Source organism: Amaranthus tricolor, chromosome 14, assembly GCF_026212465.1.
Source record: "Amaranthus tricolor cultivar Red isolate AtriRed21 chromosome 14, ASM2621246v1, whole genome shotgun sequence".
Taxonomy (NCBI): Eukaryota; Viridiplantae; Streptophyta; class Magnoliopsida; order Caryophyllales; family Amaranthaceae; genus Amaranthus; species Amaranthus tricolor.
The window spans coordinates 4,139,275-4,344,419 of record NC_080060.1 but is presented as its reverse complement, the minus strand read 5'-3'; the positions used below and the strand labels follow the sequence as shown (position 1 = coordinate 4,344,419).

The window sequence follows — 205,145 nt, the reverse complement described above, 5'->3', positions numbered from 1 at the left end:
TTTAACCATACTTAAACATCATTTACCTTAATCGGTTAACAGGATTGAAAAAGCCAAAAATCAATAAAAAAAATTAGCAAAAAAAAAATTAATATACCTATCTAGAAAAATCAACACATACAATTAGCTACAAGGATTGAAAAAAAATTGATTTGCCACATCATACAAATAATTAAAAGGATTGAAAATTCGATATGATTTGCCACATAAAATAATCAAATTATTTATTCTAATATTTATTGAACTAAATACCATGCAACTTAGAATTTCTTTATAAAGATTTGAATAATCAAAATAATTAATAATTACTATATTTATTAAACTAAATATGTTAGGGTAAGGTTGATTTTATTCCGTTACATTGCATAAATTATGATATTTCTATTAGAATAGTCAAAGTATTCACTTTCTCATTCCGAATTCAAAGATAGGGATTCTATAATTAATATATATAAAAAGGTGAGAACCGTGAGAACCATAAAAGAGTGTTACTTTTTATATAAAAAGGTGTTACTTTTCCAGAAAAACGTGTTATTTTACATTTATATTTTTTTTCTGAAAGTTACACTTTTTTGGTAAAAAAATATCAGATTTTTTTAAAAACAAAACTAACAAGTTTTTTGTGCAAAATTAACACCTTTTCTGTAAAAATGTAACACATTTTTTGGTTCTCATATAAGCTTGGTTTTCACTAGAACTTAACCCCATATATATATATATATATATATATATATATATATATATATATATATATATATATATATATATATATATATATATATATAATTCAAAAATTTTATACAATTCATCAAATAAAATCATTTCATATAACAAATTATGATAACTCTTTCGATTCTTAAAAAAGAAATCTACTTATAAGACAAGTATTAACATGAATCAATAATAAGCAAAACCCTGTGATGATAAACTTGCTGAAAATAAATAATTAAAGACAATTAAATAAGTAATCAAAAAACAAGATAAGGAAACTTACGAATTGTACTGCAACTAAACCATGAATTGCATGAAATAATTGAAAGTAGCAATGAAAAGCATCAAAAACTGAATTTCTAGACTAAAAACTCAATGCGAAACGTTAGGGCATAAAACCATAAAATCTGAAATCAACTAATACCTATTTATACTATATAGCTATTTCGGAGGACAATTTCCCGAAAAAATTAAATTCTAAAAATAGACTTAAGATAAAATAAATTAGATTAAATGACCTAGAATAATTTAACCATATTGGATATTTTTCTTGGGTAAATTTACTAAGATAACTTGTTATAGCAATTTTTTTTTAAAAAAAAAGATAAATTATAAAAAAATGTTAAAAAAATTTCTAATTTTTTATTATTCAGAATTTTTTTATGGAAAGTTTCAAAAGATTTTCTCTAATTTTACATTAATATTCAGTTTACTTTTTTGGAAAATTATGTACTTTAGCAGGTCATCAGGTTACCCGATTTACTCTAGCCAGATACCCTAAAGTTGGAATTAGTCATGATTAATCAATACATGGGATTATTGTAGAAAATTCATAAAAATATTGAATTATTCTAGATAATTTTTCTAATAAATAAATTAAGATATTAAAGTAGTGGGAAGAAAACTGTTGGCATGCTTTTTTAGTACATAATGCCGACTCGGCTTTCTCTCCCTCCATGAAGCCGAGTTAACTTTAGTCACTATCCAAAACTGCATTCTTCCAGAGAAGTAAGCCGACCCAAAGTTTTGTTCTAAAAAACTGAAGCCGAGTCGGCTTTTACTGCTGCTAAAAATTGCAACAAATTTTGAATTGTTGTTATTTCTTGCTCGGTTGTTGGAATCGGGCATGTAATATACCGTCGGAAAGCTCTTGAAGTCTACTTTTTAATGTCGCTAACATTGTATTAATTCAATTCCTATACAAAGGTATGACCAAAAGAGTGAACATATATTATATTTCACCTTAAAGCTTTTGCATTATAAACAATTTTTCTACTCTTTTACTCATCTTCAATGTAAACTATCTTTAACCAAGCTAAAATCTTCTTACTAAACTCCATCGTCATTAAAACCATAAGAATTATGCTTAAAAAAATCAAAACCATTCAAAATCAACCTAAATAAACAAAATGGGCAAAATATCATAAATCATCAAAATAAACACAAAATTACTAATAACGACTATCAGTAAGAAATATAAAATGATAAAATAAGTGCAAATAATTATACTTATCAATGTTTGAAATATTTGATTATTAATGTAAATTTTTTTTAATACTAATAAGAAAATTATTTCTTCTACTGTCCACTACGGATGATAGTTTATTTCTTTTTTCTTTTGTGCACAATTAATTAGAGTAGCGGTCTCTCGTTGTTAAACTACTACTTTAAGAAGCGATTTTATCCTAAATTCCTTATGATAAAAAAATGTTGTTTATAATTTTGAGTTGAAATTTATATAGTCTATGTGCCGGACACATATGTAATGTTGGGCGTCAATAGGAAGTGTGGCACATACGCAATATAAGTGTATTAAACAAAAATTTGACGCCTGTGTTTTTGTTTGAGCGACAATGATTTCGGTAACCCCTTTGAGAGATCATTGCTTTGCGAGACGTCTCTTAGAAAGCCCAACTTATAAAAATTAATCATTTATAAAAAAGCTAATTAATAGTCTTTTAAACATATGTCAAGTGGGGATTTAGGATATACCAAGTAAAGATTTTATATATATCAAGGAGGTATTTGGGGTATATCAAGTAGGAATTTAAGACATACCAGTAGATATATTGGGTTGTCAAGTAAGGGATAAAGGTACATCAAATAGGGGCTTGAGATATACCATCAAACATGTATGTGGGGTTGTTAAATTGATGTTTGAGGGATATCAAGTAAGTATTTAGAATATACCAATTAGGTATTTAGATTTTATCAAGCAGGTGTGTGAGGTATGTCAGGGAGAGACTTGAGATGTACCTATTAGATATTAGTATATACCAAACAAGTATTTAGGGTTGTCAAGTTGGTGTTTCATTCTAACCTTTCGAAACGTGTAAAGAAGGAAAAAGAAGTAAAATGGAGGTTGTTAAAGTGCCAATTTAATGCATAAAAATATCAACTTTTATATTCTAAAATGACAACTATAAACATGCCAATAAGGCCACAAGCCCATAAGCCCATAACCCATCTTGGCGATTATTGTGTTATTCATAACCACCAGCCCAGCCCAAGCTAGCCCATGTCTAGATCTCCTGAGTACTGGAAAATTTGAAATGTATAATTGAAAAAATAAAAAAAAAATGAACCAAATAAACCAAGTTTCAAAAATATTCCATAAGTAAGCATGAAAATCCCAAATCTGAGGTTTGGAGCTGCTCGCAGTTATACGCAGATCAGTTTTTTTTTTTTTTTTTTTTTTTTTCCATTTTTCCCCATTTTTCAAAACCCTACCTTCACACTCGACATTCTCCCTTTAAAACCATAGATTCAATCCATCAATTCTTGCATTCCTCTTTCAATTTGGCACTTCAAAATTAGTGTGGGATACTCTACCTTGCTCAAAGATAAACTTGTTTATGTTTTTTGTAGTGTATATGTAGTTTTTTAGGGTTATATTCAAATTTGCTTATTTTTTCAAATGTAGGTTACTAGTTGTTAAATCAAGACTCTTCTTAATTATCCATAAGTATTGAAGGTACTTTTTAATATTTTTATAACTTTATGTTGTTTTTTGAAGTAATGTTGTTGAAGTAGTTGAATTCAATGTTGATAATATTATTAGAAATGTTGATGTTGATGTTGGTATTAAAAAAATTATTTATGAACTTATGAATTGATTTATTATTTGGATTTTATGTGTATTAATATTATATACGTATGAACTTAGTTACATTATGGATTTAATAATTTTTAGACCAAAAAAGATTATAATCAAATGAATATAATGTACTTGTATGGGCATGAAGTTGATGATGATGTTGATTTTCTTTGTATTAATGTAGAAAATGGCATCATTTTGCGTGACTATAGTATGTTTTTAGAATGGTTGTATTCGAGAAAGTAGTGGCAAAGTTCATTATGTTGGGGGAAGACGTAAGTTGTTTGCATGCAATTCGAATATGGATTTGAACCACTTTAAACCTTTTTATATGTTCTAAGATTGGATTAGACCCTACTAGAAGTACCGTAAATATAAGCTTTAAATATGACATGAGTGGAGAATTGCTTGCCTTTCCTGTTGAGTATGTGAGAGCATTCAAAGCCCACCCAATTCCCTCTTTGGAGTTATACATAGAAGAAGTATCCGTAGGGAATGTAGTTGCTTCTAATCCTACTCCTACCCCTATGCCTATATTAAATCAGGAAACTCCTAATCCTTTTGTTCCTTCCGCATTTTGTATTTTTTCTCAACCCCCTACGAATCAAGTTCCAATTGATTCAATGTTTAACTTAGGAGAAACTACTGAGATGGGACCTTGGGATGATGAAAATGAGAGTAATGAGCTCATTGACGATCCTTCCGAGGACGATGTGGATTCATTCAGGTGCGTGGAGGGCTTCTGTGCCACTCATATGCTTCGACATTGTCGAAGTACATCTACCAGAGCGCGTACTGCGCCAATATGGGTTGGTACAGGGCATCTCACCGCCTTGTGACACTGAATCCCAGCTACACCAGATTTCGCAAAAAATCAGGGTACGGCAAACTGGATGGACATCAACTGGCGTCACATCGCTTATTATGATGGTAGACTGGAGCTACTGGCACAAGGTGCGCCGATCGATGTTCATGGCGCACCTACTACACCAGACTACATGCCGTGGTTCCTCTCCATCACGCACCGATGAATGACACCACGTGCCATCACCGCAGCAGCACATTACGCACCTGCTGCGCCTACGATGACCCAATTTGTAAGTCTTCATTTGCATTTAAATGATTAAGTTTTCGATTACATAATATAATGTTACATTTACTAAATATTAATTGCAGGCACAAGGTGCGGCAGCAGTGATGCGATACAACCACAAGGAGCCGGTGTGGGAGATTGCGAATGACATGCTCGTCGGCTCGCAGTTCCAGCACTTCATACCGGAAGTCGCTGCAGAGTCCTCACCGATTACCGCCCATACGCACGTCTCATCTCCTGCTTATGACTATCATTTGGAGGAGATGGGCCATTCATACTCCGTTGACGTTGCGGGGACCTCGCAGGCTGGGCCATCACAGCCATCACAATACCAGTCCCCTCCACTGCCAAAGTGATACCCGAACGCCTCTTACTACCGTAGAAGGCGTAGGAGACCAACTCAATTGGATAGGGTAGATGAGGGTCGTGAGCGTTAACGTTTAACTTTTGTGTATTTGGATCGACTATATATATATATATGTGTGTGTGTGTGTATGTATATGTATATATATATATATGTGTATGTATATATATATATGTGTGTATGTATATATATATATATGTGTATGTATATATATATATATGTATATATATATATGTATATATATATATATATATATATGTATATATATATATATGTATATGTATATATGTATATATATATATATGTATATGTATATATATATATATATATATATATATATATATATATATATATATATATATATATGTATATATATGTATATATATATATATATGTATATATATATATGTATATATATATATATATATATGTATGTATATATATATGTATGTATATATATATATATATGTATATATATATATATATATATATATATATATATATATATATTTATATATATTTATATATATATATATATATATATATATATATATATATATATATATATATATATATATATATATATATATGTTTATTTAGTTGTATATTTCAAACATTTGTATACATTTTGTTGTATATATATGTTTAATTAGTTCATCATAGCCTCTAAGTTTTCACTTACAAATGATCGGAGTTTGACAATGAATCATACCGCCTGAAACATAATTACTTATTTTAATGTCTCTAATGCAAATATAACAAATAACAACTCAAAAATTAGTAAAAAGAAAAATATATTAGTAACTGCGAACAGCTCCAAACCTCAAATTTAAAATTTTCATGCTTAGTTTTAAAATATTTTTGAAACTTAATTTATTTGCTTCATTTTTTTCATTTTTCACTTATACATTTCAAATTTTCCTGAGTACTGAATACTGATACTTGTAAACTTGGAAGTTGGAAGTAGTGAAAAAAATAGGTAGAAAAACAAAGAAGCCGACAATTGGAAAGGGCCACCACTAGTACTCCACCGTTGTGTGTTGTCACTCTCCAAGGCCATAATCTACAATTTTAAATTTTATATATCTATCGAATTAGTTTAATAAAAATAATTTTATCATAAAATCGTCTTATTTGTCAATTTGTGTATTTTTTGTTTCGGACAAATGTCTAAAGGCAATTTTATGAAATCAGAGGTGTTTATTTAGAGTCATCAGACTAATTTTAGATTAGTTATTAATGTTGGTTCAAAATCAAGTAATATGTATGTGAATTTTTAATTATTTTAAATTAATTTTAAAATCGAATCAAGTTAAATTTAATTACTCGTCTAGTAAGTATCGGATCCTCGAATGAGGTTTGAATAGTAGCTTTTAATAAACAATTAGTTTCTTGAGAGAGCGTTTATTTGAGAGACGTATTTCAAGCCCAGTCCTTTAAAGATTAATGTCTATTTATTGTATTTTTAATGTCTACTTACATTATCTTTAATGCTTACCGTAATGCCTATTTTCGATATAAAAAATGTCTACTTATATCATTCAAATGTCTATTTATAATATTTTAAAAAATATATAATGAATCGGTCTCATTAGAAATAATGTCTCAAAGACACCGTATCTCACTTGTGTTTAATAAATGAAATGGAACCAACCTCATTCCCATACAATTTGCTCACATTCCAATACTACCATTTAGGTTTAGCATCCTCACCTCATTTTCTTCATCTTCTCCTCTTCTAGGCCTCTACTTTCTCTCTCTAGAAAGAAATTCTGCTTCCTTTATCTTCTCTCTAAAAAGAAGCAGAAAGAACACTGAGAAATCAGCTTAAAGGCAACAATCAATGGCTGTTCATCTTCTGTTTGGGCTTCTCATCTTATCCATGGTTACTCATTCAAGTAAGTAAGCCTTTAACACTCTTTTTTACTCTAACGCCTTTTCTAATCCTTTTGTTATTAATTTTTTTCAGATTACGAACTTTTTTTAGTAACATAGACATTCAGAGAATATCTTAATAAATTTTTTATTGTGTTAAAAAGGGCACAAAATTGGGAGGAACATCTAATTAATTTATGATTAATGTTTTATTTTATTTTCCATTTAGGAGTAGATTATTACCACCCCTTTCTATTAAGGGAAACATTGAAATGAGGGTTATATAAACTTCTACTCCCACTTGGCACTTTATTAAGAGTATTAAAGTAGTACACACCCTGATTTGACAAATTGTCAAATTAAATAAGATAAATTAAAATGTGAGAAAATATTTTTTATTATAAATTAGAGGGCTTCCTAAGATTCGATCCGAGGATCTTAGATGGAATTATATCAGAGTCCACAATTATATTTGACAAAAAATCACGGTCTTTCCTTAAAAAAAAGGACGAGAGTTGGAAAATAATGACGGAAAAGCCCAATTAAATAAATAGGCTGAAATGTGAGAGGTGTTGAAAAATCATCGATATGTGACCCCACAGGGCCACGTTAAAAAATTAGAGATAAATTAACTGCCATATAAGCTTAGATGAATTACTCTATTATTATAATTAATTTTAGGATGAAACCTTGTATACAGTCAAGTCTTTTTTACAAGACTATTAACAAATTATCACTTGAAGTGGGAAAATATAATATAGAGATGCAATGTAGTTGTAATTGATTGTAACATCTATGAAAAATGGTTGCAGATGCGGCATTTTGTGTATGTAAGCAAGGGATAAGTCCAGGAATAATGCAGAAAGCAATAGATTATGCTTGTGGAGCAGGAGCAGATTGTAATCCTATAAGACCAAATGGGCAATGTTATAATCCTAACTCAATTGCAACCCACTGTTCTTATGCTGTCAACAGTTATTTCCAACGAAATGCAGCCAAGGGTGCTACTTGTGATTTCAATGGTGCTGCTATGCTCACTAATGCTGACCCCAGTATGCTTTTTCTCCTTCATTCTTCTCATTCACGCTTTCTTCAATACAACTGTTAATTTAAAGCTGAACTTATTGTGAATGTCTAACACGTTATTTGGAAAATATGAGGTGCACACACTAGAAGCCAAGGAGATGCCAACCCAAAACCACATGACACATGACAATGGGAGGAAGGACTCCATAAGTTATAAAGTGTGCCAACTATTTATAATTCGTCAAGATAAACCATCCCAACATGCTTTTCATTTGTGAGCGTTTTTTGGGTAATGTAGCTACTGAACAAAACGAAAGATAGTATCATAGAGTGTATCATTGATCATTTGTAAAGATTATTGATGCCTAATGAGTAGGAAAATATAGTACGCCTAATGTGGTAAGGAGATAAGGTTACATGCTGGGTAGCAAAGCACGTCTGTTTTGAGTATAGAGGTGACGAGGGGTGCTAACCCGGCCACCAATTCAGCGGGTTAAGAGAAGGGAAATCAATTCTTCCTGTAGGTACTAAGAATCAAACTCTTGTCAACCACTAGACTTATTGATGATTCTCACTCCAGCAGTTTTGAATTAAAATGTTAGGAAATTGATAAAGAAACGGCCCAAAGAAATAGATCTTATTTGATTTGGTGTTAATAATTATGTGGGTGCGACGGAGGATATAAAATTAGATCTTTCATGTTAAAGAATCTAACTCAACTAAAAGTTTTATTCTTCTCTATCTTATACTCTGTTGTAAATTATGATTGGCTATACAATGAATAATAACTTGGTACTTTTTTGATTTTAAATTTGTTAGTTTTATTTTAAGCACTACAAAAGAGAGAATATAAACAGAGGTGTTTGACTTGTTGCATTTTCTATTTTGTTAATTCTTGCTTGCAGGTGGTGGGAGTTGCTCCTTTTCAGCTACTTCAGGGTATGTCTCGTACAAAAACTTATTTTCTTCAATGTTATGTGATGTTGGTTTATAGTTAAGGCATTTGGTTGGCTCGACTTAAATTCCATGTGAATGTCATTGATGAGTTGACAACCCGCCATTACTAATGGTTGTCGTCTAAGCGGGGTTTGGGATAAAATGTACGCAATTTTAGACCAGAGGCTTTTTAGTCGGTAAAACCAACCACATTCTGACTATTAGCTTTTGGTCGATACATTTATACAACCGACTAACGACTATCTTTTTTTGCCGATTGCTTTTGAGCCGACTAAGGTTGTTGGTCGGTATTTTGGGTAACCTGACCAATAACCGACTGAATGTCGGTCATCGATTTTTTTTTTTTTTTGGTAGTGGCTTGTTAGATTTTATATATAGTATTTGAGTTTTATAGTTGAGTTGAAAGTAAATGCAGATAAAGAGAATTAGAGATAATACTTTATACTAATAACGAGTTTGTTCACTAGAGAAGGACAAGCTTATGGTTTCATTGCACATTTTAGGATGAGGCAAATTGAGTAGGATGTCTAAAAAAAGGAATATAGCAAGATTAATGGAATGGAGAGGGTAGAACATAGAGGCTAGAAGTCTACTTTTTGTATGTTATCAAGAGCTTTGTGGAGAATTAGGTCTTATCTTAGTTAAAATAAATACCTTTTTTAAGTGAAAGAGTTTACTTTTTATATGTTTTTAAGAGAGAATCAGAACTTGTCTCAATTAGAACAAATACCCATTTTTCTAAGTAAAAATTGATTCTCGTTGCTCCCTCCCCTTTCCTTAGAACTTGGTAATAAAAAAATGATAAAAAAAAAATCTTTGCCTAAAGCCTTTAACTTTTTCCCTTTGGTGGATAGATTACATCTTCACCTTTATTATCATTGCAATGAAGATAATGTATGTCCTTTTCACACAATTCATGTTGATAGTGTAGAAAATATCAATCATACCATTTATTTTGACAGGTGTTTGCACTTGGTGAAACACATTGAGTTTATTGTGCCACGTATTGCTGTGTTGCCAACTTGCTAGGCCTATGTGTACACTTGGTAAAAAAAATTTGCAATAAGAAAAATATATAAAGGAAATGAAAATGTAGACAGAACGACTATCCAAAATCAATCTGATCCGAAAGATCTCACCCAAAATCAACCTAAGCACTATTTGGCATGTCCAATAATATTTTTTTTTTATTTTAATATTTATACTACGAGTCACCAATTTCTCTTACAAATTGTGGGACATAGTCCAAAATATTAAGATATTGAGGAAGTAAATGATTAAAGTAGATATTAGCTCGAAGAGAGTCACAATGATGGAGAAAGACCATTTTATACCTTGGAGGGATTTACTGCAACGCCTTTGTTATTAAGACATGCATTAAAAGTAATTGTTTTTGCAAAAGAGTAATCAGGCTGTCACATAAATATTAGCAGCATGAAGATAGAACAATAATAATTTGTCTTTGTCAGACTTGTATTCTTTTTATTACTAAGTGAAAGGGGCTTGGTAAGAATGGAACTTGCTTTAAGGGTTGTATTTATATTAGAATATTTGACCTCTACTATGGTTGTTTGGAGCTGGAGTTTTATTCAAAATAAACCTAATGATCCGACATTTACTCGACCTTGTAACTAAATTCGATTTGACCCGACATAAAAATGGGTTAACAATTATGTAAAACCTACATGAATGTAAGACCCGGTTTTAAACCGATCCGAAAAATCTTACTCGAAATCAACTCGATAACCCAAATAAACACCTCTATTTACAACTTTCATGCCTTAAGGTTTCCTCTAATTTACCATTAGCGGAGGATAGGACTCCCAGATTAGAGTCTCTCCAAACACGTACATTTGGTATTAACCTCCATCAATTCGAAGTCGCCTCATTATAGTTTCGAATTTGTTGTGTTTAAGCTTTAGGAGATCATCTTTAGTTTTGCATTATGTTTTCTTACACTAACTCATCATTTTTATTTCAAATTGTATGTACTATATGTATAATTGGTATTAATGAATCATCTGTCTTGTCCATGTGAACCAGCACCGGTAATCCTACCAGGACAGTGCCTACAGCATCCCCGACTACGCCAACATCCACTCCAGTAACCGGTGTAACTCCTGTGTCCGGCACAGGCATGAACCCAACTACTGCTTCCCCTTACACTGCCTTGCCAAACACAGGAACCGGGGTGCTTGGAGGTGTTGGCACTGGAATGGCCCCTTCTGGATCAATCTACGACGACCCCAACATCGGAATGAAGCTTCAAAGCACCAGCATGGGCTCCATGTTAGCAACAGTGGCAAGCTTAACTATCATGATTATGTGGAATTGAGAATGGAGCATTTGATATGATGATCATGAGAATTATTGTACTATTTTGGATCAATTCTAAGCTGATTTTGGGGATGTTTGCTCGTTTTCTAGCTCACTTTGTATTTTGGACCTGTAATTTCTTTTGTTCTATTATGTAATATGTAATCTAGTTAGGAAGGTAGGGGGACTATTAGTAATTTGTACAAGCACTATCATATACTCTGAGCATCTATCCCACGGCTGTACAACTTTTATGTAGGAAGATCTTTACATATTTGGTAGTTTTTTTTTTTTAAATATAGATGAATGGGATTCTGTTTTGGTTGGAGCAAATGACACTAGTTCTAGATAATGGTCTGAGTTTGATTTTTATTTGTATTTTTCTTCTCTTAAGCTCTCGGTCTACCGTGTATCCCAAAAGAGAAAAAAAAATCTAAATCACATGAAATACTATGTTAGTGTTTGAAAATTTGGATTTGACTTGTAGAATTATAAACCGTGAAGTTGAAACCAAATTCAATGCTTGAAAAAGGTTTGAATTTTAAATTTGAAAAAAAAATTTTAGAAGTTGTTTGAAAACTCTTAAAATTTCTAATGTTCAGTAAAATCTAAAAATTATTTGATAATTATAAAATTATCAAATTTAAGCCTCTAATTCTAGCATTATTTTGCCAATTTATGAATTAAATTTCTAAAAATATAAAATATATCACCCATAATAAAATACTATGTAAAGATTTCTAACTAATATATGAAACATGGAGTATGTTTCTTGAGAGTATTTTGTAACTTGAGAGGAGAGCTATTTATTCATTATAAGATTGATTTTGGATAAGATGTTTCGGGCTAAGTTATAAGCGAGTGTTGTTACATTAATTTATATATCATTATAAATTTATTTTTTAAGTCGGATTAAAGTCAACTTCGATTATAATATCTAAATCGTGTTTGTTTTCAAAGCATTTGAGAGCTTGATCGCCTCCATTTTTCAAACTTTTTTTACATTTCTAAAATTAGACGCACCTTGTTTGTAGAAACGACGTTAACCCTGACACTGTAATTTGCAAAGGAACTTCAAAATTTCTGGGTCTATTTAGTAATGGCGTCTGGGAAATGCATATTGATTTCAGGTTCCCCAGTAAGTCTTAGTCCGCCATGAATCAATCTCAAGCTTCCATTTTTTCTTTAACTTGGTTCTGGCTTCTAAATTCTTCATTTCTTGCTGCTGTTTTACTAGGGTGTGGGGAAGACAACTCTGCTTATAAGAGTGTTGGAACGTCTCAGAGCTTCAAACCCTAATTTGAAAGTTCAGGGTTTTTATACCCGTAAGCGTGATTCTTAATCCTTTCCCTTGTTCTGTTGGACTGAATGTGTTGGATCATTTGATGGTTTAATTGGATTATTTGATGATGTATTTGGATTATTTGATGGTTTAATTGGATTATTTGGTGGTGTAATTTTCATTTGTAAGTGTTGGATTATTTGATGGTGTAATTTTCATTTGAAAGGGGAAATCAGACAAGAAAATGAAAGGGTTGGTTTTGAAGTCATTACTGTCAATGGTCAAAGAGGTAATCTTGCTTCTATTAACCATCCCAGGTAATCCTTACAAACAACTATCCTCAACATTTTATAGTTTTTACAATTGTTATATTTGCTATTAGCCTATTATATGCTTATCAGAATCGGTTCTTGTCTCAATTCGGAGGGCAAGTACCACTTTTCCAATACGATTTCAATTTTGATTCTCACTTAGCCTTTTCCTTGCCTTAGCCTACCTTATTAGTGATAAATTTGGGCTTGGGCTTGGGCTTGGGCTTGGGCTTGTACACTACAAGACCCACATAAGAAAACTTTTGGATGTAGGATCAGATGTGGGTATTTTTCAATAGTAATCCAAAATATTAGTATATGCTTATAGTTTTCTAGGAGTTTCAGGATTGGGACTTTTATTTGGGATATTCAATCTCATATTTTCTACAAAATTTATTAAGTTATGAACATGTTCAATTTAATTTAATTGGGTTTGCCCATTTGATTGTTTATTCTTGATGAAGGGCAAAGATCTACAATTCTTTGGTATTAGATTATAATAGTCTATAGAATAATGAATGACTGAATCATTTGCGCTTCTTGTTTATGTGAAGTTGCAGATGATGACTCCAATTAAGTGCAATTGGGAATAATCTTTTATGTTGTTAGAAAGTAAGACCGTGTACATCTAACCCCACGAACCCCAAAACTTGCCATTTTTTGTTGGATTTGCCAAATTGAGATGATCAACTTGGATGTGAATTCCTGTGTTGAAACCTGGGGTCCAACTTTGGTTATCCAAGCTTTTGTGACTATGATTGGGATGGCAGTCGGCTTTAAACTACTTACCTATGCTCGATTCACTTTCTCGATGAACACAGCGAGGAGTAATTTTGGGTTTTGTATACATCCTTGTAAAATAGAAATATCTGTTTGATGATAGTCATGTTCTCATATCCCAGTCTTCACTACCTATGTATTTGCTTTCTGCTCTCGCTTTATTGTTCGTTAAACAGTTTATTCTGTTATTTCTTCTAACGGAAAATATTTTTGCATCTCACACATTTCTCTACTCTCTCAGCCCTGAATCACAACGTTGGCCTACTGTTGGGAGATATCGGGTGGATGTAGCTTCTTTTGAAACCATAGCTTTGCCTGAACTGGAGGTAATTTGTTTAGTACTACCTTTTAGGCTTGTCGGGGATTAGATTTCTTTTTCCCGAATTTGATATTTGATATTTGGTTTATTACCTGTAGCTTTTGAATCCCGAAATTATGTGATTTTTTGTCAGATTAAAGATGATACAGATTTGTTCGTTATTGATGAGGTTGGCAAAATGGAGCTTTACAGTTCATCATTTCTCCCAGCAGTCATTAGACTCTTAAACACCAATGTCCCTCTTTTGGCTACTATACCAATAGCAAAATATGGCCGAGATATACCTGGAGGTATTGTAACTAGTGACTTGTTCTTCTTTACTAATTCATACAAATGTTAGATCTTACCATGAAACTATCTCCACCTCATGACGTATTCTTAACAATCAAACCTGTGCAGTTGCAAGACTGAGGAATCATCCCGGGGCAACCATCTACACACTCGACCTGCACAACAGAGATTCGTATAGAGAAAGGGTGTACTCTCACGTGGTTGATCTTCTCTGTAAGCATTAGAAGCTGTGGAGAAGTCGGTAAGTTGGCTTCTTTCAGAAAGATCGCAGGAAAAACCCAGTTCTGTGATCAGCATTATTCCTTTTCGTAATTTCACACAAACTCGTCCCGAACCAAACTGATATATGTTTAGATTACATATGTCTCTTAGGCTCATTTTCCAGGCATTTGTCTAGCTAGAGGTTTTTTATGTCTCCATTTGTGTTTGTATATTTTTACACACAACAAAATACCGAGTGTCAGTTGCATGAATGAATTAATATATTATTTTCAATGGTCATTCGTCCACATGGTTTCTTCTCCTTCGTTTGTTTCGATTTCTGAACATCTCAATCTATTTGTCGAGATCCTTTATATCTTTTTCCACCCTTTCTCTTCAAGTTATTATTGGTCTTTCAAAAAGTAAACTCTATGCTTGAAGGTAAATAGTGAATGAACTTGACGGTTGGAAATTAAGATGAAAATAAAATTATTTGAATTAGTTATTTCTAATAAATCTTTTATGATATATGTTATGATATCTTAATTTAGGATTATGTATATTTTCCTTTTATATATATATATATATATATATATATATATATATATATATATATATATATATATAGTAAAATTTAGTTAAAACGACTCAAGATAGGTAAAACTACAACACATATTAACACATTATTATTAAAATGATTCAAGAAAGGTAAAATTTCAACACAAACATGACACATTATTAGTGATATGACTTACAATAAGTGAATTTACAACACATACATATGACAAATTATTATTATTGTTACAACGACTTAAAATATGTAAATTACAACACACGAGATATTCTTATTGTTAATATGAGCAGCACCACTTAAACCATTGTTGGGTAGGAGCTAACATTATAGAACTTGGCTCAAGATGATAAATGTACCATAATGCAACATCTTTAGCTACTCTTTTAATCATAGAACCTTTTTTTAATAAAATGACTTTATAACAAGAACATGTACACTTATAATTTATTTAGGTTGAGCTATTTAATCTCTGTATAATGAGTTCGTCTCATATAATAATTTGTGCTAAACTTTAAGGTGAAGAGTTTTTTCATATTTCTCCAGTGACTTGATAACTTCAGAAAAATTATTTCCATTACCAAATCCACCACACCCACCCTTTTGGTGAAGCTTACCATCTTCTCCTTGAACCATACACCCAATTCTTTGAATAACCTCAATAAAAATAGAAAGTCTATCTCCAATAGGTTTAGTAAATGTTTGAATAATAACACCTTCATGATCATTATCCACTTTAAGGCCTAGACTCTCACATTCTTGTATTTCTTTCTCACTTAAAATATGTTTAGTCCATTTCCTTAAGTTTTTGTAGTAGTCTTCCTTAGGTGGAGGCATGAAGTCAAACAATGATCTCTTCTTCATCTCTCTTATGGTTTTGAATATGTCATCTGTTAAGACAGCTAAATGGTGCACTCCTGATAATAGAAAAATTATAAAATGTATTATAATATACGCAAGAAAGATAGACCTAAGATAATAGATAACATGCAGAGATATAACGTGGTTCGCTAATAATGTGTTAACTACATCTACAACCAAAGAGAGAACATAATTTATTGATATTTGGAGGAGATAAAAGAATACAAAAGACAATCCGAATGTTAAAAGGGGCTTATACGCAAGGCTTATAAACCTAATCAGAATAACCTCAATCTAATAAGAATAACCTCAATCTAATAAGATTTAAATCAGTTTTGAGTTTGAACTGATTTTAAGCTCAACAACAACAAAAGTCAAATAGCACATGAAATTATAACTCATATTATCACAAAGATTAAATAATCCTTCCAAATCATAACATTTCAACTAGGTAGTAAGTATATGATACACGCTTAATAACTTTTAATGATAGTAAAAAATTGGTGTTATTCAATACTGTCCTCAATTTTACCACAATTCATTTATGTATATTTTAACGATTTACCATTTTTTTTTTACAATAATTTCACCATTTTTTTTATTTTCATTCACAACTTATACTCTCTCTTTATTTACAATAGACCTTACACACTATGGTCATGGGTCGGGTTTATCCGAACCCACTAATTTTTAGTGGGTCCATTCTTGGATTTGGACCCTTAGGGTCTAAAAATATTGCACACGGATCCAGACTTGCCTGGTTTGATGGGACTGTAGTCCTAAATAGTTCTTAGTTTAACTATTTATACTTAATTTTTTTACATTTAAAGGTTTTATTAGTATAAAATGGGTCTATGATTTCTATATAAATCTAAAGTAATTCCAAATAAATATAAAAATTTAGAAAAAAACTTAAAAGTGATTTTTGGTTATATAATAGGTTGAGTCTAGAGCGAGTTTGACAGGTCTAAGATGGGTTAAGCAACTCTAGGTCTTATATGAGTCTAGAGTGAGCGCATGGGTCGGGTTTGAGTCTGAAGACCCTAGACTTAGACCCTGCCACTTTTATTTTATCCAAACTCGGATTTAGATTTCGTGGGTCTCAAAAAATTAGATTTAAACCCTAAAAATAATGGCGGGTCTGAGGGGTTTAGAGAATCTGGATTTTAAATACGTCTAGAGTGAGAGTCTAAATCGAGTTTGAGTCTAGACCCAAACCCATTGTTTTTGGTTTCAAATATGATCGAATTCGTTAGATCTCAAAAAAATAAAGCCAGACCCTAAAAATAGTGACGGATATGAGGTGAGTCCAATTAAATCTCGGACTCATAGTTATTCCTACACACCAAAAATAAGCCAGACGCGCAGGGCAAGGCAAGGCAAGGCAATACCAGAACAAAGACTAATAACAATTCAAAGAATTAGTAGTAGATATGACCTGGACCGGAGTTGCGCTCGAGGAAGGTCTCGATGGGGCTCTTCATGGTAGTACCATAAACCGGCTCGCTGAAGTTGAAGAATACTGATTCATCATTATTAGCTAAAAACACTGATTGTAGTCCTGTCTCTGTTTTACCATGGAGATCTTCTGCAGCAAATGGTACAAATTCATGGAATCCAGTTATCTTCATTGCATATTCCACCACAGTTTTCAGCTCAGCTACACTCCCAGCAGCATGATCTAACCTTTGAATTCCAAACTCGGCCACCGATCCATCATCCTGTGGCAGACCCAGAAAAAAAAATCGGTGTGAGCACGTTCATATATATATATATATATATATATATATATATATATATATATATATATATATATATATATATATTATGAGTCAATTAAAACAAACCCATATAAATTTATATTGATAATTAAAACTGGAACTCAGTGCCCTCATGTGCGGGCATTAGAGGGCGTTGGGTTCTGCTTACGTACCAATGTCGGAGAAAACTTGGGCAAAAAGTAACATGTTTGATCATTAGTTGCACCGCTTTGTGCATGGCTAACTAATCGAAGGACTACGTCCCCAAATAAATGAACTTCAGCGAACATTGTTTGCTCGTCTTCTAACAAGACAGGTGGGGCGGACGGACGAGCCCCTGTGGCCACGCTGGCCGCAAAGGCAGATTTAGCGTCCTCCACCTCAATAGCCACAGCTCGAACACCAAGCCCATGAGAGGATAAAAACGAGGCATGAGCCTCATAATCAAACGTAGGAATTGATGGAGTCGAGAGCGAGGAAGAAGAAGAGTAAGGAGCAGTGAATAGGAAATGAAGATCGCCGCTACGTAAAACGTAGGAGGCATGGACAAGGTTTCCGGTGGATTGATCAGATTTAGCGAGCATAGGCATGCCAAGGCCTAAAGAAAATAAAAGGCTTGTGTTTGTTGCATCACCACACCAAAATTCAATGTGATGAAATCTTTTTACTTTGAATTTATCTGTTTTTGGGTTTGATCTTACAAAATTGTAGAAGCTTTGTATTTTGAATGAATCATTTGCATCATTTTTAGGTGCTACTAATACTTTACTCTCCATTAAATTTTGGATTTGATTATTTTGAGACTTTTTTTTTTTTAATTATTCTTTTAGTTGAATTTAAATTGTTATATGGAATTGTCTTCATAATGTTCGGTATTTATAGATAGTTTGATGTGTATAATGTTTACAAATTACAATGATTTTATTTTAAAAAAAATGAAATTATGGAAGACTAAGTGTGGTGGTCTTTGTTAAGTATTATGGTTGACAATAATAACAATTAAATCACGAGCTACTAAATTAAATGGCACAAAGATAAAAATATGATTAGGTGTAGTCAATATACAGGCACTTTGTTAAGTACTACTATATAAAAATATTCTTTTGAGAAATAGGTATCTTATTGAAATAAATTTTTTCATTCTAAAATATTTGTTACATTAATGACTAAGCTATTAGCATTATTGATTGTTCAAATTTTTTTTTATTAATTGCGTTTAATTATAAGAAAAAAATATAGTTAAGTAAAATGTTGTTTGAATCATTTAATCACATACTTTTATAATATTAATTTTTAATTATATATAATTCTATATAAATAATTAATATAATGTATTAAATTGTATAAAAAATCAGCAATTGTAGAACCTTTTCATAATATTGCCAAAGTAAAATTTAATTCCCACTTTGCATGAAATGGGAAAGTATTTCCCACAATACCATTCACGTAGGATAGGTGTGAGAAACTTTTTTTTTCTTTTTTTTTAATATAACCGCTAGATGAGATGGTGGTTTTGTTAAATAATCTGAAGTAAACCGCTAGATGAAATGACGGTTTTCTATTAGTTTCATTTTTTTAAAAAAAAAATCAAAGCTTGACAAAACCGCCACTTGAGATGGCGGTTTTGTACCTGTACAAAACGATCCCAGTTTGCTGTTTTTCTCATTTGATTCATTGCTTCTTTCTGTCTGCCGCTGCTCTGTTAAAAAAAAAATTTCTTCACTCTCATTTACTTCATATTTACAATTCCTCTCATTCAACTAAACTAATCAACTACATTCTCATCTTCTCCTTCTCTACTTATTCATTTTCATCCTCATTTAAGGTATGAATATAACCCTAATTTTTTTCAATTTGCAAATTGTTTTTTTGTTTATTATTGTTGTCATTTGAAGTTATAAATACATTGATTGTTTGTTACATTCTCTTGATTTCATGATTTACGCTTACATTTTACACATTTGTAGTTGAATTTTATGATTTGGTTTGTATGCATATAAAGTGTTTGATGAAATGATTCAATGAAAGTTAATTACTTTGTAGGGTTAGTTTAATGGTTTTAGTATATATTCATAGTATTTTAGCTTTACATTTGAATTGAACCTTCTAATAAGTGTTCTAATACCTTAATATCACAAATTCTTGTATTCACATTTACACTTCCCTTACTCACAATCAACAATAAAGTGTATGTGAAATCACATGAAAAACATACTTCTCTTGGAGAATATGGATCATTATCCCGTTATAGTATATTGGGGTGGAGAAGTAAGTTATATTAGATCCGATGTTGTGTATAATGGAGTATTAAATACAGTGATGTTTATCCATCGTCAGATTACTAATTTTAAGGTGTTTCATAACAAAATCTGTGATGCAATTGGTTGTGATCGCAACTCTTTTATGTTAAAAATGGAGATGAAATATCCGGTGACTGGGAAAAATGTGTTAGTCCCAATTAAGAATGATGAAAGCATAAGTGCTCTTTCTTATGCGGCATCACAAGCCCCTGGAACGGCAATGGAGGTTTATGTTGAATTGGTTACAAATTTGGATAATGCGAGGGAAGTCATGATCGACAACGGGACGAGCAGGTTATTAACATTTACTATTTGTATTAGTTATGAATAAATTGTATATATTACTGAGTATATTGATTTATACTACAGATGACATGACAGCCTTACACAGCGGCTAAGATGGACGCTCTACCACACATATGTACATCGAGCTACGAGATTTGGAGATCGCGTTGTCCACTTATTTACTTTGACATCGATTTGGAGCAGGTTATTCCGCATGCCTGTGACACCCAACCTCAACTACATGCGATTGGTCGGAGGACTGGGGACAAGAACTACGTCGTACGACATAGATCGCATGTAGATGCGTGGAATGACCGAGCATCTCGATTGGTTCGAGGAGATAACTACACCGGTCATAGATCCGGTACGTACATGAATTGGTACAGGCGTATCTTCATATTACGCCTAACGAACACAGTAATACTTTTATGTGATTCTTTTAATAATATAATGATAACATACAGGCTGAGCGCATCCGATCGGTGCTCATACAATGCAATGACACGATTCAAGGGGCCGCTACATCGCTAGTTGATGTGGGGTATCGGCTATGTTCTCAGACCCTTGGCTCCATAACGCGTCATTGACCGATGTATTGAGTCAGGCGGGGTATGAGTACCTCATTCCGACTCCACCCATCATTGGCGAGGTAGATGACACATTCCACACTCCTTCTCCACGGAGTTCGGCCCACCGAGGTAGCTCTTCCGGAGGATCAAGTACTCGGTCCACAAGAGGTCGCGAGCATTCATCTACTCGAGGTCGGTCTTCCAAATCCCCATCGACATCCGGTGCTATGTCGCCATTCGTGCCTCCAGCTTCCATGATCACTCCTCCTCCACATCCATCGTCTCCGCAAAGGATCATCACATATCAACGTGCTAGTCAACGACGAGTTCCTGCTCTTAATGTCATTGCAGAGGTTGACGAGTATACACCATCATCATCCACCGGTGCGCACAACAAAAGGGGTCGGGGATTATAGTTTAACAAACTTTGTATCGACTTATATGATTTGAACTTCTTGTATCACTTTTCATGATTGTAATATATCTTCGCATTATTTTCATAATTAATGTTTTCGAATCAAGCTAGTTCGTAGTTGATTATTATGGAATATATGGTATTGAACTAGTTTAATGCAGGTTGTGCTAACTATTTATGGGAATTGAAAGAAAAAAATAAAACGTTGCAAGGGCACAGAGCAAATCGCCACATGAGATGGCGATTTACCAGGACAAAACCACCAAATGAGATGGCGGTTTGCCCTGACCAAACTGCTACTTTATGTGGCGGTTTACTGGTTAAGGCAAACCGCCATCTCATTTGGCGGTTTTCTCTGGCATATTTTAAAAAAAAAAAATTTGCCACGTGGATGGTATTATGAAAAATACTTTTCAAATTCATGCAAAGAGGGAAATAATTTTACTTTTAACATTATTATGGGAAAAGATTCGCAATTGTAACAAGTGTAACAAAGTATGAAGAATTATTCATAACACATAATTAATTGGAATAAAATCAAGTCGTTCTATAAATAAAAGTAAACTCCCACTATCAATACTCGGAATAATCTTTTGTTTAAGTACACGTTTTACGGTTTTTTAATCCTATGATTCCACATTACGATTGTTCCAATAATTCGTCATGTGAGCTCTCGTACTACGTAGTATGAAAAGGTTAAATGTTGTAAATTGTAAGTAGTGTGATTGTGTCCAATAAATTCAACATCACAATTCATTCTATATTTGTATGAAATAGTTTCACCAAAAGACTCATTTTTATTTAATATATACTATGAGAATATAAGTTTTTTGTTTGAGGTTCTCTTACTGAATGACAATTTGTTTCTCACAAGAATAACTCATTTCAAATTTGATGTTATGATGTAACTTATTTTGTATTACAGAGACCAAAGAGATAAAGAGCTAAGTGCGAATTTATGATCACAATTAAAAAATAATAATTATTTTAAGCTTTCAATTTGAGATAAATTCTGATTTTCATAATAAATGTTAACTTACTCCAATAATGATTAACATTTTATTAAAACAATGAAAGCAAGTCTTCGTTTAGAGAATTGTTAACCACAAATTGCAGTCCCAATATATATTGCTTTTGTTTTCTTTTTAGGTTCAAAAATTATGGGATATTATATAAATAAATAACATGATATTAAATGCCATTTAAACTTTTATTTCAGGATGATTATATCACCAATCATGACTATTTTTTATAAAAAAAGTCAAGTCATCATATCAACAAAAATCTAATAAAGACCATCGATTTAAACCACTTTTGAATATGCCAAATAAATCCTTGATTGCAAAATTTTGGATTGAACATCGAGATCTATTATTACCAGATTATCATTATAAATGTCATATGATACTTCATACTTGTCACAAATAAAAAGAATCTATATATTCTTATTAAATATCTCATTTAATTTTATACATTTGTCGATATATTATTTCATTCATAAATATTTTAAGCGCATTTAATTGAAAATTATAATAATGTTGATATGGGAAAAACTACATGGAGAAGAATATACTTTTGACTGTGTTTTTTAACTTTATATCGTGAATAATATACAAACTAAGAATGATTGGTGAACAAACAAATAGTACTGATTAGAATAGAAGAGTATTAATAATTTTTGCAAATGACAAAATAAAATAGTGATGATCCAACGATTTCGCAGCAGTACCCAATAGAAAACGCGTTCAAATACAATTTTCATCAATTGTTTTCATTATTACAAAATTCATTTAAATGTTGTACATGTGTATCCTTATCTCAATCTATACAACAATAACCCATTTGGTATAAGAAAAAGTAATGGGTGAGGATGATGCAGTTCAGAGATGATCATGCAAAGATCATCAATTGAATTGCTGGATTATGAACAAATTAGAAAGAATAGAATTGAGATAGAAGAGATAGGGGCAGACAGACAGAACAGGAAGAGGAAAAGAGATAGAAAAATTGATGATTGTATTAGTATTGTTGTTTCATATTACAACATTGTATCTATATATCTATTACAAGCAATGAGTAAACAGAATGAATGATTTTCCCGCCAAAAGCTATAACTAACTAACTCTAAACAACTGTTCTAACAGATTAACTAACTGTTAACTAACTCAATACTACCACATAGCTAGTTTTCCTCTATCATACCTTCCCCCTTAAACAGACTTGTCCTCAAGTCTGAGCATTCATAAAGCAAGTCTGAGCATTCATAAAGCAAGTCTGAGGATTCATAAAGTCAAGAAACTTGGCCTCAAAAGTCACTGCATCCTCCCAAGATGATTCATGATCAGAAAATCCTTCCCACTGGATCAAGTATTGTACCACTGCTACATTGTGCCTTTTGACGATTCTTCTGTCTGCTATGGCTCTAGGTTGCATAGTCTCAATATCAGTAGAACCCTGTAGCCAAGATGGAATGTGCGCAGCAATAGGAAGAGTGCCAGAATATTTCTTCAATTGTGAGACATGGACAACATTATGTATTTTAGATTCAGGTGGTAATGCCAATTTGTAAGCCACTTGACCAATTTTGTCAATGACCTTAAAAAGGGCCAAAATACTTTGGGGATAGTTTCTGAGTTCTCCTTGAATGAACTGAAAACTGCCTGTAGGGTTGAAGTTTCATCCATACCCTATCTCCAATAAGGAATTGTCTCTCTGACCTATGTAGATCAGCTTGTTGTTTCATTCTAGTTTGAGCTCTTGTCAACTGAAATTTAAAGTCTCTGATCATACCTTCCCTTCTTTGTAAGCTTCTGTCTACTACTGTATTAATTGAGTACCCGGGTAAATAAGGGAGATGGAGAGGGGGAGGTTGATTATAAACCACCTCATAAGGGGTAAACTGTATAGCATTGTGGAAATGAATGTTGTACCACCACTCAGCTAATGGTAACCAAAGGCTCCACTCCTTGGAATGATCTCCACACATGCATCTAAGATATGTTTTCAAGCACCTATTAACTACCTCTGATTGCCCATCTGTTTGAGGGTGAAAGGCAGAAGACATCAAGAATTCAAAACCATGAAGGGAGAATAAGCTTTTCCAAAATAAACTGAGAAAAACAGAATCTCTGACACTAACTATACTCCTTGGCCATTCATGGAGTTTAAACACATTGTCCAAGTATGTCTGTGCTACCTCAACTGCAGTAAAAGGATGTGATATAGCCATGAAGTGAGCACATTTGCTCAACCTACTACTGCAACAAAAATAACATCTTTCCCCATAGACTTAGGAAGCCTTGTAATGAAGTCCATAGAAATGTCAAACTATACTTGATCTGGTATAGGCAAGGGTTGCAGCAACCCTGGAATGCTGCATTGTCAGGCTTATAAGATTGACAAATATTACATTTCTTGATAAACTTCCTAACATGTTTATACAAACCCTTCTAGTAGAAAAGACCCTTCAATCTTCTTGTTGTTATGTCCCTACCAGAATGACCCCTTTTAGGAGATGCATGTTGCCAAGAGATTAGTTTTGCCCTTAGTTGTTCATTTAGACCAATGACAATCTTGTTCTTTTTCCTTAGTAACCCCCATCTGAGTTCATAACCCGCAAATTGAAGCAGACCTTGCAACTCTTCGACAATTTCAATCAAGTTATTATCAAGAGCATAACTATTTTTAATCATTGATACCAAGGTTGTGTCAATCACAGATATAGCCATATAAAGAAGCTCAGAACCTGACACCCTAGATAATGATCAGCAGTTACATTCTCCTTGCCCTTCCTATACTGTATATCATAATTGAAGCCCATGAGCTTTGATAACCAAAATTGTTGGAATGGAGTTGATATCTTCTGTTGAAGCAGCCACTTGAGGCTTTTTTGATCAGTTTTTATGAGGAAATGACTACCAATCAAGTATTGTTCCCATTTTTGTACTGCATGGACGATAGCCAACAGCTCTTTTTCATAAACAGATAGTCTTTACCACTTTGGACCCAAGGATCTACTTATATAAGCCAGGGGTCTACCCTCTTGCATCAGCACAGCCCCTATACCATAGTTTGAGGCATCCGTTTCTACAATGAACTGTTTTGAGAAATCAAGAAGAGCTAACACAGAAGCTTGCGCAAGTGCTTCTTTTGATTGATGGAAGGCACTCTCAGCCTGTTCATTCCAAGAAAAAGCACCTTTCTTCAAAAGGTCAGCCATAGGTTTGCTAATAGTGGCATATCCTGGAATGAATTTTCTATAGTACCCAGTAAGTCCGAGAAAACTTCTTAATTCCTTGATAGTCTTAGGAACAGACCATTTGGAAATGACCTCTATTTTTCTAGGATCGGTCTCTACCCCTTCTGCAGAAATGTCGTGACCAAGGTACTCAACCTTGGGCTGAGCAAAAGAACACTTACTCTCCTTGAGATACATTTGGTGTTGTTTCATAGTGGTAAAGACAGCTTCTAAATGTTGCCAATGACTCTGCAAAGAATCACTATATATAAGCACATCATTAAAGAATACTAGAACAAACTTTCTCAAGAAAGGCTTGAAGACTCCATTCATCTAATTCTGAAATGAGGCAGGTGCATTGGTCAGGCCAAATGGCATAACCAAAAATTCATAATGCCTTGAGTGTCTTGAATGCAGTTTTAAAAATATCATTTGGGTGCATTCTGAGTTGATGGTATCCAAACCTCAAGTCTAACTTGGTAAAAACTTTTGCTCCAGCTAATTCATCAATCAACTCTTCAATTACTGGAATAGGATATTTGTCTTTGACTGTTTTCTTATTCAAATCCCTATAGTCAATGCATAATCTCCAAGTACCATCTTTCTTGCCAACCAACACAACAGGGGAAGCAAAAGGACTGCAACTACCTTGTATAACTCCCCAATCTAAAATTTCTTGAATAAGTTGCTCAATTATATCCCTTTGCTTGAGAGGGTACCTGTAGGGTCTAATGTTGACTGGAACTGCATTAGGTAATAAGGGAATTATGTGGTCAAAGACCCCCCCTCAATGGTGGCAAGTCTACTGGATCATCAAATATATCCCTGAATTCTGCCTTGATGTTATAATTCATCACATTCTTCAAGTGCATTAAACTGATGAGGTACTGGCTGCTCATCTAAAATTTCCCTGACTTGTAAGTAGCATAACTGAGCTGCATTCTCCATTATCTTGCTACTAGGTTGAAGTTCTGACACTTGTACTCTCTTGGAGGGAGTACCTTTCAATGTAAACACAGATCCATTCACATAAAACTGCAAAAGAAGTTTGTCAAAATCCTATTGAATCTGTCCCAAGGTTCTCAACCACTATATTCCTAACACCATATCACATCCCCCTAAAGGAATTAGTAACACTTCACCTTCAAAATCTTTCTTATTCATTCTCCAATGAAATTGGGTGTACTTGTGTTGGCATGCAATGTGGTTCCCATCTGCAACTGTAATGGCTTGTGGCTCAGTTTCTTGGAACGTACACCTTATTTTCTTGGCAGTGGCAATATCCAAGAAGTTATGAGTACTTCCTGAATCAATAAGGATATGAACTTTTGTATCTCCCAACATGCCAATGACCCTCATAGTCTGAAAAGTTTGTTTACCTGTCAATGCATTGAATGATATGAAAGGTTCTATTGATATCAAGGCTACATCTGCTCCCTCTTCCAACTCTGGCACTTCATTTTCTGATTCATCTTCATCATACCCCTCAACTTCAACAGTAAAGATTTGAGATCCCCTAAAATTGCACTTATGATTCTTATCATATTTCTGATCACAAAAATAACACAACCCTTTTGCAATCTTTTCCGCTTTCACATCTGCAGGAACATGAGGGTAAGGTTTTTGTGGGTATTTGGTTTGAGATTGATTAGATGGAGTAGGACGAAGGGGTGGTTTTGCATTTGGGTGAAAGAAATTCCTGTTTTTGTGGGTAAAGGAAGGCTTATTTTGGGAAGTCTTAGCCATCATTTTTGATGTGTATGCTAGTTGTTCCTCCTGTAACCTAGCATATTTAATGGCATCTGAAATTGTTGTGGGCTTAAAGGCTTTGACAAAGGGTTTCACCTCTTCTTTTAATCCACCAATAAAGCTTTCTAACAAATATTCTTCAGATAACACATGCCCTTTTTGGAACAAAACAGACTTGCATTGTTCAAAGGAATCAACATATTCTTCCAAGGATGCATTATTAAAAAGCTGTTAAAATTTTCAACAACATTGGCACTAGTGGTTTCTTTAAACCTAGCAACCAAATCAAACTTAAAATCTTCCCATTCCACATGTTTCCTATTAGACAGGTAACTAGACGCCCATATCTCAGCCTTATCAATCATGTACAAAGAAGCAAGTTCCACCTTTGCCTCATCAGCAATTTCGCATAGATTAAAATATCTATTACATTTCTTTATCCACATCCTAGGATTAGTACCATCAAAACTAGGACAAGTGAGTTTGGGAATCATACCCTGAGGCCTTATAGTGTTGGCTTCATTATTGAAACATCTAGAAGAATTCTGATTAGAGTTCTGACTACTTTCCTTTAACTCAGTGATCATTTGCATCAACATTTGCATTTGTTGAACTTTATTTTTTGCTTGATCTTCTAGTTTCTTCTCAAGGGCCTTTACATGTTCCTCCATGGCTGATGACTTACGAGTAATTGGAGCCAGCCTTAATGAAAAGAAACCCTTAATCCAGTCAGTTCTTGAAGGAAAAACCAAGAAACAGTGAAATCTTGAAATTTCAGAATCTGTACTTCCCTTTGGAAACTTTGTACAGAGAGGTAGTGTGCGTGAATGTTTTGCAAGAATGGAGACTGAGAGCAGCAGATTGGCTCTGATACCATTGATGTAGTTCAGAGATGATCATGCAAAGATCATCAACTGAATTACTGGATTATGAACAAATTAGAAAGAACAGAATTGAGATTGAAGAGATAGCGGCAGAGAGACAACACAGGAAGAGGAAAAGAGATAGAAAAATTGATGATTGTATTATTATTGTTGCTTCATATTACAACATTATATCTATATATCTATTACAAGCAATGAGTAAACAGAATGAATGATTTTCCCGCCAAAAGCTATAACTAACTAACTCAACAATTTTTCTAACAGATTAACTAACTGTTAACTAACTCAATACTCACATGACTTGCATGTGACCACATAGCTAGGTTTCCTCTATCAGGGGAAAATTGAGTTTCTTAAGTATTCCTCAGCCATTTCATTTTAAGACCCTTCCTTCTCCATTTTTGAGATGCTGGCAATTTTGTGTTCATTTTCTGACAATTAACCTGTCGATGTCGAACTCTCTATGGTACTTTTCTCTGAGGAATTCTACAGCCATGAATGTGAGAGCAGAGGCTGGGACATACCATACGACTCTTGGGATGCTACCTCTGAATGCTCCTTCTGTGCCTTCAATCATCCACGTCCTAGTGATGGCATGGAACCACCCTTTGTACCTGCATACAGTATCAACCATATAAGCTGTCATGAGAAGAAATCATAAAGAACCTGTACGAAACTGGATCATTACATAACCAAGAAGTAACTAGTAAGAGCAATCACGTCATATTCTTTTATAGTGTGTAAATTAGGCATGACCCTCGAACAAAATGGGCCGTTGGTCGTTAGGTACGTAATGCTAATTCAGAAATAAAGGGAGTGTGTGGTATTTAACACATGAAGAATAGATACAAGGTGTGCCAAGGCATCTGCAAGAATAACAAAACAGGAATGAGCCAAAGTTGGAAAAGTGTGCCCCCAAATTCAGCGAACAAACTGCATAGTCTTGAGTATCTGTAACATAGTACAAGTAAATAAATGGCGTAAATGAGCATCATTATACCTTGCATCAGGCCCCTGGACTTGCAATCTTGTCTTAATGACATCTAGTGGAGTCGTAACATAAGCACTGAGACCTGCAAAATCGTTGTGTATTACTAGATTATCATCATCATCATACCCAGTGTATCCCGTTCATAGAAAAACTATGTTCGGGGTTTGGGGGCAACTCATATCCAAAAAGGAGAATGCAATCAAAGAGTCCCTCGACTCAAGAAAGAATCTTCAATGAGGGTGAAGCCTGCAACTACCCTGAAGCCTCAAACACATTGAAAACATGAAATCCAGACAGATAACAGAAGACTAAAATTTATACCTCCAGCTACCCCTCCTAACACCAATCCCTCTAGACTACTGCTGATTCGGTAGTCTGCATCAAAAATCCACTTCTGCATCCCATAATCTGTCAAATCTTTCAGTATTTCATAGAACATTACCTGCAAAATGGAACAAATTAAGATAACTACTCATAGAGCACCACTTAGAAAATTCAGAAGGGAAAATCCCAGATGCTAAAAAGTTATCAACTTATTGCAGATCCTTCAAATTTATGTATTTGTTGTACTAAACTCTTTCATTTAGTGTATATCACTGAACTTGAGAAGACATAAAACTATATATCATAATGCATGCAGCTTGAAGATGTACAACAATCAGGGACACAGCGAAAATTAGATGTACAACACATATTGTCGAAGTACCTACCATCAGACCAGCAAAGGGCACATCTCTAGCTAATGTAGACCAATACCTGTCACGAAACCATTAAGAAAGGATATTCGAAATTTAAGATAATAAATTGGGTTAAAATTGCAGGCAATAAACATGGAAAAGGTAGAAATATCAATGGACATTGACTTTTACTATTATCACATTGAACTCGAGCCTTGCACCATAGACACGCAAAATGTTCGAGCAGAAGTCCTTTTCTTTGGGAAGTAAGGTGTGTCAGATGCAGACAACAATAGAGTCCGTTCATGAAGAGGGAAAACAAAGGAGTGGAAATATATAAAAACTCATTTTCCCCATCCCCACAGTACACAAATGAGTATCAATGTCCAGTCAGGACATCGTGACAAATGCTGATACAAGAAATGCTAAAATGTGAAACTTCATGGTTTTAACCCACTAGCCGTCAGATGATAATTGAGATCTAGTGAAACCATATATGGGAGCCAACAACAAACATACCCAGCATATAAACCCTTCGGCCCTTGTCCCTTCCATATTGAACGGCCAGCATGAAACATTCCATTATAATAACCGTACATCTGCGCTCCAGGAACCTGACCGCTCTGAGCTTTTGAAGTCATAATATTCCAGGAATTACTTGTACCCTGAATCTGCATACGTTGCTTTATTACTTCACATGGAACATATACAAAGGAGCCAAGTGTTTCCCCTGTAGAAGATATTCAGAAGGATGTATATAATAGAATCAATGAATTCAAATTCACTTGATGGAAGTCCATGAGATCAACAAGCAGATATTAGAAATGAAACGTGCATTTAGTAATGTACTTAAATCAGATTGCAAGACACAAATTTATCGCATATAAAGATAGAAATAGTACATGAAACTACTTCAAAAATCCAAGAAAAATCAACAATCAAAATAAACTTTCAAGTAAAAGCTAAAAACATAGAAACAAGTTCTCACGTATAATTTCAATCAGCTCGAATTTTTGGTCCCTTATTCTATTATAATAACTAGAACACCTCTATCACTTCAAACCAAGGTGTTCACTATGGAGACTACGGACTAACACTCTGCATATTCCTAAAATTGCATCTATAGAGTAGCAAAGAGCTACTCACTACTTCCATAGAGCACTAGTTATAGGTACATGTAAAAAAGAACAAAAATAAATAAATCAAAAAAAGAGTTAACTAAAGTTTGCTAATAGGTTTAGCATTTAAAACATACCAATAAAAAATTGATGTAGTCCTTAACCTCATTATGTTTGCTATCAAGGGTCAATTAAAAACAATCTCTTTGTTTTGGCAAAAACAAGATTGTGTACATCCATCTTCCTAAACCTCCCCTAGGTGGGAACCTAGGGGAAAGTCAACTAATGGCATTGGGGTAATGGTATGCATCAATTTCCCAGCTTTCCTACGTAGAAGAAAATAGTATGACGGGCATTCTTGATTATGAATAACAGATTTTAACGACGTGGAGAACTAGGACATGGATCAATAACAGATTTTAAGTTGATTATGAATGAGAAGCAGTAATAAAACCTTTCTTCATGCCTACAACACATCAATGATTAAAAGACAAAAACATACAGCAAGGTCATCAGGATCGGGATTCTACCTAGGATCATTGAGGGGGTAGGATCAAAATTGGTAGAATTGGATCGTAGGATCGTGTGATCCTACAAATATGCATCAATGTGCTTTGAATTACTGATTATCATTTATATTTGTTCTTTTTTTAAGTTTTAAGGTGTAAGTAAAAACTTATTTGACTTCACCTATTATGTTTCAAACAAAAAATACTTTCAATAAACATTTTTAAACTGCAAATTAAGAAAAACTTGAAGTTTATAAAGGTATTTATATAATTATTTTAATAATATATTTATACTTAAGTGAAATTTGTATTATGTGAAAATATTTTACAATTGAAACTACCCATGTAGGATCGGATCATAAAATCGTAGGATCGTAGAACCATGTTATGATCCTATCACCTAAATTTTTGAGCTAGTAGGATCACACGATTCTACTAGATTAAGATCCTACCTACGATCCAAATTGGTCGCCCATTTATGGATCGTAAGATCGTAGAATCGTAGATCAGAATCAGGATTCTGATAACTATGACATACAGTGTCAAAGACATTTACCCATGCCTCCTGCAAGGAAGTGGACCCAATGACCTCCAAGACCAGGGTGTGATTTTTCAATCCACTTTTTAGTAGACTCAATGAAACCAAAATAAGTTGCACCAGTTGCAAGAGAGCCAGTAACTCCAGGGGCAAATCCTCTATAGAAACCTACAAAAAAGTTAAAGAAACAGATATGAGAGAAAAGCAACAAGGCCTCTTGAAAGGAAAGCCCGAAAATTATCAAGCAATGATTACAATTATTTCTGTAATGTGGGAAACATAAAAAATCTACATTTAGAATATGAAAAATCAAGAAAAACATAGCTTACGAGAAATCAACATAGCAGACCTCTTATTCCATCAGAAGTCCATACAGTTCTAATCATCTGTAACACAGTTTTTTGGTGCTGCGAGTAAACAGATACGATATTAATAAATATTAAATTTACCAATATGCCTCATACAATTACCAAGCACCTATAAAGGAGATTATCAGCATATAGGATAAAACAAGACTAACTTCTAGGCCTTCTAATAAAGTTGTATTCCATTGAACATGAAAGGAAGAAATTCAATAGACGAAGGGCCATATGTTAGCGCACCTGAGAGCCACTCATAATAACTTGACTTTGAATTCTTGTCTTCACAGTATCAATTGGGTGCATGATTCCTTCGCCAAACCCTCCAGCAAGAGCTCCCCATAAGAATTCCCTCCATACTATATTCAATCAAAGCACAATTCATTTTTTCTTTTCTCTGAACTCACCAATGGATCTTAACCATATTTAGAGCAAGTAATTTCAAATGACATATCAGCAGACATAGTTTTACAAATTAAATATATGAAAGCTCTGGTCTATCAAGTCTTAATTTGTTAAAATACTAATGTAATCTTTTAAATGTGTATAAAGATATAAAATAAGATTGAAGGCAACCGTCTACAATACATTTTTTGGAAAATAAGAGAACTCTTCAACTATATGTCAGACAGGTCAACAGTTGGTACACAGCTAAGCTCATTCGTACAATGCTATCTTGGACTTTTGATCTCAAACAGAAACAATTGTCAATCTTGATAACAGCACAAACCAACCATAAAAGGTTCCATATCAGCAAGTCCCATACCCACAGTCAACATGAAAATAAATAATTTTTTTTTCAATTGTATACTGAAGGAGATTTTAGTGATGATCATATCTAGGGCCAAGGGCCAAATACATTTAATTTAGCACTATTAGTTAGTATAAGGTTGTTTGTTTTAGAGGAAATTTGTTGGTTAATAGGCTTGCTTTTGCTATCTAACCCTTCTTGCAATAAGACCACCAATGATCCTAACAGAGGTGGCAAGCATTAGGAGGGCCCGAAGGTGTTATCCGGGACCTGCTATGATGCTCAAGTCAGTGATAATATAAGACGAGCATATAAAAAGCCCAATCCCAAGTGTATAGTGCCTTAACTTGGAGGAGCTCATTTAAGGTTTGTTTTGTGATGTGAGGCCTTAAAAAGTATTCTTGCTAACAAGAGAGGATGTAAATCACTTAATGTGAATGATTGAGAGCAATAAGTTCATCGTTTGCTGCAGCATATGTTCGTTACCTTGAAGGTGATGAATATGAAGTATTTATATCTCATTATTGTCTTGCAACACAGAAACCCTAATGGTACTAAAGAATGTCCCTTTTGACCCTAGGACTGTTGTCGCTGTCATTAATTATGTCTTTCTTTACCTTTTCCTTAGCTTTTTGTGAAGAGTCGGCTACACTCTGGCGCATGACAGCTTTACATTGGTTGTGCAAAGGAACATTAAATAAGCAAGGATTGTATGATGGGAAGCACAAGGCGTGAGTAATCCATGTAAGAAAGGATTGTTTTGATGGGAAGAAGCGTGGAAATTTTAGACTATTTTCATTTTTAGCCCGGTCCATCAAAAAAGACTTTTCTAGGTGGTATTAACTACTTACTCACTTTCGTAGATATTTCTAAAGAAAATTTAATATTGCTTCTTCAAGAACAAGAATGATGTATTTAGTGTCTTTTTTGAGTAGAAGACAATGATTGAGAAGAAAACTACTCTGTTTTTAACTCTCTCTCTCTCTCTCTCTCTCTCAAAGATATGATAGAACCAAAAAATAATCCAATAAGAATTAAAAATGTCCGTCTCCAAATTTCTTCGCATCACTTTCGTTTCAGCACAAACCCTCAAGCGAGAAAGCATTCCAACCAGATTATGATGAAACCAAAAACTATCTCGCTCAAGTTTTAAGTGTACGAAGTTCAATTGCTAGTTTAATCAACTAAGAACTGCAATGCAGAAAATCACCACATTTGCTTAATAGTTCAAGATTTATCATAAATGACAATTCCAATAGTTTACTGGAACAATATAACAGAAAATTCAAGTTGACAACAAGTAAATATCCATAACGAACAAATTGAACAACACAAAATCAGGATAATAAAAATAAATTAGAAAAAAGACAAAGAACTGAGAAACAAACCAAAGAAAGGCTTGGTAGAATGAGGCAGTAAAGCTTGTGTCTGTGAAGATGAACTCGACGCCGCCATTACCGCAGCAGATAGGCGACTATCTTCTTCATTGTCCGCCATTGAAGCTAGAACGAGTGCTCCTTCTCAGTGTAACTCAGTGGATAGTGATTAGTGAGGATTTCTCTCTTCTTGGAAATGGGTTGGTGTCACGGCTATGTCAGGGATGAATTGGGCGCGCCATTGCGTCGTAAAAACTTTTGAGTTCCGAACGGCGTCGTTATGACTTGGGATTGTGACCCTTCTTGATTTTGACCTTTTGTGAATGTTTTTCAATCCAAAAATTAGGTTATCGCTAATTCTATGATTTTCCCGTATAAAGACTTTTTAATTTTATTATACTCTAATATTGAGTTCATATTGATGACTCTATCCTAGGGATGGTCATGGGTCCAGGACTCTGTAGGACCCGCCCCTTTTATAAGGGTCTGGGTCTTAATTTTTGAGACCCGTCGGATCCGGGTCCGGGTCTGGATCCAAAATTTTTTTGACGGGTCCGGGTCCGGGTCCTAAGGTGAAGACCCGGACCCTAAACTTTAAAATTTTAAATTTTATATTTTTGAATTATGATGTTATGAATGGATGGGCGTGGACTGGAAGTGGGCCATTTTCATTCTAAAATCTCAAAAATCCAGTACATTCTCAAAAACTAACTTATACTTGTTTGATATTTCCTTTAGGATCTTGATGAAGTTGAAGTAGATTGATCAAAATTTAATTTTTATGGATTGTAATTTTTAATGTTATGAAATATACACTATGTTTCTCATTTAGTCTTTTATATTTGATTTTTAATCATGTATTTAGACAGTGTTTTTACGTTTTAGTAATTATTTTGTATTTGAATTTCATGGACTCGAACAAGTATTTGTAATACAATAATAAGTTGCTTACAAAAATACAAAAAAACTCGAAAAAGGTTCAATTTTGACAAATCAAAGAGGCTTTGTATAAGACCCATTAAGGACCCATTAAGAACCCTAGACCCTGTCAAACCCGTAGGGTCCGGGTCCGGGTTTGAAAATTTTGGACCCTTAGGGTCCGGATCCGGGTCTGGATCCAAAAAAAATAGGGTCCGGGTCCGGGTCTGGCCAGACCCGCTCCAGACCCGCCCCATGACCATCCCTACTCTATCCTCATACACACCTTAAATTTAATTTTGTACTTATTAAATTTTTATTCACATGAGTCTAGGAAATGTTAAAAAAAAAATTAGAGATACATGGTATTAGAATCCAACGTGACAAGAAGTTATGGGTTTAAATCTCAACCACCTCTCAAATTAAAGTAAAATATCCCGCACTAGGCATGAGGAGGGCTTGTGTTGCATCCACACTTCTAGTCCAAAGGACTCTCGTGTAAGAGAGCATATTAAAGTATATAACATATCCCGAGACCTTAACCATTAGCTTAAGCTTTTGATTGAGTTGGGTTCCGATACTTTGTAGGTAATGCAAGAGAGTTATGGCTGCGTGAAAAAAAAAAGGAAGATCGTGTAGAGGTAAGGCATGGGTCCTATTGTGACTGTGAGTAATTGTATCATGTCCATCGCATAAAAAATATGGTTCAACCTCTCAATTTATCGCGTCGTGTCTTGTGTTAACCTTTATTTTTTTTATTTTGACTTTTTAAAGTGAATTGTTTATTTAAAATAACTAAACGGGGATAAATATAAATTAAATCAATATAAAAATATATCAAATGAATTACTATTTTCAAAGAATGATATTAATAACAAAGAAGTAAATATGAATTTTGAATGTCATAATTGGTGTATCGTGCCTTCGTGCCAAAAAGAGTTGTTCAGCGTGCCTACTGTCTTGTATCAAGTCGTGCCAAATTTTACTATTCTCATTAGTTGCACACCCAATGCATTTTGTGTTCGTGTCACCCATGTATTGAGTAAATCTGACGACTTTTAAATAAAGTTAAAATTTTGTCAACTCTAGTTAGTTGAATCAACATGTACGCACAAATGAGGGTAAACAATACTCTTATGGATTTGCTACATTTATATTCTTGACAATAGCCAACACTCTTTCTCTATTTGAATTTAATCGGATAAAAATTTTATAATTTTAATTCATTTTTTGATTTTATTTATACAAGTAATATTTTTATTTTTTTTGTCTTTTTATGGATACGAAATTATTAATTTGCAGGGAATGTTGTAGGACCGTGGAGTAGAAAGTATACTACCAGCACCAACTCAATACCGTTATTGTTCTTCATTTCCTTTTTAAAAGAAGTCACCACCATTGCCAACCAAATACCAAAACCAAAGTAGGGTATTAGCTAATATACGAGCACCAACTCAACTAAACATACTGAGGATATGTGCACTCCGCGTATACATCAGATATTTGGTGACGGTTACATTATCACACTTTCAGCAGTTTCATTATCTTTGGTGACGGTTTGGTATATTTGGTGACGGTTACATTATCACACTTTCAGCAGTTTCATTATCTTTGGTGACGGTTTGGCGACGGTTTTTTACTAATTCTACGGTTACCATCTTGTATTATATAAATATTGGTTGGAGTTAATGAAAGGACAACACAAATTATTCCCGTATTATAGTTTTCTCATGGTATCGGAGCCACGTTAAACCCTCATTTTTTTTCTCACGGATTTTTTTTCAGTAAAATGGTGGACGGTGAAACACCACCACCGCCGCCACCTCCCACCAAAATTGAATCAAATTCGCCCTTCTACCTTGGTCCTCATGATCGGCCAGGTGATTACATTACTTCTCAACGACTCAAGCTTGATAATTTCAATGATTGGGCACATGCTATTCGAATATCTTTATCATCACGACGTAAATACGGCTTCTTGGATGGCACAATTCAAAGTTTTCAGCCGCCTGCTACCATGGACGATTGGGTTACCGTACACTGTATGCTCGTCTCTTGGTTGATGAATACCATAGATCCAGAGGTAAAATCCATGCTATCAAATTATGATAATGCTAAGAAACTTTGGGATGATTTACATGAGCGTTTTGGTTTGGTTAATGGCCCCCGTATACAACAATTAAAATCAGAAATCAATCGATGTGCACAAACTAAACTCATGCCGGTTGCGGTTTATTATAGTAAATTATCCATTTTTTGGGATGAACTTGATATATTGGAGCCTATTCTTGTGTGTGAATGTGGTAATTGCACTTGTGATTAGTGCAAAAAGCTTATTGCTAGGCGTGATGGTGATCGTCTTCAACAATTTTTACTCGGATTGTACACCGAGTATTACTCTTCCATTCGCTCTAACCTTCTTAATCGAGACCCATTGCCATCCCTTAATCGTGCTTTTCAATCTGTTGCACAAGAAGAACGTGTTCGTGGTCATTATCACAGTAAGGACGAAAACCCGTCTCCCTCGTCTACTTTCGGTTTTGCGGTTCGTACAGGAGCAGGGAGGGGTCGTGGTGCTTCGTCGGAAACGGCTAGGGACAGGTCTGGTAGACTGTCGTGTGATAAGTGTAAGAAATTGGGTCATGATACTTCTAGTTGTTGGAGTGACAAGATATGCACCCATTGCAAGAAGAAGGGCCATGTGGAGTCAAGTTGCTTTGAGCTACATGGGTATCCTGTTAATGGTGGTCACGGGGGCAAGCTTTCTGCTGGTCGCGGGCGTGGTCAACCTCGGGCAAACGCTGCAACTTCCGGCATAGTTGGCGAGTCTGCCACTCCCCTCTCGAATCAATTATTCACCAGTGAACAATGGAAGGCTTTGACAAACATGATGGGTAATTCAAAAATTTCAGAAAATCGTTTGAGTGGTAAGTTTGATTCCAACTCTTGGATCATTGACACCGGCGCTACACATCATGTTACAGGAGATATTTCTTGGTTGTTCGACACTGAGAGTTTTAATTGTCCTTTTGGATTGCCCAATGGTGACACTGTTAATGCTTCTTTAATTGGCTCTGTTCGCTTGTCGGATAAACTCACTCTCACAGGCGTTTTATTTGTTCCTAATTTGCGTTGCAATTTGCTTTCTATTTCACAGCTTAATGACAATCTTAATTGTACTGTTCAATTTACTCAACACATTTGTGTCATACAGGACCCAACGAAGGAGCTGATTTGGGACGGGAACTAGGAGAGACGGATTATACTATTTTAGCAATACAGAATTGGTTCCCCAAGTGGGTGCGATTGAAGCTTCGTCCCTGGATTTATGGCATCGTCGTTTGGGTCATCCTTCCGAGAAAGTAGTAAAGTTGCTTCCTCAACTTCGTAATAATAGAGATGTTTTAGATAAGGGGTGTGAAGTATGTATGCGTGCTAAACACTCTAGAGTTCGTTTTCCTTTGAGTACTAATAGAGCTTCTAGAATTTTTGAAAAAGTGCATTGTGATTTGTGGGGGCCGTATAGACATGTTTCTTCTTGTAAGGCTCGTTATTTTTTGACAATTGTTGATGATTATTCTAGAGCAGTTTGGATTTATTTACTTCTTGATAAAATGGAGGTCTTTAAAATGTTTATGATGTTTGTTGCAATGGTTGATCGTCAGTTTAATCAAAAAATTAAAATCGTGCAAAGTGATAATGGTAATGAATTTAATTGTTTGTTTGAGTTTTTCAATGCAACTGGAATAATTTTTCAACATTCTTGTGTGGGTACGCCTCAACAAAATGGGAGAGTGGAACGTAAACACAAACATATTTTATCTGTTGCCCGAGCTTTGAGATTTCAGGCCAAATTACCTATTTACTTTTGGGGGAGTGTGTCCTTGCCGCTGCTCATTTGATTAATCGCACACCAACTCCACTTTTACACAACAAAACACCATTTGAAATCCTCTTTAACAAACCCCCCTCCTTTGATGCCATACGTACTTTTGGGTGTTTGTGTTTTGCGCATAATCAGCAAAGTCATGGCGATAAATTTGCTAGCCGTAGTAGAAAGTGTGTATTTGTGGGTTATCCTTACGGTATGAAAGGTTGGAGAGTGTATGATCTTGATTCAAAGGTGTTTTTTGTTTCCCGAGATGTGAAGTTTGTTGAGGATGTGTTCCCTTTTGGATCCCCGGAAGATGTCCATATTCCTCCTAATACTTTTGATGGACCTATTCCTGTTCATGATGATTTTTTGGAGTTTGAGACTTTAGAAAATTTAGATGCGGACAGTCTGCAGCCAGCTATTTCTCCTTTGCAGCAGCCACATTTGCAGCAGCCAGCTCCATACGCTACAGATTCCCTGAGCGTAGGTAATGGACTACTGCAGGAGCGCGCGTCTTCCTCTCCTTCAGCTGCTGATCAGCAGCCACAGCAGCCAGACAACACTGCTTCATTGTCCTCTGAGCCTACCACTGACTTTTCTTCTCCGGAGCCTTTGGGTCGTGGTTTTCGGGATAAGTATCCCTCGGTTTTGCTACGTGATTTTGTCGATCCTTCTGGGAAACCATTTGTTACTCATTCCGTCATTGCTCATAATCCGTCTCTTTCAAACTCTCAGTCTAATCATGCTTCTTCAGGTAATCCTTATCCTCTGGCACATTACATACATTGTCATAAGTATTCTGTAAATTATAGGAAGTTTATTGCAGCCCTTGTGATTGACAAGGAACCAAAATCTTTTAAAGAGGCTATGAAATCCTTGGATTGGCAAAAATCTATGCAGAATGAAATACAGGCTTTAGAGGACAATGGAACTTGGACTTTGGAACATCTACCCGCGGGTAAGCGTGCGCTTGGTAGCCAGTGGGTCTACAAAACCAAGTTCAAGTCTAATGGCGAAGTTGAACGTTTGAAGTCTCATTTGGTTGTTTTGGGCAATCATCAGCAGGTCGGAATTGACTATCATGAGACTTTTGCTCCCGTTGCTAAGATGACTACAGTTCGCGCTTTCCTTGCTATTGCGGCTTCTAAGAATTGGGAACTTCATCAAATGGATGTTCACAATGCTTTTCTTCATGGTGATCTTGACGAGGAGATTTACATGAAACTCCCTCCTGGTTTTGAGAGTTCTGATCCGTCCTTGGTGTGTCGTCTTCGCAAGTCTTTGTATGGTTTGAAACAAGCCCCTCGTTGTTGGTTTGCTAAGTTGGTCTCTGCTTTGAAAGGGTATGGTTTCTTACAATCTTACTCTGATTACTCTCTTTTCACTTATACTAAAGGCACAGTTCAAATAAATGTCTTAGTATATGTTGATGATCTCATTATTTCTGGTAATAATTCCGCTGCCACTGGTGTTTTTAAAGCATATCTTAGTGACTGTTTTAAAATGAAAGATCTGGGTTGTTTGAAATATTTTTTGGGTATTGAAGTTGCTAGAAGTTCACAGGGTTTGTTTCTTTGTCAACGTAAGTATACGTTGGATATTATTTCTGAGGCCGGTTTACTTGGGGCGAAACCTTGTGGCTTTCCTATGGAACAAAACCACAGACTTGGTCTAGCTACAGGAGATCGCCTTTCCGATCCTGCGCCTTACAGACGGCTTGTGGGTCGTCTGATTTATCTTACAGTAACTCGCCCAGATTTAGCATACTCGGTGCATATTTTGTCTCAGTTTATGCAGGAGCCTCGCATTGATCATTGGCAAGCTGCCATGCGTGTAGTTCGGTATTTGAAAGGTACTCCTGGACAAGGTATTTTGTTGAGTGCAGACAGTGAGCTTTCTTTACAGGGTGGTGTGACTCTGACTGGGCGGCTTGCCCTCTCACTCGTCGGTCTTTGACAGGTTGGTTTGTGTTTCTTGGGCATTCTCCAATTTCTTGGAAGACCAAGAAACAGCATACGGTTTCTAGATCATCTGCTGAAGCAGAGTACAGGGCTATGGGCGCCATTACTTGTGAGTTGAAATGGTTGAAAGGTTTGTTGTTGAGCTTGGGAGTTCATCATCCCAAAGCTATTCCCCTTTTTTGTGACAGTGAGTCTGCTTTGCATATTGCCAAAAACCCGGTTTTCCATGAGCGTACGAAGCACATTGAGGTTGATTGTCATTTTGTGCGGGATGCTATTTCCGAGGGTTTGATTACAACATCTCATGTTTCTACTTCTTCTCAATTGGCGGACATTTTCACTAAGGCTCTCGGAAAGTTCCAATTTGAGTTACTTATGTCCAAGTTGGGCATTTTTGAACCCCATGCTCCAACTTGAGGGGTGTATTGAGGATATGTGCACTCCGCGTATACATCAGATATTTGGTGACGGTTACATTATCACACTTTCAGCAGTTTCATTATCTTTGGTGACGGTTTGGTATATTTGGTGACGGTTACATTATCACACTTTCAGCAGTTTCATTATCTTTGGTGACGGTTTTTTACTAATTCTACGGTTACCATCTTGTATTATATAAATATTGGTTGGAGTAATGAAATGACAACACAAATTATACAAATTATTCCCGTATTATAGTTTTCTCAAAACGCCATTCCATCCTCAAATCTATTCTAAGAAAGCAACAATGGCGATGTCAGCTTTGAGACGCGAAGGAAGGCGTCTTTCCTCTATCATTTCTCCTAATCCCATCAATACTCTTCGCTCCCCTCTCCGCTCTTCCGAGTACGATCTCTATTCTCTCGCTGATCTTTTTTTTTTATTTGTATTTTGAATCGCTATTAGCTAATATATGATTGGAAATAGGGGTTTGATTAGGTCAGCGAAGTTCTTCCCCGTCTTCCAATCTTGATTTCTCTCTTTTCTCTGAATCACGGAAATGATTTTAATATATGGATTGTCCATATGTGTTTTGATTTATGTGCTATAACCAAAAGTTTTCGCACTATTTTTATCTGACGATGAGGATGAAATTCAAATTTGATAATATCTTTTTATTAAGGTTTTGATAGTTAAGAGTCATCTGCTGTTATTGATCTAAAATCTAAATGGTTCAATATTTTTGGAAGAACTGATAATCATACAGCTCATTCTAATGATAGTAGTAGATTGTTGGTATTTTAGTTTGGAAGAGGACATATGGTTACTCCGACATGATATTTGGAGTTCTCTTGAGGATTTTTTAATGGAAGGTAGTCGAAGCCGTTCGATAAAATTTAATTATTAAATGAAGTTTTGAGAGAATTTGGGTTATTGAGTTAATCAATCATCAATGTATTCCACCATTCTATTTAGCAGCTGCTTCGCAATAAGGAAGCAGGTGCTGTGGGAATATTTATCTGCATTAGGGGTGTTATTATATGACGTGTGTGGAACTTACCTTTTGGTATGGTATCTCTTATAGGGAGCAGACATTTTTGGGAGCTCGATGCATTTCAACTCAGATTGAGTATGACGTAGCAAATGAATAATGTGTTTTGTGGATGACATTCCCCTTCCCAGGGTTTTGTAGGGATTTAACTTATGGCTTCATTACTTGATTCATATGACAAATGCAGTTAGAAATCGCATGAAGAGTGTTAAGAACATCCAGAAAATCACAAAAGCAATGAAGATGGTTGCAGCTTCAAAGCTAAGACAAATCCAAACAAAAACAGAAAATTCCCGTGGCTTATGGCAGCCTTTCACAGCACTTCTTGGGGATACTCCTAGTATGAATATGGTTTGCTTTTATTTATTGCTTGTTTGAAGTTTTCTGGAGGTTATTTTCCATCCTATAGTGGTGCTTGTTACGTGTGATGCATATTGAATCAAAACACCAATATAGTATTTCTGAATAGCACAATTTGTTAAATTTAACAGTTTTCGTTCTTTAATCATCACTCGTTGTAAGTTTTAGACAAGAAACTTTCAACTTGGGATTTCTGGATCAGTTTAGATTCACATTTTATTTGATGTTACTTGGTATTGTGATAAATGTGATTGGCTTATGTATGTATTGAGCTGGTCAAATAATACTCCCTCTGTCCCAGCCTATGTGTCCCATTTTTTTACATTCTTCATCAATTAATCCCAATGTAAAGATTATTAATATTAATTTTTTAATAATATTTTATGCTAATTTAGAGATATTTTAACTTAAATAAATGCATTAACATGTGTGACAAACTAAATGAGACACATAGGAAAGGACTGAAGGAGTGTTATTTTAGGAACATTTATGACTACCATTGATGTGCTTGTTTGGTAGTTGTCTTTTTCCTATGTTTGATGCCATGAAGACTTATGTATGATTGCATGCAGACGAAATTATGTTACTTCATCTATACCAATAATCTCACGTTTATTTGTTTTGGTTCTTTTATTGTTATTGTTGCTTGTATTTGTTATTTGCTCTTGCTTTTGAACTTAATAATCACTAAGATTTACTTTTTTTTGGAAAAGTTGTATGGCTGTGATTTGCAATCTTGTTTTTTAATGCTGTTCATTTATCTGGTCATAAGGTTATTTCTTAATTGATTTATTGCTGCTATAGGTGTTGATGAGAAGAAGAATGTTGTCATTACAATCTCTTCTGACAAAGGTCTTTGTGGTGGTAATAATTCCACTTCAGTCAAAACAAGTAGAGCTATTCGCAAGATTAGTGATGGTAATTGTTATTTTAGAGCAGTTATATTATAAAATTGTGTTTAGCCAGACTAGTAGAGTAGTAGCATTGCTCTTCTGTGCTACACACAATATTATGTAATGGCTTGCTGATGCTTGCTGCAGGCCCTGATAAAGAAACAAAGTATGTTATCTTGGGAGAGAAGGCCAAAGTGCAGTTGATCCGTGATTCTAGGAAGGACATTGAGCTCTGCATAACTGAGCTGCAAAAGAATCCCCTAAACTATACTCAGGTTTTCTTATGCCCTTTACTTTATCACACTCTCTAGTAACCCAACAAGCTAAATAGTGAATCTTATTCGTTGCTGTCATTATCATCTGATGAATTGGTCAAGCCAATTTAATTTTAGTGCTTTTCTGGTTGATAGCTTTTTGTTAGTTGGTTGCCCTTTTGATGGTTGTTGATTTTTTATTTACATGAATTATACATCTCTAAAGTTGCTTCTGAAGACAAAATGTGCTCTCGTTGCTTTAATTAAGACAATGTTGCCTCAAGGCATGTCCTGTAGAAGAATCTTGGCATTCAGTATGACTAATGTATAGACCAATTTATCTTGAACATGATAGATGATCTACAAAATAGAAGCGACCTTTTGTCTTTTTCAGTTTTATAGTTTTTCTTTCAAGCTTCGGGACCTTGTGATGCTAGTGCTTGTCACTTGTAAGATATACCCTGAAATACTTGCCATTTTCAGCTCAGAGTCTATTTTTTCGGTCCAAATCCATACCACATTTAGCTACAAACCAAACTAAACCAAACCAATTGGAATTAAATTTGAAAAGTTCCAAACAATAATTTCAAACAAAATCTTAATCGAAAATAGAAAAACATTAGTTAGAAAAATTATAAAAAGTAGCTCTTGTCTAAGTGGGTTTAGAGGTGTTGGATGTAGGTAACTTTATACCGTTGTAGTAAAGATGTTTTTTTATTGTCCCTTGTTTGCATACATCATAAGCAATTTCACATATATGAAAAATGATTTATGATAATTCGAAACCAAAATATAAATCTTTGCCTCTTTGGCGTCATCGAAAATGAACATTTATGGACTAGTAATAAGTACAAATTAAAAAAATGATGGCTTTCTAGAAAAGTTGTAAAATAAATTTTTCCTTAGTTTGTCATCTTGTTACTAGTTTACTTAGCTAGCGGTAGATAACTAGATATAATTTTTCTTTTGTTGACCAATAAATGAATGGTCTTTGGAATTTCCTTTACAGGTGGCTGCACTTGCAGATGATATTTTGAAGAATGTGCAGTTTGATGCCTTGAGAATTGTGTTCAACAAATTTAGTTCTGTTGTTTCATTTGTCCCGACAATGTCAACTATCTTGTCTCCTGAGGTACAGTATCTAGCAGGTGAAATAACTGCTATATGCCTATATTTTTTAGGAAAAATTGTCGGGAATAATCCCATCTATTGACGAACCGCTGTGAATAATCCGTAGTATCAATTATTTATTAATAACCCTACCTTTCCACTATTTTTGCTCGTAGCACCCCCTATAAAAAAGTAACCGGCTAATTCAGGTTACAAACTAGTTGTTGCAAGTGTTCTTCTCATTCCTTTTTATGTCTTCATCTTGTTCACCCATCTTCTTCCTTAACCGTAACTTTCTTTATTCTTATTCTTCTTCACCTACTTTCTTCATTTTTGCTCTTCTTCTTCTTCTTCTTCACCTACTTCCTTAACCCTAACACAAGTTCCTTTTTTTTTTTACTTTTGAGAATATGAACTCTAATTGTTCCGCCACCCATAGTAGAGCTTCAAATTGGAATAATGGGGTCAGATGTGAGCATGGGTATATGGCAAAATTGAAGGTGGCTAAAAGGGGTTCTCGGCCTAGAGAAAAGTTCTATTCTTGTCCAAATTGGCCTGTAAGTAAACCTCTTAACATTGTTGTTTGAAATTGGTTGTTTGGGGTTGATGAACATTGCTTATTTTTCGAAATCATTAACATAAACATGCAACACGTTATTGAAATTCATTACCAATTTGATTCTACTAGAACAATGTAATGATTAAAGTATCAAAGATTAAAAGGAATTAACTTACCATGTTGATGGGGATTCTTTTTGTGAATGAACTATATAGAACTCTAAATGCTAAATATTGTTCCTTATTTACAAGATGAATTTGTATGCTATAATGTCTTCAAGAGAAGTTCATGATTACTTGCCTTGATTGTGCGATTTTCTCCCTCCTATATATTGTGCAAAAACAAGGCCACATCGTATTGTATTGTCTAGTTCATAAAGTTTTCAAATCTAGCAAATCGACTGCCTGCATTGTAAAGGTGTAAAACAATTTCATTCAAGGCTGGTTCAAAGAATATCTCATGGTTTAGCTTGATATTGGTGGTAAGACAACTGCATATACCCCTTTTATCACATCACCATGACCGTTACCACAATCGTTATCAGTATTGCAGTTTTGCACTATGCAGTCCTACTTGCTTGCACATGCCACAATTATTGTGTCTGCCTGCCTGGTGCCTTGTCCGAGTAATGCTGATACCCTTTTCTATGTCTCAGGTGATGTTTAATGCTGTCTTGGTAAATGCATGCAGTGAGCAAGGTGCAAGGATGTCTGCCATGGATAGCTCAAGCAGAAATGCTGGAGATATGCTTGTTCGTCTCACACTTACCTATAACAGGTTTAGTTATCATTGCATGGAAATCTTATTGTTCTTGCCTTGTTGGTGTAATTGAGGAATTTTGGCAAGCAATCTGTATATAAGTGTTGCTGGTGTTGGCGACAGTATAAAAAAATAAATAAATAAATAAATAAAAAAGATGAAATGAAGTTTAAGGCTAGAGACTGCAACATAGTTTTCTTGTAATTGTTTTTGATCATTTACCATCATATTTGACTATTTGTGGTTGATCTTTTGCTTGTGATGATTTACAGGACACGTCAAGCATCAATTACCACCGAACTTATTGAAATCATTTCTGGAGCATCTGCTTTGGATCATTTCTGGAGCATCTGCTTTGGAGGGCTAGATGAGTGCAATTACCGATTGCGGTTTCCCTTGACGGTGATGAAAATAAGTTGACAGTGTAGACTTTGTTTAGCATTTCTGCTATCTATCCCTTCGGAGAGCCCTGGACTTCTGCATAATAATATCCCTGATAATTTGTTTTGGGAACATCAGATAGCATTTTTTTCTTTCCGAGGTTTCTGAATGGGATTATTGAAAATTCTGAAATGTCATGTTAACTGTTGAGGGCTTACGCGAAACAACAAATGTTCTTGTGGTTGCACAAAATGCTGAAGGTGCTGGCTATGTAATGTCTTCATTTTTGAACGAAGATATTGCATCATACATGCTTTTAATAGTGCCGAAAGGCACGTTTTTGCTGTTTTTCTGTTTTGAGTAGATCTTTTGGTTGCAAGTGTATATGCTGTTTTTGTCAAAACTTAACTGGATCGTTATAAGTTTTTGGTTCATCAACCACCTTGGAAGATCCTGATTTCGCAATTTGGTCAGATTTCATGTTTGGTGTTGGACAACTTGTTGTATACTAAAATCGCTGTCAAAATTATAAGTATTAGTTTTTTTGCAAGTAAAATGACAAGTTGCAATATTACTATTAGGCATTAGCCACAAATGTATGGAGACAAATATTATTATGTCCAAAAAAGTCCCTAACAAAGGATTCTTTCAACAAACCAAAACCTTAAGGCCAAAACCAAAGGAGAATGCAAAGCGGAAAAGGTTCACTTGTTCATTTGCACAACAAAGACATCATTTTGTTCAATTCTCATTTTAGAGGTAATTAAAACAGATACGAAAATTTGATATTTATCTGATTCTATAACTGAATTCATATTGATCCGAATTTAAAAATTTTTACAAATTATGTGACTCGATTATTAATTGATTCCAAACATCTAATTTGAATCAATCTAATTAGTCGAACGAATACCACTCTACACAGTACACAACTTCCTTTTTGTTTCTAGGGAATTTTCAACTTTAATTTTTTCAATTTTCAATTTTCAATTTTGTACTCTTATAAACAATTTTTGCCCAACCATTGAAACATTATCACTCGCCTTCTCCCTTTACCCTCTACAGAAAAAAAAAAAGGTCTGTAATTTTAGTCCAACTAATTCCAATAAAAAAATTTATCAAAAAAGAAAAAAAATTTCCTCTCAGAACGTCTCTTTTTTGAAAGTATCAATATCATCAACTACAGTACTTTTCTCTATCTCTGCATTAAAGTAAGCTTTTTTCTCTTCTATTTTATCAGCATTTATTGAAGAAAAGGGAAAATTGTTGAAACTTCATTTTGTTTATCAGTTCATCAGATTCACATACAGTTGTATAATAATTAATGGGTTTTCTGTTGCTTTCAAATGGGTATCTTTCGAATCTCAAACTTTATTTAATTAAATTTTGATGGGTTCTCCATTTTTTTCCATTTTCTATAGTGGGTTTTCTTCATTTTAAGCTTTGGAAGATGAAAAGTAGGAGTACTTTTTTCTGATGTTGTTCAGCAATTAGGGTTAATTACAAATTTTTGTTCTTGCTTGACATTCAGTTGTTCTCATTGTTCTGTTTTGGTTGACCAATCTAATTGGAATTTTGGGGTTCAAACTAATATTTTTGTAGTATTATAGGGTTTTGATTTGTGGGTCATAGGAGAAAAGATAAGAAATTGCATTACTAACTTGATTTTTGTAGAGATTTTGTCACTTTTTTTTCATCTCTTGAGAGTTGTGACTATACAGAAGCTTATATTTGGATGAAATTGGTTGTTTTTGAAGGATTTTGCTTAATACATATGGAGTTTGTTTGATTGAGATTATGAGATTCTTGAAAACTGTATGCCATGGCACCTGGACAATGTAGAAGTTGATGTTGTGGGTTACTGGAATGTGGATAGCTAATTAGGTGTATTAGAAGTAGATAAAGGAATGCAAATGGATTTGTGGGTTGTGGCAGCTGCAACTGGTGCTGGATACTTGGCTAAGTATTGGAAGAATGTTTTAGGGGATAAAGAAGGTTCATCAGGAACTCCTTCTAGAAGTTCTTTTCCTGATAATACTGCCCCGTCGATGAATCAACAGACTGGTGATAGGACTAGACCAAGCCACATATTCTCTCAAATCGATTCAGCTCAACAATATTTTAGTGAGGCTGGAAAGGGTGATCATTCAAATGAAATATTTAGGAGGGATGATCCCTTTGCTATAGATATGGCTTCTTCAAATGCAATCGATCATGAGAAACGAGTTGAGAAGTGTGAGGAGTGTTGGAATGTGTCTAGATTAGGTGCCGACATTCCTGATATACCTGAATATTCCTCTTCAGAAATGGGGTTTTCACATAGTTTCGGAAGTAGGAAATGCTTGAGAACTAGATGTCTCCAACGCCTTCCTTTGCAATTTATTAAACCCCGGACTTCTCTAGACAGTTGCCTTTTGGCTCAGATGCAAAGGCAAAGAGAATATGCAGAAATGGAAGAGCATATTCGTACTCCCCTACCTTCACCTTGTACTCCTGCGTTAAGGCCATTTGTTATCACTGATGGAATTCGAGTAATTAGTAGAGCATCTGGGGATTTCAGAAATGAACTGTACAAGGAAGTACACCCGAGATCAGATGATGAAGTAGTTGGGGTTTCTCATCTGCCACAAATCATCACTACTAAGAGCTCAACGCAAAAGCTCAACAGAGGCAAAACTCGAATGGGAACGTCAAGTAATGCAATGAAATCAAGTCAATTTGATAAAAGTGATGGTAATTTTTTCTCTTTATCAAGTTAATTCATTTTTGTAGTCAAGATTATTGTATCTATTTAGCCAAGAAAAGATTGATATAAAAACTGAAAGTGTGTTTTTAGCTTAGAAAAGATTGATATAAAAACTGAAAGTGTGTTTTTAGCATAGAAAAGATTGATATAAAAACTGAAAGTGTGATTTTAGACTTTACTAATATTGATTGTTTATTCCATATCGAATTTTAAGGATCGCAATAAAGGCAGCCAAATAAAAAATTAATTTATCCAAATTTTGTTAAGTAATTCCTCTTAAGGATTAGAATACTTGAGTTTCAGCTAATTATCTTGCATACAAAGTGGAATCTGCGTGATGTGTTTATGTTGTTTCTACTTCCTTGTAAGGTAGTATTTTTTGGAATCTCAACATGCTGTCCACTGATGGGGGTATTTTGTTATAGATTGAACTCCATCCGCTATTATTGTTATATTTGTAGTCTTGAAGACGCGCTTCTAGCATCATTCAGTATGGTAAATTGGAAGAAACATGTGGTCAGTTTTTCCAAATATGACACCAAGAATGCAACGCAGTGATTATTGAACTTAGGAATGAGTGTATTTCTTTTAATTGCGTAAATATAAACTGTAGCACAAGTTTGCGTAAATAGAGCCTGCAATACTGGCCAACCCAGAGATTTGTCTGCAGGACGTAAAAAACTTGTGTTTATAGGAGTACAAGATCGCTTTTTATTCGTAATGTGATATAATTTATTGACATGAATGTTGAGAATCAAAGATAAGGCATACAACTTTCCCAACAAATCTTAAATAACCCTCTGACTGCGCATTGAACAAATATGATACCAACTTCTGTTTGTCATCAATTTATTGATGAAAATCTCTCTGGCTCATTTGTGTCGATTTGCATGGTATCAATAGGCGATATTTTGTTGTCTGTATATATTTGATGGTTAGATTCTGAATTATTGACCTCCTTTAACCGTATTTTTTTTTAAATTGTTGATCTCTTTTTCCCTTTTTTTATGATTTGTTATTTTTCAGTTTGTTACCGTAACATTGTGACTTCTGTCAGGATCCTTGAGTCAAGTCCTTTTCTGCCTTGGGATATCCATCGGTGTCATGGCTTCCCTATTATCTAACAAAGTGGAAGTGGAAAAGTTGAAGGACCGTTTGAAGCAAAGTGAAAATCTGGTTGAAGATCTTCAGGAAGAATTGGAGATGAAAGATTCATTAACCGTCAGAGAGCTTGTTAACGATGATGACTCACAGGATATACATGAACTTTCATTTACTCATGAGAAAATGAGTTCATTCTCCAACCAAGCAGATATGGGTGTGCCAATAAGATATGCCAATGAAGAATCAGCAAATTTGGAGAAAATTGAGTCGATGAGTAAAATCGAAGCAGAGCTTGAAGCAGAACTAGAAAGGTTGGAGCTAAGCATGAAAGGATCAGCTTTGAAAGGAAGAAACTCAGATGCTTTTGAGGTACGTACCACTTCTTTGTCATTCACTCTAATTCTCGTTGTATCTGTTTGACAGCAGTATTTTTTTCTAGATAAGCTTATACATTTACTTAAATCACCGTGACGTTTGTCTTGAGGCTTTTTAATACACATAGAGCTCCCATCCAACCCCCCCTCCTCCACCCTAGGGGCCCTAGGCAAAATGAATTAATAGTAGATTCCATTATACTTGAACCCGTATTTCCTAGCTTCAACAAATTTATAAAAATGCTTAAAATCTTACGAAAACCCATAAAGACAAATACTTGAAATTGAGAAACAAAGTATAAAATAGAAACCCATAAGTTATAAAAGAAAAAAAATCAAAACCCACTAGTTTCATCATTAACTTAGAAGTAGAACTCATGTGATTTGAATTTGCTCTAAAGTGAAAAAATTATTCCCACAAAAAAATTCATTAACTTAAGATTGAGGCAAAGGAGAGGCCATTAATGTTTCCCAATAACCATTTTGCCCCTCACATTTGCTAATCACCTTTAATCACCAACCACCCTTCAAAAACAAAATGGATGAAACCCAGAAAATTGATCCCACAATCACATCTACAGTATGAAATTTGTACAACAATTTAAAAGATGTCCTTACTATAATCACCAACCACCCTTCAAAAACAAAAATTGAAGAAAACTCAGATTATAACAAAAAAAATAAAAGAACAAATAATAACGAAAGAGTTGATCCAAAGAGAAGAGAAAGTAGAGAAGAGGGAACTAAATCAGTACTTTAAATTTAAAAGCCTTTCCCCCTAAGGAGAAATGAAAATGAGAAGAAAAATATGATGATTTTTACTGTCTTTTCCCATTCTCATCTTTATTTTTGAAAACTGACGAAATTTTGGGGCCTTTTGGTTTCAACAGTTTTGGGCCCCTTACAAAGCTAATTTCTACCTTTAAAACCTGAGCCCTGGGCGGTGACCCTTCGTGCCTACCCTCAGGGCCGGGCCTGACCATTTCTCTTTTATTTTCTGTCCTCATTCCTTGCCTATGTTGATATACTCTCATCTTATGAACTTCAAGCTGTTTCAAATACAGGTAAGAACTTAAGTTACATTGATTTATGCATGAGCGTTGTGTGTGTGAGTAATAAATATGGTAAAAACAGCACTAAATATATGGTTTTTTATTTGTGTTACTGTATCTTTCTAGTATTACAAAATTATAATTTATGAAATCACCTAAACTAGTATTCTATTAGTAAAGCATTGCTCTAGCTATGAGAATCTTGGTGTTTTCGAGGGGAAGGGGGAAGGAAAGGAGAGGGCAAGGGAAGGGGGGGAGCAGTTGTCCCTTTTCTGATTTTGTGAAGCTTTTATCTGATGCCTTTGAAGTCATGTAGTGACATCTACCGCTGCTATGAGCAGCTTGTTCATAAACAACTAATTCATAACAACAAGTTGTTTCAACCAGCTAGATTTACCAAACATTAGCATTGGTTGGTTTGACCACCCAACCCTCGATTTGTATCAAAAAAAAGTTTACTTGTCTCAGCATGTTGATTTGCCTTATGAACTGCTTTGTATCTTCTACGACCCTTGAGCGGTTGAGCCTTTTACACAGTATTATTAATACTGGCATAAATTCATTTATGATGCAGTTACACCAGGAACTTGATCAGGATATCGGCGAAGAACTGGTGCATGGTGAACTAAATGCCGATATATTCAGAGGAAAATCTAGCTCAGAACCTACTCCTCGATCCATGAAAGATGGTGTGTCCCCTCGTGAGCTGAGCTTGCGCTTGCATGAAGTCATTCAATCAAGATTGCAAGATCGAATTTGTGAGCTTGAGGCAGATCTTGCAAAATGCCAGAAAAGGATACAACACTTGGAACTAGAGAAGAACATTTGGAGAGATGCATCTCAAAGTGAATCCTCCTCCTTGGGCAGCCCTGTGGCACGACCTCTCGTAATGAATCTGTCTGGGGATGCACTTGATGCGTATAACGAAGCATACGATGAACTTACCCAGCTAAATGGATCCCGAAATGGGGACTCTTGGAATCACGGTGGCAACCAGCAAGACGATAGTGTACTCTCGTCTAATAAGGATATAGTTGGCGAGCTAAATGGCATGCAAAATGGTGGAAGTAAAACATTGCCAAATGAAAGCAGCCCAAATGATGATGATTGTGGAGATGATGGTGATTATGATATGTTATTGATCAAGCAGATTGTTGAGAAAGCTAGGCAAGGCTCTCCAGCTATTTTAAAGGCACAAAAAGCTATGTATGGCTAAATACCGTTAATGATTAGAATCATCATCATCAACCCAGTATTCTGCACTAATGATAATTAGAATGAGAAATATAATTCTTTTGGTACATTGTATAAAAGGATCACACTTATTTCTTGTAGAGTAGTAGATTTTTTGGACACTTTGCTTTTGATTACTACAAACCGATGAACTAAGAAGATTACGATCCAAATATAAACATTGTGACTCGATTCTAACTGTATATTTTGTGGTATTTTAATGAAAATAGTTTATATTTTTATTGCGTAAAAATTAAAAACAATTCTCGTGCACCATGAAGAGTTGATTTGAGTCGAGTTAAGTTGAGTTTTATCAGAATTATATAATTGTTAGCATCCCGAGTTTTGACTTGGTTCTAATTGCTCTTACTATAATCGAAATTTTAACTAACTTGTGCAAGCTCAATACTGACTTTTCATCAAGTCTTTTTCAGTTTTTGAGCCAAATACAAGTATCCTTGCTAATTCTTGTTGTCTTGAGTCCAACTAATACTATACAATCAAACCTCATAGCAACATTCAATATGTGTCGATTTAAATACTGAAACAGTACAACCACACAATAAGAGATACAACTCAAAATGAACATAGACTTCTCTTTTAGAGTCCCTAGATCAGCAACTAGGATAACATTAATTATGTACAAATAGTCGCATACTGAAAGCTGCAATACGTCAAAGCCTTAATTCCAAAGATTAAGGTCGCACTCTTGTCATCACTCTGTATATTACGTTTTTTTCGGCAAAATCAATTCTTAGGCTGGACAGCCGGAGTACCAATCGAATTAAATGCAATTGTGAACTACAACTTTACAAGATTACAACGGGTCACAAAGGTAATAAGATCAGGATGAGAGGCTCACACAGACAACGAAAAACAATTCGGAAAACCTTTATACTTGAATTCGCATTGCAAAGAGTTCAACACAACAAGAAAAATAGAAGGTCGAATATGGAACTGATGGTCGTCCTAGCAGTAAAATGGATGACAGCCATCATATTTTTATCTCGGATGCAAAACATTTACGTTGCCAGCCTTTAGAGACGCGTTCCATAAAATATCAAGCCCTCTTATCAAAGTCATTAGGCTCATAATCATCCTTAGGCTCAAAGTCTCTAATATCATCACCCAAACCACCACTGGAGTTGCTGCCAAATTGGTCTGCAAAACCAGTCTCCACAGCACCACCATCAACGTAAGAATCATGTCCACCAACTTCACCAGCAACACCGTAGTTTCCAACAGAGTTCTGATCATTAGGAACATACCCACTACTGTCACCTTCATGATTTTGTCCACCGTAACCACGACCACCATAATTTTGCCCTCCGCCATAACCACCACCACCACCGCCATAATTTTGTCCTCCACCATATCCACCACCACCGTAATTTTGTCCCCTATCATATCCAACACCACCCCCATAATTTTGCGCTCCACCATAACCACCACCACCATAGCCACCTTGACGTGGCGGTCTTTCATCAGCATATTTCACACTCACTCTACGACCCTGCAAATCCTGAAGAAATGACAAAGAAATGGTCACACAATTCAACGAATAACATTAAGAAGTAACTATTGAAATACTTAAGCTACTATACACAACTAACATGAGCAACAACGGAACCTTTGTTATTCCTTGCGTATTGCTAACCCTAAAATCTCAAAGATACAAGAGGATTATGGAACATGGGCTTCAGATAGAGGCGGACCCAGCTTAGCACCTGGGGTTGCATGTCAAAAAGGGAATTTCTAAAAAAGTTGAGCTACTAAGGAGTCGAACCCGTGACAGCCTAACCTCAAATTTTATGTGGAATATATTACCATTGAACCAGAAACATCTTAAAACAATATTATGAAAAATAATTGTTCCTGCTTTCTAATTTAGTGCACAAGTCGTGCTATTACTGAATAATTAATGCATGAGTCATTCTAATGTAGAAGTACTTCTTTCTAATATAATACTAATTAACTCAAAGAGAACACATTCATAAAATAGAAACGCTTTTCTAATTATGATAATTAAGGTTTTTTATTTTTGAAATGAGATAATGATTATGTATGTATTGAAATTGATCGGTTTTATAATTTCAACTTAATGGAATTATTTGAATCTAGATCAAAGTTGATTTAAAATTCAAGTGTAAAACTATGATTGATATTCAACTTGATCAAGTAAATTTAAATGTATAAAACTATGAATTGAATTTGTTTATATTTTCAGTTCAATTGAATTTCTTAATAGATTTAAAATTTGTTGTGGAATATGAAGATACTACATTGATAAAATTATGATCATTTATTTGTATTGACTATTAAAATTTTCATATTTGATATTTGATATCTAATGTTCATAAAATTTTTTGTAAGTTAGTGACTAGTGTATATTGAATTTTCATATTTGCTATTAAAAATGCGTTGTGTAGTTGTATTGGGTTGGTGTATCAAGTTATGTGAGATTTAGACGATGTAAGTTGTTATATTATAGTGGTAAATAAAATTATGACACAAAAATTTTTATTAGGACCCATGTTATGTAGTTAGACGTATGGAGATTGAGCTCTTGAAAGCTAGATGATCACAAGATTTTGGTATCCCTTTATATGAGAGTCAAGTTCATGGAATAAAAACTCCCCCGTTGTTACGTGACGCCCGTTATATAACCTGTTTGAAAGTTGTCGCGACGTTAAATCCTGTTACATAATGGTGCATGAAATTTCACGTTCAGAACGCCATGTTGACCGTTATATAACGTGTAACGCTCGTTATTTTACCGTTATTACAATATTTCACCCCTACAACGTTATTAGTCTTACCGTTAAAATTTTATTAATACCCATTAACTTTAATTATTACGATTACTTAAATTATAGTTACTCACAATTTTAGTTAATAACAAAATAATCAACTAATACCTAATAAGTTAATTAATTATACACCAAACGAATCTCAAATATTGTAATTATAAAAGCTAGTAGCATATTATTGCATAATAATAGTAGTTTAACAACAAAAATGTAATTATAAGTTCAAAACCCCTTATGTGATTTTTTTTTTCTAAAATCACACCGCATTGGCCGCGATTCGTGTTATTTCTCCATTAAATCCATTTTCCGTGACACCGCGACCGTTTTTGCAAACGCATCCGCAACCACGATTTTTTTCCATGATCAAGATAGAAGATGGTCTATTGTTAAATCTTGTAATGAGTTAGAAGAGTATTGTCTATGTTCTGCTTTATAATCCATTTGTCTCTCATGTTATATTATGCTTTCTTTGTTAATTTGAATCTAGAAAAAAAATTAAACTTCACGGACTCATGATTTATGTTCTGCATTTGAGTGATACGCAATAATAATAAATGCTCAGGCACTATACAAGCATAACATTGAAATGATGGAAATTGGAGCAAAGCAAGGAAGGAATTATATTAGATACTGAAACTGTGTACTCTAAAGCATTTCTCCACGCAAAAAAAAAAAGGACATAAAATTTCTATCCTCAACAGATTGGACTTAGAAGTGCATGCCAGCAATGCGTTCTTTTAATATTTATTACTAAGGTACTCATATAGTCAAAGTAAACATGAATATGAGTCCAGATGTCTTCCTGGGCAATTATTAGAAATTATGTTTTGGATTCACAAGTGTCATGTGTCTATACTCATGGTAAAGGTGCCAAACCAAACACTTCCACTGGAGGTAAAAGAAGACTACGAATAATGAAGCAAAAAACAAGAATAACCAAACCAGAATAAAATAATACCTGCCCATCCAGAGCCTGGATAGCACTAGAAGCCTCTTCACTTGAAGCAAATGTAATAAAACCAAATCCTCGAGATGTCATTTGCTCACGATCAATAATAACTCTAGCTGCAAGAGAAATACAGAATATGTCAAATAATTGTTCATAGGGTTCGATCCCTACCCCGAAAGTCTACTCTACTACAAATGAGGATCTGTAAGGGAGTGTTAAAACTTTTATATTGTGAACATTTGATGGAAAATGCACAATTTAGAAAAGTTGAAGGTTGGAATTTGGAACTCAGAGGAGCTTAAAAGAGAAAGAAGTGTGCTGAAGATAAAATGGATGACAGGAGTTAAGATCGGCACAAGTCACAACAAATTGGGATATAGAGAAACATGACATAGATAAGAATGAATGGAGGAAGAGAATATTAATATATATATATATATGGACGATTATCCAAGTAACTCTTAAAGTAGTAGATGACTATTGAAGATAAAGACCGAGTAAAATGCAATCTTTGTTAGCAACGATATGTCATGTTAATTTGCTTTGGGCATTTGGCTCACATAGCCAAACCCATATAGCCAAGCTCATATAATTAGAAATAAGGCTTTGGAAATACTGTTGTTTGTGAACTAGTGAGGGAAACATGTAGGAGATACATAACAATTCCATTTACGAAACAAAGTTGCAGGTCCGTACAGAAAATTCCCCCAAAGATCAGATAAATAAGCCATAGTTTTTAGCTATTTCAAATGAACTTGAGAAATTTTCAACTTCAATTGAGAGTAACCCAAAATTCTTTGTAAATTAGAATGGAAGTCATATACTTATATCCACTAGCCATCCATGACCCATCCAACACTTTCATTTGATAGAGTTTCAGAGTACAAGTACGAGAAAGGGAAGGGAAAGAGGAAGGGATTATGTTTTTTCCTCAATAGTATAGAGATAATGAAGTTCAAGGAAATGCAAGAGAGAGAAATGGTTCACTTCTTTCTTTGAAGAGGCAAATCTCTTCAACAACGAAGAACTTAAGTATGGATGGAATCATAAAGTTACAGCAGCTGTAGCATTAGTACTTGTTTTTTACCAGATCCATCATTATTGTTGCTTGTACTCAAATCTCTTGCCTATCCTGATTTCTTGTAATCGAAATAGGGCAAAGACTGTTCTGCTTCCCTCTACACTTTGTTGTGTACTTGTTGTGCGAGGTGGAAGACAATCTAGTACACTAAAAAGAGCTGAAGCTATATCTAATTTCACTTAGTTGTCTACTTATCCTGCACTAATGGCGAACAACAGCCTTGAAACAAGCATATAATGAGAGACATCACATATTTTGTCCTCAATGGCCTACTTTTCAGTGCACAACTAGTAATCCTGAAGCTTTGATTGTAGCTATTCAAACCAGATAATAACTACCACAAGGATATATCCGAAGCAAAGAACTAGGGAGTAAATCAACTAACTAATCGCCACCATTGGGCAAGGCAATTTCAAAATGTAGAGAGAAAAAATGATATACACCTTCAATAACTTCACCATATGGAGAGAAAGCTTCCCGTAAAGATGTATCATCTACAGCATATGGGAGACCTGCATTTAAGCATATATGTGTTTAGAAAAAGTCGCCGACAAGCCAAAGCTCAATTGTAAATGTTTAAGAAAGAGTACAGATACCTCCAACAAAAAGTCTTGAAGAAGACATGCATCTTAATGCCTGATAAACTGAGAGGTTCGTTGTAGAAAATTGTGGGGTAATCTGCTTGCTCATGTTCTGTTTAAGTATATTCCCAACTTTACTGAAAAATGCCATAGCTGCAGCCTTCAAATGGAAGTCAAAATGAAAAAGGTCAACAAAATAAGTCCCTTGATCCACCACACTACAATCATCAAGTATCATTTGAATTAAGCCATGTATCAACAAGCCAAAGGAGAAAAAACATTCGACCAGGTACATAGAACAAAACCTAAATCAACCATCAAATCAAGCAAAACAACTTCTATTTGACATTCAGTGAACAGTCCTTCAAATAAAATTAAACATAGGCATGAGCCATGCCCAGCAAGGCAATGGCAGTTTCACACCTGGTGTGGCACAGAACCTGCAGAGTCGTTCAGCCAAAGCTAGGGCACTGGCACAACACAGCTGGCCAAAGAGCCAAGTCATGCCACAGACAACACGTTAACTGATCCACCATATTTTTTCTTTTTTTTGTTGGAAAAAAAATGGGTTTGGTGGGCTACGGAACTCATGTTGAACAGGCCATCTATCCAATACCCTGAGGCTTGAATGCAATACACACAAAAATTTGTCCCTTATACGGTTGTACAGTGCCTAAAGCCAAAGAGGTCTCAATAGGAGGAGCACAATGAGCGACGGCTCAAACCCAAACTTGCGAGGGGCCCTCTTTTTAGAGACCCCTACCGGCCTACCCGCATATAAAAAGTTAACCATGATTTTTTATAACTAAGCTATAATACAACCTCATTATACGAATCGTCGATCTTTTGTGTCTAGCTAATTTATTTGTGACAATCTTGTTTAAAAAATCTTGCTTAAATTTCTATCCTCCCCATCGCTATGTTGATATGACTCTCATTAATCCACTTATTATTCCTATTTATTACTCCTACTAAATCATCAAACTTTTTTGCTCGTATTATAAAAAAATGAAGCAAAATTTATATTCATGTATATAAGTACCAACGTATAATTTTTGGTCAAAGCCTTATAAATGTTCAAGACCGATCAACCTGGAGCAGGCTGTGCTAGCCCAGCTCGTGCCAATCCTAGATAACATGAAATAAATCCTCATTAAATAGACATTTATCTTAGTAAATAGTGATAAAACACTTACGATTAGCAAATAAACATTTTCTTCTCATAATTAATCAACAAAAGACTATCTAATTATCCCAAACTATAACATGAAGTGAAAAAAAATATAATGAAGCTTAACAAAGAAATGCAAACAAAATTACAGACCAACAAAAGAATTATCACTCAACAGAGAAATGAAGAACAGTAACAACGACAAAAAAAAATCAAACAATAATCATTGGATGATAAAAAGATTACAACATACGGATTATTCAAAAATGATTCGAGATCAAAGAGAGCGAGAGAGAAAAACCTTGAGATTTGCTGATGAATGATGTTTTGATTTGAAGATTAAACCCTAACTAGGGTTTTTGTCCGAATATATAAATCTTTAAAACTTGGAGAGGTAGAGATATTACTCAATGGAGAAAGGTGTATAATAATGATGGTGGACATATCGTATATTGATCGTTGATTATTGGTATGTAATCAATATTGATTATTGGTATGTAATCAACATTGATTATTAAAAAATCAGTAAAAAAAAGCCAATTTTAATTGATAAAAATCAGTTTTTATTAGTTAAACTAAATAAGACCTTAGTGAACATTATTTTATTGTACACTATTACATACTTTAGTCGTGATGTTACTCTTAACTTTTACTCCTATTTTCTACTATTACTAGCCTACTATGTACCGTAATGGGCGGTATGTTTGGTCGCGTGTCGCGAGTTTTGAAATATAAAGCTACAGTTTTGGAACACAGGCCGCGACTTAGTATGCGAGCTGCGACTTGTGTAGTTTTTTGCGGGTTTTTAGTTTTCGCATGTTCTTTTGACGGTTACTTATTTTTTAGGCCCGTTTTTTTGTAATTGTTAACCTAATTTTTTTTTATCAAGTGATATACTATATAAACCCCTCTTGTAATTAGAATTAGGGGATAATGCATGAAACACAAAATGAGGAAAACTAAGAGAGAAAAAGCTTGAAAAGCCATTGTTGTGGTTTCTCATTCATCTTGTAATCTCCCAATTTATAGTGAAAAGTTTATTCTCGGTGCCGGTGGATGTAGCTATCACATTGATAGTGAACCATGTTAATTTCTCGGTATGATTTCTTTTGTGTTTGTTTGAATCTTTATTACTTTTCGTTATTGTTTTCGATCTTTACTTTCACTGTCGCATAACAACTTTAGTTTAGAATCATATTCATAGCCATTAAATCGTATTTTTAAAACACTAGAATTTAAAATATAGGAGTATTAAAAGTTGACTATACTTGATAAATAAATAAAAAGTATATACTAGAATACGACTACTAAAATTAAATCTCCAAGTTCCATGTGTAGTGTTCAAAATGAATTTATTGCAATCTAATTGAATGAATAATATGGTAATTCACGCTTAGAATAATTAACTGAATGTTTTTAGAAGCTAAATTGAGTATATTAATTAATTTTAATAAGAAATAGAAGTTAATTCAAAAAATAAATATCTGGATTGAAGTAAATTATCAAATATTTAGATTGAAGAAATTACCTTGATTAACATGAGACTCAAACTAGTATAACAAATTTACTAAGATAGACAAACACAACTACTTTTGATCACCAAAAAAAATGACATATACTCCTAAGACATATCCTTGTGTCTCCTTTTTTTTATTTTGCAATAAAAAATAACATTTAAAAGTGATATTTATTTTTAGCAAACTTTAAAAAATAAGAAAGTATTATAAAATGATTTTTTTTTTTTTAAAAAAAAAAGAAATCCTATAGATTACATCAAATAAAAATCAACTATAACTCCATCAATTAAAGACGAAACGCTAAAAGCTAATCAGTACTATCCGCTCTGTGTCTCCCTCCACTATTGATTCACTAAAATAAGAGTATTTTTAATTTGTACTTGGAGTATAAGATTAAAAAAAATAATAGATAAAAATAAATATGTTAATAAAATAAAAAGAGAAACTAAATTCGTAATGTAATTAAAAAGACAATATAAAATATAACAACTAAAAAAATTAATTCATAATTAAAGACAAAATCAAAATAAAATGTGCTTCTATGGTAAGCTCATGGTGGAAAATAGAAGTCACTTATACATAGTACTACTCAATTACAATTGTTTATTTACAAAAAATTCTTACGTCAAAATTCCAAATGTCATCTAATTCTTAAATTTGTGTATATTACTTATTTTGTCTTACTCATTTTGTATTAATTATCATTTTAGTTTTTCTTACTTATTTTGTACTCATTATTTGTATTTTTGGATAATGATTCAATACTTTTTTTATTCTCATTCATACATTCTAATTCTCTTTTAATTTGATCCACATAATTTATTTTTCTTTTTTATTTGTTACCAATATCCACTTTTTTAAAAATCATAATTTTTCTCTTTGCCTCCAATTGAACGAGACAAAGGCAGTATTTTATACCTTCTCCATTCCATAATACTTGCTATTAAGTACTGATTGTAATATTTTTTCATACAACATATACAATTAATTGCAAATATTTGATAATGAATGATCGTACTTGAAAATGGTAGTAGCAAGCCTGTATTGACCCTTGACTATTGAGTCATGTCTATTGGTGTGAAACCAAATAATGTCAATATCACGCAATTAGGAATTTGATTCTGTTTTATTTGTCGCCTTAAACACGTTAAAGATCTTACATTTTAGAAGTATTTTAGACTAAACCATATATCATCATTAAATTAATTTTGTGTATAGCATTAATTTTTTTTAAGGTGTATATAGAATTATTTTAAATTACATTAACTCAAAATTTAAAATTAAAGTTTTTAAATGAAAGGATTTGAGAGTCGGATTTTGATTTAGTTGGAATAAGTATCACTTTTTTTCGAGTACAATTTTTGTTTAATTTTCACCTAATCAGCCTCTTCTCTCAACTGACCCTATAACATAAAATAATCAGTTGATCGATTTAATCAAGTAAAAGTCAATGATTTGTATAAAAGTGTTTCACAATTTGTTATAGGAGACTGTTTCACTGTTTATATGTTAAATAGTTCATATAATACAAATTATAAGAATATGAAATCTTTGTTTTAAGGTCGTCATTACAAAAAAAATGTTGAAATTTTTTTATTAAATTTATTATTAACTTAAAACAACTAAATGCATCAATGTTAAATATTTTTCTGTTCTTTTAAACTTGCTTTTTTATGTGTTAATTCTTTATAATAAATTTAATGGAATGAAAATTTTTTTTTAATGTATTTTTCTTATTTTTCTCGGATTTTATGCCCTTTTGGGTAATATACGTGTTTAGCTTATTTTTGTAGGTTTATGTCTATTTTCGAATAATGGGTATTGAGTAGGCCAAACAACCTCAAGCCACGTCGAGTCACCAAGTGTTAGCTAAAGAAAAGAATAGAAGACGAAGAAAATAGTAACTAGTTGGTTGTTCATATAGGATGAGTGTCCATGCCTGTGTAGCAAGGGCAAGGTTCATTCCTCTTTGATCATTAGTAGCACCCTAGCACGTGTAATTAGCATGGCTGCCAGTGCAACGCGGACACCCTAAGCTAGCATGTGCTAAACAAGCGAGCTTTTAAAATAGTTTTAACAACTTAAGGCTCAAAGTCTCTAATACCAAACCACCACTGGAGTTGCTGCCAAATTGGTATTTTGATTTAGTTGGAATAAGTATCACTTTTTTCGAATAAAATTTTTGTTTAATTTTCACCTAATCAGCCTCTTCCCTCAACTGACCCTATAACATAAGATAATCAGTTGATCGATTTAATCAAGTAAAAGTCAATGATTTGTATAAAAGTATTTCACAAATTGTTATAGGAGACTGTTTCACTGTTTATATGTTAAATAGTTCATATAATACAAATTATAAGAATATAAAATCTTTATTTTAAGGCCGTCATTAAAAAAAAAGTTGAAATTTTTTATTAAATTTATTATTAACTTAAAAGTCATCAAAATCAATTGTAGGAATCTGGAACATATGAATACACAAAGGAAATAAATGCTTATCAATAGTTGTAGACTTGTAGTAAAACAACTAGATGCATCAATGTAAATATTTTTCTGTTCTTTTAAACTTGCTTTTTTATGTGTTAATTTTTTATAATAAATTTAATGGAATGAATTTTTTTTTAAATGTTATAGCTATATTAATGAAATTGGAGAATTTAGAACAATTTTGTGTTTACCAAACGCTTCAAACAATAAATGTGATTGGTGTGATTTATTTTAAATTATCCTTAATTCTCTATTATCAAATAAGTTTATTAACTTTTCTTTTAAGAGAAATCACTTATTCTTTTTCAAAGCAGGTAGTGGTTGATAATATACGTTCATGCATATGACATATGAGGTGTGGGGTCTTTAATTTGGAAGTGTATGTGCTGGACAATGTCTTCAGTCTCAAGACCTTGAAAGAGGAGAAACTCCAATTATCATCATAAACGAAGGATAGGATAAAGCAATCAGGACCCCTTCAGAGGTCCAGGCTCCTTGGAAGGACGACATAGCTCCTGGAAGACTAAACTTACTTCTAAGCTAAGATTAAGACTACATGACTCACAGAAGCAGTAGGGTCATATCAAAAGGACCCTGGCATAGAATGAAGAACATAAATACCTGCAGGATGATTGATCCTGCAGAATGATGACAAAGGAAACGATGACATGGCAAGAAGCAACTGCAGTTATACTTAGAAAAGCTATCAACACTTGTATAAGGTAAGACACCATACTTACCTCGTACCCTATCCGCAAATCACCAAACACGACATAGGCTTACAAAATATTCTATTTCTCTCTCCACTGATCCCGAGAAAGATTTCATTTAAGATAAAAGTCTAAACTGCCATTAGGGTTTTGGGAACCTCTCCTAAAGCCCACCTCTATAAATATACAATGCCATGCATCACCAAGGGTAACGTAACTTTTACCTTGAAACCCAAGCATTATTCTCTCGTACAGAAATAGCTCTAATTCCTTATAAACTTTATTAGCAATCATCTCGAAACCCTTACGGACTTAATCATCGGAGGAAAACACGGTGAAACAGTCGGAAAAGCAACTCAGACCTCCCCAGTAGTTCATATACACTGTGAACCTTAAAAAGCATTCTCTTCATCTTTGTTGAGAGTGTTGATTGTTCTCTCCACAGCCGGAACAGGAAGCAATAGATTCACTAATCACTCACACTATTACTCTCTTTATACGTTTAAATTTGCTATTAAAAATAATATTTTCAGTATTAAATTTTAAGCACAAAGTACAAATTAATTACTACTACTATGTAAAAGTCACCCTAAGATTTATTTTGTCAAAAAAATGTATATTTTTAGCAATCTTAGATAATATTAATAGTGTGTCAATTTTGATGGATAATCTATTTGTTTTCGTCTATTCAAATTAATAGACTAGATTGCTCAAATTAAAGGCAAAGTCAGAACTTTAAGTGAAGAGGTTCAAAATTTTGAATATTAACATTAAAAAAAGGTTTTTAAAGTGAACGGTATTGAAAATTGATGTGAGGTTAAAGTATTTGAGCGGTTTTGTTATGTTAATGACAGGCCAGGTGAGTATTGTGATTCAAACATACATTTGAAGTAATTTGTAGGCAAGATTCCTCGTGTATAGTTATTATATAGTACAATGTCACCAACTTTTTAGGGTGGGTCGTGGCCAACTTTCGCCCACTAATAACTTTGATTAAGGCTCAAATATTTTCCATTAATCGCGTTTAAATGAAGTTTTAGTTTTCCTTAATTTTGAATGGCGAAAATTTATCAATAAATCTTCTTTTCAAAAATCTTAATTGAAGTAAGTACACACGAAATAATCAATCACAAAAACTATCAATAAAGATTAAAATGATAAAGGGAAAGAAGAAAAGGGCATTACCAACTTGGATGATTTTGTTGATCTCAAGATTGCTACACTTTTCTAAGGACAAGCCTAAAGTTAAAGCACACCCTCCAAAAGAAAGCTTTTTCTAAGGACAAGCCTAATGTCAAGTATTGACCAAAAGCTTGAGATGTCCTCCAAAATGATATAAAACACAGGGATTTTACACTTATATAACGCAGGAAATATCAGTACGATTTTTGAAGAACTTTAAGACAATGCAATGTGCCGTTGTTTTTGCACCATATTTCAGGATTTCTGTGACAGAATGCAGCTTTCCATTCAACATCTATGCATCAAAAATTACAAATAGCACTATGTTATGTGCCAATACATGATCAGAGGACATACAATAGCAATCATCTCACACATTAATGCAACGAAACCGAGCGAATCTACAACCAAATTAACAAAACAAAAAACGATGTCTACAACTCCATTGAATTTCATTCGTTTTCACTGAATTCATCTTCTGCGGTAATTCAACGATTTCTGAGATCCTTCGAAGAAATCTCGAAGTAGATTTTCCAAGTCATCGGAATCATACTTGACATACTTCTCAATGTCGTACTTGCTATATCTTCCTATGAAACTCTGATAGGCCAAAATCACCTTTTGAGAGATCGAAATCCGTAACTCTTCCTTGAGCTGTTCGTCTCGTATAAACCACCCGGTTTGGCTCCTATACACCTCCTCAAACGCAACACTGAAAACCCGAATCTTTTCTTTGAGGATCACCTTAACCCCTGAACCCGATCCTGGTGGTATTCCGTCATCCCTAAGGGACGCCACGACATTGCTCCAAGTACTCCTAACGTAGCTCGTAGCGTGCTGTTGATAGTTCACTATCTGTGTTCTGATCCATTCATCCCCGAATATCTTCTGCAGCTCGGAACCTATCACTTTTTGCTGGATGTAATGTGCATTGTTCATGAGAAATACATGCTGCAAGGCTGCATCCTTGTACAACTGAGACTTCTTCTCGAGGTTCGACTTCAATTGGGCTGCAATCGACCGAAGATGAATGGCTAACAAACTTTTCTCGGGTAAGACCGGGTCTGAGCTCGTGTTCTCCTTTCCCTGTAGGAGAGTGTTGAGAGTTTTGCAGTAGTCGGGTAAGTAGACCGTGATGTAATTCATGACATAGCTAGAGAGCGGATGCACGCCTCCACCCGGGAAAGGATCAGTTGAAGGATCGGACAGAATCACATTCCCAAATCCTAAAAATGTCACTCGAGCAGACTCGCCTAGTCTTTCCATGACCTCTTTAAACTCGTTCATCACGAATGAGCCTCCCTCTACCGCGAATAGGGAACTGATTTTCTCCTTAACTTCTGCTAAAACCTCGTACATATCGAGAAGATAAAAGAGCTTCTCGGGTGTGTGGGGCCCAAGAGCAATAGCATGGCCGAAGTTAAAGAGACAAGTCACAGAAGACTTGGTAATGTTGATCAAGCACAGTGATGCATGAGGCTCAGATTCCCCGAAAATCTCATCGCAAAGCTGTTTCTCAGCCGAAAAGTAGACTTGGACAGTAGTTCTTAGAACTTGGGTCCAAATCTTGATCTTGGAAGCCATAATCTCCCACGGCATCTTGATCAACTCGTCGATGCTAACCGTCTCCATTCCAAGCCCAATCAAGCACTCTTCCAATGCATCCTTTTGAGTCTTTACATACATCTCACAAAACTCCTGATCATACTTTCCATCGAACATAACTTTTCTGATCGACTTCAGAAATGGGATCGATTCTGGGTCAATCAAATCCAAAATAGTATCGCCTTGTGAAGACGAAACAGCCCCATCTACCCCATCATCCTCAACCTCACTCGAAACACAGGCTTGCCTTCTATGTGCAAGAATATGTGCCAATTCCTCCTCTAATCGCGCCATAGCGACTTGCAGGATATCCTCGGCTTGGGCAGTGACATCAGTAACATCTTCCTCTACACACAAACTTCTAAATAATCCCAACAAACACACAATTTCCTTGACAGATTCAATGTACTCCCAAGCCACTTCCGGGCCAGATTCCCAAATAGTATCAGTTTTCGATTCCCAACCCATGATCTTCTTATGGGCAGATTTCAGCTTCTCTTTTGCATCACTCAATTGTCTATCTCTCAAGATTTGAACAGATTCACTAGTATTGCTCTCTAGGGTTAATTCAGACAATTTTGAGTCAAGATCTGCTAAAATCCTCCTCATATCATCAGGTAAACTATCATTAGCCTCCAATTCCCTCAAAAGATTATGGGCTGCTATCAAGCTTTTTTGTCTAAGATGATTTGAAGAAATCATACCAACATTTGTATCCTCCATACCTATCATATTATTATGAAAAAAGGAACCCTAAAGTTTAACTTTTCAGGGAAAAAGTGGGGAAAAAGGAATTTGACTTTTGATTCTTGAAAATAAACTTATGGGTATTAGAAAAAAAAATGAGAATCAAACAATACCCAATAGTTTTGTAACAGATAAAGGTCAATAGGAAGACATTTTAATCAAAAAAATTACAAGAATCAATCGAAGACTTGTAAAGTACCTTTGAATCTGCTTACTGGAAATTGGATTGTGGGTATTAATCTGATCATCCAATACTATCAAGAACAAAATTTTTTGATGATTAGTAAACAAACAGATAAGGTAAGAATCAAAACTAGGGAAAGAAAGAAGGTAGAAAAATAGTATATGAACAAGAATCAAGAATAGCAAATAGTCCACTACCGAAGTTGAGATCTTAATATTAAAAAACAAATTTAATACCTATCGACAACAAATTATTAAAAACCCAGATAGAAAAATTATGAGCAGAACAACTAGGACTCAAGAAAATTTGCTTGAAGTTGAACAATCAAACCCAGAAGCTGACAAAAGTAGTAAAGTCAAGTGGGTTTATAAACAAATAATAAAAAATAGGTGGACAGATAGCTTTACTGTTTGGATTGAAGAATAAGATATTAAAAAAAATCTAAAGAATTAGGGTAAGAATTTGTCAAGACATATTAATTGCCCTTGAATTTGACTAAAAAACATGGGATTTTAAGGGCAGACAAGGTGATTTGCAGGAGAAAATATGAAAAATGAATACAAGTAATTGGGATGAAGATAATAATACAAAATTAAAGAAGGGTGGTTAAGAGATGAGATGACTAGAGTTATGGAGAAACAAAATTCTTGGTGTTCAAATTTCTCTGCAAGTTCCTTGGATAACTTTATCTTGATCCTGGAGGCTGGATGGAACCAACCTAGGCTTGACTTTTCAAAATGTTAAAATGTCATGACTCATGAGTGCTATGGTCAAACTTTCCTTCCTAGTTCCTACCCCATTTGTTGACACGAGGAATTGGTTAATTGAACTAGGTTTAAGTTATGGGCACGATTCGATTTGGGGTTGATTTTGGTTTGATTGGGGTTCGTTTCGATTTGATCAAAGAAGGATCATATTCATATCGGTTCTCACCGTTTTTAGTTCCATTGCCAATCAAGGGGAACCACCACTGATTCTAACTTGTTCTTGATTGATTTAAATCGGCATAACCGCCAGTTTATATTTATAAAGTTTTATAAAATAAAAATCATATATAAATATTATTTCAACCAATACGAAATTAATTTCAAATAATTAATGTATATTATCAATCATCACTTCTTATGCTTATCTTCATAATCTTAATTCGTTTACACTTTTACTTGCTTTTTTTAGTCCATGATATGAGTTTTCAACTTTTTGCTTCCCCTGTTATTATTTCTTATGTATCTCTAGCTTGAAGGCAAGCAATAAGCTAGCATGGGGGAGTTTGTTAAGTCTTTTATTTGCATGTTTTTTCCCCAAATATTTGGGTGTTTTTTATTAACTTTTAATGTATTTTTCTTATTTTCTCGGATTTTATGCCCTTTTGGGTAATATACGTGTTTAGCTTTTTTTTGTAAGTTTATGTCTATTTTCGAATAATGGGTATTGAGTAGGCCAAACAACCTCAAGCCACGTTGAGTCACCAAGTGTTAGCTAGAGAAAAGAATAGAAGATGAAGAAAATAGTAACTAGTTGGTTGTTCATATAGGACGAGTGTCCATGCCTGTGTAGCAGGGGCAAGGTTCATTCCTCTTTGAACATTAGTAGCACCCTAGCACGTGCAATTAGCATGGCTGCCAGTGCAACACGGGCACCCTAAGCTAGCATGTGCTAAACAAGCGAGCTTTTAAAATAGTTTTCAACAACTTAAGAATTGGTCAATGCCAAAGTCAAGGATCAACTCATGTGTAATATGAGCATGCTGCCCGCGTAGGAATGATCAAATTTTCAAATGCTTTTAGAATCAACGGTTATTTCGCCCGTGCATTATTTTTGAGCTTGTTTTTTTGCTCAAAAAACGTCATATTTATATACAAAGTATACTTTTACGACTTTGTGTTCCATTTCTACATGTAAATGTCATGGTTTTTCCGAAACCTAAGCGATATGGGGACATTTGAATTGGTGTTCAGTGTCGATTGTCTTGTACACCCATAAAGCACCATCTAATTGTACACTTCACTCCTTTCAACTCAGATTCACTGTAGAGGATTTGTTAGTGACACGGTACTTTTTAAGTAGTGATTCAACGGTTCATTACAAAAATGAATTTCTTTGTCACTAATTAAGACTCTTGAAATGTCAAACTTGTAAAATATGTCGGCCTCGAAAAAAATTGTTACAACCTTTAAAATCGTTCATGTGGCTTATGCTTCCACTCACTACGAAAATGTATGTAAAATCAAAAAAGTTAGAGAATGGTCCCATGAAATCGAAGCTCTAACTTCACACATTTCCAATCTTAATCTACTTACTAGTTGTACACAAAGTTCACAAATTTGTCTATGAGGCGTTCTCTTAGAGAGACACGTCTAATACATTTGTCACATAACCTAGTTATCTCATACAGATTACAAAATATGTAAACACGTACTTTATTTAAAGTCGTTTCACGAAAAAATGATCCCTAATAAGAATAGCTCCATAAAATTTTGCTCGCCCAAAAAATTGGGAAATGAAGCAAAAAAGACACATAGGCAAAGCAAGTTAGTTAATGCAAATCTTAGGCCATGAGTATTTTATTTTATTTTTTTTGCTTGATACTTGAGAGAGTTTTCAATTTCCTCATTTCTTCTGAATTTTGATACATTTCTGTGTCACCCCTTCCTATTTTTAGCTATTTATCTTCTCATCTCTCTCAATTTTTGTTTCATTACCCAGAAAATATTTTTGTTATTTTTCCCAATTACCAATTATTTTTTTTTCATTTTATATAACAAAAAACAATCCAAGACTATTCGATCACTATCCTTTTTTCAGATCTCAGTGGCTTGATCAACAGTCTCATCATCAATTTTCTATTTTTCCCTTCAGGTTAGCTTTGTTTTCTCCTTTTATCATTATTGAAATTGAATTTTTGTCATAGAAATAATAATTATTATTGAAATTGTTATTTTTATTGTTATTATCATTATCATTGCAATTATTTATATTTTATGAATCAAATGTCATGTAATCTGGCCTACATTTGTGCTTTTTTGATGTTTTTCATATACTACATTGCTTTTTTTTTGTTTTGTTGTATGTGGGTTTGTGCAATTGGTGATAATATTACATTGAGGACCTACCCATGTTCTTTTGGATTATCTTTTCCTATGATATATTTGGGTTTTGTATTAGGGTTATTGTTCTCATAATTTGCTTGTGAATCTTGTGGGTTTCATTATTGTGGGAGAATTTAGATTTTTCTAACCCATGGTCTCGAGTCATTTGATTAATAATGTTATAAATGTTATAAATATTAAATGGTGTAACGTAAAATACAAAAGAATGACAATTGATTTGGTTAAGCATATATGCACAAATGATTATTTGGCTCACCCTAAAATAGTGTCCACAATTCGCCATGAAGTAGTATGATATTTAATCAAATTGTCTGATTCATAGAGTTGGGAATGTTCAATGTTAAAATTGTACCCTTACAAACCCCTTTTGGTTTTATCATGGTGATAGTTAAAGTTATTCATGTAAAAGTAGTTTTAAGAAGTAATGAATGAGTTTTAGTACAATATTTTGGTATATTCGATTAGGGCCAAAGATTTATAGCTCTTTGGTTTTGAATTATAATGAATTATAGTAAAATAACTCATTAAATTATGTCTTACTTCTTATTTGTGTGAAGTTTTTAATTGTGTTTACTAAGAATAAATCGGAACAAGGTCTTTATTATCACTAACAAATGTATAACAAAAGTAATGTTGTGTACATTCGACCCCAAATCCCACCCTAGGCGGGAGCCACTTAATGGCATTGGGGCAATGAAATGTTGTGATCTTTGTAGAGGTGATAGTCAACAAAGTATTTAATGTATGAGTTTGAAGATTAGATGGGGTTTTAATTTAAACTCAATTCCCTAAGGAAAAGCTTATGAAACCTATAGGAAATTGCTCCATGATTTACTAGAACAATGATTATACAATTATAGAGATTAGAAGTGTGAAGCATTAAAGGAAATATAACCAATGTAAATTTACCGTATTATAATGAATTTCCCCCTTTTCGAATTTTTGAGATTAAGGTTTTGCCTCTGTTGTTGTACAATGAATTTCTTTGCAAGAAAAGGGATGATAATGAACTATAATAAAACGGTTGATTAAAAATCATGTGCACTTCTTATGTGAAGTTATAAATGGTGTTTGCTACCAAGGGCTAATCAGAAATAACATCTTCGTTATCACTAACAAGGGTAAGATTGTGTACATTCGACTCTAGAATTGAGTGTTGTAATGTTGTTTTATCATGTTCTCACATCCATAATGTCAAATGCTCATTTGTAAAATTCGATGTGTCATAATTTGGAATTGTGAAATTAGTAAGAAAAGAATTGAATTCAAAATTGAGATAAAACTTCGATTCTTCACTCCAAAATGCTTACGATCTTGTTTCATGTTTACTAGCTTATATGATGTGTTTCATGAGCATTGAAGAAAAACGAGCGTGTTAGTTCAAGTAATGGAACATCAAAATGAGAGCGAATTAGTTGGTGAAAGTGTTCAAGACAAAGATGAGAACTCTAATTCAGAAGATAGGCGTAGATCTTCGTCTATTTCATCAGTATCAGACATTGAATCAGCAATAACCGATTTTTCTTTAGACGATTCAACTCAACTCGATAGAAATGATCATGGTAAGTTCACAACTTCACTCGACGATCATGACATACTTGGAGGAAATTGTTTCATTGGATTGATGATTGATGGGTTGATTTGTCCTTTTAGGTAGCCTTGCAAGTGATCAAGATCAAGATGATGATAACGATGATGGACTCGAGATGCCATCAGGTGATGCAGCAGCATTAGAATTCCCAACAGTTCAGGTAATGGAGCGGCCTGCTGACGATTCTGGATATAGAATTCCATCGTATGTGTTTGCGAGCAACAAATCATCGAATCCCGAGTGGAGTTTAGCTTCGAATGAGTCGTTGTTTAGTATTCCAGCAGGGAATATGAGTTTTACTCGAGATCAGTTTAGTTGGTTGTTAAAATCTGGCGAATCAGGTCCTTGTTGGTCTAGTGACTTACCTAAATCAGGGGAACTCCCGCCTCCTTCGCCTAGAAATGCACCAAAAGCTGCTGATTTACGTCTAGACGAGACAATGCCACTTACAAAGCCCGAAGTGATCGAATCAGGACACGAAAGTATAGCTGCTCCTCCTTATCGATCTGAGAAAGATGTCGATTTTCATGGAACAAGTCCACCAATTAATGAAACTGCTGATTTCGATTCCGGGGTAAAAAAAGACGGTCTAATTGTCGACACGAAAGAAAAAACGTCATCAGTTTCAGGTTCAGAAGATTCACCTCTTTCGAAGTGTATATCACACCGTTCAGATCAGTCCTTTGCATTTCCGGTGTAAGTTGATGATCATGTAACGTGTTCTTCCTTTGTTTTTTGCCATCCATATAATCTGAACTATGAACTTAAGGTTGCATATGAATAATTTAGGCATAAGTAATGTATTGCAAGTATATGGCCCGACCCTTTACACGAGGGCCCGCTAATGCCCCGACCCATTATTGACTTGACCTACTAACGACCCGTTAAACACCTCTACTCCCACCTAAACGGGATTTTGGGGTCGGATGTATGCAATCTTATCCTTAGCGATCACAAAAAAGTTGTTTTTGGATTTTTGGCAGCAAATATTGCCCTTGAAGAACATATACCATGAGATTTTTCATGCTGGTGTGATTCAACTATGTAGGAGAATGTCTATATGCTTTTGTTGCAATATCAGTTCGTGTCGTCAAATTTATGCCGATTTCACTCCCTCTGCTACGATGTTTAACCTAATACTTCGTAATTTGTCTAAGGCGTTCTTGTTTTTCGTATGCTCAACTTAAATTTACACGACTCATAGTCGTTCATGTGTACATTCACGGATTCACCCTACATCATTTTCAGCATGGTTCTAACTTAGATTAATTGCAGACTAGCAGAAGTTGGACGAGATAAATCAGTAAACTCCGGGCGCAGCCATACACGAGCTGAGCATCGAAAGAACTCATTGGTACCCGAGACAGAGGCACCCAAGCCGTCACCCAAAGCGACTACTGAAGCGGCGCCTGCATCTAAATCATGGTTTTCTTGTTTTTCTTGTTGTTGTTGTTGTTGTTGTTAAGTTATGGTTGTAATGTATCAAAACAAGAAGTATCTACAAGAGTAATCCACTTTGTTATGCACTTTGTTATACAAGTATCCTAACCTTGTGTTATATATAGAATAATCCACTTCTAATTGTAGTGTTTTGTATTTTGTCGTGCTGACTTTATTTACTATTATTGTTTCATTTGATTTTATGATATTCTTCAACGATAATTCTTAATTTGTTTTTATTCTTTTGTCAAATGAATATCAGCAAAATATTTCAAATGATAGTAAATAAGAAGGAAACAAACAATAATACGTCTAATAAAACTTTTCGACCTATAATAAGAAGGAAACAAACAATAATATGTCTAATAAAACTTTTCAACCTGTAAATATAATCTCTATAACTAACACATTTTTGTATTACAACGTAATAAATATACTCAATTAAGCTTCAACAAAGACATATTTGATCAAAGCAATGTTATTCTTGATTTTTATGAGTCTGTTGCATAATAGAGTATAAATAGTCTCATATATTTATCATATGGTGAGATCATTTTTATTGAATTAATTTAATATACGCTTTTAGTTTTAAATTGATTATCTATAATATTAGTTTAATTACTGACGACCTTAAAAGTAATTATTTGTATAATTTTAAAATAATTATTTGTAACTTTAGAGGTTTCATTGGTAATAATAGACTAATAGTGAAAACAATGAAAAATGGACTAAAACGAATAGTAAAACCAAATCCCGCACCCGGGTAAAATGAAACTTGAAACTCAAAAAATAGGCGCCAAACGTGTTCAATAAACAAGCCTTTTTTAATTTAAAAATAAATTACCTCAAAACTCCATTGAGAATGGCGGTGATATGAACAATTCCTAAATTCAAAGTACTAAAAAACCAATGAAAATGGCGCCACAATTTCTAAATACTTAAGCAACGCTTTGTTTTCTCTCATTCTTCCCTCAAACATTTCCCACTTCTCACTATTCAACTCATCCTTCTTTCCCCAATCACTCAAATTTTTCTTGATTTTTCTCAGAGATAGCACAGAAATTACAATAATGGAGGTGAGGACAGTGACGCCAGATGCAATATCAAAGATAATTGCAAACCCTTCTCCAGATTTTTCTGTTGAGCGTCCTGATCTTGTTGTTCAAGTTCTTGATTTGAAGTCTGTTGGCAACCGATTTATGTCAGTTTCTTACTCTTTATCCTTTTCCATTTCCTGTTTTATGCTATTAGATCTATTCTTTTTGATTTGGGGCTATTCATATTTCTATCACCCGTCAATTAGGTTGAAGTTTTGTTATTTCACACATAATTTCAGATTTGCTTTATTGATGAGATTAACTCTCTTTTTATTGTTTAGATTTGACTTCTAAGATGGTTATTCTTTGTAAAACAATAGTAATGAATGTTCGTTTTGGTGGATATGGATTTGATGCCTCTTAATTATAAATTTAGGGTTTTGGGTTTTTTAAACACTTGTTGAGAAATGTTTAAGACTACAGAGAATTTATAGAATTAAGACTACGGAGGATTTAACAAGGTATAAAAGTCCTTTTAAAAGCTAATATATTCACAATATTGTGTTAGGGTTTTAATTTTTAATTGAAGAATGTCTCTTATTGTCAACATTAGTACTATAGTTCATCTGGTAATTAATCAAGTTGTTTTGCATGATATTACTTTAGGCTGACTGCCTCCGATGGGAAGCAAAAGATTAAAGGAATTCTGCAGTCAAGCTTTTCAGACATGGTTTCTTCCGGGTCAATTCAGAATTTGGGTCTTATTCGAATTCTTGAATACACACTCAATGACATTCCAAACAAACCAGAAAAGTAAGCCCTAATCTTACTTCACTTGAAAAAACTCTTGATTTATTGTCTTGATGCTTTCACTGATTGTTGATTCAAAAATGTTGTAACTAGGTATTTGCTCATAACTAAGTGTGAGGCTGTGTCGCCTGCCCTTGAGGCAGAGGTGAAATCTGAGGATTCTGGTGTTGTTTTAAAGCCACACCAAGATGTTGTGAAAGCTGAATCCAATAGTGAAGTTTCTGGTTTAGTGCTTAAACCCAAGCAGGAAATTGTTGCGAAATCAGCTGCACAGATCATTCATGAGCAAAGAGGAAAGTAAGTAGTTCCTTGACATCTTATTGTAAATGGGTAAATCAATATTCATAAGTTTTGGTCTTTTATAGCAATTTTTTAATTACTTGATTTGGAATTATGTATTAGTTAAGTGTGCTTGTCTTTAATTATTGGATTTGGAATTATGTAGTGTTTAAGTATGTTTGTTTCTTATCAAAGCCTTGCCGTGTTATGACTATAATACTTTGGTTTCGGATTATAATAGACTAAATCAAGAATTTTCATTGAATGTAAAGTTGCAGATGACCGTAATCAACCCAAGGTTTAATCGAAAATAAATTCTTTATTATCTTAAACAAGGGTAAGATTGTCTACATTCAACCCTAAATCTTGCTTAGGTGGAAGCCATTAATGGTATTGGTGCAAAGAAATAAATGTTATGACAAAGAATTCACATTAGACCGAGCTAAGTTGAAAGTGAGTATTTGGGCTGGCAATTGACTGGTGTTTTATCGCACTTATTATTGTGTTGCAGTGAGGCACCAGCTGCAAGAATGGCAATGACCAGGAGAGTTCTCCCTTTAGCTTCTTTAAACCCTTACCAAGGGAATTGGACCATTAAGGTTCGAGTTACCAGCAAGGGGAACTTAAGAAGCTTTAGGAATGCAAGAGGAGAGGGAAATGTCTTCAATGTTGAGTTAACCGATGAAGATGTAAGCATAAGCTACAATGAGTTGATTTTTTTTGTGTGCTTGATATTGAATAGTCATTCATGTATTCTTTCTATTTTTATGGATGTAGGGTACTCAAATACAAGCAACAATGTTCAATGAAGCTGCTAGGATGTTCTTTGACAAGTTTCAAGTCGGGAAAGTTTTCTACATTTCAAAGGGATTTCTGAAAGTGGCAAATAAACAGTATAAGACTGTACAAAATGACTATGAAATGACCCTCAATGAGAATTCTGTAGTTGAGGAAGCTAGTGATGAAGGGGTATTTATCCCTGAAACAAAGTTCAATTTTGTCCCAATTGATCAGTTGGGCTTATATGTGAATGGAAAGGAATTTGTAGGTAGGAAAACACAAACTTAACTAAAATATAGTTGTATCAAAATCAGATTGTTCATTAACACGTGCTCGTTGCAGATGTCATTGGAGTCGTTAAAAATGTGTCTGAGACAATGAGTATCAGGAGGAAAATCAATAATGAGATGATTCCAAGGCGCAATATCACTATTGCTGATGAATCGTAAGTGCACTATCAATTTACCCTTCTTTTTTATGAAATTCTTGTTTGTTGGTATTCTAAGATTATACTTCATCTAATTGTAGGAAGAAAACTGTGGTAGTTTCTTTATGGAATGAGCATGCTACAACACTTGGCCAAGAATTGTTGGATATGGCTGATAAATCCCCTGTTATTGCCATTAAAACTGTCAAAGTTGGAGACTTCCAGGGTATGAGTCAATTTATTAAGTGAAAAAATGGATAAAAAGATTATCAATCTGATATTTGTTTTTATTATCTTTGATTGAAGGTGTGTCACTGTCAGCAATAAGCAAATCCATTGCTAAAATCAATCCTGATATACCCGAATCAAAAAAGTTGAAGTCGTGGTATGAATCAGAAGGTAAAGAAGCCTCGATGGCTTCAGTGGGTGCTGGTATGACCCCTTCTAATAGCGGAGGGCGATCAATGTATACCGATAGAGTCTCCATTTCACATATCACAAGCAGCCCATCTCTTGGTGAAGATAAGGTAGTCCAATTACTCACCGACTAGAAGCTAATTACTAGAATTTGTTATTGATAATAGCGAAAATTGTGGATCTCATTTGTTTTGCTTTGTTGGGCAGCCTGTGTTTTTCAACATAAAAGCTTGTATAAGCTTGATTAAGGCTGATCAGGCTTTGTGGTATCGTGCCTGTAAGACGTGCAACAAGAAGGTGACTGAAGCTATTGGATCTGGGTACTGGTGTGAAGGGTGCCAGAAGAATGAAGCAGAATGCAACTTAAGGTTAGAGCTTATGATAGTCAGTTTTACTATGAACATATGTTTTGTTTTTCAATTCATCTGTGTATATTTCTTGACACGAGAGATTTTTTAGCCGTACTCTCCTTTATGGGTATGAGTTGACGCCTTCTTTTCCTCTTCAGACCCTGATCATAATCCTATGAGCTGGATACATTGGATATGAGAATATGCATTGCTGTTGCGTAAAATGATAATTGAGCTTATTCAACCTTGTTCAATCTTGACGATCCTAACTTTTTTTGGAAATGCAGATACGTGTTGAACGCAAAAATATCAGATGCAAGTGGTGAAGCATGGGTTTCAACCTTCAATGAACAAGCAGAGAAACTTATCGGCTGCTCTGCTGATGAGCTTGACAAATTAAAATCACAGGTGAATTAGCTTACTGCAATCCTAAAATTTGATTACCTTAACAGATGTTCCATCGTTTTCTGATTTTGACTCGTTCTATGTTCAGGACGGAGAAGAAAATCTATACCAAATGAAACTAAAGGAAGCTGCATGGGTACCTCATATCTTCAGAGTAAGCGTTTCTCAACAAGAGTACATGAACGAGAAAAGACAAAGGATAACTGTTAGGGCTGTTGCACAGCTTGATTGTGCAGCTGAAACAAGTTATCTGCTGGCTGAGATTGCAAAAATGAAAGTCTCTCAGTAATTAACTTATGTGAACATTAGAAGTAACCAGTAGGCAGTAGATTATGTTAAGAGTTCATTTGCTGGGGGTAGGATTTGATCTTTTTGTGAATCTGATACAATTATCCAATCAAACTGAAGTATTTGCGTTTATTGTAATACTCATATATTAGTATGCATTACAAAATTCAGCAACTTATGCTGATCTTGCAATTATAGGTCATAATTAATCTTTTATTCTTTCTGTTTTATTGAGTTTGCTATTAATAATGACATTTTACTTTATAACATGTTATTTTTAGTAGCAAACTCAAAAGGATAGAGAATTAGTAATTCAAAGTAATATTAACTAATATGGGTTTGTATTTTTGTAATTAATATACTTGTTAGCTAGTATCTCTGGCTTTGTTTAAAGGATATAAAATAATATTGAAAATAATTAACAAGCTTAAAGCATAAAAATGCACCAGCCGGGAATCGAACCCGGGTCTGTACCGTGGCAGGGTACTATTCTACCACTAGACCACTGGTGCTATTTGTTATGCTTAAAATATTTATTTAACTTTGTTTTGTTTACTACAAGAATGATTAAATAGTTTTGTTTACCACTAGACCACTCGTTATAATTTTGTTTGATTCAACTTAATACAAGAATGATTAATATTAGCGTTTCATTACATTTAATCACTAGCTTGAATTCCGTGCCAAGCACGGATAATTTAAAAATAATTAAATAATTTCTTAAATATAAACAAAATTAGTTTACATGTATTAATTTTTTATTTGTTAACTATAATAAATATAGAGAAAATAATATTTGACGTGTAAGAGAAATTAAACGTATCACTTTACATTTTCTTATGCATATAATATCGAGTATTATAGTAATCACAATTTAATCTTTGAATATCTACTTCTATGTGTAATTTTGTATATATAATATAAATGAAACTTATGTATGACGATTGAGAATTCTAACACCTTTCGAAGATATAAATTATTTAATATGACAATATACATACCGTGACAACATTCAACATTTCTTTTTTATATGAAAACACTTTTTTTTTTTAATTTGAATCACTTATCATACAACGTAATAAAAGAGTTAAAAAATAACAAATGACAAACTCTTAAAACTTTGTCAAATGAAACTAATTTCATAGGTTAGAATTGAATACTTGGCACTTTATGTTTTCTTAATTAACATGATATTTTTCCTTATTTTATTAGCTACTATTTTTCAAAATATGCAAGTCAAGCTTTAATATTCTTCCATTATTTAGTTACCTAATTAGCTGATATTTTTCGTTTTATATTCTTATATCATCTTTATAATATTGATTTAAATTATTTAATTGATTAATATTATTTTATTGTATATGTAATTTATGCTATTACTTAAATTAAATGATGGAATTGACTATTATAGCTTGATCATTTAGGTGGAAAAATTTTCAACCAGACACGTATAAATTAGATACTCTTTTGGTTTTTCTTTTAGTGTATTAGTATAGGTGAAAAAAGTAAATGAAATTAAGTGTATCTGTGTGATTTTTTAATTTTTCCCATTTTCCTTTTGAGTAGTTATACTTATTTTTTTAAGTTCACTAATCCATACAGTCATGTTATTGATACAAATTTAAAAATCAGAATATCCAAATTTTTTTCATAAAAATCAAATTTTCCTTTTTGCTCCTATAGATCGGACAAAGAGAGTATATGTCAATAAGGAAATGAGACAAGTAAAAAGAATTGGAGGGAGTATAACTAATTAAAATACATAAAAACTGTTAATTAAAAAGGCAAAGGCAAAAACAAGAACACCTTCTGGTAAGCAAAAGAGTTTAATGGTTCGACTTGGCCTGATTTTTTGTTAATTGAGTTAGATTAAGGTTAAAATTTTATACCTAAAAGCAAACATGTTTAACCCTTTTAAATATACGAGTTAATTTCGAGTTAAATCAATAAGTATAACCTAAATTTAATTAATTAAGAATTTTTCAATTTTTCATAGTAAATAATAATTAAACAACAAATTAAAGCATAAAAACTAAGATCTAATCAATCTTAAAATCCTACAATGAAATTAAAAACACTAAACAGATTAAGTGGGTTGAAATCAGTTTGAGCTGTTCTATTACAAATCATATCAGGATTGTGATTATAAACCCAAGTAATTTAACGAGTTCTGTATAGGTCAAAAAATTTCCAATTTATTTATATGTATGACCTAGACTCAAACTCCACTACTTGATACACCTACTACTATTGTATGAGTTGTAATCATGTAAACAAAACTTATTTCGTGATATTTTATATTATGATGATTCGATCTAATTGGGATGGGTCCATAAGATTACCGTTAGATATTTGCCATATTTTTAAAATTCTTGTCCACGTATTTTAAATTTTGTATCTTACTTTCTTATCAATCTAATCAAATTTTGTCCATCTTGTAAAAAATAAACCCGATTCTTAGTGGTCGCCACCTTTTTTATTTTATCGCCACTCCTTTTGAATGAAATTACGAATTTGCCTCTATAATTTAAAAAATTACAACTTTGCCATTGGACTTAAAATTTCCTATTTTTGTACCAATAATAATAATAATAATAATAATAACATTTAAAAATATAAATTAAATATGATAATTAAAACAAAAATAATAATTTAATAATAATAATAATAACAACCACAATAATAATAATAATAATAATAATAATAACAAAAATAATAATAATTATAATAACAATAATAATAATAATAACAATAATAATATAAAAATAAATAAAAAAATACCAGTCGCACAAAACGTGCGACTGTACCCACAGCAAGGAGTACTTATTATTCTCGCTATAGTTAGCACCCTAAATTCATTTATTATGGTTTCGTTTACTTTATTCTTTTTAGTAAGGAATCCGACCATTTTTATTTAATCTCATTCACAAATACTACAATATTTTTTTCAATCATATAATTATTTATTTCTTGTTTCAGCTTATCATTTGTATTATTCACATAATATGCTTATTAGCAAGTTCTAATCTATTCTTTGCATGAGATAAAAAGATTATAATAAAAGTATAAATTTCTAGAGAATTGTGAGTTAGATACTCTTTAGTTCATTTGTTTTCATTGATTCAACATAATTTTACTGATTGAAATTAATTTTTATTAATTCAAAATTGATAATACCGAATGTAATTGAATTTTATAATTTTAAATTAATTTTCATTGATTAAAACTAATTTAAGTTACTAGTTAAAATTAATTTAAACTGAATAAGTCTGCTATTCACTAATATAAACTTGTTTTAATTATTAGTTCAAACTGTTTTTTTATTGTTTAAAATGATTCGTTGATTAATTTTTTTTACTCATTTAATTAATTTTTACATATTAGAATTGATTTTTATTGATTAAAATGGATTTTTTTAAGGTGAGCTAAACAAGGCTTTTTAATAATAAACCCGTATTTGAGAGTTTTTCTTTTACCCTTTGATAGAGGTTTAATTTTCATCCCCAATATTAAGAATTGATTTTTCTTCTTTCCTTATTTATAATGATTATATTCTTACTTTACCCCTATATTATTATTATTATTTAATAATTTCAAACAATGAGAATAGATAATGCCCAAAATACAATCATCTTCCACATAGACTACTACAATTCCTTCAAAATACATAATGTACAAATTATCGTCTTTATAAGCTAACTTACCCTAACACTAACCTAAGTAAAACATTGAAACAATCAAACCAAAATGATAGCAGCACATCTCCAAACACATTGCAGATTAGTTATATGCATCATGATCCGCTTAGTTGCTATCCTTCTAATATGTTGATGAGCCAAGTTCATTTTCTACTAAAGTGTTCAACTTTTTTTCGTAAATTAGTTCTTTCATTCATCAGTTTTAGGGTGACATTTTTTTTTTCAAGCGATTATGGAATTGTCTATCCACCAAAAAAACTTATAGCTTAGTGTTGTTTCACAATCATAGCCAGAACATGCCACAAATCATTTTCTTGGGTTGTCATTAATTCAACTTCTATGCATAGACATATACATTTTAAGTCCTAGCCACAATAGCACTCCTTTCAAATTTCAATTATTAGAAAATTTTGACATCTATAATTATGAATAACAATTCAATTGAGAAAGAAAATAATTTGCTACCCTATAAATTAGAAAAGCAAACTAGCAAAAAATTGGAAAAAAGAAGTATGAAGAAAAATCTTGCCTTTAACAATGCTACATAATGCTAGTTGAAGAAGATCAAGGCGATTGAAGAAAAACACATTAAGATGGAGACTTTTAAAAAAATTAGAGGGTGAGTTAGCTAGGGTTAGGCCGGATATGTTAAATTAGTTAATCAAAGAACAAGTAAAGTCATAGGTAAAATATCTAATTCAGCAGATCACTAAAAAGTCCGATAACGAAAATTTAAATACTTGGCTACAACTACAATGATTGCACTTTTTAATTTTAAGTCGGTATAACTCATAAAATATAAACTTTACAACTATAATTAATAAATGAATTTAATTTCGTGACTATAATTTATAAAGGATTCTAATATTTGATTTGCCTAAATTATATAATATCACAACATAAAATTCATTCTCTTGATTATAATTAAAAATAAGATAAATAAAACATTAATTAGAGCAAATAACATGCATTACACTAGTCTTGGTCAATTTAACGAGGGCAAAAATGTAATTCCACTGCGATTCGAATTGGCTAAACAGTTGACTTCCCGCTTCTTGTACGAAAAAAAAAAACAATTTTAAACAAATAAAAAAAAAAGAAGCAGTGATACTACAAATTCTTAACTCCATATAAACCCTGCTGTTCAATGGAAATTCGCCATTTTCTCTTTCTATACATTTCTCTCTCTTTCTTCCTCAATCTTTAGAGGTTTTTTTTTTCTCAAGATTAGGGTATGTCTCCTCCTTTCTTTATCTCAGCGCTTTCTGTTTATGATTTATTTAAACTATTTTATGTTTGAGAAATTGCATCTCAATTTATTTAGTTGATTTTATAGCGTTTTATTTAGGAATTGTAACTGTGTTTCTTTTGTTTTTGCTTCTTTAACCAGAAATCATTATCTAGAGTACATTCGTTTTCGTTTTCTGAGCTTTTTGCTTCTTAGAAATTTCACTTTCAATTTGGGTTTGTGTATTTCTTTACGTTTTGTTATATCATTTGGGTTGATGTTAATATGCTATTTAATTTGTTAACACTAGTGCATTTCTACAGAAATCATGATTGTTTCCTCTAGATTATCAGCTTAAAACTTTTGGTTGAATTAGTTCATTGACATGGTATCAGAACCCAGCGTGACAATTCATTTAAAGTGTAATATTCAACACATGTACGTATCCACACTTCTAACCCAATGAAGTTTCGTGTGAGGTGGTGTGTTAAAGTATACAACATATCCCAGGCCTTAGCATTAGCTTAAGCTTTTGATTGAATTGATTTTCTTTTAACAAAGATAGGTATAAGTTATTTCAGGATTTTATGAGCTTTTCTCATTTAGGTTTCTATCATATTTATATGAAGTAATTTAATTAAGCATAAAAGAAATGCTGATTTACGGTTGGATGGAAAATTATATAGGGATTAATTGAAGGTTAAGAAAAGATGTCAAATCTATCCAGAGATAGGCTAGCGAGACCAGTTGATATCTCTACACTCTACAATGGGGCTGCCCGGAGGGTTGACCTAATTGTAGAAATTCCTGGGCTGCGGTGGGCTGGGTTATCAGGAACTGGGCCTCGAAACCGTAGTGATTCGAATAGATTATCAGTTGGAGTACAAGGAGGTCGATGGCGAGGACGAGGATGGCAATACCAGCGGCCATTGGTGGTTGATCAGGAGAACAGAACTCCTACGACAATGGTGAGGCGCAATGGTGGTGACCGTGGACGGCGGAGTTTGTTACCGGCTTGGTACCCAAGAACACCTCTCAGGGACATCACTGCTATAGTGAGGGTAATAATGATTCTTACCAAGAATATTCATAATCTTATAATAATTTATCATGGTTTTGTTAGATGCTTGTTTATAGTGTTGTTTATATGGGTTTTGATTGTATTCAAAGATTATAATTTATTTCTTGGTCCAATATACTATGATTACCGGGACTTTGAATGGTGTATAATTGTGGGTTTAGGCTTTTGTTGCACACAAGTGTGATTTTTACCTTTCGGACACTTGAAGAAGCACGGTGATGTTTGCTATTTAGTGTCATTCGGAAGCAACTTTTTTGTTATCACTAACAAGGGTAAAGTTATTCATTCTGATCTATGTTACTTGGACTCGGGTACTAATGTTGTATGTTGGTATGTGTCCAAGGGTTAGATACGTCTAACTATTCAATTTTTCGCCTAAAATAAAGTGTCTAAGAGCCATGCTAATGTCTGAAAATCAAGATTCTGACATGGGTGTGTGAAGCAAAATGAAATGTACGAGTAACATAGTATCCAATCAACAAACTTCAAACCTAGATGAGAGTCGATAAATGACATACGGGTAATGAACTGTTGTTGTTGGACATTTGAAGTAGCATGGCTAAATTCTCAAGTAGAATCAAGTTTCATTGAAGTAAATTTATGACAAGTCCAGTAACCATTTTCAATCATTCCTGGTGCTCATACATCTATACCTGTTTCATGGAACATTAGGAATGAACTAACAGCCTATTATGCTCTGATATACCCAGGCCATTGAAACAAGGAGGGCTGAACGGGATCAAATAACACAAGAAGCTGCACAACAAAACACCAATGCAGAAGCAGAGGCTGCATCAGATTCCGAGCTTGATCAACAAATCGGCTCCCAAACTCCACTACCAACTATTTCTCGAAACCCAAAGCCTTCCACCGCCTCTCAATCATGGAAGACACCCAAAATTGCTGATAAAAACGAGTACAACCCCGATTTCATGACTCCTCAGAAAATCCTCCTCAATTCAATAGAAAAGGTGAGGGAAGCATGGCTGGTTGATCAGAAGAAGCTAGCCAGAACACCTGCTGCCAAAAGGGCAGAACGAGAGCAGAAGGTGCGAGTCTTGATGTCCATGAGATGATCATCAAAAAAATGGGTATGTGAAATTCATACATTTTTGAGATCAGAGTGAAGGAAAAGAGCAGAAAAGAAGAGAATGGCCCCTAGGATATCATCTTCTGATGATTCCATATCCTACTAATACATCATCATCTGATGATGACATACATATACTAGTATAGTCATAGACAATATTTCCTTTTGGCTATGTTTGTTTTTAGCTAATGCTTGTTAGCCTCGCAGCTCACATTTTAGTGCGATCTTCAATTCTATAGAAGATTGCAGTACAAGTAATACAGCTTCGTACATAGTAGTTATATCAGCTGTTAGGCTATAGCGCGACACTGTCATTGACTCATTGTAGTGTTAGCTGACCGGCCAGTTTTGCATCTTCGGCTGCAAATATCTAGCATTAGAACTATTTGTGCAGCTTACGAATTGACTCCTCGTATATGCTGTCAGACCTGTTTTTGATTGTATAAGATACAATGTAGAATAATTCTTACTGTCAGTCAAGAACTAATTGATGTTAATCTGTCAGTTTTTGATTCTGTTTTTTTCTATATTTATCTCAGAGATGTTGATTCTTGCGGGAAATCTTCCTACCACAATGAGCTTTAATGCTTTATACTACTCTTGTAGGGTGTGGCCATTAACTAGAGGAACCAATCCATATTGTACATCATCAACACCTTTTGAATATAGTGTATATATTGAATTTCGTACATAGCATGTTTCATCTTTTTGGGTATATAACAATTGTAAAGTGTATCACCGAACATTTTATTACCCTAATGATGTTACTTGGCGAGTTTGAAAGGTTAGTGTATTGTATTCAATCTAACCCTTGCAAACTAAAGAAATTGTATTCATATTACCTCAGTTGCGGATTTAAAAAGAAAGAAATTGTTTTTAACTTACCTTAGTAGCGGATTCAGAAAGAAAGAAATTATATTCAACTTACCTCAGTAGCAGATTTAGAAAAAAAACAAGTGATGTCAATTTAAGTACCGTCTGTATGTGCTGGAATATGACCCTTAGTCTCAAGATCCTGAAAGAAAAGAAACCTCAATCACCACCAAGAACGTAACAACTGGTTCCAACTCCCTGGGAAAGACAATTTAGTTTCGTGGAGGACCAAACTTACTCCTCAGCTAAGATTCTGAACTCACAGAAGCAATAGGGTCATATTAAAAGGACCCTGACAGGGAATGAAGAGCTTAAATACCTGCAGGGTGGTTGATCCTACAGAATGGTGGCAACGGAAACGATAACGTTTCAGAAGACAACTACAGTTATGCGTAGAAAAGTTGTCAATGCTTGTATAAGGCAAGGCACCACACCTACCTCGTACCCCTACCCATATAAGCGTACTAAAAGATAGGGGATAAGGATCAACAAACCACCAAATGTCACGTAAGCTTACGAAATATTCTATTTCTCTCTCCACTGATCTCAAGAAAGATTCCATTTAAGGTAAAAGGCTAAACTGCCATTAGGGTTTTGGAGGACCTCTCCTAAGGTCCACTACTATAAATATATGATGCCATACATCGTCAAAGGTAAGATAACTTTTGACACTGAAATCCAAGCATTACTCTCTCAATAAAAAGATAGCTCGAATTCCCTACAAGCTCTACCAGTCATTCACTCATAACCCTTACTGATTTAATCATCGGAAGAGGACCCCTCTCCGACCCTCATTTGTTACCTTGTGCAGGAATATGCAATGAAACGGCCAGGAAAGCAACTTAGACTTCCCCAGTAGTTCATAAACACTGTGAACCCTAAAAGGCATTCTCTTCAATTTTGCCGAGAGTGTTGATTATTCTCTTCACAATCGGAACACCGCCTATTAAATTTTGATCCTAAATATGTGGAATACAATACACTAACCAATTCATCTAGCGTATATCTACATGTAATATTTGATTTTATTTTAGATCAAAGTGATGTCAACTAACCACATTGACATCACACTAGATCCGCCATTGACCGACCTTAAATAGATTACCTATAACTTGTTAAAACTATAAAGTGGACGCTGATTTGACATGCTATACATTTTTGGGCTCAATGAAGAATGTCATCATTATCTCAATGAACCCCACGGCCCTGCCCAAAGTAAAGTATAAAAAGAGTGAAAAAAAAAACAGATTAATACCCTCGTTGCAAGGGTCAATGAAGAACACATGCAATGTATATTAACAGTTAATATTTTTTCCGATGAAAAGGATTGATAAATAGGAGTATAACTCAATATCCATTAAATGTTAACATTGAAACTGATATCTTCTCAAACAGCTAAACAAACTAGCATGAATTCATTAGTAATGGTAATGGTAATTTTATGAACCAAACAACCTGGATATTAAATTTAAACCACCAAAAAAAAGCTTCCGTTGCCGGGACTTGAACCCGGGTCTCTCGGGTGAGAGCCGAGTATCCTAACCAATTAGACTACAACGGATTTGTTATTTATGTTAGTAGTATGAGCTTATAAATTTACTTCCTCTATTTCACCAAATTTACGTGTAGCCATTTGGTGTGAAAGTCAAGAAGAAAAAAAAAATATTGTAGGGATAGTAGGATATATATGTGGACAAATGAAAAATTAAGTTAAATAATTTGATATGATGAAAAAAAATTTATGTAAGTTATAGGCAAAAATAAATATTAGACTTGGTGACCAAATAATAAGTAAAGTGGAGTAATTTCAAAAATATTTTATTTGGTGGACCATTTCATTTGTTTGCAATTTTGGGACTACAATCACACTAAATTGCTACAACAAATTAAAATAATAATTTGAATAGGTTAAAATATTAATTTTAGGTTAAAATACCAATTTTTTAATAAGTTAATTCTTAACAGGTTATAAATACAAACTCCAACTACTTACTTTGATTGACCTATTTTGTATGAGACTGTTTCACCATGAGAAGAGTCCATATAAACAGACCAATCTATTTTTTATGAAAAAAATTAATTAAGTAATTAAAAAATTGTTTTTTCAATTGTTTTAAACTGAATATTAAACCGTCTCACGATGAAACCGTTTTAATAAAAAAAATTTCAACTTTTTTAAATTAAGGAACCAACTCAAATAGGTTAAAATACTTAAATTTTTTTAAAATTGTATAAAATATTACGGGGTTGGGCCTTGAAAGACGGTAATGGTTGATCTTAAGCACATACCATTATATTCCAACCTATGCCGATGACTCGGTCATTTACAAATCAATTTTTTTAATCAAAAATTTATTCCTCTCAAAGATCCCAATATAATTACAGTATCTAAATCACTAGAAGTAAGTTGGGCATAAAATCAATTCTATCTCAATCCTTTCATCACAAACATTGATTTCAGACTTTCAATACTTCATTAGAATCTCTTCTCTTTGCTTTGTCATTTGTGTTTTTAGATCTCTCATCTCTTTCTTGTTCTATATCGAGATCAGCTTCAGTCCACCAAAACTCATTACAAAAGGTACAAAATGCAATTTCTTAATTGGCCATTCAATTTTACTTGATTTTATGACTTTTATCTAGGGATTGTGTCTCTTTTTATTTCAACATTCATTTGGGTATTCGAATGGTGTTTTAATTTGGTCAAATAATCGTTTTTTTTAGATATTTTGTGTTGTGACTTGCAAATTGATTTGGGTTTAATGGTGGTTTTATGTCTGTACCAATCTGATGATTAATTGCTATAAAGACTCGTTCTTATGGGTTTTTTGACTTTATTGAATGATTTGATCTTTTTGCATATGAATGTGTAATTGGTTACTCTTATGCAAATTTTGATCTCTGTTCATGTAAATTTAGAGATTGGGTATGATTTGGTAACATATTTGTTTGCAGTAATCAGTTTGGTTCATAAAATATTTGGTATAGTCTTATTTTCTTGTTTATTTGGCCAGTTTTGCCATTTATTATCTTAATTTGATGGTAGGAAATCTTCGGTTTAGGTTAGTGTTACCTAAATTGCTACTTAATTTGCTGTTAGAATTCACAATTCTCCCAAAATGGCCTCAAATTATATTGTTTTTGCTTATATTTGTAGGGGATTAGTTAATAAGAGAAACACCAATTTAGTTTTGTGGGTTAGCCCAGTGGTTGAGTAGTTTCCCTTTCACCAAGATGCTTAATGCAAGTCAAAAAATCATGAATGTAGGTGGAATAACTGGGGGGATAATTTCGTAGTCTGTCATTTGTTAAATCTTAAGACATGGTCCATGTGTTTCCTCTTGATAGTAGACAAATTTTCTCCTTGTTAAGGTTACTTAGAAGCGGCAATTACTCTGATATTTAATGGCACAAGATGAGCAGGAATACCTAGATGTTGTCGAGAGTAAATTTTGACTTCCAAATTAGTAGGAACTTTGTTGTAGGGATTCGGGCTTTGGTGGTGGTGGTGGTTGGGTCTTAAAGAAAATATTGAATGGAGCATACTTGATACCAAAAAATGGGCTTAAGAAATGGAATGTACATGATTTCAAAAAACCTGATTGAGCTATTTGGTTGTGTTGGGACTATCAAACCTTTCCCCAAGCCTTTGAACATCAGACTTTTGTCTTCCGGTCTTATTTAAGGTAGGGCCGTTAGGGGTTTTGTGGTACTTGTATGTTGTAAGTTCTGGACTTCTTTCCTATAACCTTTTCATATGTTAATATATAATTGATCCGTTCTTCCTTGAACTCGCTGTATAGAAAGGGTAGATGTATGAGTAATTTTAATTTTTCTTCAACTTGAAAACTCAAATCTTTTTTTCCTGGCTCTAGGTATAATAATAAAAAATACCAGCGTTGTATCTAGTTGATTCAAACTTCCTATGTTCTGTCTCTCTACTCACGAGTTTGAATTTGTCCTGGTCTAGGTGTGACAAAGCTCAATCTGAGCTTCTAGTAGCAGGTTTTAGATCTTGACCAAACCACTCGGGAACTGATATGTTTTCGGGAGTATATGATTGGTGACCCTCTTTGAAGAGTCGATATAGGCTCGACTTGACTCTAGTATTTTTGTGATGGTTGGAACTTGTTTTATTATTTTTACTTTTTACGGTGGTCAAAGTGAAACTTGAATATGCTTCATGCCATGTTTCGTCCATTGTCCCTTTACGCTTAATCTTAGGTTCTCTATCTTGCAAAGACCTATTTTGTGATGGGTAACACATTTTTTAAGCGAAATATATTAAGAGTAGTCTTTCACAAGGAAAAATAAAATAAAATTACTGTGAATTATTTTTTTGCCTAGAAAATAGAAATAGTAGACTTTGTGTGTGGAGATTATTGAGTAATCAAATATGAAAAGATCCAATATTGCATATTCTTTATTGATATGCTTGCTGTTTAGAGATTGAATCTAGTAGTGTTTCTTTTGTGATTGCCGTAATTTAATTTTGCTGATCTGGTTCTGTCCTTGAACTACAAAAACATTTCCTCATCCCAATGCCATTAAGTGGCTTCAACCTAGGCAAGTTCGGGGGAAGCGTTGGATATACGCAACCTTATCGTTTGTTTAAACAAATTCACAAAGAGTTTTTCTGATTAGCTAACATCTTATATAATTTCACATAAATAAGAAGTTAACATAATTTAACGAACCATTTTACAATATGCCATCATAATCCGAAACAAAAGAACAATCAATCTTTGGCTCAAAAACACGTGTCGTTGGACCTAAACATTGTGCCAAAAATTGGCGTATTTTGTCCCTTCCTATTGTCTAGTCGAGAGTTAAACTTATATAAATGGTTTTCCAGATGACTACGCAGGCAGATAGCCCTGCTGGCTCTCCAGATGCTCAGGTTGTTGGCAATGCTTTTGTGGAGCAATATTACCACATACTTCACCAATCTCCAGAGCAGGTTTACCGATTTTATCAGGATTCAAGTGTGCTGAGTCGTCCAGATTCTAATGGTGTTATGACATCTGTCACAACCATGGAAGTATGTCTACTGCAAACCTTTACCTTTAAGTTTTGGAAGATGTTATCTAGTTTTTGACCCATGCAATACCCATGTTCTATGTCAGTTCCTTAATATTATGTTTGGAAATGATGATTTCCTTTGAAAATATAGATTTGACTCAAATTTAGTGTTTGACAAATAAAAAAAATTTCAAATTTGGATTTTATTCAAATCCACCATTGTTATAAAGGTTGGTTAAAGATGAGGATTTGAGAATGACTTCCTAAACCTTGTCATTCTCAAATTCTCGATTAATGATTTCATAATTGAAATTTAAAATTTGAAATGAAATGGTTGTTCCCAAACGCAACCTAATAATTTTTGTGGATAACGGTTGTAAAAGAGAAGAATTGATGGCAAAAAAGATTAGTCATAATGGTATTTGAGGAGGATATGAATTAGTATTTGGTAATTATTAAATGTGTTCTCATTTCATTTAAAAGGTTTTCCTTTCTGTTTTAAACTTAATGTTTGCAAGAAAAAGAGAAAATATATGGATAAACTGACATGTGGTGTGGAATTCTGCTTTTAACATTTCCGTTTGATGTTTTAGTATATGGGTAAACTCAACATGTGCAGGGAATCAATGAGAAAATTTTGGCCATGAATTATAAAGACTATATTGCTGAGATAAAGACCGCGGATGCTCAGCAGTCACACGGGAATGGAGTAATTGTTCTTGTTACTGGATACTTAACTGGAAGGGATAAAGTCGGAAAAAAGTTTGCACAATCATTCTTTTTAGCCCCACAAGAGAAAGGGTTTTTTGTCCTGAACGATGTCTTTAGATATGTTGATGACGAAGAATCAGAACCGGCTGCTTCGGATCCTGTTAATAGTATTAACGAAAATGCGGCAGCAGCTCCACAGGCTCCAGAACCAGGTGCATTTTATAATATATCGTTGAGCGTTCCATGCTATTTGTAATTCGACTATGAAATGAAATCAATGATTGTATTTGGTTTTGCTTTCAGAGCAGCCTTCTCATGTTCCAAACCACGATGGAGAAATGGAAGATCTTACTAATGAGGCTGAAGTGTGTGACCCATCTGAAAATGAAGATGGATCGGTAACTGAAGAAGAGGTTATTGACCCACCAACTCAATTGAATCAGAGTGAGACTGTGAACGCGACTGACGAGATATCTGCCTCCCAAGATGATGCGCCGAAAAAATCATATGCATCAATTGTATGTTTGACTTTTTTAGGCTTTGAAGTTGAACCCTTTGGTAATAATGCGGAACAATTAAATTTAAAATGCTGTTAATTTCAGCTGAAGGCTAAGAATGCCGTTTCATTACCTATGCCGGTTAAAGTACCTGCTACCAATGTCAAGTTCAAACAATCGAGCAGCAACCAAGAAGCAACTGCAAAACCTGCTCCAGTACCCGAGCCATCAGCTTCAGCAAGTGAAACTAGTCCCCAAAAACCTGATGTGCTTGAGGAAGGTAGCTTGTCTTTTTAATTTTATATTTTTTCTATTACTCGAATGTTTGTGATATTAAAGAACATGTGCAGATAATTAAACTCTTATATGAATTGAGAATCCTCTTTTGCCAATGTGTTACCTATATCGTGATTTTTATGGTCATGGTGTCTAGAAGAGGAATTTTCGTTATGGTTTGTTGTTATCGTGGCACAAAGAGTTTGGAGCATTAGATCATAATGTTGTAAAGATGTAAAAAATCCGCGTTTTGGGCCGTTTTGAGGGATATCTCATGTTTTCGACCAAAATTTGGTATAACGATAACCGCATCACTCCTATGAGTCTGTGACCGCATCACCATGTCAGTGTCCGCGATCGTGACTACTATCTTATATTTGCACTAATCGGGGTTTAACTTTGATCCTATGCATTAATTTATTTAACTTTGTTTTGACAACTGTATATTTTGGGATTAAGGCTTTGTTTTTGCCGACCCCATATTTTGAGACTAATCCTTTGGCATTGTCATAGTTTCTGGATTCTTTACATGATTCTCATTTTTTTTTTGTGAAATCGAAGGTTATTCCGTATATGTACGAAATCTGCCTCAAAATGCAACTCCTGCACAACTTGAGGGTGTCTTCTCAAAGTTTGGCCCGATTAAGCAAAATGGAGTCCAAGTAAGAAGTAATAAGGTATGTTTCCAATACAGCTTCCATTATAGGCTAACAAGCCTCCAACTTCCGTTTCTTTTTGCACTAATATCGCTTTAATACATTTAGTATTCTTTGGCCCCGCTCTCCTTTATGGGTATGAGTTGCCGCCTTCCTTCCCTCCCTAGACCCTGCACATAGTTTTCGATGAGCAGGATACCCCGGGTATGATGATGATGATGATTGCATTAATACATTTATTTTTTTTTTCTGTCAAGTAGCAAGGTTTCTGCTTTGGTTTCGTCGAGTTTGAATCCTTGAGCTCCATGAAATCTGCGATTGAGGTAACTTGTAATTTTCGTTTTATACAAATATTATCGTTTGCGTGAAATTTTCTGGTCCCTTTTGTTCTTTATAACTAGAGTTTCTCTCTTTCTTAATCATTTCGTTTTGATGCTCTTTTGATCGACTTGGGTCTTACTTTCAAATCTTCAGGCATCTCACATCGTGATAGGGAGTCGTAAAGCTTTTGTTGAAGAAAAGAAAACTACAACGAAAGGTAAAATAAAACTTCAGTCGTATAATTCTTTCTTTCTTTCTTATCCGAAAGAGGAGACGGTTATGCTTTATGGTTAAAGGCGAATCTGATGTGGGAAAATCATTCATTTTTCAGTTTCCGCAGGTGCAACTACAAGTAATGGAAGAGGAAGGTACCCTTCTTCAAGAGGTGGATTTCGTAATGAGAGCTTTAGAGAGCGTGGAAACTTCAATGGTGGTCGTGGTTATGGAAGAACCGATTTCAGAAGTCAGGGAGAATTCTCCGGTAAACCAAGGGGAGGAGCTGGAAGAGGTTCCGAGGGTTATCAACGAGTTGATCAAAATGGAGCCGGAAACAGTGGTCGTCAAGGCTGTTAAGTGAAGTTTTGTTTATGGGAAAAATACTTTGTTTTGTTTGGTATACAAGTGATGAGTCTTTTTTAGCTGTTAATTTAGGATTAGGTAATGCAGGATCCTTGATCCTCTTGATTGAGGCTTTTTTGTTTTTGTTCTTTTTTTTTTTTGTTTAATTTAATTTTAGGAAATTGATTATTTTCTTACTTAATAATAATATGACATTTCCCCCTTGAATCTTGTACTAGTTTATTGCTGGTCTTTTAGGAGTTGTTTGATGTTTTCATGATCAATTTTATCGTTACGAAGATATAGTAAGCGCCAAGGATCGGAATTTTCGCAACTTTTGAACATTTGGGTGTTCAAGCTTTGAAGTTTTTGAAAAGGATTGATTGTTCAATGTTCTGTTATACTTTCTCCGTTCGTTGGAGTTTGACACACTTATTGCAAAAAGCGCAAACATCGATCTTTAGAGTGTCAGAACTTGGTTATTTTAAATCCATTAGGCCGTGATAATTCGTCATATAATTTCACCGTAACCTACTGATGTGGACACGGGACATCCGTCGGCTCGGGCCCACAAATCCACGAGTCAAGGGTGTCAACTTGCACATACACTTGGTGAGGTTCATTGTTTTCCAAAACCATATGGTAGTAGCAGGATTAGCCCACTCAATATATATGCAAGTCCACAACCCACTATTTTATTGATATAGGATTTTTTCTCATGTCAAGTATTTTCAACATAAACCAACAATCAAGGAACTTGCAAATAGAATATTGGGCTAACACAAATTCTTACTTGAGACCATCTTTATAAAAAATGCGTCTCTAATGGGCCAAACCATTATTAATAAAAAAAATAACTATCAGAAGAACGTGCACTGTGTAATCCTATTTGAAGTTAGTATTATAACTTATTGCAGTTGGTATTATAACCTATTAGAGTTGGTATCTCCAAATATGTTATAATACCAACTTTAATAGGTTTTAACATCAACTCCTAATACCAATTTTAATAGGTTATAACACTAACTCCAAATAAGATCAATCACACGCGTCAGTTTTTAAATTTTTTTTTATTTGTTGGGCCTAGGCCTAGAGAGACGTCTCTTAATAAAGACGATCTCTCAGCAGAGGCGTTGTTCAAGTTTTGGGCAAATATAGACCAATGTATTATATCTATACCAAAATCATTTGATTTTCTGCAGGCTTCCGACAAGATTTGAAGCAGCAAAAGCCGCAGATCCTCCAACGACACTAACCACTGCGACCAACACTTGGACAACGACTTCCCAGGTGGCGTCCTCAGGTAACAGAAATACGAAAGCAGGACCGAGAAGCAAGAGCAATAGACTTAGTGTTAAAAGGGTTGATGGAGTTTCTGGATTTGTCACTGCTGATAAAACACCTAGCTCTTCGGCTTTAGACAGCAGACCGAGTTGCTCAATTGTCGATAGTGACAACCCAGCTTTCTCTGCGGTTGACAATAGCCCTGCTTTCTCTGCTTTTGTGAGCAATCTCAGTTGCTCCACCCTTGTCAGCAGCTTCACTGAAGAGCCGGTTGATGAAGAGCTGTTTTTCGAGCCTATAGGAATCGCTGTTGTACCCTGTATTCATCCAAAATCGAAAAATGGCAGTGAAAACAAATTTCATTTTTTTATCATAGCCTGAAATGAGCTTGATGGGCGATTCCAAGACTGAAACATGATAGCATGTTTCTACTTCTAGTAAAAAAAATTATGCAGCTCAAATTATACTACAAAGTATGATGGAGTTTTAATTACTATATATCTTGCTTTAGTTGTCATGAGAAATAACTAAAAGTGTTGGCTTTGAAGTTTTTCTTCCGCCCATATGATAAATATTCGATTCTTACCGAAAACTAATGCAAGATACTCGGTGTCGTTCCTGATATTTTATAGGCCCTGTCTACGGAGGGTTGAATCTGAATTTAAACGGATGTTTAAAAAAATAACAAAGACGAACAAAACGTAGACGTATCATATAATTCTTAAATAATAAAAAAACTACTCATAAATTACAAATTTTAATGTTTACTTCATTAACTAACATTTTCTAATTTTACGGTCTTGTTTAACTCTTGGCCCTAGGCAAATACATACCTTAACTATGATCAGGAACGGCCCAGAGGATACTATTGTAGCCGGGGATAAACATTGATTTAATTTAATGACTAAGCAGACCCGAACCTAATTTATCCCCTACACCTATAGAAAGATCAATTCTCCCTATCTCTCGGTACTAGGATATTATCTTAACACCCGAATCAAAATACACGTTCTTATATGAGATAGTCTCTCCGTGAAACATGCAATAGTCCAACTAATATAAATTATCAGCATATTGGCCTTTTATTTTAAGTTATCTTACCGACAGATAATCTCTTACAAAAGTAGTTCGAATCAAAAAAGAGTTTGAAGGAGTATATTGTTACCTTTTTAGAGCCAATAGTTTTGGTGGTGGTTGAAGATGAGTTAGGCTTCTGGGTAGCCATAGATTTAACCTGCAAAACCCTAGTTCCATAGATTAAATCTGTAGAAGTTGAAAAGCATTGGTGTTTTACAAGTGAAATTCCTCTACTGCTTAGTGCAGCTGAGGCTTCCATGTTTGGTGTGCTGCTAATAGATTATTGAGGATGGGTAGGATTTTCTGGATGTTATTTGCTTTGAATTTCAATCTACTCTTAATAAGTTCAAATGCACTGTAACCCAAAATGGGGAACAAATTTGTGATGGACAAAGGGTGTTACTTTTAAACTTCGGATTGGTTATCTGAAACTGATATGCCCACGTGTCAACCATTGGTTGGCTAATCACATCTCTAGGGACCCTCACTAAGCAACTCACTCCATCGTAAATTTCTAATTAATAACCGTGATTTGCAAGTCATCACAAAAAGACAAAAAAATTAATATTAAGATAAACAAAATCAGAAAAGATAAATTAAACAACAAACTCTCACCCTATTACATCCTATCACGTAAGGGTGATTTATTAACCTCACAAATAATCGTTATTTACTAAGACTTTCTCCTCACTACACCTTTCTGATTTCTCCCTTTTTCCTTAGAAGATGTATAGTAAATAACGATTATTTGGAAACTAGTAAATCACGCTTGTGTGTCCCTATTTTATTTTATAGGAAGACTTTTAAAATTTTATTTTATCTTTTTCTTATTTTATTTATTTTAATATTATTTATTTTGTCATTATGTGATTAATTGCAAATAATTGTTATTGTTTAGGATTTTCTATTTTCCTTGTCTTTTAGGCCTCACTATAGATCTATCGAGTTATGATCCTCTTCATTACTTAAAACGTAACAGAGAGTTCATTACTCAATTTAATGGTTAGATTTGCTTAATGGACGAAAAAAAAGGAAATTTTGAGATTTTGTTTTTTATTCTAAAACATGTGTCAATATTTAAGCATGATTAATAGAGAAAAATAATATAGATGATCCTAATATAGATCTATCTATCAAACCAGTTGCTTGAACATGTTTTGAGTCGCTCATTTCGATTAAGTCATTTTTGGGATGGGTTTGTATGGTCGTCTTATGTTGGATTCAAATCAACTCAATGGTCAAGAAATTTGAATTTTTTTGTCATAAAATTATTTCCCAAAAGTACGTTATGTTCTTTTTTAGTATTTTTTATTTATTTTTAGCCTTAATATCTTTTAATACAATCATAAAAATTATAAAAAATATATTATTAAATAATCTACATTAAAACGAATTTAATGACATTTTATAGGAATATGGAGTATATTTTATTTTTACATCATCATCATTATACCCAGCGTATCCCGCCCATAAAGAACTATAATTAGGATATGAGGAGGAAAAGAAGACGATACTCATAACCATAAAGGAGAACGCGATCAAATAATCCCTCAACTCGAAAAGAACATTAAAAAACACAGAAAGCCAAAGAGTACTTCACAACTTTTTAAATTTTTTTATAAAAATTATATTATACATTAAAATACTGATATAACGATTTTATAGCTATAACAAAAAATATAACTAAAAGAAAATAACTCTCAAAATGTGACCAAAAATTACAACATGAAATTAAAAAGGGGCCAACACAGTTAGGTTTGAGTTTTGGTCGGATTTGCTCAATTTTCTTAGTCATGAATAGCAATTTTCGTGTTATCATCATCCACTATTACCTTTATGTTGATTATTTTTAATCAATTTTGCATTATTATTAGTTTTGACATCGTTTTTTCCAATTTAGCTAAGAGTCTAATCATTAAAAAATTTCTAAACTACTTAGATATCATGCAATAATCGATTAATGAAGACGAAATTCTCAAAAATTATGATGAAGCTTTCTCTAATTTCGGATTGGATTCTCATCTTAAAATTTGATCAGCAAAAATTAGTACATTTGTTCTTATAAATGACTTATATTATGAACATCATTTCATCAAAAACCCCTTCTTACCTTTCCTTTTATGTGATTTTATCTCATATCAAATGCTCAATTCATTTCTTTTCAATTTCCACTATCCAATATCCAGATGTTGAAACAAACCCAGATCAATTTCCCATTAAAATTCCTCCTCATTCATCAAATTTCTCCAGATTGATTCACCATATTGGAATGAAACCAAAATCATCAAATTCCAATATTTCAAATGATTGTAAACACCATGACATCATTTCTTGTAATAGAATGATTACAAGATATATTAGAGCTTCTGATATGGAATCTGCGCTAAGAGTTTTTAGAACTATGTCAGTTAAGAATACCATCACTTGGAATTCACTGTTAGCTGGGTATTCCAGAAAACCTGGGATGCTAACAGAAGCCCGCCAACTGTTTGATAAAATTCCTGAACCAGATATTTTTTCGTTTAACACAATGTTGTCTTGTTATTTTCGGAATTCAGATGTTAATGGTGCAAGATTGTTCTATGAGCAAATGTCTGTCAAGGATACTACTTCCTGGAATACCATGATTTCAGGTTTTGCTGAGAATAAGATGATGGAGGAAGCTGAAAAGCTGTTCTCAGCAATGCCAGAGAGGAACAGCGTGTCGTGGAATGCATTGATTTCTGGTTATGCTGAATGTGGGGATCTAGACTCGGCTGTAAGGCTGTTTAGGAGGGATCCTTTCAAGAGTGTAGTTGCTCGGACTGCGTTGATAACTGGGCATATGAAACTGGGGAAAGTTGCAATGGCTGAAAAAATGTTCGAGGAAATGGATAAAAAGAGTACAGTTACATGGAATGCTATGATTGCAGGTTATGTCGAAAATTCTCGAGCAGAAGATGGTATCAAGCTCTTCAAATTAATGGTGGAATCTAAGGTTGTTGATCCAACTCCATTGACATTGACTAGTGTTCTATTGGGTTGTAGCAATTTATCTGCTTTATTGTTGGGCAAGCAAATTCATCAATCTGTAATCAAGTCTCCATTGTATAGGGATACAACAGTTGGGACTTCATTACTGAGCATGTATTGTAAATGTGGAGTCTTAAAGGATGCTTGGAAGATGTTCTTTGAGATACCTCGGAAAGACTTGGTTACTTGGAACGCGATGATTTCAGCGTATGCGACTCATGGCTCAAGTCAGACTGCCCTCGATTTGTTTGATAAGATGAAGAGCGAGAAAATAAAGCCCGATTGGATCACATTTGTTGCTGTTCTATCAGCTTGTAATCATGTTGGACTAGTAGATCTTGGGATGCAGTTTTTCGATTCAATGCAGAAGGATTATCGGATTGAGGCTAAACCCGAGCACTACTCATGTATGGTAGACCTTCTAGGCCGTGCTGGTCAGCTTAAAGAAGCTACCAGTTTGATAGAGCAAATGCCCTTTAAACCTCATGCTGCTGTATATGGTAGTCTTTTAGGAGCTTCTAGGATCCACAAGAACATAGAGTTGGCTGAATTTGCTGCTAATAAGTTGTTAACCATTGATCCAACAAATGCAGGAGCTTATGTCCAATTAGCGAATGTTTACGCAGCTAAACAGAAATGGGACTATGTTTCAAAGGTTTGGCAATCCATGAAGAACAATAGAGTAGTGAAAATGCCGGGTTTTAGCTGGATTGAGATACAGAATGTAGTTCATGAGTTTAGGTCAAGTGATACGAAACACCAAGAATTGCACGTGATTCATTCGAAACTCGATGAACTAGAGAGAAAACTGGTATTAGCAGGGTATGTTCCTGATTTTGAATCCGAGCTGCACAATGTAGGTGAGCAGCAAAAACGAAAGTTGCTAATGAGGCACGGTGAGAAACTGGCGGTTGCGTATGGACTGATTAAGGTGCCAAGTAGATTACCTATTCGAGTTTTTAAGAATCTGAGAGTGTGTGAGGATTGTCACAAAGTACTTAAGCTCATATCAGCTATAGAACGGAGGGAAATAGTTGTAAGGGACAATACAAGGTTTCATCATTTCAATGATGGGAACTGTTCTTGTGGTGATTACTGGTGAGGGTGGAAAGAATTGAGTTTAGACCACTGTCACATGATTCACTGATCTTCTTGCGAATCACAAATCAAAAAAGCGAATTATGGACAATTTTGGGCTATTTTAGTGTCATTTTAAGCGAATTGCAAGTTTAAAAAACGAATTAACTGGCGAATTATGTTACATTGGTATAGACTTCAGTCCATTCTTTTTGTTTCATTACCCTTGTCTCCATTGTCATTATTCATTATCGGCTTTCACCTAGTCTAAGGTTTGGGAGTCGAATATGTCCAACATTACCCGCGATCCACTGGTATATATAAAGATTGTTTCCGGTTAATGTTTTGATTTTCTCTATAACATCAATTATAGTGGATTAGTGATGTCAATTGACTTCACTTCAATTTTGAAAAAATACGTACAAAAATTGATTCGGCGGAGTTGGTAGAGTAATGTATATTTTAAGTAAATAGTCACTTGTTCACAACCAAATTAACTTTCACTCCTCATTTATATTCCCTTTGTTTCATTTCATACTAATTACTCAACATGTTGGCCATTCCCCTATTTTCTTCTGCCTTTTACTGTTCTTTCCCCACTCCACATAACTTCTGCTAGCGGCTGCCGCCTGCCCGTACAGCCTGATCAAATCCTCCTGGCCTCGCCTTCATCTCTGTGGCGGCGTCATATCTTCCGCTGACCGCAGCAAGTCAAGGTACTCCACTATTCAAGTAACTCCACGAATCTAAAATCTCCGCGTACTCTTTTCTTAATTGTTAATTAGGTCTTTGGTTAATTTCTTTAGTTTTTTATTTAGCAATTAGATGAAATTTGTTTAATTATTTATTAATTGTTTATTTATTTAGCAATTGGATGAGATTTTTTTGGTTATTCATTGACATTTCATTTTCAGGGTTTTTTTCAAAAAATAGGGCTTTTGAATGTTGTGTTATTTTAATGATTTAAGCTTATAGTCTATATTTATTTTCAATTTTTTTCCCCTTATTTATCGTTCAATTTAATATTTCTGATTAGTGAAGAATTATGCTGCATCACAGCAACAGTGCAATGTAATTGGGTTTTCTGCGTTTGACATGTTACAACTTACATCTCTGTACTTAAATTATTTAAAAAGATTATTTGAGATGTTGAATTTTGTTATTTTGATTTCAATTAGGGACTGTTATTTTCTGTTGGATATAATTTTGTGTTTTAAGATTTGTAATTTATTAGATCTTGGGTACATTTAGTTTGTTCAATCTGAATTCGTCGTTAATGATTGTATTTATAGTTCAAATGGATAGGTATTTTAAAAAATTAGCTTTTGGATCGCTTATGGCCCTACTAATTTGTAATTATTTATGGGATATGGCCCTACTAATTTGTATTTTAAAGAATTTTCGACATCCTTGTTTTTTTCCTGGTTCTGCCCCTGCCTATATGAGCTCCAATGGTATAGCATATTTATGTTCCAGATCCTACATAGGCTGTAAATTTTTGATCTGGACTCTTTTTGTTATTTCTTACATGGAATTGTCAACAGGGTTGTGAGAGATTTCATCAGAAGTATCAAGTCTTTCAATCTTGTTTATGCCACCAAAAAAGACAGTTTTGTTTAGTTCTGGTAAGAAATTGTGATAGTGTTTTGTGGAATTAAGAGGTTTTATCCAATAAATTACGTAAATTACTTGCTCACAGTGCAGTAAACTGATAAAAGAGCTCAACTAATGAATATTCATGTAAATTTGTAAAGCATTGAAGAGGGTTGCAAGCTTTTTCGAGTTTCATTAGCAATGCATCGATTTCGTATTCTTCCTATAAGTCATGTTAGTATTAATCCAAAGACTGTCAGTTGTATCCTGCAATCAAAATCCATAACCTCATTACCATCCCCAGAACAATTGTCTCAACCAACTCATCAACACATTAGCAGTTTAATCTTTGATCAAAGATCCGCCTCAGAAGCTTTACAAACGTTTAGATGGGCTTCGGAACTTCCCAATTTCACCCATAACCTTTTAACCTATCGTGCTTTGATTCACAAGCTTTGTGTTTTTCGTTCTTTTGACCGCTTGATTCATCTGCTTGAAGAGATTCCTAGCACAGTTGGTTCACCCCCAGATGAAGATATCTTTGTCACACTTGTTCGAGGCCTCGGACGAGCGCAAAAGATTCGAGAAGTTATCAAAGTGATTGATTTGGTGCATAAATTTGGTTTGGTACCATCTTTGAAGATCTATAATTCAATACTTGATGCATTGGTTAAGATGGATATTGATATTGCTAGGGGCTTTTTTAGGAAGAAGATGATGGAGTGTGGTGTTCAAGGTGATGTTTATACTTTTGGGACATTGATGAAAGGACTATGCTTGACAAATCGCATAGGAGACGGGTTTAAGCTGCTGCAGATAATGAAGACTAGGGGTCTAACTCCGAATATAGTTATATATAACGCTTTGCTTCATGCCCTCTGCAAAAATGGTAAGGTTGGTAGAGCTAGGAGTTTGATGAGTGAGATCGTGGAACCAAATAATGTAACCTATAATCTTATGATATCAGCATACTGTAATGAACAAAATCTTGTTCAGGCGCTGGTACTTTTGGAGAAGAGCCTTGCATTAGGATATATTCCTGATGTTGTGACAACAACAAAGGTGATGAAGTTACTTTGCAATGTTGGCCGTCCAAATGAAGCAGCGGAAGTCTTGGAAAGGGTTGAGCAAAATGGTAGTAGAGTTGACATCGTGGCTTATAACACTTTGATTAAAGCATTCTGTAGTCTAGGTAAGGCAAAAGTCGGGCTGCATTTTAAGAAAGGCATGGAGATTAAAGGCTGTCTCCCAAATGTAGAGACTTACAATTTGTTGATAACTGGGTTCTGTGAGAATAATTTATTTGATATAGCTCTTGATTTGTTCAATGAGATGAAAATGGCTGCTGTAAGTCCTAATTTTGTGACATTCAACACCTTGATAAGAGGATTATGTTTCAAGGGACAAGTGGAAGATGGATTTCGGTTTTTGGAACTCTTGGAGGAATTGAAAGATGGTAGTAGGGGTCACATTAGTCCTTACAACAGCATCATATATGGACTATACCGTGAAAATCGTTGGAATGAAGCCCTTGACTTTCTAAACAAGATGGTAAAAATGTTTCCAAGGGCAGTTGACAGGACCTTAAGGATTCTAAGTTTAACTGAAGAGGGCAAAACAGAAGCTGCAAAACAAGTTTACGAACAAATTCTTCAGGAAGGTGGAATTCCTAATGCTATTGTTTACTCTAGCATGATCCAGGGTTTTTGCAAGCGGGAGCACGTTCGAGAAGCGTTTCAGCTGATGAATGAAATGATTGGACATGGCTTTTTTCCTGTTACTTCAACCTATAATATTATAATTAATGGATTCTGCAGTCAAGGCAAAACAGTGAGTGCTGAAAAGCTTATGAAGGAGATGGATGAGAGAGGCTGCTCACTTGACAGGGGAACTTACTACCCTTTAATACTTGCTCATTGCCGTGAACGGGACTTGCGGAATGCGTTAAAGGTTTTCCATCAAATGGTTAGTAAAGGTATTGAGCCTAATTATGATACCTGGAATACATTACTGTGTCATCTGAACCAAGAAGAATATTGCCTTGGTGCCAATAATATGGCTCATGTGCAGAACAATGTGGAATGGATTTTGGAGACTTGAATGTCGTTTTTCTTTCAGTAATGTGTAGTTAACTAGATTGTGCAAAATTGGAAAACCTGTCTAGCCATAAACTCATTGTGACAACTGGTACACATCCTTTTTCAGGAATAGTTTTTTTTTTTTCCCGATTTTCTTCCATGATAACCAGAGAAGGAAAGATAATTTTTGTAGTGGTTAGTTTTACTAGGATTATGTCCAATGATCAAAATTTTTGAAAAGGCTCGCTTGGCCAGTTTACATTTTCCATAGAGATCACTTTGTCTAATAGCTGTGGAGAGTTGAGGAATCTTTCAGTGTGATTGGAAATGTTAACATTTAGGATTCTTTTGTGAATAGAACTTTACTCTACTTTCTAGGGAGGTCCAAGGGGTGATCGAAGTATATTGCATTGCATAGTCTAGGGTATCTTATCGACAACTTTAGTTGCCAATCCTTGAAATACCTGTTCATGCACATATGTAACTCTACAAACAATAGTTATATTTTTTTTAGATTCAAACTAAGACATGCAATTGCATGTTAGTTGATACTTAAAGGGAAGAATGAGAGATGAGGGTGGTGGTTATTTGTTTGTTTGTTGAAATTGTTCAAAAGGGTGTGGCGTTGATGGTGGCTAGTTTCTGGTGGTTGAGTGACAGAGGAGGGTGTCCTGATGGGGTTTATGGTGGTGGTTTACTAGTGCTACTGCTTATAGGCTCAGTGGTGGCAATTCGGTGGTGGTGGTGGTTGAATAAGCAAATTTAATTGAAAAGTTTCTGAAAGTTGTTCAACATTAGCAAAGGGTTCTTTGGGAGAATCTTTTTTTCATTGTCCAATGTCCACCATAACTCAACCATTTCCGTTTCAAGGTTATTCAGTGGTAACTGGTAAGGAACACACCATCAATTATTGGGGACAATTTACTTCTGAGTGAATGTCAAATCATCTTTCCAGAACCATCAGTTTGTACAGTAGAGTCGCTACCATATGTTACACAACTAACTGCTTCTCAGAGTATGCCTTCTTATCTTGGAGAGTTCCTCTGTGTCTGGATACGCATGCAATCTGGTGCAGCTCCTTCTCAACATCAGCTAGAGTGTGATAATTAGGATTCTGGTGCTGCTTATCCCGAGCAAGCAGTAAAACCATGTTCATCAGAGGCACCATTCTGTTGCAGATCAGACAGGAACTTTGAAACTCCTTCAACTCAGCCATAACACATTTTAAGTTTTTGAGACCTGTAAGGATTTGCTACCATCATAATCCTTAAACCAGGCATCATGGACGACATGAACAAACCCCTCTTTCTCACACCAAAGATTAAAGAATCTGAAAGGTTTGGAACATGGAATTGTTGGACTAAAACTGGAGTGTGTTCAAACTGTTTTTCAGGTATATCTACCAGTATGTTTTAAATCCTTCAAGGAGCAGTTCAAACATGCAAGTTTTCAGAGGAATAATCTTCTGATTGCTAACAGGTCTTCGCCACCTCTCATCATAATCAGCAACACTCTTGAAATCACCAAGAAGTAACAAGGCCCATGACACTGCTTGACAATAATCTGCAAGTCCTTCAAGACAATTGTGTAGAAAAATGTGGAAGGTGTCCGGAGCTGCAAAAATCACCACCATTTACCCAAGTCGCAAGCGAAGATATATCGTTATATCGACTCATCATGGAGGAAACTTAAACAATTAATCGAGGTTAGTATTCGCTCTCAAATCTGTTCAGTTACTCAAATTGTTCAATACTTCAAGTATGATTGTAGGAAACTCTTCTAAGACTTTAACATTCCAAGTATAGGTCTAGTCATATAGCACCTTGCACTTAGTTTTTTGGATTGAATATGTTTCTTAAAATGATCTTTATTCAATTCTTGAAAAGTTGAATCATTTAAGAAAAAATATATAAAAAAATTTTAAAATAGGCATGTTATAAACTTATTTCCCATAATAAGCACGAATTTATCAGAGCTGAGGTTTGGGGTTGTTCGCTGTTACTAACAGCGAACAGAGAAGGCTGGTCAAAGTCAAGTTCTTTGTTCGCTGTTAGTTACAGCAAACAAAGGTTTTACCTGGTCAAATAGGGTCAAACCTTTGTTAGCCGTAAGCAACAGCGAATAAAGGTTTGACCTTGTTTGACTAGGTCTCCTTTGTCGGCTGCTACTACAAAGACCTGATCAAAAAAGTCAAAGTCTTTGTTCACTGTTACTAATAGCAAACAAAGAACTTGACTTTTTTGACCAGTTTTCTTCGTTCGCTGTTAGTAACCGGCTACCGCAAACAGTCGCAAACCTTAGCTCCGGGAAATTTGTGCTTATTTTGGTAAATAAATTTATCACATGCCTATTTTAAGAATTTTTTAATATTTTTTGCTTAAATGATATCAAATTTTCTCAATTCTTGACACAAGGCCAAGGGTGAAAGAGAAATCCTCAACCACTAGGCCAAATCATAAATCTCAAGTAAAAGCCTTTGTTGCCCTCGCTTTGTTGCAGGCCTTGCAGTGATTTGTGTGTGTACCTGTTGTATCCAGGCTCTTTTGCAAGTCAGCCTATAATCCCTTTCTTTTATTTTTGTGTTGATGCAGGGTTCTGTTGGTATATACAAGAGTTGATGTCGGCATCAGTAATGGGATTTTTGGCAGGCACTTAGATATGAAGACAATGGGATCCTGAAAAGCATTTTAAGGGTTCATGAGAAAGATTGAGTTCTGCTCATCCGATATTAAGATTTATTTTTCGATTCGTAGTAAAGGTTAGAGAATCCTCTTTAGACATACTTAGCACAATTTGATATTGAACGGTTGTTTGTAAAATATCTTATTTCCCTGAGTATCGATCACTTGTTTGGTGTGTGCTCCCATCGGACTAGTTAGGAGTAAAGGATTCTCATGGTTAAGGGTTTGGACTGTGCATGTGCCTCATATTTTAAAGATCAAGCATGAAACGAAACAACATAACTATATTCATGGCACGACCTGAGACAGCACGATGCAATTTGGTAAGAGGCACAACGTACATGAGTATACAACACTTAAACAACCAAATACAAATCAATTTTCATGGTTGGGTTACGCGTTCGGTGTCTTCAAATATTCACATACAAAAAAGTTGATTTCTTATTCTTCTGTTTCTTTGATACTCTTGCAATCAAAAAATTTATTTTATTACTGTAATTTTTAATAGAGTTCAAAAAATAAGTGGGTAAATAATTATGTAAATGAAAAACGAGTGAAAGTAATTTTCTCGATGTTGTCACATGGACACCTTGATGGTATAATTGGTAATGTCGCTGTGGTCATCATTTAGATATTTGGGCTCTTCTATTAGGGTGTTTAGATTGAAAAAAATAAGATGAATAAACAATTTAATTCCGAATATAAGATTCGGGAAAACTTATGTCCCAAAATAAGCTTCCATACATCCAAGCCTAGCCTCGGGTAAGTCGCTGTTAGTAACAGCGAATGAAGAGAAAAAAAAAAATTAAAAGGCCCTAAGTCGCTGTTAGTAACAGCGACTTAAAAAAAAAAAAATTTTCTTTTTTTAAATGTTAATAGTGTACTGAACTTAAAGGCGCTGTAGTTTTTTATTTTTAGAGCAGCTCGTTTTTTAGCCTTCAAACAATTATCTAATAGCAGATGAACTAACTATATAAACTTGTTATTGTTTCATTAATCTTCCGATGTGGGACTCTGGGTTTTTCCACCATTGAAGAAGACCACTATTTGTTCTCCCTCACGCTTAATCTACTCTCCCTCAACAAAATCAGGACTGGCGTCGTCCTGTAATTCTTCTAGTTGAATAAACTGTTCATCGAGATATCCCTGCAGCATTGACATTATGTAAAACAAACTATGAATCATTCAAATGGAACCAACTAACACAATATTGATGCAACTTGAAAGAAATGAAGTTAAACATATGCAGCAAACTGACAACTCTACTAATTTTGAATGGTAAAGTTTCAAGTCTGAGGTTTCCACACGCAAGCTATATATGCATGGTCACTTTAACATCCTACTGATAATCACATTGTATCTCTAGTTTTTTGGTAACTTCTACTTTCAGAATTACACGGCATGACCGCGTGATGATGCTTCATTTAAGGTAAACTCAAATGTTTCAATATAAGTTGTCTCCATAATAAGTATACAGAGCAATTTTTCTGAGCAGTAAATGTTTCATTTAAGGAGTATCCATTCTTGATCTAAACAGTTGAACATAAGTATACAGGGCAAGGGAGGGTAGGGAATTGAAAGGAAAAAGCCACAGTCCCACATCGGAAGATTAATGAAACAATAACAAGTTTATATAGTTAGTTCATCTGCTATTAGATAACTGTTTGAAGGCTAAAAAACGAGCTGCTCCAAAAACAAAAAACTACAGTAACTTCAAGTTCAGTACAATATTAAAATTTTAAAAAAAAAAAATTTTTTTTTTTTTGTCGCTGTTAGTAACAGCGACTTAGGGCCTTTTAATTTTTTTTTTTCTCCTCATTCGTTGTTACTAACAGCGACTTACCCGAGGCTAGGCTTGGATGTACGGAAGCTTATTTTGGGACATAAGTTTTTCCGAATCTTATATTCGGAATTAAATTGTTTATTTATCTTATTTTTTTCAATCTTTCGACAAATCTTATATGATATCGTCTTATTATGTAAATTCAAAGAAATGAAAAAAATAATATTTTTTGGCATTTATTTTGGTGTTTTCATAACCAAATCAGTTACATGAAGATAATGGTAAAAATTCAAAGAAACGAAAGAAGTACAATTTAAATTCATCATAGTTCTTGGCTTTTGATAACAAAATGAATTACATAAAGGTAATGGTGATCATAGTCATCGAGAAGCAAAGGTTCTCTCTTTCTCTTCACTTTCATATGCTTATCTTTCTTCATTTAAAAGCAATTGCGGAGCTTCTATTTCCATTCATAAACCAAACAATGGGTTATTGTTTGTTTTACACCTTCTAAAGTCTAAACTGACTTCAAATCTGTTTTATTATCCTTATCAAACCAAATTCCCCTTTATTGAAATTGAACTTTGGCCATATTAATAATAGGGATTTATCACAGTTGGAACACAAAATCTTATGTGACAGGGTAAGATCTTATTTGGGTCGATTCAATTATTATTATTTTTATCAATTTTAAAACCTAAAAGAAATTTAAAATTAACATTCAATTTACCAATTTCAAAATTACACGGCTTAGAAGGTCTCATACAAGAGTCATTATAATTGAAAAGCAAATATAAGTTTTGAGATTAGATCTTGTATTTAATTGTTGCTTGTAGGCGTAGCCCTCCCAAATCCCATTCTCTGGGTTTATCTTGTAATTTAAAGAAAGCAAAAAACCAAATTGAAGTTGAGGTACCAGCACCGCAGCACGTAAGAAACGGGCCAACCAAGAGAAGAATATGGTAACCACTCGTCCTCACCAAATCCCACTTTGACTCTTTCCTCCGTTGACATCAATTAAGCCACCACCGCCTATAGGCCATATCCCATCACCTACCTAATCTCTCTCTTCCAAATCTCACCGCCATGGAAGTTGCTTCAAGAAACTGTTAATGGTGGTCTCTGCACTTTTTTCCTACTAATTCTTTTGTCTCTTTCTTCATCTTAATTGTCAGATCGTTGATATCATTGACGCTTTCGGCTTCGATTTCGTCTTTTATTTAATTTTGAAGGTATTTTTCAAGTTAATTATCTATCTTTATGGTGTTTTTTCTTTAGTTTGGATTAATCTTTTTGATTATTGATTGTTTTTGCCGATCTTTTCTTTATGGAGTTTATCGCGTGTTTGTGAAAGTGACAAACTTGGAGATTTTGTTTTTGCCAAAAAATCATCTTTAAATTATGTCGGAGTTTGATCTGTGACTGTATATATGATTTTGTAATATTAATTGATATGAATGATTGAATTATTAATTTCTGTAGTATTAATAAGTAGAAGTGAATTTATGCTTGCATTTTGTTTGAACTTGTTGTGCCAAGTACCAAATCACGTAGTGTAGAAGGTGATTTTGCTCACCTTATTGCTTATACCGTGGCATACACATTAGAGGGAAGTAATGGGTGTGCATTGGGGTGTAATACTTGATATTTGGGACATTGTTAGTCGTTAGAAGCAAGAAAGTAGGTGCAAAGCGGGTCACATCATGGCTGTCTCAAACAAGACAGCATCCAACAGAAGAGCAGATCAGAGACTGTTCGTTCAAGCAGTTGGCTGCCTCATTCCAGCAGTCACTTTATGACAGGTGCAGTCTGTTGGACACGTATTGTCCTTTTTTAGGGTTATTCTACTGATTTAATAGGCTATATATTGGGCCTAAAACCAGTGTTAGAGTGGGTAAAAGGCTAATACAATAGGGAGGAATAGGGTTCGAGAGCTCTAGTGTGTTTTCTTGTATTAGCATGAGTGATTTCCATTAATGAAATACACTGCTATTTGAGGTGAGGTGTTCAAGACACCATTAAAACACTTGTTTGGTCTCTTGCATTGTTTGTGTGTTTACTCCATCGTTATACTCTGTTTTTCTTGCCATTTTCTTCTTATTCTGCACCTTAGCGAGGTCCTAAACCTTTCATTTCAGAACTATGGATACACTAAAGATAGTCTAGGTCGCTTGAACCTTGCAAATGGGAAGAATAAGGTTAGAGCCTCTAAAGACAGGAATTCTAGTAATGTCTTGGGTTTGCCAAGTGGAGGTAGATGTAAAGCATTGCATTCATTAATGGTTGATATTAGAATGATGTTTTATCCTGTTCTATGTAGACCTGGTTCTAACCTATGATTTGCTTATATAAGATGATAAGCTTGCTTGCAAATGGCTTAAAGATATGTTTTGTTGAGCTGAGTTTGAGACCTAACTGCTCTATGTGTCAACATCTGTTCCATAGTGTCAACTCTGCAGGGGTATCTTAGCTGTAACTCAGAATCCATTTACAAGAATTTTGATATATCCATTTAGAGTCCAATGTTTATACATTAAAAATTTTATATTGGGGTTGGTTTTGACTTTTGATTGATAAATAGCTGCAATGTTATATTTGCTTTTTGCTTCTGTGATAAATGGACCTATAGATGTATAAATTATGTGCGAGGGGGATTGGAGTCTTGAGGTTTGGATTTCCAATACAAACACGTGAGTTCATTATCCTTCTACTTTTTATGGGGACTCTTGAACTGCTTTCAACTTTTGTGCATTATACATCAATTCATCAACGACGATCTGATTTTCCATATTGGGATTAAGGGTTTGGCATTTTTGGTATTTTTTGAGTCGTTACAACACTTTCCTTTTGTGATATTTTTTTTCTTTCGTACATATTATATTTAGTCCCCTTTTTCCTTAGCAAATTTAGGTGTGGACATTATATTCTAAAAAGGATTGTTTAATTTTTGTACACTTCATTCATTGGTGGTTTTCATTGCTAGATTGTGTGAATTTGGACTTTCTCAAATCTTACAGCACGCCAGAAAGTGAAAAAAAGTCACCAAGTTGATGAGTACAATCTTCTTGAAATAAAGCAGGAATTACCAAGCTCGTCTTAGAATGGAGCAGAGTGTTACCGAAAGACCATTATCTCAAGAGCAATGCTTCCGTCAAGTCTATAATGGTGTGATGAATAGTAATAGTGCTCATCTTGACAAGGATCAGTCAGAAAATTGGTGTCCCAAGAGTTTGACTGATGGTGATCATTTAAGACTAGAGAAGCCTCAAATTCCCATTTGTCGTGACAACTTGCGAGGCGCTTGTGCTCGGGGAGAGTATTGTAAGTTTCAGCATTCTGGATCTGTTGAACATGATGGATCTAGGTTTTATCAGAATGATCGTGGAAGGTTATCATATAGAGAAACTAATGATAGTGATTCTAGAACTAGGCTGTCATATGATGGCTTCAGGAGCAGATCTCCTTGTCGTAAATTTCAGAGGGGGATGTGCTACCGCGGATCGTCTTGCTCATTTTCGCACACTGAATCTGTCAGGTATGGTCGATCCACTTATGGATCTAGAGTAGAACAGAAAGTAGATGGAGCAGTAAAAGTTTCTGGGTTTGCTGAAGGACGCAGGGACAGTGCTTCAGGACAACGGAGGAGCATATCTCCTTGTCGCAATTTCCTTCGAGGGCATTGCAAATTTGGATCATTTTGCAGACGTTGGCACCCAGAGTCTAGGCATGATCTCAGTTCAAGTAATCCTGTATGTCGTGAGGGTGGTCGAGATTTCACTTTGAGAGCATCTCAAGGGCATGACAAACCAAATATGCATAAGCATTCAAGGACTAAGCCTTTTTTTGATGACCTTCGTAAGAGGTCACCTTGCCAAAATTTTCTTCACGGAAGATGTTATCTTGGAGATTCTTGTGTGAAATTGCACCCTGTACGAGAGGTTTGTTTACAGTTTACCAAGGGGAGGTGCACCAATGGAGATTCTTGCAGATATCTTCATGGGTACCATGCATATGCTAGTTCTGTCTGGAATAAAAATCCCATAGGGGCTGCTGGAGGTAATAGCAATTTTTCTATGGAAAATAATAGCAACAATACAATAATTAATCAAGAGCATGATGCTGTTACGAACTCTAATATGTCATTAGGTGAAAGCAAGAATATTGAAAGCTGTGTCAAGGAAACTAAAATGGAGTCCGTAAATAATTCTATTAGTAAAATTCTTGATGAAAAGGTTGATGCATCAGTTACGTATGGGAGTAAATGCGAAATTTCTGAAGAAAAAATTGCACGTTTCTGCAGTCCTACTGAAAGACATGAGGATTTTAGTCTGTGGAGTCGTCCATTCAAAAGGCGTAGAAGCAGGAGTAGATCTCCTTTTTCTCCCAAAGATCATATTCATTGTAGAAATTTCAGGAGATGTGATTCTCGGATTGACTTATATAGAGATAGGGGCTATAATGTAGCACGTTTTCAGTATAATTGTAGTTCTTTCAAGTATGAGAGGGCTACGTACCATGCAAATACCCAACATCATTCTAAAGCTCAAGCTACCTCAGTTCATGATCGTTCTTGTGAAGCAAGTGATTCCAAGGTTGTGTTGCCTCATGGCCATGGAGTGGTTAATCAATGTCTGCAGACAGATCCGTGTCCTAATGGCAATCATGGCTCAAATGTTTCAACCGTTAATGAAAAACATAATGCCGTGTCTGTGACATGTGCTTTGCAGCCCAATTGTACAGACCAAAATGACAAGGAATTAGCAGTTGACAGGTCTCAGAGTACAGTTGTTAGTAGCCAGGAAGATTTTGAATCAGATTCAACAAGGTCATGTGAACATCACTTTGTTTCTCCAGAGGTTGCTAATTTGACTATGTTAGTAACAGAAGAAAATGTTGATGTGACTGGTAATTTGGATCGGGAGAGAGATGAAACTAATGCAGAATTTATGCCAGCAATAAAAACGTGTTCGAAGGAGAGGAAAAAAAAGCATCATGGATTAGTTTCTTGTGAAGATGCCATGAAGGAAGTAGCTGATGCCTTAAAACATGGGGTGCCAAATTCTGAAAATAATGATTTGGAGGATATGGTCGTGCATGACAGTCAACATAAACAGCAGGAAATTGAAGTGACCGACAAAATTGGTGAAACTGCAGAGTCTACACTACCTACTACTGATGATAAAACTTTAGTTGTTGGTAACACTGTTAGTCACTCACTGCAAGCATCACATGCCTCACCAAAAGCAATTATTCCTCTCTCTAGAAGAAAGCTTCTTGTCCTTGATGTGAATGGGATTTTGGCTGATATTGTTGGAGATTATCCTTCTCGTCTTAAGCCAGACACAATTGTATCAGGAAAAGGAGGTTGGTAACTTCGACCTCCATGATTTTTTCGTTTTGTCATTTCTTTATGTCTTCTATATCTTAGTCTGATCTATTCCTGCTGTTTTCAGTCTTCAAACGACCTTTCTGTGATGATTTCATAAAGTGCTGCTTTGAAAGATTTGATGTGGGCATTTGGTCGTCAAGAGCCAAGTAAGTGATCTTGATAGATTTATGCATTTTTTTGTTTGTTCATATAGTCACCGGAAGGTAGTGTGCATCATGATAAACTTTTTTCTCTTGATTGTATCACTTGCAAAGAATCTACATTTCTCCAGTGTGTGTCCGTTGTGATTATGTCTTGTTTGATACGGTCAGTTAGTATAATTGAAATGAGAAAGTTTGTCTGAGAAGTTTCGACGTGTCTTTGATCATTGTAGATTGTTAAGATATATCAATTCTCTTGTGTTAGCTATTATGCACTAGTAGCAATTGTTGATTGTACGTGAACTTTCTGTTGTTATCTTTGATTACAAAGTTAGATTTGCTCTTATCTCATCTATTTTTGTTGTAGTGGTAGCTTTCATTTTCCTAATTCATTTTGGTTTTTGCAACAATGCCAACGCCTTATTCACAGCATATGGGGTGTGCTAAGAACCAAAACAACTCGATGTTTGAGTTGGTAACACAGATTATAACTTTTGCGACCCCATTTAATATTAATCGACAACTAAGAAAATCAATTCCAATTATCATTGATATATATATTTTTTCCTCCTTTCTTTTATATCTATTATTATATACTTATATGCTCCTGTAAACCCTAACTCTTCCTGTCATTCTTCACTCCCATTATCCAGGTCATCTGCAGCCTACTACTTCCTCTTTTAAGCTCCTCAAGGTCACTTTATAACTCAACAGGTCTCCTTTACACATGACTAAACCAACATAAACGATTTTCACTCATTTTGTTTTGCATATACGGATTTACTAGACACTTTTGTGTTCTGTAAAGCATGTCCATCCATCCATCTTAATACGTGCATCTTAGTTGTCTCTCTATTCCTCCAATAATATCTCCTGAAAGTCCAACATTATGACCCAAATGATCTAATGGCTGTGTAGTAGACTTATCTCTTTAACCTTAGTGACGCACCTGCAACTGAATTCTATGCCTTACGTGTTGATTAAAATCAAGATCTCGTGAATATTGATCCTAAAGTATTTGAAACACGCACTTGGAAGGAACTCTTTTGTATCTTACAATACGAATGCTATGATCATCCGTGCCAATATGATATTTCATATACTTTCTTATGCTGACTTAGTTTTAACTCTTTTCATTCTAGCTTCAGTTAAGCGTTGACCCTATTGGTTTTCATCCACCGATTCAATGTCACCATGAAAGTTCTTTTTATGTTATCTATCTTGGATTGACCAATGAAAAGGGTATATGAGAACCCTGTTGTTGACCAAATGATTGGGAAAAATTTTAGTCACTCCTCAACATATCTGAACTTGGTTTGTACCTTCGCAAACATTTTTGAGCTTATACTGATATACTCACGTGGCATACCTTTTCTGTTTGCATTGCAGCAAAAACGTGACAAGGATAGTGGACTTTCTTTTGAGAGATAACCAGAAAAGATTGCTTTTTTGTTGGGTAAGGCATTAAATTCCTTAGTCGTACATACTATGTAGCTTCTCCATGCTAAGATATTGTATCTCGTCTTCCAAATTTCCTCCTCCATTTAAAACTAGTTTACACATGTTCTTTTGTTTTGAGTTTGTCTTGAATGGGTTAAAATTTGTGTCACATGATTCTTTGGGTATATTTGGTACATTTTGAACGAATCGCAAATCCATAAAAAGAATTAGCTAGTGAATAGCGATTATGTTACACCGGTTAAAACACCTCTTTTTGTCTTTGGGGTATGTTTCAACTATGTTTAATCATATCGTCAATTGCTCGTCCTTTACATCTACCTATTCTCTCAACAAAAAGGTTACTCACTTTCTTAGTCTGGTTTAGCTACTTGTGATAGAGCCCATTTTCTCCAACATTAAAAATCAACATAACTATTTTATCTTATTGTCAGATCTCACTACACTGTCTAAGTTTTCTCCGCTTACCAAAGTTGGATCTCTTGCAAGACTATTACCTCTAATCTCTTGAAATATATGACATCTTCACCAACTCCTCAAATTCAATATAGGAAGGTGTTTGGTGATGCCAGATATAGTGAGGCAATTGGTGATATGTTGGATTGGCATCAAGATTTATAAGAGGGTATTTCAGCTACTTGTAGCGTTTTGACCAACTTTAGAAATCATTTTTTTTCTTATTAGCTTTGTGCCAGATCTCTGTGGGCTAAATTTTGCTTCCAAACTTGGATCTTTTGCAATATTGTTGTATCCTATAATGTTCACGAAAGTATACAACACTAGCAATACGCAATGTTTAAGTCCCATTTTGATTCACGCTATCTATTTGAGTTCCTGATTTTTGTAGATTTGCAGCATTATTATTTCCAAATTATTTTTTGTGAGAATCACCTTGAAACCTTTATTTATTTTTCCATTAGTTTCCAGCATGTTATAACTATTTTATAAAGGACAAGGAAGTGAGAAATGAAATCTTGCTATAAATGGTGCTATCAACATTAGGTCTTGTATCCAGGAAACTTGTTCAATTTCAGAACTCATTGTCCGACATGCAAAGATGTGTGGCTAAGGCTGTGTAATATTTTGGTCTGGATGAAATGATAATAAAACTGAATGTGGTTCCTCAATTAGTAACAAATGAACATACTGACAACATTCTGGTTAATTACGCATTTGGTTATAATCCATTGTGAAAAATATGGTTTTGGTCACGATTGCAGTAATGGTTGCCAAACGGCTTGTCTTGACCTATTTGTTGATCATGGTATGCTCAAATAACTTTACACCACGACCACAATTTGGTGATGGGGCTCTGTTTTTGCACTATGTTATAATCAAATTTCTTAGTGACACAAGTTCCAAATGAGATGCTTTATTTTGTCTCTAACTAAGCTTACTTGAGATGTTACCTTCATGAACTAATTTATATTGGAAAATTATGTGAGAGGCAGGGAGGATAATGATTGGGGAGGTCCTAAATCCATTTAATGATTAGGTAGGTCCTAAATCCAGTTAAGACATAAACCAGACCCAACTTTTCTCCATCTTAGATAAGATTATGGAATTCTGGATGCTTTATAGGTGCTGTTATTTATCTTGGAACTTCTTGCTCTGTGTAATTATTTTCAACTCTGTGCAGGATCAATCCCACTGTACTGCCACTGGGTACACAACTATTGAGAACCGGAAGAAGCCTCTTGTACTAAAGGAACTTAAAAACCTATGGGATAACAATGGGGAAACTCTTCCTTGGAAAAAGGGGACTTACAATGAAACAAATACTGTTTTATTGGATGATTCACCATACAAGGCTTTACGAAACCCTGTAAGTGCTTAATGAGTCTTCTGTTCTGTGTAGAATAAGGATTTTGCTGGAAGAGTCTTCTGTTCATCATTCGTTGTTAGCTCACTCTTAGTTTGGTGTGTTTATCATACAGCCTTACACATCCATATTTCCATATCCATACTCATTCAAGGATGCTCGAGACAAATCACTAGGTAAGGTGCCCTCAAGACATATTATTCATATGGTATGTAGAAATTTCTTTTATGAATCCACTTGATGAAGGGTACTATTATTTTGTGTCTGTCTTGGTTAGTCATCTTTGAGATGCTGGTTATGCTTCAAATATACACGTTTGGATCTAGCTTGTAGCTCTGTATCTTCAATTATACACGTTTCGTGTCTCTGTTGTTCATATTTTCTATGCATTGGTGAAAGCTTTTGCTGCTTTCTTTCTTGCGTATTCCCTTTAGTCATCCATAATGCCGTAAAATGCATGTTCACTATTTAAAATCACGACAGGACCTGGTGGCAATATCCGTGCATATCTTGAAAGACTGGCAGAAGCTGAGAATGTTCAGAAATTCATTCAAGAAAATCCATTTGGTCAAAGGCCCATTACAGAGGCAAACTTATCATGGGCCTTTTACGCTAAAATTGTTGAAACTGGTGATGTAAAGCAACAAGAAGAAATTGCCAAAATAACTACCTCTGGCTCATAGCATTATCGCAGAGGTAATAATCTGACTCAAAGTTTATTGGTGTTTTGGCTTATTATTCAGTGCCATCTCATGGGTGTCACAAATTTTATTATTTCAACTTGTGTCACTGCCAGTACCAGTTCCTTAAGCAAGTACCCTCCTTTTTTGTTCCCTGATGATGGATCATTCCTTTTCCCGGTTATCTATCTTATGCATGAGCTGTGATATGGCCATATGTTCTTAACGGTTGGCCTCTTTTTGTAATTGTAGTTAAAATATACGTTATAGAAATAGAAGAGTGCAACAGTAAACCATAGGTTGTAGGCTTATAACTTATTCTTTGGACTTGAATGTGATTAAAAACTTAAATCTACGAAGTTCTAGACTTTCTGTTTCGATAGTCTTTTGTTAAAAAGGGTTGTCAACTTGAAACAAGTCTGTATCCAAAATGTCGAGGCCTGTTTGATACTAATGTACTTATACTGCGGCCGTTGAGATTTTCCTATGTAATATTGCGGCGTATGCTTTCTTGTGCTGTATATGAACTCTAGTTTGCCTGTACACCGGTATTATGCTGGAAGATTGCGGGTAAATCCAAACAAACAGAAGACTTCATTTTGATTGATTCATGTTAACATGGTTACTTACTATTGTTGCCTTATTCTTTATGAATATGAGTACTTATGTCATTATTATCATAGAAGAAGAAGAGCATATTGTTAAAGATCCTGCTTGTATAAAATTATGCTTTATCAACAGATCTTACTGATCTTATATTGAATCTTCTACTTGCTATTCATGGAGGAAAGTGACATGATTTTGGACCATGCCTAACATTGGAGTTTTTTACAATTCTGTCCCTTATTTTGATAGGGCCACGGATTTTTAGATTTGTATTTTAGATTATGATAATTAAAGTAAAATGATTCATTAAATCATATTTCTATGTACTTTTTGCTCATGACATTTGCTACAAACGGTTAGTCGGGAACAATTTCTTTGTTAGTCTGATCACTCACAAGGGCAAAGTTGTATATGTCTGACCCTCTAAAGTCTAACCCCACCCTAGGAGGAGCCACTTAATGATATTGGATAATGAAATTTTGTGTTGTATTGACCTATACAATGTGTTTTGACTTCTATGAGAGTAAGAACTCTTTTACTCCCTATTATGTCCCCTTAATTTCGCAATTTTTATTATGGGTTGTATGTGATTTTATTATATTTTTTTGGCTCTCGCACTCTCTTCTAATCTCGTTGTAGCTAAATCAAAGCCATTGAGAGACAATGCTTAACTAACATTGTGTCAATGTTGTAAGAGTTATTTTTATGAGAGACGATCTCAAAATAAATAATTTATATATTAATAATTGTATTAAATGGGATGTACAACCTATGGTTGAGGAACGTTTTACGATAAGACTGTGTCACACAATAATTTGTAATATTATTATTATTAGAGTTCTGTTGGGAATTAACATCAAGTATTGTGGTACTCTTGGTGGGTTTTCATGCCACCACCTTTGTTAGAAATATGTATGTTCAACACAAATTCAATGTAAATATTGTATACCTCCCTAAGTGAATGAATAGTCCGAATCGTCTGGTTGCTATTGGACGTTTAACTAATAGGAGTAATTATAAGAAAGATTGAAAAAAATAAGATAAATAAACAATTTAATTTCGAATTTAAGATTCGGGAAAACTTATGTCCCAAAATAAGCTTCCGTACATCCAAGTCTAGCCTCGGATAAGTCGCTGTTAGTAACAGCGAATGAAGAGAAAAAAAAAAAATTAAAAGGCCCTAAGTCGCTGTTAGTAACAGCGATTTAAGGAATTGACCAGTCAACCCCTTAAGTCGCTGTTACTAACAGCGACTTAAAAAAAAAAAAAAAAAAAAAAAAATTTTTTTTTTAAATTTTAATAGTACTGAACTTGAAGTCGCTGTATTATTTTGTTTTTGGAGCAGCTTGTTTTTTAACCTTCAAACAATTATTTAATAATAGATGAACTAACTATATAAACTTGTTATTATTTGATTAATCTTCCGATGTGGGATTGTTTTCTGGAACACATCAAAATAAATGAAACCAAAAATTAGCTCACGAATAGAGCACCGATGTAGGACTGATACTTGTCTTACCAGTTACCACTTACGAAGGCACACTCGATAACAATTAGAAACTGCTCTACAGAACCATACAGAAAATAATTGATGTAAATATTAGTAGGTTTTAGTGACTAGCTGCACAAAAGGTTTTTAGGATGATGAATACAATGACATTGCAGATTCGCAGGAGTAAAATCTCTAAACAATCATGATAAACAGATTACTTTCAGCCAAGTGGAAATTTCTTTTCTTTTGTTGATCACAAAAAGGCCTACAGCTCCAATACCATAGATATAATTTTAAATCTACCATACCACTTCATAGAAATTAACATTTCAGCATGCTCCTGAAATAACAAAGCTTAAATTTTCTATTCAAGAAACTAGCATAACTCAAAGGAATTGAAGATTGATGTTCCATACAGAAGATTATATCATGCTAGAGCAGACTCACCCGAATCACTTCTTCTGGAAGTGGACGTTGATCCTTTGGTCGATCACAGAAATTCTTATACTCTTCCATGTCTCTAATAGCATATGTACTTAACTGCCATTGTCAAAAAAGATGACATATTAGATCTGAACTTTTCGGAGGAAAAAAGTGATGGTGACATAAGTATGAATTGTCGCCTTCCTTCCTCCTTAGACCCTGATCATAGTTCCTATGAGCATGATACGTTGGGTATGATGATGATGACAGAGAAACAAATTCTTCCAGCTTCCAGTAAGAGAAGAGGATATGATGATGATTTATTTTGGGGTCACAAGTGGTGGAAAGAATAGAGCTAATATACCAATAGATCTCTACTTTCTGTCAACTGTCAATTTATCGATGTCATCTTCTTAATTTACACAAAGTTTTATCACTTGGCTTGCTATGACAGAATTCTCGATTTACATAAGCTAAAAAACTTACCTCCACATCACATTTCATCTCCTTGGAACAAGGTTTAACCATATAAAACCTCTGTAATACAATGCCCACAATTAGCAACATGGGAGAATCACCATCAGCAAATTCTAACAAGGCAATATCTAAAAGAGTAATCAACATTGAATGTCAATGAAGATTGACGCATTTAAATCCACATCCACACATTTAGAAAAAAGTATTTGTTTAGTACAGACTGACAGAGGGTAAGAAGGAATCTTGTCTTCTCCAATCAGATATAGTAAGTTATATCTTTCGACAAAATTTAAAGTTCCAGACTCTGAAAGTGCAATGAACAACTTGAGCAAGTAACACAGGTCATGGAGAATAAATGAAATTAGACAACTTTTGATGATCTACTTAAACTTTAAAAGATATACGTGAGGCATACCTGTCGAAAGGGTTTCTGAGGAGTTCTCCAGAATGCCTGTTGATAGATTATAACAGCTCTTAAAACAAAATGTTATCATATGTGAGTCTAAAGCCAGATAATACACATCATATATATTACCTGCTCAAAGTATACTGGATTACATAAAGTTCTAATGAATCACTACTGATGTGTTTTCGACTTAAGATTGTAGCAGCACAACAGTGTTGTGATACATATCAACATCAACCCATTGAAAAGACAAGTATCGTGCATCCTAATGCTGCAACTTTGTAATTGAATATGCTCCACAAAATGGTGTACCTTCGTAAGTGGTAACTGGTAAGACAAGTATCAGTCCCACATCGGTGCTCTATTCGTGAGCTAATTTTTGGTTTTATTTATTTTGATGTGTTCCAGAAAACAATCCCACATCGGAAGATTAATCAAACAATAACAAGTTTATATAGTTAGTTCATCTACTATAAAATAATTGTTTGAAGCTTAAAAAACAAGCTGCTTCAAAAATAAAATAATACAGCGATTTCAAGTTCAGTACTATTAAAATTTTAAAAAAAAAAATATATATATATTTTTTTTTTTTTAAGTCGCTGTTAGTAACAGCGACTTAAGGCCCCTTAAGTCGCTGTTACTAACAGCGACTTAGGGCCTTTTAATTTTTTTTTTTCTCCTCATTCGCTGTTACTAACAGCGACTTACCCGAGGCTAGGCTTGGATGTACGGAAGCTTATTTTGGGACATAAGTTTTTCCGAATCTTATATTCGGAATTAAATTGTTTATTTATCTTATTTTTTTCAATCTTTCTAATTATAACAGTTGATCACGAACAATGAAATTTTCGCTATATTCACTTATATGGATTGTTGTTTTAATCCTGTTTTTGTATCACGAGTTATATAAAATTTGAAGTAAAAGAACTAAAATTTTCGAAGATTGAAATTTGGTTTGAGATACAATTATTCATACAAGTTTTTCTACATTAAGATCTTGTGGATTAGCAATGGGAATGGTGAACAACATAAATTGAAAAAAGGAAAAACTGAAATTGAAATTTGGTTTGAGATACAATTTTTCTATATTATTCATACAAAATATCATTTTAATCGCAAAATATATTTTAGCTTTGACTTGAGTGTCAAAAGGTCTTGCAAGGCATCATTCAAAGGCAGATATTTTCGTGTTGCAGGAAGTGCAAGACAACTCGAATTAGCTCCATATAAATCAGACAACTTATAACTCAAACAACTCATCATACATTATACTAAAATAATAAAAGATTATGTCAATTTCATACATCATGTTATATTGTTATCCCTCGTAAATTCTAAGTAATTAAATATGGAAACTATGAGTTTTAATTAAACTTTATTTCTTACTGAATAATAATAGTAAGAAAAAAGTCAATTCTAAAACCTTTAATTTTTTAAGTACACTTTTTAAGAAAAAAAATATTTTGGGTAACTTTGATTTTAGTAAATTAGATGACTAAACAATTAATTTTACCCTTATTTACGATACAAAAATAATTAGGATATAAAATAGTTGTTAACTATAAATAACCTTATAATTAAAAACTCTTAAATTATGTAACGTCAAAATTCATAAACTTAATTATTTAGCTAACTTATAATAACTAAAATCTTATCTACAATAATTTTACAATGATAATTATGATAAAGAAAATTATAGAAGTATATATTTTGAGCATGCCATCAATAAAGTGTTTGTGTATGAGTTTTATCATATATTCATTTCATAGAAGGAAGTTTGATATAATCTTTGCACAATAATTTAATTAGCCTCTCTTTAGTAAACTTTAAATTTAATATATACTCAGATTAATCGGTTTATTTACGAAAGAAAAATTATCATTAGTAAAAATAATTTTTTATTAGTAATAATTATTTTAATCAGTGAAATAAAATCATTTTACTAATAATTGTTTTAGTTAGCAAAATAAAATATAGTTATGATCAGTATAATGATTAATTTTGAAAAATAAACAATTATATTCAATTAACTTTATTTATATAACTTAATAAATTATCATATTCGTGCACATTATTTGTTATTCTCTTAGCTCAATACAAGTGATTTTTGTTTATAGATGCTTTTAAGTTTCAGTTTGTAGACTAAATTTAAGTTACACTAGAAGTCCATTTTTAAATTTTAGTATATGTTCTCCTATTTATAGATCAATTTAGCATCCCCTCATATGTTACATCTATCTTTTACCTATTATAACTTATATTTAATTACTCCAATGTGTTTTATTTGACTTTTCATCATTTTTAAATGGTCGGATGAGACCACATGTAAAAAAAAAAGTGCAATTTTTAAAATTTTAATAGGGATAAAATAAGGTTAATAAGTGTTAAGGTGCGAAAAATTTAGTAAAGGTAAATTGATTAAGTTATCATTTTTAAAATAGAAATGAGACATTTAATTTGATTTGACCCAATAAGAAAATTGAACACTTAGATGAATCGAGTTATATTCATAATCAAGTTAACAAATCATGGAGTAGTTTTATTACTCCTACTATATACTCCTTTAGTTCATTTGGGTTGTTTTATTAAGTTGTAGTTGATGAATAATATAATAACATTAATAAATAAAACCGAAGCAACAAAACCCATTTGTAGATGTGATTAAAAGAGATCATGTATTGTGAGATCATTGTTAAAATTAAAAAAAAAATTAGAAAATTCAACGGGAGTCATTAAAAGCTTTTTCGTTTAAAAGAGAATATTGGTGTGTACAAATCTTCTATATAACTTGGTATGACAACAACATTAAAGTCATAATTAATTTATTAGCATGGTTCTACAAATACATTCAATTATCACTTAGCTCAATATAAACCTAAATATTACTGCTAGGATTATATTTTAAAAATAAATCAAATTACTCTGCTTCTATTTTATTTTATTCTTTTCCTGAAGTTTAAAAAATTTTAATTATGAATTTCTAAAAATTATAATATATTAAAATAAATTCATTAAGATATATGAATATATTTTTCATATATATTGCTAAGAATTTATATTCAAAGTTTAACTCTAAATTTTAAATATTTTTTTTAAGAAAAACAAAATAAGAATGGACGAGAATACCTTTTACCAATTTCAGTGTTATTCAATTGTTATCTATTTAGAATACAATTGTGATAATTGTCCACTTGGGTGTATATTGAGTTAATGATAGTTGGATATGCATTTTCAATAGATGAGGAATATTTAAATTTATTAAAATCAAATTTTCTTAAACACTTTATTGAAAAATAATGAAAATATGAAAGTAAAAATCTATATCTTAAATTGGATACTTTAGATTGAATGAAGTATTATAAAGACTAAACTCAATCACTTAATAATATTAAGATTTGGTAATCAAACCCTAGCTAGTAAAGCTCAATTACCTATTTTAGGTTAAAATAAGATGATGACAAAAATGGAAGCTACTAAAAATGCTTGATTCGAGTAGAGAAGAGAATTCTTACATATAAGGTCAGAAAAAAAACTAATTTTTTCAACTCTTCTATTACAGATTAAAAAGGAAAGCTCATAACCTATGAATGAACAAACTCAATCAAAAACTTAAGCTAATGGATAAGGACCGAATATGTTATATGTACTCTAACACGTCCTTTTATACAAGAGCCCATTGGGCTAGAAGTGTGAATGCGCATAGACATTGATTGTTCCACTTTAAATAAGGGGTGGTTGAGATTTGAGTCCGTAATCTTTTGTCACGTTGACTTTAATACCATGTCAAAGAATCATCTCAACTAAAAACTTAAACTAATAATTGAAGTCTAAATATATTATATACCGTAACATAACCAGTTTTTGCAGGAGGAAAGACGGTTAGACATGAATACTATTAATAGAAGAAAAGCTGGAGATCATCAGTGAATAATATAATAGGGATAAGAAAGGGAAGAGACAGACAGACAAAGAGAAAGCAGCTGTGTATTCAATTCAAAGGAGTGAATTTAATATTTCTGCAAACCTAAGGCTGCAACTCCGGTCTCTTCTCTAGTACTGTCATTTTCTCCTGCTTCTCCGTCCTATTAAAATTGCAATATTATTTTCTCTTAATTAAGCTCTCACGTAAATTACATAATATCACAATCTCAATGAAATAAAAATCAAAAAGAATGACAATCAAATTGCAAAGATCAAGTTATTTAGTAGTGTCCTTTTCCTTTGTCTTCCTTTTTCTCTATTACAACATTTGCATAATGTTGTAATCTCAATGGAATTAACAAAGATCGAGTAAGATAATAGTCAAGTAGCAAAGATAAAATGGACGGTTGCGGTGCGGTAATGGATTGATGTGGCTGCATTATCTCAACTATTGGCCTAAATCATTAAATATTCGTCAAGGAATCAACTCAATCAAATGCTTAAGCTGATGGTTGAGGCTTCTATATATGTTATATTCTCTCCGATCTTTTTTGTTTGTCCACTTTAAGAGAGAAAAATTTAAATCAAATTTTTGAAGTATATATTGAAGATGAAATATATATTCATATGAGATCTTGTTAGATTTGTCTTGATGTAAAGTTTTTAATATATAATTTTTATAATTTTTTTATGATACGTACTTAGAGATTTTAAGGCTTAAAATATGCTAAAAAAATGCATGCAAAAAGTAAAGTGGACAAACAAAAAAGAACTGAGCAAGTATAGTCTAACACACCACACAAGAGCCATTGGGCTAGAAGAGTGGATTCGCACAAACGCTGAATATTCCGCTTTAAATGAGGTTTGGCTGTGATTCGAATTCGTGACCTTTTGTCACGCTAGCTTCTGATACCATGTCAAAAAATTAACTCAACCAAAAGCTTAAGCTGATGGTTAAGGCTCTAAAATACAATTCTTGTACACCTTTATAACGTAGAAAATACCAATTCAAAAAATTTAAAAACCTTTACGATACATGTACGATAAGCCTTGATTTTGCACTATATATGGTGTTAGTAGTGTCCTTTTCATTATTTTGATCGCCTATTAGGATTTAGGAGTAGACAGTGTTCTCTACCCTCATCATCAGTATTCAGCATTGAGTAAGAGTAAACCCAGTGCACTGCTGAATTTACCCTCTTAACACATCGTTATTACTACCAGTACTATTATTGTTCTGAATTCTGATCATGTTGTAAGATTAATGTACCAGTTAATTTTCATTTTTTCATCTGTTTCATTTCAAATGTCTCATTTGCTTTTTACATGTCTGTCAATGCACAAATTCAATACTTAATAACACTAATTATATATAATTAAAAGTTATAAAAACTAGATATTAATAAATCTTATGTTGAGACGAATCAAACAAGATTTCATTTTGACTACGTTTAATGCATGTTAAAAATAGGAAAATTTCATATGGTAGCATCGAACTTTCATGAAACGCTAATAGTAGCAATTTTATAAGATTTTTCCACATGGTAGCACCCAGTTTATGCCTGTCGTAGCATTTTCCGTTAAATTCTTGTCAATTTTCGTTAAATATTTTGGAACAAATTATAAAGATAACAACCAACACTTAATAAATGTAAAAACGTCAAAATGGTGAATTAAACGGAAATTGATAAGAATTTAATAGAAAATGCTACGGCAGTTAAATAAGACATAAACTAGATGCTACCACTACCATGTGGAAAAATCTTATAAAAGTGTTACCACTGGCGTTTTATAAAAGTTCGATGCTACCACGTGGAATATCCCTTAAGAATATAATACAAGTTAAGACTGAATGATGAATAGTACCAAAAAGCAAATAAGACATTTAAAAAGAAACGTAGGGAGTTTAAGATAGCGTTAAAACAAGGCCGCATCACATCTTAAAACGAACAAATATTTTCGGCATTGTAAAAAAGTAAAAAAACCACGTTTTGGACCATATCAAGAAATATCTTATGATTCGACTGATATTTAAAAGTTATGATTTCCGCATCATTTCCGTTACTGCATTAGTGTTCTATTACCCATTACTTGGCGATCGTCACCGTTAATATGTAATCTTACATTGTGTATACAAATAGTGTAGTTATATTGTCTGGGGATCTGGAGACCATTAATATTGATGAGTACCAGTGTGTAGAAAGGTCCCCATGCAAAAAGCACCCCCACCATTTTAGTCTTTTAGAGGAGCAAAAAGAAAAAGAAACAAAGAAAAAAAAAGGTAAATTAAAAGTAAAGGTAAAGGTGAAAAAAAACAAAAATAGGCAGCAATATTAGTACTACTTCCTGCTACTTCATTTTCTGGGATCTGGAGCAACAATCACACCACATATTAAACATTACTTCTTTCTAGAGACCAAGACTTTTCCACTCTTATTCCATGAACAAAACAAACATAATGTGGTTTGAATTTGGATAGAAAAATAAAATATCCAATTTAATTTGATTTGATACTCGTTTTTTTAATGTTTTTTTTATTTACTTTTTTCATAGTGTTTAAAGTAAATTTTAAACTTTAATATTTCTAAATATATATATATCATAAATAATTATAAAAAAATATATAATATAAAAGTATACATTAAGACGAATCTAACAAGATTTCATATGAATATATTTTATCATTTATATATATCTTAAAAATTTTAATCAAATTTATCTTTCAAAAGTAGAATATTCTAAACGGGAAAAATATTAAGAAACGGAAACGAAGAGAGTATAATTTTATGAAGAAAATCTTTCACGAAATTTGTCCCACACCTTTCTTTTAAGTTCGTTTTACCAAATTTGTCATGATCCACACTCTTTTTTCAAATTAATTTATACATTTAATTTAGATTTTGGTGAAATACCAATTTAATTCCCTGGTATTTGCCACCATATACGTATGGCAATAATTAGGTTTTCTATTTCATTTGCTTCTACAATCATGAATGTACTACAAGCTATATAGCTATATGTTTCATTTTTTAAATAGAATATGTATTAGGGTTTTGAGTATTATAATATTTGTTTTTGGTAATTCGTGATATTAGTATAGAAGGAGTCTAATATTTATTAATAACACTTAATTACTGTTTTATATTACACAATTTAACATTAATAATATTATTAATTAAATGTTTTGAGTTATAACCTTAATTAACAGGTTTGTGTCTAAACTACCTGGCCAATTAATAATTTTTAACTTCATAAATGGATTCTATCCCAAAAAGATTATCCACTAGTGAAATTTTTCTTCTTTTCTCTGTCCAGTTGCTTTCACAAATTTCACCCAACAAAAGTAATACTTTTTTTGTACCTTTGTTTTCTACTCTTTAGCATTTTTCTTAAAAACTTGATTTGTTTAATAAGTCTTACGTTTGTTTGTAAGGATATAAATCAATTTCAACTAGTAAATAAAAATATATTTTAAATTTTAAAATGTAAAATTGTATCAATTATATTTCATATTAAAAACATAAAACTAAAATTTATCATCAAATTACACGTTAAAATTAATTTAGTTTTCTAATTTACTCTTATTCTTATAAATATATTATGGAAAATTCCACATGGTAGCATCCAACTTTCATGAAACGCTAATGATAGTACTTTTGTAAGATTTTTCCACATGATAGCATCCAGTTTACCGTCGTAGCATTTTCCGTTAAATTCTTGTCAATTTCCGTTAAATTCACCATTTTGACGTTTTTACCCTTATTAAATGTTGTTTGTTGTATTTATAATTTGCCCTAAATCATTTTTATGCTCTCAAATGTTTAATTCATCATTTTGACATTTAATTTACCGTTTAATTCATCAAAGTTCTCAAATGTTGTAACAATTTTTCATTCAAATTGTTAGTCTTTATAATTTAACCTAGTTAAGTACATACTTCCTTCATTCCAAAATACTTGCACCATACACATTTTTTCACAATTCAATGCATTTGTCGGATCGTTTATATCTAAAGTTATACATAACTAAAAATTTTAAATATTGGTATTATGAAAATATGTGACTGGACGAATAAAACAAGATCCCACATGACTATGTTTTTTTCTCGTATAATAGCCGAAATATGTATATTAATATATATAGAATGATCAATAATGCAAAAGTTAGTTTGGTGTAAGTTATATGGAATGGAGTAAGTATGTATTAATGCTTAAAATGCACCTTTTAAACTTTATAATCCTAGTTAAGTACATTAAGTGAACATTATGGCTTATATAATAGTGCTTTAGGTACCTTTTGTAAAAAATGCCAACAATTTGAATGAAAATAAAATTGTTACATTATTTGAGAGCGTTGATGAATTAAACGTCAAAATGATGAATAAAACATTTGAGAGCATAAAAATGGTTTAAGGTAAATTATAAAGACAACAACCAACACTTAATAAGGGTAGAAATGTCAAAATGGTGAATTAAACGGAAATTGACAAGAATTTTACAGAAAATGCTACGACAGTTAGATAAGGCATAAACTACATGCTCTACCATGTGGAAAAATCTTACAAAAGTGTTATTACTAACATTTTATGTAAGTTCGATGCTATCATGTGAAATTTTTCATATATTATTATTCTCGTTAACGAATATCCTATAACTTTCGTTTGCTTTATTTTATGGATTTCTAGAATATCCTAATTATAGAAAATTATGGATTACATTGTAAGCACTTAGTACATGTCATGGATGTCACAAGTAGTTGTACAAGGAAATTTGACTCAGGTTATTTGGATGAAAGATTCATGAAATAATGGCACTGCTTATCTTGTGCAGAAAATTCAGAAAATAAGAATTTAAGTGACAGTTTGGTGAATAGTACTCTTTAAGTCTTAAAGCAATTTGAATTTTCTATCATCCTATTCTTAGCACACATTTCACAATCCTTTACTCCTAATACTCCATTTTTCTTTGACTTGGGTCCACTTCTATCAACCCTTCCAATCCTTCCAATCTTGTCTACATTTTATATACCTAAGTCTTTTTTTCTCTTTCTACCTCAGTTTGAGATTCAGTGTTTGTCGATTATTATCAGTCTCGCGGGATAGTTTTTATTTTAATTTTTGAATTTTTACCCTGCAAATAATTATAGTTTGTTCTTTTAACAAATTTTTAATCACCTTAAAATCTCTTCTCCACGATTCTAAATTCGAATTGAGAAAAATTGTGAGCAGTACGTCTATGACAAACAAATCAGTTAAACTCACCTAATTAGGCGATAAGTGTCAAAGAACCAACTCAACTAAAAGTTTAAGTTTGATCGTCGAAACCCCAAGATATGTTATATATATACTCTAATACGCCTCCTTACATAAAACTCCTTTGGGCTATAAATATAGATGCAGCAGCAGCACATGTCAACTTCATACCTGATGTAAAATAACCCACTTAAATTTAAAGTGCAATTGGGATTCAAATACATGTCAAGTATCAAATACTATCTTCAGTACTAAGGTGCATGCTCTGAGTGGCCTAACTATAAGCAGTCACAGGCAGCACTGCATCAATTTGTTTACTGACACCAATCATAATGATATCTGAAACTGTATATACAATTATACATCATTTAACAAATTAAAATGCTTAATTAATTACTAGAACCCTACTATATATTAGTTCAAAGAAAAGAGTACTAAAACTATATATCAAACACAATAATTAATTACAATTATACTATATAATTAGAAAATATAATCACTGCTTCAAACAAAATAAAAAGAAGTGGTCCATTTATGCAACTATACATAGTTTGGTCCCAATCCTAGTCTACAAAGGACTGTGTACTTCCTTATCTCAGTACAGCACCACAGCTCCTCTTCGGCTGTTAGCCGCCTCGAATCATAAGCCACGCACAGCTAGCTTCGTCTTTGAGCTAGCTGCGCAATTTTATTTGCTTTTGTTTATTTAAATTTACTATATTGTACAAATGAAAGCAATATTTTCTTAAATTAAGTATAGCAAAGAAAATAATTATTTTCGATCACTTTCTTAAAATTTAGGTTATTTGCAAATTAATACAGCTGCTAAAGTATCAATGTCAACAATATTCTGGCCTAATCACAAGATGGTCAGAATTTTTAGTTAAGTGGTCAAAATTCTGTGATTTGACCTGAATGTACGTTGTAGACATTGATACTGTGGTGGCTGTAATTTGCAAAATACTACAATTTAGAGACCTTTTAGTGACAAAGGGTTTTTATCACTAATTTTGTCACTAAGCAACAACAAAAGCGACAAAACCCTTTGTCACTAAATATTTTCTCTCCATAAAAAAATTATCGCTAAAATTGTCGCTAAATTGATTTTTAGGTTTAAAAAAAATTGAATATTTGTCATTATTATTAATTAATACAGTAATTATTAATATTATTATGTAACAATAATAACAAATATTCAAAAATTTTTTATTAATAATACTCAAAAACTATATATAAAAAACAAAATTAATTAATTTGAAATTCAATAAATACATTAATCTTAAATAAAAAATTAAATATATATTACAAAATTTTTTACATTAACGTATATACAATAATAGACGAATAAATACAAAAATTAGAAATAATAATGTATATACATAATAAATGTATTATGAAGAAAATTCGAAAAAAAATTAACAAAAAACAGCAACTTTTGCTCTAAAACACAACAAATTCGCCAGATCTGAAGAAAAAAAAACAAAATATAAAAATAAATTACATCCAAAAAACGAAATACAACATATATTCAAAAAAATGAGTACCAATTCGATATGCATGAACAATGAACAATATGAACAAATATTAGTCGGATTATATGATGAGAAGTAGAGAGAAGAAGAAAACATGTGAAAAGATGTGAACAAAATGACAAAATTCTACAAGAACAATTAAAAAATAGTTCAAGTAAAAGAATACCCGTGAAAAGAGAAGAAGAATACCACCGGAAAGTAGCCGAAAACCTGTCGGATTATATGATAAGTAGAGAGAAGGAGAAGAATAAGTTAGTAAGATGTTAGAGAGAAGTTAAAGAAGAAGGTAAATGGTTTGAAGAATGAAATGTTAAGTTAAAAGGTTTGAAGAACGAATTTGAAAAAAAAATTGAATTGGAGTTTGGAATTTAAAAGCCGGGTAAAATACTTTAGCGACAAATGGCTTTGTCGCTAAAAAGAAGCTTTGTCACCTATTTTGTTGCCAAAATGAATTTTAAAAGTGTTGCTGTTTCTTAGTGACAAAATTTATTTTAGTGACAAATTAGGCGACAAAACTCTTTTGTAGCTAGTGCCTAGTTGGTGACAAAGACGTTTTGTAGCCTTTTTTGTCACAAAACATCTCTCCTCAGAATATGGTTTTGTCTCGAAATTGAAGTATTTTTATAATGAAAAAAATAAGATTATTATTATAATTCGCAAAAGACTTAAATTTTAAGGTTGTAAATTCGCAAATTGTTCTAAAGAAAATCTAAGGAAATAGTTTTAGTTAAAATCCAATCCTACATATTAGCTAAGCTTACATAAGTAATAGAGTATATACAAAATTTAAGACAACAATCAGTGTTGGGACCTTTCACCAGGAGTGATACTAATAACAAGGTGAAAACATACACTTTAGCTAAGCATACATATTAGTATATACAAAATTTAAAACAATAATTATTGATATAAATGTTTGATTAAGTTGATTTGTTAATATTATATCAGAAAATCAGAACTCACATTATTAAAGTTACGTCATTAATTAGTTTAAGTCTAGCTCATTCATTTCTCATTAATTTGAAGTAATATAGTTAAATGACTATTGGGTGAAAGAGCATAATAGAGTATATCATAATATTGCCGTAAATTATGACCATCAACTTATCAACTCCAAAATCAAACATTATTAAATAAATAAAGATTATATTTTTGATAAGATGAGAAAATTAAGGTTTATAAAAAGTAATAAATAATTTATTAATAAATCACCTTTTTAATCTTGTGAATGATAACAAAGTTAGGGTACAAGTTTTAACACAATAATTAAATTTAATAGGAGTGAAATAAATGTACTCCTAGTGTATATGTATTGTCAAGAAAGAAGTAGTCCCCGTCGTTTTCTCTACAACAACATGCATTAGCATGCATAGTATGGTCCCCCTAATATTCATAGCTCCCGTTTCTTCCTTCTTCTCTTTTAATCAATCAACTATCAAAGTGTAAACCATGTTTAAACAACATGACATAATATTTTGTCCCGTCATGAAATTTGTCTCACTTTTTTTTAGTACATTCCAACTAATTTTCCCGTTTTACTTATATTTTAATGACATTCACACATTTGTCTCATTCTTCCCAAATACTAATCTATTCACTATTTTCAATTTCTCTTCTAAATACTATAGAGCAAATTTAATAGAATACAGAGAAGTATAAAAATCACTTGTAGAATTATACTTATACTAACTATTAATAAAGCAATCAAATTAAACTAGCTAACTAGCGCGCAAGTATATGTAATAATAGGGAATAAGGGAATATATATATAGATGCATACATGTAAACTTTGAATAAGACACGTACAAATAATTATCATATACGTTAATGTATATACATGCATATGATAGAGTATATTAATTATAATATTATATTGGTTTAATTTGAATTTTGAGTTAGAAGTTACTTATTTAACATGATATTTTAGTTTAAGTTTTATCTTTACTTTCCATTCCAGCTGGAATTAATATTATCAAGAAACCAACTAAACCAAAAAGCTTAAGTTTATGGTTGAGACCTCATAATATATTAGACTCTCTCTAATTTACTAGTAATGTCCCATTTACTTTTTGGATACTAATTATCTATGACTCTTAATTTGTATTTTATTATTAATCTATAAGTTAGAATATGATCAAGTGAGATCTTGTGTTGATTTGTTTCAATGCAAGGATTATTTATATCAATTTTTCATAATTTTTAATTATGCACAATTAGAGATATTAAGAATTGAATAAGTAATTTGATTGAATACATAAAGCAAATGGGAAGTTAGTAGTGAATTGGAGGGAGTATAATCTAACACGCCTTCTTATACGAGAGCCCTTTTGGCTAGATTTGTTGATGCAGCATAGGTCCTCCTCAAACCTGACGTTGAATATTTCACTTTAAATGAAGGGTGATTGAGATTCGAACTCGTGAACTTTTATTATGTTGGCTCTGATACCATGTCAAAGAACCAACTCAACCAAAAATTTAGAGTTAATAACTGAGGCCCCATAATATATTATACAATAACAAATTTTAAGCAAAAAGTTGTATGAGAGTGTTTAAACTCATCAATATTTTTAATTCAAAGGGTTTTCATGTGAATACGTGCTATAAAGTATATAATATATCATATGAATACAACAATCCGTTTCAGTAAATTGATTGAATTGGTTTTTTAACGGCGTCTATATATATTATGCACATAGAGAAGAGAGAAGCTAAGTTAAGACGTTGGCGTGGCAATGCAGAATCCACTAGGCCACATGGTAGGAATGTAGGCCATTCCTTTTCCTTTTCCTTTTAGGACGTGGTAAAAGAATTCTAGGCATCTTCTTAGCTTCTCTTGAGATTTTTATGAGCAGCATCCTTTTCTTATATAATTACAATCTCACCATCCTGCCTTCTCTTTCTCAGCTCCCTTCTTTTTTCAATGATATGAATAATTAGCAGATTTAGAACCCTCCGATCTTTAATTATCAAGCTGACTGATGATATTATCCGTTTGGGAAGATAGGAAAATCTGTGGAGATTCTAGTTATCAACCACAAGTCTAGTCTCTAGATATTTAATTATGTAAGTTTATCTTCATTTATCTTCTTAATCTTATTTTAGTTAATTTAAAGGTTAATTTCTAGCTTGAAGATTAGTTTTCATGTTCATTTTATTAGTAATTCGAGCCGAATGACTCTTTGGCTGCATACTCCTTTATGGGTACTTCCCTTCTCAAGCGATCTAATCATAGTTTCTATGAGCTAGATACACTGAATACGATTATGTTCATTTTAGTAATTATATGCAAATTAACTTTGTTATTCATTGCTTCCTTAATTCTTCATATTTTGTTTCACTATATTGAATCTTGAGAGGTATAAGTTCAATTCAAAATAACATACTTCTTACAATTGATAAAAACCCTAATGAGATTCAGGATCTAATTTATTTTTTCATTTTAATTAATATGATATAGGTATTTTATTGATTAGGAAAATTTAAATTTAAAATAAACTCAGCTATTTCTCGTCAACTATAAACTCAACTAATTAACAATTAACTCAACCTAAACCCAAGTTTAGGTATGTATACTAGAATTGAAATAACTATAATATAATAATCCTTAAACCTGTAAAGGTCGTAATTGTGGTTCATTTTTACTTTTTAGAGTACAACCCTAATACTTAATTTCATATAGAGTTAATTGATAGTTGGATGTCTTTTGAGTGGTTGAGGAATAATATTGAAACAAATTAATTAACATTTGAGTAATTAGTTATTATTACTGGATCCCTCCGTTTCAGTTTGTTTGTCACACGTAATGAATTAGCAATACATTTTTAGATGATGATCTTAAGAGATAAAGAAGAGTCTTCATACAACACAAAGCAAGAACTAGGAGAACAATCCACTAAGCAAAGTACACAAGCATCAACTAGTACAAGTTCAAAACAATGGTCATCCGGGTTCAAAAACCCAAGAATTGTAAGAGTTTCTAGAACATTTGGAGGCAAAGATAGACATAGCAAAGTATGCACCATCAAAGGATTGAGGGATAGAAGGATTCGACTCTCAGTACCTACGGCGATTCAACTTTATGATCTACAAGATAGGCTTGGGTTAAACCAACCTAGTAAAGTAGTTGATTGGTTACTTGATACTACTAAAAATGATATTGATAAACTCCCTCCTTTGCCCATTATACCGGGAACATTTACTTCTCAAGGGTATGGATCACTCCCTTTTCATGCTTCTTCATCTCAATATTTTGATACAAGTTTGTTATCTTCTACGAAAAATGTTGGTCATCATGATCAACCTAATATCCCGCTCGAAAACAGGGACTGGGTTAGGAAAAATGTTGGTATAAACATAAATTCAAGTAATCAAGATGATTTGGATAGTGTTGTGGATGAAGATGATGGATCAATTGTGGGTAAATTGAAGTATTGGGATCCTAATGGGATTATGAGATCTAAACAAAAAGAAGTAGGTCATGATCAAGAAGGTAGTTCACAAGTTTTGGCTCAAAACTTGTTCCCTATTTCAAGTAATACTAATAATAGTAGTATGTTACCTTCTCAAAATAGTAATCCTTCCTTTTTGGGTAATAATCCTATGTTAAACTATTACCATTTGGAACCTTCAAACTTGTCTTTGAGTCAATTAGGAAGCCTTGGACTAGTCCATTATTCTAATTCTCATAGGGATAATCATACTCAAACAAGTTTGGGCTTAACTCAACCATCTTCATTATCTCTTTCTTCTATGTCTCAATTGTATCTTCGTCCTTCCATGCCAACCTCTTCATATTTTCCTCATAATAATCATGATCATCATCATCATATTGGTTCTTTTATGAATAATAATAATAATAATAATAATAATAATAATAATAATAATAATAATAATAATAATAATAATAATAATAATAATAATAATAATAATAATGATACATTCTCTTCCTCTTTCCATGGCGCAAGTGGGATGGAAATGAAACCCTTTCCTTTGAGTATGAATCATAACCCTCATTTGCAACAAAGTGATGAAGAAGATTACCATAGGAAGAGTAATCATAGTGTTTGGAAGGAATCCTCACGGAATTGAATTCCTCAATGCAGGAGAGGTCGGTTTTGGGCATGTGCAATATGTCTAACTGCACATAACCCTTAAAAATAAAGGGTTTTGCATATTAAATGATACATTATACACTCGAGATTTATATCATATATAGAGCAGATGGTCAAAGGTTTTGATTTAAAAATAGGGAACCTCAAATAGAGTGTACATGGCATAAAGTTATTTTGTCGATTTTTGCTCTGCCCTTGGCCCAATGAAGATGATTGATGAACACAAGACTAGCTACAACTTATGCAAAAGATTAGTAAGTTTGATGTATGAAGATTTGAGGCAAATCCTATGCTGCAATAAGTTCTTAATACAAGTAAGTTTTATATTTGATCATTGTAAACTTACATTAAACTCTTGTAGTAGACATGTTTCAAAATGCTTAACACGATATATATAGATGGAATGAGTTTCTATCTAGAAATATTATATCATTAATGATAATAAAAGAAATCATAATTTCATATTTGATTTTTTAAGATTTTTTTTTTATAACAAGATTAATTATCATGTCAAAAAAACAGCATTCGCTAAATTGTTTTATCTTCTTATAATGTAATGTAATGAAGAGATGGGGCCCACAACATTTTAGGGAAAAACTCTAGTAATATTGACCAAATGGGATGTAGTAGGGTGCAAACGACCTACATTTTTGTATACTTGCTAGACTTTTAAATAACCTATATGACCATATTATTTTAAAATCTCTTACATATTTAAATTATATGGTGTAAATTCAAACGATAGATAGATGGTGTAAGTGTTTTTATATGTTTTTTTTTTTGAGTATTATGAAGTAACCTATAGAATCTTTTTTAAGTAACAAACATTTTAATTTTAATTTTTTAATTATTTTTACATTTTCGATTTAATAACTTTGGCATCGTATTTGTTATAATAAAGATTTTGTTTTATTTACCTTAAATTAGATGAATCAATGGAACTTCACATTATTGGCGAATAAAACAAAATCCAAAAAAAATCTTATCTAAATGTATATTTTTTGTTTAAATTTCCTTACTATATGTTATGTTATATATTTTTTAGAAGTTGTAAAGGTAAAGAGTCAGGTTACATTACGATGTTCAATTTTTTTTTTCTTTTGATTATTGTCCTTTCCTTTTGGATTTTTGCGTTTATTATCAATGATTTTTATTTGATTAGCTTGTTAACAAAATTACTAATAATTGAATTTATTTTAGGAGAAATTAAAGATAACTATTTATTTGTTTGACTTAGTAATTTTTATTTTCAACATGTTGCTATGTCAAATAGCTATTTTTAACATATCTTATTGGACATAGCGAGATCTTTTAAAAATATAACTATATGACATAACGATATGTTTTCCATTGTTTTTTCTTTTATTTTTTTTCCTATGTTGAAAGTAGCATAATATTCATATTATTTTTTTATAAACAATATTTTGGTGAAAAAGATTTTTAAACTTTCTTATATGGATTTTTTTTTTTTTTTTTTTTGCATATTGTGCTTTAAAAATCTTTTAGAATTAATTCTATAAAACTTTTTAAAATTGAATTAAACAAAACTTTATAGTTTAAAAGATTAAAAGATTTTTTATAGAAAGTTATTTTTTTCAATACGGACCCAATCAAAAAGATATACTCCATAGGAGCACAGTAGTAATTAGGAGCGAGGGTTAAATTGACGATACGTTAAAATTCAATAGTATTATCTTTATATTAGAAAATTATTTTATTAAAAAAATATTTATGACTTAGAAAATCATCACAAATGTAGAATATGTAGCTTTCCATTAAGATCTGAACAATAAACTTTTAATTTCATTTCAACGTTATTAGTTAATTTTATGATGCTGATTAAAAAACGGTTATAATTTATATTTTGGGAAAATTTCATGTGGTAACTCGGACATTTTTATGCGGTTGATGAATTACATTTGAATTTATTACCATGATGGGTCCGAGATTTCAACTTTTCTATGTGTTAGACAAAATGTTAAGTTTTATGTTAAATTAAATAATTAAGTACTCATTTCAAACTGATTTTCAAAAAAGTTCCTAAAGAATGATCAAGACATGTTTTTTTTTAACAAAAATCGTTATAATAGATAATAATAATGTAAATTCAAAAGAAGCTAGAAGTTTAAGATCATTACATAAATTAAAAAAAAAATTATTCACCATGTGAATAAGCTATAAAACTTCGAGGTGGCCACAAAAGTTTCCTTTTATTTTTATTTAGTAATGGAGTCATATTAATAAATATCATGGACTGTGGGAATTGAATTTTATCATTAGTTTTATGAAATGTGCTATATATGTCATCTTCTTGATAATGACGATTTCCTCCTCAAACATCTATTTTATTTTGCAACTAGATAAATTCTCGTGTAAGACACGTATGCTACAAATATTTACTGATGTAAATAATAATATTATTTTATAAAATTAATTCATCTACAATATGAATTTAATTATTACATATTTGTACTTGTCATAATATTATCATTATCAAAGTAAATGAATCTTTTTCTATACAACAATATTAAAATATATACTTATAGTAATTCTTTATCATATTAAGACAAATAAAATTTAAAAGTCATCAATCATGATAGATAGGAGGGAGGATTTAGTTGAAAAAATAGCCAAATTAATTAGCTTATTTGTTATGTTATAATGATTTATTATCTAAGTTAAAATAAAGATTTTTATGTATATTCTTTTTTTGGTTTATATAAGAAAATATAGTATTTCAATATTTCATCACATATGATTATAGTCAATCAACAAATATTACATGATTTGAGTTAATTATTTTCTTAAATATCAAGGCAAATATGAAAAGTTTCCCTATCGATGAAAGAAAAAGACGGTTTATATAAGAAAATATGGCATTTCAATATTTCATCACATATATTTATAGTTAATCAACAAATATTACATGTTTTAATAAGTTAATGATTTTCTTAAATATCAAGGCAAATATGAATTCAATATCAATGAAAGAGAAAAGGCAAAAATTTTTTTTATGACAATGAGACACCTGTCTCAAGTTATTTTTGTATTAGTATATTTAATTGATTTTTCATTATCACCTAATTCTTCGTCATAAACAACATCAAATAATTTTTCCAAGTTAAATTACATCAAAAGTCTAGTGTAGAGTTTGTGCACATTATTTTTATATGCACCAACCTTAGAATGTATTTAATAAGTATTTTACTTGATAAGTATAATTATTTAAAATTACTTATTATAAATTGATGCACAATAAAATAGAATGAACTAAATTTATACAAGACTTTTACAATACACCTGGTGCATAAGTTTTGTTATCTCAATTTTTACGTTCACAACTTACTAAGATGGTACAAGATCAATTATGGTATTAGACATAAAGTGTAATTGAGAAATAATTATATTAAATGAAATGAATAGATATTTTAAAGGGATATAAATAATTTATAAAAATAATCAACCTAGTATACTTTTAGCAAATTTATTGTGAAAGTAAAAAAAAAAAAAAAAAAAAAAAAAAAAAAAATAGTTAAACCTATCCAGCAATATTTGACAATCATTAGTAGTTGGTAGTGGAGATTTGCTGATGCAGATCATTATTTTTGGAGTGTTGTAAGTATCAAGTAACCAACTCATCAATCAAAATCTAAGTTGATGGTTAAAGCTCCAAAATATATTATAATTCTAACATACCCTTTCACATGTCTTTAGATAAAAGTATAGATGCATCACAAAACCTCCTTGACACAAATATTTCACTTTAAATAAAAGGTGGTCAAAATTTAAATTCATCACTTTTTATCACACTGGACCAATTCAACCATTAGTTTAACTTTTAGTTAAGTTAGTTTCTTGAGAATTAATAATATTAAGGGTTAATAATAATAGGATTATAAGAATATGTAACATTTATAATGATTCCTTTTAAAAAAATTATATTTATAACGAAATTTTTTCTAATGATATTATTATAAACTACTACCTTATAAACATAATTTTTTGAGTTTATAAGCTAGTATATGATTATACCATTGATCATATAATAATAGGATTAAGTTGATTATACCATTGATCAATGGTATAAGCTCGTATATGATCAATGGTATCTAAAGCATTCTATATATTCGATAGCTCTTCAATTACATACATTCTGGAGGATCCACTGAAAATTATTAAGTTGATGAAAATTATGATTGATTTTGAGGGTACATGAAGAATGAGTCTGTTTAGGAATTAGAGATATATATTTTATGTTAGTGGTGGTGTATATTTTTTGAGTTCTAGTATTTTTTTTTTTAAATATTTATGTAAATTTCAATGACAATATTTACCCTTATAGGCCGAATATGTGTCTTATTTTTAAGTTGCAAATATTACCTAAATACTGTATAAGACTGAAAGACCGAATAAAGTTTTAATACTTCAAGTGGTTTTCACGTGAATTTTTTTAAATGTCTTATAACATAAACTCTATGAATAATGTAATGTTCACCTATGTTTTATTTTGTGGGTTACATTTATTTTGCGTCCAGTTATTAAAACATAGTTCAACTCAATGTCAATAAAAACATTTTTATAAAAATGTATAAATTAAAATACTATATACATCATGATAAATCTAACAAAAACTAATATAAATATAGTTTCTCTTTCATATATATATATATATATATATATATATATATATATATATATATATATATATATATATATATATATACATATATATATACATATATATATACATATACATATACATATACATATATACATATACATATACATATATACATATACATATACATATATACATATACATATACATATACATATATACATATACATATATATATATATATATATATATACATATATATATATATATATATATATATATATATATATATATATATATATATATATAAAATTAATGTTCAAATTTATCTTTCTATAAAAGAAATATTCTAAACGTAACCAATCAATACTAATTTCTGTTATTTAAAATTAATTACAAAATAAATAGAACACACTAGTAAACTAGTCGAAATATCATTTAAAAGACAAATCTTGCGGTATATGATTATATAAAATGTTTTAGGGTTGGTCCCTAGAGAATTATTAAGGACAATGACAACAATAAATGCATATCAAAATCACTGATTGAATATGGGCAATCTTACATATTACATCAATATAATAAGATGATACGGAACATTACGTATGAAAAAAACTAACTTTAGACTAAAACATAAACCAATTATTTTATAAACCAAACTCATGTTCGAAGTTTTAAGACATGTTATCGTGCTTTTTTATACGAGTGTTTTTATATCTTTGACCTACAAATATAAATACAACACAATTACACAAATTACACAAATAAAAAATGCATGAGGTTCGAACCCGTGACATGGGCTCTGCGAGCTATCATATTATGATACCAACTCAATAATTAATATACTTATACTTTATTCAGGGGCAGGTATATATAGCGTTCTTCAATGTTGTCAACTGACAACATTTAATAAGTTATATCTCTAAATATGCTGATAAGTGTACTGGTTAAGTTGGTTGAAATATTAGTATGTGATAGTATTGTCCTAAGTTTAAGCCTTATTTTCAAATTACTTGCAACATTAGAAATAATATTACTTTATTCATTTATGTAATTAGTTTTTAATCTATAAGGTAAAACATAGTTAAGTGAAATTTTGTTTGATTCGTTTCAATGCAAAAATTAATAATATCAAGTTTTTATAATTTTGTATCATACATAATTAGAAATATTAATATCAATGCATTGAACTGCATGAAAAATCAATATTACAATTAATTTTAAATGAAAAAAATACATAATTTATCGACATCATTTGAATTTATTTTGGATCTGCCCTTATACTTACCTGTCCTAAAAGTTCATGGTTTAACAAGCCTAAAAGAGTCGAGAGATTTAGGGTTGGTTGGTTTCAAAGGTTCAATTTACTTAACATTAATCTAACATTTAACTAATTAATAGCAGGAACTGTTGGTACTGTTAAAGCAAGTGCTAATAATCTTAATAACGACGTTAACTTTAAACATTTAATCGAACATGCTTTGTCTTGTACTTTAGAGGGGGTCGATAAAGATGTGTCGAATATGAATGGATTAAGGTTTGGAACGGTTGATGAGAGTTGTTTGATCAAAGCAACAGGAAGATCAACAGACTACTTTGGATTCTGTTTTGGTCAGAATATGAAGTGACTATGCAATTATGTGGTGCATTACTCTATTGTTTATTGCAATGTTTATTGTCATAGTTAAGTATGATGTTAATTGAGTTGTTAAATGTGAGTTTATGGTGATTTATGAGGGAATACTAAGAGTGATGAATATTTTGCCTATAAATAAGATTCATCACTCATAGTAACATACACCACAAACACACATATTGTTGAGAGGGCTATTGCATTGTTAAAAACTTGAGAGTGTTCTTACTTTGCTTTAGTATTTGTGATCTTGAGAGATTGTTCTCAAGATAAGGGAGGTTTATTATATTTGTAATTGTTGAATTCATTATAATAAACTATATTTGAGGGGGAGGTATTCAAGATACCTCATAAACACTTGTGTTCATTTTGCATTATAATTTTCATTTGTTTTTCTTTGTTAAACCTCTTTGAGGCTTGCGCTTTCAGGTACAAATTCGAAGCTCATACTGTGATTATAGTGAAGTAGCAAATGCACTGTTTATTACTCCATTGTTTACATCGGTGGAACATGATTAATTAATCGTATTGCACGCAAATTACGAATCATTAAAATCGAGTTATGGACAATTTTGGCTTATGTTTAGGTCATTTGAAGTAGATTGTGAATTTAAAAGACTAATTAGCCATTTAATTATGTTATACTAATTTGGATAAATTTAGATTGGATCATACCAGAAAAATTCAGTATTATTATTATTATTATTATTATTATTATTATTATTATTATTATTATTATTATTATTATTATTATTATTATTCCATGGTAAGGAGGCATTAGGATCCTCTCCATTACCTTTTTCTATTACCCATGTTGTTAAAGCAAGTGCCATATTCATCACAATGACACTAACTTTGAACACTTAATCGAATATGCTTTGTCTTGTACTTTGGAGAGGAACAATGAGGATGAGTCGTATATGAGTGAATTAAAGTTTGGAACGATTAATTAGGTGCTTAACGTTAAGCAAATGAGGTTTCACTAAAGGTGGGAACCATGCCTTGAATGAGGCAAGGCATGGTATGAAGGTTGCTCGCTCGAGGCAACACAAAAATAGCAAACATAAGGTGTCAAAGGGGGGTGCTCGTTCGAGCACGTTGTTCAGCAACTTCCGGTGGGTTCTAATGAAAGTAAGCATTTTAGTGCCTTAAACGAGCATTTTGCCTATGATGCTTTTTTGGACTGTTTAATGCCCAGTTTAAGGCTTTGAAAGGGTGTATTATGGAGCAATTAATCTAGGAATAATGGTGGGCAATATTTCTATGTTTATTGCTAGGTATATGTTATGTTTAATATGCATTAAGAGGGTGTTTCATTGCTAAGATTAATGTATGTTAATTGTAGGGTGTAATTGTGCTTTATGGCGCATTGAAGTGTGACTCTAAGAATGATACTCACCTTCCTCTATAAAAGGGAGTATCATTCATAGAGCAAAGGACACCACAAACACATTTTGAGAGAGAGCCATTACTTTGATTGAAAGTTGAGAGTGTTCATCATTATTTTAGCATTTTGTGATCTTGAGAGATTATTATCAAGATAAGGGGAAGTTTATTACATTGTAATTATTGAATTTTCAATCCAATAAAACTATATTTGAGGGGGGTATTTAAGATACCTCATATACACTTGTGTTCATCTTTTGTTTATATTTTTCATTTGTGTTTCATAGTTGAACCTCTTTGAGGCTTTCATTTCACATGCTAATATTTTTAACACCTATTTTAGAATTAAAAAACAAAATCTCAAAATTTTCTCTATTTTCCTCCATCAAGTAATTATAACAATTAGATTGAGTAATAGACTTTCCATTATATTTTAAGTAATGGAAAGGATCTTAACTCAATAAGGAGAACCCCTTGTAGGATTGATCTTCCTCCTATCAAGAATATATGGAACTCCTATTAAAAAGGTTAAAATAAGCAAGTCACTTTATCCTAATTTCATGAATTGTATATAATTAAGTTGTGTACTTGTGTTGCTAAATATAGAAAAGGTATACTCCTTTCGTTTTAGAATTTATCCACCCCCATACAATCCAAAAAACGCTAACGTAAACTAATTAAATGATATGATTTAAATACTTTCCTCTATGAGTATGAGTTGCAGTCGTTTTTTCCTTCTCAGACCATATCCATAGTTTTCTATGAGCGAGATATATTAGATGTGATGATGATGATGATTCAAATACTCATTTTTGTTAGCCGAAAATAAAAATACTGACTTAAATATACATGTGACGGCGATAATCATAATGTTTTTCAAGAAAATAGTCACCTCATTTTAATCAAAAGTCAGATTCTTTTCAATTTATTCACATTAAATATTTTATTTTCTAACTTAGTAACATTTTTTCCTTACTTAATGCTTTCATATGGTCGCATTTGATTTTATTTTTCTTGAAATTAGTGTCTAAATAGGACATTTAATTACAATAGGGTATTTGCAATGAGGGTTACGTACATGTAATAATATACTTATATAATAATATTTTTAGTTCTTGTTTATATTTATGAATATCACAAAAGTTTGAGAAAGATGGTTTGATATTGAGATCGTCTATATATGGATCGGCTCAAAAGCCAAAAATTAAAAAAATAAAAATGGTGGGTCTTTCAAATTTTAAGAATAAAAATTCAATTTTGACCTTAAAGATATCAATCTTAATCTTAAAAGCGGTATCAATTTCAATTTAAAATAAATCTTAAGTAGATCAATTAAAATAAAAATTTTCAATTTTGACCTAATATTGGTCAATTTCGATGTTAAACTGATTAATTTTTTTTCTAAATATGTTTCTTTTTTCACAATTTTAGAACTAATGTACTAAAATAGTATTATTCTATGGATGAACTTTAAATAATAAATAAATGGTCAATAACACTAACACAATCAGTAATAGTGTTAAAATATTGCACAAAACAAGTATTTTCTTATTATTTCTAATGGAACATAAGATTACTTGTACTCTTTCATCATCAATCAATATTACTTATATGGCTCTTCCCCAAATAGTTTATGTTCATGAATGACATTGAAATAAATCCAGGTATAGTTTTTGCTTATCCAAATAGTGTCGATCTCGAGTTATGTTTGCCAAATGATTCAATGAATGCTCTTGAAATTGATTAAGAGTTCATGGTTGTCGACTCTTTGTTATAAAAAAATTTAATTTTGATTTGAAAATGTTCAATTCAGACCTTAAAATGATCAATTATAATCAATTAAAACTTGTTAAAAATTTTAATTTTAACCTTAAATAAATCAATTATTATCTTAAATAGATTAAAAACTGATTACAGAAAAACTATATTTAAGCTAGGCTAGTCATCTCATATCGAGACCACCGCTACCAAAAGCGGTTGTATGAATATACATCGTAATGTTATTGTGAAATGTCATTAAGTTGAACCTTGCAATACGCTAAATGGGGTAGACACAAAAGCCCACAATTGACTTGTTTGCTCTCATTTGGCCCACTATCAATATTCAGGATTCTGTTGTAATACTAATAGACTGGACAAACTCGTCAAGTAATTGGATTATTTGAAAATTTTAACTTTTACTCAATAAAAAATTAAAAAATCACCTCATTTTGTATGAGACGGTCTCACCACGAAATGAACTCATACAATAAGCCAATTTTTCTAATCGATTATTTTAAAAATGTAAGTGAACACTTTAAAACCCCATATGTACATGAGTGAGCTCAATAAAGATGGTCTCACCATGAGACTATTATTTAAGAATCTGTAAACAATTCGAATTCTTGTATGAAACAGTCTCATCAAGACGTACCTTATACTTGGGTTTTATATCGAGCACTCCATATGTTATGAGGATATGGGCACCTTGTTGAAGTCACAAGAGTAGCTCATCAAACTATTATGTTGCATGAAATTACAAACTCAAAATTTTTATAACATAATAATTACTCTGTCATATTCACTATATTTATCTTATTTGGTTTTTGAACGTTAGCTAATGCATATATCAGATCATAAATATCTCAAATTGAATTAAACCAAAAATTAGTTTCTAACTCAAAATTCCCAAAAATTCAGGAGAAAAAAAAAAGTTGAGGGGTGTTGGCAATTGGCTATTGGCTTTTAATTATTACCTTTGATATCTGGCTTGTTTGACCAGTGATAGTGCAAATTTTAATAACCGCAAGCGCATGGTTGACGTGTAGCTGCTGATCGAACACAAGGAGGCGACTTAATCTAATCGATTGTTCAATGACTACAAGACACGGATCAAACAATAAATATGGATTGAGGACTAATACTATAATGCAAATAAACTAATGCAAAAACATAAACGACATGGGGATAACAATGATATGACAAACTCTAGGGCGTCAGGCGTCGCCTAATTCTAACATGGGAGTCAATCACTTTCATGATTGTATGAAATTGAGTCATCGACATAATTAAACGTGATCTAATTAATCTCAAGCTTCCGCTCTATTGATTAATATCGTTTTAAGACCAAACTAGTATTAATCCTCAAACTTCCTTTCTATTGGTTAAACTAGAAGGAATTTAACTTAAATATATCTTAATCCTAAATTAATCCTAATCTCAAACTTCCGTTTTGTTGAAAAGGTCAATAAAGATGTTTAAATCGAGATTCATTAAGCGTAGGTTCAATTATAGACTCAATCCACATAATCAATCGATAAAATATTATCCCATGCTTTAAATTAGGGATTATGCCCTAACCCTAGATAAGAAAACTACTCACTATGCATAATGATGAAGAAAATGTAGTAAATGATAGACAACATTGAATAACGAAACAATAAACAAGAAAACTTACAAATCTTGAGAAGAACGTAATTGTAAATTGCAAGGAATAAAAGAGTAACGACGGTGTTCAACAATGGATCTTCAATAAAAATTAACTAAAAACTAGAGAGAACTTCTCAAATTAACTAAGAAAAACTAAAACTAAAACAGAATGAAATGATAAGAGTAACCGCCACTTTAAATAGTGGTTCCAAAAATTAGGAAAAACCGCCAGACAGGGTGCACAGCCGAGTCGGCTGTGGTGAATGCTCAGCAGAAAGCCGAGTCGGCTTTTGATGAAATAAAAAATACTGATTTTCCAGAACTTACAGCCGACTCGGCGGTGATTTTCCAGAACCTACAGCCGAGTCGGCTTTTGTCACTGCCTAAATTGCTACTTTCCAGAACATTAAAACGACTCGGTTGGGGCTTGATCCTCTTGTGAACCCGAGTCAGCTTTATCCACCGCCTATGATCTTTGTTCCAAAGGCTAGCGACGAGTAGGCTTTTACCTTGGGTGCTCCTCGAAGCCGAATAGGCTTTGCTGTGATGCTTGAAAACTCGCACTTAGGGTCATTTTGCGGTTTCTATTGCTCACACTTTAGCTCACAAGCATCGATCTCCGTCTATAATGCCCTGCAATTGTAAAAACCACAATTCTTGATCAAATATACCCTAAAATCATAAAAATCGGCCCAATTACTCCCGAAGGTTCAAAATATTACAAATCGGAGTAAATGGACTAAAAACAGCCCTAAACCACCACTAAACTTCATCAAAGGAGCATAAAAATAAACGCGATAAGTGCAAAGAATCGCACTTATCAACCAGCTCAAAATGTTGGCTATTATTGTTGACTTTTAAGCTAGCTGAAAAAAGTCAATTATTTAATGTTTATGAAGATGTTTGGCAAATTTAGGTATTGACTATTAGCTATTTATTAGGGAAAAAAGTAGATCAACAAACTAAAAGTCAACAAAAAAAACTAACTGGAATTGCGTTATATTTAAGCTTAAAAACCAACTTTTTAACTGACTTAAAAAATCATATATCAAACACTTTTTTTGAAAATTTGACCAAGTAACAAAAAAAAAAGGAAGAATTAACATTAACAATCTAACATTTTGATCATTCGCTGCGAGTAATCCAATCTTTATATTATTTTCTAATAATCCGATATTTGCCCTTAGTTCACTGTGAATAATCCAACCTTTATTTTAGTTTGCAAGCAACATACCCTATTATAACATATTATTAGTGACATGGTATGTTGTGGGCAAATTTATCACAAAGGTTGATTTATTAGAAAATAATTCAAAAGTAAGATTACTTACAGTGAATGAATAAAAGGTTGGATTATTAATGTCAATTTTTTCAATAAAGAAACAAAAATGTAAGCAAAAAAACCCTGAACCGATAAGCTAATTCGAGTTGAAAATAGAGTAATCAAAAGAGCATTGTATGATATTATGAATTTGCCCCTAGACTTAAAACTTGTTTAACAAATGTATATTGCACTTAATAACACTATTATCACTTTAAAAACATTAAATTTTAAGTTTAAACGTAACCCCGAACATTTTTATCGCGACCCTATATATATATATTGAATTTTCAGACGCGCCCTTGTATGATATACAAATTTAAACACGGTCTAAAAACGTTCTTCGATTTTAAACAAGCTGTTAATTGGAATTGATTAACTATAGCTAACGAAAGCGACTATGAATCGGATCCGGTACGTACTTTAATCAATTTGAATCGGAGTATGTTTTTTTAAAAAAAAAAGGAAGTCGCAAAAACTGGGCGAGTGAACCATGGTTGAGTCGCACAAAACGTGCGATTGGACCACGGTTCAGTCGCACAAAACGTGCGACTGGACCGTGGTCCACTCACACGTTTTGTGCGACTCCACCGTGGTCCACTCGCACGATTTGTGCGACTCCACCGTGGTCTGCTCGCGGTTTTTGTTCGACTGGTTTTTTTTTTTTTACATTATTATTTAAATTATTATACGTCTTAGTAAATTATAATTATTATTATTGTTATTGTTATTATTATTTTTAATATTATTATTATTACTATTATTATTATTATTATTTGTATTTTTTTTATTTTTGTTATTATTATTATTATTATTATTATTATTATTATTATTATTATTATTATTATTATTAGTAGTAGTAGTAGTAGTAGTAGTAGTAGTAGTAGTAGTAGTATTATAATTTTTTTATTATTATTAATTTTTGTTATTATTATTATTATTATTATTATTATTATTATTATTATTATTATTATTATTAATGTAAATAATTTATATTATTAACATTCCTATTATTTTGTTATTATTTATTTAAAAAATTTATAATTATATGTTATTATTATTATTTTCTTATTATTTAATATTAAGTTGTTTCATTATTATTACAATTATTTTATTATATTTTTTGTATTGTTATTATTTTAATATTAATTATTTAAGTAAATTATAATTTTAATTAATATTAATTTGTATTACTAATATTTTAATATTAATTATTAAAGTAACTTATAATTTTTTTTATTATTGAATGTTTTTATTATTAATTTTTGTATGTATAATTTTTTAATGACCTAATGTATGGTTTGTTTCATATTTCAAATTTGCAGGACTTTGAAAACTTAGGAGACAACGAGATTACTCCGGTAGATTTGTTACGGATAGGAAATTTGATTCCTTAGATGAATTACATAGTTGGGCCGATGCTATAGCAATAACAATTAGTTTTCAATTTACACTTGCTTCTTATAAACAAAAAGGACGTTCTAGAGTTTGTATGTATTTAAGATGTCACCGCTATGGTAATATTAGGGGTGATTTACTTAATCTAGATAATGCTACCCGGCCTGGTTCTAAAAGTAGAAGTTGTGGGTCTAAATATTTGATTGTAGCAAGTAGTCGTAAACCAGGAGAAAGACCTTAGACGGTAAGGGTGTGTCCTGGTGAAAAAGGAAGACATAACCACCTGTTCTTAGTGTACAAATATGGTCATGTAAGAGCCAATAGGATCAATGTAGATATTCGGAAGCACATACGACAGCTTAGTACAACCGGCATGCAACCGGCCTTTATCATGACTTCTATTAGAGAAAATTTTTCTGGTTTTTTACTAATATGAATTAGATTGATAATGTTAGGCAATCAGTAAGGAGGGAAGAGATGGAGGGTAGAACTCCCCTTCAACACTGTCTCTATATGGCCACAGAACTTAATCACGTGGTCTGGAAAGACTTGGATAATGAAGGGGGATTGAGCAGATTATTAGTTACAAATCCTACCTTTATCCAAATGATACGTACATGACCGTATGTTGTGTTGATAGATACAACGTACCAAACAAACAAACAAAAGTGGCCACTTTGTGAAGTAATCGGAATGACGCCAACAAATCACAACTTCTTGGTTGCGTTCTGTTTGATGCGAGATGAGGCGGCTGTGTCATATTCGTAGGTGTTGCAGGGATTGAGAGATATTTTTGGCACAGCTCATACTCCTAGCGTCATTGTAACTAATCGAGACAAAGGTTTATCTGTAGCTATTCTTGACGTCTTCCCAGGTAAAAAGGTTTGTTGATTAATTATTGTCGTTCTATTTATTGAATATTTCTTAATTATGTTCAATGTTGTGTTTAATGTAGATGTGTGGCATTTGTTATGCATTTGGCATATTGCAAACAACGTTGAGAACATGGTGGACAAGTTGTGTGGCAGGAAAAGAAATCAACAAGGGCATGTATTCAGGAAAAGTAGATGGAACCCCTTGTTTGAAAGTTCTACAATCGACGAATTTAAACAGAGATGGCAATCGATCGTGACTACCTGGTCGGTTAGGAACAAAAAGGTCATTCGGTATTTTGTTGGAACATGGATTCCACTTAGAGAGAAATTTGTACGTGCGTGGACGAATGAATGTTTACACATGGGTAACAAGACTACCAACAGAGTTGAAAGCCAACACTCGTCTTTCAAATATTATCTTGGTAGCGGTAATAGCTCATTTGATACCCTGTTTAAAATGGCACACGCACAGATTACAAACCAGAAAACCAGGACCCGACAAGCGCTACAGGAATCCATGAATTCTGTAGCAAGGTCGTTGCGACAACATTTGTTTAGACCTTTATATCGCCATGTATCTATCTATGCCTTGGAGTAGCTGCGGCTTAAGCTTAAACGTATGTTAGATTTGGATGATTATATACTTAACAAATGCGGTTGTGTACTTCAACGCACCCATGGATTGTCGTGTGCTTGTTATTTATATATGTCCATCGGTTCACAAGGTACTTTTTATTTGGATGATATTCATCCATTCTGGAGTACTTTGACGTACATAGAGGTAGGAGATGACACCAACGAAGGAGTACGACATGCGAACGCCGATGACAAAGAGTACTTTCAATCTTTGGTCGATGAAGTCTTAAAATCCGATTCCGCAGTTGTACGACGCTTGTCTTAGGTACTTGAGTATGAACTACACCTTGATTGAGCCGATATACCTGAGCCTTACGCAAGTCCACCTAGAAAGGAAAGACCAACCACAAGCAAAACCCGTAGAAGAAATAAAAGCGCGTTTGAATATAGTAGATCATCTTCTCGTGGTCGAGGGTCTAGATCTTCATCTCGCGGGAGATCAAGTGGTAGATCTAGTGGTCGAGAAACACAAGCCTCAGTTGGAATTAATTTTAGCTTCAACTTATCCAGTACACAAACCTCAGAAGATCCAGGAGGTCGTGATTTGCACCGATAGATGGATGCACCGATGGCATTGTACTCTGCAGCAACGTTTCTTAACATTGGCATTGCTTATTGTGGTTCTGCTAACAGTAATCCGCTGTACAACTGTTTCGTTCTTCCGTTAAGGAAAGCATCGGGCGTGCATAGTGTAAATAAAGATACATATATGTTGGGTGAATAGAAATCATTTTGTTCAACTATTAATGAACAACGATTCATCTCCACTGCCGCCAGTCCATCAACGTTGGAGAGAAGCAGTTGACAATTTTTCCAGACATATAGAAACACATTTTACTAGTAGGATTATGCTTTGGAATAAACTATGCGGGCCACGACCACCACAACGTAATAACACCGCTGAAGTTCCTGTAAATTTAGATAGTCCATAGTGTAACGTGATGTGTGAATCATTATTCAGTTTTACTATAGAAATTGTAGATGGGATTCAATTTGTAGATAGTCCATAGTTATACTATTGTGTGCGTCATTACTATAGAAATTGTGGATGAACATCAATATGTATAGTAATGTTGTAAATTAATAAAAGCATTGATGTAAACATGAATTAAATTTAATGTAAAAAGCGTTGATGTAAATAAATAAACGCATTGATGTAAATTAATTTAAATACAGACTATGAAGAGCCATGCCTCTTAAAAGCTTGCCATTCGGCAAAAAAATGTTTAACATCACCAAGGTATACATCTAAAGCATGTCTTTGCCGGGGGGTCATTTTCGCAACAACAGGCAATCTTGCCAATGGAGCGACTCGACTCGGCCATTCATTCAGAAACTGAAAAAATAAAAAGGAAAAAGGGTGTGAATAAGATATTAAACAGCATCTAAATAACACAACGACATAATAGAAAACAAATAAATTCAAAAAACTAATGTATTCCAATCTGCTTTCAGCTGGACCAAAACCGGCACTCGGTCCTTCGCCGGAGACGACGTATGGGTGGGAGCACACTCTGAACCAGTCAACGTAACTAGGATCAACCTCTGATGGAACAGATGCCCGACGAAGTGCCTGATCACCAAGGCGGGCACTATAGGGGAACCTACTCCATGCCTCCAAGTACACAGGCGGAGAAGCAAAGGTCACGAAGTAGGTACCGTGTGCTGGTCGTATAGCCTGGGCTGGTCTCAGAGGAGGGGGGAATAGCCTGCACAAAGCAGACCTGTTGCACTGTCCTCTCCGGCAAATACACCTCGACGATATCAAAGCAAGTGATACCCCCGATGAAGGTGGTGCGTGGGTGCTCATTCAGCAATGCCTTTGGAGAAGTCGTGTACGGAGTCCATTCCACCTGCATACAAGCCAAGCTAACATATAAAAATAATCTAAAATTAAAATAACATGCATAACAAAGTGTGATGTGATGTAAAATACCTGAGTCTCCGTCATGCAGTGCAGTATACTCCTGCAGTCCCACAGCCTGTTGATCTCACGACCTGGCTTGGGCGTAGACCACATCTCCGCCCTAGTCTTATTAGGTACATCTGCTCGGCAAGGATGAGGGCGGAAGGCGGAAAAGTACTCGTAAATCCATGTTCGGAGCAATGTGAGGCAACCCGCAATGGTGTTGCAACCAGCCCTAGATGCCATTCCCAGTTGGCGATACATGTAAGCCAGTGTCACCGCATTCCAGGTGATCTTATCCTGATCGACGTTGATGGCAAGTATCGGGTGAGGTTGCATGCCGGTTCTTGTCTTATCCGCCAGCAGGGTAGAGCCGACAATAGCCATGTAGTAGTCCATAGCCTGGGACCGATGACACAACTGCATCACTTCAGCAACGTTGACGCAACCGCTAGTGAATATCCCTTTCCGTCGTAGCTCGGACATGGGCTCCCCAAACAGATTAGTATTACTGACCCGCCACTCCCCCTCAGAAGGCTCAGTCGGTAGAGAACCTTCAATACCTATGCCCAATATGCGTTCCACGTCGTGCAACATAATCGTCATCTCCCCCCATGGCATGTGGAAGGTGTTCGTATCCAGCTGCCACCTCTCCACGAAGGACGATATCAAAGCATAGTCGATGTGCAGGTGCATAACGTACGGTAGTCGGCCGAGGGGAGTAGCAGGTAGAACATCGTAAAGTGCATCAGTCATATCCCGCAGTCCGATGATCGCCTCCAACGACTTCTTTCTACTACGGCATTCCAGAACCGGAGGCGTACGCTCAGAGCCGTCAAATATAACTTTAGTTATGTGCCCACCATAGCTGGGTATCCGGCGCGTATTTGTAGGCCCCCGGGCTGGGGCGATGTGACTAACCAGTCCGTTCCAACGAACTGTGAGCGCCTGCTCCCCCGTGGCGGCTCATTATCAACGAGACTATATCCGGCACGCTCAAATGCGCCTGAAAAACTAGGGCCGGCACGTGAGAATCTCCCGTCGGGCCCTTGGATAACAGTCCAGTCCACTGGGCGAAGATCAAGACCTTGGTGTTGAACATCATCTGCATTATTATCATCATCACTAGAAATCTCGATTATTTGTTTGCGGATTGAATTTCTTAGTTTTTGCTCCAAAAATTTTATCTTGTAATTTTGTAGGTTGGCATGTTTAAAGATCGTGTAATCAAAATAGGGTAGACTCGAATCGTGAAAGCTGTTAGAGTTAAGTGTAGTTGGATTATTGGAATTTGGGAGAGAGAACTGGAAAGGCTCTGAAGTATGCTGCGCCGCTACAAGATAGCCTGTGTAGCCTTAATGAGTGCCCATATCAATATACAGCTTGTAGGCTTGCCCATCAAATATTCTCTTTTTCATTTATTCCGATCACTTTTCTTTCTATTTCTATGTCCTATTTAATTTACCTTATAAATTTTTCGAATAAAGTAACAAAAATAAATAATAAATATTTTATAAATAAATAAAATAAATGTATTAAATGAAATAAAATAAATATATATAAATAAGTAGATGAAACATGTAAAATAACACATAAATTATACTTAAAAATAAAAATAAAATAAACTTAATATTACCACTTATTTGACTCATTAGTCTCATTTAGTTTTTCACCCTTGTCGAATCAACATTTTAGCCCTTAATACCTCTAATTGTTTTCAATAAAAAATTATAAAAAGTTGACAAAATAATTCTTGTATTTAGACAAATCAAGCAACATCACACATAACTATGTTTTAACTTATAGATTAAAAATAAAATACTCCATCTGTTCTCTTTTATACTTCTTGTTTAGTTTTTGCATAGTTTTCACAGTAAATTTTAAAAATAATTATCTCTAAATACACATAATAAAAAATTATAAAAAATACATAATAAAAAAGTATAATCTAACGAGATCTCACATGGATATATTTTATCTTTTAAATATGTGTAAAAACAATAATCAAATTAGATAGATTCTCGTGTAAAATACGGATGCTATAAATATTTACTAATATAAATAACGATATTATTTTATAACGTTATTTCATTTGCAACATGAACATAATTATTAAATCTTTGTATTTGTTATGATATTATCATTATCAGAGGGAAAAAATTATTTATTATATAAAAATATTAAAACATATACTCATAATAATTATTGATAATTAAAACAAATAAAATTTAAAAATCTTCAACAATAATAGATAGGAGGGATGATTTAGTTGAAAAAATAGTCAAATTAGTTAACTTATTCATTACTCCATTCGTTATTTTAAGTTTTTCCACCTTACTATAACGGTTAGTTTCATAAGTTCTTCTACTTTAGAATACTTTCTATTTTTAGAAAGTTTTTATCCCACTTTTATCTCTTAAAACCTTCATTTTCTTTTAATGTACCCCTTTTCTTTTATTTATAATTATTTTCTCTCTCATACTTTCAATACAATCATTACTTGATACTACTATTTAATTAAAATAATACCCACTATAACCTCATACTTCCAATACAATCATTACTTCACACTACTATTTAATTAAAATAATACCCACTACGACCCAAAGATTCTATCTTCCTTAATATGTGTGAAAAACCCAAAGTGGAATATCAAAAAAGAACGGAGGGAGTATGTGATAATGATTTATTTACGTTAAAATAAAAAATTTCATGTATATTCTTTTTTTGGTATATATAAGTAAATATAGTATTTCAATAGATTATCACAAATAGCTTTAGTCAATCAACAAATATTACGTGGGTCCTTAAGTATCAAGTCATATCAAAAGTTTTCCTGTCAACAAATATTATTATTATTATTATTATTATTATTATTATTATTATTATTATTTGAATATTATTTTTATTTTTATTATCATTATAATAATAATAATAATAATAATAATAATAATAATAGTAATAATAACATTAATAATAATAATAATAATAATAATAATTAAAAAATAAAATTTAAACCCACGACTAAGCCGCGGTTCAGTCACACAAAACCCGCGACTCGGCCGCGGTTCAGTCGCACAAAAGGTGCGACTGAGCCGCGGCCGAGCCGCGAGTTTTGTGCGACTCAGCCACGGCTCGGTCGCGTGGGACTCTCCCCTTTAATTTTTTAAAAAATTTTTAAAAAATAATAATATTATTATTATTATTATTTTTTTTTTAATGTTTTTTTTTAAAATATTATTTTTATAATAATAATAATAATAATAATAATAATTAAAAAAAATTATAAAAAAATTTTAAAGGCGTGAGTGAGTGAGTCGCACAAAACCTGCGATTAGTTTGCGGCTCAGTCGCACGTTTTGTGCGACTGAATCGCGGCGAAGTCGCGGGTTTTGTTCGACTGAACCGCGGCTCAGTCGCAGGTTTAATTTTTTTATATTTTTTTAAAATATTATTTTTATTATTTTTATTATTGTTATTATTATTATTATTATTATTATTATTTTTAAAAAAAAATTATTATTATTATTATTATTATTATTATTATTATTATTATTAATGTTATTTTACGTTCAGGAGCATTTTCGTCGTTTCATTAATATAGGGCTGGCGATAAAATGAAAAGGATGGCGATAAAAGTTCCTAGTGAACAACGGTGATTCGTAAATCATAAAAAAGGACAAAGAAAATAAATAAAATATATAAAGATAAAATAAAATATAAAAAACCCTCTCTTGTCTAATCATGACACATAAAGGTGATTTATCAAGTTAACAAATATAATTGTGATTTACCGAAGACAAACTTTAATGATTAAATTAGTGTATTGAATTGCGTGAAAAAAAAAATAAACCTTGGAAGAACTTTCTCTTATTTTTAATAATTGTTACATTTCTGTTTTTTATACTATACAATGCATAATTTTTAATCTTTGATATATTTAATTGCATATGATAAAAATATCTAAAAGGTTAATATTATGAAAATATGCATTAAGACGAATCAAACAAGATTTCAATTGACTATGTTTTACGTTATACATAGAGAAATACTCCCTCCAGCCCATTTAATTTGCAGCATTTTTTATTTTAGTCCGTCCCAATTAATTTGCATTATTTTTATTTTTGGGTGATAGCCCACCACTTTCTTTAATCTCATCCTTACATTTTAACTCTCTTTTAATTTCATCCATACAATTCATTTTCTTTTTATTTATTACCACATTTTTAAAAACTACTATCTTTTTCTTTAATGCAAATCAAAGAGAAAAATGGAGTATATGCTCAATAAAATCAGTTAATAAACAGTTGAAATTCAAACAAAATAGTTAGGAACGGAGGTATAGTAATTTTAGCAATTTTATATTTCACTGAAATTGTTATTTTTAATTTGAAAAGTTTTCCTATTGTTTACAATTTAGGTGGAATGAATTAGTATTGTACTCCTATTTGTTTACAATAGACAAGCTGTGTTTACGTGGGATTTAATTTTATTTCAAATTTATCAAATGTAAATTCCTATTTAATGGACACTTGTTAAATTAAGCTGGACTTATTGTGAATGTCAGCATATTAACGGGAAAACGCGAGATGCACACACTTCATAAGCCAAGGAGATATATACCATCCCAAAACCATATGACAATGGGAAAAAAGGCTCAAATAACTTATAAAGTGTGCACACCATCTTTTTTTGTCGATGTGGGATAAACCATCCCAACGCCCCCTTACATGCGAACCTCTGTCAAGTTTGCATGTGGGAGTATTCAATTCGGTAGGAACGTCGTTCTTTTCGGACCTACCATTTTTAATTTTTTGATCAAACCATCGGCTCTGATACCATGTCAAGGAACCAACTCAACCAAAAGTTTAAGCTGATGGTTGAAGCCCCATAATATGTTATATACTCTAACACGTCCGCTCACACGAGAGGCCATTGGGAAAGAAGTGTTATTTAAAAGTCACTAATATTCCTAACGGTTTTCTTTGCTACATTGCAACAAATGATAAGTGTTTTGATTATCTATCATCATCATTATCCTACCCGGTGCATCTTGCTTATAAAAAACTATGGACAGGGTTTGGGGAGGGAAGGACGGCGACAACTTATACCCATAAAGGAGAGCACGGCCAAAGGAGTCCCCCAGCTCAAAAAAGAGAAAGAGAAGTATCTGCACGGGAAAGATAAATTAAATGTATATAGATAAAATAAACAAATAAAAACTATTGTGTTTTGATTATCTAAAATTTAAAAAAATTAATTTATTAATGTTATGGCCTTAACTTTGTTTCTATCAATTTAGTATTTTATTTAATAAAATAATATCTAAACCATATTAAAAATTTTATTTTTTTAATTTTCGTAAATATTTTGTATAAGAAATTATTTAAGAAATCTAGTGACGATGGAGTAGTAGCTATCTACCAACCAGTAATAGGCTGCTAAACAATAACCCACTGATTAATGCTTAATTCCCAACTCATCAACAATTGATGAATGGTTCTGTGTAACATGCAATTGCATGCAAGTGTCTTTTCACGTAATCACGTTTCATAACTTTTTCATCTTAATCTTATTGAATATTCTCATTCAGTCTTATTATTGAATTTGTCATAAAATTATATCTATACGTTATGTTTATGGAAAGACCGCCTCACATGAAAATAGTTGATTAAAATTAAAAAAGAATTAATTAAAGTGACAAGAACTTGTGTGTGGTGACATAATGAAATGTGAAGAAAATAGGAGTATAATGATTTCAAGCTTGACGAACAACTGATACTACTTTTGGGGTGTATCATGGCATCATCAGAAACCGCAGGCCTAAAGTCCCGGGCCTCCCGGCCCTATAATGTTACTATTATCTCACTTTTTAAACACAATTCGGCCCTGAAAAATATTACTATCAAATTATTAGTTATAAGTACTCTCTTGTCTCTTAATTTTAGCCTCTTTTGGGTTTTGGTTATTGTTTATAAATATGTGTTAATTTGTTTTTTATTTTTAATTTATGGAGTAAGTTAAAATATATTCAAGTAAAATTTTATTTGATTCTTTTTAATATCTACTTTAATAATATTAATTTTCTATAGTTTTTAATTATGCATCGTTAGAAATATTTATAATTGGAACTGTACTCCAGCAAACATATACTCATAGAACATACAAATGTGACTAAAATTATGGACACATAGACTAATGGAAAGGGTGAATTACTATTTTGTTGTCGTATGAAATTTTATACTATTTTATTAATTTGTTTTATTAAATTTGCTATATTTCTATTTTAAAATATAGCTTATATTTTTCTTTTAATTTTCATTTATTGCTTTAAATTACATTTTCATCTTATCCACATATATTAATAAATTTTCTATAAAATACACTTTAACTATTTTTTTTTTATTTTTTGGCTCATAGCCATTGCGAAAAGCCGAAAACTTTCGTGGGAACACGGAAGTACATGTTATTTGCAGTCAGATATTGTACTGGTCAGTCAACATATTTTTGGAAAATGATTATTTTTAACATTATGGTAGTATACTTTTTGAAAAATTTATAATTTTGAATTTGCTACTAATAAATATTTTTGGTCTCAATATGATACTATTACTAATAATCTTTAAAAAATGGAGAAAATATAGAATATATAACTAGAAAAAATTGGTAAAAAAATATAAAAATATGCAAAATAAATTACAATTTTAATTAACAAACTAAAAATGCTAAATGAATACCTACTATCGTACTTCTACTAATACTAATAAACAACTGCTGGTTAGAACTTAGAACTTGAGTATGTCAGTCGAGTGACCTGGGATCTATTCTTCCCAAAGACAATCAATATACATTTTTCATAATTAGGATTGTTACTTTTTTATTCTAAGCAATTTCATTTATCTCTCTAAAAAAATATTTTTTTTATTATTTTTCTTGTATATAATTAGCTTAATTATCAAAATTTTAATACGTTCAATGGTCTTCACATGTTTTTTTACCACCTTTATTTTAACATTTTTGAATGTTTGAGGTCTCTTGATTTTCCACTAACTTTAATTTATACTCCTATTTTTTTATGCTACCACTTTTTTCCATTAATTTTATTATTCAATAAAGTGGACCGAACAATATATGATGATACATATAAGATAAAAACTCGATATAAACTAATGTCTTCATTAAAACTTTGACGAATGTAATTTTTATATTTAATTTATTGACGTCATTTAATTTTTTACTAAATTTGTCGCTGGAAAAGGGGAAACACTAAAATAAATCAAAACTTAATTTAAAATTATAAATTTGTTTAATTATAAATAGAAATACTTCCTTTGTCTCCTTAAATTTAAAGTATTTTATTTTTGTTCGCACCATTTAATTTGCATTATTTCAATTTCGGATAATGGTTTAACACTTTCTTTTAATTACATCCATACATTTTAACTCTCTTTTAATTTCAACCACACAATTTATTTTCTCTTTTCATTTACTACCACTTTCTTAAAATGTATTCACTTTTTCTTTGATGCAAATAAAAAAAAAGAGATATATCAATAAAAAAAAAAAGAAGTTTGTTATTCGAAAGTTTCACCCTTCAAATCTCTACAATATACTAAGAAAAACAAAGCTAACATATGCAATAAAAACATTAATGAGTTGTCATCTTCTCATGAGATGTTTTCCCTCCACTAAGCAAAGATGATGTCATTGAATAAGAATGACTATAAGAATATTAAATGTTAAGAATGATTATAAAATGATTAATTTGACCATCATTAAAAACTTTACTTGGAACTATAATAAATAGTAGTATGTAATAAAGATGCACAAATTATTATCTTTGATATTTAATTTATAAAGTATCATTGATCTATATTTGTTTTAAAAAAAATCATTCATTACAAATTAATTATATTATTTTTAAATATACTTTGAAAAAATTCACTAAAATGCTAATTATATTATATATACAATTTACAATGGCCCCCTAATGATAACTATAAAAATTTCATTTTTCATGAATGTAATATAATGTGTATTAAGAAATAATTGAAATTAATATAATATTACGTCGGACTTATTCAATTTATTTGTTTTTTTGCATCAAAATGAAAAAAAACGAGCAAGAACGGGAATTATCTAGTTCTATAACTAAACTAAACACCGAGAAAACAGCAAAATAAATATTAAAGATACACTTGAAAGAAAAATAATCAAGGAAACATCAGTGGCAAATTCATAAATATACTTTCTCCATAATCCAATTCTTGCTAAATTTTTTTTAAGCAATGTATATTTTGATATAAACGAAAAATTATGAAAATTACATACTTCTTTCAATTCAATATTAATGTCCCGTTTGCTTTGTACACTGTATTTAATGTTCTTATGCAATCTTTAATATCTCTAATTGTGCATAAATAAAAATTATGAAAAGTTGATATGAATAATCATTATATTGAGACGAATCAAACAACCCACTTGACTATGTTTTAACTTATAGATTAATAATAAAATACAAATTAAGATTAAGAGATGAATAGTATTCAAAAAGCAAATGGGACACTAGTGCTGAATAAGAGGGAGTATTAAAACATTTGTTTTAAGATGAATAAAATAAGATTTCATATAACTATATTATTTCTTATATAAACATGAGTTGGAAAAACCAAAAAAAAATTAGAGATGAATAATGTTACTAGTGAAATATAGCGAGTATTGTAAAACCGAGATCCGTAACTTTGAAATGAAATCCCTACTTTTGGACGGTGATATAATACCTTCATTAGATAAAAATTATGGTACGATATATTTTACATTGATGTAACACATTAAATAATACTCCAACTTTTATATTTTCATTATACATAGTATACTTAATTAAATCTGCCATTATAAAAATATTCTCAATAACAAAGTATATTTTCATAGTATAACTTCTATCGTATCTTCATTAGATAAAATTATTATGCGATAATATTTTACAACGATAATAACAAAGCAATAAATAATTTATATATATTTTCATTATTATAGTATATACTTAATTAAATTTACAACTATATAAATATTCGCAATTGTTAAATTAGGCTGAACTTATTGTGAATGCCAGCATATTAACGGGGGGACACAAGTGCACACACTTCATAAGCCAAGGAGATATATACCATCCCAAAACCATATGGCTATGGGAAGAAGGTCTCTAATAGCTTATAAAGCGTGCACACCATTTTCAATTTATCGATGTGGGATAATTCATCCCAACACCCCTCTCACATGCGAACCCCCGTCAAGTTCGCATGTGGGAGTAATCAATTAGGGTAGGAACGCCATTCTTTTCGAACCTACCATTTTTTTTTAATTATTGATCGAACCATCAGCTCGGATACCATGTAGAATTAACATTTCTGGAATTTTGTTTGAAAGATACTGTTTTTTCTTTTTTTTATTACTTAGAATCATTGATATCTTGCCTTGAAACTTAACATTTATTTTATTATATAACATTTAATTAGCCGATTTGTATAAACTTTGTATCTCTTTAGATGGTTTTTTTATCTTGAAAAATGATATTCCTTACTTAAATATGTATGATGATATCATATCTTTATTAGATAAAAATTATTACGAAATAATATTTTACATATAAAAAACACACTAAAAAATAATTTATTTATTTTCATTATAGATAGTATATACATATATACTTAAATATATACTTAAAATTTGCTATTATTAAAATATTCACAATAACCAAGTAGTGTGCAATAAATATCTTAGTTTGAAACATATTATATATTTTATTAAATAACATTTAATTAGTTGGTTTGTAAAAACTTGATTGTATCTCTTTAAAATAATTTTCTATCTTGAAAATTGATTTTCCCTGCTTATACATCATGATATCATATCTTCATTTTATATAAATATCATATCTTCATTTCATAAGAATTATGACACAATAATATTTTAAATCGATGATAAATAATAGAATATAATTTTATATTTTTTCCATAGTTTATACATAAATTAGTTTTTCCATTATTAAAATATTTGAAATACATAGTTTAGTGTATAATTAATATCGTACTTTGAAACATAATATATATATATATATATATATATATATATATATATATATATATATATATATATATATATATATATATATATATATATATATATATATATATATATATATATATATATATATATATATATATATATATATATATATGAGAGATCTAATAAGAAGAGTATTCAAAATGAGAAAAATGAGAAACATCGAACATCCTTAATTCGAGTAAGATAAAAAAAATCTAAGATTATAATTGAGCCAAAAACAATTAATAGTAAATGTCAATATCTTACATAGAAAAGATACTATGCATGTATGTATGAATATGTATATGTATAAGTATATCTATATGTATATGTATATGCATATGTATATGTATATAGAATCAAATAAGAAGGATTTTAAATTAAAATGGATAAAAATAATTTTGTTTAGTCACTATATATACAAAAAAGAATAATATGTTATAAATTAAAAATATTCTTTAAATTTATGCCATAGTTTCTTTTCTATGTAACATAATGACTTTTAAAATTGTGTGTTTATGGGTCAATTGTAACTTTAGATTTTTTTTATCTTATTGAAATCAAGAGTGTAAATGCTTTTCATATTTCTCATTTTCAACACCTTTTTATTGGACTTCTCACTTCTTTCTCTCTCTATATATATATATATATATATATATATATATATATATAAAGGAGAGAGTTAGAAGAGTATTGAACCTAGGATCTTAACAGAAAGTGACACTTGTTTCAATCAAAACAAAATCAAATTCACAGAAAATAAAAATCTAAAATATTTGTTTAGAATTTCAGTCCATTATTTTAAAAAGCAATACAAAATAGTTGAAAAAATTATAATGTAAGATAAAACGTTATCGAGAGCAATTTTGTTAATTTCAATGGCGATTTTAAACTATAATTGCTAAATTATTGTAAATTGGCAAAATAACTTAATAACATTCACAGGGGCTAAATAAATATGTTAAATAATAAAAATAACTTACAAGGAGACGTTTGTAATTCATTATTTTTGCCTAGCTGCTACTTCTATTATTTAAACATAAATAAATAAACTTTTATAATTTACCAATTAAAAATAATTTCATTTTCATATTGCTATAAATTATGGAAGTATAACATAATTTTAATATTAATTTGAGCTTTAATTTTTTGACGTCACTTAATATAAAATTTAGGTCTTTCATTGTATATATAAAATATCACTCCAACTATTAAGTATAAATTATTTTTTATATATATTTTTTTGTAACTATATACTCCCTATATTTTCTATATTTTACTATGACTAAATTATTTCACTAGCCTTAGGTGATATATTACCTAAATAGCAAAACTATGTATCATACTAAATAATCTTCAATAATAATTAATATCATAAAGTATTATTTTTAATATTTCAACACAAATTCTTCAGAAAAAAGTTATATTTTAAAGACCATCTCTAATTAAATCAGCTCATAAAAAATATAGAGTACGAATATGCATTAAAATTTATTAGTCTTATAATCTTAGCCTTAAAGATGTCTCTCAGAGAGACGATCTCTCAGGAGACCAACTGATATTTCAATATTTATAATAAGTATACATTCTACCATAATACTTACTACTAGTATAATTTTCACTACCTTAAAGATGATTTTTTTTTAAACCATATACTATGTTTTCTATATTAGTATTATTTTCACTACCCTAAGATGATTTTTTTTACAATCTATATTATTTAATTATTTATTATAATATACTTATAATAAATAAATATCAAGCATTAGAGTTTAATCCTACTACTATAAATAGCACCCTCCCCTCACACTTATTCTTCATTCCATCAACAACTCTACACTACTTTCATTCTGGTTTCGTTTCTCCTTCAACCTAACAACTTCTTTCGATAAACACCCAAAAACCCAGAAAAATGTCTGTTGAGAATTTAGCTTTTTCTTTCTTTTTATTACCTGCAATTTCAGTTCTCTCTCTACCCATTTTTTTCTCTTTCATTCTCTTCCTTTCCGTATTCACTTTTTTGTTGTACCCAGGTGGGCTAGCATGGGCCGTTTCTCTTTTCAAAACCTCGGGTCGCAGGCATTCCGCAATTCCAGGCCCATCGGGTCTTCCCCTTGTTGGACTCGGTTTTGCTTTCACCTCTGAAACTACCCATAGAGTCCTTGCTAGTATAGCCAAAAAGCTTAATGCTACACCATTAATGGCGTTTTCTGTTGGGTTAACTCGGTATATAATAGCGAGTCAGCCCGAGTTAGCTAAGGAGATTTTAAACAGTTCTGAGTTTGCTGATCGTCCTATTAAAGAGTCTGCATATGAACTACTCTTTAACAGGGCAATGGGTTTTGCTCCATTTGGTGATTATTGGAGGAATTTAAGGAGAATTTCTGCTACTTACCTTTTTAGCCCATCAAGAATTTCATGTTTTGGGGTTTTTAGGGAAGAAATTGGTAGAAAAATGGTGGAAGAAGTAAAAAATTTGAGGGGTAAAAATGGAAATGTTGAGATTAAAAATGTTTTACATTTTGGGTCTTTAAACAATATTATGATGAGTGTTTTTGGGAAAGGGTATGATTTCTTTGGAGGGAATGGGAATGGGGATGAAGGTGAAGAACTTGAAGGGTTAGTTAAGGAAGGGTATGAATTACTTGGGATATTTAATTGGGGTGACCATTTAGCCCCTTTAAAGTTGTTAGATTTACAAGGGGTTAGAAGTAGGAGCAAAACCCTAGTTGAGAAGGTGAATGTTTTTGTGGGAAGAATCATAGAAGAACATAAAATGGATAGGAATATTAAAAATGGTGTTAAAGGTGAAAATGATGGTTCTTCTAAAGATTTTGTTGATGTACTTCTTGATTTGGAAGATGGGGAGAACAAACTTGATGACTCTGATATGATTGCTCTTCTTTGGGTATCATCTTAACTTTGCTTTTTTTCTCATTAATGAATTCTTTTGAATACTCATCCTTAACACAAACCTGATATTCATATATTTATTTGACTTTCATTTTCACTTTGTAACTCAATTCAAATTCATCCCTCTTAAAAACTATGTTAATCATGTAAAAATCAACGTAAAATTTTAAATAAATTGACTTAAAATATTTATTTTCTAGCATCTCTTTTTTAATTATGATTTATAATCATTCTAAAGAATAAAAAAGAATATCAATAAAAGTTAAAATTCTTGTGGTTAAATATTGGATTCATTGATTTACTTAGTGTCTTTACATATTCCCTTGCACTAATTACATCAGTTTCATTGTGTTGAGTGCTAATTAAAGGAGAATATTAATATTTACTTTTAATTATTATTATAATGAAATTAATAAATAGTAATCTTTACATATTTTTTTTTTTTTTTGCAGGAAATGATATTTAGAGGGACTGATACAATAGCAATTCTCCTTGAATGGATACTTGCTAGAATGGTTTTACACCCGGATATTCAAGCCAAAGCCCAATCCGAAATCGACACCATTCTTGGAACCGACCCGGTAACCGATTCAGACCTCCCTAAGCTTCCCTACCTCCAAGCCATTATCAAGGAAACCCTCCGGGTCCACCCACCCGGTCCACTTCTCTCATGGGCTCGTCTCTCTATTCACGACACCCAAGTCGGGCCCCACTTCATCCCAGCTGGAACCACTGCAATGGTTAACATGTGGGCTATAACCCATGATGAGAAAATCTGGCCGAACCCAAATGAATTCAAACCCGAACGTTTCATGGAGGAGAATGTTCCCATCATGGGTTCGGATCTCCGACTTGCTCCGTTTGGAGCGGGTCGGAGGGTCTGTCCCGGTAAGGCAATGGGTATGGCGACGGTGCAGCTTTGGTTGGCACAAATGTTGCAGAACTTTAAATGGGTTCCTGCTGCTGATCAAGGTGTTGACTTGACTGAATGCCTTAAGCTATCTATGGAAATGAAGAAGCCCTTAGTTTGTAGGGCTGTCCCAAGAGTTGCTTAAATTTTGTGTTACTTGTTGGTGTTATTTTTAAGACTTAAGATAAGGATGTTTGCTCCATGATTTTGCACATCTTTGTATGGAGGAGACTCTAAAGGCTTTAAGAATAATTAAATCTTTAAGTTTTAACCCATTATAATTTGTATTTTGAATTAGTAAATTAAGTATTTCTGATGTAAAAGCTCAGCTTTCAAGTTTTCAACTTTTTTTTATTTTTTATTTTTATGATATGAATAATATTGCAAATTATAACATTAAAGTTAAGATTTTTGTTAATTATAGTTTTAATTTTTATTTTTTGTAAATTACAATCATTAATACTCCTATATTAGTCTATAATATTTAAGCCAAATCATAAATTTTTAAGCGCTTAAACTAAAATTTTAATCACTAAAATGATTTAATTTTCATAAATATTTAAATTATTTTTTCATTTCATTCACATAATTTTTCAATTTTCCTATTGTCATAAAATAACACAATAATGTTATCAATGGGTTAATTTTCATATATAGGACTAAATGAGTAGTACCCAAATATTGTTGATTTAATTGGGCATGATATATTAACTTAATAATTACTTTTTCTATGTTATTATATTTGCTATATTTAACTTTTTATGCGATTTAATGTGTCATTTTGATTATTTTTATTTTGAGTAACACATAATTAAAAATCTTAAAAATTCAATATTGTAAAAATACGCGATTAGATGATTCAAGCAAGATTTCACTTGACTATATTTTTTTACACATTGACCGCAATATATGAAATAAACTTAAATAATGAATAGTATTAAAAATACTTATGTAGTAACTATTTCAGAACAGAGGAAATATATTGAAGTATACACACCATAAAATTATAAAAATTTAATATTATAAGATTATGTGATTAGAAAATTCAAATAAAATTCCATTTAACTATATTTTTTATTACACATTAGTTGTAATATATAAAATAAATTTAAAAGATAAATACTAAATAGTCTTAAAAATCCTTATCTAACGAGTATATCAAAATGAATAATGTATAAAGAGCAATCAAGACTGGAACGGAAGGATTTTGGCAGGTACAAGAAAAGGGTAACGTTGTGAAAGATTACCCAAATTGGTAAAGTTTGAAAATGAGGGTTAGTTTAGTTGAGAGACAGAAGCATATTGGGTGCAACTTGAGATTTCTCAGTCATTTGGGCAGTGAGCCTATTACTACTACTACTCTACAATGATTACTACTATGACTATCTATCTTTGTACAGAAAGTTTTCTCTACTAAGGTGTCATATTATCATATACTTAAGTCGCCATATTTCTTGGCTACGGCTATTAAAAAAAGTGATTGACATACACTGTAGTTGATTGTAAACTTTATAGAGTATAGTATTTTATTATTGTTAATTGAAAAAGAAAAAAAAAATAGGTTGTTAGGTTACTGTATAGAGTATAGTATAGTATTTTATTATAGAGTAGGATAAAAATAGGGGTAGGTAGAACTTTAAATAATTGTTTTATTACTAAAAATGGAAATGTAGCAAGTAATATAAAATTGCCAAAAATAGAAAATATAACGAGTGTTATGGAACGGAGGAAGTACTACCATCAATAAGGAAAATAGTTGTTTCTACTATTTGAGATGGTAAATTTAATAGTCCCTCCGAACCAATTTAGTTGTGGGGTCCATTTGCTTGGGCACGGTTATTAAGAATGGTGTGGGGTCCATTAAGAAGGGTAAATAGTGAAGGGTAAGTAATGAATGGTAAATGGTGAAGGGTAGTTGGCTAACTAAGGTATATGGGGGTATATTCGTAATTATGTGTGTGAACTAAGGATATTTAGGTAAAAAAAGACTAACAAAAATAGAAATGTGACAACTAAAATGACTTTATCCAATAAGAAAATTGGACAACCAAATTGATTCGGAGGGAGTATGTAGTAGTTTTACTGTCTTTCATTAATGTTGCTTACTCTCTTTGTTCTCTTTAATTTTCATTAAGGTAATTACTTCTTTCATTATATATTTTTTATAATTTATTATGAAGATAACTAAAAATATTAAAACTTAAAAAATTGCTTTGAAAACTTGAAAATGATAGTACTCTCCACAATAGACTAGAGAGACACATTTTACTTTTGATAAATACTTCTATATGGTTGCTCTATTCTCAAGGGATCTAAATTCTTTGTAAAGAATATATTTGCTTTTGTAGTTGTAGTTTTTAAGTTTGTGCAGTGCATCTATGCATAGCATAATGCATGTAAAAAGCTACTCTACTTTATCTTCTCCCTTACAGTAGAGAAAAGATGCAATTCAGATTTTCTTCTGTTTTCTTGCACACATTTGGGGACCGCCCTACTTGTTTTTATACTCATCCGTGTCATTAAATTTGCCCTAGAATAATTTAAAAAGTTGAGACAAAAATAATATTTTGAAATAACAAAAAAATATATAAATGAAATAAAAATATAAATCAAATATATAAATGAAAAAATTAAAAAAATTTGTGATGCATAGACAACAAAAAACATAATAACATACTCCTTATTCCCTGTGAATCCCTCATACTCTTAATATCCGTGTCCAACCCAAATGTCCAAACTGAAAAGAATAGAAATGAGTAAATAATTAAAAAATTAAAATAAAATACCATTTTTTCAAATAACCGTAATTAACCAAGATTTTATAATTCTTTATAATAAAAAGGTTCAATGCAAATTGTGATGCATAGGCAATAAAGTTATAAAGATTATGAACACTTAAGTGTATTAAGATATAGCTTGGTGCTAAACTTAGGCACAATGTATTCTAATAATAATGATGTTGATCCATACACATCCACATTTAATTTACTTTCTACAAGGTATTGATTCTAAAAAATTTAATAGCAGATTTGGATAATCGTACAAGGGATATTAAGGTGAGATTAAGCATATAATTAATATTCCATTAACACTAATTTAATGGTTTAGGCAAAGCATCATTTGTAGCCCATAGGGCTGTAGGTATGTGTCAGAAGTAAATGCAAGTGTGGTACTTGAGCATAATCTCACTATAGGCCACATCCGTAAGGTCGGGCCTACAAACACACGGGCCAAGAGCATTGACTTGCACATAAACTTGACGAGGCTCATTGTTTCCCAAAACCAAATGGTATTGGGAAGATTAGTTCACTCAATATATATGTAAGTCAACAATCCACTATTCTATCGATGTGTAATCTTGTCTCACATGTGAAGTATTTTCATCACCCACTAAGAACCATACTTTAGTATAATGACGACGGTTTTAAAAAAATATTCCTTTGACCACTAATGATATATAGTTAAGGGTCCTAAATCCTGATATAATCTTTAGATGTTTCCTTTAAGTAATAGAGTTGAGCTAATCAGCTAGTTGTAACATTATGGAGTATTATTCTAGTTTGAAGAATATATTTTCCTTTTGGATGCATCATGTTATTGGTAGGCTAATAACCAAAAATGATCATTTTATTGCATCAGATTTTGTTACAAACAGTATTAAACAATCTCTTCACTGTTGATACATGATCTTCATAAGCTTTTTGTGAAAATTTTAGCCTTTGATGTAAGCAACCCTTATGGTATTTGAAGCCAATATACAAAAATTAACTGTTTAAATCATATTTTCTCTATTTTTAAATGTTTTTTTTATTTATTTTTTTTAAATCTTAATGTAAACTTTAAAATTAAATAATTTTAATTATGAGTTTTTAAAAATTTTATAAAGTTGATATTAGAAAGTATATATTGAGACGGATCTAACAAGATCTGACATGAATATGTTTTTTTCTTATAGATCGATGAGAAATCGTAATCAAAATTTGACACTAAAATTTGTAAATTCTATTAGAGAAGAACATATGAAAACGGAATGAATGATATTCTAATTTCAAGTGAATTATTACCCTAAACATGTGTTACATCTACACTTCTAGTCAGATGCTCATGTGTAAAAGGTGTAATAGAGTAATACTTATAAATGTTGAAAACAAATTTATCAAAAAGTTTGGTGTTCACAATTTTGAAGAACTAAGAGCAAACATATTTTTATATTTTGGTAAAAAATATACAATTTTTAAAACAACTTTTGAGCCTCAATATTTCTAAATACGCATTAAAAAAATTATAAGAAGATATGATAAAAAAGTATACATTAAGATAAATCTAACGAGATCTCACATGTATATATTTTATTATTTATAAATGTCTTAAATACCATAATCAAATTTCTCTCTTCAAAATAGAATATTTTAAACGGAAAGAACAATAGGAAACGGAAGGTGTAATAATTATGCATCCATAGCGTCGTCCACATACACTTAAATTCTATTACAAACAATAATTCGAGTCTATGAAATTTAAATACAAAATAATAACTAAAAACACTTATCCAAATCATAGTCTAATTTGCATAAATATATATATATATATATATATATATATATATATATATATATATGTGTGTGTGTGTGTGTGCGCGCGCGCGCGCGCGTGTGCGTGTGTGTGTGAGATCAAATAAGAAGGATTTTAAAATAAGAAAGATGAGAGGGATTTTTGTTTGATTTTGTTTTGTTACTATATATATAAAAAATGATATTATGTTATAAAGTAAGAACATTCTAAAAATTTATGTCATAGTTACTTTTCTGTGTAACATAGTTACTTTTACAATTATGTGTTTTTGGCTCAATCGTGACCATAGATTTTTTTTTCTTATAATGAAATCAAGGGTGTAGAGTCCTTTTTACCCTTCTCATTTTCAACTCCTTCTCATTGTATCCCTCCCTCATATTAAATGAGTTTTATGGGTAGGGGTAGAAGTCAGAACATTAGACAAAATTCACAATACTCTCAAATTAGCAAGACAATTTAATAATTATAAGAATTCGCATTCGAGTCTACAGGGCGTTCAGGATTCGGGTCTAAAGGTTGGGTCTGGGTTCAGGTTCGGGTCCAGACCCTTGGACCCAGACCCGAATCCGCCAATTATTTTTTAGATTCATATCCGAACTGGAATCTGATGGATCTTAAAAAATAAGAGCCAGAACCTCAAAAAGGGGCGAGTCCAACAGAGTCTTGGACTATCTAAGATTCAACCAGGATAATCGATACATCAATCAATCAAAACTCGTTCTTCTCCATATATAAAATAAAAATCTTAAGTTTTATATTGTGGTTTAGGATGCATACTCTTCTTGCCAATGAAGAATCTTTTATGCGATCAAAGGTGCTCGCCCCTTGAAAATTGTTGAATTTTTCACAAACTATATATTGTCCTATTTGTATAATAAAAAACGGTTTTAATTAGAAATATATTTTCTAAAAAAAAGTTGTGAGTCCAAATTTTGTCTCTCTAATTTTTTTATTTAGATATTAGCTAATTTAACTTCTTGCCCTCTTGAGAGACAGAGACGTATAGCACAATCCATTAAAGACTAATGTCTAATTATCGTATCCTTCATACCTACTTTTAATATCTTAAATGTCTACTTACATCATTATTAATGTCTACTTATAATATTTTAAAAAATACTCCCTCCACACCAATATAATTGTCTCATTTGTTTGAGCACGGTTATTAAGGGGGGTGTGAGGTCCATTAAAAAGGTGGTAGTTGGGTAAGTAATGAAGGGTAATTAGTGAAGGGTAAGTAGTGAAGGGTAGTTGGGTAAGTAAGGTATATGGGGGTATATTCGTAATTACTTGTGTGAACTAAGGATATTTAGGTAAAAAATGATTGATAAAAATAGAAATATGACTATTGATATAGTTTTGCCAAATAAGGAAATGTAACAATTGAAATGGTGTGGAGGTTGTATATAAATGGCCGACCCAACTAGAGATAGTCTCTCAAAGAGACTGTCTCTCACAAGAATTGGTAAATTATAATGTATAATCTATTTCGAACAAAAAATATTAAACTTAATTAAGAAAAGAAAAAAATAGTTTTTTGAAATAAAGAGTGTGAAAGATAAAATGATTCTTTTGACTAATAAGCAGTTTATGAGTGTGGGTGTAACTTGTCAGGGAACCCCAAAACAGCAGGGACGACAGATGTTACAAGTCTTGGTTTCTTATCATCTTGCTGCTGTTATACAGTACATTACCTGGCCTGGTTGTTCCAAAACCAAACAGTAACTGAATGATTAATTATCAATTTCATTAATCAAATATTCATCATTTAAATTAATTATTATTTTTTTATTTCAGGCATTTTACATCATTTTAAATTACAAAATGAAAACTTTTACTCTTAAATAATGTAAAATAAATAGGAACACGAGAAATTAACTTAGTAAAGGTAGATCATTATTTAGTAGTTAAGGTTTCCTCCGTTTCATTATACTATTATATCTTTCTTATTTAAACATTAAAAGTACTATCTACATTACTATTTTAGTAAAAAATAACGATTTAAATGACTTCTTTACCTATATCATTTTCTTAGAGTTTACCTAATTCTTTTAACACAAAGATACTTATATTTTCATTTTTGTGAAAAATTCTTATGTAGCAACTAAAACAAAATGGATAAAGTAGTACGGAGGGTTAAGGAGGAGTGGGACCAACATTATCATAAAGTACAAACCCTAATCTTTAGGCATAAGGAATTAATGATGTTGGTTTAGAGGCCATACATGCATGATTAGAAAATAATTAAAAACCATCCATGTATTGAGTGCCTTTGAAGAAGCATATGACTTCATCATCACCTAACTTTTCGGCATTTGATTTCGGAGGTGATGCATCTGGCCCATTTCCGGCCCATTTTCAATCTTCAGTCATACTCCCTTTGATACACGGTGATAAATTGTTTTATGAGACAGTCTTATCAAGAGATATACTTCATATATAATAATCAATCTAATATATACTAAAAAAATATAGACTTCTAGTTTGAAGTCGTCTCACCAAGAATCTCACAAGAGTAGCTCATATAGAGCAACTGTCTAATTTACTTTGTTGATATTATTAATCGATCACTCTTAATTGTATTTTATCCTTAATTTTTAAGTTAAGACATAGTCAAGTGTAATCTTATTTGATTTGTTTCAATATAATTTTAGTAATATTAATTTATTATAAATTATACACAATTAAAAATATTTAAAATCGTGTAAAAAAGCAAATGAGATAACTTTGATTTGCGGGCCCTCGTGATGTAGATGGAATTCACATTTCAAATAATATTAATCCCAATATTTTATTGAGATTGTAATATTTTATTTTAAAAGCTCAAATATATATTTAAGTAATATTTTTAATGGGACATAGGAGTATACATGCTTAATCATGCATCCATCTCTTCATCTGTATGGAAACTGCTGCCAATGATGGAGGCTAATGATCTCTGTCATGGTACTGTTTTTTAATTAATTAATTTATTTAATAATTAGCATCATATTACCGAAATACCCTTTGACCTTTTCCGTTGACCTTGACTTTCGGTCAATGGGCTTTTTCTGGAAGTCCCATCTTCCTTGAATGGCCCATGGGCCAGTTACCTCTAAAAAACCCTAACTCCCCACTCTCCCACAATGCATGGCTCTCCTTGTTTCAAGATGAATAACTGCCCACTCTTCCCATGATCAGTCCACCTCCCATTACTCCCACTACTCCCATGATAGTTCACTTCTTCTGCAACTTCCCTTCCTCACCATTATAAATAAGGGCTACCATCAAGGAGGGAGGATCATCTGAAATAGCTTTCCTAGTATCCTTGCTTACATTACTTCCTTAGCCTTCCCAAACACTAGCACTAGCACTAGCAATCCCAATCCCGACCTTCCTTCTTGCATTCATTCTACAATCTGTCATTCATTAATTTCCGATCTACGTTCTGACTTGAGCGTCGGAGGGGTTTTCCGGGAGATCACCCCCCGGACAAGGCTAACGTGTTGTGTTGCAGGAATTCAGGTCGCTTCCTCCCACGAGTTGCTACTTCCGATAACGCCTCCATCTGCGGTATTCCAAGTGTCTCGCACTTCCTCGTTTCATTACCGAAACAATCTCTATAATAATTATCACTAGTTACAAATAACAAAGCCATCACAGCGTAAACCCTCATTCTAATCATATCTTATAATTTATTTTTTATTATAGGATAAGTCAAGTAAAAACCGTTAAGTGAAAGTCAAACTTATAATTTTATTAGGAAAAGCTTTACTTATTATGATCAGAATAAGACACAATTCTAAAGTATTAATCCTAAAATGTTGGCTAAATAAAACTTCATTTTGGAATAAGATTATCAAAAGAATTAGCTCGGATTTTAAAATAAGATTGTTATAGCTAGGTTGTTTATATTAATCTAAGCCCGTGTAAACTCACAAATTCTTGTGAGAGACGGTCTCTTTGAAAGACAATCTTTAATTGAACCAGTCCATTATGTATTTTTTAAATTATTGTAAGTAGACATTAAGAATGATGGAAGTAGACATTTAAAATATTAGAAGTAGGCATTAAGGAGGCGTTTGGTTGGGGGTATTAAGGAAAGGGAAAGGGAATGGAAATACCCTATTCCCTTTAATGTTGTTTGGTTCGCATTTAGAATGATTCCGTTTACCCATTTTTAGGTTTAGGTTTACCTAAATGAGGTAATCCTCATTCCCCACCTCCCCCTTCACTTTCCCATTCCATTCCCTTTCCCATTCAGCTGCTACCTTCTCCTTCCTCGCGCCTCCTTCCTCACCAAAATCCTTGCTGCGTCCTTCCTCCTCCTGCTGCTGCTGCTGCTGCTGCTCCTTCGTTCTCACTTGCTCTACTTCTTCTCGTCGTTCTCTTTCCTCCATTAACAGAATCCCTAAATCTTCCATTAACAGTTGAGTCTTCCTTTTTCTTCTTTCTCCTTTTTAGATTTCTCACTGTATTTTATGCTTATTGATGCTTGAATCTTCCTTTTTAGATTTCTTCTTTCTCCTAAATCCTTTTTCTGCTGCTGTTTTCGTTTTCGTTTTTGTTGCAAGATTTCGTTTTTTCAGCTGCTGTATCTTCGTTTTCGTTTTAGATTTCGTTTCGTTCTCCTAAATTTGAGTATTATTGATGCTTTAGCTGTTGACCCAAATTGATGCTTGAATCTTGTATCGTGTTGATTGTTGAAGCAGTATTGGTGCTTGAATCTTGTTGCTGTTGAAACCAAATCTGAGTTCACTGTATTGATGCTTGTTGATGCTTGTTGATTTCCCATTTAACTTGATGCTTGTTGATGCTTATTGATATCCAAATTAAATCTGAGTTCACTAGATTTGTTGTTTTTGCTTCTGGAACTGATATCCAAATTGATGTTGTTTTAGAAACTTGGGATTTTAGAAATTGGGATTATTGATGTTGTTTTAGTATGATAAAAAATTGGGATTTTAGAAACTTGATTATGTATCATTGTTTGTTTGTTTGTTTGGTTTTCAAGAATACATGGAAACAAGGTGCTTGGTACTTCTTTGATGTTCTTATTGATGTTCATTTGTACAAAAAATGGCTAGCATTGGTACTTCTTTGAAAAGGAAGAGAAATTGGGACTGTATTCGGTTCATAATTACTATGATTAATTGTGTTGTGTTGCTACATTTGATGTTGTACTCGATGAGAAAAACTATATACGATTCCCATTATGTTAAGCTTGATAAAAAAACTAGGAGAAAAATGAGATTGCACAACTTGAATAGAATGATTAGAGAAAGTGACACTTTGTGTAGGAACTATCTTCGTATAAATCGATACACATTTGGTGTTCTTTTAGAGATGGTTAGAGATATTGGTGGATTAAATGAAACAAGAAACACATGTTTGGAAGAGATGGTTGCGGGTTTCTTATACACATTAGCTCACCATAAGAAAAATAGAATGATGGGTGCACATTTTTATAGAAGTGGTGAAACTATTAGTAGACAATTTCATGCTTGTTTGTTAGCAATCTTAAAGTTACATGATATTCTTCTTAAGAAACCAACACCAATACAAGAGGATTGCAACGATGAAAGATGGAAATATTTCAAGGTAAATAAAAACCAACACTTTAATTTGAGATAAAATGGAGAGACTATTACATATTGTAAAGTGATATTGTTTGTTTTGTAGAACTCATTAGGTGCCCTTGATGGTACAATGATTCTAGTGAATGTTCCTTGTGATGAGCGATCCAAATATCGGACTAGAAAAGGTACCCTTGCTATGAATGTATTAGGAGTATGTTCACCCGAGATGGAATTTATATATGTCTTACCTGGTTGGGAGGGGTCGGCACACGATGGTCGGATTCTTCGAGATGCTATTTCTAGGCCTAATGGGTTGAAAGTTCCAAAAGGTAATTTGATTGACGTACTAGATTTTATTTGAGATTAACTTAGTAAGAGAGTAATATTTTTTTTTAATTTGTCAAGGTTGTTATTATCTATGTGATGGAGGATATACTAATGGAGAAGGATTCCTTGCACCCTATAGAGGGCATCTTTATCATCTTAGAGAATGGAATAATGGCCCCCGACAACCCCAAACCGCCGAAGAATATTTCAACTTAAGGCATGCAAAAGCTAGAAATGTGATTGAGAGATGCTTTGGATTACTCAAGGGAAGATGGGGGATTCTTAGAAGTCCTTCTTGGTTTAGTTTACAAACACATGGTCGAATTGTACTTGCTTGTGCTTTATTACATAATTTGGTAAAGAGATACATGCTTGCAGAATTTGATGATGAGGACTTGTTTGAGGAAAATGATAGTGATGATAATGATGGTGATGATAATGATGGTGATGTTAATGAGGAAGATGATGTGGAGTACATAACCTCCATTGCTGTAACCGATCCATGGACGAATTTCCGAACTACAATGGCCCAATATATGTTCAATGATTGGAGGGCTAGACAACGCAGACTTACTTTGTGATGTTATTCATTTTTATTTAAAACCTCCATTTCTTGTATTTGAATTTCAGACTTGTATGTTTATTTCTTGTATTGAATATTTGTTGGTTCATTCCATTTTTATATACATGCAATTTTGTTTACTATGATCAGTATAGTTCAATTTTGTTTATTTGTATTGAATGTTATAGAGGATGGATGAAAGTAGTGCTAGTAGAGGTGGAAGGGGAAAAAACAAACGATTTTGGACTGCCCAAGAAGATAAGGCTCTTGTGGAAGCCTTGTCAAAGTTAGTTGTTGATCCTCACTGGAGGTGTGAAAATGGATTTAGAAGAGGCTACATGGTTCGCTTAGAGGAGCTCATAGGTAAGGCTCTTCCTGGTTGTGGTTTGAAGGCTCTGCCACACATTGATTCTCGACTTAAGACACTTGTAGCCAAGTTTAGGGCTATTTCTCAAATGTTAAATACAAGTGGATTCGTCTGGGATGATGAAAAAAAAATGATTTCTGTAGATCGGGCTGTTTATGACGAGTATTGCAAGGTATGCCAACCTTTGTACATTTGACATTGTTTACTTTGAACAATATGGTTCAATTATGTTTGAGATTGTTTGATGATGTTGTACATTTGAATGTTTGGTTCAGAATCATCCGAATTGCAAAAACTTGTTTGGAGTTTCATTTCCACACTTTCATGAACTAATGAATGTTTACGGCAAGGATTACGCTACCGGAAAACCAGTTGAAGATTATGTTGAAGCAATACAGAATTTGCAAAACATTGCCCCTCCACAAGTTACACTTGATTCAAGTGATGATGAGGGAATTGATGCTAGTGGTAATGCCACTCAAACTGTTACTTCTCCTCCTGCTAAAAAAATAAAGACTGAAAAAACTTCTAATAAAAGAAGTAAGAGAGGAAATGCTGGTGAAGGTAGTTCTAATGAGTTGGCTAGCTTACAAGCATTCATGAAAGACATGAATGTTCATCTTTCAACTATGGCAAATGTGATGGCCCGCACTGATGATCGTGAGGAAAAAGTAGTTGAACAGACTGAGAAAGTGTTAGAGGAACTACTATCTTTTAATTTAGAAGGTGTAACTCCTAACCAAGTTTTTGAAGTGGCTAACATTCTAACCTCACAACCAAACAAGCTCCTCATATTTTCAAAGTGTCCCGACGCTTTGAAAAGTGATTATGTTAAGAGTCTTCTTGGAGGAAATAGTAATGCTTAGATCTAATGTTGTGGTTCCATGAATGATTTTGAAAAGGACTAGAACACTTTTCGTATGTATTTTGATCTACAAACAAGTCATTATATGTAATTAATCGAGCTACGTTGTTATTATTTAGAGTTATGTTTTTTCAAAAAATAATTTTTTCAAGTTTATCATATAACAACTACTTATTTTTGGAGAAAATATAAAAGAATTTAAAAAATCAAATTTTGATTCCTTAGCTTGAACCAAACAGTCACAAAGGGAATCATTCAGCAGTTCATTCCGTTTCCTTAACACAACCAAACAACTAGGCTAAATTAGGGGAATCCATTCCTTTCTCCTTCATTCCCTTTCCTGATTCCATTCCGATTCCCTTGTGCAAACCAAATGGCCCCTAAGTATATTATAATAAGTTAACATTAAAGATAATGTAAGTAGACATTAAGAATACTGTAATTAAGTATTAATTTTTAATGGGCTGGACTTGACATACGTGTCTCAAGAGACTCGCTGATTATTGAAAGAGTGTAAATATGAAAAATTGTTTAAAAATTAAAAATGAAATTGTAGAACTGAATCGTTAAATCATAAGATCGAAGAATCGTATTATGATTCTACCTCTACAAATGTTTTTTTAATTAGAATCGTAAGATTCTACCAACTTACGATTTTACCTACAATTCGAATTGCTCATTTATATTTGAATCGTAAAATGGAAGAATCGTATACCAGATCATGATTTTAATAAGAATAAGTGTGCAAAATTTATAATTTTAGAAAGACATTTGGGCTTGTACCTCTTTCTGTGAGTAGTGACTAGTAGTGTAGTAGTTGAGTTACATGGCTCATATGGTATTTATTACGGATTGTTTACCTCTTTCTAGAACAAGAATGATAGAGAGATAATGTGTAGTTCATCCCACTTATACTAATACTACCACCGACTTGATAATCCAAATTGAAAATGTAAAAAGGTAAAAAATAATACTCCTTGTGCCAAATATAATGTTCAAGATGGGGTAGTGACATAGGAAAATTCAAACACCAGGATTAAAATTTCTACTACTACAGTCTACAGATTCATCTGATAAGCTTTTTATTTCATTTAAGCCGCTGAAAATAGGCCAAAATGGCATGGCATTAGTCAACCTACAACTCAATCAAATGACTTCTGAAAATCACCCCATCAAAACTTGGCCTAATCCATTTTTGATTTCCCACCTCCAGACTACTAAAAACGAAACAGGGATAAAATAGTCATTTTCATACTTAACAGAAATTAAACGTTTTTACCTTAATAATGTTACTGTAGTATATTTTCTAAGAATTGAGTGCTATTTTGTGAAAAAATATTTAAAAATTACTACCACTTGCCTTTTGCCATAGTCAGTGACTTAGTGTTTACTATATAGAAAATATTATGAAAAATTTGGTGAGACGGATTTAATTTGCTTAGCATATAGAATATCATGAAAAAACGAAATAGAGGAACTTTCGTCCCAAAATACTTATCACACAAGGTTATTGAGTGTTATTAGGTTATTGAGTGTTATTTTTTTTATTCATCATTCAAATTAATTTATATATTACTGTTAATTGTATATTTTTATAATATCAAATTTTTATAATTTGTAATTATGTATAACTTTATATATAAATAATTAAAATAACGTATCATAATAAAATATGATACAATGTATCCAATATAATCCTCATCTGTTTTCATTGACTAACTTAAATTAGAAATAATAAATACTTCAAAATACACAAACTTAAGCATTAAAATGCGTGCTTAGTCGAATTCATGTGGCTTTTACTTTAGGTACTCTGACATGACAAATTAATGAATTATATCCCATATGATAATTGCTTCTTGTGAATGAGTGTAAGATGAGCTTAATAAGTCCTTACTTCTTGTGGAGAAAATGGTTGTTGCTTTTATCGTTTTGGAGAAAATGGCAAACAACAAATTCTTTTATTATCATAATATTTATGATCTTCGTGGCAATAGAATACAAAATGTCGCTTAAGTATACTCATATGAACTCATATAAATTGCATTCATAACCCTATCAATATATATATATATATATATATATATATATATATATATATATATATATATATATATATATATATATATATATATATATATATATATATATATATATGAACTTATATTATGGTTGATATATATGTTGTGCATTTTTCAATTAGAAGCTATTTCATCTGTCCCAACGAAGTTATCTCATTTTCTTTCTAGTTTGATCTTATTGATTTTACTTTTTGATTGTGATCGACAATCATTTTTATATCTCATTCACTTATTTAATTTTTATTTTCATCTTTTTATCATTATTATTTAATTTTGTTTGGGCTATACGGTCGCATGCGTGCGGTGATCTTACAATAGATGTACTAATTTTGTTTTGGATAAGGTGGTTTATCCAGTAAAATATTTTAATAAATAATCATTCAAGACGGTTAAATTGTGAGATAATTTTCAATTGTACAGTACACTTAATAATCCAACATAATTAAATTAAATAATTTACTTTCATAACTAAATTATTCACTTTTAATTTTATAATGTTTAAATGTCATTTTGAATGTTATATTTACACTCTGAACATCAATACACTCATTTTTTAAATTCAGACTACTAGTATGAAGCCGTATTACTCAATCATAATCTCATTCACAAACTCAATATTTTTCTTTATTTTATCAACAATGCATTCCTTTCATCCTTTGAAATTTTGTCCTCTTTGACACTAATAACCAATAAAAGATAGTAATCTCCAATGTTTATATCATTTGAGAATTTCACTGCGGGAAGAGAAGGCCGCGTGACTGTTAGCCGTTGATTTCTGGACATTATAACTTGACTTCGAAGGAACTTCAAACTTTACCAAAGATTCGTTCAATAATATCTAAGGAATTAAATCCATACAATGCAATTGCCAACGAGAAATTCAAATGTATATCATGCACCAAACCAAATTAAAAAAATCACTTCACCATAAAAACATAAAAAAAAAAAAAAAAAAAGTAAATGCATAGATTAAACAAAAATCAGATTTAGATTAATTGGTTCTTATGCCGTGGATAGAGACAAATGATCTTCACTCGATTAATTGGCCTCTTCCTCACACTCAAATTGAAATTCACTCTCTCAATTCTTGTGGAACAAAACTCAATACTCACTTTGCTTCACTCACAAAGGACTTATTCAGGGCAGCAATTGTGAACAATTACTTGAAGGAAATTTTATCGACAAATCTGAAATGAATGATACAATTGAGGGTATCCCTTTATATAGGACTCTAACGGCTAGTTTTTGAGTCTAAACAACTTAACTACTTCCGACTCTAATGTTTAGAGCACGTGTTATACATGGATGTTAAAACAGAAATGCAAAACACCCTATTTATAACTAATAATCAGCCTTATCATAAAACTGACGAACACAGGACCTTGCAGCTATACTCGTGGATTCTGTGAAGACTATCAGCATTGTTCACGGACTCTGGCTTCTTGGTCCATGTATAGAGATGCCTTCTTATGAATTTCCACGTTCTTTCATGCACCAGGTTGGGCTCTCAATGCCTTGCAAGGTAGGCTGACAGACAGTTTGTCGTTCTGTCTGTTCTGCTGTCTGTTGGTTATGATCCAGGCTTCTGTTTTGTCTGAGTGTAGCTGGGAGGTCTTCTATTGATTCCTCCTGGTCTTGCCATGTCTTGATACTCATGCTTGGTCCAGATTGGAGGTGGTCTTCCTTAGCTTTCATGCCCAGGTCAGTAGGTTCAGCAATGCCCAGGTCAGTAGCAGTGGGTTCAGCAAGGGTATTGATCCAATTATGCTCTTCATGGTTTGTCTTGGATTGTGGGCTGTTGATAATTGAATCATTATACTACTTGTACTTGTTTCAATTAAAGACCCTAGACCCATCAAGTTTGGCGCATATATATATATATATATATATATATATATATATATATATATATATATATATATATATATATATATATATATATATATATATATATATATATATATATATATATGTTCTTTTACTATTAGCAGTTTTGACAGTGTTGGTGCATCATATAGATTTGAATTTCTCGTTGACAATTGCATTGTTTGGATTTTCTTAGATGTTATTGAAGGAATCTTTGGCAAAGTTTGAAGTTCCTTTGAAGTCTAGTTATAATGTCCAGAAATCAACGGCAACAGTCACGCGGCCTCCTCCTTCCGCTGTGAAATTCTCAAATGATATTGAAAGGCTTCAGTTCATTAACAAAATAAGGAAGTCTCCTGCTAATGCTCAATTGAAGCGTGTCATTGATAAGCTACGAGAGGTTACCTAGCTACTTTAGTGCGGCTGTCTACTTGTCTATTTATATTTATATGGGCCTTTTTTGGCTTATCATCGTAGGTCTGGAGGAAATTAAGAGTTGGATATTATTACTTTTATTTGATGGATTTATTAAATAGTGATGGCTAGGTTTTAACAAAAGATCTGTTGTGTCGTGTGTTCCTCAGACTTTGGTCTTACCTTTTACATTTTGGTGGCATTTTCTTCATAACTTGCTTGATTTCCTTGGGTTGATTGCAGAGGAGGGAAGCGTTTACTCCTGAGCAAATCAATGAAGCATGTTATGTTGATGTGTATAGAAACAAAACTGTTTTTGAAGATTTGAAGAACAACCTAAAAGTGCGTTATGATGGGTGATGCTTTTTTTACGAGGTATTATTGTAATGATTGTTTGGGCTCCGATCCTTGTATTAATACTTACCATTTATTTTTTGATAAGCAAATGCTTGATTTCTAATTTTGTGGTCTGTACAGGCAACGCATGAAAGCTAAGAACATGGACGAACTGCTTGTTATTATACAGAAAAATTATAATGGTTTCCGGTAATTGATCATCCAAATGTGATGGAAGATTTGCAGGTAACTTCATTTTCACTTTCTTCAAAACTGCTGCTAAGGATGTGTATTAGGACATTTTGTAGCTCAGTATGACAATGATGGTATTAATTTGCTGACCATTCAGTATCAGTGGTGCTGATTGCATTATGTTATTGGTTGGTGGAATTGTTGGTTTATGCTTGGATATTTTTGTAAAGGGTGGTTACGTTTGAGAGAGGAGATTGAAAATGAGCAAAGGCCAAAGTTTGGGGAAAAGGAACACATAAAATTGCTAAATTTGTTTTTGTGCTTGTACAAAACAAGATTCACACAACAGGAGAGTTGACTACACACATGAGGTGAGTTTCATCTCAAATCAATTGGTAATAAGATGAGTAACCCATCAAACTTATATTTTAATAAACCTTTTCTAATTTTCGTCGTGGGATCAATTGTGGGATATTTTCCGACAAAAATATCACTCATAAGAGGGTACTAGTGTTTAAATATATAATGAGTATCAGGGCCCTAACAAGGTGGATGATGATCTCAAACAACTCTTCCGAAGCATCGAGTTGCCACGTGATTCTCTCGACGTTGAGAAAGAAATTCAGAAGAGTGGTATTAAGCCTCTTACAAACACTGCCCAGAGAAGGGCTGCCGTACAAATTCAAGGCACTTCCACTAAACCCAAATCTATGAAGAAGAGGCATGAAATTAGCAAGAGGACTAAGCTAACAAATGCCCACCTTCCTCAATTGTTTCCACATATTTTTTGCTGACAGACCTATCAATTTTACTTTGACGTTTTGTATATAAAATTTAAATTGAAATTAATAATTTTATTAATCTATAAATTAATTAGTCTTACAAATAATATTAATAATCAAGATATTTATAGTTAAGTAAAACTGCAACCATGTGACAATGATGATAAAGCTAATAAAAATATTTGTGGCTAATATTTTTCAATTTATAATTAAATATATATTATACAATATAAAACTAAATAAAAATGATGCCAATGTTTTTGAAAATATATTTTTGCCAATCATGTTATTTAATTAAGTAATTATTCTAAAGGGTTATTTCTCTTACCTTTTCATTTATTTCTTTTTAGACTTTTATTTTTTTTTAATTAATACTGTTCTACAACGCTCCAATAAAAAACTACAACTCACATTTAAAATTAATCAATTATGTCATTTGAAAAGTTTACAATTGCTACTCACAATAACCATTCATCTACTTTTCCATAATCAAAGAGATTTTAAATGCTCTTTAATTAAAAAATATGCTCCAAAAAAATCTTTAAAGAAGTCTAATTTTAATTTAACTAAGCCACTTGTTTTTTATGTTAGCTAAAACTTAATAAATGTATAATCCATGTTATTTTTTAATCTTATTTATTTATATTATTCTTTTGTGAAAAAATTTCTAGCTCATAATTTTTGTAAATATATATTCAAATTATTTAGTTTTAAAAGATGATAGATTTATGGTAACTAATTATTTAGTTTGTAAATAAGGTAAATTTACGGTATGTAATAAATTTGAATTAATAAGTTATTTAATATAGCATTATTTAAGCAATAATCATTAATACCATTGAGGATGTGCCCCCTACAGATAAAGTCGTCATTATCCCATGTACTTCCAGCAGAGGTATTTTTCTAAGTCTCATTTTTCTTTTAATTAGGCCTTGGTGTATTTATCACATAAACAATTTTTAGTGTGGTTAAGAGAAAATATTTTCTTTTACCACCTTTATAAAAATTAGTGAGATAATCAAAAAAAATTATAGAAAAGTAAAGGATAGGATTGATAAGAGTATATATTATGAAGGTTTGGCTATAATAGCTAAATTAGGATTTTTTTTTTTCATTATTTGAGTATAGATCCGTGTTGTAACAAAAAAAGAAAAAAAAATCATAACTCGGTGACCGGATGACTTGTTATAACATATTTTAGTTTTTAAAAAAAGATAAATTAAAATAAAATGTCAAAAAAATGTTCAAAAAATGTTCAAAAAGAATTTATGATTTTTTTTTTATTTAAAATTTTTTATGTAAATTTCCAAAATTTTTCTATTATTTTAAATTGATTTTCAATTTACTTTTTTGGTGAATTAGCTACCATAGCAAGTTATCGGGTTACCTAAGTATACTCTAGGCAAATACCCCTAAAGTTGGGATTACTTATGATTAATCAATAGGTTAGATTATTGTAGGAAAATCAAAAATAAGTTGGATTATTCTTGGTAAAATTTCCAAATATTAATTATTAAGTATTTTTTTGCTAATAAATATATTTTCACCAAAGTTTGAAGTAATAGGCCACCTCTTTGTAATTATGAAAATGTCATGACACCTATGTGAAATCAAGCTAAACCTCAAACCACCTATGTGAAATTTACTCGAACAAATACTATCTTTGTCCTACTTATTTCGAATCAAATAGAAAAATAGAGATTTTAAGAAAAAAGAAAAAATATTGTTAATAAATAAAAAAAGGTAATAAATTATGCGGATGAAATTAAAAGAAAATTGAAATATATAAATGAGAGTAAAAAAAATGGTGCACATTGTATAAAATTAAAATAATGGAAAATAAGTAAAATTAATAAAAATGACGATTAATAAAAAATAAGTGCGACGGACAGAATACGGCACACATCTTTTTTTGCTTTGTGCAGTTTGTTTTTCTTAGTTAATCTTTTAATTAGACATGTGATATTCCTTCAACTTATTTACTTCCTCAGGGTTTCAATGTAAAAAAATTGTCTCATTTGTGAAACTTTTGTGATTTTGTCAAAAGTTAATTTGTGTAACTGTTTAAGCATTTTTTGCCTTTGTGAGTGTCGGCATGTTTTTTTTTAAAAAATAAATAACACAAGACAATAAAATGTGTTTGTTAGAAAAAAAACTAATTGTTTTATGTAATTGCTGAGATGTGGTGACTCCAACAGAGTGAACTCCGCGGGGGGCGGAGTAGGTTCTGTCTCAGTTTCGCGGCTCACGTAGTTTTACACGGCTCGCGTATTGGCGGTTTTTTGGCACGTTTTTGGCCGGTTACTCTTAGTATTTGACAGTTTTTTGTATTTTCTTAACTCTAATTTCTTTTTATTATGAGATATACTATATAAAGGCCCTATGTAATTAGAATTAGAACAGGATGCAATGCAAAACACAAAGTGAGGAAAACTAAGAGAGAAAAAGCTTGGAGAGCCATTGTTGTGGTTTCTCGTGTTCATCTTGTAATCTCCCGGTTTATAGTGAAAAGTTTATTCTCGGTGCCGATAAATGTAGCTATCACGTTGATAGTGAACCACGTTAATTTCTCGGTATGATTTCTTTATTGTTTGTTTGAATCTTTATTGTTTCATTATTGTTTTCGATTTTTGCTTTCGCTGTCGCACAACAGTAATAGTCTCTCAAAGAGAGACGTATTTCATATATGGGTTAAATGACCCATTATATAGTACATATTATTGACATATAAACTCCTTGTTTGAAATCTTCTCGTCGATAGACGGTCTCTTATAAGAGTAGCATATAATTAGTTTAATTGAACAATTTAATTCAATTTAAAATTATCTTTAAGATGAGACCTTCTTAAATGAGAGTACTCATAATCCTTCAAATTCACTTGACTATCTTAAATTGTGCATTATTAATAAAAGTTACTATCCTAACAAATCAAACAAGATTTCATAATGATTATGTTTTAACTTATAAATTAAAAATAAAATACAATTTGAAAGAGATTAATAAATAATACAAAAAATCAAATAAAACAACAATGATAAACAAACAAACATTCTTTATAATTAGAGTATAATTAATCTAGTACTCTCAACCCCACAAAATTTTCTCCATCTTTCTTTTTAATTCTCATTTACACACTTAATTTATTTGTTTATCATCTCATCTATATATTTCTTCTTTTACCCACGCTATTTATTCTTGTTTTACTTTTTTTGATTTTACCTACGAATGCTTATAGGTAAATTTAGTGTGACGAAAGGAATATTTCATCCTGTCATTAAGAAATTATCACAATTGTATATTGCACATAAATTAAGAAATGATAAGACCTTTTTTATCAGAGCAAAATAAAAAACAGATTACAAAAGATGTGAAAATCTCGTAGTTACCTGATATTCATTCGGATCATCAAGTCGATTTTGACCATTCAGATCATCAGGTTGATTTTGGGTCAAGTGTTTTTGATCGATTGAAATATGAGATCTTATGTCCATATTAATTATTGTATATTTTAAAATTCGTTTTGAATTCGACTGAACTCGGAATGTTTCGGCTTCCCTCCATAAAACCCTCATTTTCTCCTCCATATCTCTCACATCTTGAGGCGAAGAAAAGAGTATTAAAATTGGAGTCTTTTATCAACTCACTTTACTTGCACTTCCATTACTAAACTTAGAAGCTTCTTCATTTTCTTTGTATTCTTCCTTTCCTCTTCATTTCCTACATCAACTGGTAATTACCCACCTCATTTATCTTGTTCATTTCTTTACTTTTTTTGTTTATATAATTTGATTTAATTTTCAACATATCGATTTGGAATCATGATTTTTCCAAATATTGTTGTTTCTAATGGTTGAAATTGGAGGAAAGACCAATTCTTTTTGCTGCATTTGTTCTTAATATTCAATCAGCTTCTCAATTTTAGTTAAATTTGATAGTTTTTGTCAGTCTTAGATGGTATATTAGCGCAGAGAAAGATAAAAAATTAGAACTTGGAGACTTAAAACTTAGAAGAGGGTCGAGAAGACCAAAGATGACCTATAAGCCAAAAGTGGATAGAGGTACACAAATTGAGATGGTAGATGTTAAGCCGTGACATAATCAGGGTCCACTCGTGTGTAAGATTACCCATCAAGCATTATATGTAAGTCTATAACCTATTATTTTAGTGACGTGTATTAAAGTATATTCAAACACTAGAAAATAAAAATTAATATATTGGATCAAATAGCAGTTAGCGGATACCAATTTTTGTGATTAACATTTTGGTATATTGTTGTTGTGTTGTTTTTTTGTTGCATGTTTATTTAGAATTTTAGCTGTTGCTAACTTGGTTTGGAATGTTCGTTTAGTAAGTTAGTACAAAGTGATAAAATATTAAATTCTTTTGGCTTAATTTGGATATTAGAGGGTGACAGTATTATAATTTTATTGAATTAGCTAATAAAAAGAATAATTAAAGGAAGTTTCATTGTTTCTTTGATCTTTTAATTTGAATTTGTTAAATAAAGCTGAGATCTTATGGTATTCTTGTTGTTGTAATCTAAAATCCTTATAGTATTCTTTTAATATCACTATCAAATGGGATGTTATGAATTGGACCCAGATGGATATGTTGTAAGTATTGCTGATGTTGCCCCCGTATTCTCTTGTCTACTTCACTTTGTTCTTGTGCCAATTTTAGGTCGACTTTGAGAATTGAGAGGCCTGAGGCAAATTATTAATTATAAGTTTCTAATAGTTAAATATATATTATTATAGGCCCCTAACCATTAAATATCAAAGTGTCATTTTTCAAATTTTTTAAATGGACCCCGAACACAGGCTCCTCTTGCACCCTTATAGGGTCGACAATGTTGCCATACCCATATTTCAAATGTGTCATTTTTGATTAACAACCAAGATGATTGTGCCATGAATAGTAACTTTTGATTTATGCTACTACCAAGGCGTTTGGTTATTGATATTAAAATGGTGATAGTGGAGTGAGTTTTAGTTTAATTTTCATAAAATGTGTTAAAGTTGTTATCATGGTAGTAGATGTCTCACTCTCAAGCATATTTTCAGTAAAATGTTTCATTACCACCACATGCTACAATTTTATGTGGTAATGGATAACAATAGATTTTGTGAATATAAAGAATAATTAGAGTAGAACAGTTTGATTATAAATCTTGTCATATTGTTTGTTTCACTTGCTTTTCCTTTTCTTGATGTTGGAACGTTCTTTACGACTTTCAATTCGAACCTCTTAAAAAGGTTGTCGGTAACAATTACTCCCTCGGTCTTACGAAATTTATCCCACTTTTCTTTTTAGATGTCTCACTAAATTTACAAAATTTTAATTTTATTATGAAATATCAATCACATTCTTTCTTTAATTTTCATCAATACATTTTATTTACCTTTTCATCTCATCCACCCATTTCTTCCACTATCCTGCAATTTTTGTTTTTGTCTCATTTTTCTTGGTTTGCCTACCTAATGTCTAGGAACAAAATTTGGTGGAACAAAGGTGATATTTATTTTCATGGTACATTAGTAAGAAGCTTTAATCTATAATCTATTGATATTCCAACCCTTTGAAGAAATGGTTATGGTCAATGGGAAAATCAAGAAAGTTAATTACTTTCTTTTTCTTTTAAGTTCTTTGCATTTTATCAGATTATGCAAATAATATTGGGCAGAGGGAATTTGTGACACTTGACTGCATATTTGTAGTTTGAAACTATTCTTGAGCTCACCTTTTTTCCTTTAGTGAGATCATTTCATTTTGGTGCTTGTAGGCTATTGTCTCTATGTTCAACTTCCAGCAGTACCGCTACATTCAAGCGCCCAGGTGGACTTTAGGGTGGAAATGGGCCAAAAAGGACGTTATATGGAGCATGTTTGGTGGGCAAACCACAGAGCAAGGGATTGTTCGAAATTCAAAGGGAACATTCCACACTGTTGTAACAGGGATCCAACTGTGGTAGACTTAGTTCCTGGCACCCCTTATAACCAGCAATTCACTAATTGCTGCTGCGAACGGGTGTTAGCTATTAAAATAATCTAGAAAAATCTAGAATTTTAAAAATATTAAACATAAAAGTATTTAAACTAAACAATTAAAAAATAAAATATCTAACATATTATAGCAAGCTTGTAAGTTGTAACCAAATTAATCACTATAAATACTTATTGATGTAAACAATTTTCTGGGCAATGAAAAAGATCGTCATTTTACATATTTACTTATCTTTCTCTCCAAATAAATTAATATACTATTCTATCTAAATTTTCCTAGATTAGCTTCTTGGGTTCAAGACCCCGGCAATGCTGTTAGCTCTTTTTAAGTTAGTGTAGGCCAAGCGGGAACGAGTAATAAGACGGTTAAGCTGCCAAGGAATTTCACCTAGACGGCACCAGTGCCTGGATATACTTGTGGACCTGCAAAGATTGTGAGGCCAACCCAGTATAAGACGCCTGATAAGCGGAGAACCACTCAAGCTTTGAGCAAGTGGCTTGCTTTATAAACGTTAGTCATTTTGGATGCTGGGTGTCGGCATCATATTACAATCTTAGAATGGATATGCACACTTGTTTTCGTGAAGGTGCAAATAATGTTTGCTATCAAGGGTCTAACAGAAAAAATTCTTTTCTTATCACTAACTAGGGTCAAGTTGCGTGCATCCGACTCTTTAAACCCATGCTACCTTAAGTGGGAGCCACTTAGTGGCATTAAGATAACACAAATTCTTGTGAAAGATGGTCTCTATGAGAGACCATCTCTAATTGGACCGGCTCATTATATATTTCTTAAAATATTATAAGTAGGCATTAAGAATGATGTAAGTAGACATTTAAAATATTGAAAGTAGACATTAAGGATATGGTAAGTAAGCATTAAAGATAATGTAAGTAGGCATTAAGAATACGGTAAGTAGGTATTAATCTTTAATGGGTTAGGCTTGAGATATGTCTCTCAAAGAGACGGTCTCTCACGAGACTAGCTGTTGAGATAATAGAATGTTGTTGTTGATGTAGTATACTAAATTGTGCACTCCTAAAGAAGGATCATAGATACTATGAAATTGATGATAGATTAATACTCATATCTTGGGCCGACCCTATTATGGGGCAAAAGGGGCACGTGCTCCAGGCCCATCCAAAAAAATAGAAAAATAATGCTTTAATATTCAATTGTTAGGGCCTTATAATACCCGTATATATGGTAATTAGGGGTCCATAATTAATATTTCGCCCCGTGCATCTCAAGTTTTAGGGTCAGCCCTGGTCATATCAGGCTGTTTGCGCCAGTCTTTAAGTTTAGTGTTCACAACTATGCTTCCCAGTGATGGATCATTGTCCGCTAAGAAATTAATTTTCTCTGATATATGGTAAAATGATTTGAGAGTTTCTAATGACCGCGATGTTTCTTCTTCAGAGTGACTTGGAACGTAACGTGCACATATTCTCAATTCTTGTCTCAGAAGACTCCTAGTTGTTGTGTTTCCCTGTCCTCATTTTACAATGACACTATAGTATTCTGCCCTACTTGCTTGTGCGAATGTCAGAACAACATAACTCAACCAGGAAGTTGTGTCGAGTAAGTAACCCCATCAAAGTGAATTTTGTGGAGATTCTCACATATTCACTCCTATACTAACATAGTTTATGATTGTAATTGCAGGGCTAACAAACCTGTATTCAGCTTCAACCATTTCGGCTGGTGGACCGAAATCTAGCAATGTACCTCTGATCCAGTGTACTAACCACATGTGTCCTGTTCGAATTCATTGGCATGTCAAAGTCAAATACAAGGATTATTACGATTACAAATTTTAACTACCGAATGAACTATACACAATGGAATCTCGTTGTGCAACATCCCAACTTTGATAGTCTTACGCAGTCGTTTAGTTTCTATTACAAAGGATTGACTCCTTACGATGGTTTAAGTAAGTGCATGTTATTTCTTCAAATCTACTAAATGACTTACTACTTACAAGTTACAGTCCGATTGATTTTCTAGATTCGCATTGATCATTTGATTTTATTACAAATGATACCGCGATGCTATGGGGAGTCAAGTTTTGTAATGATTTTCTCAATGAAGCTGGGCCTTTCGGAAATGTGCAATCCGAATTGCTATTTCAAAAGGACAAATCAACGTTTACTTTTGAGAATGGATGGGCTTTTCCACGACGAGTGTACTTCAACGGTGATACGAGCCTTCGTGACTATAATCACTACCCTGACTTTCTTATTTGCTGGTGCATAGTAAAGCATTACGAGCTAACGAGTGTCTTTAGGTGCGTCAGAGTCCATTCCAACCTGGTGAAGCGCGGAGAATGAGAATTTTGTACTCCCTCCGAACCAAATAAATAGTCTCATTTTCTTATTTGGCAAAACCTTTTTAATAGTCCCATTTCTATTTTTAGCTAGCTTTTTTTACTTAAATACCCTTAGTTCACACACGTAATTACGAATTTACCCCCGTAAACCCTACTAACCTAAAATAATTAACAATATAACCCAACATCAATCATCTTAATCATTCCCTCCCTTTTATAATTCCCCTATTTACTCTGAATCCCTACCTCTCCCTCTCTCTCTCATCTTCATCCTCAACCTCTGTATAACTCTTCCTCTTCTTCAATGATCTTCATCTTCATCCCCAAGAATACCTTGGTTTATGGTTTATTATCTTCATCTTCAATTTTTTTCCACCATCTTCGTCTTCTTTGAAACCCTAATACTTTTAGGGGTTTTTTAAATCTGGGTTTTTTCTTCACTTTTCTGGGTTTTTTCGAACATAGCGTCACCAACGTCTTGTCTTTCTTGTTTGTCTTCGTCCCAAGAAAGTGATCCTACGATTGGATCTCCTAACCCATGGTTCGATTTCTACAATCGCCTACCTGCATCGTCTACGACTTCTGATGAAACGGATCTTAATTGGGGAAGAAGTATAACTTCTGAAGATGAAGAAATACAGGGTATGTTTGATTTACAACTGGATACTGTGGTGTGGCTAACTTCCATGGCCCTTGACAGTGATCTTAAAGTTGTCTTCTTCACTTTTTCAATTGATTTGAATTTGTTTTCATCAAAGGGGATTGATGCCCTTCCTTTGGTCCCTGTCTTCTTATTGTTGACATTAATTGGAACTTCGTTTTTTTTTTTTATCCCGAATCTGTCTCCATATCCTTCCGATTGTCCTCCTATGCAAATCGTACTTCTTCGCAATTTCATTGATGAACCCGTGTTGTGGCTTTCCATTACTGTTTAGTGACGTTAAAAGCTCATGCATTATTTGAGTCTTAGTAAAATTATCTACATTTTTTTTTTACCCATTGTATATACTTAATTGAAGCTGGTGGAAATTAATTGAAGCTGTTGATATCTTCACTTAATGCTGTCTTATATACATTTACTGATGCTTGGTGGTTTTTGTTGTTGTATGGGCGCAATTTTTTTTAAGTTTGGCGCCATTCCACTTAATTTTTTGTTTTCCCTTTACTGTGTTACTAATTGTCAACTCATTGGATTGATGGCTTCTTTTCATTACTGTATTTATCTTCCAGTTTCATTGTTGGCTTCTTTTCATCAGTGTTACAATCTTCCAGTTTCATGGATGGCTTCTGTTGATCAGTTTATTTTTCTTCCAGTGTCATTGATGGCTTCTTTTCAAAATCAAAACATTTAGATTTTTTGTAGTTATTTAATTAATTTTGAACACTAAATGCATACCGTGTTTGTTTTTTTATAAATCTGAAGTCAACGAAAGATTTAATATCCGCATGCGCATGTGGCGAGAGGGTTGCTCGTTTTCAATTGCCGTTCAAAAAACGTTGAAGAAATCAAGGAAGAATTGAAGACTTAGTTTATTTTATGATTTTGACGGTTTTTGTAATTTATTTGATGTAATTTTCTGTAATTTAAATTAAGTAGTTTAATGGTTGTTTAATTACAAAAATTTCGGAAATGTATTAATTTCAATTAAGTCTCAAATAATGTGAAACCCAATTTTCCCTCCAAAATTCATTCTATCTACTTTATTAAGCAAAAGGAGGGAATTATTAACAATTAATCCAATTACTTAAAAATACCCAACTACCACCTTTTTAATGGACCCCACACAACCCTTAATATCCGTGCCCAAGGAAATGGGACTAATTATTTAGTTCGGAGGGAGTATTATATTATTCATTGTAAATACATTAATATTTTATTATTCTAATGTTATTTAATGGTTTCCACCTAAATTAAAGTCAACGTATTTATCATAAATTCATAAACCATCTATTACTCAATATTATTGTTTTGATCATTGACCTGATACTGTTATTTTTGTTGTGACAACTGACAACCACAAGCAAAAGGAACAAGTGAGTCTAGATATCTACCGGTTTAAAATAATACTTCCTCCTATTCACCTTAGGTGTCCCATTTACTTTTGAGACATTATTCATTTATCACTTTTAAATCGTATTTTATTATTAATCTATAAGTTAAAACATAATCATGTGGGATCTTATTTGATTTGTTTTGATGTAAAGATTATTAATATCAATTTTTTATAATTTTTAATTATACATAACTCGATATATTACGAATTGAATAAGTGCATTGGATAGAGTGTATAAAGTAAATGGAACACTTAAGATGAATAGAAAGGAGTATATAATTGAAAGTTAATACATATATTCCTTAACTGAGAAACCATTTTAGGTGATAATATCCACCAAAAATAAGCTAAATTAATAGATTCATGAAAATAAAATCACAAACAACATAAAAATACTGAAAAATTCGGTGGTTTTGTATTTCTAAAGAATTGATTCTACTTGGTCATTGTGAGTGATTCCATTTGATTTGCATATTGGGTGTTAAAAATTTAGTGAAGGTAATTTGGAAAAATCAGTATTTTTGCATTACTTTGATAAAATTCTTATAAAAATTGGGAATTTTTTTAATATAATGCATAAAACGTAATTCCCCTTGTGCATTCATTGAGAAAATTATTCCGCTTAGCAATTTGTTTTGGAAAACAGAAGAAAAAAAAATGCTATCTACATAGAGTAGAAACGATTACAAAAATAAGTTAGTTTTAAAAATAAAGTAGAGTATGTCTATAAATAATTTGATTTTATTAAACTCTAGCTCTTGCACAATTAGTAATGCTAAACTATTTGCCAGTAGTAAAAGCTAAGTTATTCTTTAAACCAACAACATATTATTATTTTTTTTTTTTAATGTGAGATAACTCAAATTAATAAGGAGAGGGTATTAATTAGGCTAATAGGCAAGTAACATTTAACAAGTTCCCAGTTTTTACGGCGCATGGTTTTAAATTGAATTTGCCGAATTTACTACTGAAGAGATGTTATTAATAATTTGATATTACTAGGAGTATTAAGAAGCTTTACTGGGTAAATAACTGTGATTTACATTAATTGTAAATTGCTGGTATGTGGCATTACGTCATAGATTCATTATTTTTATAATTTTGTATTTATTTTTTTTATTACTCCATTTTATTAGTTTTATTTAATACTAAGATTTTCTAAGTATTAAGTACTCTCTTAGTTTCTTTTTATTTGTCCACTTTACTTTTTGCATACTTTTCAAAATAAATTTTGGCTCTTAATATCTCATCATAAAAAATAATAAAATTATATATCAAAAAATTTTACATCAAGACGAACTAACAAAATTTTACATAAATATATTTTATTTTCAATATATACTTCAAAGATAAAATTTAAATTTCTCTTTACTAAGTGAAAAAAAAAAAGCTAAAATAGATAAATAAAAAAAAAAAAAAAGGAGTACCTCATATGCAATTTTACACCAATCAGGGCTCCTCCTGCAGGTTTACATAAATAAAGAGAGGTGCCGTGTCTAGAGTGGCTATTTTAACACGTGCCTATCGCGTGTTTGAAACGTCACTGTGTCTCCAGTTTCCAGTACTGAGAATGACAGTGACATTAGTCAAAATACTCCTAACTACGTGTCATATCTCCACCAATTACTCAGCACCTTCATTAATTTATTATACTTCCTGTCTTAATTGTTTTTTTTTTATTTTTATGAAGGCACTAATTCAATCTATAGTAATTTTAATTATATAGTCATTTGTTCATTAGATTTACATTAAACATAAACAGAATAATTTTTAAATAAGTGGTAAAAATACAGAGAAAGAATGAATTATATAGATGTAATTAAAAGAGAGTTAACATGTATGAATGAGATTAAAAGAAAGTGCTGGATTATTGTTCAAAAATAAAAATAATACAAATTAAGTAGGATGAACCAAAATGAAAAATATTGCAAATTCAATAGGACGAGTGAGTTTAGTTTAAAATTATAAAATTGATATTATTATAATTACTTACAACGTTTGACTTTTCATACAGTTCAATAAACTAATTTAATTTTTAATATCTTTAATTATGTACTAATAACAAATTATAAAATTTGATATAAATAATATTTGTATTGAGACGAATCAAATAATATCATTGACAATATTTTAACAGATTAAAAACTTTTTATTAATAAGAATGAAAAATGCATAGTACTATATTTCTTATGTTATAAGTAATTTAAAATGAAGGAGATATATACTTATTGAAAATCAATGTTAGTGTGATGAAGATTATTATGTTTTTTTATTTCTACTGATTGAAAATCAAATTAAATCAACTGATTTGCATATAAATTTTTTGATATGCTAAAATCACATTTTATATTTGGATATGTAGTTTGCGCGAGAAAATAGTAATCATAATTATATTTTGGTCCATATTTATTTAGTGTAGTAACTAGTAAGATATTAGAATCCTATTTTATTTCTATTTTACCTTTAAAATAGGCGTGGATATTTTTAGTAATAAAAAGATATTTGGTAGATGAAAATAGGAATTTTGAAATTTATAACTGAGATTTAAGACGAGAATTGGATAGAACTTTAAGAAAAAATGCCTCCTGTGTTTGTTTAGTAAAATTTTAGAATGCAAAAGAAATTAATTAAAAATAGTTGCAAATTTACAATTTTTCTCTTACTTATATCTTTGTTCCTTTCATTTCATTAATGGCAAAAGTGTCATTTTCTTACAAATTCAAGTCTCATCCCAATGTTCTCCTACTCTCTAGACATTAAAAGGTAGGACATAAAGAGTTGAGACTCGAAAGTAACGTGTCCATTTTCCTTAAACAAACATCTACTTTTATTAACTCAAATTTCAACCCCAAAGTCTCAACCCAATTCCCTCTAGACAAACACCCCATACGCTTACAATTTTAAAATTTGGAATTAGCTCAGATTTTTTGTTTGGCAAATCAAAACTTTTCAAATTTGAATTTGGATCAAATTTCACCATTGTTTTTAAAGCAGTTAAATTGAGAATTTGATAATGACTACCTAAACCTTGTCATTATCGAATTTTTCATTGGTGATTTCATAATTGAAATCCATAATTTGAAATAAAATACTTGTTTCCAAACACTACATTATTTATTTTGTTTGTATTAGTAAGTTTGTTATTTATACTCCTTCCTATTCATCTTATGTGTTTCATTGACTTTATGCACCCTATCAAATACACTTATTTAATTCTTAATATATCTAATTATGTATAATTAAAAATTATAAAAAATTGATATTAATACACTTTATATTAAAACGAATTAAATAAGATCATATATGACTATGTTTTAACTTATAGATTAATAATAAAATACACTTTAAAAGTGACGGATGAATGGTATCTAATGAGACACTTAAGGTGAGTAGGAAGGAGTATTTTTTCTTTGATTAGTTATTACATACTACATATTATTTTTTATCCTGTTTTATTTTGTTTTGCAAACTTAATTATAATTTTTCTATTTACCAGATATAAAGGAAAATGAATTATGATGATTTTATTAAACTCAAAACCTTATTTCAAAATTATAATTTATTGGAAACAAGTTGCAATAGTGTTTTATAATGTGATCACACCAACAAATCATCACAAGTCACATATGTTTGATTCCATGCTCCACACAAAAGTCCTGCTTAACATGTGAATTGTGAACCTTCCCCCATCTCAAAACTCTCCATAAATTGGAACCCCAAAACCCCATTTTCCTCCCAAACCCTCTCTCTACCTCTCTCTCTATAACCAGATCTCTTTCTCTCTCTACCCCATCTTTCTCTCTCATCTCTCTGCCATGGCAGGACCTTCAGTGCCTGCTACTCCTCTGCTCAAAGATGAGCTTGATATTGTCATCCCCACAATCAGAAACCTTGATTTTCTTGAGATGTGGAGACCTTTTTTCCAACCCTACCATTTAATCATTGTTCAAGATGGAGATCCTTCTAAAACTATTAGAGTTCCCGAAGGTTTTGATTATGAACTTTACAACAGGAATGATATCAATCGCATTTTGGGTCCTAAAGCTTCTTGTATTTCCTTCAAGGATTCTGCTTGCAGATGTTTTGGTTATATGGTTTCTAAGAAGAAGTACATCTATACCATTGATGATGATTGCTTTGTAAGATTTTTTTTCTTTCCGATTTAATTGTGGTTTTGCCATCTGGGTTTTCTGATTCTGGATTTTGATGTGAATTTTTATGCTGAACTGTTTAGGGTTTTTGATGGGGTTTTCAATTACTTATTTGGGTACCGATACATTTTTGAATTTTACAAGTGGTAATGTTGAATTTTGTTAGGATGGTCTTTTGATCTTCAATTGTTGAGATTCTGTGGGGTTACTGTTTGAAAATTTGAAAATGTGCATTTGATCTGACTTGTGGTAGGTGATCTACTTATTGTGCTTGTCTTAGCTTATGATTGCTTTTTTTTTTTACTCTTCCATTATCATACTTTGTGCCCCTTGACCATGAAAATTATGCTACTCTTTGCACATTGTGTTGATCTCTTATTTGATCTACAACATTCCATTCCAGTACTTCCCCTTAGTGTGGGGGTCAGATGTTCCTGACCTTACCCCAACAAAGACATTGTGTCAGATTGACCTGTGGTCGCAAACTATCACATGAAAAACTTCACATACATAAAACATGGTCATGATTGATCTATTATTTGATCTTTTCTAGCAATTTGTTTTAATGGATCTTCTTATCCTTAAAAAGGCTATTCTGAGTTCTGACATTGACTTTAAGATAGCTTTGCTTCTTACTTTTGCTTGATCTGTACTTCTATATGTCAGTATTATTTAGTTACTACCTGTTTGTAATCGCTGACAAGGGTCATCATCATCAACCCAATATCCCGAACTCTACGTCTTGTTGAAGGAAGGTGACATACCCATATCCCTTTGAAAGCGGGTGCCAGAGGAATGTTGTTAGTTTTACTCCAAAAAAGTAGGTTTTGATCCTAGATGTTGCACACCTCTTTATCTTTAAAAAAGAACTCGAAAGCCATGTGAAATGGTTTTGCCAAGATTAGTCGATTGCTTGTAGCTTGTAGCCTTATAATAGATTGGATCTCGTTAGACATTGATACGGCTTTTGGGTGCAGTAATGTGTTTATTTTGCAGTCTTAACTGGTCTGAATTTGAATATGTTTTAGATCTAATCTTGCTCATTGTCGACAATGTAGGTAGCCAAGGATCCATCTGGGAAGGACATCAATGCACTTGAGCAACATATCAAGAATCTTCTGTCTCCATCAACCCCATTTTTCTTCAATACCCTTTACGATCCATACAGGGAAGGTGCTGATTTCGTTCGCGGATACCCCTTCAGTATGCGTGAAGGTGCGAAAACTGCTGTCTCTCACGGCCTTTGGTTAAACATCCCTGATTATGATGCACCCACCCAACTTGTGAAGCCCCTTGAGAGGAACACTAGGTATAAACGTTTTCGGCCGTTAGACTGTAGTAATAATGCTACATGAACTGTAACGATTGATGTTTATCACTATCTAAACTGCACTTTGCTGGTCAGGTATGTTGATGCTGTGTTGACCATTCCCAAGGGAACCCTCTTCCCTATGTGCGGCATGAACTTGGCCTTTGACCGTGAGCTCATTGGACCCGCTATGTACTTTGGTCTCATGGGCGATGGCCAACCTATTGGTCGTTACGACGACATGTGGGCTGGCTGGTGCACCAAGGTATTTCATTTGCTTGTCTTTACTAGTCAATTTGAGAGCCTAATTGCTGTCACTTTAGTTCCCTGGTTTTGAATTTCAAGTGTTTGAATTCTTGATGTGTAGAGACGTTTGTGGTGGTTGATTATTGATTTATCTCACTTTTAATATATTTTCTTAAATATTGATATCATGACAAACATGGCTAAACATGGTCCCCAGTCTTCCATATCATATTTGCTGTTGTAAAGCAACAAATCACTGTTGATGAAATGCATGTATAACAGCAATAAAACACACCATCTTATCCTTTTTGTGCTTAAACTTTTGACTTTTTTCATCTTTAAAATTTTGACATGTAATGTCTATTAATCATACCACGGGTTCAGGACCGATCCTGAGATTTGAGAGGCTCGGGGCGAAAGATTGAATGTGGCCCCCAATTACTAAATATACTATTATAGGCCCCTAACTATTAAATATTAAAGCGTTGTTTTACTAATTTTTTAGATGGGCCCGGGACACAAGCCCCTCTTGCCCCTTACAGGGCTAGCCATGATAACGATTTTGTATTATAAAAACGATCATCAACAAAATTTTCAAGTTAGTATTAGTTTTGAGAATCATGAGTTGCCTAGTGTTGACGAATACGATATTCCCTTCTACGGTTTCACCCATGTGACAGTGGTTCGTCGTTTCTTGCCACCGAGAGGAAAGATTAATTCCCCCTCCCCTCCTTGCTAGCAGCCTGTAGGGGCTTCTTTGGCTTTATCCTTATTTTGTCGTTTATATAGGTGATATGCGACCATCTGGGGTTGGGAGTGAAGACCGGGCTGCCTTACATATACCACAGCAAAGCAAGCAATCCATTTGTGAACCTGAAGAAAGAGTACAAGGGCATCTTCTGGCAAGAAGAATGCATCCCGTTTTTCCAAAACGTAACCCTCTCAAAGGACTGCACTTCGGTCCAAAAGTGCTACCTTGAGCTCGCCAAACAAGTCAAGGATAAACTCGGAGGAGTAGACGAGTACTTCATCAAGCTGGCTGATGCTATGGTCACCTGGATTGAGGCTTGGGATGAGCTTAACGGAGGAGCTCCCGCTGCTGTTGCTAATGGCAAATAAAAGCTTTTTGTAGTGATTT

The 205,145-nt window shown here is 32.5% G+C and overlaps 20 protein-coding genes, 2 non-coding genes and 2 pseudogenes across 41 annotated transcripts in view; 15 read left to right on the top strand and 9 right to left on the bottom strand.

The window, feature by feature from the left end:
• The first annotated feature begins 6,932 nt into the window (after positions 1-6,932).
• LOC130800401 (PLASMODESMATA CALLOSE-BINDING PROTEIN 3-like) lies at positions 6,933-11,772 on the top strand. The gene is made up of 4 exons (XM_057663908.1): positions 6,933-7,163; positions 7,953-8,192; positions 9,072-9,105; positions 11,167-11,772. Exons 1-4 carry the CDS (start codon positions 7,109-7,111, stop codon positions 11,456-11,458), a joined length of 621 nt encoding a protein of 206 aa, XP_057519891.1. The 5' UTR covers positions 6,933-7,108; the 3' UTR covers positions 11,459-11,772.
• Positions 11,773-12,354: 582 nt separating this feature from the next.
• On the top strand, positions 12,355-14,987 carry LOC130800402 (uncharacterized). The gene is made up of 6 exons (XM_057663909.1): positions 12,355-12,577; positions 12,677-12,764; positions 12,948-13,038; positions 14,054-14,138; positions 14,265-14,421; positions 14,531-14,987. Exons 1-6 carry the CDS (start codon positions 12,539-12,541, stop codon positions 14,644-14,646), a joined length of 576 nt encoding a protein of 191 aa, XP_057519892.1. The 5' UTR covers positions 12,355-12,538; the 3' UTR covers positions 14,647-14,987.
• A 505-nt stretch (positions 14,988-15,492) lies between these two features.
• On the bottom strand, positions 15,493-18,613 carry LOC130800400 (4-hydroxyphenylpyruvate dioxygenase-like). Its single transcript, XM_057663907.1, has 3 exons — positions 17,989-18,613; positions 17,494-17,776; positions 15,493-16,111 (listed from the first exon to the last, which is right to left on the bottom strand). The coding sequence occupies exons 1-3, from the start codon at positions 18,589-18,591 to the stop codon at positions 15,702-15,704; spliced, it is 1,296 nt and encodes a 431-aa protein (XP_057519890.1). The 5' UTR covers positions 18,592-18,613; the 3' UTR covers positions 15,493-15,701.
• A 6,220-nt stretch (positions 18,614-24,833) lies between these two features.
• LOC130799202 (uncharacterized) lies at positions 24,834-28,041 on the bottom strand (annotated as a pseudogene).
• A 340-nt stretch (positions 28,042-28,381) lies between these two features.
• Positions 28,382-34,920, bottom strand: LOC130800399 (uncharacterized). Its single transcript, XM_057663906.1, has 9 exons — positions 34,586-34,920; positions 32,690-32,805; positions 32,437-32,494; positions 32,106-32,255; positions 30,442-30,652; positions 29,956-30,001; positions 29,567-29,687; positions 29,255-29,327; positions 28,382-28,868 (listed from the first exon to the last, which is right to left on the bottom strand). The coding sequence occupies exons 1-9, from the start codon at positions 34,692-34,694 to the stop codon at positions 28,679-28,681; spliced, it is 1,074 nt and encodes a 357-aa protein (XP_057519889.1). The 5' UTR covers positions 34,695-34,920; the 3' UTR covers positions 28,382-28,678.
• Positions 34,921-41,996: 7,076 nt separating this feature from the next.
• LOC130800397 (ATP synthase subunit gamma, mitochondrial-like) lies at positions 41,997-47,452 on the top strand. 5 transcript variants are annotated; one of them, XM_057663901.1, is made up of 8 exons: positions 41,997-42,151; positions 42,831-42,875; positions 42,985-43,137; positions 43,962-44,075; positions 44,198-44,325; positions 45,314-45,436; positions 46,629-46,750; positions 47,005-47,452. In XM_057663901.1, the coding sequence occupies exons 3-8, from the start codon at positions 42,996-42,998 to the stop codon at positions 47,150-47,152; spliced, it is 777 nt and encodes a 258-aa protein (XP_057519884.1). In that variant the 5' UTR covers positions 41,997-42,151; positions 42,831-42,875; positions 42,985-42,995; the 3' UTR covers positions 47,153-47,452. The 5 variants fall into 5 exon arrangements, with proteins under 5 accessions (XP_057519884.1, XP_057519882.1, XP_057519881.1 ...); XM_057663899.1 differs by lacking the exon at positions 42,831-42,875; XM_057663898.1 differs by having other exon boundaries at positions 42,831-43,137.
• A 141-nt stretch (positions 47,453-47,593) lies between these two features.
• On the top strand, positions 47,594-53,907 carry LOC130800396 (uncharacterized). Of its 2 annotated transcripts, none has more exons than XM_057663894.1 (4): positions 47,594-48,324; positions 48,871-49,846; positions 50,917-51,332; positions 52,964-53,907. In XM_057663894.1, exons 2-4 carry the CDS (start codon positions 49,021-49,023, stop codon positions 53,603-53,605), a joined length of 1,884 nt encoding a protein of 627 aa, XP_057519877.1. In that variant the 5' UTR covers positions 47,594-48,324; positions 48,871-49,020; the 3' UTR covers positions 53,606-53,907. The 2 variants fall into 2 exon arrangements, with proteins under 2 accessions (XP_057519877.1, XP_057519879.1); XM_057663896.1 differs by lacking the exon at positions 47,594-48,324 and adding an exon at positions 48,341-48,463.
• Positions 53,908-54,287: 380 nt separating this feature from the next.
• LOC130800398 (glycine-rich RNA-binding protein 1-like) lies at positions 54,288-60,660 on the bottom strand. Of its 3 annotated transcripts, none has more exons than XM_057663902.1 (5): positions 60,516-60,660; positions 59,059-59,203; positions 58,906-58,974; positions 57,391-57,497; positions 54,288-55,144 (listed from the first exon to the last, which is right to left on the bottom strand). In XM_057663902.1, exons 2-5 carry the CDS (start codon positions 59,192-59,194, stop codon positions 54,683-54,685), a joined length of 774 nt encoding a protein of 257 aa, XP_057519885.1. In that variant the 5' UTR covers positions 59,195-59,203; positions 60,516-60,660; the 3' UTR covers positions 54,288-54,682. The 3 variants fall into 3 exon arrangements, with proteins under 3 accessions (XP_057519885.1, XP_057519886.1, XP_057519887.1); XM_057663903.1 differs by lacking the exon at positions 60,516-60,660 and adding an exon at positions 60,468-60,514; XM_057663904.1 differs by lacking the exon at positions 60,516-60,660 and having other exon boundaries at positions 59,059-59,222.
• A 5,717-nt stretch (positions 60,661-66,377) lies between these two features.
• LOC130800395 (exocyst complex component EXO70E2-like) lies at positions 66,378-69,429 on the bottom strand. Of its 3 annotated transcripts, XM_057663892.1 has the most exons (3): positions 68,883-69,429; positions 68,662-68,716; positions 66,378-68,440 (listed from the first exon to the last, which is right to left on the bottom strand). In XM_057663892.1, the coding sequence occupies exons 2-3, from the start codon at positions 68,708-68,710 to the stop codon at positions 66,582-66,584; spliced, it is 1,908 nt and encodes a 635-aa protein (XP_057519875.1). In that variant the 5' UTR covers positions 68,711-68,716; positions 68,883-69,429; the 3' UTR covers positions 66,378-66,581. The 3 variants fall into 3 exon arrangements, with proteins under 3 accessions (XP_057519875.1, XP_057519874.1, XP_057519876.1); XM_057663891.1 differs by having other exon boundaries at positions 68,662-69,429; XM_057663893.1 differs by having other exon boundaries at positions 66,378-69,429.
• Positions 69,430-71,051: 1,622 nt separating this feature from the next.
• Positions 71,052-74,949, top strand: LOC130800394 (uncharacterized). Its single transcript, XM_057663890.1, has 4 exons — positions 71,052-71,505; positions 73,089-73,318; positions 73,410-74,043; positions 74,623-74,949. Exons 2-4 carry the CDS (start codon positions 73,144-73,146, stop codon positions 74,810-74,812), a joined length of 999 nt encoding a protein of 332 aa, XP_057519873.1. The 5' UTR covers positions 71,052-71,505; positions 73,089-73,143; the 3' UTR covers positions 74,813-74,949.
• Positions 74,950-75,646: 697 nt separating this feature from the next.
• LOC130800393 (replication protein A 70 kDa DNA-binding subunit B) lies at positions 75,647-79,798 on the top strand. Its single transcript, XM_057663889.1, has 11 exons — positions 75,647-75,988; positions 76,491-76,637; positions 76,728-76,931; positions 77,425-77,602; positions 77,691-77,961; positions 78,036-78,138; positions 78,222-78,346; positions 78,427-78,647; positions 78,745-78,905; positions 79,175-79,295; positions 79,381-79,798. The coding sequence occupies exons 1-11, from the start codon at positions 75,858-75,860 to the stop codon at positions 79,579-79,581; spliced, it is 1,863 nt and encodes a 620-aa protein (XP_057519872.1). The 5' UTR covers positions 75,647-75,857; the 3' UTR covers positions 79,582-79,798.
• A 223-nt stretch (positions 79,799-80,021) lies between these two features.
• On the bottom strand, positions 80,022-80,092 carry TRNAG-GCC (transfer RNA glycine (anticodon GCC)). Its single transcript has one exon. It is a non-coding gene; the product is annotated as a tRNA-Gly (tRNA).
• A 4,304-nt stretch (positions 80,093-84,396) lies between these two features.
• On the top strand, positions 84,397-87,445 carry LOC130800392 (protein POLYCHOME-like). 2 transcript variants are annotated; one of them, XM_057663888.1, is made up of 4 exons: positions 84,397-84,510; positions 85,193-85,567; positions 86,298-86,678; positions 87,217-87,445. In XM_057663888.1, the coding sequence occupies exons 2-3, from the start codon at positions 85,217-85,219 to the stop codon at positions 86,661-86,663; spliced, it is 717 nt and encodes a 238-aa protein (XP_057519871.1). In that variant the 5' UTR covers positions 84,397-84,510; positions 85,193-85,216; the 3' UTR covers positions 86,664-86,678; positions 87,217-87,445. The 2 variants fall into 2 exon arrangements, with proteins under 2 accessions (XP_057519871.1, XP_057519870.1); XM_057663887.1 differs by having other exon boundaries at positions 86,298-87,445.
• A 1,593-nt stretch (positions 87,446-89,038) lies between these two features.
• On the bottom strand, positions 89,039-89,111 carry TRNAE-CUC (transfer RNA glutamic acid (anticodon CUC)). Its single transcript has one exon. It is a non-coding gene; the product is annotated as a tRNA-Glu (tRNA).
• A 745-nt stretch (positions 89,112-89,856) lies between these two features.
• LOC130800390 (nuclear transport factor 2) lies at positions 89,857-96,181 on the top strand. 2 transcript variants are annotated; one of them, XM_057663884.1, is made up of 9 exons: positions 89,857-90,131; positions 92,406-92,591; positions 93,192-93,495; positions 93,587-93,801; positions 93,886-94,060; positions 94,618-94,733; positions 94,973-95,035; positions 95,187-95,250; positions 95,374-96,181. In XM_057663884.1, the coding sequence occupies exons 2-9, from the start codon at positions 92,406-92,408 to the stop codon at positions 95,604-95,606; spliced, it is 1,356 nt and encodes a 451-aa protein (XP_057519867.1). In that variant the 5' UTR covers positions 89,857-90,131; the 3' UTR covers positions 95,607-96,181. The 2 variants fall into 2 exon arrangements, with proteins under 2 accessions (XP_057519867.1, XP_057519866.1); XM_057663883.1 differs by having other exon boundaries at positions 89,859-90,131; positions 95,365-96,181.
• A 138-nt stretch (positions 96,182-96,319) lies between these two features.
• Positions 96,320-98,323, bottom strand: LOC130800391 (uncharacterized). The gene is made up of 2 exons (XM_057663885.1): positions 98,041-98,323; positions 96,320-97,192 (listed from the first exon to the last, which is right to left on the bottom strand). Exons 1-2 carry the CDS (start codon positions 98,209-98,211, stop codon positions 96,776-96,778), a joined length of 588 nt encoding a protein of 195 aa, XP_057519868.1. The 5' UTR covers positions 98,212-98,323; the 3' UTR covers positions 96,320-96,775.
• Positions 98,324-99,753: 1,430 nt separating this feature from the next.
• Positions 99,754-108,531, top strand: LOC130800388 (pentatricopeptide repeat-containing protein At4g16835, mitochondrial-like). Of its 5 annotated transcripts, none has more exons than XM_057663878.1 (4): positions 99,754-102,757; positions 103,586-103,666; positions 107,106-107,417; positions 108,304-108,531. In XM_057663878.1, exon 1 carries the CDS (start codon positions 100,018-100,020, stop codon positions 102,064-102,066), a length of 2,049 nt encoding a protein of 682 aa, XP_057519861.1. In that variant the 5' UTR covers positions 99,754-100,017; the 3' UTR covers positions 102,067-102,757; positions 103,586-103,666; positions 107,106-107,417; positions 108,304-108,531. The 5 variants fall into 5 exon arrangements, with proteins under 5 accessions (XP_057519861.1, XP_057519862.1, XP_057519859.1 ...); XM_057663879.1 differs by having other exon boundaries at positions 99,754-102,773; XM_057663876.1 differs by lacking the exon at positions 103,586-103,666.
• LOC130800389 (pentatricopeptide repeat-containing protein At2g17525, mitochondrial) lies at positions 103,660-108,531 on the top strand. Of its 2 annotated transcripts, XM_057663882.1 has the most exons (3): positions 103,666-107,105; positions 107,192-107,417; positions 108,304-108,531. In XM_057663882.1, exon 1 carries the CDS (start codon positions 103,836-103,838, stop codon positions 105,732-105,734), a length of 1,899 nt encoding a protein of 632 aa, XP_057519865.1. In that variant the 5' UTR covers positions 103,666-103,835; the 3' UTR covers positions 105,735-107,105; positions 107,192-107,417; positions 108,304-108,531. The 2 variants fall into 2 exon arrangements, with proteins under 2 accessions (XP_057519864.1, XP_057519865.1); XM_057663881.1 differs by having other exon boundaries at positions 103,660-107,417.
• A 2,407-nt stretch (positions 108,532-110,938) lies between these two features.
• Positions 110,939-120,294, top strand: LOC130800386 (uncharacterized). 4 transcript variants are annotated; one of them, XM_057663873.1, is made up of 8 exons: positions 110,943-111,138; positions 111,352-111,408; positions 113,160-115,540; positions 115,630-115,711; positions 117,095-117,161; positions 118,803-118,988; positions 119,101-119,161; positions 119,469-120,294. In XM_057663873.1, exons 3-8 carry the CDS (start codon positions 113,278-113,280, stop codon positions 119,666-119,668), a joined length of 2,859 nt encoding a protein of 952 aa, XP_057519856.1. In that variant the 5' UTR covers positions 110,943-111,138; positions 111,352-111,408; positions 113,160-113,277; the 3' UTR covers positions 119,669-120,294. The 4 variants fall into 4 exon arrangements, 3 of the variants coding, with proteins under 3 accessions (XP_057519857.1, XP_057519856.1, XP_057519855.1); XM_057663872.1 differs by having other exon boundaries at positions 110,943-111,408; XR_009039413.1 differs by lacking the exons at positions 117,095-117,161; positions 119,469-120,294 and having other exon boundaries at positions 110,939-111,408.
• Positions 120,295-121,945: 1,651 nt separating this feature from the next.
• Positions 121,946-122,810, bottom strand: LOC130799200 (chromophore lyase CRL, chloroplastic-like). Its single transcript, XM_057662308.1, has 3 exons — positions 122,673-122,810; positions 122,211-122,303; positions 121,946-122,103 (listed from the first exon to the last, which is right to left on the bottom strand). The coding sequence occupies exons 1-3, from the start codon at positions 122,808-122,810 to the stop codon at positions 122,029-122,031; spliced, it is 306 nt and encodes a 101-aa protein (XP_057518291.1). The 3' UTR covers positions 121,946-122,028.
• Positions 122,811-136,502: 13,692 nt separating this feature from the next.
• On the top strand, positions 136,503-139,827 carry LOC130800083 (transcription factor TCP5-like). Its single transcript, XM_057663435.1, has 2 exons — positions 136,503-136,836; positions 137,599-139,827. Exon 2 carries the CDS (start codon positions 137,599-137,601, stop codon positions 138,859-138,861), a length of 1,263 nt encoding a protein of 420 aa, XP_057519418.1. The 5' UTR covers positions 136,503-136,836; the 3' UTR covers positions 138,862-139,827.
• A 28,161-nt stretch (positions 139,828-167,988) lies between these two features.
• LOC130799710 (cytochrome P450 78A5-like) lies at positions 167,989-170,386 on the top strand. Its single transcript, XM_057662908.1, has 2 exons — positions 167,989-169,077; positions 169,535-170,386. Exons 1-2 carry the CDS (start codon positions 168,082-168,084, stop codon positions 170,135-170,137), a joined length of 1,599 nt encoding a protein of 532 aa, XP_057518891.1. The 5' UTR covers positions 167,989-168,081; the 3' UTR covers positions 170,138-170,386.
• A 21,558-nt stretch (positions 170,387-191,944) lies between these two features.
• On the top strand, positions 191,945-197,599 carry LOC130799199 (protein COBRA-like; annotated as a pseudogene).
• Positions 197,600-201,923: 4,324 nt separating this feature from the next.
• LOC130799835 (UDP-arabinopyranose mutase 1) overlaps positions 201,924-205,145 on the top strand; it is a 3,438-nt gene continuing 216 nt past the window's right edge. Inside the window, exons 1-4 of the mRNA XM_057663087.1 lie at positions 201,924-202,440; positions 203,511-203,761; positions 203,858-204,026; positions 204,797-205,145. The exon at positions 204,797-205,145 is cut by the window's right edge and continues 216 nt beyond it. Of these exons, the coding sequence (XP_057519070.1) occupies positions 202,117-202,440; positions 203,511-203,761; positions 203,858-204,026; positions 204,797-205,126 (1,074 nt within the window). The 5' untranslated portion in view covers positions 201,924-202,116 and the 3' untranslated portion in view covers positions 205,127-205,145. The remainder of the gene's footprint in view (positions 202,441-203,510; positions 203,762-203,857; positions 204,027-204,796) is intronic.

Bases quoted from the DNA above. Each gene is read 5' to 3' on its own strand.
- LOC130800402 (XM_057663909.1), top strand. From the start codon at position 12,539: ATGGCGTCTGGGAAATGCATATTGATTTCAGGTTCCCCA. The intron at 12,578-12,676 runs GTAAGTCTTAGT...CTGTTTTACTAG, and splicing joins TATTGATTTCAGGTTCCCCA to GGTGTGGGGAAGACAACTCT. The intron at 14,139-14,264 runs GTAATTTGTTTA...ATTTTTTGTCAG, and splicing joins TAGCTTTGCCTGAACTGGAG to ATTAAAGATGATACAGATTT.
- LOC130800388 (XM_057663876.1), top strand. From the start codon at position 100,018: ATGACTTATATTATGAACATCATTTCATCAAAAACCCCTTCTTACCTT.
- LOC130800401 (XM_057663908.1), top strand. From the start codon at position 7,109: ATGGCTGTTCATCTTCTGTTTGGGCTTCTCATCTTATCCATGGTTACT. The intron at 7,164-7,952 runs GTAAGTAAGCCT...AAATGGTTGCAG, and splicing joins ATCCATGGTTACTCATTCAA to ATGCGGCATTTTGTGTATGT. The intron at 9,106-11,166 runs GTATGTCTCGTA...CATGTGAACCAG, and splicing joins TCCTTTTCAGCTACTTCAGG to CACCGGTAATCCTACCAGGA.
- LOC130800386 (XM_057663873.1), top strand. From the start codon at position 113,278: ATGGAGCAGAGTGTTACCGAAAGACCATTATCTCAAGAGCAATGCTTC. The intron at 115,541-115,629 runs GTTGGTAACTTC...TGCTGTTTTCAG, and splicing joins AATTGTATCAGGAAAAGGAG to TCTTCAAACGACCTTTCTGT. The intron at 117,162-118,802 runs GTAAGGCATTAA...AACTCTGTGCAG, and splicing joins AAAGATTGCTTTTTTGTTGG to GATCAATCCCACTGTACTGC.
- LOC130800393 (XM_057663889.1), top strand. From the start codon at position 75,858: ATGGAGGTGAGGACAGTGACGCCAGATGCAATATCAAAGATAATTGCA. The intron at 77,962-78,035 runs GTAGGAAAACAC...TGCTCGTTGCAG, and splicing joins GAATGGAAAGGAATTTGTAG to ATGTCATTGGAGTCGTTAAA. The intron at 78,648-78,744 runs GTAGTCCAATTA...TTTGTTGGGCAG, and splicing joins CATCTCTTGGTGAAGATAAG to CCTGTGTTTTTCAACATAAA.
- LOC130800400 (XM_057663907.1), bottom strand. From the start codon at position 18,591: ATGGAGAGTAAAGTATTAGTAGCACCTAAAAATGATGCAAATGATTCA. The intron at 17,777-17,988 runs GTACGTAAGCAG...GGTCTGCCACAG, and splicing joins CCAAGTTTTCTCCGACATTG to GATGATGGATCGGTGGCCGA. The intron at 16,112-17,493 runs GTCATATCTACT...TTCTATTATCAG, and splicing joins CGAGCGCAACTCCGGTCCAG to GAGTGCACCATTTAGCTGTC.
- LOC130800394 (XM_057663890.1), top strand. From the start codon at position 73,144: ATGGAACATCAAAATGAGAGCGAATTAGTTGGTGAAAGTGTTCAAGAC. The intron at 73,319-73,409 runs GTAAGTTCACAA...TTGTCCTTTTAG, and splicing joins ACTCGATAGAAATGATCATG to GTAGCCTTGCAAGTGATCAA. The intron at 74,044-74,622 runs GTAAGTTGATGA...GATTAATTGCAG, and splicing joins CAGTCCTTTGCATTTCCGGT to ACTAGCAGAAGTTGGACGAG.
- LOC130800391 (XM_057663885.1), bottom strand. From the start codon at position 98,211: ATGGAAGCCTCAGCTGCACTAAGCAGTAGAGGAATTTCACTTGTAAAA. The intron at 97,193-98,040 runs GTAACAATATAC...GGATGAATACAG, and splicing joins AAACTATTGGCTCTAAAAAG to GGTACAACAGCGATTCCTAT.
- LOC130800397 (XM_057663897.1), top strand. From the start codon at position 42,815: ATGGTATCTCTTATAGGGAGCAGACATTTTTGGGAGCTCGATGCATTT. The intron at 44,076-44,197 runs GTAATTGTTATT...TGCTTGCTGCAG, and splicing joins TATTCGCAAGATTAGTGATG to GCCCTGATAAAGAAACAAAG. The intron at 46,751-47,004 runs GTTTAGTTATCA...GATGATTTACAG, and splicing joins CTCACACTTACCTATAACAG to GACACGTCAAGCATCAATTA.
- LOC130800398 (XM_057663902.1), bottom strand. From the start codon at position 59,194: ATGGCATTTTTCAGTAAAGTTGGGAATATACTTAAACAGAACATGAGC. The intron at 58,975-59,058 runs GTATCTGTACTC...GCTTAAATGCAG, and splicing joins TTCAAGACTTTTTGTTGGAG to GTCTCCCATATGCTGTAGAT. The intron at 57,498-58,905 runs GTGTATATCATT...TTTCTCTTGCAG, and splicing joins ATATGGTGAAGTTATTGAAG to CTAGAGTTATTATTGATCGT.
- LOC130800396 (XM_057663894.1), top strand. From the start codon at position 49,021: ATGCAAATGGATTTGTGGGTTGTGGCAGCTGCAACTGGTGCTGGATAC. The intron at 49,847-50,916 runs GTAATTTTTTCT...GACTTCTGTCAG, and splicing joins TCAATTTGATAAAAGTGATG to GATCCTTGAGTCAAGTCCTT. The intron at 51,333-52,963 runs GTACGTACCACT...TTTATGATGCAG, and splicing joins GAAACTCAGATGCTTTTGAG to TTACACCAGGAACTTGATCA.
- LOC130799710 (XM_057662908.1), top strand. From the start codon at position 168,082: ATGTCTGTTGAGAATTTAGCTTTTTCTTTCTTTTTATTACCTGCAATT. The intron at 169,078-169,534 runs GTATCATCTTAA...TTTTTTTTGCAG, and splicing joins ATATGATTGCTCTTCTTTGG to GAAATGATATTTAGAGGGAC.
- LOC130800399 (XM_057663906.1), bottom strand. From the start codon at position 34,694: ATGGCGGACAATGAAGAAGATAGTCGCCTATCTGCTGCGGTAATGGCG. The intron at 32,806-34,585 runs GTTTGTTTCTCA...GATTGAATATAG, and splicing joins TTCTACCAAGCCTTTCTTTG to TATGGAGGGAATTCTTATGG. The intron at 32,256-32,436 runs GTCTGCTATGTT...ACTTTTTTGTAG, and splicing joins GACTTCTGATGGAATAAGAG to GTTTCTATAGAGGATTTGCC.
- LOC130800389 (XM_057663881.1), top strand. From the start codon at position 103,836: ATGCATCGATTTCGTATTCTTCCTATAAGTCATGTTAGTATTAATCCA.
- LOC130800392 (XM_057663888.1), top strand. From the start codon at position 85,217: ATGTCAAATCTATCCAGAGATAGGCTAGCGAGACCAGTTGATATCTCT. The intron at 85,568-86,297 runs GTAATAATGATT...TGATATACCCAG, and splicing joins ACATCACTGCTATAGTGAGG to GCCATTGAAACAAGGAGGGC.
- LOC130800083 (XM_057663435.1), top strand. From the start codon at position 137,599: ATGATGATCTTAAGAGATAAAGAAGAGTCTTCATACAACACAAAGCAA.
- LOC130800390 (XM_057663883.1), top strand. From the start codon at position 92,406: ATGACTACGCAGGCAGATAGCCCTGCTGGCTCTCCAGATGCTCAGGTT. The intron at 92,592-93,191 runs GTATGTCTACTG...CAACATGTGCAG, and splicing joins CATCTGTCACAACCATGGAA to GGAATCAATGAGAAAATTTT. The intron at 94,734-94,972 runs GTATGTTTCCAA...TCTGTCAAGTAG, and splicing joins TCCAAGTAAGAAGTAATAAG to CAAGGTTTCTGCTTTGGTTT.
- LOC130800395 (XM_057663891.1), bottom strand. From the start codon at position 68,710: ATGATCAGATTAATACCCACAATCCAATTTCCAGTAAGCAGATTCAAA. The intron at 68,441-68,661 runs GTACTTTACAAG...ATAATATGATAG, and splicing joins TCCAGTAAGCAGATTCAAAG to GTATGGAGGATACAAATGTT.
- LOC130799200 (XM_057662308.1), bottom strand. From the start codon at position 122,810: ATGTTGATTACTCTTTTAGATATTGCCTTGTTAGAATTTGCTGATGGT. The intron at 122,304-122,672 runs GTAAGTTTTTTA...TGACAATGGCAG, and splicing joins AGATGAAATGTGATGTGGAG to TTAAGTACATATGCTATTAG. The intron at 122,104-122,210 runs GTGAGTCTGCTC...TTGTTATTTCAG, and splicing joins TTCCAGAAGAAGTGATTCGG to GAGCATGCTGAAATGTTAAT.